The sequence below is a fragment of the Oreochromis aureus genome, linkage group 18 (genome assembly GCF_013358895.1).
Source record: "Oreochromis aureus strain Israel breed Guangdong linkage group 18, ZZ_aureus, whole genome shotgun sequence".
Classification (NCBI taxonomy): domain Eukaryota; kingdom Metazoa; phylum Chordata; class Actinopteri; order Cichliformes; family Cichlidae; genus Oreochromis; species Oreochromis aureus.
The window spans coordinates 18,408,921-18,634,741 of record NC_052959.1 but is presented as its reverse complement, the minus strand read 5'-3'; the positions used below and the strand labels follow the sequence as shown (position 1 = coordinate 18,634,741).

General features: G+C 40.0%; 6 protein-coding genes across 13 annotated transcripts; 5 read left to right on the top strand and 1 right to left on the bottom strand.

Moving 5' to 3' along the window:
• The first annotated feature begins 2,924 nt into the window (after positions 1–2,924).
• Positions 2,925–3,527, top strand: zgc:92591 (uncharacterized protein LOC436997 homolog). The gene is made up of 2 exons (XM_031737775.2): positions 2,925–3,107; positions 3,207–3,527. The coding sequence occupies exons 1-2, from the start codon at positions 2,994–2,996 to the stop codon at positions 3,441–3,443; spliced, it is 351 nt and encodes a 116-aa protein (XP_031593635.1). The 5' UTR covers positions 2,925–2,993; the 3' UTR covers positions 3,444–3,527.
• A 139-nt stretch (positions 3,528–3,666) lies between these two features.
• asb10 (ankyrin repeat and SOCS box containing 10) lies at positions 3,667–13,364 on the top strand. 3 transcript variants are annotated; one of them, XM_039602753.1, is made up of 6 exons: positions 3,667–4,017; positions 4,116–4,213; positions 10,457–10,724; positions 11,156–11,660; positions 12,182–12,295; positions 12,667–13,364. In XM_039602753.1, exons 1-6 carry the CDS (start codon positions 4,013–4,015, stop codon positions 12,850–12,852), a joined length of 1,176 nt encoding a protein of 391 aa, XP_039458687.1. In that variant the 5' UTR covers positions 3,667–4,012; the 3' UTR covers positions 12,853–13,364. The 3 variants fall into 3 exon arrangements, with proteins under 3 accessions (XP_039458687.1, XP_031593714.2, XP_039458686.1); XM_031737854.2 differs by lacking the exons at positions 3,667–4,017; positions 4,116–4,213 and adding an exon at positions 8,179–8,827; XM_039602752.1 differs by lacking the exons at positions 3,667–4,017; positions 4,116–4,213 and adding an exon at positions 9,455–9,739.
• Positions 13,365–15,127: 1,763 nt separating this feature from the next.
• Positions 15,128–17,509, top strand: gbx1 (gastrulation brain homeobox 1). The gene is made up of 2 exons (XM_031737855.2): positions 15,128–15,858; positions 16,534–17,509. Exons 1-2 carry the CDS (start codon positions 15,408–15,410, stop codon positions 17,046–17,048), a joined length of 966 nt encoding a protein of 321 aa, XP_031593715.1. The 5' UTR covers positions 15,128–15,407; the 3' UTR covers positions 17,049–17,509.
• A 4,476-nt stretch (positions 17,510–21,985) lies between these two features.
• Positions 21,986–141,907, bottom strand: agap3 (ArfGAP with GTPase domain, ankyrin repeat and PH domain 3). 4 transcript variants are annotated; one of them, XM_031737852.2, is made up of 18 exons: positions 141,075–141,907; positions 87,120–87,178; positions 84,607–84,694; positions 81,537–81,622; positions 77,494–77,635; positions 76,938–77,072; positions 73,453–73,580; positions 73,024–73,179; positions 68,009–68,092; positions 63,564–63,668; positions 61,634–61,805; positions 55,576–55,725; positions 49,491–49,646; positions 37,691–37,845; positions 37,111–37,201; positions 36,149–36,371; positions 26,243–26,498; positions 21,986–25,017 (listed from the first exon to the last, which is right to left on the bottom strand). In XM_031737852.2, exons 1-18 carry the CDS (start codon positions 141,442–141,444, stop codon positions 24,793–24,795), a joined length of 2,781 nt encoding a protein of 926 aa, XP_031593712.2. In that variant the 5' UTR covers positions 141,445–141,907; the 3' UTR covers positions 21,986–24,792. The 4 variants fall into 4 exon arrangements, with proteins under 4 accessions (XP_031593712.2, XP_039458128.1, XP_031593713.2 ...); XM_039602194.1 differs by lacking the exon at positions 141,075–141,907 and adding an exon at positions 98,049–98,173; XM_031737853.2 differs by lacking the exon at positions 141,075–141,907 and adding an exon at positions 94,437–96,521.
• Positions 141,908–151,058: 9,151 nt separating this feature from the next.
• rb1cc1 (RB1-inducible coiled-coil 1) lies at positions 151,059–167,872 on the top strand. The gene is made up of 23 exons (XM_031737738.2): positions 151,059–151,396; positions 152,546–152,678; positions 152,768–152,894; positions 152,990–153,160; positions 153,337–153,539; positions 153,982–154,396; positions 154,496–154,666; positions 154,749–154,933; positions 155,082–155,268; positions 156,368–156,449; positions 156,547–156,611; positions 156,726–156,829; positions 157,884–158,010; positions 158,250–160,183; positions 160,647–160,833; positions 163,454–163,562; positions 163,758–164,055; positions 165,273–165,321; positions 165,418–165,465; positions 165,874–165,932; positions 166,142–166,269; positions 166,660–166,730; positions 166,970–167,872. Exons 2-23 carry the CDS (start codon positions 152,608–152,610, stop codon positions 167,045–167,047), a joined length of 4,869 nt encoding a protein of 1,622 aa, XP_031593598.2. The 5' UTR covers positions 151,059–151,396; positions 152,546–152,607; the 3' UTR covers positions 167,048–167,872.
• A 16,592-nt stretch (positions 167,873–184,464) lies between these two features.
• On the top strand, positions 184,465–216,486 carry st18 (ST18 C2H2C-type zinc finger transcription factor). 3 transcript variants are annotated; one of them, XM_039601872.1, is made up of 22 exons: positions 184,465–184,533; positions 194,598–194,713; positions 197,681–197,732; positions 198,609–198,639; positions 198,816–199,003; positions 202,813–203,523; positions 204,211–204,345; positions 205,256–205,346; positions 205,442–205,534; positions 206,067–206,275; positions 206,559–206,758; positions 208,626–208,871; positions 209,901–210,013; positions 210,595–210,657; positions 210,970–211,038; positions 211,306–211,368; positions 211,705–211,785; positions 213,227–213,448; positions 213,602–213,690; positions 213,838–213,941; positions 214,043–214,186; positions 214,326–216,486. In XM_039601872.1, the coding sequence occupies exons 3-22, from the start codon at positions 197,681–197,683 to the stop codon at positions 214,464–214,466; spliced, it is 3,045 nt and encodes a 1,014-aa protein (XP_039457806.1). In that variant the 5' UTR covers positions 184,465–184,533; positions 194,598–194,713; the 3' UTR covers positions 214,467–216,486. The 3 variants fall into 3 exon arrangements, with proteins under 3 accessions (XP_039457806.1, XP_031593660.2, XP_039457805.1); XM_031737800.2 differs by having other exon boundaries at positions 214,040–214,186; XM_039601871.1 differs by lacking the exon at positions 184,465–184,533 and adding an exon at positions 188,687–188,775 and having other exon boundaries at positions 214,040–214,186.
• Positions 216,487–225,821: the final 9,335 nt, after the last annotated feature.

Genomic DNA, 225,821 nt, shown 5'->3' with positions numbered 1-225,821 from the left:
TTCAGTGATAAAGAGTGAATCCTTAAGCTCAGATCAATTCAATTTTAATTCAGTTCACTTCAATTTTATTTGTAGCACGATCAAATCACAACAGTTGCCTGAAGTTGCATTATATAGTAAGGTAAAGATCTAAAATAATACAGAGAAAACCTCAACAATCGGATGACCCCCTATGAGCAAGCATTTGGCGACAGTGGAAAGAAAAAACGTCCTTTTAACAGGAAGAAACCTCTGGTAGGACACGATACAGGGAGGGGCAGCTACCTGCCACACCCGGTTGGGGGTGAAGTTAAATAGTATGGATGTTTTTTCTCTGCAATACACTTTTTTTTTCATATTGCATAATATTGTCTACTTTCCACCAGAACAGCTTGGGCACATTAGGACACTAGACCTCTGGGCGTCTCCTGTAGTGTGGCTGTGAAGTGGGCCCTCTGTGAAACCTGTCATCATCATCATCATCATTAGAGCATCGTATGGAAGCTCAATCAAGTTGGATCTTTTGGAGCTGGATGCTTTGCAGTTTCTGCTGTGAGGTGCAGCCCAGTATCCTGCAGGGGGAGGCTGCTGCTACCTGGGAGTGCTTTTGCCATAGAGGCATGCTTGGTCTGCAGCAATATTTAGGTGGATAGTCAGTCGCATCCACACAAATGCTCATTGTTCTCTAGCAGACAATGCAATGCAATGTTACATCATCCATCAGTGACTTTAATGTTTTAGCTGAACGCTATATATAAATTATGTATGCTTTTTGATGAGCAGATACCACTTGACAGAACTGCAGATTGAAGTTTTTTTAAAAGTAGTCCAGAGTTTTCAAGCATTAGAGAATTCAGTTGCCTTAAGCAACCTAAAGTGCCTATTTCAGAAAAAGCAAATTTACCTACATTTCGTAGACACCTATAAGGAAATAAATTGTACGTATTTAAAACGTCACCTCAAACATGTTTAATTCTGTGGAAAGCTTTGTTATGATGGAAATGAATGAGCATAACACGATGCTACGCCGTTTAGAGAGATTTGTATGTGAATCATTTGTATTCAGTTTACTTCCTGTACCTTGGAGCTCATCGATCAAACAGATAAACTGCTGGTGATACAGAAGCTAAGACCTCCAGTATGCACAAACGGATCAGACAAGATTGATAAAGCTTTCGACTGCAATTTTGTCTAACACGTTCACTAGCGTGCCAGTGCTAGGAAATATCTTATTGCTATATGGAGAAAACATTTTCCAACTAAAATCATAAAGATGCAACAATGCGGAGAATTTCAAAGAATAAAAAAGTAACCGCACTGCTTTAAAGACAAAGTCAAATGCTGATGTGTTTTTATAATCACAGTGGCTTCAAACTCGTCCTTGAATATCCTATTTAATGAATAGATCACATGCTGAAGGCCAATTTAGATGGTAAACTTTTCATTCCAGATAAAACAACAACAATACCTAGAATAAATACAGGCCTGGAGCATAAACATTTAATCTTAATCATCGGCATGAAAAGCTTACATGTATCGGGGATGGAAAGAGCCCAGGATCAAACACAAGCTTAGAGATGTAAACACGGCACTACTAAGCAAACAGCCACAATCACACATTTACACCAGCACAGACTGAAATATATTCAGTATTTAGCATCAAAAGAGAAGAGTGAAAAACCTACTATGGGCTCACTTCTATTACCTGCTACCATTAATTTGTCCTTCTGGCGGTAATAGTTGTATAACTCCTCAAATGAAAAGTTTTCCAATTCAAGTTTTTCAAAATAAACACAAAGAAAAAGGAAATGTCAACAGTTAGTTGGAATATATTCCTGTTGTACAGCAGTCCATATTTAAACACATGATTTCTGTTTGCAAATGAGAGCAGTAATCATGAAAATCATCATAAATAATGTAAGTTTTGCATTTGTAAAAGTTCAATTGAAGCATAAAATATAACATCTGATTCTGTCATGTGAAAAGGGAAGTGTCGGGAGAAGTCGAAAGGATGGATGGATGGGTGGATGGATGTGGCAGGAAACAGTCATTAGCATCACATTGGAATTTTTTTTTTTTCAATCTATCCATTCACTCTGCTATATTATCTTTAAAGCACTGGTGGAGTACAGCCACAAAGAGACTGGGCAATTAAGAGTCACCCGTGAACCTAACTTGCATATTTTAGACTGTGGGAGGAGGGTGGTGCGCTTAGGGGAAACCTACACAGGTACAAGGAGATGGCAAAGACTGCCAGCTGGCCACCTGGGGGTACCGAGCCTCTGCACCACTGTGCCCCATTAAGAGTGCAGAATTAATTTTGTCACACTAAAAAAAAGTACTACTGTGAACAAAATGAACCCTGGGCTTTGGGGCTGGGGTTAAAGCTTCAACCTTGCTCATAATGGCATGCATTTTTAATAAACACAGCCTCAGTGCGCATTAATCTATCGGAAAACTGTATAACCTTTCATGTGTGGCTGATTGTCACCTAAACACTGGATATGACTGCAAATGGAGCTCAAAGGTGTTGTTGATTACTGTTATGATGCTTAATGGCATCCACATGTTTGGTACATTTAATGACCCACGAGGCAGAAGGAAGATTAAAGTGGATTGCAATTAAATCAAAAGCAAGTATAGAAATCCGCTTTCAAGCGCATGTCGAGTCTTTAAAACTAATGCAAGTCCGCCACCCAGTGGACACCATTGTTAGGTGCAACATCCTAAATATAGAAATCTACTTCCACTTGCAAAATAAATAAATAAATAAATAAAGCCACTAAAACACAGAATACGAAGAAAAAAATAAGAATAATACTAATGTGATAAACATTCGTTCTCATGGTCAGTTTTTGGCTATACTTTGATGTCTATCAGTCTAGCCTACAGAAGCAAACCAGGTGAAGTAAATTAATCACTAATTAAGGCACGCTACATAAACAGCTGCCCGTCAGCCAAGATTGGGAAAACCGCTCCTGAATAAGTGGATATAGCAGTTTTGACTGGTTAACATGACTAACGACGCATCCAAAAAGAAGGGGAAGAGTTCAACTGAGAAAAAAGCCAAAAGAAAAGCCAAAAGAAGAGAGACTTACGCGATGTACATCTATAAAGTTTTGAAACAGGTGGGTGAAGAAGAAGAAAGGCGCAACGAACCTTATGGCTGCCTCGGTTTTCTTTGTCCTCTAATTAAATGGCATGGCAACCCTTCTTCCTGCCCTCAGGTTCATCCGGACACGGGGATTTCGAGCAGAGCCATGAGCATCATGAACTCCTTCGTCAATGACCTGTTCGAGAGGATTGCCACAGAAGCGTCCCGCCTGGCTCAGTACAACAAGCGCTCCACCATCACCAGCAGAGAGGTGCAAACTGCGGTGAGGCTGCTGCTGCCCGGGGAGCTGGCTAAACACGCCGTGTCTGAGGGAACCAAGGCCGTCACCAAGTACACCAGCTCCAAGTGAAAACTTCCAGTGCGTTATGATGAGGAATTTAAACTTGAGAGTTGGCATTTTGAAAGCTGGTCATTAAAATAATTCACAAAGCAATGGTTTTATTTCTTTTTTCCTCCCCCAATAAAGTAAAGCCATCAAGGCTGGTGTTGCCACTAGATGGGGTAATTGCATCTGTCTCGTTCAGATGCACCTTCAAAGGGGACTTTTGTGTGTTTCAGCCTTGCATAAGTTGTGTACCGCAGTGTGATGGCAAACTAGAAACTACAGAAATTACTCATTTGGAAGCCAGTAGCACTCCCCCATTTAAATATTAAAACCTGCCTTTCACCTTCTTGATAACTATTAGTAAAAACCAATAAAGTCAATGCAGCAGCAATAACCCTTTAGAAGTTATACCGTAGCAATCCATTAGTGCACTGAACGCTATCATGTTTTGTCGGGGAGCTTGAACATTTCTCTCTATATCAAGAATGTCCAAATTAAGACGCTCGCAATCAAGCTCTTACCACAATGCTTTAATTCACCATAAGCAAACATAGTGTGGTAGAGGTCTGCCATTTTCCACCAGTATAGTCTGAATGATGTATGGATGTATATGTCTGCTGGATGCTGTCCATAACAAACCTATTGAAAGCATGGTTCTGATTAAAACATGACATCACACTTTCTTTCTGATTACAGGCAGATTACAGATGCAGATTACAGCAGCAGCACGCACAGGTGGGCACTTGAACAGGTGTCTCCAGCGTTACCATGTAAACTTGAACTTGAACTGCCAGGTAATATCGCCTTGTTTTTTTTTAACCTATACTTTCTTTAATGATTAAAGACCTCATAGTCTGTACGCCCACAAATAATAGTCTCTTTTTCACTTCAGACATCGTCATCATCATCGTCATAACAGTTTCAATATTGTCAGAAGCACCTGGGCGGTTGTAATTATGAAAAGTGCGAAAATTAGCTAAACTATAGCTTAGCTAGCTAGCAAGTCATCCTGTTAACCCTGACGACGATGAAAGAAGGAAGGAAGGTTTATTTAACATGTGTGAGTGTTTGCTGCCAGGTACTGAAACAAAAAAAAGTGTCTTTGGTTTTGGTCACTAATCATTTGAACTCATTTCCGGATTGCATTGTGTCTGTCCAGCTACCAGAAAGTAGAAGAAAAAAAAAAACAAAGTAAAAGAAATAATTTTTAAAAATTATTTCTGAAGTTTTGTCCATCATGATAATGGGAAAAAATGAGATCATAATTTTATAAAATAATATATATAGAGAGAGAGCAATTACTCAATAGAAGGAAAACTTAACAAAGAAAAAAAATAATGTCCAAAGTTATATTTTTTTTATTCGCCTGGTATAAATCTTTTTGAAATATAGAAATATCTTCAAAACAAAGATTAGTGGTGTTTTTCATATAAGTTTCGAAGTTTGGTATTGTGTCAATTTTTTTTTTTTTTGCTGTTTTTGACTAAATACACACTACTGTGTTTACTTATATTTTAAAATACAGCAATCTTTTCACTTATGGTGAAGTTCATACAAACCCCTGCAAGATCTTTATCTGGCTAGGTCATCCTTAAAATTGAAATATTTATAAACTAACAGAGGAGATAAAGCAACACTGTGTCCTTGTTATGCATTATAATCAGGTTTTTAAGAGACAGCACCATCAGCTGAATGCTACTTGATTACAGGATAATGACACTAGCGTTTGCACCAGTTCAATCTGCATAAAGCGGCGGAACTGATAAAGGTCTCTCTAATTAGGATGGTGTTTACATCGGGCTTTACATACACCTATTAGACTGCACTTATCAACATCCTACAAAGCCAGACTTACTGTGATAATGCAGGTTGCGTGCGACTCCCGCCACTGACTGTTATTGTTGAGATACCATCTCAGATATTTCCTAGTATTCTTGGTAATGATATGAAATCTACAGATGTTATTATGAGGGTGATACGGCCTTTAATGGCAGTGACTTTGTTCATAATAATCGTGGCCATTTAGGTTTTGTGTCTTGCACTCTTCCCCATATCCCCTCTCATGCCCATGCCTAGTAGTAGTCATCGCTGTCTCCTTTAGGCAGACTGCTATGAACACATTATGGATGGGTGCATTAGTGAGTGATGCAGAGCCTGGGATGACTTGCCTTGTTTTCATGTGAGAGTGCATCATTAGAAAATGTTCCACTTGGCAGGGAAGCGCGTATTAACTGCAACCGCAATGAAATGAGGTTGTGATAGATGGTTAAAGTTATACAGGACTATTAGGTTGAAATATGAACCTCTCAATTGTCATGATGAAACAGAGGGCTATTTGCGTGGTGATCAGTGCATTGAGAGACAATTGGAATCTGCAAAGACCCATACAATACATTATAGGTAGTGGGCTAAGGGCTGAAAGAATACAGAAAAAGTAATCATGCTTCCACTGAATGGTCTGGGGCTACTGTTCAATTCAAGGCTCTATAAATTCATTTAGGTTCTTCACCAACATCTCAAGCATTGTGATGAGATTTGAGGAAAATTTGCAAACAGGAAACCTCGCCTAAGCCCAGTTGTAGACTTTTATGTGTCACATGTATAGAAGCAAAGCATTGCTGATTAGTTATCCAAGATGTTTAATGGCATGAAATATGCAAAGCAGATTGTGTGTGCCTAGCTTAATACGACTGGATGGACTACAGTGTGATGCAAAGAAAATTAGAACAAGTGAGCCCGGATTAAAATCGGAACCTGCAGAAAATACATACAGTAAATGCAACAGCTAGCTTGTCTTTAGATAATGTCAATAACCAATTAAACTTGTCTATCGTCTCTTATCACGACCTGAATGCAAACTTCATGGCAGAGACGTGTGCTGAAATGTGTATCTAGCGTATTAACCAGCACAGAGTTGCTCAAGCACTGATCTCGCTTTTTCTGATAGGAATAACATGAAATAACACATAAACCACTAAGATAAGAAACACCTGATGGATAATTGATCCGTGTCTAAACTTGAACTGTCTTTCTGACTCTCTTAAACTAACAGCAGAGCCAATTGCAAACCCATTAGCATTTAATATTACTGTAATTACTGTGTACATTTCATTATGTTCCCAGTATATTAAATGACTGCTCAGTGTGGAGGGGGGGGCTATAGTTTAATTTCTTTCTGTAGTACTGTGGCACACAGTACTCAAAATAGCATTAAGAGCCTCATAATCAGAGGGAACTAATTGCCTATGATTGCATAAATGAAGTGCCTCGCTCTCATCAGGGCCGTTGCTGATGTCCAGCCTCTTACTGACTGCCTTGGGATAGGAAGGTGGTTGACCACAATGCAGAAAGCCTTGGAGAAGCAGCTACTGGTGGGTAATGTGAGGAAACCATAGATTTAATATGTCCACAGGGGGCTGTGAGGGCAGGGGGTGTTACTGCTGCTGATGTTTTTTTTGTTATCATCAGAGTTGCCTCCGCTTCACAGAGAGAGAAAAAGGGGAAAAAAAGGAAACACGAATGCCCACCATTTGAGAAATGAATTTATCGAAGTGGCTGTCTTTTTCCCCATTAGTAAGTGTTTAGTTCAGCGTTTTAAATAATTGCGTTACCAGGAATGATATTTAAAATACATTTGGGAGTCAATGAGGCGGGAAAGTGCCTACATGTTTTGCTGATGACACCCGGGCCATTTGGAAGACATCAAAGTAGAGAGGAGGTAGCCCAGATGCATATTATAAACTCATTATGTATATCATTTAAAAGGATGTACTCCAGCCGCAAAAACAATATTCCTAGTCTCTCTCTGGTAATGTGTGTTTTCAAAGTTGAAACTCTTACTCGCCTTCAGTTTAATGTGGCATCTATTACCAACTGTAACATAAAATAAATGACCTTGATTTCCATACCAGAACAGTCGTTAAGGTATAGATGAGATGCGGCTCTGCTTCTGTGTTTTCGAGTAGAAAAGAAGGTAAAACCTCTTCACCAATATCGCGTTTTCCTCCACCTGTGGCGCAAACTTTGTTTTCCGCAGAGCTTGCAGGCATCTTAATAGACTCCAACACGAAGGCGGATAAGTACACCTTAAAAAGTGTGTTTTTGATACGCAATGTATCAGATACTGCTAAAATTAGATGGTGATGCTGATGGTGTCAAACTGAAGGTCACCCTTTGAAGACATGAAATTCCATCCTTGGTGTCTACAGAGCTGTGAGATCTGTTTTGTTTTGGGGGTTTTTTGTTTTGTTTTTTTTTCTGGGTAGAATTTCTACAACTGGAAAATGGTTGTTCATCAGTCAAAAGAGATGTTTGTCAGATGCCTAGCGAGTAGGCTTAAGAGGCTTAATTATGTGCCGTCCCTCCGCCATCAGAACACTACACGTGGGGCAGAGTGACACAGCGGTTGCCAGTCATTCAGCCTAATGTTCTAATGCAGGGAGCCATGTGGATACATAAAATCCATTAAAGCTCTTGGAAAAAAAATACTGAGCTGAAAAAGGCATTCTGCTAGCTACTCAGGGGCTTACAAATAGGGCATTCTTATTTGCTCTTCCTCTAAGAAAAATGTCATGGCAAAATCTGTCCTTACAGGTCTGGAGATTTTTTATTTTTTAACATGTTTTTTTTGTTTTTTTTTGTTAAAACAATGACGGTGAACAGTGCACAAAAAGGTTCACATCCACTGACTTTTCAGACTTATGCTCAATAAATTTAAAGTAGGGTAGTTCAGTAGTTTTTAAGCCTCCTTTTGGTAAAGTTTTGCTAAATTACATGTAATTTTAGTAAATATTGTATTACTTTTAAAACAGCATGCACTGGGTTTGATACTAGCAGACTAACAGAGAGACTTTATAACTTTGCTGGAGGCAAACAGGAGAGGTTTGAGTGGCTGCGTGTGAGACATAAAAATAGCATTTACTTGTCACGCTGCAGGGAGGGTCTCATGCCGAATACCAAAACAACTCGGTGAATCAACCCTGTGAACAGCCGGCGGGTACAAAGTGGACATCAGCCAGAGAGAGTGAAATAACAACAGAAACAGAGAGAGGGGACTTGTTAGACATAATCATACACATATCGCACAACAAGCATGTCGAGAGGCAGCTTTGTCTTCACGTCCATGGCCTTGCGTTCTCTTGAACTTGACAAGGACACGTTAGAGAGATACAAGTACAGCAAGCAACTTGCCTCTCATAATCTGAGTAGCTATATGCTGAAGAAGGAGGCCAACAACAGAGCACTGCTGAAGTCCCTGCCACCAGCTGTCTGCCACGATGTGGTCATCCACAATGCTTTGTATACAGGAGACCTGGAGGCTATGCAGCACTTTTTTCCTAGAGGATCCACAGCAAACCTCATCATTGAGCCACAGGGAGGGGAAATGCGCTGGGCTGCCAGAGGGGAAGGTAAGAGACAACATCCATCTTCATCAGTGATCTAAGAAGTCGCATGAATTGGACTGTATTTTCTCGAGATTGGCAACCAAAATCAGAAGTATGGTTTCAACACAACAGATATTTCCTGTGATTTCACGAAAAAAATAAAGGCAAAAACATATAAAGAAATCACTGCTGTGCATTGCTGAGCAACCTGCATCTGGCACCTCTCGCTTGATAAATCAATGCAATATTTATAGCCACAGAACCCGAAGAGATATTTATAGAAACCATCATATGCCCACCACATAATCAGACCTGAGAGTCATCTGTTTGTTCTCTGCAACAGGACAATCCATTAGATTCAGTTGTGACCCTTCCATTGAAGACTGAGTCAGTGTCCGCTTTTAATAACTTGTTTCGTCACTGGAAAAACATCATGAAGGACTTTTTTTGTTGTAGCTAAAATGATGTGTCACTTCTAATTTCTTAGACTGCAAAACTGTATTAGCTGGATAATTAGGCAGGTTACATGCGATGCACAGTCATTGGCTCTCATGCCACTGGTTCAAAGGGTCAAGCACAATATCACATAACACCTCCCTGAAATAGCCCTGTCTGCACAAACAACCTGCATAAGTGGTGCTTCAGGAGAAACCTCACAACTAACACATTTTAAAAACAAACTAGTTCGCTGTAATATGGCTTACGTAGCACCTAGAATGAAGTGGCGCAAACAAAAGAAATACAGAGAAGATGTGATCGCCACAGCCAAGGCCACAGGTTGTATCCTGCAGTTCTGGAACTCTTTGCTCGTGGGCGATGAGCTGACTATCCTCGGTATCGTGGATGATGATGAGTATGGCTACCTTATTGATGCAATTTATGACACCAGCAACTTGGAGGAGTGGAAGAACTTTAGATTTAACTACAGAGGCCTGAGTAGGTCCTTGATTTTTATGTTTAATCTTGCTGATGCAAGATTAAACTAGATTTTGATGAAACATGTTATCATGAGTACATTAAGATGTTACACTATACCAGGGATGTCAAATTACATTGAGGGTTACATACAGTCCACTTTGATTTTAAGTGGGCGAGACGGGGGAAACGCAACTTTGTCAGTGTAAGGATGTTTAACCAAACATCTGATCCCAGAGGTACCTTGATATAAGATAAAGAAGTGTAGTTTCAACACCACAACTCAGTTTTTCTGCATGATAAATGTGTAAAAGTACAGAAAAATGCCTGGTGGCTCAGACTATCATGTATTTAAAAACCTAAAGTTTTTGTTCCACTGAAAGTTTTCTTTTTTAACCAAGATTTCTATAGTAGAAAATAAAAAACAGGTACTTCTGTCATTTCATTCTTTATCTATTACTTAACTATGTCTATTAGTTTATAGCAGGAAAAGCTGTAAAACATAAAAATACAGTTAAAAATCCAAAAATGTCCTCCCTTTCTAATACTTTCCAAAAGCCATCCACCGGGCTGGATTGAAGTGTTTACCATACCTATTCTGGCCCCCAGGCCTTATTTTTGACACCCCTGCTGTATACTATATCTGCTGAAGCATATATGTGACATGTATACTTTGACAGTCTTCCTATGGGTTGAGTTCAATGTTGTCTTCATGACACTTTTGCTCCCTGTTGGCAGGACTGTGGTCACTGACTTATGAGCAGGAGCTGACGACACCGCTTCACATCACAGCTGGTCGAGGCTTCACGGACTGCCTGAGGCTCCTGCTGCAGCGCAGAGCAGATGTTGACCTAGCACCTGGCGGCACCACTGCGCTGCACGAGGCTTGTGAAAACTGCCAACCAGAGTGTGCCAAACTCTTGCTGATGCACGGTGCCAATGCCAATGCTGTCTCAGAGGACGGCCTTATGCCTTTGCATGTTTGTACAAGCCATGAATCCCTTGAGTAAGTGAAATCCAGTAAAACTATGTAAGGGTATTTCCATTCCTCATCTAGTGCAGTCAGTCTTAAACACCAGTACTTGAATTTGTATCCTTGTAGCTGCAAGGTTATATAAGAGCAAACAAAACCCCTGAGTATATTTACCTGAGCAAAAGGTGTATTTATTGCAGAGTAAACATTTTGTTATGTCTGTCATTTCCTCCTTCAGGAGTTACATATTCCAGGAGCAGGAGGTGAAGCTACAAGTGACAGTAAAATATATTAAATGTGGGACTGCTGCTGCCCCTAGTTGTAAATTTTGCTGTAATATAACCAGCTGACAAAAAAATATACCAAGCATAATGCATTAGAATGCCTTTGAATCTGAAAGAGAAAAAAAAAATCTAAAGTGTAGGAACAACTGATCTACCTGATTCTATTAATCCTGTCTGCAGATGTGCCAAGTATCTCCTTCAGTATGGAGCTGCAATCAACGGCTGCACTGTAGATGAATATGACACTCCTCTCCATGTGGCTGCCAGGAATGGCCTCCCAGACCACACTGAGCTGTACCTGCGTCATGGAGCTGCTGTGGACAAACAGAACTATGAGGGTCTCACCTCCCTCAATTCTGCTTGCTCACAGCCCCAGGAGGCACAGGACCTCCGTAATTATTTCAAGGTGTGTCAGATACTGATAAACGCAGGGGCCAACATCCACACTGAGGAACAGGACAAACGCACTCCTTTGCACATGGCCTGTAAGAATGCGAACCCAGACATAGTGGATCTACTGCTGGAAAATGGGGCCAGTGTTAACAACATGGACTATGGAGGTGAAGCTCCGATGCACAACATCCTGAAGGTGGTGGCCTACAAGATTTCCCATAGTCCCGAGAGGATTGTCCGCTCTCTGCTCAACCACGGCTCCATTCGGGTGTGGCCCGGTGCTCTTCCGAAGGTAGGGACCCAAATGCTTGAATATTACATGGAATTAGAATAAAACGTGTGCAGAAGCATGCTATCACGGCTACAGCATACACCAATTATTCATCAAGGTGGCTCATTTTGCATAATTAGCAAGTACTGCACATGTAACACCTTGACTAAGATTTCTTTGAAACACTACACTGTTCCTTGCGATATTCCAGACTTCACAACTTCACATTCAAATCATTACCATCTCATGGCACAACATGAAGTGTTGCACTCTCAGCGGGAAACAGACTACAACTATCAGTGAACCCACGTGCACTACACAAAATGCCTGGTTCCTAATTAGGCAAGTGTTAATAGGAGATTAATTAGCACTAATTGCATAATTTCCAGTTAAACCCCTGGAGGGAAGACCAATCTGTTCATTTCACAAGTGTTTAATTACTTTATTTCTTCAGTTCTATGGAGTCACATGCTTGCTCATGAACTTAAATGTTGATTGTATAAATCGTACTGCTTTGCTCTGAGTTGTGATGCACCTTGCAGGTTTTGATGCACTGCTCCAAATCGCCACGCACCATTGAGGTTCTCCTGAATGCCTACAGTCACCTCAAAGTCACGGACACCTGGGTTGAGTCTGTGTCAGAAGAGGTGTTTAAGGCAAGCTTTTTAAATGTGAAATTATGAATTAGGTTTACCATTTTTATTTTATTATTATTAATTTGTTTAGTAAAATGTTTTATTCTTCATTGTCTTTAAATGAATACTTTTAAAGTGACCCATCTCAGCCGTTTAGGTAGAGAAAAATATTGTAGTTTCTTTATAAATATGAGGGCTTTTAAAAATGAAAAGAACATTAAATAATTTATTTTTATTTTATATTCAGAAAGAGATTTTTTTTAATCATTCATTTTTAAATATAAGCTGATTGCAAAACTAAACTCAGAATATCATAGCATCGATATAGAGCCATCAATCAAGTATCAGTTCATCAGTTAAATCTATTTTTTGTGTGTTTCTGTCCAAAAAAGGAATACAAAGAATTTTATGAGTCAGTCTTCTCCCTGGAAATGACTCCTCGCTCCCTGCAACACTTGGCTCGCTGCAGCCTCAGGAAATTCCTGGAAGGCCGGGTACACAAAGTGGTCCCAAAGCTCGATCTGCCCAAGTTCATCAAGAACTACCTTCTCCTGGATTTCAGAGGATACATTCACTAAAAGTGCAATCTGAGTGTGAATCTGTGTACCAAATATCGATGGTGATAAAAGTCCAACAATGTGAATCAATACGCAGATTTTTTAGGGTGCATGCTGCCACACAAGATTTTCAGGAGGCAGACGCAGAGTCGTTTGCTGTCATGTTTTGATCCATGTCTCGGCGCAGAAACACGTTTGGTGTTGCACCACAAGAGGGCGCTACAGACTAGAATTAATAAATTATGCAGTGGGGCTGCAGCTGTATTGTTTTATATTTTCTTTACTTTTTTTGATCACTTTTTCTTTTTTTCTTACTTTTACACTTTAATTTAAAAAGGACGACTTGTTTTAAATTGTATACATAATTATTATCATAGGTCAGCGCTAGGGAGCATAGTAATTATGTTTTTTCACATGGAGGATTGCCATCAAAATATTTGCATTAATCGTTTGATTCACCGAGATGCCTGTAATTATATATATGAATAAAACAGGCTTGAAATGAAAATAAAGTTTTCCACCACTGCTGCATGATCGGGTCATTGTTCTTTTCATGTTTCATGTTTTTATATTTTTCTGTCATGTTTTTGCTTGTAGTCATTTTTCTCTCTCTCAGTGTTTACTGGTTGTTTTGTCATTGCCGCGTTTTTCTGGAAATTAGTAATTTATAACACAAAAATATTTTAGGAAGCACCGGTATCCAAACCAGTATGCCCTCAAAAATTAAAAATTGAAATCAAATAAACAGAAATATGTTGAATAACTTTTAGAGATATTTGAATGTGTGTTGTGAAATTATTTTTAGATTTGGTTTAGGAGATTAGAACGGCACAGGCGGAAAAAAAAAAGAGCGCTTCTTCTATTCCATCACTTACTGGGTGGAAAAGTTTAGATGGAGACGATCTGGACCTTTTTAAAATTATTACACGGGGGGGGGACAGCTTTAATGTGAATTTACAGACAGCAGATAGAGGTTCGGTATCATTTTTATATCCCTGCCGTATAAAACTTTTTTTAGTCATAAAGAGGTTGAGAACACAGGCCCTATTTTAACACAGTTTTGATTGGTCTTTAAGAAAAGAAACAGGCAATTACAGAATTTCGTTCACAAAGCGCGCAAAGAGCAGCAATGTAAACTCAGAATAACACGAAAAAGAAAGGAAGACGAGCTCGGCAAATGGTTTCAGTAGATCAAAGCGAGGTGCTGCTGAAGTCACTTGCAATTATAAGAATTAGCCTGCCCTGGCCCTCCACTGCTAATCAGAGTCGGTGGTGATATGTTTATGTCCTCATGCAATCAGACGACCAGTTGGAGAGCCCGGGCACCCAGGACTCAATAGGGCTAATCATCATCAGTTCCCATTGCCATTTAAAAGGTGAGATGATCTGCGATTAAACCAGTGCTTAAGAAAAGAGATTTTTTTTCTTCCCACCCCATGCGACTTTGATCAGGGACAAATTACTTTTCCAAAAGCGCACAGTAAAATTAGTGCTTTATTTAGTGTCTAAAAAAAAAAAGGAAAAAATCACAAGTTGTTTTAATTGGCATATGGCCAGCAAAAGAGATTAAAGTTTATAGATTTATAGATTTAGATTTGGGGATTAGTGACTTTAGCCACTGTGAGTCTGTGTCCACACTGAAGTTGACCTCACAAACGGCTTTTATCTTAATCTAATTTCGCACGCAGCATCTCTCTCTCTCTCTCTCTCTCTCTCTCTCTCTCTCGCTTGCTCTCTCTCCGGGGAGCGATTGTCGTGGCACTTCTTCTTTCTGAAGCCAAACGCATTGTTTTTAGCCGCGGAGAATGGGAGAAACATCTGCCTCTCCTCCCTCCCGACTCTGATGCCCATCGGTCCCAATATTTCAACAAAAGCCACCGTTGTTTTATGCTGTCCCTTGAATCCAGAGTAATTACTTATCATCAATCAAAATTAATAATAGCTGATTGGGTTGGTGTGGTCAACGATTATAGAAGGGGAAGGGCTGGAACAGTCTCTCACACCGTTTTGCAGTCAATGGTGAACCTGGCAAAAGGGGAGGAGGGCTTGAGGGGGGGTGGATGAGGGGGGTGACTCGTCTATTTGGTCTCCACTGGGAAACTACCGCCTCTCAAGACGGCCAAAAAGTCAGAGGCTGAATAAGGAAATGAAGCGTAATTTGAGGAAGATGGATGAGCCCCCAGGGAAACACCCCCTTTTCATTCTTCTTGTATTGCAGATGATAACCAATGCGCTCTCGCCCTCTCTTTCCTCGCGCACACACACACTGTGCATCAGAGAGGGGTGAAGGGAGGAGTTGGAAAGAGGGGACAGATAGAAAGAGGGAGCGTGTGTTTATGTCTCAGTGTGTGACAAATAAGAGGGAAAAGGTAGCGCTGGTGCACACAACAAAGCGTCCGACTGACTGAAGCATTTAGAGCGCAGATATCCGAAGAAGAGGTCTACTTCCAGGGATGACAACACAGCAGAGGATCTACTTTCAATTCACGCTCTCTTTAAACTGAAAGTTTTGCTCGTCGTCGACGGAAGGACATTTGCTTTCAAGTTTTCACCGAACCAAAGTGTTTGCCTGCAAAATGCAGCGACCAGGCGGGCAAGGGACGGCGTTTTCAATCGATTCCCTGATAGGGACCCCTCAGCCCAGACCGGGACACCTGCTCTACACGGGCTATCCTATGTTCATGCCGTACAGACCTTTGGTTATCCCACAAGCTTTATCCCATTCCCCTTTATCGTCTGGTATACCTCCACTCGCGCCATTGGCTTCTTTTGCGGGACGACTCACCAACACGTTCTGTGCCAGTTTGGGACAGGGGGTGCCGTCCATGGTTGCGCTCACAACAACGATGCCAAGTTTCTCGGATCCCCCGGACAGTTTCTATCCACCACAAGAGCTGCCTGGTCCACGTTTAAGCGCTGCCGACCCGGGAGCAAGAAGGCAAGAAAGCCCACACTCCGAGGAGCTGCACAGCCGGGAGAAGAGCTCTGAGATGCTCAACTTCTCGGAAACTTTTCAGACAATATCAGGTAGGCTCAACCACTTCTACAACTCATTCTCTTTCATTATATTTAAGCCTCGGGGCTGCCGCGTAAAAGTGACCACTGTGCGTAAAATGCGATAAAGCGGAGATTAGTGGCCTCTTGGGTGAAGATGAATTAGCAGGTATAGTGTATATTTCTAGTTAATCTCATCTTTTCACATTTAGAGCTCTTGATTAAAAATGCATTTTACTAAATCCCGAGTATGCAGCATAGAGCGAAGCTTTATGAGGGAACTGCCGTTACAGGCACATTTGCTATTTTAAAAGGCCGTATTTGAAATGTTTTCTGAACCAGTCTTTATTATAGCATAAAACAGAGCTAAATGCCAAGAATAACTCCAGTCTATATGTGGATGCAGCATTTTCTACGTTTCTCAGTTGCAGTGGAAACTCATGGAACAACTGAGTGACCACAAACAAACCGCTGTGATGATTCAGCATGACTGATGTGATTTTTTTTCTTCTGAAATTTATTTATTTTTTTAAAAGTTCTTTCACATGATCTCTGCCAGCCTTTTTTTATTTTTTCCCAAAACACACCAAGTGTCGTCCAACGTTGTGAGACATCTGCAGCTGTCACCGCTGATTTGCGGGCTCATAAACTATAAAATCACTAAATGCGTATGTTTTCGTGTGTTCTTTGTTTATCTTCGCATTTTAGGCGAGACCAAACTCTACAGTTCAGACGACGAGAAGCTGGACCTAAAATCAGCAGACACAGTTTGCAGCGACCGAGAGGACAGCTCCGCGGACAGCGAGAACGAAAGTTTCTCGGACGGCAACAACTGCGGCGCCCTGTCCCAGAAGAGCAAACTAAAAACGGGCTCGCAGGAGGCGCTACCGACCGGCAGCTCAGCAGGGAAGAGCCGGAGGAGACGAACAGCTTTTACCAGCGAGCAGCTGCTCGAACTCGAAAAGGAGTTTCACTGTAAAAAATACCTTTCTCTGACTGAACGCTCCCAGATCGCACACGCACTCAAACTGAGCGAGGTGCAGGTGAAGATCTGGTTTCAGAACCGTAGGGCCAAGTGGAAACGGATCAAAGCGGGCAACGTCAACAACCGGTCGGGAGAACCGGTGAGAAATCCCAAAATTGTGGTCCCCATCCCGGTGCACGTCAACAGGTTCGCTGTGAGGAGTCAGCATCAACAAATAGAGCAAGGGACCAGGCCATGAACTCAGATGAAAATCAAAAAAAGAATATTATTAGAAACACTTGACTCTAGGTTCCACTGATTTGTTGAACGCATGAAGCACAAAAAGGATGATCCAATTATTTTGTCTGAGGGAGAAGAGGATTTACTCACAGACAGACCAATTATTTGGCAATATGCTCTCATTTTTATTTATTGTTTCTGTTAATATGTAAATATAAATGGGTAAAAACTGGTACAAATGAGCACTATGAGATGCGACTGTAAAGATTTTTTTAAGTATTTATATGTAGGACCAAACTGTTTTGTTGGTTATGTGCATGTCCTCATTTGGTGAAGCTATTCTGGATTAATTTTTTTGTTTGTTTGTTTTGTGTTTCGTACAATTTGTTGGAGACATTTGCATGTAACTTAAGGCGTTTTTTGTTTGGCAAGTGTAGAAACCACCTTTTAAAGCTATTTGTGGAAGAACAAAAAAAAATGTGAAGGAATTAACGACCAAACAAGAGACAACTGTAAAGTATATTGACCTAATAAATCGCTTTATACGAAAGCTGGAATCCAGGTTGAATCATTGTTATTAAAATGTAGAGCAACAGCTGTTGAAATCATTTGATTACGCTAAAATTAAAACAAAGGTGGCCTTTACTGTTTAAACATCATGAAAGATTATTGAACAAGGTCATTAAAAAAACCTACGGTCAGGCGGCTGTTTTGACTAAAAATATATCCTGATGAAACGTTGAAATTTTATCATAAAAAATATTTCTGTTCATTTTTTTGGACTTAGAAGACCTTTTTTAAAGCATATTTTTTTTTAGAGAGTTTCAGTGAGGCGTTAGAAGCACATTAATGTCTGTTTTTATGTAATTTCATAGCTCCTGCTGCACATCTGTTAGTCTTAATTCCCTGAAGTTGCAATTTCTTTTAGAATCTATTATTTTATTTTATTTTATTTTATTTTATTTTATTTTAGATACATCAAGGACCTGAGAGGTGGAGCAGTCTTTTTTAAGTAGCAGCAGCAGTGATTGATTTCTCTTTAGGAGGCCATGTTGTCTCAACTGAACTGATGGATCCTCATTAGGCTGAGCACATTCAACACTCTGTAATGAACTTCTCTATCAGTCACTGCGCCGACACAAACAGACATCAGCTCTTTCTAATCTCGTGGCGCTAAAATGTTTTTTTGTAAATCGATCCAAAAGGAACTAAATATGAACATGAAGTCATTTAATAGGACGCGTTAAAGTCCGCTTTGAAGGCATAATTTTTGGTGCTGTGTCACCTAATAGATACGATATACATTATGTATCATTTTAATCCAACTAATATCCCTCAGAAAGGTCGACATCTTTCGAGATTTACTAAAATATGAAGTATTTCATCTGTTGTTTCAATGGCCGAAGTATTTGATATTTATAAGTTTGATTTTTAATGAATGTTATGATTGTAAGAAGCTATATTGCTCCTAAAACGCTGATTTTCTTGAGGATAGATACAAAGACCTGTAGCTAGTAAATGCAATCACTCGTCTTGTATTTACAGAAACAGACCTGAGCGAATAAAAGCGGTGCTAAATGAAATCAAATCGGAAATTTTACTGTACATGCCAACAATATTAACATAATCTCTAACCAAAATAAGGTCCTATTACAGGAGGAAGGCTTGGTGTTTTTGTGAAAACTTTCATGTGCATCACGGTCCTGGGTTTACACGCTGTCTCTGAACTGCTTGCACAAAATCTTATGTTGGATTCTTTTTAAACTTTATATCAGATGGTCTTCGTGTTTCCAAAAAGATTCAGTAGACGTCAGATCACGTTTATTTATTTATCATTTGAAATATGTTAATGGGGCAGGATTCCTCAGATATCATTAATATTTCATGAAATTAAACTTTTGCCACAATAAGGTGGGTTTGGGTTTAAAAAAATAATCTCAAATAGCACCAGACATCTCTTATCATCTTTACATTTAATTTTCCTCATGCCTCTGTTGAATACACGCTTGACCTCAGAGCATAAACAGACACTTCATGACCCGGCACCCATGAGTAGTAAACTTTATTTCACCGTCCACCTCATGCATTAAGATTGTGACACTCGCATGGGGATTCAAGGAGTGATGACCGTGTGAAGGTGCAGTGGAAGTTTGATTATGGTCCAAGAGCTGACTAATATAGACGGTTATTTCCACGTCACTGTGCCAGAGTGCCACAGCTATTTCAGTCCCCATGCATGCGCTGCATGGAGGGGCTGACAATGAGGAGCCATGACAAAACTCATGATAGGCACTGGCTTCACCCTGGCTGTTATCACGGAGATCCTGCAGGTTTAGAGCTGTTAGTGTGGCAAGAAATAATATTGCTGTTATTATTAATGAATTACTAACAGGCAGAAGCTTTCTGGGGGAGAGTAATGTGTAGCAGACTTGAGTTTCTCGGGTTACTGTGTTAATCCATTCAAAGTTTCTAATAGTCTGTTCTTTTTAAGCCGCACATTCAGTAAACACTTCAATCTCGAGACTCCATATTCTGCCATTGTGCTACTTGAATCACAAATTGAAATATCAGAAGTTCTTTCCAGCAAAGACGTGTAACTATTCCCTCATTCCCACCTGCAGAGATAGAGAGAGAGGGAGAGGGAGGGAGGAAAGCGAGGGAGCTCATTACTGGCTTGGTTGTGTGAGTGTGCAGGCTGTTCAGCGCCGACTGGAGGCCTGAGTTCTTGGGAGGGTCCGGACGGTCGTGGCTACAGTGATGTATGGGCAGATGCATCAAATCGCACAAGATAAACAAGCGATGAGTTTCATCAGGGCCATCATAGCTTTAATTTGGCTGCCTAATGAGTCAGATCTAGTGGCGGAGATAAGAGTTGTCAGAGGCCCGGCTCTAATGAATTTCTTGCCACTTGTAATCAAGGTTGCCTGTCTGAGGGGGGATGATTAATGGAACCCTGGAGGATTCCCTCGGCCCTCAGCCTTCATTACAGCTAATGCATTCTCAGGCAAATTAACAGCAAAATGCAGGCAAAAGCCAACGGGGAAGGGGAGAGAAAGTAAGGGAAGAAGGAGGGAAAGGGAGAGAGTGATGGGAACAGAGCGTTTATATAAGACAAAGGAGTGAGAGGAGGGTGAAGAGGAAGATGGCACGGTGGGTATGAAGCAGCCAGGTTGGGCAGCAAGTAGGGAAAGAGAGGTCGATCACTGAGAGCATGGGGAAATGAGTATGGAGACATGGGGCAGTCAGGAAGGGCAGGGTGCAACATGGATGTACTGCTCAGACATGATGGAGCTGGAATTGATAAATGGATGTTTAAGTCTGTGGGGATTCAGGAGAGGGGAGAGGGTCAGGGCAAGAGAGGATATAATTACTGGTTAAAGAGACTGCAAGATTGAAAAGAGGAGGAAAAACAGGGAGCAACAGAACACATCCACATCAGGACAGGCAGCAAGGAACATGTAAGATAAACATTTGTTCAGTGCCACCTTGATGCAGCATTCATATCAGGACTGGGTGCATCACTCACTGCCGGTGACCTGCGGCCAAGCAGCTTCTGCATAAGGGAAGTATGGATTTAATGTTTGCAAATATGGTCTCGTCAGGTCTTTGTGTGCCCATCCATCAGCCTCAGACCCACCTCTGCAATCTCAGAGGCAATTTGTCTGAGAAGAGGTGGGCGGCAGAGAGCCCTCCTCACTGTTTAGCAAGCCCTGATGAAATATCAAAACACATGGCGGTGCAAACAAGCGCTCCAGTCTCACCACAACAAACACAAGTGGCCGGGGTCTGCCAAGACACGAGGCATAGTAATAAATTACAAGACCGATTTTTTTTTCTCCCTAGGTAAGAACAGACAAGCACTAGTTTAGGTATGTGCGAGCAAACCCTTTAAATTTTGACATTAAAGACCTTGAAGGTTTATAAATCTTAAATCTACAATTATTATTAATAAACAAAACACAAGAGTGTTACCTGATCTTGCAATAGTCCCACAGACTTCCTTTAAAGGTTCATTTGACATCATTTGTTTTACATTCCCTGGGTTTCATTGCCTGCTACCTTAATCTGAGTTAACTCTCAGCTCTTTGTGAACCTTCCCTCCAAATAGTTGCTCATTGCTATCAAAAGCCAAACAGGAGGAATCGTTAGGTATATATCTCATGATTAGTGCATAGAGGCCAAAAACAGGACTATAAACGAAAATGAGTTCAAAGGAATGTGAGAAGGATTCGACTTTTCATGACAGCAACTGAACACCTCCCATCTAATGTTGCTAAAGGATAGCTGGTGATAATGTTATTCTAAATTAGCCCTATTAATTTCCTCCCTCTGAGGAGACTACAGAGGAAGGTCACTAATCCGCAAGGTGAAGTAAGCAAAGACAATACTACCCAATTACTAATAAGGAAGCTGGTTGAGAAAATTTGTTTTTAAGAGCTTTAAAGCGTGACCTGGGGGAGTCAGTCTCCATTTCAAGGCAGCGCTGAGGGAGGAAGAGGAGAAACTAAAGAGAAACCAGGTGATAAAGAGCAAACAATGCTGGCCAACAGAAAGGGGAAGGGGATGAAGATATGCCGAGACAAGATTAGCAGGAAATAAGAAGTGGATTAGTGAGGGCTTGACTCCTCTGAACACAGATCTTTCAGTTTTCCCCACAGTGTTGTGCTGCCTGACACTAAGCCCAGCTCTTTATCTTAATCCTCTTTCAGCAACTGTTGGGGGTCCCTCGAGCAGGAAGTGAAGAGGGTGGTTCACTTACCTCGAGGCAGGCCTGGCTGAGTTGTTTCGGACACGAAGTTTGATGAAGGGACACGCAAAAGAGGAAACGCGACTTCTAATTTGAAAGAAAGCCTCACCTTCACCGTTAAGGCACAGCAGGACAAGAGATGGGAGAGACAGGAGTGTGATGGATAATGAATGAGCAACACACACACATACGCACACAAGACAAATGCGTCGATTTCCCTAAATCCAGGGAAGGCTACATCGTTTTTATTTGAGTGTTTATTAATAGGTCAACAGTCAGCCAAGCATCCAAGCATACAACAAGTTATTCTTTAGCTTTTGATTCACGTTCTGAATGTAAAGGAATTACAATAGGAAAATGAACAAAAAACAAAACAAAAACAAGAAAATATATTTACATACTGCATTATAAATATGTTAAATGTACATCATTATACACAAGTACCAAAGATGGTCGGTTAACGGCAAGACCAAACAGAAGTACCTTAAAAAAATATGCCAAAGAAGAAACAAACAAACAAAACAAAACATATCAAAATACGGTTTGTTGGTCAGGAAGACCGAAAACCATTTCAGTTCAGGAGTTTGTCTTCAGATAAAAGCATTAAGCTAATATGTACACTTCATCTTGTTTTCAGGGGGAAAAACAGGCAGATTTCTAGTGTTTTTTTTTTTAAATCATCTACAGTATGTAAATAAGGGTAATCACTGTACACGCTTAACTCCTCTTACTGATCCCCTTGGACAATAAAATGCACTCATGAAACAGGTTGGTCAAGTAAAGATCAGAAATAAGGCCAGTATCACATTACAGTACTAGTAAATTCAAAGAAGTCAGTTTGATTTCTTTTGGGGATGTCTTCAAAGATTAAGTTGACATTTTATTAAATATGCTTATGCGCCTCTTGCTGGGAGGAAGACAGGAAGATCGATACGACTGTTAGGTGTGCATAAACTCCAGAGCAAGAAACCCCAGACATATAGGGACGTATGGTGTAACTTCTTTATTAAGCCTAGTTCCATCGTGGTAACGGCTCTGTAAACAAGGTGTAATGTACCTAAGTAGAACCTTTACCAAATGTGGTTGATAACTACTTCATGTGAAAATGGCTGCTCTGGAAAAACATCTGTACACAATCTTCCCATCAAGAAAGCAAATAAGCATTTTTGTTTTTAAATGTCAAAACGTTCCTTTACAGTATCTCCATCGCCTGGATGAACAAAACCCTTTTTTGACCTCATGGTCATTTTCAGTAGGCTCTGAAAACAGGAATACTGTAACGCAACAATAAAACCATGTAGATAAGGTACCAAGTTCATAACTTGCTCTGTAAACAAACATTCTGCCCATGTAAACACGTAAAATAAAGATGTTTTAAAACCTCACAAATGGCAGTTTAATAAAAGGAGAAATACACCCACATTGTGCCGACTCTATCTAAAGTTATTTTTATGTCCGAGTCCCACTTACTCTAAATGAGTTGGCTTATCACGTCTGTGGAATACTGTACATTTGTAATAATGCAAACTAAGTGTACTCGTCTCTCTATATATATGAACATCTTTGCTCATTTGAATCCCTAAATGTCTCACGTCAGTCACGTGAATGCTTGTTGTTAACTCCCTGGTTTCGGGCTGACAGGTTCTCAGAGGGAGAGCACAGAGGTTTAAGGAGAAGGTAAAAGGCTGCTTTTCATCGACTAAGTTCAAACTTCTTATAAGGAATAAGGCAAAGGAAGAAGAACTACTTTTTACAGTGGTCTGTACATTGTTACACAGTTATGATCCCAAATCGTCACTGACAGTTTCTGTCTCCTCTCCGGCGTCCTTTCACCACAGAAATGCCCAGTTGCACGACGAAGACGCAAGCACAAACGTATCGTAGCGTTATGTATGGACGCACACGCGGGCGCACACACACACAGTACCAGTATATGCATTTCACAGCAACAACAGAGGAAGTCTTCTTTAGAGTACCGAATACGACAGCCTTCGGCCACAGGAGGCGAGTGGATATTCCAGGACGCTCACGGGATGAAATTGCGCGAATCTGTGTCAATTATCAACACAATCTTGTCATTTGGGAAATTACTCCAACAAAAAGATCGTAATGGCACAATTTCACTGCTTTAATCAAACCTTTGAATCTGAATGATTTCTGATTGAAGAGGAACGCGTACAAAGCCATGTGGCTCAATGGTCATAAAACATTATGCCCCTTAATTCCTTTGTAGTCACGGACACTTTTACCCGAGCATCACGATAAGGGTGGCGAAGGAAATGACTCAATTTCACCCGATAGGAATTGTGCAATCAACTCCTTTATGATGATCTGAATCCATTTCCCTGTAAATTAAGTATCTAAATCATTTGGACTCTTTAACTATAATTGCTTTGCCTTTGTATATGAATAGTATGTCAAGAGTTTGATAGCTGTGTTGAAGACATGCATCATTACGAAAGCCTGCAACAGCCACTGATATCAAGAGAGATTTAGTTTCTTTCCCACATCAGTGTTTTGTCACTTCTAAAACTATTCTTTACAGTTTTATGTTATTACACTTAGGATTGGAAATTTGAAGGAAGTTTCTCATTCACACTGTATAATCAGTTCACATCGCAGAAGGGGAAGACATAAAAAGGAAATGTTCAAGCATTAAGGAAATGCTTTTCGTAGAGTAGGTATGAATGCCAAAGTAAGTCATTTGTTTGGTTGACGCTTAAAAAACAAAAAAGCTTAAAGCTCATCGTGATCACTTCAGACCGAGATTGAATAAATTTAACAAACAACAGGAATAAAAAATAATAATATAAAATAAACAATGTACAATGTCCGAAACCCCAAACGCTCCCGCTTCTGTCAGCGCGGTGGAATATCTGCAGTAGGTCCGTCGCTCCTGATACCTATCCGTGCGTACTGGTTTTGGGTTACACAGTGTGAGAAACAGAGGAGGAAGTACTGGGAGGAGACACGGGTGGGTTTAGGTGGGTGCTCGTCTGCAGCTGCTTTCTGGCTCCTACATGATGCTGATACTGCGGTTGAGCTCACACTGGGCGTTGTTGTTGTTGATGTTGGGGTTGCGGCGGCTCATGTTGGGCGTGGGCACGGAGGTCAGGCTGCTGGTGTCGTTGGGGCAACCGTGTTGGAGTAGTATGTCCGCGCACTCCTGGCTCACAGCCCGCCGAGCGTAGGACAGCGGCGTCTGGCCGCGGGCATCTCGGCTTTTCACATCCACACCGTACTGTGGGAGAGAATGGTTGGCAAGAAAAGAACAAAGGCCAAATTTAGGACATAAGCATAAAGTACAAGCAACTACACATTATTTTTGGCACGTCTTCTGGAATTAATGCTTATGATTTAGGTTCATTGATTAGATTTAGTAATAATGTGATACATTTTTGATTTCCCTGAAAGCACTCTGTAATTAAGCCCTTTTTTGGTGGGGTGGTACAGTACTGTGCAGTCTTGAGCCATCCTCCACCCCCCATTTCTGTGTATTTTGCTAGGAAAGTTAGAAATACAGCATATAAGAAAGACGTTGTTAAATCTGAACAAGCACAAAAGCCAACATTTGGTATGACCACATGTATTTTTCAACACAGCCTCTTTTAGGCAAGCTTTGTACATTGTAGTGACCTCCTTACGTACTGAGACCTGTTAGGGCTGATTTTCAGTCCAGTTCTTGTTTACACTGTTTTCTCCTTATCTCCTTTGTACATAATGATGATGACTAATTAAAAAATGGTTCTTTGCTAAGTTGTGAGTGCCGTTTTTATACTTGAATGATTCGTAAGTCAGTGTTAAGCAGCTTAGGAAAAACACTCCTCTGAAAATGGTCAGGCACGTGTCCAATCCACAGCAGCCAATGTCCAAAGAAAACCCTTAAGGATCTTCAGAAAGCCTGGAGAACTATTGCTCAGGACCACTTTAAAAACATTACAAGAAAGCCTGGCTCTTTGAAACAAATGAGGGGTGATTCAAGACTTTTGCTCAGCACTGCATTGAGTCATTGTGCTGGCTAATCGGAGGTATATTGAAATTTTGTGTGAAAATACTAATATTCAATAATATTTTGCCTCCTACATTTGCCTTCCCCCAAGGTTCTCCTCTTTTTTTTCACATTGCCAAATGAATTCTTCCATGTTGTGAATTTATGCCCAGTTACTCACTGAAATACCTCTGTTGTCCATCCAATTCAAAATGCCACCTAATACTAAGTACTAAAGTACTTATTTTGCTACTATTTTTTCCCAAAACATACAATGAGAGAGTAGTTTGTGTAGATTTCCAGATAATGTCCCCTAAAATGACTTTTAAATTACTTTAAAATCATTTAATGAGTAAATTTAAAAAGAATGTTTCCATGACTGACAGTTGCAAATGCTCTCCTGAATCAGAATTCACTGATTCAAATGTTCATCCACCTTTAACAATGCTCCCCACAACGCTCAGTGGAGCCCACTCACCCAGATGAGCAGCTGTGTGATGACTACATTGGCCATAGCACACGAGAGGTGCAGAGCGGTGCGTCCATCTCCATCCCCGTAGGTCTCATTAACCTCCTCCTTGGTGCCATGGGCCAACAGCAGCACCACCAACCTCAGGTCATCCTCCACCACCGCCCGAAGCAGCTGCTGCCCCAGAGGCACATCTGACTGGGGCAGTCCCACCAGGAACAGCTTCTGCTCGTACTTGGCTCGGATCCAGCGCTCCTTCTCTTCCCTGGAGGGAAGGAAATGACAGGGGCACCGCAGGTCAGGCAGGGTGAAACATGACGAACACGCTATGAGCAATTTCGCACCCAAGTTAAAGAACTTTCTCGAAACGTATCTCATAATTTAGAGGCCTTGACGTAAAGGCAAAGACATGTACAAAAGGAGAAATGCAGACACACAGGGGAAATATTAGCGTAATTGGCCTAAGAGACTCACCGGAGTGCAGTGACATTTCTAAATTATTAGAGCACAGGAAAGTGACTAGCCTTCACTATCACAGTGGGAAATAATACAGCAAGATGTGCTGGAAAGATGAGAGAATGCCAAAGGGTGTGACGCTTTGGGCAATATTCCAGTTTCTAGTGATTATGGTCGTCAGCATGACCGTTAAAGCCTGGCCAGCTTTCTAAAGGTTACACATCCTGAACAGCATGTCTGCTGTGGACAATACGGGAAGGCGGGGGACGTATTTTTATCAGCGCTGTCGGCTGTCAGTCTGAACTGGTGGATCCCCTCCACAAAAGAGGCAGTGTGTCTCAGAGCCCCAGTCTCCCTTGGGGTGGCTGGGCCCTGAGTCAGATCGATGGGGCTGAATGGCAGCCAGAAAGGGACAGTGGGATGTGGGGCTCCTTCACTCCAGCCCGCAGCAGAGAATAGAGGATGAGGGAAGGCTCCATCCTCTATCACCAGGCAGAATTCTATCTATTGCTCTCCATCTTGACCCCCCATTTCATTCTGTGCCCACATACAAACTGTACAAATAGGAAAGGGGGAGAAAAAAAAATCAATATCAATACGCGAATGACTGAGCATGCCCAGTGTGGTACTAACCCGGTGACCCTGTCAGTAGGTGTGATAAGAGGAGCAAAAAGAGGCTGTTGTTTGGATTTGTGGGTGAGTGACAGAACAGGGAAGGTTTGTAAGGATAAGTTAAAGCAGCAACGCTGGCTAGAGTGACAAGGCTCTCATGGGACTCCCTATCAGCGGGTCGAGGCATAGCAGCAAGTACAAACGGACACTCTAACTCAATTCAGCTGTATTTCATCATCAAATCATTTATTAATAAAATTAACCTTTTGGATGAGAAGTAGAAGAATCTATTTCTACACAGTGAATAATATTGTGTATTTATCAGCTTATTATGAAAACCTGGTTTACACAAATGAAGTAAGACAGTTCTACATGCTCTGGTTTGAGCTATCCATCAAATAAGATTTGAGTTTTGTTAGTTTATCTGTTAACATTTTTCACTCTGAGGTCCCTCGTCAATTTCCCCACAAACTGAAATCCCCAAACATAGCTCACAAATATTTTGTTTTCTTTCCCAAACAGCTGGAAATTTCTTGGACAGATTAAACCTTTTTTAAAAAAAAAATCTGTGGGTTAATAATAATAATACTAATAATTTTATTTGTATAGCACTTTTCAAAAAATAGGGTGCTTATGCAGTGAAGATAAGTACATATATTGAAACATACAGACACATAAACAGACTTAATCAACCACACAGTCAGACACACATACATGAAAATTGTTGCAAAAAAATGTGCGAAAATAAAAGGAGTAAAGTTTAAGGGAGTGCTAACCAATAAAAATGAGCTTTCAGTAGTCAATTAAAGCAAATAATAAACGTTTGATGCACACACTAATTTATATCAGAAGAACATATCCCTGTGTTCATCATAGGAAAGGTACGTTTATACAAAGTGTTTTTCATCAACAGTGCAGCTCTACGGTACGGTCAAATTTTTTTTAATTTTAATTAAAAGGATAATTTCACTGTTGGTTTTAATCTATTCCCAGTATTTTAGCAACAGATCCTGTTAGCGAAATCTCAATCAGAAACAACCATTTTAAAAACAGCAACCAAACTTCGCCACTACTTTTTACTGCCTTAGCAGCCAGGTGTCGAGGATGCCGACTTACCACAGACAGCAACCGTGTTCAGACTCATATGTCAGCTGCCAGGCTTACTTCACAAAGCAGTCAGTCTTGCACAGAGCAGCCTGGCACCCGCCCTAACTACAGGAGTTAAGGATGTGATGAAAAAGGGGCAAGTCTTCTTCTATCAGCACCCAAGCAGAGATTGATTAACTGCAAAAAAACCCCAGCAGCTCATAAAGCTACTTAGCCCGCATCTTAAAACAGCCTTAAAGTAATTGCTCCTATAGACATATGGGTACATTTTTGTTATTATGACCTCAAAGGGAATGTGGTAATGTAATGTAATGCAGCAATGACGGAGAAAGTCCCCCCCCTGCTACAGCATAAGCAAATCTTTTCTTTGGGCAGAGGGTATTCTGTGAACAACAATACAGCCCTAATAGCAGGCAATTGCTGTGGCTCAGTTTTATGGTGTAAGACCTCCATCAATCCCTACTCAGTCATTATGTGGGGACAAGCCGGTTAGCAAATCAATTGGCCTTAGAATCGGTGGTCTGCTCAGAACAGGAAGGGGCCGTCCTGCCGTCCACCATTATTTCCCTTCTTTACAGCCAAAGAGATTTAAGTTTGTCAGAAAACTGACTGACTGGCTGTAATCCCGAAGGCAAACTCTACAACCTTTAACAAAAATCTGAGCAGGGTTAAAAACAACCTGTTGTCCAAAGTTTGCTTCAGAGAGCTGGACGCTGAATGAGATGCTGAATCTGTAAAGCCCAGTGAATTGATATGAGCTAAATGAGGCAGAAAGTTAGCACCAAGATGTGAAAACAAAAAGGCTGAGGAGAGCCATTAGGAAGACGTCAACAACTCAGAAAGGAGCCCTGAGGGCACTTTGTTAGCCCTCACTACGAAATCAGCCCTGGAGACCTGCAGAAAAAGGCCTCGCTCACTGCTGATGCTGTGCTTTAAATTCAGCAAATTCACTGTTCTTTCTAGACAGACCAGAAAAAAAAAGCTAAAACAGCCAGGCAGTGGTTTTTTTTAAAAAAACAAAACAAAAAAAATCCTCAGCTGCTGCCACTTGAAAGACAGAGTGTGAAAGGAAGTGAAATGGTAATCCCGCCTCTGTCTTTTGTTTGAAATTGAAAAACAATCCAAACAGAGGCCGGGTTTAGACAGTCAGGGGGGGGGGGAAACTGAGACCCTTGAAAAGGACACTTCCTCACCGCAGGAGGAAGAAAAATAAAATCAGCAGATTTCGCATGTCAAAGTGCCAGGACAGAGTAGCAGGGGAGGTAGAGAGGGAAAGGAGAGTGAGTTTCACAGCATGGGGGGGAAATTTAGAAAATTGAACTGATGGTTAGTTCTCTATATACGAGCAGACATCTAAGCACACAGACACTAATTTCCCCACCCAGGCTCGAGCACATAGTTGTTCTAAATTTCTCTGTTGCTTAGGGATTAGAGGGGATCTTAAGGTTCCCAATAAAAATGCCTGCGCCTCCAACCAAAAACAGAAGAGGTGTTTGCTTCGCCCCAAACTTCCTCCGTCATCCAGAGTTATCTCACGGCCGATCACTGCTGTTTAACTTTCTTTCTCTGGCTTTGATTCCAATGTAATCTTTGGGCAAACATCAAAACGCTTACTGACTCTAAAGTGGAAATGGGATTCCTGCTTAGAGCTGGTGTCCCCTTTCATTTTCCTATGCGAAGCCCACCTAGATAAAGGCAGCCTTAACAGTGGAGAAAGGCCTCTTTTATAATTCTATTAGAGCTCCGTCCCTCCAGCTCTCCGTTGAGCAATGGATTCTGACCCTGACTTAATTAAGTGGCAAATGGCAGAATGATTCTCCTAAATCCAGCCCACGGAGTCAAGAACACATGACTGAATTCAAATAAAGAGGAACAAACAAGGATAATTAGTCAAGCCTGAAAGACAAAGGCAAGCAGGAATTTATAGGAAGGGAAGGGAAACTGAGACAAAGCGGGTGGAGCCAACGGTGGAGGAGCCACAGGAATGACCAATCTGAGTGCCTGCAATAGCGGTGCCTTGGCCTGGAGGAACGGGAGGATGGCCATCGCACATCTTTCACATGCCGAGTCCTCCTAAACTATCAAAGCGTCTAAGCTCCTCCCACTCGTCCATGATCATCCAAAGTCACTGTGGATACATCAAACAGACGCACTGAAGGGTGGAAATGGCAGAGGGAAGGGTCTTTGGGTTTGACCAGCCTGAACAGACTTCACAGTGGGGGTGGGCGACTTGTATGGGACCAATTCCCATGCAGCCAGCAGCTTCACTTCCACAAACCGAGGGGTGGGTGTGTGTGTGTGTGTGTGAGGGGAGAGTGAGGAAGAGGGGCAGCAGCAGAAAGACAGAGAGGGGGCTCAGAGGGAAACGACTGAGATGAACAAAAAAAAAAAGAGCACACAACAGGGAAAGAAAGCTGGGCCCCAAAGCATCAAAGGTTGCTAAGGGCAAGAAATGAAGGAGCAACACAGTAAACGCCACAGCAAGAGTGCTAAATAAGGCCTCCTATGGTCCAGCGGGTTACACTGTAGACACGGTGTGCTCTGCTCTGAGAATAACAACACAAAAGAATTAAGACAAATATTTTACAAGTGGAATTGATGCTGCTTTTCTCGCTTCAAGAGTGCGGTCTGAACAGATGACCAGAATTCAAAAGGTTGTTGTGTTGGGCTCTAAAGAAAGGCCAGTGGAAAAGCATCTGGCTGCTGTAGGCAGGCAGAGGGATGAGTTGAATATATTGTGACATTAATGAGGTTGTCAGCCTCCTCATGATGGAGTGGCTGTGTTTTTGTGCCAGCAAGACTAACACCCTTAAATGCTCATGCTGTTAACCCCTGCTGAACCCTTGCCTCACATACAAAGCTGAGGGGACGACGAGCACATGCCCCCCTTAAGCGTGCGTCCCAGTGCACGCAGGTTTAAAAAAAAATCTCGATCACATAAAGCAGTTGAGTTGGATTCTTTTTCTTTATTAGTCTTTATTGTTTTAATGCTAACAATATTGAATCTTGATTTCATGGCTTAGGCCCCTTCTTCAATGAAGCAGTCCATCCTCTATGTCCACCTGGCCCTGAAACCCGGTGGCATGTGGGCAATTAGTGACTACAGTACCACTTCTCCCACACAGGGCTAATTACTGACCTGTGGGTTTCATTTAGAGAGAAAGAGAGGCAGAGGACATGGTAAGGCCCAGTCATTCATTTGTCTTAATTAATTACTCTTCCTCCACCGGGGCTCCTGGCAAGGCCAACTATTCTAAAATCTCTCTGGAGAGTTGGTGTTCCCGCACTCGTAACCTGTGAGTAGCCTGGAAGCTTTGCTCCATGTTTTGGGAACTAATATGTAGCACAGAGGCCAATCTGGTGAGATCCTAAAACAGAAGTTTATGGCTGATATTTTTTTTTAAAAAGCAGCAATAAACAACTAGGCAGGGCACGCCAAGGTGGCACTGCTGGAGCAGAAGGGGTTAAAAAAGGCAACGGGGCCAGGTTTGGAGAGGTTAGCGGTGTGATTCATTTTTATTACCACGCAGCCCCTGCAGGCGGCAGGAGTGGCAAATTATTTCTGAAACAAAGTGGAGGGCTCTCATCAGAGCTATTACCTGCCTGTGGCCGAGGGCAGCGCGGAGCCTACAGAGGGTGACAGTGAGAGGCCCACGTCAGTGAGGGATAGCCGTCCACATCCGTCCACGCTCCAGGACATCTCCCCCAAATGAGTCTTGGTGTCTTGTGTATGTGTTTCATTTTTTTGTGTGTGTGCGCGGCAAAGGATGGGGTGAAGTTAACCGCTAGACCTCTCCCACAGTTTCCGTAAAAATAATCTGTAGTGTTTTTCTATCACAAACATGCCAAGCAATTAGAGGTGACGTGCAAAACACAACGACTCCCAGGTGCTAATTAAAAGAACAACTCCCCTGCAATATGCTGACTGCGGAGATCAGCCACAATGCACAGCTCCCGCAGATTTATTATCACACATTTAACTGTATCCTGGCCAGATCTGACTTCTGCTGTTAGCATGTTGGCACTACTTGATACCGAAGAAGCTTTACCGCTTTACCAATAAATAATTATTTATAAATCTGCTGGCTGTAAGGCGTTAGCACAAGAGCATTTTACTTAATCGAACTGCTTTCCTTGTTACGTTCTGGGAAGAGATCCTATAAGATGAGGACTAAAAAACTGAACACCAAAAACAGCAGACTTGATGGCTCATTAGAACCTGAAAGCCCTGAGCATTTATTGGTTGATCAATAGCAGTTATAACTGCATTATAACAAGCCAAAGAGACTTTGTCTAACATGCCTATTCCAAATATATTCAAATTTAACACCAACTTAGAAAACATTGAGAAATATTTATCTAATGATAACAAAAATCCTATAAAAAGGCGACATCATTCACCTGATAGCTGACGATCATGTGACACACTGGTGCGTGGGTATTTATTTGTGAATTACATTAATTGCATTATTCTCACACAGATTAAAAAAACCCCAAAACAAAGTTAGTTAATCCCAAACAAGTTCTAGTTAATAGCTCATACTTAAAAACTAACTACAGCAAATCATTTACTACCATTGTAAATGGTGCTTTATTGGTACCTTGCATTCTTCTGCAAAAGCAGGTAATCCTACGTACATATGCATGCATATTAACACGCTTTCTATTATGATGTTTGTAATCATTCTGTTCTACGCCAGCGATTGCACTGCTGTGCAGATGCGCGTACGACAAATCTATATATTGTGTTCTTTCGCACCCGAATATCATAAGCTAAAACAATCTTGTGGATGAGTGCTTTTAAGTTAAATCTCAAAAATGCAAAAGGGGTAAAACTAGTCTTGCAGGAGACATTCTATCAGACGCCGACTTGATATTCAGGTAGTTACTGAATCGTTTAGATTAGGTGTCACTAATGTTTAGTAGAAGTCAGGAGCCATACACCGCCTGCCTGGGTGCCATCACAAAGCTGCTGCATGTCACCGGTGTGACACAATTAAAATTCTCCCTTATGTGCGGTGCTCAATTTAAGAGAAGCACCCACAGAAGCGGCATCAGAATTCAATAAAAATAATAAAAGAAACCGCATCCCATTAAATTGGTTTGAATTCATCATTCACGATAAAGCAAAATAGTCCGATGCAAAGCAGAGCAGAAAGTCCAGAGCATCGAAATGACCGGTGTTCATCTATGATATTTCCAAGTGCTGTTTTTTGGCTAAAGATTAGTTATCCTGCAAATGAGATTTATTGTTTGACAGTGAAAACTAATGGAGATGCTGCTCCGGGATAAGATCGGATTTTTTAGACAATGAAGAACCTTCCTGCTCGAGGCGACGTGCGACTGACAGTGGTAGGGAGAGAAATCAACATCAATAATCTTTCATCAAGTCCACAGTGGAGCACTTCCACACAGATACCATTCAATAAACAACTGTAGGCCATCATTCAGGTCTGAACTGGCCGAAGAGTCAGAGAATGGATCCAAGAGGAGAAATAACTGAAAACTTGCTCAATGTTGCACAGAATCATTTTTTGTGGGCCAACTGTGAGTAGAAAAATATGCATTTCCTAAAGAAAGTAGTTCATAAAGGATCAAATTTACAGTTTTACAGCCTTATGCTGCTTTCTTATTGAGAGATCTAAGCTATAATAAGTGATTTCAAAGGTTAAACTCACGGAAAAAAGACTATGAATTAGCAGCAATATTGGAGGTTACATTTCATAATTAATGAAACTCCAACAGTAAGTTTTGGCATGTAGCAACAATATGTTATAAGTGTAATATTAACTGTTTATATGCCACTTTTGGCTTGTAAATAGCGCCACTGTAAACACAGTCTGCACTGGCCTAAAATGCCCGTATCAATCAAGCCATAGTATCACCCGAAGGTTGGAATTAGGCCGGGAACTGATGACCGTTTCCACTCATAATCACTCAAGTGCTTATTAGAGTTAGAGGTTTCAACCGATTAACCTATTTGTAGTCCAAAATGCTACAAAAATAAATGACCAGCTCATCAAGCTTTCATAGCCCAACGTGACATCTTCCTAATACATTCTCTTCCACACCAACAGTTTGAATTTCACTAAATGGTTCAGGTACTTATATCGTGCTTTAGTTTAGCACTCAAACCACTTTCTACTGCAATTCACCCTCTTAGTGCTTTTATGTAACATTTAAACACTCAGACTCAGGGTTCAGTATTTTGCCTGAGTATACGTCGACACATGGATTGGAGGGGCTGGGGAATCGAACCTCTGACCTTCCGACCAGCAAAAGACCCAGTCTATCTCCTGAGAGAACAGCTGCCCCAGTGCAATAGTCCTTTCATATTACAAAGTAGGACCATTATAAAGTGTTAATAGTTCATTAACAGTTCATTAATGCTTAACACATTCTTGCTATTTAACATATTATACTGTCTTAATCTACTAAACATTTCAGCATTGGCTTAAAATGACAAAACAAAGATGCTACACCTCTACCAGGTTAAAGTCTGTTACATTAAAATTTTAAACCTAACCACTATTTATGTTTCTTGAGGACAAATAAACATTATAAGACAGGTTGGCTACATTAATTTGATACTATCAAAATATATATACGTTATCACCAACGAAAAATGTTGGTTTGCAATAAAAAGGTTCCCTGTTTTAATTTTATTCTATATTTAATTAAAATTTTGAAAGATTTTAGTCTCTGAAATGTAAAAACAAAGGTACTAGCAAAGAAAGAAACCAAACATCCTGCTTTCTTAAAGTTACAAAGCTGTGATGTTAAACAGTCTAATGCCACCAGGGAGACCCTACAGACAGTGTCTGTGTGACAGACAGAGTGATGACCCAGGCCTGTATGATGGATATGTGACAGGGCAGCTTGGGACCTGAGGGCTTGGCTCTCAGGGTGGGGTTTAGCCCTAATGGTGTGCTTAATTACCTGCACAGCCACACAGCAGATCATTAGTCAGGCGGGAACGCTAGGCCTCACCTGTCACCAAGAGATAAACAATCCTCCTACCAGATCTCAGAAGAAAGGGAAAAGGTATTTGCCAGGGTGGGTTAGGTTAGGACAGGCGTTCACAAGGTGAATGGAAAAGTGTCATTTAAGAAAAACGTATTAACAAGAGCTGCTCGCCAGGATCTAAAGTAAAACACACTGGCTTTGCAAACAGTGCTGAGAAAGTTCAAGACTTATCGGCACATGCTGGATGTTAAAAGAAAGCCCGAACAGAGAGCTGTTTCAGATGTGGTTTTGGTTTGGTAATTTTCTCTTGATTAGTAGTTACATATCAAATGACAAACATGATGGATACGAAGCTAGTCAGAGCATTTATCAAGCAAGTGCAAAATGATGTCACATTCCTCTGGTGAAATATGGTTTTCCAGTGGAGTCGGCAGAGGGACAGAAGCATAACAGAGCAGACTGTGTTGGAAATTTTAGCTCTACAGAGACTGTTGATAACAACAAAGCAGTGACTGATACAAGAGAAGCACAGCAATCAGTGTGTACAGGATGGACTGACGCTCAGACATAAAATACTGTGTTTTTGGCTCAATAGGCTGACATTTATGGACCCCTGGTGCTTCTTATGGAGCATTTTGCGATGTGAATTGCCTCTGTTCAAATGTGGGTGGCTAATAAATGGCAGCTAATGGAGAGAAGACAGCGCTGCCTTCTCATTCTATAATCTCTGCACGCTTCATTAAGCAGCACCTTTATTTGTAGAAGTATGCTAACCTGGTGCTGTCGCTCCCTGGCTTGGTGTACCCCTCCAAAGCGCCTTCCCACACACTGTTGGCCATTGCGTTACCGATGGCAGTCATCACCATGCTGAGCTCCACGGGCCAGTCGTCCAAGTCAAGAGAGCGCACGCGAGACAGGTGGGTGCCCAGGTTCCTGTGGATGCCTGAGCATTCGATGCACATCAAGGCACCCAAGTTCAAACTGGCCCAGTCGGGGTCTGCGTGACAGAAGATAGGAATTAATAAAAAATTAAAAGTAGTAACAAGAGACGCTTTAAAAGCCTGACCAGGAAATTTGTGATGAGCCTATTTTGAGGAAGTGTTAATGTTGGTAACCTCTGCAGGAAAAAAACAGCACAATTCTATTAGTCAGACAAGAATATTCAGTATCTGCCAAAACTGCAAGATGCAGTACTTCTAACAGTGCTGAATACTAACTCTAACTTGAGGAAAGCTGGTAGAAATGACTCGAAATTAAATAAAACCTTTGCTGCTGCTGTTTGCTCCCCAAAATTTAGTTTTTTGCAGCTTCCCAAATTTAGCAGCACCTCCAAATGCAAACCCAATCCACTTTTATTATCTAATAATACGACTTTATAATTTTCATATAGCATTGCCAGCTCTCCTACAAAGTGTTTAATGTTCTAAGTGGAGTTTATTGTGCCCTGTTGCACTGTAAGTGCGCTGTATGGAAAGTTTTTCATTTATTTTTTGACAAAACTAAGGAATCTGGTTACAGGAGTAGTTTTGTTTTTTTTGTTTCTTTTACTCACGATGTGACAAATTAAAGAATAAAAAACCCTCTCAAAATCTTGACCTCTACTACCTTTTGTTATGTCACCAAACGAGGGGAAGAATGTTGGGTTTTTGTCTTTAATCTGTTCCTTTAATACCTGTATTTCATATGTAATAGACAATGTGTTCAGATGTGTTTTAACTATAGAGAGTTATACTCACTTGGTGCGTCACAGTCCACACAGAAGCTATTCCCCCTCACATTTCGTATGGACTGAATGGCCATTGCATCACTTTGGCTGCCCAACCGAGACTGTGAGAAATGAAGGTGAGAATAAATCAACGGGAACTAATTATTTCACTGGAGATCATGAAAGCAAACAATTATAGCTGGACTCAAATTATAGACAACAAGCAAAGGGAGAGAGAAAAGGTTTTTCAAAGTCTCGGGAAAAGACACAGGCAGAGAAAATATGAATATGAAAATTAGGATGTGTCTCCCCAGTATGCTGACACAAGCCGTGTTCTATCTCTGATGTCTGTCACTTCTAATAAGAGATCCCCCACACTGCGGCGCACCTGTCTGACAACCTCCCACATGTGACAGCTTGAAGTGGGGGAAGAGAGGAGGGTGAAAGCGTGATAAAGGTTGGAAAGAAGGAGAAAAAGAGGAATGTAAATTAAGTGGGAGAATTGTAGCACGATGATGATGATCATGGTGATGACGATGTTTTGATTCGATGATAATCGCCAACCCTGTCCAGTTTCTCTGATATTCTTTATCCTTCATGACAAACTGTACCTTGTTCTTTATGCTCTCGCAAGACTGCAGACTGGCAAAAATCTGGCTCTCGATAGCTTGGACCCACAGCTCCCTCTCCTCATACGTGGACGCTTCAAAGTTCCACGTCTGACCCGTCAACGACACAATCACGAACTCAAAGGAATCCTCTTGCTCTGGAAAACAAAATAAAAAGACACACAATAAATTAGTATTTTGTTAGATGTGAACACACTGAACACAATGCTGCCTGTCACGGGTGTTTTGTTTGATCACCTCAAAATCTTCAACTAAGGGGATGCTTGGCAAGAATGTGTATAAAACATCTTTTGGTCATTTTAGCCTTTTTTTAACAGTAAATAGTACAGATAGACAAGAATTACTGTATGAGAGTGACGTGCTGCAAAGTTGCCCAGCTTACATATTAGCTGGACATGACAGTGATAGTCATGAGTTAGACCTAAAACAGATGATTTGAAATGGCCCAAGCAGCAGTTATCATGCACGGTGCTCCAACAATAGCTATCGGCATGGTGAAAAGACAGAATGGTATGCAACACCTGCAGCTCAGAAATTGGTGACACATCCAACGTTAAACAGAAAATTTGTCTTGGTGGTTGAACTTGAAACACATTGCTAAAAGACAATCAGAGTTAGTCTTCTGGAGACTCAGAAAAAATACTTATACCGCATCAGGGTCACAGTCACTGCAAAGTTAGCTTTATAACCTGTAGAGTCTTGAGCATTATCTGCTTTAGGTTCCTAAAGTCAAGGTCACCAACTTTCACCTGCCCTCTTGCCAGCACACTGGAAGTGGATATCTAAGAGATCACTATTTGAACTCTACATAAGCTATCTGTGCAAACACATCGATAGACATTTGTTGCTTATTCTTTGAGTCGTCAACCCTTCTGTAAATCAAAGATGCAACTAAATGATGCTTTATCAGAGGCAATCTCACCAGCAGACACATATGTTGTCTTAAGACTCTGGGATTGGTCAAATCTTGACTATGTCTTACCAGACAGACTAGTCTGGTAGGCAACTGTCATCTACAGTTTTTGATATGAGGATCTGGCATTGGTCAGATTATTTAGAGCAGAGCACCAGAAGAATGGCACTACAGCTCATGTGATTACTTCTTAAAGCAGAGACTGCTTTATTGACAGTTACAGAGTTCGTTGCTAAAAGCTGACAATGTGCATTTGATAAAATAATGTTTGTACAGCTCTCACTTGAATATGATAGTCCAAGATTAGCTCTAGATCTTTATTAAGCATCCTCTGGATCAAAACAAAAAGTAGAGGAGGAAAAATACCCTGTTCCTTTTTTTTTCTTTATGTATTTTAAACTTAAAATTTTGAAAAATGCTTCCCATGATAATATAAAATATATCTATAATCATCTGTGGATTCACTTTAATTATATTATTTAGCTGTGATTCACTATACGACTGTAAACAATGTAGTAAACAAACAGTGGCAGTATCAGATGTGATGCTTAACATTTTGTTGCAAGTTTTTTGTGCTGTAATTGTTTTTCCTTTTGAGCATTTTAAAGCTAATATGGTACTGCTTTCCACGTTTGTTCTTTCAGGAGGCTTACTAATTGTCAACAAATGTCAGATATATTTATGTATGTGGAGTAAGCAGCCGCTCCAAACCAAATGCGACATCTAACTCGTGGACACAGTCAGAATTTTGCATTTCATGGCTTTGATTTGAATAACCTAAGCAGACTTGCTCAACTCACAGAAGAGACTATCTTGGTTCTCATCATAGGAATTTGATACTTACTTTGACTAATTGCAGTACAACTTTAATGGCACACCCAACTTTGCCCAGTTCTTTTTTTGGAAGTTTTAATCTAATTGTTATTTTTTTGTGTGTAAATATTATTTTAATTAACACACCATTTTGGTAAGTTTTTATAAAAGACACTGAATGGGACTGCCTCAGATTATCTTACTTACCCTCAGTCACAGAGGGAACCACTAGTCAATAAACAATAATGTGTGGGAGCGCCACTTACATTTAATTCCTGTGACACACCTGCCATTCATTTTGCACAGTATTATAGCAGGACTTAAATTAAATCTTAGGCAGCTTAACAATGTCTCTACAAGTTTTATATTGTTTGTAAATTAACTGCCACATCTCCAGTAACACCTATAAGCCCAAACTAAGTAGGTGCTTATAAATATTTGTGCCATATATTCTTAAAAATTCTTTTATGAATTGACTGAATACTTAAAAAAATCTACTACCAAAATGTTCATCCTTTGTCCCCAAATTTTTCCTCCTCGTCATAACACACAGAGAAATTTTTAAACCAGGCTGCTTTGAATCCATTTTTCCATCCATTCAGTGTGTTTAACTAAGATTTATGAAAATGTCACCTGTCGTTTGCAAAGAAGAGGTCTGACACAACATATGTTCCAACACATGCTGTAATGATTCTGCTGTTCAGCAGCAATTCATTAACTCTGTACTGTACCCGTGTAACGTCTCTGGTCTCTGCACATGCTTGAGCTCATAGCCAAATGATTTGTAATTACCTAATTATGTCTATGCAAATAGTCATCTCATTTGCATAAACCATGCTTGGAGGACTGGAGGCAAATAGACACAAGAGGAAGGGGTTTTTTTTTCTTCTTCTCCTCCTATGTAGCTTTTATCCAATGGAAATAGTTCTACTGATAAGCTATCTGTGCTGCTGTTTACTGCCAAATGTGTTGACATAATTTACCATTAAATAAGTTTAAAAGTTTTTTAATTGCACAGATGATGCTTTTACTGCAATCCATTCCGAATGCTTAACAATAAACGGCCTCTGTATGAGTTATAAAATGATGGCTATCACATGGCGATAAGATTGTCAGGCAAATCATTTAATCAAAGAAATTACTACTTTTTCCCCCCATTCATAATCAATTCACCCTCCTTGCTGTGAGACACGATCCTGTGCTGTTAAATGACAGATGTCTGATGGACGCCACTAATGTAGCAATCCCTGTGCTGCGGCGGAGAGCCATCTCTTCAGGGGGAAAGCAATAATCCAATTAGCTCGACGCCGACTTCAATTATCTGATTTAGTTTGTGGAATCGACTCCAGGTCACAGAGAATCAATAAAGACTTGGAAGCCTCTTTATTTAGACTTATAGTAGAAAAAGTCTTAATGTTGGTGTGACATAATAAAACACTGATGGGATTACAATATTTTTTAAAAAGATAGAAGCCTACCAGTAAAATTAAAGAAGCAAATAGGTGAAAGAAAACAAAAGAAAATTACATTTTAAAAAAAGAATAATTGCAATACCCACAGTAGAAATCCATTTTTCTTGTCCAATATACCTTCAGGTACAATAACTAATGCATTTGATTATAAGTTGTGATTTTCAGACTCAAATGTTGTTGTACTTGTGTTTTCATCTTTTTAAAAACCTGAACAAAGCTAATTATTCTGTTGGCTGCCCAGGCAATAAATTGGAGGCATTAAAACACTTTCATTATGGAGATTAAAAAAGCGACGGATGGCTGGTTTCTTAAACTGATGAGTATACAAGGCAAAACAAATCCAATTCTCCATGCATAGTAATGCACACACGTGAAACATGGTGTAACCACTGAGGTAGCACACGACTGTATGCAGCAGGAATCTTTATGTGTGACCCAGGTACGGTCATTACGTGCAGCTCCACTACACAGTGCGGCAATTCAGCTCCACGTGAGCCGAGGTCAGAGTGTTTCAGTAAATCTGAGCGTGAACCGAGTGTCAAAGGTATCGCTGCTATCTCGCAGGCACCTGCAATGATGAGCTTGTACAAGCACCATTAGGGCTTCTGTTATTACTCAATTGTTGCGGTTAGCACACGGCTAACAGAGGAACCATCACCTTCTCACATTAACATAAGCATTAACCTCCTCACCATATCAATCTGGGAGCCTAAGGTCAACAAGTTCTTGCCAATTAGAAGTAAATTAACACAGCTCTGCGAGTGGGCGGACGAGGAAGAACACAATTTAAAGCCAGTGGAGGCGCAAACTGTGAGGAATGACCAAACTATGATTTCCCTCAATTAGCATGGCATAATAAAAAAGAAATTATAGTGTGATGGCCATAAAGCTAAAGAGGAAGGAACAGATAAAGATACACATCTTCGTCCGACATTAAATGCATCATAAAACTGTTCAGTCACAGGTTCATTCGCAACTTGATGGCTCCTCGCAGCAACACAAAAGCACTTTAATTAGCAAAACATTTCTTCAAGATACAAAATTAGATGGCAAATAGTTGTTGTTTTTTTTTACATGTTTACTACACTGGACTTACATGAGTTCCGTTTTTTTAAGTACCTCTGCTTACGTAGTTACATTGTGTAATTACAATGTAATTACAAAAGAAGATACTGTACCCTCCTCCCCCTTTCTGATTTCATATTTAAGTTATATGTTAATGTGACAACAAGTGAAGTTATAAGACAGACTGTGAGCAACCATCGTTCATCTTAGATAGACGGCTGTTTTTCTGACTTGTTATGATCCTGAAAAACGTGTTCAGGCATTCATCTGTGGCAGGCTCGACTAGCGCAGTAATGTAGTCCAGTAAATATTCTTCCAAAAACATTAGAGGCAGGCTGCAGCTTTTCCATACCGCTGCTACAAGGTTATTAATCACATTTAATGATGGAAAGCACATGATGCCAGTTTTCTCAGAAGTACACTGCTTCTCACATTCAGCCTGAAATGACCAAGTTACACCGATGCCAGTCGCTTTATGTGCCAAACTGTTCAATACCAAACTGTCAGACATGCATTATTCCTCACAGAGACAAATTAATTAGGGATACAGCAGTTATTGTCAGTTCCTGCCCAAGCTTCGACTTGGTACGTTCTAATTTTAAATTGTAGAAAAGCAACCAGTACGGCTCGTTACGTGATACTTTTAAAGACACACCTCTTCAATCTGACACTTGAATTGCTAAATAGTAATAGCCACATCTAGAGTCACCGAGACAGATGATCATTTAATCAATATTACATCTTGGGAATACAAGTGTAGAATAAGACAAATTCAGGTCAGAAAATTGTGTTTCTCATATAAAAAGTGTGCTTTGCTGTGACGTGACATGCATCTCGTGACGTGTAACTGCAACGCGCGCAGACATAAATGCTGGCGATGGAGTCGGCCACTAGCGCAGGCTGCGTCATAGGCTCCGCATAGATTCAGCGCAGGAGCATAATTCAGGCGTTACTCTGTCCAATGATTTCACAATGGTGGAGGGAAATATTCATTATGTAGTTGCACTGAGAGTCATATGGAAGTCTATTCGCCTCTCCATTTCTCTCTCCTTCCTCTCTGTTCCTTTCTTTACAGTTTTATATGTCTGTATAACAGAAACTTTAATATAACAGTGAGTTTCTTTTTCATGTTTTAATATGTTTGTGCTTTGCCTGTTTTCAGACTCAGCAGGGCTTCGAGTCCTGCTCTCTATGTTAAACATTATATTTTTGGATAGTGATCTACTACAAATTCTAAGTGGAGCTCTGTGTTATGTTAAGATATCTATTTATTATTTATTTTTGTATACTGTCTTCTACACTTTGTACGCAGGAGTTTCTAGACCTGAATCCACTATTCACACATATAATTACTTAATGCTTTAAGTGCATTTAGCGGATAGCTGTCTCCTTTGTGTTACTGTACCGATGTTATTGAGTACTTCCTTCATTATTGACTGGCTGCCATTAAAAATATTTACTTGACGTGCAAAAATCAAATTGAAACCTCACAGACAAGACAGTGACTCGAGGATAGTGCTTCCTCTATAGCTGTGCATGTGCAGCAGATGCACCATCGAGGACCTGTGGACCAGATTAGCACCTCAGGGGGTTTGGTACTGAGCCCAGCTGTGCTGTCTAAAACGCAGTCTGCAACCCAGGATCTATCTGTCTAAGCCCTTCAAAGACCTCTGGAGACTGGTGTCACAAACCCTTTGAGAGGACTTAGCAAACAGCTCTTCACCTTGAGGACTCTTTATTTCATCTATTTGCGTGAGCGCTTCACTGAAATGACAAGGTGCAGAGGTACATAAGGTGAGCTATTGTTTTGGTGTGTAGGATGTGCTGTTTTGTGTCGTATGCATGCATCAGGCAGTCACTTAAAGAAGTGCTTGCCGTTCCCGTGAATTAACGAGCAGTTGGGAAGAACAGGCCAAGGCGGTGCCATCTGTAAATGTCACAGGCACTGCTTGCTCATTTTACACATCATTAAAGCCAATATTCCTAACCTGTATCAGAGCAATCAGGAGCAGGCCATTACTGCGACAGGGGCCCCAGGGGAACCACGACCAAACTCCGAAAGAAAAAAGCAGAGAGGAAGAGAGAGATAGAGCACACTCTTTATCTATCTGACACACACAATTCTGCACACTTTTACACGCACACACTCGTGCTCAAACAAACGAGGAGCACACCTTCCAACAATAAACAAACACATGAAATCAGCACCAATACCACTACCCTAATAGCTAGTGCATTTAACAACAGAGCAGAATGAAAACAGGGCCAATTATACATGTATCTGTGGGCAGTGTGTATAGAGCCCAAATGAGAATCTTGTTATTCCTTTCCCTCTGTACTGTGGCGCTCAGAAAGCTAAGCCATTACAAGAGTGGAGGCTCCAGGGACAGCTTTCGGAAATGAGAGCGAGTCAGGGAGTGACAAAACAAAGTATTGAGATAAACACCCACCATTAGCACAGGCAGTTAAACCTCCATTTCCTAATCCCCAGCTGGACTCCAGAGGATATTAACCCTTACTTTACTAAGGTGCAGGACAACAGAATACTGGATTACAGCCGGACTCTCAAAATAAGCAAAACTTTAGCCTACTATCGACTGGCCTGGGTTAGAATTCTGGAGAGAATAAATGTGGTTAAAGACAGTCAAAAGTCCAAAAACCTAATTTGAGAGGAAACAGAGTCCAAAACAGTTTTGATGAACAAATGTTATAAAAGCAGTTAAACATTTTGCAGCAGGCACTTAAATATATTGTGTTACTAGTTGGGTTGGTGCACTGTATGCTAGGCATTCTCATTTAACATCACTGCAAATTGGTTTTGTTTCTTTGTCCAGTTGCTAGCAGGTAAATATGTCATTAATTCCAGATTATTACACTTATCACACTCCTAATCCGCATCCAGTGGTAAGCTTCTTCAGTCCATTTATACCTCTTCCTTAGCCACGGTAAGGATGATCTGAAACGTGCTACGTTGGTATTAAAGCCCATTTAGTTTTCAGTGTTTGCTTATTTAAGTCAGTTTGCGTTCTTCATGTTCATATATAAAGTAAAATGATGCCACTGGGTCGACTGTGGCAGACTGACAACATCAAATTTAGTTTAAATGGTTTTTAAATGTAAGATGACCTACAGTTTTCAACCAAAGTGAAGTTCCCATCAGCATCAGCATTCTGCCCCCGACCTTCAAACTGAGTCAATTCAACCTTTCCAGTAATTTAACAAGGGCGGTTACCATTATAATTCTGAGAGTCCACACTTTTACAAACACAGAATTAATTTCCCAGATTCTCCTTTAACTGCTGATAAAATTACATCGAGTGCTTTCAACCACTTTAAACTCAATCAGCTCAAATTTTAAATGAAACTACTCAAAGATTTAAAGTGATTATCCCGTTTCTACACTTTTTTTTAAATTCAAAAATTCATTTGTGAAACAGAGTACACTGAATCCAATTCTGCTGTCACAAACAAACGCTTTATTCTGAACGCCTCCAATTCAGAAAAAAAGGAAGACGTTATCTTGCGTTTATGACTTCTTATCATATATTATGACTTAATATGTCATATTAACGTAAAATGTTATAAATGGTTTTTAACTATTATCATGTCTGAGTGCTTTAATAATTTTAGATTCAGTAGGTTACACTGAGGGTCTCCTATTTGTTTATGTTTAGATGCAGATTTATATTACATTACATTTACACCTAAAACGTCTTCTTATTCATTTTTTCTGGAATTTTTACGTCTTTTTGTTACTGACAGTTACTTTGATAGAGAATAAAACACAAATTCACATTCAAATTGCATCTATTACTATGATTTCTAATCAGGCATCTAAGCATTTAGTCATAAATATTAGGAGTGTAAGTCACATCAAATCTAAAATTATATTTATAATATGCATCGCTTTTGTGTGAGTGTTTGATTTTGATGCTACAACTAACTTTCAATTGCTCTTGCAAGAGCTATATTCAGCCACTCCTTTTACTTCATCCCCCAGGTTTTTGATCTGTTACAGTTTCTGTTTTTTCTCTGTATTTCGTGAGTAAGCAGATGCACTAAAGTCGCAAAAATTACAAAAACAATGATTCAAATTAAACTCCTACTTAAAGAACAAAAAAGTTGTCAAAATGGCACATTAGTTGATGATCTCAGAGCCTTAATCTTTTCTAAATCTAATGAAAGGCAGATATTATACATCTTAAATTTGACTTACATAAGTTTTAAATTAAAAAAACATTCTAGTGTCTGCAGCACGTTCCCAAAGTCTTCAAAAATGGACGTGCAGTTTGTTGGACTGGATGTCTGCACATCAAACACATTCAGGCCTGTTCTTATTTTCTCTTAATTTCTGCAACTTTAGCAAGAATAAATATCTTCACCTATAAAACTGGAAGCGTCAGCCAGGAAGGTCTCGTCACAGTTTACCTCCGTCCCGAAACCCCCCCGCTCTGCTCACATTGGACAAGCTAAACTCCCCAAAACAATGAGCATTTGATACACTTTCTTTAAAAGAGAAATACATTAATGATGCTCCCTGACAGTCTGCATTAATCAGAGGGGGCTCCCCCTGAACACAACTCTTTATCGGCCATCGATTTTCCAGTGGGTTTATGGCGAGCGACACATCGAGAGAGCTCGTCGCCGGGCGGCTGCTGGGAAACACATTACGGGGCTGTCAGTTGTCTCGCCATGCATCCTGCATCATTCTTTAAGCACATGAGAAGTTCATTACACCGCACAGCTCTGACAGTGCATAGGATATTAGGGACTGTGTCCCTTGTGCCTATTCTTGGTGCAAGTGTAGCGCATTAGACGTAACAGAGAATTTAGACTTTATCCAAATATGGCTTCAAATTGATTGTGGAAACATGGCCTTGCATTCATTTGAAATAAAATCATTTTGAAGCACAATAAAAGCTCAAGTACAAGAGAGTACAACGGATGACTCAAACCCATTTGAAAGTGTGCGCCCATCTGCCGAGTGTTTAGCCTGTAATCTTCATACTAATGAACTTAGTTTTAACATAAGTCTAAATTTCTCTCCACTTTAGCAGTGATTTGGAGAAGCCTCGCTAACTACTGTAGTGCCATATTTGGAAATTATGTTGCAGCAACTGTCTCTCCAGGCTCCCATGTACATCCCACACGTCCCATGTTGACCAAAATGATTTCTCACCTTAAGACGCTCACGCTGTTTTGATTTATGACGCTTCACAACTACTAAAATTCAATTTCAGCCTGCATTGCATGCTTCTGATTTGCCCCGTAAATGAGATAAACTGATAGCAATTTATTCAAGGATCCCACCTCATCTCTCCTCTCTCTCTTTCCTGTTCTTTTAACAGGAGACACAACTCACATCCCAGACTTGGGTGAATCCAATATTTAAGCGATATGTCTGTATTCCAGAGCATTCAGCAGAACAGACAAGCTGATGCTAATAGAAAAGCTTGCAGAGAACAATGAGAGAGACAGAAAACAATGTGCATGTTTGATGATGTGAGAAACATTGAGAATGTGCCTCCTCCTGTCTGATTACTCTTATACTTCGGTCTCTGAAGTAAACCTTGCACCGTGTGGTACACTTATTGCCGAGATATAAAGGGGTTCGATAATACCAGCCATCACTAAGTGAAGACTTTAATGTGACTGTGTAATTCTGTCAGGAGATATACATTAAGATCTAAGTAATGTCAAATAAAACTGAAGGAACGGGGGCCTTGAAAAAAAAAACAAGGATGCTTGATTAGATACACAGCAGCTCATCCCATTTCTTGGAAGCTGGATCGCTGTTTAGAATGTAAATAAAAACAGAATGCAGTGCTTTGGAAATCACTTTAAGGCTATGTATATTGAAAATAGTCTGTTGAAACTGCTACATTTTGATGCTTTTGAAAAGTATATAATCATTTTGAATTTGATCCCAAGTACATGGTTCAAAAAACTTGGGGCATGCGTCATGGAAGACAATCTGCTCACAGATAATTAGGTTAATTTGGAACGTTAGTGAATATACATCTGCAAGAGACGAGACAGAAAGACTTTGTGGGCATATAGTTAAAAAAATTAAGAGCATAAAATACAAGGAATGTGGGGATTTCATCACTATGGTACACAATTTGTAAATTTTTTAGCAAATGGAATTAATGATATAAAAAAAGCTAACCTCAGTGATAGCACTGGAGGCACTGGTAACTTATATATCTGTGAAGGCACCATAATGCTTAATGATAAAGACAGGTTTTAGAGCAGAATGGCTGCTATCCAGACAACAAGACGATGCCACGTGTTAAAACAGCGCGGCAGCCACACTGAAAATATAGTGACCATTATAAAAAAAATTAATAAATGAATTTATTGCAAAAACTATTATTTCAAAAAACAGTAAAAATCTCAATTTCAACATCTCTATTCTGAATTTAACAAATCTTTAAATGACTGCAAATCAATTTCATACAACATCCCAACTTTTTTGGAAACAGCGATGTCTGTTCTGGAGGCTAACCCAGAATATTTTAAGATCGTCAGTGCTTTGCTCACTAGGAGTACCCCTACCGAAGCTGATGTCACCCCACACTACCCCAGCAATAAAAAGGGCACCACTTATCTCATACCACTTATCTATGTGATGCTGATGATGTTCCCTCTATATAACAATGTGGTCAGCAGACCCATTCAGACTTTAAAGAGAAGCTGTCAGAGACCATGATAAAAAAGTATAATGATTATAAATGCTAAGCCCCATTTAGGAGGCGTCAATGCCATTGTTGTTGTTATCCAGCGTATCAATCTTGTTGATTGATCATCCCGTTCTGGTGACATCAGTTTTATGGCCTCTGAAATGCGCCACAGTGTTTTCACAATGCCATCCAATTAGACTAGTCCATTCATCATTGGACTGAAGAATCATTATTAATTGGGTGGAGAGTCGACTGCCACTCCCCTGCTGAGGAGGGCCACATTCGCTATTCACGCAACAGTAAAATAAATGGAGGCTTTGAGGGTGAACTGTGCAGGGGGCCACAGGGAGATACAAAACTACACACCTTTATGTGTATCATAGGCCGCACTTCTTTCATGACGACTACAAGGAGTCATTTTAAATCTGATCACTGAATAGCATATATTTCAATAAAAACTGTAAAAGGATACAAAGAAGTTTGTATAGTTTTTGCCTTTATACATACATGCCTACCAATTAGGGCTTAGTCTACTGTTTAGATCTGTGCAAGTTTATGTGTCTGTGTGTTTGCAGAACAACCAATAACCAAAACTTTGAAGGAGAAAGAATTAGATGGCATATAAATTTGGTGCTATGTGTTAAACAGAAACACAAACTGTATATGTACAATCTCAATTTTTTTTGTGCTTGCTCCACAAAATGAACCCGAGTCTCTATAATAGTAGGTGAGTATTTTGCCAGTCAGGCTCCTGTGCAGCACTTGAAAGATTTATATATTTTTTTCATTCTGCAACTTTTATCATCTAGCTAATGTAGCATTGTAACTTTTCATACCTTCATTGCCTGCGGATAAGCCATCTGGCTTTGTGATGCCTGTGCTCTTTTTCCGTCTGTGTTTCTTGCGGTTTGCGTGTGGCGAGGGAGGTGGCTCAAGTTTAGGACTCGTTGCACTGCCCACACTCGAACCGGTCGGATCACTCATCCCGTTAGCTGGAGAAAAAAAAAAGCACAAAAGGGGAAACAGTTGTTTTTGAACAGTGAAAGAAAAACACACTCTGGATTTTCAGCCTTATCTTTAAGTTTAATTTTCACTATATGATCATCAGCTTGATGATTGTAGTTCTGACTACTAACTGCCATCGAACCTCACCAAACAAATAAAGTGTGACAGGTATGTTTATTAATTTTAGCTAGTTTTAAACCTGATTAAATGCAGCTGTCCCATTGGTGGATCACTCATAGAAATGTGTAGAATAAGCTTCTGTTTTTTTAGACAGAATCAATTCTAGTAAAGATAATATTTCCAAACACTAGAAAAAAAACATGATGATTTATCCGAAAACTGTGAGGATGAACTTTGTTTTAGATTTGACATGTTGGGAAAAAAATTTACATTATGATTTTCTTCTGGAGCTTCTGCAGGCAACGAATACACAGAGTAATGACTTCATGACTACTGAAGGAAAAACTTGACGGAGACGGTGAAGAAAAACAAGGTCATGCAGGATTTCTGTCTTTTGCTATGATGATGCATGATATATTTAGAAAAAGAGATGCAGAATATGGATGAAAAGGGAATGCTGGGTTAAAAAATTTAAAATGACTTCATATGTATCTATAAATGACTTAATTAGAATTTTCCCCTGTAGATCAATATCATCAAGGTGACTTTGTGTGAACAATGTAGACTTAATACTTTGCGGATATACACTTGTCTCAAAACTCTTACATTAGTGGCACAGCAAGCGTTAATGCAACGAGTTACAAAAACAGAGATGGAAGCTAAAAAAATAATAATAATTTGTCCTAAAAAGGGTGAAAAAGTATGTTTGCACCATGTTAATTCCTGTGAAATGACAGCTGAGTGTTTACAATATTGAAAGTATCATGAAAAGTAAATGTAGACTTGTCACAATCCAGTATTGCATCTACAGTAGGAGGAGTTCAAAATGGCTATGAGTGCTCTAAAAGTAACTGTGTAACAACTCCAGCTTTAGATGGTCTGAAAGACAGGTATGGGGCTATCACTGAACAAATGGTTACCTAAGTTGGCCTGCGGCAAAGCTCTTTATATGACTGTCTGAGAGTGACAGGGGGCTAAGAGTCGGCTTTGTTTCTTGTAAGTGATTTTATAAATGTGATATTAACCTGTGCTACCGTTGGGCAAAGGGATAGGAGGGATGGGACGATAGGAGGGGGATGTCAGCTTGCCATCTTTCTGATTTCCTGACATTTGACATCACTTTCCCTTCTTTCCCCCTCCGGATGCCATTATGAATCTGGGAGCGGGGGCCAGGGGCCTGGGGGAAGCAGGGAGGGAGGGCCAGTAGATGGGCCCCATATTGCTCTCATCTTACCACCCTGTGTGGTGCTGGCAGCCTCCTCCATTGTCTCCCATCAAAAGCTCATTGTAGTGTGGCAAACTCCATTCATTTCCCTGTGCACCGTCCCAGCCCCAGGGGTGGAGTGCAGGAGGACAAGGGGCTCAGGGATTATTGCTGTTGTCGTTGCCAGTTGCACATGCTATAATGTGCGGCACTGTGCCATTAGCCAGTGTACAACATTAGGCCTAATTCGGTCATTACCTTTGGGGAGATGGGGCTGTCTTGGAGGAGTAAGATGGGCTCAGCAGGGGACTGAAGATGCCTGAGCGGGGTGGGGGGAGCTCAGAGGATCGGGGATACACTGCTCGAGTGTGGGCAAAATATAGGAAACGACACCTGAGACGAACATCATTACGCCTGCCCTCTAAATTATTCTTGATGAGAGTTAATGTATACAAACCGTAAAGTCATTACTGGGAAAAATTAACAAATTCATTAAAACGATTTCTAATTTGTTTGAAAACAGGAGAAGTGTCTTTAAAGGTAATCTTAATATTTCAGCATAAATAGCAATGTATTGATTATATGCCATCACATTAATAAACATAACATTAGTGCATGGAGCCCATATATTAGGCTCTCTGGTGTTCTGAATGGCAGCGCGCAGCCACACATGTAGCAGCTCCTAGTCGAGGCGTCTGTTTCAATTTCCCTGCTCTCTTACAACAGCCCCCCTGAGACGAGTCATTAGCTGGCTCAGACAGCTGGGGGCACAGGGGTCCTCCAATGTGCCCCCCCCACACCCCCCACCCTCTGTTTCCTCCTCCCTCTCCATACCAGCGTCTGTCCCGCCAGCACAGCTCCGTATGGCGGGTGGAAGACTCGAGCTCCAACCTGCCTCCAAAGTGACAGCCAGCATTTGTTTAATGTCGCTTGAGGTTAAAGGGGAGGGCTGCCCCTCAGGGGGGCCCAACCGTGTCATAAACACCTCTAATTATCAATTTCTGCCCTTAATGTTGTGGAAAATGACCCCGGCCCTGCTCGCTCTGCACCTGAAACATATATATATGTAAAAAGGTATACACCCCCCCCCCCCTTTTGTTTGCATCCACTGGGCTTTAAGAAGTTTGTGATATACAAGTGTAGGAGCAGGACATTTAAAACTACAGCACACATCACTAAGCAACAATAGCGAAGCGTGTGAGATATAATAGTTTTATATAAAGCCCCTGAGTGGTTCTCAGCTCTAAATGATGCATGGCAGGTTAATTAAAATTTGTTAAGTTGACAATTATGAAGTTGAAAGCAAACTGCAAGCGAGGAATTCACCGTGGCATTATTAGCTGGCTGTTAGCGTGTATGAGGGCCATCAGGACCAAGCTGGGTAATGAAGCACACTGGGGACCAGAAGTCTCTTTACCCACTCAGCCAAGATCACCTGGGCAGCAGAGTAGGTACGAGGCTAACCTGTGATTACAGTGTATTGCACTCCCAGCACTGAGATGACAGCTCCAGAACGGAGGCCATGGGTGAGACAGAGGGCGCTGCTAACATCTTTACCAACGCTACGCTCAAAATGAATAAGAATGAAAAATGGTGAGAGAGCGAGCAGCAGGGGGGAGAGGGTGAAGAGAATTGGGGAGGGGGAGTCATTTCATTGTTATTCAAGAGGCTCCGGGTAAGGAGCACTATGATTCCGCCAGGCCCCTTGACATGGCAGCCCTGCCTGTCCTCAATCAAAGCCAACGGCTGCAATTAATGGCAAAAATTAGAAACAATCACCGCCTCCCCCTTATTATCCTCAATTAGAGCGTACTAATCAAGGCCTGATCGCGCTCTGCTGCTCTCTCCAAACTAAATGTCAAACTTCATTACGGCCTGGCGTAGAAATCAAACGCCCCACATGCCATCACCCTCGCATTGGGAGGCCAAGGTGTAAAACACAGTGCCACAGGAAAAGGCTATCTGTGCATTAAGTACCTGTGTGCTGATGTGCAAACTCAGAAGAGGAAAAAAAAACACACTCTTATATAAATAAATTAGCAACGGGGCAAAAATAAATTGGAGCACAAGGGATAAAAAAAGGGAAGCGACGCAAACTTTGCATGGACTAAGATGATGGTAATCAGCAGAGCATTGTCAAAAAATTTATATTTTCATATTCACATGAAAACTGACACGGCTCAGAAGCCCTTCTGCAATTAACAATTATTTCAATTATTACAGGTTAACCTGATAAATACTTCTTAATTAATCAACTCTTTGTTCCATTGAATGTCACATAAGCGTCACTCATTTCTGACAAAACAATTTTATACATTTAACGTAAATAAAATGTGATAAAATATAACTAGAAATATTATTATCAACCAAAAATATATCAGAAAACATGAAAAGATAACCTTTGAATGATGTAAAGTTTTACTTAATCAATTTCACCTGTTTTAAGACCTGGCCCAAGGCATCAGTGACACTGAAATGCAGAAGTCTTTTGACTTTGACTTTCACTCACGCATTGACAAAGACTTAAGTTATTGTCATCAGCCAGCCTATCAACTGACTGTTTGAGCCTCTTGCTTTTAATTCAGGCTCAAAGATTGAGGTGCGTGAAGGAGACCAGGATCTAAACAAGCATCCGGTGCATTAAGAATGGGTGTCTTTATGAATGCAAGCAATAGAAAAATTGGGCCGGGATTTAATCAAAAATCTGCGCTCAATATTCAAGAGATGCTACTACCTCTGCTTCTGCCTTCATTCAATAGGTTTACAAATGAGGACATTCTTTAAATAATATGGAAATGGTTACCTGGCTAAGATGCCTTCATTCTCCAGTGAATCATCAATCTGCTGTTTTTGCATCTCAGAATCACATTTTATGTTAACCTGCAACCTTCACCAAGGATAATGGAGTGATTGGGCATGGTTGGAGTCAATTCACATGGCAAAACATGAGCAGCCGTTACTGCGGAACACCCTCTATTGATTATTGAAGACACATTAGGAAGGAAGATAAGAGAGTTGCGTTTCAATCAAGTTTGTGTTGTGACAGCCCGGCATCACTTTACATTGCAGATCTGCTCCGCTACTTTAATTCACGTCCTTAAACTGTAAGGAGACATTAACGGCAAGATATTCAGCAAAGTTTCTGATGCTGCGTTCAGCGTAAGCCTTTAACTGTCTGCACTGACTATGCACTGATTACAGAGACACTTCTCTTCCTCTAACATAATCTATCATTTGACACATCGCTTCTACTATTATTTTCAGCTCATTTGCCTCATTCAAGCTCATTTGTGGTTACCTTAAAAGTAGCATGAAAATAATTGAAGAAAATAAAATAATGGAGCAAATTGTATCTGATTTAGCTGAAGACTGGATGCTGGTTAATGAGCTATGTTAATATTAAAGGCTTTACAGTTTACCAAACATGAAAATAGGAAATTCTAGCCTCCTTATTTCCAATAGCACAATGTTTAGGAAGTCCTATTTGTTCTCTGCAGTTCGGTCGCCCAACCCGCATTCACAAACATCCCCACAGACACACACACACATTATAATGCAAACACGCTCTGTGGAAAAAAAATCACATACAAACAGCCACTCACAAAAATTCTGCAAGAACACATACAGAATATATATACACACACACACACACACACACAAACACACAAACACACACACACACTCATGCTCATTTATTTGAGGACCCCACGAATCTAAGTAATTCTGCTTTGGGCATGCTGCTGATGGGAGACAGGGGTAGGGGGTGATGGAAGTGCCTGCGTCCAGGCAGAATTGATCGTTTGGCAGCTCCAAATGAGAGACAGGCTTGTCTGCGGAACCACGAGGGCCGTGCAGTTGGACTCCAGCAGCGCTCGTAAAGTGCGCTCTTTAAACTGCCGGGGCCCCTGGGAGCCCATGGGGAGGGGGGGAGCCGCTGCCGTGCTAATGAGAACTACCAGAGTGCAAACATGCATGGAAATGACTGTTATTCTGTTGATGTGCATTTAAGTGCTTTTTTACTGCCAACCACAAAGAGAGGGAAATAACTGGTGATGAATGGTACCCCCGAAAAGCATTCATTTTCCTCTTCGGAAGAAAAGAGAGGAAAACAGAAGGAGGAGGGGGGGGGGGGCAGAGAGTAAGATGGAAGGTAAAGACAGGATGGGATTGGGGGGAGGGGAGGGGGGGTGTTTGGCAGGGGGGGCAGCAGACATGGTGAATATATTTTCTTACTTCACTCAAGTACAGTGACAGGGCGAAATGTGACAAGGAGGCAGCGAGTGGAGATGCATCGATGGCGGAAAGTTAACCTTCACCGTTCCTCTCCTCTGAACATGCTGCTTCTATCAAAGAGCAGCAGCCAAAAAGGTCACAGCGATCACAGCTCTAATCAGCTAATTATGAAAATGAGGCTTGTTTCACCTGCCGAAGAAGCTCGGGAAATGGCAGCTCCATCACACCACAACTCAGGATCAGGTCCCCTTAAGTTTATTTTAATACATTCTGTTCTTTGTGGCAATAATGAATTATATGCGAATTATAAGAACTCGGGAGGCGAGTGAAGGTGTAGAAAGCGTAGGTGGAGGGCTTACGGGCTCCGCTGCTTGTACTGGTGTTGATGGCTTCATTCCACTGGTCGGCGCTGGACACAGAGAAGGAGCGTTGGTGCATGCCATCTTTACTGCCGCCAAACGCCGACCCGCCCGTTTGGAGGGATGTGCTGCTGTTGGAGTGAGAAGCGCCTGGAAAATAAAAATTAAAAAAAAATTAATGCTCGTTTCTTATTTTGCGTACAGCTGTTTGAATTCTTTACTTGCAGGATTGTTTTCTTCAAGCTCAGAGGATAATGATGTAATTGAGTTAACAGTTTTAGGTAGTTTCTACTGCACTGCAACACTGCTGCCACCCTATTTGTGCACATATCTCTGTCAACCAACCCCCCACGCACACACACGCACACACACACACACAAAACCCTTCTCCCTCCGCCTCTGCCTCTAATTAGCCCTTAATTAACAAGATACACTCTGAACGCTAATTATCTCGCCTCATCCCTCTGACTGCCACATCGATCTCCACTGGCGTCAGCAGGCGTTCTCCCCCTAACTTCCAATCAGGCAAGCCACGGACGCCTGGCTCTCTTTACTAATTCATGGGCTAGGCTGAACCATGTGGGATCCTTCCCCCCTGCTCGTGAGTAGCTCCTACAACACGTCCTAACTACTCCGAAAAACTCATCGATATGCTTCCAGTCATGTGAGCGGAATCAGATTAACTGTCGGAGCTGGAAAATACAGCTCCGACAGTTAATCTGATGAATGGGAATCTCTCATGTGACATGAAAATATGTTCTAAAAAATAAATAATAAATAAAAGTAACGGAGAGTAAGTGCTACTTAAAAGTAGCGTGGGTGTCTAAAAAACAAGATCCTTTTCACAGTGTTTTTGCCATAAAAAAAACCCCACACACACATGCTGCACGACATTGTAAAAACAATTCAGTTTAATAAGGCCAATAGATATCGCACTGGCACTTACAAGGTTAAAACATCAGAGGTTTTGTTATGGAAATCAACACAATTCTCTGATTTTCTCGACAAAGCTTCCTCATCTTACAGGTAACACACATCAAGGCCCTTTATTTAATAATTACAAGAGAATATCAGTTTCTGATTGAGGTGACAATAACAGAAAATATAGTGTGTGGCTCGTGTGTAAAGTAAACTAAGCGGCACGGGTGCTTGTTAGGATAATATGTCCTACTCATTATCTAGAGTAATAAGTGTATCAAATTCACATAATCATGTCTAATTAGTATCAGTAATTATCTTGTTGGGCCCAGGAATATTAATCTTCAGGTCCCAGAGGGGAGGGAGCAGAATCGCAGCAAGAATGGGAGAGAGAGCGAGGGAATCATGCTGAGGAGCACCGACTAAATTAGCATGCTGAAATCAGAGCGGAGGAGGAGGAGGAGGGGGAGGAGGAGGGGAGGGGGAGAGGCTTGGAGTAGGAGAATTGAAAAGAAAATGTGAAACTTTGTTTTCCAAAAACGTGACGCATGAATGATATATATATATATTTTTAAAGCTCTGACTTCTATACATTTGCTCTTGGTAAGTGTTTTTTTTTTTTTTTATGTGATTTGGACAACAGTGCACCGCTGCATGTTATTTCCCAGAGCCGACGTTAGTGTTACTGTTTAAAGTTAGAGGCATTCGTAACAGAAAATCCATTTTTCCACTATTCAAAATGTGTTTTAATTCACAGAGTGCAAAGTTTGACTCTGTGATACCTTAAAATAGAGAGGAGAGGGGGGCAAAAGAGGATTAGATAACTCCAAGGCAACTTCGATTGATATTTAAAATTCAACAATCATGTCTAATTGTCAAATTGGATGCTAATGATTAATGAATTATACATGGCTGTATCCATTAGTCCCCAGAGACCACTCCTGCATAAAGGGGAGGATAATGTAATTACAGTGGAGAAATAATCAGCTTGTGGCATTAAAAGAACACTGTACTCAAAGCTCCAGCCAGGCCCGACTCCTTTACATTTTATAGATTTAACAGTGGCACCACGGTGGACTGACAATGACGAAACATTATGACTCAAACTGAGATTCAAGGGATTAATACTCAATTGGAAATCTCTCACACGGATTTTGGTGTCACAGACAATACAAAATATTAGTAATTAATGATTATTGACAATATAACTGGATTTATTTAGAATTGTGAATGAACCAAAACCCCAGTTTGAGGCCTCATTCTGTCCAGTCTCTGTTTAAGTCTCTATGAAAAACCATTCCAGCCATTTATGTTGACATTACATGAAATATAAACAGTAGTGTAAATAAGCAAACCTACATGAACAAAGACATTTACTGCTTAGTTCTAAATATTAGACTACTGGGATGTTACATTTTTTGCCCAGCTCTATTTGTTTGACAGCTTTACTCATTAAGCTTACAATAATAGCATTTCTATAGATTAAACCACCCTTCTGCACAGTCATTAAAAATTGTTAAAAAAGCTACAATAATAAAAAAAATACTGTGCTATGTATCATAATGATCTACTTATATTATTACATTATAATTTAACTTGTAATGGGGCATTATTATACTGGAATATTGCTATCTGTTAGACTATAATTCTTTTACCATTGATATTAAAGAAATATCACCAAAAAACAAAAAAAATTGCTACTTTTCTTCAACATGTTCTGACACTGATTCTCTTATAAAGAAAGCATGCCAAACATTTAACTTTTGTTCATTTCCTGCTTAAACTCTTCACAGAAAAAAACCCACTGTGGACTTTATTGTCATGTGTAAAAAGAGATAACAAAAGCCATATAGTTTCTACTGCAGGCGATCCAAGGCTCGGGTGTTAAGTACAGGCGATGGATTAGCGGGGAGCAGCTCTGCCTTGCTTCTCATTTCTCTTTAGGCCGGGCCGTCAGTGGGCTGATGAGCCGTGACGAGGCCTGACCCCTCCGTGGAGTTGTTGCCATTATGTACAAGTAGTGAGATAATGAAGCATTCATGCTAATGTGGGCCGAGCAACACATCATCTGCGGCTGTGTAATCCACCACCACCACCACCATCATCATCATGACCAACGCCCAGACGTCCCCCTTCGCCTCTCATACTGCGGCTCCTAGTCCAATCACATGTCACTCCAGCATTTGCATTCAGACTTATGCATTTTATACAATGATTTCATAAACTGTACGCAACAAATTAACATTAAAATATTGATTTTAGCCCTTGTGTATGACAGTACAGCCTGTATTATGTTTGGAAATGGACATTTTTACAGTTGCTTTCTTCTTCATTTAAGCTCCTTTTCAGCTTCCATCTGATGACGTCTATTTCTATTGACAAAACAGATCTCGATACAAACAATTAACTCTCACAGTGGATCTCAGAGGGATCCCCAGCAGCACTTCCGTGTTGCAATAAAGCAACTTTAGAGAAACAACATTCACTTTTAGATAATTAAGCTAAGCACATTTGGAATATGGGAGATGGTTTTCGCTTACCCAACAGGGTTGAGGGATTCAGACTAAAGAGATTGGGAAATATTTCAACTTGGCTGGTAGTGGAAACAAAAAAAAAGCCGAAGTTGTTACTGGCCTGTTAGTTAGGGAGTATGTGGCTCTTAGTTCTGTAGCACTATATAAGCTGGAGACAAATCATGGCGCAGAGCTGCGAGGGAATGGGCGAAACACTTTTCTCCTTTTCCTCCCTTGTGGTGAGCGCATCTCTCCCTCCCAGAGGATTGATTAAAAGTGACTGGGCCCATTAATACTTTGATACAATGTATCTGTCGCTGGTGACACGGCAGGACGCATGTTAACAGGGAGGATCATATTTAAAATGGTTCCGCTCAGCACCCAGCAAAGGAATTAAACCTGGCCGCTTGGCAAACTCGCGGGCGCGTGCGTTCCCACATTTACTCTCTGTCTTCTCAACCTCTCCTCTTCATCTTCCTATCTCCCCCCATCCACTCTGCCCCTCCTTCTACCGGTTGCTATCCCTCTTCTCCCAGTGATTATAAAGGTCTTTAGATCTAAGGAATGAATGAATTACCAAAGGCAAAGACAAGGCTTGTGATTTGGACGCTGTGAATGAAAAATTACCCCTTTGTTCCCTTCATCAATTGCATGTCTAATGAAATCAAAATCCCGATCGCATAATCAGAAGAGGGTCCTCCACCCGGAGAGAGACCTGATGTGATTTGTAACCTTTCTTTTCCTAAGTGGAGATTAAGGCAAATCTCTCTCACATTGTTCCCTGATGCAGACATAGATGAAAACTGAAAATGTTGGGAATTCATCATTGATGAGTCTTTTCCAAGAAACGATCATCAGGTGAAAACAACACTTTTGCGTTAACAACAAGAAAGAAAACAACCCAGTTGGTGGTGGGTTTTATTCGCCCCAAAACCTTATCTGGCCTGTTTTTCACCGCCCTTCGTCCACTCAGACGACTCTCCTCAACCCTGCACTCAAGGTCAACACTTTGCAGGATAACACAACCTTGATCTCCTGTCCTGCGCTCTGTAAACTCCTACATCTTTCTGCTTGTGACTGATTAACCCATTCAGCTGTGGCAGCACCTTGGCCACATTTGAAAGTAACCTGCCCGGACAGTCCTAACGGTCCCTGGTGGCCCATCTTTGGCACTGAACCCCCTCTCAGCCAGTTAGCTTTAGCCTGAATGATGGAAACACTGTGCCCATTTCACAGCTGACGAAGGACCCCACCTCCCTCCGGGGATCACTCTGCTAATTAGTATTAATTACTCTTAATCCTAACCCCTAAATCCAATCACGGGCTTCCTCTCTATACGCCTGCCAGACTCTCAGCAGCCTCCAGTGGTACTGCTTGCTGAGAGAAGAGCTCTATTTTTAAGCCTGAAGGTGGAAAAATCCTGGCACGATGCTCAGGACCAAACTGCTTGTTGTCACTGTGACCACTACAGTACCACAGAGGATGGAGAAGAAGTAGGTCAGTGACTTAAAAGACAACGATAAACAACTGTTCCTTAAACATGGTTGCAGCATTTGTTTGAACACAACTTGCGATTCCCTGTTCAGTAATATAGAGAAGTAATAGATTTGTCATAGATGCTCATTAAGTCATCAGTGTGTATACTGCACGGCAGCTAATTTGCATATATGAAACATACAGAAAGATAATTAACCTGTTGGGAGCCATTTTTGTGATTAATCGCAAACAGAGGGCAATATAAAATTAGTAATGTAATAAAAGCCTAATTGAGTAACCATTACATATTCAAGGTATGATTTATTTCTTCTAAGAGCCTGAAATGTATATATATGATCTCTCTTAACTTAAAAGTGTCCATGCTTTTAAATTTACCAGCATAAGTGAGCGTTATAAATGTGGCACTAGCCTCAATACCGAGGCTAAAATTGCAACTTTTATGATTAAGCTGGAACAGTAGACTATATAAATATACAAATCATTTCCTAATAGACTACATTTTGGACACTCCGAAGTCCAAAGGATGAAGTGGTGGTTGTACTATGGCTACAACAAAATAAAAATACTTAATGACTAGAACATGTTTTTTGAGATTTGTCCAAAACCACAATGATATAAAAAGTCATATAAAAAAAAATGAAAAAAGCTCGCACCACCATATTTGTAGTTTATCTAAGGGTGTTTTCACATGTTCAGTCCTGCACTTTGTTCCAGTTTATTTGAGCCCAAAGCTGAGTGAAAGGTGCAGCCTTAGATCTAGATGAGCAGTATGCATCAGGTGTGCCAGCTAGCTATACCAAAACTGCAAAGTGTGCCTCTCTTGATACATTAACATTAACATTACTAAGGTGTAGAAAGTTTTTAAACATAAAATATTAAATCTGAATCAAAGCTGAGCAAACTATGAGCTCCTCAAATAATTAGACTTTGCTCACATTTGTGCTCTTTGTACAGAAGTGCAGTGTAATGTAAGTGTAGTGGGTACAGAGGAGGGAGGAAGAGGGTGATAGCCTCATTCATGTTGTGACACGACACCCTAAAATTATTAATCCTGTGGTATCATAACTGTTTATGTGAAAAAAGAGCAGAAATTCTGCCCATTGGACAAATAATGAAGTGGGGATTCTGACCTGTGTTTCCTAAGCCCAGCTGCAAAGTGCTGCGGTCCTTGGTCAGCCCGTTGGTTTTGGGACTAGCAGTGGGGGCGACGGTGGCCACTGCTCTGGGCGGTCGCTTCCCAGGCACCTTAACCGTTGTCCTCAGCAGGTCAATCTCTTTCCCGTGCACATTCTGCATGTAGTCCTACAGGAAGTAATAAATAAGAGCATGACAACTGTATCAAGCAACCTACGCCCTACAAGTTTCCCACAATTTACCTACTTGATTACAGACTGTGGACCAACAAGAATCCAGGAATTATAGAAGAAAAACAAATTAAAAGACTATTCAATTTCCATCCCCATTAGTCACAACCCATCTTAGACCTTCCACTACGGCTGCGTGATAGTGGAAAAATGATTGTAAAGCCATTATACATCACCTGTGCCCACGCCGTCTCTCCAAATAGCGAGATGTTAGGCTTAATGAATGCAAACTGTCTCATTCTCTTTCAATTTGGCCATTTGATTTGGTTTAAAGCGACTGCCGCCCAAATGTGGGAAGCCAAGGTGAAAATCATTGGGCTCAGCAGAAAAAGATCCAGATAGAGGCGAGCTCGGCCTTTGCCGTCCCCCCACCGGCTCCTCTGCTTTATTACCGTGTCATAAAGCACTCATTTCTTTCCCAAGCCTCCTCGCTAATTACCCAGTGAGCGCTCTCATTTCATTTTATTGCTGGAATTAACAGCCAGATCGAAGCGTGCAAAGCTATTAAGATGTGTGATTAAGCCACATTCAATTAGTTTCTACAAACAATTTAATTGATGTAGCAGATAGAATTAACAGAAGGTGATTGTGTGGATGGCTTGGCTGACTGCGAAATTAAAGGTTCCCCTCTTTCACTCTCAGGCTGCCTCCCTCCCTCGCGCCTTTCCTCAATCTCTCTCTTCCCCCCTTTTTTTCTCCTTTTCTTACTCCTTCTCTGCTCCACTGCTCAAAATGAGCTTGAGCTAATGTAACTGTCAGCCTTATTTCACCTCCCTCTGTAAGTCAACAGATTCATAGATTCATAGATTGCCCCGATGACCTGTAATAGCTGTAATGATCAAGAGATAGCCTGTTCAGTCAATTACATACATCACTTTAGCCTGGCACCGCTCTACTAATAACTGCTTGTAAATTAAACCACTAACACACTGTCAGAGTAAAAAAGACCACACACAGGGTTCATGTCTAACCACTGGGCCCGTTTTCAAAGTTTGAGTTGTCTCATTAGAGACAAGATGCTGAAAATATCGCTCATTTCATGTGGCCGAATGATCTAGACATCCCGAACGCGAGACTGGAAGAATCAGAGAGTGATGGAGGGAATCCGAGGGCAGAGACGGGCATTTCTGAGTGGAGCACCGGGCTCTTCAGCTGTCTGCTGCCAGCCAGCCGAGTGTTTAAGAGGTATTAGCAGCCCAGCGGGACTCTGACAAAGATGGATGTGGGAGGCTGGTCAGGCTCTGCTGCCATGCGGTGAGAACCATTATAAATACAAGCCAGCGTGAGGCCTGGGCGCGGCAGGCACGCAGCAGCACAGCCATGTCTCCATTAGCAGACACCGTGGATTGGCACCACAGGGTGGGCAGAGATGACCACTAGGACACCCCGTTTTTTAATACTAAGCTCAAAGTCCCAGGGTTTACTAATATGGCCGTTACATTACACACAGCAATAAGTCTCTGTTGAGTTCATGTGCATATGTGGTTGCAATCCAGTTTCCTACAGCAATGGTGGCAAATGTAATCGCATCAAGAGAATCGTGCTCAGCGCTTGAAAAAGTCCTGCATTAAAAACCTCCAGCAGCACCCTCGAGTACAAACAGTGGTGTAACAAACCCATAAAGCCGAGTGGAAAAGAAATAGCAAAGGAAGGAGCAAAAGTCTGTGTGTGTGTGTGGAGGTGGGGGGGGACTCACATGTAAACTGGGGTGGTAAGTGAGGACGCCATTATCACACAGTGTGACATATTTCTTTTTCCACTCCTTGTTGAGGGATTTGCCACTTCGCTTCAGAAGGATTCCCTGTAAGAGACAAGCCATCACGGTGAGCATATGCTCCTCTCAGAGCAGCGCGGTCGATGATATGAGCCATTATGGATGTTAAATACCATAAAACAGTGCTGTTATTGTTATTACAGATTTGTTATTGCGCTTTCATGGAGAATTTTCTTGGAGGTACACCATAAAGCAAACAAACATCATATTAAATGACAATTATGAAACAGTATGGAAGTAATTACATTAAAAACATTTTGGAAATTACCTAACAATTGCAATTAATCTCTTTCTGTTATAGCTCGGCGGCTGACAGGTTTAATGAAATGCTGTTTTTGCTTCTGCGCCCTTTTGAACCTACAAAGCTGGACAAGTTCCTCTGCTATAGGGACCATTCAGGAACAGAGACAATCCAATTTGCCAGACCTCCTCCCTGCATTCATGCACATAACATGCTGAACTCTGGAAGACCCCTCAATCCCGGGATTAGAGAGTGTGATCTACCCTCTTCAAAGCACACTCATCTCTTATTCTATTCAACTTTATCTTCTGGGGCCTTTTAGGGCCTCACAAGGTTTCCTTATCTGTTGAGTAAATCCACTGGTAAACAATGGAGTTCCACTGCTGGAGGTGACCAAACGCCGCTGAGTGCAAGGGCCAGGAGGCTCTCTCTGAGGTTAAATAGTGAGGAGGGGCCTGCTTAATTAGGGGATTAAGCCGGGGCAATGTTTGTGCTTTTACAGCCCGACCCTGTGTGTGTGTGTGTGTGTGTGTGTGTGTGTGTGTGTGTGTGTGTGTGTGTGTGTGTGTGTGTGTGTGTGAGAGATGAAAAAAGGGGGGTCAAAGGGGTAGTGTTTTGCTAGTAAGGACCATCCTGCAGGCTTTAATCCTGATTAACACATCAGGAAGAGCTGACCCTCGGTGACCTGGGCACCAGGCTGTTTGCCGACAATCATCTTAATCCAGACCCTGATTCATCTGCCACGACCCTCCACCCCCCACCCCCACAAATGAATCCTGACTGTCCTGACAACTGGGCTGCACGCTGGTGCCCATAAGTACAGGCTTCATATCCTATCAACAAATCTGCATCTGAAATAATTGAATTTTACTTTACAGAGTAGAAATAACATTTTTATAATGAAAAAAAGAAAATCCAAATGTAAGCTTTGAAAAATGAGGGAGCAGGCCGGCTCTGTCAGATCGTGTTGCCGAAGCCTGTTGTTTATTAAGATGAAGTATTGCTGAATTACTTGTACTGGAATACATTTAAGAACCCATAAGGTTTCAGAGAAGATGAATCAAAATATGAGAACGATATTTTGAAACCATTTAAAGTTTTGATGGAAAATGAGGAGGGGGAAAACACAAGCCATTAAATTAAAATTTAAACTATATATATTTTTTAATGCTCAAAAGCAACTGTTAACTGTTTTGTAACTATTCATACTTGAAGAGGATTTTTTGTCCAGGAAGAAACTTGTGTCCTTTTAATCGATTAGTTGCTGACTGCCCGGGCTCTCTCTCAATATGGTCAATAAAAGAACTGTAAACACTTTTTAAATGTGTCTCTAATCATACAAAGTAAATGATGCTTTCAGAGGGCCTCTAGCAACTTTATAATGCATGTTTTACAAGCAAATATGTTCCTCATCTTGTGATCTTACTGAAGCATACACAAATCTATACACGCAATCAGTGTGGAGCTTCAAATTATTTATCAGAGCCGTGAAGCAGATCGATAAAGATGCTAAAGCAATTATGCGAAAATCTACACATGCACACTAATTTTTCTGTTATTTTATGTGAACAGTTGCCTATTACGACTGTGATAAATATCATCATAGATCAGGTCACTTTCAATAACTGGAAGCCTGACATACGATTTAATTGAATTAATCATCGGGGCTCTGTCTCAGATTGGAAAATGAGGTCTTTTATGGGATAGTGTGACATCACGAGGAGAGGTGCGGAGTCCAGTGCTTCCCCTCGACACTGGCATACACATGCGGGCGCGCGCGCGCACACAAAAAGATGAGTGTGTCAAGCTTGTGCGACATAAGGAAACGGGCCAGTCGTCAGACGCGCTCTCTGTGTCCACACAATTGTGATATCTACACAGAGGAGATAGTGTCTTTCTCTCCTTTTGTCAGATTACCAGGAGGAAAGCTGCAAACTGCCACTGTGGCTGACTGATAGGCCGGCCCTTTGTGACACACCAGGAGAAGGGAGAAAGTGTGTGCACTGGTGTGTGTGTGTCGGTGTACGCTGGTGTGTGGGGGGTGAAGAACTGCTGACGGCTCCTCAGCAGTGAGTGCATTGTTATCCTCACTCACTATTTTTATAGATGGAAGGGGGGGGGGGGGCATGCAATGTGTAATTTGGCCTGATGGTGTGAGGGGGTGCGGGGAGTAGTGGTAATTAAGCTCACATTGATACTTTGATCTCCTTGATTGTGCATTTCACTGGCCTGGAGATCAGCTAGTCAGTCCCCCCTCCACATGCCTCCCCCACCAGCACCACACACACACACACACACTCCATCCATCCCTCCACATCTGTATCTGAACTGCATCCCTACCCATCCAAAAGAAGGAGTGTTTTTTTTTCTTTAGATAAAGCATCGGTTCCTATCTTGCCAAAAGTTGCCGTGATACTCAGGGAAATTGGCTGCGCACTTTAGAGAGGAGGTCCCACTAATGCACGGGCTAAGACTGAAAGGGTTTACACTAAAGATTGCTCTGAGGGGGATTTCGTTTAATCTGTGAAAATCAAACTCCTGATCACCTGTGGACTAATGAGTGTCTGCAGGGAATTACACAGATCTACAAAAACGCAGCCACTTCGCTGAGACTTAAATTACATCTTTGTAGAACGGCCATCATGAAGTATTAAAAATTTTTAAAGGTGTTTTTAGCTGTTCTCAAGCTGCTGTGCTCTGATAGACCCATAATTTGAACTCGTATTGCTGAATAAAAAATTTAAAAAAAAAGCCTTATCTATTACACAAACATCTATCGTTGCCCACAGAGTGATCACCTCATAGCCAACTATATCTACTTTAAACACAAAGGAACATTTTTTGATTAAGAAAGCATCACCCTGCCATTATATCAGCTAGACCCAAAGCCTTGGCAATTTTCTCCCACAGGGAACGAGGAGGTCTGGCAAAACATTCAAAAGAAAGGACAGTGTCCTCTATCAGCTGCAGGTAAAGATGATAATACAGGAATGCTGACCTATTTTCAAAAGCCCTCATATAATCAGGAGTGATTACTAATGAATGTGCCATTTACTCCTCCTTACAGTCGGACCTTTAGAAATGATTTAGAAAACGTTTTATTCGGTGGTTCGCTGCTGTGCATCTGTTCCATTCACTGCAACGTGTGACTAAAACAAATATAATATAGGGAAACAATAAAGAAACACAGGCACAAAAAATCAATAAATAATAAGGAGAAGATTTTTTAAAACAAACCAATATTAGACTAATATTCCAGCAGTGTTTGTGGAATAATCATGTCAATTAAAGCTGTAGCATTTTTACCATCACCCAAAAAAAAATAAATAAAATGCCTCCATAAAAAATGTCTATTGGGACAATATATAGATATGAATGAATGAACAAAATATTAGTTCAGCACAATCAGGTGGAGTCAGTGGTTCAACTATAGGATTATTGCTCACAGACGTTGCTCACTGGATTGGAGTCATCTACAGTTGACTGACATGTTAAATACTCAGACTGACCCTAAATAATGTTCTTAGATCCAATAAATGTTTGTTTAGTAGCCACAGTCAAAACAAGATATATCCTTTAAGGAACTGTCAGCTGAGGAAAAACACAAAAATCTTTATTATACATTAATAAGCCTTAAACTGTGACCTGAAAATTGCAGTACACAAAGTTTTTTTAAACGATGGTGCTTTAAACATAATCTATAAATTCATAGGTGCTGCTCAGAAAATCACACATCAAATATTAACAAATGAAATGTTTAAGTTGATTTCTTTTTTCCTGACAGATTGTGTCATTTCCTGAGAGCAAAATGACTCAACAATGGTCAGATGTAACCAAACTCATCAATTCTCCAGGGTTTAAAATCCTGCCTTAGTTTTTTGGAAGTGTACACTTTGATAGGTGTGTGTGTGTGTGACTTCCATATCTTAGTGGTAGCGGTGCCTGCTTGTAAAGCATTTGTTACATTGGGTTGTGCTGCCATCTAGTGGATTTTGTAGCATATGGCCTTTCTCCAAAATCACTGAATATAAAATTACTTTAAACCTCTACTCAGACCAAAGAAGCCATACTTACCACAGGAACTGTGGGAAATGTAGTTTAAAAAAAGGTTAGTAAGACTGCTTACCTGTTTGATAGGTATGGCCCTTCCACTGCCTATGCTGTCTGTTTTACTGTCAACGCTCTTTGCTTGTTCACTGGCTTTCCGTGACTGCAAGGAAACAAGAAAGTCAGTCAGACACTGAAGCGACGCACAGAGCACGAGATGGGAGCCGTGGGGGTGTGAGGAGGATTTGGGTGGGGTCGTGCGTGTTGGGGCGTGTGTGCGTGAGGGCAAGAGACTGGGGGTCAGAGGGTGTTCGGAACATTTGCTGTAAACTAAGCGTTGCAAAATAAAAAATAGTCTCAAAAGAAGCTTCAAATTAACAGACAAGCAGACCAGCGGAACAAACAGCATTAACACCGACGTGCAAGTCAAAAAAAATAAGAAATTTAAAGAAAAATAGAGACCAAACCAAGACCACACTGGACACATCTCAACACAGAGGAGACCAGAGACGACCACACATTGAGTCATGACTCAGCCCTGAAACCCTTTGGTAGATCCTTCCCTCTGAGACCCAGAGCGGGCCCTTAGTGGACCTGCAGACCACCTGCTGCTGTACCCACTGCAGCATCAGCTGTGCCTTTCACATAGTCAAATAGTAAGTGCTTTTATAGCACGATCAATATGTTAAACGTCATAACAGGTTAGAAAGGAAAGAAAGGAGAGTGGTTATTTTTCTTTCTCTCTTTTTTTCTTTAAAAAAAGGCTTTGGTAGTATTTCTTCCTCCAGCCTCCAGCCTGCAAAACCTAGAAGGACACAAAATCAATCTGCCAAAGTCAGACAATTTAAGTGTCAGAGAAGTTAAAATACATCAGCATTAAAACTCCCGGGAATGCCTGTGGAGAGGGGGGGAAAAAACCCAGTGGTACAGCGACTGAAACTTGACATGAAACAGTTTAATCATAACCTTCCCACCCCAACACAAATAAAGAGATGAGGTACAGGTAGGGACAGACATGAGTGTGTATGGTCTCACTCAGAACATGAGAGATGTCCAGTCACCAATGGAAAAGAGGTAGTCTGAGTTCAAGTAAACCAACTCTGGCGTTTATATTTTTTTCCAACATTTTATTTTTTTTTATGATGACTTGTTTAGCTTCTATACAGACACCATACAAAGCAAGTCACAAAGTCACTTCAAAATATTCAACAGATTGAGCCAAACATTGCAGTTCCCACAAAATATAGGATGGACAGTTATTTCATATATTCCTTATATGTATGTACTTTTTATAGAGTACCATTGTAAATAAAATACAATACAAGATATACAGCAGTCTATATTTTTGTCAATCCATTCATGATAGAAAAGCGATTATGCAAGAGTTCATAATCTCTGTACCAAACCTAAACCGAGGAAAATGAAAATAAATTAAAAAATAAATTAAAACTGAATCTGCAAAAAAAAAAAAAAACCCAACCCAATAAATTAAAAATAAATAAAAGAAAAATAACTGTTAAGTTTAACTACATTCATACAAGTCGGTGCAACCCAGTTTCATTTGTTTTTCGTATATTATGCCTCTGTATTACCTCAACACCCTGACGATCTACACTAGTTTTTATGAAGGCCTTCATAAAATTTACCCCAAACTGCTTTAATCTAAAACACCTCTGTGCTAATACCTTTAGATCACATTTTCAACATCCATTCAGTACTTCAAAACGTCCTGGAAAAGGAGAGCGAGTCAAATAAAAACAGACCAAATGAATCGAGGAAAATCTAAAAGGAAAAAAACAACAACAACAAACAAACAAAAAAAGAAAAACAACTTGGCACCTCTAGTCCTTGAGTCCTCATTTATGGCAAAAGGCAGCGTGATGTCATGTAAGGAAAAGGTTGTGTCCTTTAGGTGGCTGGGTAACAGTTCCAAAAGTGACTCGACTGTACAGCATGTTTTTTGTTTTTTGTGTGGCATGTCTGAATGAGAGCACGGGGGAGTGAGAAGAGGGTGGGGCAGGGCAAAAAAGGGGGTGGATGGGGCATTTCCACAAGAGTCCCTACAGTTTGTCTCACGCTGTGATATTAGACAGTCTACTCTGAGTGCACTCAAACACTTGAGTGGACTCGACTTTAGGTTGCATTTGACGCAAAGTCCTACGTTTTCCACACGTTCTACGCATTACCCGAAATGCAATAGGGCACTGAGGGTAAAGCAGCAACAAGCTGAAAGTCCTCAACCAATAATCTCCTCTCTATCAGGACTGGCAAAGCAGGGGGACTCTTTTTTTTTTCTTTTTTTTTATTTTAACCATCATGCTCTTCTAATTCGGAAGGAGTTGGAAAGCCCTTTTTGTTGAAGAAAGGTTGGAAACAGAAGCACAAATCTGCAAATATTAAAAAACAGTGTCAAATGAATATTGTTTGTGTTGTTGTTGGAGTTTTGTTTCACACGAGAAACAAGTTCAGGGACTGAAATACGGAATGGAGAAACACTGAATGGCGCACATTAATAAATGGGTCGAATGAGTGATGGAATTAAGTATAAAAATGCTGTAATATTCATTTATATTCCTCAATAGTGTGCTTTTCAACACAAAAAGGGGACAGACAGCCTGAAGACCTCAGGAAACCACAGACAGACTACAAAACACATTGTTTAGTTATTGACTATGGAAGCACTAGGAAAGAATAACGTGTACTGTGCTGACACCTAGTGGCCAATGACAGTTATGGTGGAAACTGGCTTGAAATGATTGTGGTTTGGTGATTTGTGAGGGTGGTGAAAAGACGGAGTGATAAGATCTTCTGATGTAAAGCTTTGAGTTTTATTTACTTTTAAAAAAAATCTAAATGTACTAATGCAAAGCACTGATCTATTTCAAGGGGCTTTTTCTTTTTAAGTAAACCATATCTGGTATATTTGGAGCAGTATTATCTAAGTAAACTGCACAACGCAAAGGATTTTTCTTCATTTTTAAGAGTCCCAGTGCCAGTGCCATGATTGTGACATGTGTTACTATTATCTCAGATTTATAACAGGACTGGACCTCGTATGTAGTGACTAGAGAGAGTCTAGTGTTGATCTGCCAGAGCTCGTCTACCGATGACATTAAGGCATTTTTCTGGAGAGCTTCTCTTGAGGCCTTCTGAGATCTGCTTTACAATCTACTCACCCACTTTCGAGATTGTGCCTGGCAACCTGCGATCTACCGGCAGAACTTTTTGTGAACTTGTAACACAGATACCAATTTCTTTTTTAAGACGTGCAAAGCTAGGAAAGGAACATCCTCGGCATTGTTGTGTTGATGAAATATTTTCTCTTTCTGCTGTTTTTCGTAAAATGGCAAGGAGGTTTTTGCAAAGCAAGTCTTCCTCTCCTGAGCCCATCGCTCTCTTCGAGTGTCACTGAAGAAATGTCGACATCGCCCCGTCAACTTTCCGTCCCTTCCTCCTCCTCCTCCTCCTCCTCTCTTCCCTCCCCCTCCCTCCTCCCTCCCTCGGCTCGCTGCTCCTCAGAAGGTCATGAGCTGAAACTCCCGCTCGGCTTGCCACTCTGGCACCCACACTGGGTAGGTGGCGTGCTTCGGCATCTCCATGACGCGGACGGGGAGAGGCTCATTTCTCTGGTGGACATGGTTAGTCACTACCTAGCGGGGGGGAAGGGAGACAACAAGGGGAGCTAGCACACAGCCTGTACTGCTCGGTGGCCACAAAGCCTGTGGCTCCCCAGCAGCTGGGGCAACAAGATGAAGGCGGTAGGACAAATAGAGGAGGGGAAAGGATAGATCGGGGGGGTTAGAGAAGGAGTTGGTTAGAAAGAGAGGAGAGAGGAAATAGGAATGAGATGGGAAAAAGGTGACAGCAAGAGGTGAGAGGGAGGTAGATTGGTGAAAGAAAGGGGATATGACTGGGAGGGAGAGGGAAAGGGGTAATCTCACATAGCCTGATCTCTGTCTCATAAAGCTCAAAAAGTTCTGCAGAGAAAAAATTGAAAACTTGCATACAAAGATGGCATGTGAATGAGACACTGGTTTCGCAGGGGAATTCGTTTTCCCCCAATTCGGGATCATTAGAGAATTGTTTGTATTGATTTTAAAGCTTGCTGATTTGTACTTTTTTGCAGACCTCCCTGAGCTTAAGGAGGCCCAGGTCGGGCTACACGAGTTTAGGAAAGACTTAGCAGCAAAGAAGAAGGCTGGGAAGAGAAAAAGGGGGAGAAGGGGAACAGGCTGGGTAGAAGAACATGGCAGAGGCTACAAGTAAAAGACAAGCTTAGGACAGCTAAGGAAATTAGAGTGGTTAGTGCACACATATGCTATCGGTTAGGGCAAAGGGCAAATGTGACAGGACACGGGGTAAAGAGCAGGCAGACAGGGGTGTCGGGATACTGGTGTGGTAGTTAATCTTAGCGATCGAAATCAAATGTAAAATGGGGACTCAGCAAGTTGATTAGTGGCCAGTTAGAGCACTTTCTGTCTGAAGCAGGGGTGCTAAGGGTGCCAGCATGCATTATTAGCAGCGTGTAAACGGGCCACAGGTTGGCTGGGATTTTAAAGTTTAGCTTGATCGGGGCAGGAGAAGTGGCATTGGCGGTTTTGTCGCTGCCGTCTCTCCCCCAAAAGGGAAGTCACTGCAAAGAAAGAATCTAGCAAAAATAAGAGGGGTAGGGGGAGGGAGGTCAAAGATTTAGACAGCGCAGAGGGCCCAGTTTGTTATGGGTGAGATGAGGAACTTAATTCATGTGCACTCACTACATCCAATTAGAAAAGAAAAAGGACATGAAAAGAGTTAATGTTTTTCTTCCACAGTGTTTATCTTTGATATTTGCTTTAAGGTTTCATTTTATTTCTTTATTTTTTTTTATTTTTTGGTGCATTTCAGGGATTTAATGAGATTTATTTTGTCTTTTTCTCCTTTGCCCATTGTGCTGTGTGAACAAGACACTGTCTTTGCCTGCATCGGAGGCAGGAGAGGTGGCTTTTTTATGCATTTTGAGCTACCTGTCTCCCTCTGGTGGAAAAAGTGCGCTCAGCAACATGCCTCCTAGTAGTGTGAGTGGGTGTTGCTTTGCATCAGCTGTCGCATACTTACTGTGAAAATGTTGGAGCGGCGCTTTGACTGCTTGCGGATGGGCGTGGGCGTGTTGGAGGCAGCGATGGTCTCAATGCGCATCTCCCGCTGACTTATGCTGGGGGTGGAGGGAACGGAGGAGGAGTAGTCGCTGAATGCACCCCCACCATTGGCCGCCTGGGGAGCGAGAGAGATTAACACGAACCGACAGAATCAGAGGAAAAGCAGGAGGAAAGAGGAGGAGAGAGGATAGTAAAAAGAAAAAAGGAAAAGAAAAAACAACAACAGGGGAGACAGAACCAGGTCAATTGAGGAAAAATATGATGTGGACAAAATTACCCACTCACTAACAATACAAGCAATCGCCATGAGAAGAATTACATAAACTGGAGATTTTTTACATATTCATGTGGAGGATTTAAGTGTGGGCTGTGAATATTTGGATCTTACCTGGTTAATGTGAACAGAGGGGATCGATGCAGCGGGGACTGATGAGTGGCTGGGAGAGTTTGGGAGTGATTTGCATGGACCAATAGAGAGCTGCTGCTTTTTCCTCATGGCCACAACCTTCTGGGCAACTGGAGGCAAACACACAGCAAGATACGGTCAACTAGTCCGGTCAGCCAACCTTGGGAGAGTTTTTAGGGATTTAGTGGGTTACACTGTGAGAATGTGAAACCCAGGATCACGTGTGATGATGTAGACTAGTTTGGTTGCTGAGCAACAGTGGGAAACCTCAACGAATTCTTAGATAGAGAATTCCCGTTCTTCAACTTCCGGTTTAACAGGTGGTGTCTGCGACAGTCCAGAATAAATAGGCCATTTAAGCCAAAAAATATCATGTTCATGGGAGTAAAAACAGAAATAAAATGAATTTTTATTATGTTTAACATTTATGGAGTTTAGATTTTAGTAAAATACTTTAAGTTTTAGGGACATAACAGAACCAAAAGCCTCTTTCTGGACCCATAGCGCTCCCTTTTGAGCTCGTGTGTCAGCTGTTTCTGACACAAAAGTTTTTGTTTTAGTTTAATGGTTTTAAACTGTCTGTTATGGTCACTGAACAAGACTGAGCGCCATCGAGGGAATACATCGGCTGATAGGTTGGTTACAATATTTACAACCAATCAGCACACATCAGCGGCATCCTTGTGTTTTACAGACAAAACCTGCTTCAGTCTGACAAATAAAACTGACTGTTTTTATTTCGATTCAGACATAAAATCAAACACAAAAATATTATATTTATTAAAATTGAAGAACACTTTGGGGTTTTAGCTCAGTTCACTCACTATGAATCTCCTGAGACTCGAGCTCTTGTCTGAGATGCTTTTTTTAATTTCTTCCAGCTATTTGATTAGTTGGACCCGATAAGTATATAAACCTACTTCCTCTTTGAACAGGAAGCTGTTACTTCATTATACATCCTCTTGTTATTAAACAAAAAAAAGAGTATGTCCTCATATGGGCACAATGGGTTTCTTTTACAGCATAACACAATAAAGTCATTGCTCAACAAAGTGCGAAAGTAAAACCTGCAGAAAAGACTACATCTAATCTCCCCATTTGAGTGCACAGGATCTAAAAGAGTTTGAGGAGTGCCCTTTGAGGATCATCTGCATCCAAAACTGTACAATAAGATTAACTGGAATTGGCTCTGGCAAGCTACCAGTCTTAGACATGACTGTAAGAATGTGTTTCAGGTATAAACCAGCTACAGATAAACAGTTTCACTTTGGGATATGCGAGTCACCAGTGAGCACTTCCAGGGTCTTTTCGAAGTAGCAGAAATAATTTTCTAACTTATTTATAGTAAATGGCAGATTGATGCGTTTACTTGCATATGGGATTTCTTTCAATACCAATTAAAAGTTACATGTGTGTAAAATTCTCCTCGTGACAGCATTAGAGCAAGAGACAGAAGAAAGACTACATCAGCTGTCTCACCGCTGTAGATTTGGACTACAGCATCACCGCATTCAGGCATAAGGAATTCAAATGCCAAAAAAAGTCTTTCTAGAGTGCTAAAAACAATGAAGGAAAACTACTTTTCATCTCATTATCAAATGAGCACTCCCAACTACGCACATTATCTAAACCTCCTCGGGCCATTTGTTTTCCAGGCAGGTAATGAGGAACATACTGCTTATGCATGTCTCCTGGGAAAATAAGGTGCCTCTGTTACCAAGAAAAGTAATCATACAAAATGACACTTGCTTTTATTTTTTTGCTGTCATTCATTGAGCTCTATAGTGTGATGTTAGCCAAATGGAACTATTGTCACTACGCAAACAGCCTGATTGGCTATGCCGGTGGTGGCGTAAACCGTTAATTCGCTCCACACTGGGTGGAGCGCGAGGCGTCGAAGGAGGGAGGTGATGTTCGGGGCTGCGTGACGTGAATTAGCATTGAGGGAAGGGGAGATGATCTGAAGTCGTGCTGACAGCTGGGACCATAACGCCCGGCTGCCTGCTGCAGCATGGCAAATACAGAAGGAGGGTGCGAGTGATACTGGGCGACTTCTCCAGACAGCCAGCGCTCCCTTCATCTCTTTTAATTATTTCAAATTGGGCTTCAGGAAGCAATTAAGGCAGGGAGGGAAGACAACATGCCTGCGCATCAACAGTCAGTGAAATGCAAAGTGAACACAGCGTTACATATTCAGATGTTTTCTGAAGGGATGACAGCCTTTCAAAGGAGCTGCCGCCCGAGGGGAAAATGTGCCAGAGTTGAAGCAGCCGAGTTTCCAAATAACAGTTTCATGACTTCAATTATGGATTCAGGGAAAAACTCAAGAGTTTCCAGATACTTGAAAAAGAGACAATATACGAGATGGTGCTTTTCCACCATTTACGCTGAACTGAATGAAGTCCACATTTACATGCGAGCCTTGATCATGAATCTAACTTCCACAATGACTAATTGCGGTACTGACAATTATATGTTACTGAATGTGAAATATTATAGTACTTTACATGTAGCCTGAGGTAAAGAGAAACAGAAAAACAACTGTCATTATGGAAATTTCGACACAAATTCTTCCCGTCTTTACAAAGTTACACGGGAAAGCAAGAAAAATGTTGATCCAAGTTCATTCAGTTGATCCAACATTTTCCCATGTGAGGGAGCGGCATCACACTGTGGAGGCTGTGCATCAGGGGGAAACTGGCTGACATTGGCAGGCTGGCAGCTAGACCTTCCAGGCTATAAAAATGTGCTTATTCCCTCAAACCTCCTGTTCCCTTCATTTTCTTTTGCACCTTTCAGCACCTCCACAGCAAACAGGAAACTAATAACTAACACTAATAATGCCGACTTGTGAGTTTCAGCTTTATTAAGTTACATTTGTTTTGAGAAAAAATCTTCTGTGAATGCCCTCCCTGCCAGTTTGAGCCAGTTTCCAGAGGGTGTAATATAAGGGTTACACTAATTACTAGGCTCATAGTTTTGCAAATACAAGTTAGACCAAATTGGACCGTGTTTCCTAAAATTGGAAGGAGGTGACAGGATTGCATATCCTAGTCGGATTTACACAAAATCCGGTATTTGAAAAACTGCAATTTAAATGTTTCTTCAAGAAACTGTCAAGAAATCCTAAGTGGAAGTCTGAGAGTGGAATTGAAATGAGGCTAATTTAAATGTTTTGCCTGCAATGGAACCTGGGAATAAGGCAATTTAGATGAAGGTCATTACAAACAGCAAAAGTCTAAAATGCCTATCCAAAGTTTGCAACATTGTTCCTAAGCATATTGTATTCCAAAATTAGCAAATGCTGACAAGTGTTTGCTCTTTCGACTGACTGAAGCGTTGCAGGATAAACAACTTACTAAGTATACCGAACTAAATGTGGGCTGTAAAATAAAACGTAATTACATTCAAGTTACGCTTTACACCTTCCTGTTTAACCTATCTGCACTATCTGCACCCCCTCTCACCGTCCTGGAAGACTCTCTCCACATTCAGGCCGTAGGTGGAGCAGGTCTCGTAGTACGTGCAGCGCTTCAGGTCATTTGACAACTTTCTGGCCCGTGAGTCATCAATCACTCTGGGGTTGGCAGCACTGATTGCATCTAGCAGAAGAGAGCAATAAGATCAAACATTTAATTCCATGAATGAAGCTGGCAATACCCAGTGTCAACAGCTTTCACCAAAAAATAAACCCCACAGAGAAGTACCGAATATATACTCGGAATCTGAAAGACGCCTACATATTTCCATATTTCCAAAACTGATGGGCACTGATGTGCAACAGTGTGCTTTGCTGGTGTGTTTTAATGATCTGTGGACAGCAACAGAGGTCCGCTTTGCACAAAAACAAGCCGGCACTCAAACCACAAAAACAGTTTTGGTCTTTTCCTGACTTTTTTTGACATTAAGATATAAATTCAATATACCTCACTTATTAAAGAATAGCATATAACAGCTATAGTTTCATTATGTAAGAGGCAATAAAGAACATTTGTATATACATATCAGATGCAGGGCAAGCACCTTGTGTTCCAACGAGGACCATGGGGACCTCTGCTGTGTTCCTGTAGCTGGAAAGGCGCAAGAAGTAATTGTAGACCGTCTGGAAACTGATCTCATCCTCCAGGCTGAAAACGAAAACCACGGCATCCACCCAGGCAGCAAACTGAGGGCAGGGCAGAGGTAATGTGTTAAAGAAATAAAGGTACCACAAGAACATTTGCACAAATTAACGCTTGCATTATTATCGCTAATGCACTGACCACAAAAATATACATTTTTTTTATTTTGAAAGGGATAATGGGAGACAGGGATGGAAACCATTATTTGTTTTAGCTTTTATGAATACATTTTACCTTATAATAGGTTGCAGCACTTTTACTGTTATTGTACTTCATGTATATCTACACAAGGGGGCAGTGTAGCAACAATCTTAGGACACTGAAACATGTTTTTTAGGCAAGATACCAGACCAAGGTGAACAGACTGAATGAATAATGATTACTACTGAATCTGTATCTGCTTTCTTTATCCCCACAGCTACCATAATACAGGACAATGTGTATTTTCTGTGTCATCTCTATATATGTCATAATTTCTGGATAGTTTATGATCCAACAGGGGAGCAGAGCGAATCAATCTGATTCAACATCCACAGCAGGAAATAGGCTAAGCTGACTCCACAGTACTAGTAACGGTGACAATCAAGCGACAAACTATTCTCCTGTAATGCCCTCTTCTTTATTCAGCTTTTACGTTTGCCCAGACCCCCACAGGGACTGAATGGCAAATCGAGCTTCCAAACCACAACTGTGCTCAGCCTCCTGCGAGTGGGAACATAATGGAGGCCTTTAATTATGCCAGTAATTATACAGGCAGCTGACAACTGAGCTGCACTCATTTCTATTCCCTAATCTCGCCGAGCGTAATGCAAGCGTAAATCGGAGCTTTGCCAAGCCAGGCATCACTAGCTGCTAAAACAACTGCAGGGTAAATACACCGGAAACACTGAACCCTGTGAATGAAGCCACAAGCAAGTTTGTGTATATTTTCTGGGGCTGGCGGTTTTGATACTTGGGCCTTTAATGGAATCCGATTATTACATTTGAATCTTTTTAAATCCCTCATCAAATCTATGTAAGCTTAGCAACAGAAAATATTAATAACACTGCAGTTACAAGAAAGACTCACATGAGAGAGTTTATTTACTTTAAGGGTGCAAAGTAACTGAGTACATATTAGTCAGTGTATAAAAAGATGTTGTGACTAGCCAACTTGGGGCCAGTAAGTATAACCCGTGAACATAAAAAGTCAATTAATTTGTTTCTGATCACCAGGCAAATGGGTCCTGTTTCATATAAAGCCTTCTACCTGCTAAATGTGCCCCTGTGTGTTTGTTGCTAACACTGCTCAACTGCTGTTTAGTGCTGGGCTGTTTAGTATACACTGGGCTTATCACAGATTATGCTTAAAACAGCTGCCTGCTGCAGCTGGAAACCATGCTAGTGAGAATGGGAAGAGTGAATCCTAATGTCTAAGAAGTGGGCAGTGGAACCAACGTTACAGCTACAACATAAAACTCTGTGAGTTTGTAATTATGGGTGACCACAAAACATGTATTAACTCTGTAACACCAAGTTGACACATTTGACACATATGTTTTTTAGGCCTTTACATCAGTGTGATTTTTTCTAACCCTAACCCCTTTTATATGTTGTTATTGGTTTAAGACAGGAGTGTCAAACAGAAATCCAGGGGCCAGAATCAACCCGGTGAACACTTCAATCCGGTCCATCAGATGACTTTCGGAAAGATGTGAAGTACATATGAAGTACAAATGTTAAGGAGAACTTAAAGTTTGGACTTTTAATTATTCTGTTTTATTATTATTATTTAAAAATTTAATTCTGGTCAGTTTTGACCACTCCTATGCTGTTTAACTGGGACGTTCTCTGGAGACTGCGTCATAATCCTTTAAAGATCAGAAGTAGGCCATCTCTGTGGCAACCTGTGCAAATGTGGCATATCAGGACACTTTAAGAAAAGTCATCAAATTTCAAGCTAAAAAGATGGCCTTTACGGACTTTTTACTGCTGTCAAATGAAAAAAAAAAACATACATAAACGTACTTTACCTTTTTTCATATCTTACTAAAATTTAAGGAATCTCCATTTGCTCTTTGTCCATGTCATCAAACGATATGTTTCAAGCTTGTGTTGCTGGAAGCCTGACTTTGTACAGTAATGAGTATGACGACCCCTGCCCCTTGTTTTCCCAACCCTTTCTTCATGTGTTTGAGATCTTACAGCTGCTAGGCACTGTAGGTACTGTAGATGTCGTCACATTCCTCTGTGACCTCATAAGGAAGTCATCAGTTCAGATAGGTTTATAAGTAAAGCTCCGCCAGCTTTGAATGAGTCAAGCTCTTTGGATGTGTACATTTTACCAAATCGACTCATTGGCCGGACATTACGTCATGAATCAGCAGTTTTTCAGTAACAAAAACAGGTGTCCCATGAGTGCCAATTAGCCAATCACTGCCATGGGCTGTAGTCAAGCTTTGTGCCACAACAGCGATATTAAATTTAAACGGCCAGTGCATGTTTGTTGTCGGCACCCCTGAGGCACAGCAGTTAAATGAAGGAACAGGCTAAACTCACGGTTTATGCTGCTGTACGACAGTGTGGTGCCATTAGCATGCATCAAGGTGGGCATGAAATTAGGTTACATTCATGGGGTGGGGAGGGGGGGCACGTTAGTCTCTCATGATTGGTTATCGGAAACTGAATCCTCCCATCTATGGAAATCGGTCTGAGTAGAGCCTTGTCGGAGTGAAGGTGGAAACAGGGTGTAACAAGGACATTTGTCAGATATCATGCTTTGCTGACACAAGCATGCCTGTGATAACAGGCACTCCCATAATTAAGTGGATTCACTTATTCTACTTCAAGTATAAATAATAAAGTAGCATGACAATGTTCTTCTAACTTCTCTACTACATTTCTAACATCGTGCTTTACAAAGGACATTTCTGATTGATAATTATAAACTAAAATATTAGTGTTAATAGATTCAGACCAGACTATTATCTAAGCAACTTGAGAAGTGAATCATTTTGATAGGTGAATTTTAGCTTGAATCATTGAGTCTTTGCCCCAAAAAGTTAATTCTGTTCATCTGGACATAGCATTTTGATCACGATGATTGTTTGCCAGTGGTGCTAGTTTCAGTCATTTTGCAAATGTACTCTTGGGGAAGGTTGGGGAAACTTGCGGTCAGCTAAGACCGAAGAAGTCACTTGGATGAGCGATGAAATGTTTCTCCCACTGAAAATGCTACGTCCAGATGAATGGTAAATGGTAAATGGCCTATATTTGTATAGCGCTTTACTAGTCCCGCCTAGGGACCCCAAAGCGCTTTACACATCCAGTCATCCACCCATTCACACACACATTCACACACTGGTGGAGGCAAGCTACAGTTGTAGCCACAGCTGCCCTGGGGCAGGCTGACAGAAGCGAGGCGGCCATATCGCGCCATCGGCCCTTCTGGCCAACACCAGTAGGCGGTAGGTGAAGTGATGAACAGAATAAACTTTTTGGGGTTTCCTTACCTGAATGATTGAGCATGCATCAAGACATTGATGCTTCAGCTTCATAGTTTCTTAGACTGGATAAAGTATATAAATTGGAGACAGCCAATAAAGTCCTGCAGTAGCTCAAAATTGGGCCCACAAATGGTTCACAAATAATCGAGGATAAGATTCTGATGGCTGCACTGTCATAACACGAGTGTCACAACATCACATTTTCTCCTAAAAATTAACCATAACTCTTCAGATTTCACATACTAATAAGATAATTAGGCGTTGTTTCTTTGACCACAAAAATCATCTCGACTTGGCTTTTGCATTGATCCATTGTTGCTTTTGTTAGAACACCCACAGAGTGCTGTCTGCTCCAAACAGTCCTGTAGAGAAGTAATGGTCTGTCTCTAAGCAGGCTCTGTCAGCTTGACAGTTTCTACCCAGCAGCTTTTGATTAAAGAGACATTTGTAAGGATCCTACCTGCAATTCTGGAGGCCCCCCTTCATCTCTGATCAGAAGTAAGTAGCTCTGTCCATCCACCACAATTTCTTTCTTGAAACGTCCACCTAAAGGAAGAGATGTTTATTCCAAAAGTTTACTCCACAGCCAGTCAATTAATCAAAGTGTAAATTGTCTGTTAGGATGTAAACCAACCACCAGGGGGTTGTCAAAAAAAAGGAAAGACAGCAGACACATTTCACACCCACTGATAAGTTAAAAAAGAAGAAGAAGAAAGCAAATGAAATGTATGGCTCTTAAAAGTTTGTTGATATGCATCTGAGTTTAAGTGCAGCTTCTCAATTTAGACCTGCTGAACACGGTGTTGCCTGGATCACATGCTGACAGGAAACCAGGTCTCTCTGGAGCCAATTATGTGGGCGAGAAATTGCCATTTAGCGTGTCAAATGCACAGCTGCTGAGGGAACCAGTTCAGCGCCACTATCACTGTGCTTCCACGAGTCACGAAAAGGCCCGATTTTTGCTTCACGAACACTCTCCGGCTGATTGTAATAAATGAAATCTTAAGACAAATAGACTTAATTTTAGAAAAGATGATAAAAGGATGGAAAGGAAGCAATGGGAGATAAACATCAGAGTCCAGTAAATGTGTCGTGACTCCGAAACTGTTCTGCTTTAAGTCACATCCCAGAAAAACTGGTGGAAAGTTAAGAACGTAGCACCCGTACAGCCTTGAGTTTCTCTCCCCTTTTTCTTCATTTCTTTTGTAGCCCAAATAGATTTTCCTTGCCGTTAGCAAAGCTGGCTGCAGATAAAGACTACACCAATGGGAGAACCACGCTGTAAATTAGATTTTGCATATCATTTGAATGGTTCTCGATCCTGTGGAGATTAAAAACATTGAAATGAGAAAGTTGTGAGGCTAGAGATGTCCCTGGGAGTGAAAACGATGTCTCATGAATACAAAAAATATGCCAAAAGCCGTTTCAAAAAACTGAATAAGGCACAGATTTAAAAAGGTCTACGAATGATTATGAAATGTATCCCCCCCCCCCCAAAAAAAAGGAAAATTATGATGAAGGCAACAGATGTGTGCACCCTTGGAACGACTGAGTAAGAACAAGTTGGAAATCGTGTTGTTAAACCAGCCCACAGAACTAAACATCACACATCAGAGGAGATGTAAGTGGGCGGGGCCCCAGATTTTTTTCTTTTTAATAGTCGGACACTATTCCTGTGTCAGCGTGCAGTACATATCCACTTGAGCCACACTTCCACGCTGTTAAGTCCATTTTAGCCCGCTCTGCAAATCGGGGATTCTCCCAGCCTTTTGCACAGGCTCTCAAAGCCTGCTGGATGCTGGTTGCAAAACATACAGAGAGAGAGAGATTCATAAACCACCAGTCAGCTTTTTATTTATTTATATTTTTCTACTGAAGTCAAAGCGCTTTGCAGATTCCGACAAAGCACTGAGAAACTCTGCGTCTGTATGTGTGAATCCTGATTGGATCAGAGCAAACCAAAGATTTATCAGAGAAAAGGGTTTGCATGGAAGCTGGCAACATGTTCGTACTCCAGAATGGATTACGGAGGAGACTCTCAGAAACCAGTATCTGTAATGAAAGCATACGGCTCTGGAGAAAACATGGATGGAAATTCGAAGTAAACATCTCAGTTACATAATCATCCAGAATGTCGTCGTCTCTATTTAGAGCCCGAATAAGCCAACGCTGCGAATAAATGAGGCAGACTACCACACTCTCTCTTCCTGGCGTGATGAAGACTAATTATGAATAATGTGAATTTGTGCTCAACGTCTCATGAAGGAGAAAAAAACCAGGCGAGTGATAACGTTGCACACACAGCCTACAGAGAGCCGGTGAGTTGGTAGGCATGGTTAACACGCAGTAAGCATACTCTGCTTACACGGAGGCTTAGACCTTGACACAGAGCCACAATCCAACGGAGCTCCATCCGGCGTTGCCATAGTAACACACCCCAGTACCTTTTTTCAGATATCATAGCAAAAGCCCAGGAACAAAACAGTGAAGAAACAGCGACGGATGAACCTTCCCTCTGCTGGGTGAAGCTTCTCTGCAATGTTAATAGTCAGTCTGGAGTGAAGCCAGTGTTGAAGCGCAAGAAACAATGAGGTGCCCGGTGTTCGCCAGACAGATACGTCGTATCAGAGCAACGATGTGAAGGAACACAGACATATATGAACCGATACATTTCCCTGATTAAAGCAACAAGGGTCGATTTGGGTTTTTTTCCCCTCCCCCAGCATTTCACCATTGATTTCTCAAGGACTAATTAAGCTATGAGGATTTTTTTCCTTCTCCCATGGTGCAGCAAAATGCCAGAAACTAATTATGCGCTTCATGTCTCATCCTCACTATAATTACACTAAAATGAAACACTGCAAACCCCTCAAAGATCATCAGTTAACTCTGGGTTTGCCAACATCTTGCTAGAATTTATAGAGGACGCAGTCTTCAGGCCAGAGGGGGGCATTCTTGGTTTTTATATATTTTAAAAAAAAAAAAGGATTGCTTTCATATCAAGTGCTTTAAATGTGTAAAAAGCACCTGATTGTGACAAAAACCTTCATTTACAGTGCCTCTTTTACTTGCATGTTTTAGTAATGAGCTTCAAATTACTAGAAATGTTACATTTTGTCATTTTCCCACCATTTTCAGTGAAGGGAGAAATAGAACTGAGCTAATTAACAATCTCGGCATTTGGAAGCTTAACAAAATCCAAAACAAAACAGTTTAATGGAAGCTAATTAGAAAAATACACACAGAAGCGGCAAAAAAACCCAGTGCTGTTCTTCATTATTTAAATATCCTATTACACTCCTCCAAATATGGTCACCCAACCGTCCCATCCTAACAGAAAGCTGACAAAACCAGCTTTTCACACATCGTCAACAATGTAATACATATGAAAGTCTGCGGCAGCCGAGGCGCTGAGGTCAAAAGAGCCACAGTAAACATGCTGCATTTAATCTGCAACGCTCTGATCTTTGTGCTGGGTGTCATGTTTGTAATCCACCTCCTGACCCACGCTTCCTTCAGCAGGCTCTTACCTTCTGGCGATTCCTCTTGCACATATGTCCCTGTCAAATATCGATGAACCAAGGCAGACTTCCCGCTGGACAGGTTTCCCACAATCCCCTGCAAGTCCAAGAGCAAAAAGCTATGAGGTACAGGTTCAAGTGACCTGACAGAGAAAAAGAAAAAAAAATCCTACCACAAAGGCATTGAAATTACACAAGTCGTGTTGTTTTGAGTTTTATTTTTTTATATTTTCTTTCCAAAAAACTGAACCTTCAACCTCAATCATAAAGGCTTTGCAAGTTTTCAGCCCAGTATGTGCAAATTGTGTGTGGCAAAAAGCAAAACACTGCATCAAGGTCAATAATATCAGAAATAAAACCATCTCCACATCTTATTTCATTCCTAATATTTTAGTTAGGCTGCTAAGTCTTAAATCCTAGCTGTATGAGTCACTGAAGTTTTAGAGATTATTCTTTCTACAGACACATACCATCAGAAGTCAACTGAAAAATCAAAGTCTGACATTCTGGGCATTTTTATTGCGCATATATTTCAATGTGTGTGAATTTAAGAAGATAAGTAAAAAAGAAGAAGTGCTGCATTTTAGGCATTTTTGAAAAGACTAACTCAACTTTTTCACCAGTATGCAAGTTTTTTATTCAAAAAACAAAAAATGTAGTTTTGTGGATGTGATTTTTCTATTATTATTATTTTTTTTACTCTTAGAATTGGTCAAGGTGTAATTATTTGAAAAAGTAATGAAAGTTTTGCACTAAACCTAAAGGTGACTCCGTTTTTGCTGTGACGGATTGCTTCTCTGCTAAGTAGATTTTTATTACACACTGGCCTGAAGTGAAAACAAGTGCTGGCTAGGGGGAAGAAAATCAAATTAAAAACTTTAGAAGGTAGTAGGCAGTAAAAGAAACTCCAATTGGTTTGTGTTCACGGGGGTAAAGGTCCCTTTCGTAGGCCATGTGCATTTGAAATATTGTCCAAGTGCCTCTGATTTACACCCGACTTTGGTTGTAGTCTGTCCTGTTCTACCTCTCCCTGCCGACTAGACCAGACCAAACTGCAGTGCCTTCGGGGTGATGCATGGCTGAGGGTGGGCTGACGATGCCAGCATGTCTGGGAAGAACAAAGACTGCAACATGCCTCATCTCCTCCCTCTCCAGCTCCTCCTCTACCCACCATTGCCCTCTCCTTCCACAGATCATTAGTGGGTGTTAAAGCAGGTATGGTTCTAATTATAGGGACGTTTGAGGCACAAGAGAAAAGGTGTGTTCAAGGTCTTTTCCTAGCCTAGCTTCTTTATAACTGAAGTATGTATATCATGAGTTACCCCAGCAGAATAAGCTATGAATAAATTCAAAGTTAGCAAAAAGTTGTGGTGCTATAAAAGCTATGAGTCAAAAAATAGGCTTTGAATGTGCCACAGAACCAGCGTTCTCCTGCTGTTTAACTGCTGGGCTTTGTGGCCCACTGGTATATAGGATTCATGATCTCGAAATGCCGTATCAGCATTATGCTACTACAGAACCTTCACTCTTCTTTGTAGACATTTAGCTCTGATGTGCGATGATCAAAAGATGGCAATAAAACAGGATTTAACCACAGTCAAGTCACCAGCACGAAATCAACAGTACCAGAGTACAGCTCACTGTTGCGGCAGAAAAAAAATTAGAGGTTTTCTCACATGGTTTTAATCGTTTTAATTCATCTACAGGAATTGTTTTGACCCCTATTATTGTGGTATCAAAGAGGAAGAAAGCAAAACCTGCTTTTTTTCCCCCTATCATATTTAAAAGCTTCTGAGAGTTGTAACCAACTTCCTTTCAGCACGACCTTGTCGCTGCACGGTAACTCTGTGAAAGTTTTGAAAAGAATGATTACTATTTTTGCGGCACTTAATTTAGTCTTACCGGGTCCATTTAACAAACCCCCGCATGGAAACTGCCAATTAACACCTTAGAAACATAAAAAGCAACAGACGCATTTAAAAGTGTTTGAAGCCAATAAAGGAAGTTTGTCTTTGTGCTCGCTGTGAATCCCCCCCCATTGAAGTTTCCCCTTCTTCAAGGTGCCACAACAATGAATTCACCTAACACTGAAAAATATTATATCCACTGGGAGAACGGCAGAGCGGAGCCTTTCAAGGCTGCTAGTCTTTATGTGGGGAAGGCATTAAATCATGTGAGGATGTTAGTAGTGCATTTGGCAGAGGCTGTGCGTGTGCTTCACTGGCGGGTGGGAGCGGACCCAGGATGTGTCACTGGCCTAGCCCAAAACTGTCACTCATCCTGTGTCCTGCTGCAAAACCACCCTGTATCGCCATGCCAACGCATCTCATTAAAAATCACCCACTATGTGCCAGGGAAAAAGTCCAGCCAATTTCTCAAATGTTCCCTCTCATGTGAAATGCAAAACTAGTATTACATGGAGAGAACATGCTTTCCCACTGACATTTAAAGCTGTTAGTAAGATGAAACCTCTGAGGGCAAATTAACACCAGGATTGTCAAAAACAAAAAAAAGTTACTCACCACTTTCAGCTCCGGCACTGATCGACTCAATGTCCATTCCTGGCTGTTGACAAAAGAGTCTAAAAAGAAAAAGACAAACGAGGACGTAAATGACAAACACAAAAAGTACTAAGCGATGATATGCGTTCAGTTCTATTTGACCCCCAGCTATAATATGGCACTGACAGCTTTTGCTAGCGGCTGAATTTGAAGAGTCTGCAATAAGTTTTTATGCTGAATGCTCCACCAGTCACAGCAAGCATTTTGACTTACACAGCAGTCAATTACAGTAAAGCATTTTTAAAGGAATTGTGGGGTTGTTGCCCTTTTAAAAAAAAAAAAGATTTCCTGGACACATGTTAACCAGAACCACTGAATCAAAGTTTTATGGCAGATGGAGAGAGCCAACTTTAGTGAAAAAGTTGTGTAGTTATGAATATATGGCCATTTGGCCTGTCGTGTTCTACTGTTTGTCCTTTTATTTTTACCTTTTCTCCTATTTTCCCCCATTGTTCTTTTATCTTTCTTTCATTCCTCCCCCCCTCTTCTTCTCTTAACACTTCAACCCCTCCCTGCTTGTCAGCTTTGGCATTGCTAAATTACACATATCCTATGTAAATAATAATAAAATTATATGAATTATTAAAACATTATTTATAGAGTTTAAGCAAACCAAATCTGTTTGGCAAACAGTGCATTCAAATCATCATTCTGATAATGAATGCTGTTGGACAAGACAGGTAAAAAAAAAAAAAAACTTCAAAAAAGTAGAATTTTTAAAAAGATACAGTCATTCTGTGTTCTTGACTGGTGACCAATAGGACAGCCTCACATATGTCTGATTATGCATGTGCAACATGTGCACAGCAGCGCAGGCTAATAGTTGCTCACAGCCATTACTGAGCTCCGAGGAAGACACAAAGTTGGCCAAAGTAAACCATGGAGGAACTGCCATGAAATGTTTAAACCTAATGAGACACTTAAATCACCCTCACCCAGCTGAACATGGACATTTTAAAGACGCTAATAAAGGAAGAGTGGCTAAAGCTAAAGCTATCCAGAGCTCAGTATCCACAGCCTCGGTATGAGCAAGCGCTCAAAGCAGGAACAGAAAAAAAATTGTTTAGAGAAGTTTTAAAAAAAGAGCAAAGGGTCCACGTGCTGCTATCTGATGAAGTTATAAACATACCAGAAAATTATTTATGTAACTTGCATTTGTGTTGCTATATAAATCTGATTAACCTGCTTTTGCTTGGTAGGGTAAAATATGTCAAGTAAAGGCGAATGTATAGAAACCCATTTTTAGCTAATTATCTGTAACGTTACTCTCAGTTCTTTCAGTGAGAGTCTATCATGTGCAGTTTGTGGGAAATTATGAAGCTTAATAACTTATTTTAGTGTAGATTTTAGTTAGATTTTTTTGTACAAGCTGTCACTTATAGATCTTAGAAAATTGGAATAAGCAAAAATAAAATAAATAACTATCTAAATGAATGAATCAGTAGCACCTCACTTCGAAAAATAAATAAATAAATAAATGAATGAGAAATAAAAATCAGCCAAGAAAATTACAATCAGTGCATCTCATATTTCTGTGATAATAATTTGCATAAACTAGGATTTTTTTTATAATCCTCCAGAAACATATCTGCATATGAATGAGCTGAATTCGAACCTTCTGGTGATTTCTAGTGCTGGAAGCTTTCTGGTTTCAGTCTATAGTCCGCTCCTAGTTCAAATCCAATCGACCAATCAAATCTGAGCAAACCTTAGCTGCATGCAGGTCCATGCGGAGAGCAAAAGTGGGATCCCGTTTACTGAAATGCAATCTTAAATTCATCAGCTAACATCTGAAGACGAATTCACTTGTTAAAAGTTTATCTGCATTTGTAAACATCACAAAAGATCTTGGACCAGGTATCTGCTGGTTACAGCGGATGCCTGGAAAAACTGTTCCCTGCATTCAGAGTATAAGGAATCTTAAGGTGCCAGTTTTTCAGGCTTAGTTCAATGGTAGAAGCACTTTGATTAAAGGAACTTAAACCAAAAACTAACGGCGATATTAGATGAAGCCCCAAAAGAGACTACCCTGCTTGTCAGCTAATGTCAGCTGGCTCCAGCCCCCTGATCCTGATTTGAATAAGTGGTTAAGAAAATGCATGGATGGATCGATTGATAATTTAAAGGATTTTCCATCTGTCTGACTATTTTGTTTTCTCTAGTTTTGTTTATTTGTTTACAACATAAGTGTGAAGAAGTAATTGCAACAGACCTGCGGTTAATGCAGTCTGTGAAGGCTGTTTCAATGTACAGCCCAATCTTAGGAAGGGATTTTGCTGAACTGTTTTAAAAGGCAGTTATTATCAGGCTTTATTCAGCATGGTAGGTTTACCAGTGACATTTGGAGACATTGACTAGATAATAGAGCTCTGAAAAAGGGCAGAGCACTATAAAGGACAATGCGAACCCTCAGAACTAAAAACACAAATGACAGCTCCACAAGCTGTGCCCATTTCCCACAGAGATGGAGTACACAGCTATGTGTCATAACATCTATTAGAACAAAGACCACCTTCCTGTTTTGGATCAAGGCTTTCTTACCATCTCAACCTCCCAAATAAGATACCATCTCTAATACAGGAGCCTACATGCCGCCTTGCACAGGTAACCCCCTCCACATCTCTAAACCATAACAATTAAACTACACATACACCATCATTACACAGCTATGGTGGTTTTTCTTTTTGCTGCAGGCGATGCCAATATGAAAAGAAACAAAGCATAAACAGTAAGGACACCAGTGTCGTTATAGGACATGTTTTAGGTTTTCATTTCTCCAAAATGTATGCTAAAAGCATAAATGACTCATAGTCGGGGAGAAATGAGCCAAAAATTCCCCTTGACTTGTTGATTAAAAAAAAACCCCACAAAAACAAAAATCCTCAGTTAAAATCTTGACTTTTTCTCCAATCCATTTACAAAGAGCGTCACTCTGCTGTGGATGTCTCACTTGTTGTGGGAGAGGAGAGTGCATCCCGAGCACAGGGGCCTTTCACCAACCATTGTTTGGAGCAGAGGAGTCTTTAAACGGCACGCCTCCAGTTAAGCCCTCTCAGTGTGGGTTTGACATGTCAGAACATGAGCGGAGACATCCAAACTGCCTCAGTTTTTAAGTGCAGGAAACTCAATGCAGGTCACGGCTCTCTGAGGCGATCTCCGATAAGGCTGCCGCCCCATTTTATTACAGTTCCTGTTTCTTGTTATTGAAAGGTCAACCAGCGGTAATACTCAAAAATAGCAATTACATGAACCCATCTTAAGGTGCCAGTCTTTCAGGCTTTGTTAACAGCTCACCCAAAATCAAACTTTTTGTATGTTCCTCTGGGCTGCATTGCTATTTATCTGACTAGATTGTGAGTCATTTATACTGGCTATAGTAATATCTGCTTTCTCTTGAATATAATGGAACTGAATGGAGCTTCTTTTGTTGTACTTAAAGTGCCAACAAATATTTTTTTGTCAAACTTGGTATCATGACCTTGTTACTAAAATGGTCCGGCACTTTCATATAGGAACTATTTTCTTTCTACTGTCTCATCACAGCTCATCTAATGTTTACATCCTGTTACTGTATCATTAGCACAAACCTGCCATCATGGGTACGTAGATGCTTTCATCAGTACAGTAATATAATTAGCAAGTAGTTCCTAGATTGTCCTTTTAATGAAGAACTGGTTATTAGTGAAATAAAGCAGAAGGAATAAAGAGTAATATTTGATAAATGAAGCCCCCAAAAAACATGAATTTCAGATTTTAAACAAGGAGTATTTTAAACTCAACCCAACTAACGTGTAGCCATGAAGGGAAATTTTGGGTCATCGCAGGTCAATGCAGAAATTGTGTTGTTGGCCACTGACAATCGCTTCATCTCTAGAGCACCGCATTGACTACCAGAAAACAGCACCACTTATTCTTTCACAGACAATAATAACAACAAAAGGAAGCAATAGAAAATGAGTGCCTTTCACTAAAATAATACTGAAATCAAGAACACACCAAAGAAACAGCATCATGGTGAAGATGCCTGAAATTTGCCATCCCGAAAGAGATAAAGTGGAGCCGATCTGTTCCCCCACTAAAAGAAAAACCCCTAATTGAATCCATGTGGTCAGCATTACGTCATTCTTTAAATATGACCATCCCCACATCGCTGTGTCCCAGAATTCCTATGGAAACAAGGGAGCCCCGGTACTCGCGATGCCTACAGAGGACACCAGTGTCTTTGTCTCTGTGAGGGTAAAACTGTTGGCAGCATGTTTGTCAGGTCTTTCACTTCGCTGCTCACGTCTGCTCAGATAAAAATGACCACTCAGTCTGAGGGTAGCGAAGCACAAGCGAAGCCCCGACTTATTCCATGAGAAAAGAAAATCTAATGTGAGCAGCAAGTCCGTGCGTATGCACATGCATGCATGCATGCCAATGTGCAGTGAATCTGAAGTGGTTTTTGGGGGAACGAGAGAGGACAACCTTGAGATCTAAACTTCCACTCTTACTCTGACCAACTTTCCAACCATACTTTCCTTCCGTCATGAATTACAGAGTGAGAATTTAGCTAGCAATTAGTGTTTCTACTCTGATGATTCACCAACTGACATTCCCCGTCTGGCTACTTTTATCATGCATGTCATGACAAAAACGGTCCTGCAGCATCTTCCTTTTGTCTGTAGCTTTACAAGAAAAAAAAATTTACAGAAAAAAAAACAAGCATAAGAGCTCTTAATTCTCTTCTGCGGAGCTCCCAAACACAAGCCAGTCATTTCCATCAAATTAGGTAAGTGACAAACACAGTCAGCAGAGAACAAGGTGAAAATCTTTACCCCGAGCTCGTCTAATGCAACCTGGATGGTCTGCCCTACTTAAAGCTCCCAGAGCCTTGTGTTGTCTGCAGAAAGGCATTGATCACTTCCCCTTAAAATAAATTGGACATCCTGGTTCAAACAAGATTCACATTTAACAAGAGATTTGCAAATTGGGTTTTCAAGAAGTCTTGCAGTGGAATGCCCAGGCTGACTGACTCAGTTTGTCAAATTAAGAAGGGAATGTGCCAGAGGTTACCTTTGCAGCTACAAAAAGGAATAAGAAAAAAAAGAACAAAAACCAAAGGAATCAGTCATGCATGAGTGAAACTGCATGCAAAGTTAGAGAAGATCCACAAATTGCAGCTTTTTTGGCAAATGGTTTGTACACCTCTTGGTGAAACAGCAGGATCCTGCTTCAAATGAGCCACAGTTCTGAAAAACACAATGTACTGGAGCTGAGATTTGCAGTGGCAGCTGCTCATATACAAGTTACATTCAGTTATTAACAGATTTCCCTCCGCTCCTAACCAGACTGTCTGCGATTCAATGGTTTTTCAATATCTTGCAGTCTCCCCATGTGTCCTGCTGCAGCTGAGAGGGCATTATCGCAGTGTCACTGTTTATCCAACTTCCCCTGAAAGTGTATTTATCTTGAACATAGCTACCTGCTGGGGACTCAACTACACCTGCTGATAAGAACGCCAAAAACAAAAGCATTTTTTTCTAATTATTTTTCACTCTGCAGGTTTTAAAGTAAGGCCGATTCCATCTGAAAGGTAAAGCACATACAGGAAGTACCTTATGTGAAATGGCAGGAGTTCACATGAATTAATATCGAAAGAGGCAAAGCGAAAGGGAAACAAAGGGAATTCCATCCTCATGAATATATTTTGTGTCAGATTTAAGATAAATGAGTCTGGATTTCACCTTCGTGGGGAGGATTTTCTTGTCTAAAAGGTAACTCCAAAAAATACCCATCACTGAGTGTATTCCTGTCTGCAAGCTACATTGACAGGCTAGAGTACAGGTTACTGTAGAGTTCTATCTGCTGCACCACTCCTGGTATTTCAACCTCTGCTACATATGTGCACCGTTGCCCACCTATACTGCTTCTCCAACTCAAAGGACCCCAGAGACCACCCCCCACTCCCCATTTCAGCACACAGTTCACTGGCCACTCCTGGATCCGACAGGATGGCTTTGTTTACTCGACAGGTGGGGGTGGGGACACCTCAAACTCTACCCCCTGTTAAACTCCCTTCCTCCACCCAAACGTCATACACACACTCGAGTACAGCCTGGGTGTATGCAAGCGTTCAGTCACAGAAGAGTTGGGCTTCGGCTTTTCTGGATTTAATTTTCTTTAAGAACCAACAGTTAGGCAGGTAGCAACAAGCGCAGAGTCCCGCCCAGGGCATTGAACACCCAGCTTAACTCAAGCTGATCGGCACACCTACATTCCTGAAGCTTGACTGACTGACTGACTGCAGTGGAAGAAATGGACAAACACCACTTGACTCTGGAAAACAAATCAATAGGTATCCTTGGTAACGTGTCATGGGAGAATACAAACAGTCAAGAGATTAACAAGTCTGACCTCAGCCCCTTCATGAGTCTCAAATTAGCATGAAAATTAAAACAAAAGAAATGTTTTACTGGTTCAAAAGTTGCAAATATATACATGACATGTGCGACTTGACATCGGGAGAAGTTATTAGGTTGTCACAGACGACTAATTAGGTCTCTTTGAAAAGGTGTGAAATTGGAGCTTGACGCACAAAATGCAGCAAATCACAGCCATTAATTCAGATAGTTACAAATATTTGCCTCTCTGCCTGCTCTTCCAGGCAACTGGACAAACACACTTCACTGTCAGAGTTAACCTTTAAACACAGCGCTTAAGTCGTTTGCTCCTCTCCCCATCATTACAGCATGTAAGCCCTCTTAATTTAGCATTGCAAGACTGCCAAATGCATCCCCATTACAGCCACTAACTGCTTTAATGCTACTTCTTTAAGCTGCGTCTCTGAGAGGCCAACAAGCAGGCCTGGGTCAGGATAACACAGAGATAGCACGGGGACTGTGTTATGCCACAGCCGCCCCTCTGTAAAACAAACTGTTATCATGTGTTCTTTTCAGTCACTGGTGATTTCACTTCACCTACTTTTTGACTGAACTACAAAAACCTCACAGAAGGCAAAGTAATTGCTGTGCATGTGCACACGCACTGGAGGTTCACACATGAAAAACACTGGAGAAATAAAATACCCGAAATAGAAATTCCAAAAGGACTCTTTGGACTTTTTTGAATGCCATCCAAACTCACAATTCCCCCACATGTTTTTCATTTGCTTGTCCTAAAAAAAAAGTGCACTTCCTTATTTCTCTCGAGCTGTAACTTTCTGTGCAGTGAGCAAGAGGGGGTATATAAAATGGAGCACTGAGCTGGGAAATAAATCAGCAGTCTTGCAGGTCTTACCTTGACCTTTTTGGGAGTCAGTGCCTGCCAGAGTCTCTATGGTGACAGGCTGTGACTTATTATTCCCAGTCTGGGGATACTGACCACTGTCTTTGCTTTGGGACTGCTGAATTTCACTTTTGCCACTGCTTGGCTGGTCTTTCCTCCTGAAACGGTTTGCTATGAGCTGCCATATACTTGGTTCTTCCTGAACTGGTTTGGAAGTCAGTTTTGGTGGACAGAGGGGTACCTCCATTACCTTGACCTTCCCCCTGCTGTGATACTGAATGTACTGCATGCCTCCATCTTCCGCCTGATCACTGGAAGTTGAAATCTTTCTTCCTGTGAGGTACGAGAAGGGTTGAGGAGGCATCGTTACCTCTTCAGCAGTACTTTTAGTCTGAGAGTAGTCCTTTGACTCTACCCCAGAACCCAAATCCCTAGGACGAGTCCTCCTGATTCGCAGACTAAAACTCCGTCTTAAAGAGCTCAGTGTACTTTTTGAAGTATCAGATTTCTTGTTTTGGGGGGAAATTTTGGCATCTTTGTCATTTTGCTTTTCCTTGTTCTTCTCTTGTGATGTTTTGCCAAACAGTTTCCATCGTAAGCCTCCTTTGAAAAATCCCTCTCCTTCGCCACCTCTGTGGCAGCCACTCCTCTCGCTGTTTATCTCATCATCAGAGCCCCTCTTTTTTAGTTCCAGTACTGTCATACTGACGGGCCTGGGCTTCCAGCTCCTCTGGCGGACCCTAAGTTTCACCTCCGCAGGGCCCGATGGCCGTTGAGCCACAACAGGATTGAGGCCATCCACTGCTCTTAGCTCAGCCTTCCTGCTCCTGTGCTGGTGGCTGTCTAAACTTCCTGTCCATTTGAAGGATTCCTGGGCTTGGGGCTCTGGCAGAACTGCGACTGCACCTGGAAGCATGCAAACGCTCCTCGGCCTCAGCAGCCGTCGTTCTTGTTCGGGCTGACGATCTCTTTGGACCTTGACCGGACCGTCATACATGCTCATCGTCCTTCTGCCGAGCAGGGCTTCATCCTGATGTGACCTTCGTAGCAGGGCCCAAGGCAGAGACCTTCTTCCTGGTGCACTGTCATGATTCCCATGAACAAGTCCTTTAGCCTGGATGGTGGCAGAGCACGATGTTGAGCTCTGAACGAGCTGCTCCTTGGCGTCTGGTTGAGCTGTTAGCTCTACCACGTCTCTGTGTTGTTGTGAGGAGTTTCCTGTGTATTTTGAAGGTGGTTTAAAAAACTTGTCTGTCTTCATTTTTCCCGCAATCACCTCCTCCAACTCCTCCTCATCCTCCTCCACCACTACCTCCTCTCTATGCCTCCCGGCGCTACTCAGGGAGAGCCACCTGCTGAGCTCGTGTTGTGCCTTGCCCAACCTCGGGCTTTTCTCCATTTGGACTATACAAGTCATCTCTCCATTTGGCTGACAATTCCCAACCAGGGTGTGAGTGACCTGGCCCATTTCCAGCTCTGACACCGGTGCATCTGTATGTGTTTCTTTCAAGATTACAGAGACGTGGTATACAGTTATCTCCCGCTGCTGCTGTTCTATAGCTGTACTCCTTGGGGTCGCATCCACAGTCCCACTGCTAAGGAAAAGCATCACACTTCATTCAGACCCATTCACACAATCATCCTCATTAACACACTGAAACCAGTGTGTTGCATTCTGCCAGAGAGTTGAGATTCAGCTCATGAAGTCCTTCATTTGAAGACTAAATTCCTCTGCCAGGTATAATCTTTCACCTTTGACATGAGGAAAGAAAAAAAAAAACAACTTCAAACAAGTTAGTTCAAAGCCTCGCTGCCACCTGCATCCTCTGGCTCCTTTCCTCAGTAGAATCACACAGGCATTTAGGTGGTAGCTGCTTTTTGCTCCGCTCTATTCTACCTGTCTCGAGCAAGTAGATGCACAGAAGAAAAACAAAACTTGAACTGCTGATTTTGCAACAAAGGCATATCTGTAACAGACACAAAAGTTACAGCTCAAAAAAACTGAATCATCCTTCTTCTTTGGCAAGTTACAAACTGCGAGCAATCCCTGTTGTTGGCGGTGCAGAGAAACCCCTTAATCTCTGAGCTCTTGCCATGTAGAGCATGAGGGAGTGTGTCTCTGTTTGAACTTTCAGCTGCCTTCCAACCCCCGGGACACATGGAAAACAAGGAGTGGATCCCAAGGACACTGAACACGCCCTCATGATTTCACCAGAGTTGCTAACAGCCCCCGGAGGTATAAACAGACAAAAGTGAACACATAAGATTGAGATAAGACTCTGCTGATTACACACTGATATATACAGACTACAATCCACAAGAAACAGCCATAAGTGGGCATTTTACTTGGGTTGACCAATGGCAGAAGAAAAGAATAAACTATAAACTTTCTCATATTTATTTAGACACTTGACTGATTCACCTAAACACATCAGTTTTGGGGATATGCTGCTTAGGTTTGAATCACTTTTACAGGGACGCAGAAGTCAAAATGTCTCCCTTGCTCCAGGATCTATGAGAATACTAATGCAGCACAGCCATGGAGTAACATGGGAGTACCCACACAACCACACACCAACCTTCCAGTGGCTCCCACTATACAGCCTACACTCAGTGGGAGAGCTTAGCTTAATTCCAAGATTGGCTGACAGCTATTTTTGTTGAGGAACTTATTCTTTTTAAAGCACTAATGGTTACCGTGGCAGAAATCAGTACATTGGGCATTATGTAAAATGGCATTCTCTGAATCTAAACATAATTTCACATTCACTGCGTGGGCAGTCCTGCATCTAACTTCATTGAGAAAATTAGCACATCGAATGCTGGCATTCGATTAAATGCAGAGAATAAAAAGACTGAGCAGCCTTTACGTGTCCTATTCAATCTTCTCGTGCATTAGTGCAGCGTAATGGGTAGAGCTCATTTAGACAGCCATGCACCACAAAGAATCAAGGCAGATTTTACCCCCACAACTCTGCAGCACCCAGTGTGGTTAAGACTGGAACACTGCCCCTTTGTGGTCAACAAGAGAAAGCACAGTGGAAGGGAAAATGTTCACTGTACTGGCATGCACTGTTATCGGCTGGATAACCATTCAAAGCTGGTGTGATTTGCCTGGACAAAAAACATATATCTAAAACAGATGCATAATCAGAATTTAGCAACACTGCTTATGAGAAAAGAAGAATAACAACAAGTGGCCATTCCTTGAGTGCATCACTGTGGGGAAACCAGAATAACCGGGAGGCAGAAAGTTATACAACCCAACTGCTACAGTTTGTGCCAAAAGCTAAATCTCAACAGCATTTGACTTGAACTGATTTTGTTTTTTCGTAACGACTCCCTAACGTCCTCCAATTGCTATTGCCGTTCTGTGCCATCTACAGTACGTGTGAGTAAATTCCTGATATTTGAAGTGTTTCTTGGCACATTTCTTTCTCCCTTATGTCTCTTTATCAACTGACTCAGTGGTGTTAGAATGAAAACAATCAAAAGCATTTTAGATATTGTTACAGGAAACTCTAACCAAGCGCGTGCACCGTCAGAAAAATCTGAAGTGAGCGAGTACAACAGCAAAGCTGAATCCCATATCAGGCTGTCAGAGGTTGTAATTTCGGCATTTACCTGTGTCTAGGAAGCAGGGGTTTGAAAGGATGTGGGTCTCATCATCGAGTAAACAGTCCTTTTCACTCCACTGGATATCATGCCGGTGTCGAGTTTGCTTGCGACTCCCGAAGCAAGTCAACATATTCTAGCTATAACCTCAGAGGGACTTTTCCGAGATATAACCAAAAAGAAACAAAATATTTAGGTGCCTGAATCCACATTCAGATTATTCATCATCTTTGATTCATTGCGCCACTCCTGGGTTTTTATCTTCCTTTGCTTCTTTCAGACATTTCAGTTAACATCTGCAGCTCAGTTAGTCCCCAGTTTTTTTTCTGTCCAGCATAGAAACCAAAAAAAACTATTTTGTCATTTCTGGCATGCACTCCATGCAAGGCTGATATTGTGGTAACAAGCAGAAGCCGGAGCAGCTACTGGACAGTCCGAGGAGGCGGCCCGGAAAGGCCATGTGGTATCGCTCCCTTTGAGTCCTTTCCTTAATCCAGGTGTTGGTTAGCAGGGTCCTACATAGGAAGTCCTGATAGGATTAAAGTTAATCCACTATCCTGTTGTCTTTGTTGTGGTCCGGTCCAAAGGAAACCTGTGCTGCGATAAATCCTGGGATTTCAAAGTGCTGACCAGGTAACAGAGCCTCTCTTGTGTTCAACCCTGTCCTGCAGCTAAATATTTCTCCCTCTTGAAACTGTATCTTGATGGAAGATGGAAGGAAAACCTTTTCTGAAAAACTGGATTGGCATGTTCTGAGGTTTCGGAATTACCCTCTGCGTCTGTATCTCCCTGTGTGGATGTGTACACATCTGCCTGATTGTAAGCGGAGGTCATACTGTGTGTGTTGACCGTTTATCTCATTTCTGTGCGTCACCTTGTCAAACACAGGCGTAGCTGTTTTGCCAACACCCCGACCTGAGTTTCTCTTTCAATTTTTCTTAGGCTACATTTCTTAGTCGTTCAGCAACAGAAAGGTACGCTCTGTGCTTTTGCAAGACAATTTTCTCGCCATGCGATTATTATCTCACCTATAAGCTACGTTTGGAATCTTTCTTTGTCAGGTTAATATCCCAAAACCCCTTTGTACTTTTCCAGCATCCCATAAGACGACATTATATTTTAAATGTGTCACAAATACAGTGTGCACATCATCTCTACAGTACTTTCATTTTTGTTATTATGGGGGCATCAGAATTTAATTCAAAGCAGGCATCATTATATAATTTGACTGGACAGTCTCGTCAAATCCCTAATTAGACGGCCTGTTGGGGGTTTTTCGCCTTCACTTTCTAATCGAATTCAATCAGGGCTTTTGCCATTCAGCAGTATTTCTCTTCATATTAGATCTTTTGACACAATATACCACATTTTCAGTGGGGGGCAGTCACGTCGCTAAGGAATTGCAACCTAATTATAACATTATATCAGTTACATTAAAATAACATAAAGTATTTCATAATGCAAAAAAAAAACTTTCAAAACTAAGAAGCTTCACTCAGATTGGTCTCTGTGGTCCCCTGCTGTAAGCCCGGGGTAACTAAGAGGCTGAATTGGGAATGCTTTTTTTTTTACAGCAACATCAATTATCTGGAAGACTCAAGCAGTTTTGGGGCTTGTGATGATGTCTGGATACCCATTAGCCGGAAACACACACAGACTCACACACACATAACGGAAATGTCTCAACAGCAGACACAGCAGACAGTCAGAACTAGTGTGTTTATATAAGACGCAGACACTATGTGCGACAAACACTGGTGTTGTCTAGCAGATTGCATGATGCATTCAAGCCACATGAGTAAAGCTTACTAACCCCTCGTCAGTATTAGAACATGAGTCAGTGTGAGGAAGACGACCGCGTACATATGTAAACTCCTTGGCGGAGACGGTTTGCTTCCTCCGGCAAACAGGGTGACAGGAAGAGAAACTGAAGGCGGCCTCCTGACTTATTATAATTAGCACTCGGCAGGTAGGAGGCTGTAGCCCAACTCTTCTCGAATATGGTTTTTTGCTGACCTCATTCACACATCAGCACAGCTCAAGCCTCAGGCATCCGGTATTCTCCAGCATTACGTATGAGGGGAGAAAGGAGGGAAAAAAAAGAAACACGGGTGTTGTTTGCTTTCTAAAAAACACAAATATATTTATTCAGAACTTTTCAAAGTGAGCTCTGCGTGACAAATCGGTGGCAAAGTTTGCCACAGTGACTAACAAGCTTTAATGAGAACAAAAATGTTCATGACTTTTCATAGGTGTTGATGTCACGCTTTAAATATAGCCTCGTGTGAACATGTGAATGTAATATATTGCTCAGGAAGTGCAGCATGGAGAAACAGGAGAAAATTATTCAGAGCTATCAGAAATACCCCTTGATTGAAGAGATGTTTGCCCTCACTGGAGAGAGTCGGGTACTGTGATTATCATCATCATCATCATCATCACAGATGAAACACAGGAGCTCGGAATTTCTAATTGACCCCATGCAAGACTGCCTGAGGCTCTAGTAACAAATGAATCCTGGTGGCATCTTCTGGATTTCAGAAAACTGGAAGAAAAAATGCTGTGCTCTTTTGATAGAGAAAAGGGAGAAGGTTGGGGTGTAGTTTGGGTTAATACAAAAAAAAATTCTCAGAGCACTCCTCAGAATAACGCCTTCACTGGACACTTTATTAGGTACACCTCACAAGTAGAGAGGACTCCTGTTTGCCTTCAGAACTGCTTTAATTCGTCACAGCATAAATCCTGGAAACACCAGACATTCTGATTATATCAACATGATAGCTTCCCACAGTTGCTTCAGATTTGTCAGTTGAACATCCCAAAGATGCTCCATTGGCTTGAGATCTGATGTCTGTGGAGGCCATTTGAGTACATCGAACTCATCGTTATGTTCAAGAAACTTGTTTGAGATGACTTGAGCTGTGTGACACTGCGTGTTATCCTGACCAGAAGCAGCCATGAGAAAATGGGTACACTGTGGTCATAAAGGGATGGACATGATCAGCAACAATACTCAGGTAGACTGTGGTGGTTAAACGATGCTCATTTGGTACAAAGGGGCCAAAAGTGCATCAGGAAAATATCCCCATACCATTACACCACCAGCCTGAACCATCAATACAAAGCAGGACGGATCCATGCTTTCATGCTGTTTACACCAAATTCTGACCCTACCATCTGAATGACACAATGAGACTCATCAGGCCAGACAACAAATTTGTAATCTGTCATTTTCCAATTTTGGTGAGCCCATGTAAGCTGTTGCCTCAGTTTCCTATTCTTTGCTGACAGAAGTGGAACCCGTGTGGCTTCCTTCAAGATCTTAGTGATAACTGTATTCAAATCAGCTTAGCTGAAGCTTTAGCATTTAAACGTAACATGCTGCCAGTTGTTCTGGTTCAGAAAAAAGAAAAAAAGGATTGAACATGGCAAGATTGGTTGGAACAGTTTCCAAGCGACCACTTACTTAAAAAAATATAAGGCTGAACAAGGATTTATTAAAACATGGGAAACTTAAGGTTCATAACACCAATTCTAATCTTTAATAAAATTGAATGATTGCATTTTAAACTATGTAGCTCATTAAGCGTATACACAGGGGAGACAAAGCATGTAAACCTGACTTGAACTCTGTGCCTGTAATGTCAATCTGTAATATTACAAAAGCAGAAACCAGAAATGCAGTACATAGTGACTGAAGTCAACTGTCTTTAAATTCCCTGGCTGACTGTCAAATAAACCAACCCATTAATTGTCTGTGTTTAAAATCTAGGCTTTACCTCAGTGATCATGAAAACAAGATTTTAGCTGGCAAGAATGTGTCAGTAAAAACAAGCAATTTTGTCGGTTTTAACCTGGAGCTTTAGGTGGGGATGAGAAATGAGAACAGGTTCCAAATTGCCCAGTCCTTCAGAAATATGTCCTTCCAAGCTTATCAACTCCTTTAATTATCACTGGCATGATTTCCAGACAGTTGCATATTGCAAAATAATGATGCCAAACTTAGAGCAGTCAGTTTTCACACAGCTGCACGTTTTTCTTTCTACTCTGTTTCCACGCTGTATTTAGATCTGGAGATAATAACAGTTGTGCTAACACTAAAAAAAACCCTCTGTAGACCCAATTTTGCTCTACACAGACCAGGAGTCAGTAGGGCAACTGGGGGAGAAAATGGGAACTATATCAATAACATCTCATATATATAACCATTACTGGCTATACAAAATTCACTACTGTATGAGATTTACAGAGCAATCAAATAATCTGGAAAGCAATCAGGAGATAATACAGCCTTGAGATCACAAGAATCAGTATCCGGGGAGGGTATGGGGGGATTTATTCAAGCATGAGTGAAAATGAAAACCAGTAATCATAGTGTAACTGTTATTTTTAAGATTTCTTTGGTGCATGCTCTCACATTCTTTTAGTACAACACCCAAGTATTTCCTGATTATGCCACTCTTATGCCACTCTTGCACAAGGACAAGTAAGCGAAACCAAAAAATTAAATGAAAAAAATCTGTCCCTCGAATTAATTATTGCCTTAAGTGTCTGCAGGATGGGGGAATTACTCTGGAGCAGTTGTTCCTAGTGTGAATATTCAGGTCTCTGTGTGGCACATTCAGCACTCGGTGGCTTCCCTCAAAAACCACAAATAAGATCTGCAAATCCTCAACAAACATCTGCAGAACATCTAATAAAGCCCACAAAGAAACACAGGTGAATACTGCATACAGCTGAGGACTAAAACAACGTGTTCCTCCCCTAAAAAAATATTGTGCAACAGTATTTATTCCCAAGTGAGAATCAGCCAAGGACACAATGTAAACAAACAGTTTGAGAGGGATATAAGCCGATCTGTGCATGTAAAACACACGTACCACCGGGCACAAGAAAAAAACATATATATATATGCAAACAAGCGCTTCACCCAGGTGATTACACAGTGCTGCTAATTACACAATGACCTACCAATTTTGAAAAAGACATAAATTTACCAGACCACTTTCACCCCACCACTCCTCTTTTTCCCACATCGACGCTGAATTAATATCTGCAAATGAATTAAGTCAGAAGAATCACACACAGAAGGGGCTACAGACAGCGAGGAAAGTTTATGATAATTATGCTTGCAGTAGTGGTATTGAGCGTGGGTGGAGAGCTTTTTAAAATTCAGCTGCACTAGCGACGAGCATACGTCACCATTGCTCCACTGCAGAGAAAATGATAGGTTCGAGGATGTCTGTGGGAGGCTGTGAAAAAATTCCAGACGCTTCTGTCTCTAAAATTCAGGTTTTGAGAGCGAGCGCTTGTGCATTTGTATAGCGCGTGCGTGAGAGAACGACGGAGACAGAGAATGCAACGAGATTGAATGGGGGAGAGAGAGAGAGAGGGACGGTGACAAGAGTGTGTATTAGTTGCGTAACCTAAGCTGTATAAGCCCTAATTAAAATGTTTGACATCCGAGCTGCTCACTGCTAATTTTCTTGTTCCCTTTGACAGAAAATAAAACAGTACCAGGGATCAGTGTTTGTTTGCTGTGTGTTTATGTTTTGTATCTGCAAGTCTACTGTATGTGCATGGGGGCATGAATAGGCGGGAGACTTGACTTTTTGACTTTCGTGTCATGTAATCATCACAGCCGCCCCTGCCAGCTAATATATTACTGGCCGTGTGATGCCACAGGGAGTAATTCACTGTGCAGAAAAGATGAGGTTTGCACACTTGGCAGCAGAGAATGGAACAAGTGCGTGCAGGAAAGGTCAGCCTGGAATTCACTAACTGGGCATGGGCAGGGAAACACGGAGGCAACATACTGGTTTGCAGAAGATGACAAAATGACCACTAAGAGGACGTAAGAGGAAGCTGTAGAGAGATGCACAGTTTTTTTGTTTGTTTTTTGTTGGGTTTTTTTTATTTTACAGGCAGATCTGTGTGGGCTGGTGGCTCCCAGTCCTCCTCCTCTACACATTAGTTTGCAAACCCCCGCTTACTTCTGGTATCGTCTTTTCAAACTTGCCTTCAAACTCGCTTTTATCTAATAGCTTTGATGTGCTATTGCACATATTGTGTAATCTTTATTGAAATGTGCAAGCAGCAGCAATATAAGCATTATTTTTGAGTGTTATTACATAAAGGCGATCCTCAGTGATCTTTTTCGCGAAGCTGATAAGAGATATGCTCGCTTTTAGTGAATTAATCCACTCAAAATAGCGAGCAGCGATGGCTAGGATGTGCAATAATTCGTTGACATCTGTGTGAGCTAAACTGTTGCTTAATAAAAAGAGGTCAGAGGTAGGGCACGGTTTGTGAGAAGCAATTTAAACAGAAAGAAATCCTTTTAATCAAGCTGTGTGGTCTTTTTTTTTTAACTTGGAGTCGGACTATATTTGGATCATCACTGGATCATCTTTTCCCCTCAGTTTTTTTTCTTTTTCTACTAGCAGCAAAATGTAATTTGTCATGCACCATCTGGCTTTCAGCTTCATTCTTGTATCTCACTGGCATCCTGTTGCAGCAACCCTGCAGTTGGAAAAATAAATGGAGCAGCCAATCGCAGCTGTCATCTTGCTAAAGCACAGTAAAGCAACTCTAAACTATTAGGAGACTTTTACTTTAGTTCCGATTGCAATATAACCATTTTCTTTATCTTTCCATCTTCACAGGCTAGTAATTGTGCAAAATACGTAAGTGGGCCATATATCTTTCTGCTGCGTTACCACAGAATCTACAGTATATTGTCTGATTCTGTCGAGTCTTTTCACTCCTTTTCAAGGTTTTTCTTCCTGTGCTGTTCCAAAAAGAGGGCCAAGAATAGCGACACATTCGGGCACAAGCTCCCATGTAATTTCCCACGCCTTTTGTCTCTGCTCCTGTGCCGCCCATGCATGCTGAAACAATAAGCTGGGAGCTTCGTTATGAAGCTGACAACAGCGCCTTTAAAAAAATTCATTAATTTTAAAAATACAACAACAACCAAGTCAGGAGGGGTACAGTCATTCCTACAAGTGACCCGTCCTCATGCACGCCTGTGGAGCAGCTAATAGGGGCATTTATTTGTTTTGAGTTAAGTTCATGAACCCCAGGTTTGCAAAATAAAAGCTGCATCTGAATAGCTTCGGTGCTGCTGGCTTACAGCATACAGTTACGCAATTTGTTTTCAACAGATAACGGCTCCAGAATTCTGACGCACCGTCGATTTCTGCATTCAGTGTGGGATTAATTGTTGTTATGTTCGCCTAACTAGCGTATCTGTGACTGATGAGAATCTCATATCTTCAGCCTGTGGAAAAGCCACAGGAGACAAACTTCTACAGGTGACTGAAAATTAATTCCCACTTCAGCAGCTCCAGTTTAATGGCACTCAGTTCAGTGAACGCCATTGTAACATGCTTACTAACATCCATCAGAGGCAGATTGTGGGTTTTCCAGAAAACATTCACTTACAATATCTAGATATCAAAAAAACCCACCAAACTGACAGATAACGACTCCCATTCTGCAACTTCCACAGGCCCGGCGTCTCTCCAAGGCATCAAAAGTGGCACTTTAGCATGAAATTGAATAACCTGAAAGTCATTTACAGTAAACGTTTTGAACCTCTATCAGAAATGACAGACATTCAGTATTGCGGAGGAGAACGCGTCCTCACCCAGACAGCCAGACACAGAGGCTTAGTTCCAGCTCAGTTGCTATCTACAGTGGCTGAATGACAGAGAAGCCAAGGACACCAGTGAAAACATCTGTATCGTAATTGGTGAAGTTTCGTGACAGCTCTATTAGTGCAAGTCAATATGGAGCTGTGCATCTCCTTGTGACATTTTTAGGTGCCCTTAACATAATGGCATATCATCCTGTCCCCGACAGGTACACTGGAGGAGGAAACACTTCGCCGCGCTATTTGCTTCTGTCCAGCATGGTGTGGGCACGAGCAGCAGGCCGAGATGAATCACAAAACCCGACCTGATTAGACTTGACATGGAGACACTGAGTAATGGTGCCCAACCAGTGTTTCCTGCAATTTGGCTCTCCAAAAAACCGAGGCCTGCTGGAAGGCTTTTGTTATAATGGAAGCCAAATCTGAAAATGGCAGGAGAGTAATGGACTAGCTAGGACACGCACAACAGCTTTGCTTAATCACAGAAACAACGGTAATATGTCGCACACACATAAGCTCAGCACTTTTCCCCCCGTTTGTCAACTTCTGACGATTCTCATGACCGCAGCGAGCTCGATGTGAAGCTTCTGTGCCTCCATCTGATATTTTACCGCAGCGCCTTTGTCGGGTATTGACACAGACGAGGTGGAACAAAAACACGTAAAAGCTCAAACAAGAGACCTTTTAAAAATCACACTCAAATCAGCAAAACAGAAAGTGCACTGAAGCAGCAGTGATCAGTTTTTTTTATTACTTTGATTTTTTTTTTTAAGAGGGGCAAAAGGCTTGTGAGATATCATGTGAACAGAACTGCGGGCAAAATATAAAATGTACTTGGAATTTATATTAACTGATCACACTTCTTCGGGCTTACATCCAAACCAAAGATTGGATTCTTTAAAATGCTGACAAGTGGTCTTTATTAGACATGGGGGACTTCTCTCTTCTGGATGTGTCACAATCTAGTCAGTTTAATGGAGGAACATACTGTAGCTGCTGTACCAAAGAGATTAATTTAATAACTTCTGCAGCTCTGTGGAGAGTGTCCAGGCAGACAGCTGCCACAGAAGTACAGTTGAGACCTTGAAGCAAACATCCATGGGAATGATGCAGTCATCATCTCTCCACTTTCACTGATGAGACGTCAACCTCGTCTTCTTTACCGAGCCAGACTGCTACTGACGCTAGGCTTAGCCTGCCCTAATATCAGTAACTGAGCCATTTGCTGAAAATTTTAGCGCCCTCTCACCTGTAACAAATTATTAAAAGCCAAGAAAATTGCATCTAAATTGCGATAAATGGCCATTTAATGAGCAAGAGTGAACAATGTTGCACTTGAGATGCCGATCTACCCCGTTTTAAACATTTCATTTTCCAGAGGCCTCTTGAATCCATTTAACAGAAAGCACCTTGTATGCAGAGCATGTACAGTGTGCATTATTATTCAACACTATGGCCTCATTGAGATTTGAAGTGTCATAACCTCCTACACCTCCAATCCATGCTAACTTTTCAGCAATTGATTTTTTTTCCTTGCCACTAAGGTTTAATGTGTTTCAATATGATAAACACACTGCCACACATACACACTCCACACGCACGCCGCATCTTCCTTTGTGTACTCCAAAGTGAAATAAGCAGGCTAATGAGCTGTGAATTTTAGGTTTAGGCTACAGGAACACAATCCTCAGCAGCAGAAATGACACAAGAATGTGATCTCCTTCTGGTTCTTCTCTTCCTCCTCCTCCTCCTCCTCCTCCTCTCTCCTTCTGCATCTCTTCATCCTTAACTCAGTCCTATCCGCCCACAACCCTCCATCCCCTCCTTGTGCTTGCTGAACACTGCATCAGCAGAGTCCCTAGCAGAAGGGAGACCTGTTCTTTAACTGGACCATTATGAATACCTGCTACCTCAAACCCTCCAAGATGCATCAGCCTCATCCACACTTCTGGGAAGATGCAGCTCTTTAATGCGATTCTCTGTTATGCAATCCTGCGTGATAAATAACTGCAGACACTCTGAGATTAATGAAATTCAGGGGAAGCCCCCCCACACCACCCGACACAACCACACACACACACACAGCCTGATCTCCAGTACTAGCAGAAGATGACGGCTCTGCTATTTTTACTCAGGCATCTCCATAGGTAGTTTCTGAGGTCACATGGCGGCCCACCCCTAAGAGAAGCACACTGCTGCAGTGCACTATTTCTGGGCTACCAGCAGGAAGAATCAGGTATGAGAGAAACCTGCTGAAAGGTGTCATAGCACACCACTGTTTCAGGGCCGATGATGGAAAGCTACCACATGGTGCAAAAAAATAACAGAGATCCCAAGCCTCATTCCCTTCCTGTCTTACCTCTGCAGCAACAAAGGCAGTTTAAACAGTTGGGAGTCAAGGTCAGTGCTTGGGGATCAAAAGGTAAAGGCGCGTGAAGCCTGCTGTCGCTTTTCTCTGATAGGCCCTTTTGTCTGTACTGAGTCTGAACCGACTGCCTGGTCACTGCTGCTGCATGCCAATGAGATGAGCACAGCCGCAGTGTCAGGTTTTGCGCCTCTTCAGAGTGACAGCTGCAGGATGGCTGGCATATCGCTCGCTTTTGCCTCATCTACAGTTTTGTTGTAAAGACACAGGGCTGGTAACGTTCAGAGAGCTGGTGAAGCTGGTCAGGAATAACAATAGAAAAAGAAGACAAGGCAGCGAACTACTGAGTAGATGTGTACTGTTGCAGATATCGAAAACAGCGTGGTTTACTGTTAAATGCTAACTATTACTTCAGTCATATGCTATGCTTTTTTGGGGGGGGTTGTCACTACTTCCTGTCCCTTTGGCTTGTGGCCACTTAAAAAGAAGCTATGGCTAATTGCAAAACCTTGTGACCAGCTGCTGTGTAGCAGTTGTGACCAGCTCAACAAGTGTTTGTCCCCATGCTGCCAATCACATCTGAGCCTAAAATTGTGTTTTTAATTTAATTTTAGGCCATGATTCTTGTATAAGATATATTCTTGTACAAGTTTCGAATAGAAAGCCTTGATTGTATGAGTCAGTAACAGATTCTGTGACCCACTGTGGATAAATTGAGTGCAAAAAGACTGTTTCTTTGTTTCTTTCAGGCAAATTCCTGTCGAAGACATAAGCAAACTAAAAAGCATGCAGTCTTGGAATTTGGGACATTTGAGGAAATGATGCAACAGGAAAGAAAACATACTCAAAATTAAATGAGCTCCACTGAAATTATTATAAGCTACAGCACAAAAAACAGGTTTTCCCAAGGAGTGCGTAACAAACAAGTCCACATCCTTTGATGTTCTTTCTTTGTGTTGGTATGTAGTCAGGCACGCTGACGCAGACTACCTAATGGAAAGAGCACCATCAAACAGATGATTAAAGCACCTGAAAGCCAATAAAACTGCTGACGCTCTAATAGAAGACAAGCTGAAAGTGTGCGTGTTCATATCAGTTGTGGCAAGTGAATGAAAAGAACGATGGTTTCCATTAACTGATGTGCATTTCATTGATGATCGGTAGGAACCACGCGGCCTTCAGCGTATTTCATCATTATCCAACCTCCCAGTGAACATCTACATGCATGCATGCAGGTGACATCACTGCTTTCATCTTGCACTGCCATCGAGTGATTATCTCTCAACTGGTGAGCACCTCGCCGCTGCTGTCAAAATGAATGATTATTTTAGTGATGGTCATTTTTATGTGCTACACCAAGGCACGGGGTGATCAGAGAGATTTAAAATTGATTTTATTGTTATGCATAAATTCAAGAAGTGATGATCTTGCGGGTTCAAAGCGGATTCATGAGTTTCTCATGAATCACCCTGACACAGTCCATTGCAGTCGCAAATTAAATTCCATCTATTCAAAGAATTATTTTGGCGTCCGTCGTAGAAATTATAAAAAACAAAGATACATAGTGCAATTAATGTAAATCAAAATCAGAATGGTGCGTATATGTGTGTGCGTGTTTGTGTGTGTGTGTGTGTGAGGGAATCAGCAGCACAGAAAATATTTACATGAACCAAGAAACTGTATATGGCATCTATCTCTATGGTGCTCGAATGGCAAATCATCATCATCCTGTGTAAACTGTCTAAGGAGGTAAATACATGTTTGCACATGAAATACTTGACAGATAAGCAGCTGCTCTCGGGATTCAGTCTCATTTGTGCTGGCTTTCACTTTCTCTGTGCTAAGTAGACTTTGCTTTCAAAGCACACACTGAAAAAGTCATGACACACGCACATTCGGCATGAAACAAACACCACAGAGAATGCATTACTTGCACAGAGGCCGTACTTGCCGGCATCCTGTGGGGCACTGACCGCAAATAAACTCTCTTGACTATTCCGAAGTCTATTCTATTAATAAAAATATGTGGGAGAAGCGCTGCTAATTATCCTCTTTACATATAAACATCTGCTCAGTGCACTGTAATCCTATCGGTGTGTCCATATCTCCTAATGGTCCGGCAATGACTCATGCTAGAACGCATCTACGCCTTATCCATCTATCAAAGTATTCATGAACCTCACTTTACTTGCATGTCAGGCGCCTTTACCCGTGTTAGGATTTGGATACTCTGACTTATTTTATGCCTTATCATCAGAGGAGACGGTCACATGATTCAGAGCTGCCGTGAAGACCATCAGCGGTGCAATGCCGTGAATGCTGTGAAGATGTAATGTTGTTTTAATTGATTTCTTCACTCTGTCTGTGCCTGTATGCCTTCTGACTTCTCAATGAGCATCTCAGCCATCAAAACGCACGGCGGCTCGAGGCAAAGTCAGCACAGTCATTTAAAGCTCCTGTCATAAATGCTGAATTACCAGAGAACACGGCTGAAAAACTTTCGGATCCGGAAAATTCTGGATTTCAGAATACTAAAAGGTTGGAAACGGATGTTCCTATTCATTCAACCAACCAAACCTACATGGTAAAAAAGGCAATTTAGCCAGACGAGTGATAAAGGGAATTATTGTAACAGACTGGCCTTTTCTTTTTCTTCTTTTTTTTTTTTTTTTTTTGGAGGGGGGGTACTCCATCGGCTGCTAGATCCACAGATAATAACCCAAACACAATAATGCCTTTGCACTGCCTCTGGAGAAGGGACAGCTGCAGAGTAAATAAATGGCTAATCTGACTTTAGCCAACGACTGAGCGCAGCCTTGACACAATAAACGAAAGAGATTGATGTCAATCCCAGCATAAGCTCTGCCCACGTAGTGTGGGGCACAACACAACAGACACCCTCATTTTCTGCAAACCCCCCGCCTCGGTGCTGGTGGGTAATACTGCTTGTTGCAGTGATTCTGCTGCAGTCTGGCTTCACTTTGTCCTTTATTTCTCTGTGAGATGAAATGTGAAAAGAGAGCTTTCACACCAAAGGTCAAAACCTGCCTCAGTTGTTGTGTATGTGGTGGCAGAGCCTCACCACAGGGGGTCACTGTTGCTATATAAAAACCAAATACACTAGACAGACTATAATAAAAAATATATATATTTAAAGGCCCTTTTAACCCAGAGTGACAGGAGAAACAGAAAGAAACAAAGATCAGCTCTGACACACATTACATAATTTTTACTGCATGTGTGTATTAGGGTAAACCCATCTGAATCTACCTAAAAGAAATTCCAGTTTCCTGTGCAGATATTTCAACTACTAGTTTACACATGCATGGGTGAGATATGTTAAATGTGTCCACACAAGAGTGAAATCTGCCAGGTCGCGCTGACTGTGGTCAATCCACCACCAGTGTGCACTGAGAGGTTGGAAGACGGATATTACATAAGGAGCTCATCAGTGGGGTAGTGGCCCACGCACAATGCATCCTCAGTGGAATCTCTCAGTGTTGATCAGCCTCTCACTCAAAGTAAGAACAAAATGGCTGAGGTGACAGCCTGAGGGGGAAAAAAACAGTGCAGAGGCTAGAAATTCATATGAATAATTAGCTCCTAAAAAGAGGCTACTTAATGCAAATGACCTGTATGATTGAGGAGAAATGGCTGCTGACATCCCCATAAGCTAAATGTATTTATACAGACGAGATGCTATCAGGAGGGAATACTAATTAGGCTCTTACTGCAAACAAAAACAACACTCATGCACTGGAATAACAAATATACCCGTGAAAATAGCTGTTTTTTTCATGCTAAACCACTACCTGTCTTATAGCTAAGGGTATCATTTTGCAACACAACTGTAAATAAACACCAGAGTGGGGGTCAGTGGAGTCCTCGCTGCGGTTAGAGCGCACAGTAATGTGCAAACCACAAGACCTCTGACCTTTAATAGGGAGCTTTGAATTTCTATTCAGTGGTTTTTGCTGGAAACACTGCTGCATGCCTAGGTTGTCAACACTGAAAGTGGTGAGACTACTGCAAGGCAATTCAAGGCTGATTATTCTCCAGTGTGAGGATTTGTTGTTTTCATTGTCTCACTTTACTGTAAACCAGAGCTGCAAATATTAGCTGATTACATAGCTTTTCAAACAATAGAAGACTCATTAGCTTTGCTAAATGTGTGTAATGTGTTGCCTGTGCTGCAAGTAGGTGATGATCTGATGCTTTTGTATATCATCTCTGAAGAGGTTTTAAATCACACGACTTCATTAGAGATCAATAGATTTCATTATTGCCAGGATAATCTTGACATTAGTTTGGAATATGGACCAGTAATCAAAAAGAGAAAATAAATAAGCATTTCTTATTCTATTTTCTAGGCCACATAGCTCAAGCTCATGACTAAAAAGTCTAATCAAAGGAATTTGCAAAGAAAAGCGTCTGGACTTCTTTAAGTCCAGACGACTAAAAAGTCTAATGTTAAGAGGCACAGTACGTGACTTTTTTAAAGCTGCATCCAGAGAACACAGCAATCAAAAAAAAAAAAAAAAATCAAGAGGGGAGGGAGTCCCCATGATTGTGCCATTTTCACAAACAGCTGTTGTGGGATACAAAAGCAAAGGTGTGGACTCCCAGCATGCCGCGCTGCCGTGACCTTCCTCATTTCGCTGCAGATGGACGCGGGTCGACACCACTGTCGGATGATCAGCTCTGCTTTAAGCCCCCGTGCTGCATGTGCTGTGTGCCAATCGTCTGCCTCCGCTCTCGCCAGCCCACAAACCCCTATTGACTCCACGCCCACTTGCCCATCCATCGCACAGGCAACCAGTTGCCTAGGCAACCTCAAAGCCCTCGTGCCTGTTTAAGTGTCAAGACAAATTCTGTTTTACATTTTACTTGCACAACACTTCATTTTTCATTCATCCGTTCATTCATGATTTTATTTCCACATCTGCCTGTCGCTTTTTGTAAGCAAAACCTGGTGCTCAGACTTTAACCCCACAGCATCCTCATAAAAGTGAAAGAATTTTTGAAACAGCCAATTAGACGCTGACTTATATCAGTCTTGAGATGATAAGAACTAAAAAAAAAAAAAAAGTGGCAGCCTTTAGTCTTTACAAAGTAGGCCATGAGCAGCGAAAAAAATTGATTAAGATCATCTTCAAATAGCTCAGATGGATGAGTATAATCTGAATTCCAATTACTATGTGCTTGTTTCCATCAAAGCAATTATTATATGTGCAAAAATGAAGCTGGAGTGAAACACAGCTAAAGTCATGATCAAAATCAATTATCAAACAAAAACAACTAAGCAGGCAGATATTGGCATAATTGCAGTTACATAACAGGAGTCTGATTTTTTTTTTTCTTTTGAAAGAGGGCGTCTTATTGAGCTCTTAAGTATTGGAAATAAACCCACTCAAACTAAGAGTTTGCTGTAGACTATACAGTCTAACAACTTGCTGTAAAAAAAATAAAATAAAGGAACTCTGGGCATTACCATTCCCAGTTAAAACAGTTCAATTCTTTCAGCTCCTAATTCATGTGGGAAAAATCACATTGCATCATATTTGAATGACTTAAGTCACATACAGAAGCAGAATGCCCTGGTTTAAATGTGACCCTGACATTGAGCACAATCTGTGCAAGTTTGTAATTAGTACTTCTTGTCAATTGTTGATGGACAGATGATGGAGATGATGAGCTAAAAATATAAAGTAGCATCACAATGGTTCAGTGCCAATCTTAATGTTGCATTTAAACTGTGACTGTTCTAGATGTGTGACGTGATTTCTAAGAACTGTGTTAAGAGTTACCAAGAAAAGACCAAGAGTCCAATTAATCATGTCAGGCTCAGGTGTACAAATGTTCACATGTTGAATGCAGGAGCAATCCCATAAGGTTAAGTGTTAAAGAGCAAGGGAGCCAAAAGCTCATCGTCGAGACAATAGCGACCTTAATTTTTAACATGAACTAAAAATATCTAGATATCATTGCTACAGCAATGCCACACATTTACCTCCCCTTCCAACAACAAGACAACAAGACAAGCCCGGGCATGTCTGAGAGCAAGAGCTGTGTCGCACTGCCATTAAAATTTAATACCTAAAACGGGAGCTACTAAATATAATGCCGTGTAATTACTATTACTATTGCACTATAATGCTGCTGCTGCACGTGCTAGCATCTTGTTTCAATAGATTCACACTTCAAATTATGTAATACATCATCAATAACAGAAACTGATTGCAAAAGAAGGATGGAAAATACTCTTCATTTACTGACACTTATAAATGCTGCTGCAAGCATCAATAAAATGCACATTTTCATGAACTATCTTGATATAATATTTAGGCTACATCGCCCACAACTGAAAGCAAACAACTGAGTTCAGGGTACTCGGACAAAGCCGAGGCAACGTGTTTGCATAGTTCCAGATTACTTTAGTACATCAATAAAAATAAACAGTTTATTTTTTTGTTATTTTTTCACATTACAGCAAGAACAGTAAATAACAGTATAAAACCAAGATAATAGCACAGTATTGTATTGGATTATGATAGGTGCACAGTAAAATAACAGTTTAACACCAGAAAATCTAGCTGCCAGTGTTTTCCCATAATGCAATGGGGAATTACAGTATAATGCTTTCCATAAACTTGTACACATGATAAATGAGATTCTATGGCTAGCTATTTAAATTTAAATGACCTTCTAATATCTAAAATCTAAGAACATTAAAAGAGTATTAGGTTAAATTTCCATTCACATTTAATCCACTCTGCTGCGATTTCTGCACAGTCACCCATCAACCAGCTCCCCACTGCAGCTTTTGCTCCACACCCAGTTTGACTGCTGTGCAGCCATCCAACTAATCAACACCATTTCCCCTCTCTCTATCAGAAACTAATGTGTGTCAAGAAATTGGAAAAATGTCTTTCTGCTGTTTGACTTTGGGTGAGACCGAAAGAACAAAAGAACAGGCAGAAAAGATACACAATCACAAGCAACATTCAGCTCAGCCCAGCTGCAACTGCATTCATCAATGCCATCGCACTGTCAAGAGGGGCGTGACACACATAGAAAAACTCACTATGAGGCACATGCATAGGCAACCACACACAAAACCCCAACTACACACACACACACACACCCACACACACACACACACACACTGCTGGAGGCTGATGCTGTGCTCATCAGTGTCACTGTTGCTGAGCCCCTCGCTGAACAATTCACAGCAGGAGTGCAGACGATGGAAGAAAAAGGATGCTTACATAAAGGCGAACATAGAAACAAAGGCTTTATGGGATGCAAACATCCCCTGGCATGAACAAACAAAATATACAGCATGACAGAGAAAATCATGAACACTCTCAAACTAGAAATTGGCACACAAACACAGCATCGATTAAAAAACAAAAAAACTTCACATTCAAATTTTTCAAAATGAAATAAAATAGAATGGAAAGTCTGGCGATCCACCTTTTTCCCTAAACGTAGACATACTACAAAACAAAAACCACAAAATGGCGGTGCAACTATCGGCTCAACAATTGCACATCCACAGCCCTAAAGACAAACAAGCACCATTATCAAGACTGTCTCAGTGTTTCCATGGGTGCTGGATTTCTTTATTCCTCATTTCAAGTCTACATTCAACAGAGCACTGCTGTCATGCTCTGTACAGCCGCCCACGTTCAACCTTGCAGAGTGCGAGAGAGAGAGAGAGAGAGAGAGAGAGAGAGAGAGAGAGAGAGAGAGAGAGAGTAGGAGGGAGTACAGGAGAAAACCTTGCTTTCACAGTAAGACACCAACAATACATTATGGGAGGACAAACCATATTGCTCCATGCTGTTTTTCTTACAAACGACTACACGAACAAACAATACGCTCGCATATTGTACACATCGAAGGCGGCGTGCCAGGCCTTGATTACTATCGCCCCGTTTGAGCGGCTGAATAGAGCCAGAAGGAAAATACGCGAACTCTAAATGTGTTCACCAATAGGTTATGTTTATGTTTTGTTTTGGGGGTTTTTATATATATACAGAAGGGAACACGTTTGTCCTTCCTGAACTTCAGCAATTTTCTGGTTAATTAAATTAAAGGAAAAAGAAAACTCATTTTGTTTGAAATCCACTTTAACAGACTCAGGTACTGTTTATCCCTCAGGTCAGAACAACATTGATTTTCTTGGTGGAAAAAGCGAACAACTCCAGCTTCCATGTTTTTCTAACATATCAATGCTCAAGAAACGCTGCTTTTCTGTCTAGACAGAATTCAAACTCAGAATACTGCAGCAAGATTATGAAATCTGTTTGTGAAACGCGGCTTTCATAATTAAGAAGCAGCAACGGGGGAAACAAAGTGCGGTCGTGTTATGCAAGGCTATTTATTTTCCATATTAAAAATCTTAAAAGATCATAAACTAGACTGATGGTGCAAATGGGGACATGAACTGTAGCTGCTACTGATGATAACAGCAAGGTTACATTCTGGTTTAGAGGAGGAGCCATGCGCTGATTATCACCTTAATCAAAAACTAAAAGTATGCCTCCACCATCGAGTCAGCTTGCACTTTACATCCACGTCTGTTCAGTCTTGACCTTTGACCTTTTTAGATATAAAATGTCAACAAATTGTCATTTTAGACTATTAGACATTTGTGTGAAATTTTTCTAACAATTAGCGGACAAATTCTGGAGCTGTGAGGTCACAGTGAGCAAATCAGTTCATGATTGAGTCCAAGTAAATTGATTTAGATATGCCAATCAACCTAAAATGCATGTCTTTGAAGAAACAAGAAACCCAATTAGCATGACAGAACTCACAAAATATGCAAACACTACACGAAAAGGCCCCACCCAGGCAGTGGATTAAAACCCGGGACTGTCTTGCTATGAGGGAACAGTCCTAACCAATGCACGACCGTAGGAACTGCGGGCCAGATAGGAGCAAACAGTGCTAAGCTACCATGTGCACGATTATGACTGAACACCTTCAAGTTCAAATCCTGCCTAGACGCAGTGATACTGTAGTGCCGTGGATCTTTATTTGTCTCAGACAGTCGATCCCAGAGAGTGACGTGTGCCTTTAGGGATGGCTAAACTGTGGTCTCGCTCTCTTAAATCTCGCACTCATGTTTAGAAAAGAATGCAACAACAGACCTTAATACAAAGTGACATTTAGAAAAAAAATCCCCCGATATGAAAACAGTTTAGGCTTTTTTAGTGTTTAAGGACGTCGCTGCCAGCAATCGAGTCTTCAGCATTTCCAAAATCAGTACAAACAGCTTACAGCAAAATCCTAGCAGTCTAAGTGAAATGGGAATCATGTTGGACTCGATCTGTATTATCATTTCAAGATCCCTCATGATTGTGACCCATATTACTGCAGGGGGAGGGAATCTATCAGAGGCAGTTCATCAGCGAGGATGAGCTCCTCTCGTGGCTCATAGTCAAGGCCGCTCATTTGTGAACACACAAACATTGGCGCGGTCCCCCTGCCTCAAACGACCTATTATAACTTCCTGTCCTCGTCTCGTCTCTCGGCAGACCACTGAGCTGTCAGGATATGAAAGGTGAAAGCAAAGCCGTGACCACCAGGTTATTAAAGCTAGTTTGACTGGTAGCTATGAAGGAGAGGAGGTGCAGAAAGAGGAGATAATCAGACATTTTGGCAGTGGCAGTCCACTGAGTGAACTAAAATTATTCCTCCATGCAGCCTGAATTCCATCTGGCTTACTAACCATGCTGACAGAGACAAAATGTTCCTTATTGTGGCCTGCTGTAAGCATAAAACCTGGGTAACCATGGAGAGGGGTTTACTTCACTCTGCATCTCTGCTCACATCACCAATTAGCCAATTTGCACCAATTCAGAAGACAAGAGGGTTAAAATTGATGGTATCTGGTGGGCTCCCCATTTTTCAAAGCAAATAAAGCATTATTTATAAAAAGTACAGCAAACACCAGAAACATCTGAACACATCCTCAGTGCATCTTTGCACTCATTATTTTTGCTAAAACTCTCATTATTTGGCAAAAGACAGCTTTCTACAGTTCGGTGATCTCCAGGGGAGTAGAGCTCAGGAAACGATAGGCACCTCTACCACAAATTTAACCTTGCAACTGCTTTGAATTAGACAGTTGCTACAAAGGAGGGTTCGGGAAAAGCATAAAAGAGGCATTGATTACAGATAGCTACAGTGATCTTGTGTGCAGCTTGATTTCAATACACCTTAGACTCATGCTTCTTTGCAGAGAATGACTAATCCACAATCAAGGGTTTTGCTCTTATGAGCATGTTTTGGGTGCCAGATGAGCTAGATGTTGTCTTGTTGAGATGCCGGGCAGCCTACGTCAGCACTATAGGCTGCTGTCCAATTCCACAGAGCAAGGACGCAGGACAGACAAGCATGAACAGCAAAAAGGCCCTTTCCCTCTAGGATTTTCTTCTCAAGCCTGGCAGCGCTCCGAGCCCGTGAGTCTAATTCTGCCACCAGGCCAGTCCCTGGCATCCTCTCCAGATGGTGGTGAACAGGGGGGTGAACAGGGAGATTAGGAGGAGAGTGATGACTGGTTCCTGACTACACATCCGGCGGCTGAGTCCCATTCTCCTCCTTCTTCTATCACATGCCAGCCATGGCCATGGATACCGGATGCTCCCCGGTCTCTGTACTTCAGCAAGGTGTTAAACTGTTTATTATGAACATAATGTGATTCTATGGGAGTGCTGGAAAGTCAAAGCAGTACAAGGTCATTAAAATTTAAAATTTTAACATTAACATTAAAATTTAACTACAATCACCATCTGATTGTTGTCTCCACCAACTGGTCAGATTGCACTTAGCTATGTTTGATCAAACCTGATCTTCGACCTATGGACATTAAAGATCATCACTATTCCTTTATCATTAAAAACAAATTTTCTCATATGAATTTTCCAAGTTGTGGCTGAAAGCATGTGTTGTGACATCTTTGAACTCCCAAATGTTACATGTTCATGCTCCAGTCCAAGTAAACATATTTTGCCAAATCTGAAGAAATTCCCTTACGTTGTTCCTGAGATATCATGTTCACAATAACGGGATGGATGACAGGATGAATCACTTAAAAATATAATGCCTACACTCACCACTCACTTACAGTATATGAACAAAAGTACTGGGCCACATCCACCTTACACCTACAGGAGTCACTCAGTCATGAAAATCCAAGCCACGAAGCTCCTGGCTCACAGTTTCTGTGCCGATGTTAATGCCAGAGGCAGTTTGGAGCTCTGCAGTTATTGAGTCAGCAGAATGTTGACTATACCATTAGGTGACCCCGCTCTGTAACTTTATGTGGTCTGCCAGTTTGCTCAAATTTTGCCAAAATACCACATTCAGCTGTTGGAATATCTAGGGGGGAAGAAATTCCATGCACTTACTTGTAGCAGTGGTGGCATCTTATTACACTATGACACTCAAATTCAGTGAACTCTTTAGAATGGCAGACTGCACGGCTACACCTGTGGCAATGGCACTGAGGCCATTTGAATTCAAAGATTAAGAGGTGTGGTCCAAAATTTTTATCCACAAAGAGCATAAAACTTGTATTTCTGCAAAAAACAGAAGATACTTAGTAGCAACCAATTTGTTTTTCTTTACGATTCTTTAGGATTTTACTTTAAATGGGTCTTTTATGCACCTCTGTATTTTTATTCTCAGAATAGAATAGAGTCCATCTGAGTAGTTTTGTATGATTCACAGTTCAAAATAACCTTTATTTATTCCAAACTAGGCCTTGCGCTGTGTGCCTGACATGACCACATTAGAAATAATGTTAGTGTTGGTGAATTCATCACAAACCAAGTGTAGAAATAAACTGTTGGAATCTGAGTATTTACAGCAATCTGAAGCCTGAGCTTTGTTCTCATGTGGATTTTTTACACATACGCTGACCTCATTCATTTTAAATGAATGACCATGTTTATTATATATGAGCATCCACCTCTAAAACAGTATTTATCTGACAGAAAAAAAGGGCAAGACGGTCATTTTAAAACAGAAGTGAAATCTAAAACGTAATTAAACTTACAGCTTTAATAGAGATAAATCTGTTCACAAAGAGTGTGTGAGAAGAAGTAATGTAGGGTACTGGGTAGAATAAAAAAAACACACCAAAAAAACAGAGCAAAACCCCCCAAAAGACCCCAAGAGGGAACGAACACATCAGAGCAAATTTCGCACTGCAACTGAATTACCTGAATGAAAACGTGAAATTCAACTATGTGTGAAAAAAGTTGCATCAGCTTCTATCTTTTCAGAGTTTTGGAAGACGTTCAAGAGATACTCGTGCCAAAATCCTGCAACTTGGTGCTGAAACAGTAAGCAAAAAACAATCTCAGACTTCCTTCTTTGTTCAGGAAAGTTGACGAGACAAGAAAAGTGGCAATTCAGGCAACAAAAAAAGTGTGCCTATAATTTACAGGCTTAAAGGACACTGCAGTGAAGAAGTGTGAAAGAGGTGGGGACATGACAAAGGATAAGAAAATTTTCACATGAATTGCTGTCATTAACCACACAAATACTCAAAGACTCTCAGAAAAAGAACAATGACGTTATTTATTTATTTGTTATCTGTGTCTCCTCCAGATTGGATAAAGAGAGCGAGCAGAGGGGAAACGAAGCAGAAGAGATGAAGAGCACTCAGAGCAACTCAGACACAAAGTTGCTGCGTTGCTGTGACTGCGCTGTTTGATTTATGACTCTCCTCTTTAAGTGTGATGCTGCAGATCTTGCATAACCCCCTTCAACTGGAGAAGCTGTGAACTACACCACAGGGTGTCAGTGAATGATTCCTGTGCTGCCTGTGCCCAGTGTCCAGTGCCTTGATTTGTACAGAAACACAACAGGAAATGCAAAAATAAATAAATAAAAGGGGCCTAAGCCGCATGGATCACATAAAACCTGCCATCATCACCAGGTGCTGCTGTCGGGCCGCAGGTCTTCAAACCAATTACAACACAAACAGTATCCGATGTTACAAAAAGCACCCAAAAAAAAATCACCTAAAAGCATACTTAAAGTAATTTTCTCCCTTGATCTGGCTCAGTTGTAGTCTGATGTGTATTTAAGTAAATGAGGTAATTTTCACAAATAGTGTTTGAGGAGCTAAAACAGAATTATAAATGACGTGATTATAGGCAGCGAGGTGTGGACATAAACAGGTTTCTTTCAATTTGGGATCAAAAGAGCAAAATGACGCTTAGTCATCCAGCAAGCCTGAAATAAATAATGAGGAATCAGATCTGTAACCATACTCGTGATGACCCATTACGCTAATATTGATTTTTTTTTTAAATCATTATTTCTGAGGTGAGTGCAGACTCATGTTATGGGTTTGGACAAAAAGATGTGGCTAAGCCAATCAGTGGGCTTTGATCAATTCCACTTAGATTTGTCCTGAAAAAAAGTTTCTACTGAGTGAAGCAAAGAAAAGTCCATTTCGCTAAATTGTCAACCTTGCGTATCAGAGTCACCCACTGGAACACTTTTTTTCCCTTCCCTTTTTATTTATTTAGTCTAGTTCTCCTAAAATTTGCCACATCAGCCAACACGCTTAAAAGCATGCAAGGTATACTTTGAAGGTGAACTGTCTCTCTTTATCCATGTCCTTGTTCCCTTTTCATTGAACAAGTTGGATAATGGAACAAGTGGATGCTTTGAAGCGCAGGACTGTATTGCTTATTTTCATTCAATCACAGGCAAAGCATTAACAGGATTTAGGCAGCATTGGCTATTGAAGAACAACTCATACATGTCAATATGCATTTACATTAGCACAAGAAGGACAATAGGAAGAGGAAATATGCCCTAAACGAGCATTTTTTATTCTACAACATGAACAACAGAAGCAGATCATGCGTGGGGAAAATCATGAGTGCAGCTATAAGAATAATGGAAATGGAATGACATTTATATCGCACTTTTCTAGTCTTACTGACCACTCAAAGCGCTTTGGACTAGCCGTACATTTATAAAGTGCTTTATTCAATGCACTTTAAGCACTTTATCTACCTCACATCCTCAGAGCATTTAAAATCACCAGTTAACCAGACAAACATGTCTTTAGACTGCGGAAGAAATCAGAAGAACCCGGAGGAAAGGCACACGGGCACGGGAAGAGCATCCAAACTCCACACATAAAGGAAATATACAGTTGTGCGCAAAAGTCTTAAGTCACCTATAACTGCTTTGTTGATTCCCAAAGAAAATATGGCAATTTCAGCATGGTGTTCAATGTTTCCTTAAAAAGAGGAAACTGGACAACTGGAGGACAAAAGAAGAAGTGGCAGGCTTAAAACTAACTACAGCAGATGAAAAGAATCTGATATCATTAAGAAATTGGAAAAACAAAATCCCGCAAAGATCTGACATAGGACCTCAGAGATCCTGGCCTTTTAACTTATACATCTATTGTCCACTGAAGCCTCATCACAAATGTTCAAGAAGCCATTCTTAGAGAAGGGAAACGAAGAGGAAAGGCTGAGTTATGCCAAGATACACAAGAACTGGACTGAAACTCAGTGGCAACAGGTCATTTTTCAGCAAGTCAATGATCCCAAACACACTGCCAATGCACTAAAAGCATAACTGGATAGAAAAACACACCATGGAACACCTTACCAGGCCTTACCAGAGCCCTGACCTCAACATTATTGAAGCAGTGTGGGATCATTTTTAAAAGAGAACAGAACACAAGGCAGCCAACATCCAAAGAAGGGCTTTGAATGTCCTTCAGGATGTCTGGAGGACTACTCCCGAAAACTACATGAAGAAATAACAAGAGAGCATGGCTAAGAGAGTTCCCACTGTGTTGAAGAATAAAGGTCATAGCTAAGGTTGACTTTTAAGCTCATTAGAATTAATTCCCTTATATCCTGTATTTCCTGTATGTATATCCATATGGTTCAATAAATCACTCCACCGATTTTTAATTTTCCAAGCAAAATATAAAGAGATGAGGTGGAGCTCAAGACTTTTGCACAGCACTGTATTAAAGACGTCACAAATTCTGACAAAAATTTCTTTTATTTTCCGTGAACACTGAACCATCAACTATCAGCTACAAGTACAGAAGGCTTTGCTGCCAAGTACCATTTACACACAGAGCTAAATCACTGAAAAACAAACCGTTTACACCGGAACTGATGATAGGTTTTCTGTTTTGTCTTTCACAAATGCAAATGCTGAATAAACTAATATTAGAAACACCAGTTACTGAACGAGATGAGTGATAAAATCTGCTCTGACAGTTTAATTTGTTTTAGTTTGTTTGTTTTTTAAGGGAAATTACTTTGCAGGTCTCATAGATAAATACACATTTGATATTGTTACAAATCAAAGCCCTACAAGTTAGGCTATTAGATTTTTATTGCACAGAAACCTTTAGATGTTGTTTATGTAGCCACCTAGTGCCAAAACCATGCGGTCCATGTCGATATGTTTACAGCAAGTAGAGAAGTAAACAGAAAGTCCTAATCAATCTGCAACTGACAGCTGGAGCATTCAGAACAGCTCCAAACCACAGACTCCAACTTCAGACACAATTTAAAATTGGGAATCAATGGAAGAGTAGGGAGTTTGATTTTGACTGGCTGTGCTCACATTAAATAATAAAAACGTCGACAAAGTCAATGATATTTAGTGAAAATAACTGTGATTGTGATGTTTTTTCCACCTTACTCATTTATTTTACTAATATTTTGTAGAAAAACACAACTGACTTTGTATCATTCTAAAGAGCTTGAAAGTCAATATTATCTGTGGCCTTTATTCATTATTCTTTATATTCTTTATATTCTTAATTTTATTTAATCCAAAAACATTACAATATAAGATGATGACATGTAAAATCCACTTATTTGCAAGTTTATGTTTAAAAATTTATGGAGAATGGGGGTCATCACAATAACTACAGATGATGAATTTTATGGTAGTTATAGATGAATTTGACTTGTAGCACAATGTTTTTTTACAACTGTTTTGTTTCTTTCCTTTTTTCCCACCAGATTTTCAATAGAAATCATCACAACACTGTTACCATTCATTTTTTTTCAGCCACAGTAACCGCAACATGAACCTCTGATATCAGGGCAGCCACTGTAAGAACATTTAAAAAATATTCTCTTAAGCTCTTGGACTACTTCAAAAACAGAATTCCTCCAATAAATCAAAGGCTATTGCTGCATGTTACACCACACGCACCAAAGTTGTCCTTCAGGTCAGGACTGACTTACTACTGAACTCACAGGACACCAAGTATTTCAGCTGCATCCTCACAGCAGCAGACACCAAAGCTGTATTCCCAACCAAGCCCTGTTATTGAGCTAATACTGAATGGCTTCACGTGCGTTATCATGCAGGTGACTGAAAAAGAAAATAGCTGTACTTAAGTCCCACTATATTATGTCCCACAGCTCTGTGGTGTTACACAGTGATGTGGATTGGGTTTTTTTTTTCTTTTTACCTAAGACATAACAGCATCACTGTTAGAAACACGTTTTCTGCTGTCATTCCTGCCACTCCTGCCATGCCGGAGCTCTAACCACAATCACTCAAAGTACGGCGTCCAAACCGTATGGAAATTGTTCATGCAGCAAGATGAATGTCTTCCACTGCAGCAAGGCTAAAATGTACACAATAATTACATGGCTGGCTTAGCAGGACAAGTGGTGAAGGCGGATTGCACAAATTGCTATGTGCGACGAGTGGCAGGGAAGTAGGCCAGCTGAAAGGATGGCATCCCCATCTGGGATCGTCTCTGGAGGTTATCACAGTGAGAATCCCCCGTGCTCCAAAAGAATCTGAGATTCCCAAAACCCTTTTGTTCCTAAGACCTCTAAATACATCACCACCACTGCCCTGCTTATGATCTAGCCTGGCCTATGTTCCTTACCTTTCATGGAGCATATGCTGGAAATAAAAACACTGGATTCAAATCTATTCAGCACAGAAACCCAAGGCTAAACTCCCCCTCCCCCCTTTTTACTCCTTCATCAGATTAGAACAAAAAAATCCACCAACGTAATATATTAGAAGGCTTATGGGTGGATAAACTAGCTCCAACTTCAGAAAAGGCTCTTATATCAAGTCAGAAAGTAAACCCTTTTCAGCGTTTAAGCGCATGGAAAGCAAATATTTTTATACTTCTCTGGGTCTTATTTAGACCTGTGACTGGCAGGGTACCCATTGACAATCGCTATGACCAGTTGCCAGATGGCCACTAAGCACAGTTAATGATACAAAGGTACACTCAACAGCTGGTTCCATGACTACAGAGGGGAAGTCGGGGCTTTGTCTTCTTTGAGAGCCACAGATGGTGTCAGAAAGCCCAGTCTATGAATCTACGAATTCACCCAGGGGTTTTCAAAGTTAACCTTCTAAAAAATGATGGTGTCTAACAATATAGCCATTCCTGTCGTGGGTTGATATTAGTCAGTATTTGTGGGGCTTACCTGCAGAGTTAAATGTGTCCGAGTCCGTGGAGATGGGCCAAACGCAGCAGGAGCATGAGGGAGAAGAAGCAAAGAAAATCAGTGAAAAGTCCAATAGATGTGAAGTTAAAAATAAATCACTCCAAACTTCAGTGGGTTACTCAATAAGGCAACATCTTCCATTATGAATCAATCATATCTATTGACTCCATGTACACTCTAATGAGACAGCACATGACCCATGAGCCTTCTTACTTATCTGCCCTATAAATATTGACTTCAAAACACGATTCATAAAGTATGAAATCTGTGGAAGGCTGAGAGTTACCTCATAAGACCTACCTCCCATGCTATCAAATACATGCATCGATTTGATAGCATGTATCTCGTGTAATGATCTAAAGTTTGTCAGTGTTCACATTAAACTCTCAACCTGCCACCTGACGAGTTCTCTTTCATTAAAGGAAATAATCTTCACTGATAGTTTAGTTTGCTGACAGTTTGCTGATACTTCCTTGCAAAACTTACACAAGCTGTCTAATGGAGCTCAGCAACAGCATAGAATAATGTATCAGAAAATAATGAGTGAATAATTCATGAAATCGTCGCAAACAGAAACAGTTCGTCAGGGTATGCTTCATCCAGTAAGCTCTATCTGGATGGCATTTTCATTATGTCTTTGAAGCGAGCATAGGTTAAAGTGGGATTTTTTAATAGCAGTGTAAAATACTGTTTGCAAGCTTAATCTTTGACAGATATTTATCAGATGGCAAGATAACAGCCCAGCTCAGTGACATCACATCAAAACATCTGTAGGCATCAGAGATATTTAAATTATCTTTGGTTGTACTCTTCAATCTCCGGCCCTTAAATCAACTAGTTAATTCTGCATGTAAGCCGTCTACTTATCTTCCACCCATGGTTCACCTGATCTGATGGAACTGCCCGAAAAGAACTGCCCTGCATTATTTGACATAATTTCTTCTAAAAAAAGTATGCAGGCCCCTGGTGAGCCATGAATGCACAGTGAAGTTCGAAACTAGGATATGGATGCCCGTCCCTGAGCCTGGTTCTGCCAGGAAGTTTCTTCCTGTCAAAAAGGAGTTCTCCTTCCCACTGTCACCAAGTGCTTGCTCATAGAGGGTCATCATAGCGACTTGGGGCAATTGTTGTTGTGATTTTAGGCTGTATAAATAAAACTGAAATGAACTGAATCAAAAACAAAAAGGAAGAAGTACTTTTACTATGCCTCAAGTGTTGATTAGAGCTGTGACTGAAGAACGTTGGATTTTCAGATTTCAAATTAGTCTGGGAATGGCTTATCTAAACCATTTCCACAGAAGCTCACATGTAAAAATGACAGAAGGATTGTGGCAAAAATATTTGTGTCTAAACTGAGTTACCAATAACAATAAAGATGACAATAAAACTCAAAAGGAAATATATTTAAATTGAACTGTATCTGTCAAAGGTATTACAGGGGCTGAGTTTGGGCTTTTGGTGGGTAGGGGGGTGGGGAGTGGGGGTACTCTATTTATCACAGAAGACTCTAACAAAGAAAATTACTGCAAACAGAAGTCTAACTCAAAATTGAAACTATAACTTGATTTAATTGCCCAGACCAATTCCCTACTGCATGAATATACAGACACAGTGGGAAGACGATAGAATATTAAACATTTTATAATATTCTAAACACGGACTATTTCAATTTTACAGAATTTAACCAATAAAAAGGTCCTGATAAACAAAGGATCCAACAAGAATGTTAGAGTAGGTGTTATTTTCTCCAGATGGACACAAGAGGAAAGATATTCAAGTAAAGCTCCATAGCAACAACCAAACAAACTGTTCCCATCTTGAGAAAAAAAAAAAATATATATATATATATATATGTGTGTATATATATATATGCCCCTCCTGGTTCCAGTGTATGTCCAATAACTCAATAACTCACAGTCATCTAAACCACTCCATGTTTGGATTTGCATAGCTACCCTCGTCCTTGAGTCAGTGCAGACTGAGGCGTTGCATTGCTCAGCACGGATCATATGCAGCAAGAAGAATTTTCAATGAGTCATCAGCACGCCAGTTAATTCACACAGTGCATCATATAATAGCCTGCTCGGTTCCTCCTGCAGTCAAGTAGCTGTGTTGTGAGACACAGTGACCAACAAAATACATGAAGTGGAAAAATTAAAGCAACGAGCCATGGAAGGAAAGTAATAAACACAAAGTGGAGGTGTCTGTAAATCACTTTATACATAATTTAGAGCACAAAATGGTTTGCAAGGATCTTATATCCAAACGCTGTTTCAAAACCATAAGGAGAAGGGGATTTATTGATTATCTAAATGTTTAGAGATTATTTTGTGTTATTTGGCTCATCAACTAACATGCAGATCAACTGGACCAAAACTGCCTGCAGCCAGTGTGAATCAGGCTGTCTGGAATATGTGGTCGTCCAGTGACAGCCAGGTTGCATTTCTAAGCATTTCCCTGCCCATTACCCAGTGCTCCATCCGCCTGTGACCTTAAACAGAAGTAAATGGATATAGAAGGCGAATGATTGAATGCATGTTTAGGGTTGACTGAAAGGTTAAAATATCTCTCATGTGTGATTGCACAAAGAGCACGGCTGCAAATAAACCAGTGTGGATGTTTTAGAGAACAAATACTGTGCTGAATTATATCGTCTATCCAAATATACCAGACCAGCAGCACAGGCTCAGACAACCACAGGTCAACCTGCCCTCGGGGCACTCTATCTGATGAGATCTGATTCTTTCTTTGTCAGAAATGAGGATGTCTAGTCATGGACTGGCTGCAAACAAAAGAGGTCTGAGGCAGCAGCAGGGGCAATTATCTGCACTGAGGCTATAGAAGTATTGAGAGCATGGAGTAAAAAAAGGAAAGGGTTATAATCTTGGAAAAATGGTGCAGATTGATTCTTGCAGACAAGCTCTCTGAAAGGGCTTCCTAGACGGCAGTCTAACCCCTACAACAACTCCCGACCTTCTGCTAGAATATGACACTACCCTAGCACCTTGTCACTACTCCTCAGCAAAACTCCAAACACATCCATCTCCTCAGGCTATTGAATTCGACAGACACCCCTCCAGGTTCAGAGGCAAAGGCTCGCGTGCGGGGAAATTCACACATCCAACAAAAAAAACAACAACAAAAAACACCAGAGGGACACCACAAACACACACTCTCATCCAGACCTACTCCAGCCACCTACTTGTGTTGCGTAACGCATGCCACTGCCTACCCATCCACCAGCCGATCTGCACTACACTCAGCCACCGACATAGATGCATCATCAGAGCTCGTACATTGCTAAAGCAATATAGATGACTTCTTTGTCTCTCTTTAGAAGACTCGCTTTACAAACTAATACAGGCCCACACTGCTGGTGATGCTAAATGACCTGTGCCCGTCCTGTTGGTGTAAGCTGAGATTTCAGTCAGATGGACTCTTCCCAAACGTGACATCTGACAATCTGCAAGGGTGAGTTTGGCCAAAGGATTTATCTTCAAAGTGGATCACTAATCATGCCCAGGCTCTCACTCACCAGCCCACTAAAGGTAGGGTCCTATTTACTAAAAGCCCTATTGGCATGAAGAGACCACAGAAAGATTTGTTTTATTGTGTTAACAGACAAAATGGGGCTTTGAATTAGTCTGGGCTGCGATTAGCTGCCAGTTTTTTTAAGGCCAAATCCAGATTTCATGCCAGATTCTGACACAACAATAGAAACCTTTTTTTTAAAAACTGCAGAAGGTCTCTTGAAGCCAAATATGTGAAAAGCCACAGTTTAGTAGAGTGAAGGCCTTCAGAGACACAAACATTAGTAACACATATCCACTGGCCTAAACATATTTTTGTGCAAGTGCTTGCAATTGGGCAAATAACACAGAGCCTGCAAATCAGCGGTGCTAAGAAAGCGGTGTGCTAAGGAAATAAAGGCCTTGTAAATGTCTTACAGAATTGACACAAATTGCTCACTATGCTTTAATACGGCAGCAGGGTGCATCTCTAGACACCAGTTGGTCCAATTTCACAACAGAACGGGCCCAAGAGCACAGCAGGGCGTGAGATATACTGCATGACAACACGAGTGTCATAATTCCTGCTTTTTACCAGTGCAGTATTTTATTTGGGGCCAGCAGTTCGTTCCAGAACGCGATCACAAAATCGAGGGAGAGCTCATCTTCAGAAGGAAAAAAAGAAGGAGAAAAAAACCGAGTGCCAGGCTGCTGAACAGTGCACTTTTCACGCCAGACTCCTCAATGAGGAAAATCTCATCATCCAAACCGAAGCTATTGAGAAGCTGCACTGACACAGCCCTGAGCGAGACTCTGAATGGCTTATTTCAAATGGGCACTGCAGAGTGTCTCTTCGCAGAGAGGACGATACAGTCACTCCGTCTGCAGCACTGTCTCGTATCAGAAACGCTGCATTTTTAAGAACGGACCAAATGGTGCTCGGCAAACACTGTAGCATTCTGGTAAGCTATTTTTTTTTCCAAATCTCCATAGAAACATTGGTCCTAACTGGCAGATTATAAGGAATATGACACTTATGAATGACTTCTTCATATTTTACTCGCTCTTCCCATCTGCTGTTTGGCATCGGCCTCTCATGTCCTGGCATCTTGTGGCCTTCCATAATTCGATTGAACCCTGAGATAAATATGCCAGCTTTCTGCCAGTAACTCTACTTTTTTCACATAGGGCAAATCTCCTACCACTTATTTTCATGATTTATGTATATGGATGGAGAATACTGCAGCCAAGAAATCATTAGGTTCCAAGCACACAAAGAGATATTAACTATTTAGCCTCTGGACACGCCTGTAAATCGAAGGCTTAGCGCGTAATTATGACCTTAAATCCACACACGTAGAATGCATTAGGGTTACTACTTTTGTTCACCGCAAGTCATTATTTACTTCTGAAATGGAAAAACTTTCAGACTCCAGTTTTCCAGAGAGTTCCACAGGAAGTAGATGTTTGCCGTTTGGATGTCATCTCTTATGCCAAATGGTGCTGACTCGGGAGCAGACTGCGATTGTGTTCCTAAAGCGGCTGTAGCACATGTAGCGCACATACTGCACCACATGACATGAGTTCAGGTCATGGCCGGAGGGACCCAGCAGTGGAACAACTTTCCACAACTGGAACAGTTGTGGAAAGCAGGAAGCGGGGACATAAACAGTAAATAGGAGGTGGGGGGTCACATTACACTTCCTCCCCAGTTATTCCCACAGACTAAAACATCCCTTCACAACAAACAGCTCCGCAAAATTTTGTTATGATTCACAAAACAAGTGACCAAAATATCCGAGCTGATCCAGACTTAAGCTGAGTAACAGATGCTTCAGAACAGATGAATACTTTATCAAAACCAACTGTCCACTGGAGCATTTTTCTATTTATTTATTTAATTTTTTTTTTGCAACTGTGGGAAAACACAAAGCCAAAGTCATATTTGAAACAATCAGCAGCAGAACAAACTAGAAAACAAACACCTGGCACGTTGCCTGACTGGGCTGTTTGAAGACAGGGAAGACGAGGCCAGAGGACATGTTGGAACACCCTCAAAACACTGACATCTACAAAAGGAATGTAGGACCTGGGTGATAACCCTTAGCTGGCGCATGTTAAACAAGCTGTACTGACAGGAGGACCCACCTCAGAAAAACTAGTGCTGATAAGGTTTTCCCAACTACTATAAGTTCAATAAGAAATACAATGAGGAAAAGGTGATATATAAGGATATTGCATTTACAGCAAACTGTGAGTGCAAATGTCACACTGCTGCACACGCATCCTGCCTTAACCACTACAAATGTGCCTCGTGATCCTATTTTAATGGTTGCTAAAGCAAGAGTTAAGTATTGTCATAGAGAGCGGATTTCAAAGGTAAAAACTGGTTTCTGTGTCAGTTTTAAAGGGATATTTATGAGGAGGATTTGCAGGCTTTCAGGCAGAATGGGTAGCAATAGCAGTAGATAACAACACAGCCCTTCCCCTCCTTGCTCAGCAGGATCCATTCACACCACAGTAACTTTCATGAATAACCCAACCTGCCTCATGTGGAAACAAACAAACTGTCCTTGAAGACTGACTTAGACAGAAAAACTGTGACACGTCCCTGAGCTATTAAGGGAATTACATTCAATTTCCACTGCCCTGCTGCCTTTAAATAGTCTGCACATTGTCAATTACGTGACTCTCCAAGAGTAGTAACTAACTTATAATTCCAGAGCTATGTCTTTGTAGCTCTGTGCATGCAATCATACACTGCACATTCACAGCGTCACATACTGTGTGGAGCCACACTTCCGTTATCCAGCATTGTCCTCAGTAAAGAAACTCGGCTCCCCGGAGGCCAGAAAAGTCCCTGTATCGCATTTCTCTTCAAAGGAGAAAAGGCGACTGGGTCTAATTTCCTAAAATATCACGATAACTAAAACAAGACTCTGCTTAACATATCTCCGCTGGCTAAACTGGTGCTGCAGCCCAGGTTGACTCGATTTTGATTTGATGCCACGATTCTCTATTCATCCCCAATTAAATGGGATCTGAATCCTGCCACAGTTGAATTTCCAGAGACAAACTGGTCTCAGATAACCGTTTTTATTCTAAGGACACTTCATTCTTCTCCATGATCCTCTCTCCATCCCCAACCTGGATGAGGCCAGAATCTTCCCACAGTTAGTCACGGGACTGCTGGCAAGCTGAGGGGACTTGGAGGCATATGCGTCTTTCCATCTGTTGCTCACTCACTGCTTTCCAAACCCCTTCCTCTGTCAGCAGCCATCTGCTTCCAGCCCTACCCCACTGGCAGGAAACATGAGCACTTCCACCGTAGGATATGGCTGCTGCACAAATTTAAAAAAAAAAAAAAGAAAAAGGAATAGCCTATGGCTCATTTTATTGGCCAACATCTCAAACTTGAAAAATAATGTTAAAAGGCAAAATTATAGCCATAGAGAAGGGTAGTTATAGGGGTCCAGCTTATTTTTATTATCTCTTTATTTGCTCTTTATCTCTGAATCAAAATTTTAATCCAAGAAAAATCAGAAAAATGAAATATGAGGTGAAATATCCCTTTACAATATCCTAAAGTAAAAGCTTACATGATGTAATTGCTTGTTTTGCCTTATCAACACTACAAACTCAAAGCAGCACATTCTCAAGATTTCAGTGTTAGAAAATGGAAAGTGCCTTTTTGTTTTGTTTCCTCAAAACGACTTTATCGATTAATCAATCGTGAAAATAGTTATTTGACTGTGAAATAACAAAACCGCTTCAAATCTCTGGGAATAAAATGACTACAAACTCTGGTGAATGCGAGGGTATTGCTCATTGTTGTAGTCTGTCATCTGAAATGTAACTGAAAAAGTCACATCTTCACAATTACACAATATCCCTGAAGCAATAAAAAAAACAACCATACTGATCACCATATATCCTAAGAAAATTGGTAATTTTCCCCCACTATGTTACATCTAAATCTAATAAAGCTCGCTGCTGAACAACTGCAGATTCGTGCTTGGCTGGGAAAAGCACATCTCTTATTCCGTACCGAAAACCCAGTTATTCAAAATGAACTCAGCTAAGAGATTCAATGGCTTTTCCCTTCAATAAAACATTAGATCAGAACCGACAATGCCACGGTTCGACACAAGGGGAAAAAACAGACCTCTACTCTCTATATATAAGAGATTATGTTGAGTAGATTCCAAATTTTTATTTAAAAGAATTTTTTTTTAAACTGACCAGCTTAGTATGACCCCTGCATATTCAGAATAGAAGTTTTAAAAGAAAAAGGCGTCCATCAACAGGAGAGAGAGATCCTTTGTTCAATGGCACAATGGAGGACATTCTGCTGTAGAGGATAGCGTCACATTCAATAAGCTATGGTGTGGCAGCATAGAGGGGACAGCAGGGCTGATACAGAAATGGCACTCTGACCCCGCAGACCCACCGAGCCCTCAGACCAAGGCTCTGTTTACAGCTTACCAGTTGAGCTCATCTCCGCTGACCTGTGGTCAGGAGTCGAGTGCAGCATTATTGTGAATTTTAATGGGGCTGTCATGAGCGTTTTGAGGCTGCACATGACAGAAATCGTAAAGGCCGATTCCACACAGAGCCATTTGAGTCTGAGGCATGTGCAAACCTTGTTATCTGGTGAGCATCTGTCAGAGCGGGGGGGGGAGTCTGTTACTACTACACTGAAGAATAAACCTGTGACGTATATTTGACGAGAAGTGTTGCTCGAGGATTAAATATGTTTGAAACCTGATACTTGCCGTGCACAGGGGCGGTTCGGTTCAATTTCTGCAGAAGATCTGACAATGTCTTCAAGTGAATGGGAAATCAAAAGAAGAAGAATACTTTATTAATCCCCACTTGGGCGACTGACATGGGAGCTTCATGCACAATTCAAGCGTTCAGATCCTCATTACATCACACCAACAGACTTGAGTGAAAGCTTGACAGTGGTGTTGTACACGAGTTACAGCAAAGGAGTCCTTTCTATCTACAGTCGCTGGCTCGCTCTTTCATCCAGCACAGATGTTTCTGATGTCTCTCTCTCTTGATTTGAGAAAGATTCCCTGCAGTATCAAAATACATCAGATGTAAAGTGTAATTTGGGCATTTAAGCAAGTATGACCCCAAAAGTAAGAGTGTGACGCTTGGTTTAGCTTACCATGCCTTGCCCCACTTAAAGAGGTTAACTGGGGCTGCTTACCAAGCTTAAACATGTAAGGAGAACACAGCAGCATCCATGAAGCAATATCAAAGAATTAAAGAATCAATAAATTTCCATTTTCTCTTTTATTTTCATGAATCTTACTAAAATAGACAAACTGTGTTTGTCAGCTAAATTCTACAACAGGAGTTTAGCAATCAAATATAGCACACAGGTATATCTTAGGTCCCAGAAAGGGGGAGTTCTCATCTATATCAGATACGTTGCATAGCAACCACCTGGCTAAATGCACCTGAACACCTCAGAACTCTTTAATAGCGCAACAATAACATCTAATTTGTATCTACAAAACTTTAATTATGTGTGATTATATTATGACATCATCATTTTCCATAGCAACCACCTAAAAATGGACTAACATCACAGACCTAACAATACTGTAGCATGGGCATGTACTAGTAGAATAAATAGACAAGATAAAATGTGTTGTAAGCTTTGGAGAGGCTGGCTGATTGCTTCTACAATAAGGTGGGCTAATCGCCCCCAGGCTTCAGCTCTATACTTGACAAGACAGGCATGAGAATAGCTATCAATCTTTTGATCTTACTTTCACTAAGAAGGCAAGAGATTTCTATTTTTTCCCGCAAGAAATAATAATAAGGCTCCTCAAATACTTAAGCGTTAGCAGCCAGTGGATTAATCTGCTGTCTCACCTGCAAAAGCAGTATAAAGCTACATTGTGCTGCTCTGACATATTTTAATGACTATGCTTAGTGTTTTTGTTTGTTTTTTTAACTTTATGGGCTTAAAGTAATTGCAAATCTGTGATATATTTATTTGAACAAGTGTGAAATTCTGATAATTTATGTAAGATCTGAGTTTTGCTGTGCAGTTTATTTGTACAGATATTTGTGGATCTCTTGGCTGGATCATAAAAGATTTATCCAATTAATTTTAACACCACATCCTAGAGACAAAGTCTTCTTTTTCTAATGGCAGCTGATCAATTTGTGTTTCGAGAGAGGGAAGTGGAAAGCGGGGCCACGGCTGAGTTTATTCCACGCTTCACAGATGTATTTATGCGAGGGTTTTATTTAGGCACAAGATCTACAACTAGTAAATACTTACTGAGCTACTCTATAAACAACAGCATTCCACTTTAACAGAAATTTACACTGACGTAGAGCGTAAGAGTCCCAGCTGGCGTTATTGACTGACATTTTCTAACTCCATGAAAGTTTCTTATTCATATTCACAGATACGGTTTTGAAATATAATGAGCACATTGTGGAGATTTCACTTGCCAAATGTAGCAGCAGCATTCGGCTGACACAGATGGCCCACTGCCCAGTTCACCCGGTTGAATAACACAAACCCCGCAACCACACACACCTTACACTTTAAACCTCTGCCGAGCCGCATTTTCATGTTTAATTAATGACCCTGTGACATATCATGATTCTCGAATTAAATGACAAAAACAGCGTCATCCATAACTCACTACAGGATGGCATCTTGCAGTCAATGGAAACAGTGTTAGTTACGATTTTAGTGTTTTACATGTCAGTGATCAGGAGGCAAGATTTATTATTTTCATTCTCTGCTTGTGATTAGCAGATGAGCTCTATGCTCGTGCTCTTCTTGGCGATTGACTACAAGAGAGAAGCAGTGTGTACTAGGGAGATGCTTAGGTGCCACACAATGCCAACAGAGAGCTCTGAGGCTTCAGTCTGTGTGCTTTTTGTATCTCTCTGTGTCATCCCTATTGCTATTTGAGCACACAATAACCCATTGTGCAAGCTTATTAGTCCTTTTCTTGAAATCCCAAGCACCCCTCTTGAGTAGCAATAGATTTAGGTGGCTGCCCTTGCTCTGACATTGGACTGCCAGTTGGAAATATGCTATATGAGCTTTTCCAGTTTTATGAAATGCACTTATAATTCGAGATATAGAATAATGTAAGGACAATCTAGCACTTGACCCAAGGAAATCCCCCAGAAATACACACAGGACAGTGCCCCTAAATCACAACGTGCTCCTCAGAAAGCGCAATGCCACCGTGAGGTTAAAAAAGCAGGAAGGAGTCAGATCTTTGCTCCCTCTTTCACTGATCTGTACAATTCTTGCTCTTTGCAAAACATCCTGCTCAGTCTAGCGGTGATATTTAAATTTCACAAACCTCCATCATTTTTACCCTGCAACTGTCCTTAGAAAGCAAAGCCCTTATACAAGATAGATTTAATTAAAATGTAAATTAGCATCAATCAGCATTTCCTTTACGAGTAACATTAAAGATAATATTTCTAGGGCAGAGCCTTGTTAACTGAATTTCCCTCTATACTGGCACAAATACCTAAAATGATCACATTACAGATATCATCTCTGCAGCTACATCTCCATATATCAGTTATCAGAATTATATTCTTCTTATAAGTCCAAAAACATGATTTATTCCCTTAACAAACCTAAACATAATGTTCCTCAAGGTGCTGGTTCACTGTTGAGTTGGTAGAAACTACATTTACAAACATAAGTTTGTCCTATGTTGTCTTGACTTGCTACGTCAAACAAATAATTTTAGCTGAAATTCAGTTTCATGCCAGATGCCTGATTTGGTATTCAGAGGCATGTTTGCTGAATTATCAGTGGTGTATTAAGAAGAATAAAAGCAACATTTAACAGATATACAGGATGCAATTATGGCTAAAAGTTAACAGTACATGTTTTGTATGACTCCATGCTTTGTTTTTCTTTTTAATAATCATTAGGCATGATTGAGTCCCAGGGTGGATGGGGTTTAGCCTGCAATCAGCTGACCAATGCAGTGGTGCAATCATCAGTCTGCAAACAGCTGTTGTACCTTTATGTTATTTCACAGTGAGGCTTTGAGGCGATCACTGGCAGGAGGACAGCCTATGATCATCATTGTGATTATACATGAAAAGATCCATATACTCCTCTGTATAAAAGATACTCAATAAAATGTTAATAATTAGGCTGTGATGTGATAAGTCACCTTTTCACTGTAGAGTAGGCCTATAAGTATGTAACAGCAAATCTTCACTTCGCTTTTAATATGAGCTTGGCAGTCAGTGTGCTTGCCTTGGAAAAAAATACTCCACATGTTTCATGTCATAACAGTTAAAAGCTGGGTAATTTATCCTCAACTGAAAACACAGTTTAACCAACACAAATGCTAAAAACATTTTAGGGATTACGCACAATAATCACTCACGAAATTGATAAAGATTGGGTTTTCCACACTAGCAGCCTCACCGTCATCATTTTAGCATTAATCAATGAAGGCCAACAGTAATTGCGGTTTGGGTCGCAGACAATTTATCCACAGGGGGCCCAGAAATCCCAGGTTCTCCATTTGTTACGGTCCTTTTTTGTCATTTCACACTACAAATTTGTTAGTAAATTTGCACCTCTAAAATACATCTAGGCGCTGCATTAGTGTATTATATATAAACACTACAGATGATGTTTTCCTACAAAAGCTGGAATTCATCAAGTTACCACAAACCTATTGATAAACAGAGAGCCTTGAGCCAGATACTATTTCAATATAGGAACCCCTCTGTGGTTTCCTGTGAAAAATGTAAGGAAGCTGCGTATGTGTATCAGTACAAATGTTTTCCCCCAGGCTCTCCAAACTGGATTCCCGGCCATGTTTATTCCTGTCTCTTGGATTAGCAGCGTAGCTTCTTCAAGATTTTCCAACTACTAGTGCTCTCATATTTTGTCACAGCCATTTTGCTTGCATGTATTCCCTGGTAAATTGTCCTAGCTCATCATGTATTTCCTACTGGTCTAATTTAGATCAACTTCAGTTGCGATCTTCGAACACGGCTCTTTAAAATAACAAAAAAGGTAGAAGAGGAAAAAACAAATTGAATGGTAATCATAGCAACTGTAATGTGAAATGGCTTCCAGAAAGCAAACAGCAACCTAAATATCAATCACCGCAAAAGTATCAACATGCATGGCGAGACATCATCACATAAAGGCCTTATTAATCAACAAAACAACAGGGAGACCTTAGTATCGATGGGAATTCATTTTGTAAGGGGTGTAATTTCTATTCACTCTTTCTTCAGCTAAATGCACGAGCCACTGGTTCCTTAGCAACAGACTCTGCAATGATGCAAGATTGAAGAGGAACAGATCTGCAGTTTCACAGTGCAGGTGAAGAGAAGTCAACCAATGTCTCCTGTTGCAGGTTTTCAAAGCTCCTTAAAGTTGTGGTTATTAGGGCGACAATATCTTATTTAGGAGAATGACAAAGCACCATCAAACCACTGCAGTGTCTCATCAGAGGGATGCCAAAAACGCCTTTTTGCTTCTAGTGCATGCTGAGAGACATCAGTTCACTACAGTTCTGTATGAACAAAAGACACAGTTAATCCTAAAAATGCTAACAATGTGCTACATTAATTGATAAATAATTAGCTGAAGGCAAACATTCAGTTAATATCTGTGCATATTCTGTTGTTAGGTGTCAGATTTTCACTAAGGTCTAAACATATTATCCCAGTTTATCATTTGGAATATGACAATTTCCCTTCTAAAGCATCGGCACTAGGCTTCTAGTCAAACATGCAGTGCATCATAATGATAAAGCAAAAGCTGAAACACGCTTCAATGCAACTGAAACATGCACTGGACATTAATGCAGCTCATATGGCATGTTTTGAGAACAACAGAAAGGTAGAACCAATATGCATGAACTGGTCGGCCGCATTTAGTTAAATGCAAAACATCCTCTCTTAAATTTACATCACATTTGAAAGCCTTGTTATTTTCCAGAGGATGGTTTAATTGCATCATAGGAAAAGCAGACTTTCTTTAGCTGAAGGAAACACACCAACTTGAGAGAGAACAAATCCACAACAAAAGTTGTGCTCTGCACCACAAAATTGTCCCTTGAATGCTTTCCATATTTATGACAGCCAACAGGGAAACAGCACTGAAACCGCCTGGCTGTTTTGCTTTGGGTCAAGTGTTTGCTTGCCTTTTTAGGAAAAAGAAACAAAGCATTTGTATGACAACTGACTTCTGAATAGACTCAGCAATAACCTTTTTTGACTTGTAAAAAAGGTACATCTGAGAGGTAACTCGTTAAAGGCTCCAGTGTTGTCCCATCAAACAGAATAAAGGCATGCCTACATTGAAAAAAAAAAATAGAAAATTATGTAACCATCCCAAAGCAACAGGAAAAATAAGAATATCATCCTTTCCTCAAAAGGCTGAAATGAGGCAAGACAGGCCAACCAATTAATTTTCCATTTTCACATGGAGATGATTTTCCATTTTCACACTGAACCTGCTCTAAAAACCAGACACACCGTATAATGTTCTGATCCTGCTTTCATTTTTATGGCAGTGACCAGTGCCGTGTAGTGAAAATCCAGGTCAAAACCCAGAAAAGTCTTTGCAAACACATTAATCCATTCCATCCATAGATTGGCCTATGCTTCTAATTAAACTACACATATATCATAGTTTAATGGTGAGTTCACAAAGCTTAATGGGAGCTGTAGTTGTGTCATGCTGAGCTGATAACCACGGCTATATTTGTGTTTTAATGATAAACTCCAGTCAAATATGAACAATAACACTGCTGTAGGATTAGCTTCCATTTGCAGTTGTTCTCGCTTCATGATTTCTGCCTTAAACTAATTTCACAAATTCTTCATACTCTTTTTCCTATTCTAGAAACACAATTTTAAAAGCACTGTTGGATTTTTATTTTTATATTATGTATTTATTGATTCATTATTAATTCAGCGATAGCCTGTATTTTGATTCTTTATATTTAATCATAAGGAATGAGTCCAAATCCAAACAAAATGTGCACTTTCAGAGAGTTGATCTTCCAGACCTCTGAGTTTTGATTCACAGTCACGCAGCCAGCGATTTGATAAATGGTCGTGTGAGAAGGTGGAGTGCTTAAGAATCTGCTATCATCATTTCAGATGTTTACATCTGACAGTGCATCTTCTTCAGTCGATTTTGTCATGATGTGGTTGATTCCCACATACAAGGCAGCTATGTTTTACAGCCTCTGTCATCCTTTCGTTGGCAGGTCATAAGATTTGGAATTGACTTCCAGTGCGACAAGGAATATGCCCAGGAGAGGCTTTATAACCAACCCAATCATGTCTATCACACCATCTGTAGTGGTGCATGATAATGTTTTCTCTCCTTTTTTACCCTGACTGCATGTGAGTGTTGTTGAATTTTGCCTCTGCATTGTTGAGGACAATTACTACTTTCACAGGACACGTGATCTCACATTTGGAAGCCTCTTTTTCACGTGAACTCAATATTAAAAGAAAGAAAAAAAAAATCTCAGCCCATTACTGGAGGTCAGCATCAGATGGAAAACAAGGCACCCTTTGGCAAATGACATTAAGCAGCAGAACTAATTTTGGGGGGCTAATTACAATTGCACAGGCTGTCTCTTGTGAGAGCAATTGAAGAGTTTATTGTTAACACTGCAGTGCATGGGTGCAGTTCAAACCGCGAACAGGACTATGAGATCAGCTACGCCCCCAGCCTCAAAGTGTGATTGTTGACACTAGGCTATGCACCCAGGGCAATGTTACCAATGTGCATAAAAGAAAGGAAATGAGGACCCCCCCACACCTTCCCCACCCCCCACTTCAAAAAAAGAACGGGGGAAAAAAGAAAAACACACGCATACACTACACCCCCTTTTCCCTGAATCTCAATGAATGAAAAGCACTAGTCGAAATAGGAAGAAAAAAAAACAAAACAACAATCATTCCTCCTTTACTCACCTTCAATGGAAATTACGTGTTCTCTGATCTGGTTCTGCAGTGCCAGGTCATCGATGCGCTCGATCAGGTCGTAGATTGCGTAAATGTTCGGGTGAACAGACTCGAACCGATGGATCTCTGCCCGGATGGCCGCTGAGTTGGACAAAACAAACTGCGAGCCGGCCGGGCCGGGCTGTGCAGCCTGGCCCGAAACAGTCCCCGAACCGAACTGACCAGCCCCTGAGCTTGCAGACGATCCGGATCCGAACTGGGACGGGATAGACTGGGGCACTGGGACGGGAACAGGCGCCGGGACCGTGCCTGGAGTGGGCATGGCTGGCTGAGACTGCTGCGAGATACCGGACACGGGGACGTTCGCCTGAAAATTCATCTTCTTCTTCTCTCTCGCTCTCTCTCGCTCACTCTCTCTCTTTAGAGCTACTAACTCTTTTACAACGGCAACACAAATAATAAGCAGACTATAATTTGGGATAAAAGCGATGCGAACAAAAGAAGTCCGCGCGATTTGATGGTCTGGAAAACGATCGGCGCAGAAGCATCAATAGTTGGTCGCCTATTGCAACAAAACGCGGCTCATATTATTAAAACTTGACTGTGATTCATTTTCCGTTATTGGCCAGATCTGTCCAGGGCCCCCTTTCTGTTGCTAACAAACCCGCAATGCCTACCACTTGGACACTCCTATGGGCAATAGCGCTGTTTTGGTCAAAGCCGATTTTCCTTAGTTGCTATGTTTGAGGCAGACAATGGGCTAGGCTTCAGCGCGGCGCCCTGGTCCACTGCCTTGAACGCGTTGTTTCTGCGCCGAAATGAAATAGTGTTTAGTCCTCTTTGGTCCAAGTGGTCCCTGCCCAGAGCCCTCCTCCGCATGCTGAAACGTCACCCATCACGTAATTGTACTTGAGAATGGGGGAGGGTGTGATTGGATTCGGTGGAGGGAGAAAATCGCAACGTGCACATCATCGTAATAACCTACCTGACAGTTATGCAAGCCCCACACTCCCCCCCAATATAATTTTCTTTACCTAGGTTAGTGCACGATGTGAAAGTAGATTCCGTATTTACATTAGCAGTCACATTGCGGTTAGTTAGTATTTCTTTTTCGCATGAAAACCTCAATCTATTTTATTCCCATGCAGACCTACACGTTCACACGTTCACACTTGTGCGCGCGAACGTGGACACTCAGACACGCACAAGATGTTATTTTAGACTATATGACTTCTTTGCACAGTTCTCACTTATGTTACATAGTAATGTTTACTGTCTTGTAATTCCAAAATACCATTTTTTCTTTTCAGTTTTACGGATTACAACAAAAGCAAGTTTCAAAAACACAAGGGAGAACAGGCCCGAACACAACAAGCCTATAGTTTATCTTTTGCAGTTGCTGTAGTCCCATATTGTTGACATACCTATGCAGCCATATAAGGAAACAACAACAAATACAAAAAAAAAATCATAAGAAAAAAATCACCAATGAAATCCTTCATCTTATCCCACGATCTGCATGTTTTCTGTTGTTTTTATCACTTCCATTATAGAATTAGATGAGGTGCTCTTATATGGCTCACAGTTGAGATTTCTTTCCCAGTAAGAGGAAGAGGCAGAGTCACCTGGTGGCTTGAATGCACACTACAACAACAGCTGTTCAAGGCCAGATGACTGTCCCTGTCAGTCAAGGTCCTAATGTTGTTGCAGCAGTGTGGTGCTGCTGATAAGGATTGACTGAGCACTGCTAAAAACAAAGGGCATGGATGTAATCTGGGTGACATCGCACATGTATGTCGAGTGTTTTAGGTTTTTGATGCAGGGAAGAAAAACTGTTGAAAACTGAAATAATATATCTAAAAGTAAATGTAAAGCTATTCGAATATAATACAGGAAACATTAAAGTATTTCAGTCTCTCAGCTTCCAGGAAGCATGCAGCAGTGCAGCTCTTTTTCCATGTCATTAATAATACAGACTGCAGTAATCATCCTTTGTTATTTTCCCCCAGTGTGGCAGCTGAAAACATGTATTCAGACTAGAGATTAATATTGCTTTTGAATCAAGTTATGTTAAAGAGACATAACTGCATATAATCCAGAAAATACCAATATCACAATTTTTTGTTCAGTACTATGAAGCTCTAATAGTTTCTCACGCAAGCTAAAAGGCTGGTATTTACTTAATGATAACCATACTTGGGATATTTTTTTCACCTGATCATGTATATTTCATGTATTATGTAACCAAACCTGTTGTATGATAATGCACATCAGTGAACAGCTGCAGTATGGCACATAACTTTTTGTTCTTCGCGGCGGCAGGATCATGTCTCAGCAATTATAAATTCAACAGCGAGAGCAACCTGCTGTTTTGAAGATTAGGATCATTATTATGAGTTTCATGATGAATTATGTTTTTCCAACAGAACAACTTGCTCGGTGACTGGGTCCTCACATTGATGAGGAAAACCTCAGTAAATTTTAAGAATCCCTCTAAAGATACTAACAGTATTTCCCAGAAATCCGCTGTAATAGATTATAATACATGATTAAAATGAGGCGGGGGGGTAAAAGCCTAGATGCTTCTTTTTACTGCACATGTGTTATCTTCAGCCTTCTGCCACCATCTGTTGACCAAATATGGAACTCCTCAGCACACATTACTATGCCCATCCTGTTACACTCCATTTTGGTGTAAACGACATTTATAGCAACAATGATTGTTTAATCTACTTGTCACTCGTCGGTTCATTTCATAACAATGTTCCGTTTCCGCATTAGCATAATGATGACAATTACCTGCCCTGCTTGTGGATAAGCACTTTTGATAAATATAAAGCAGCAGGGAGCAACATGTTAAATTTGGTGGAACTGAAAATAGATTGATATTCACTCAGCACTATGCAGTTGGCTAACTTCCCTTTTTGATTACATGAATTATGCAGGCAATTCTTTGGCTTAGAATGTATGGACTCACTCTGAGGCTGGCACTGCTATTTGCCCTGCATCTTTTCATCCGAGCAATTTGTGTTATAAGGGAGATGACACAAGAACAAGCCTCCTGCAGGGCTTTCCTTTTTGGCAAAAGTCTACTTAATAATAACTGCATTATACAACAGGGCACCAAGTGTGTGTTAAACAGCGAGGCCATTTCTCACAATCAGAATGCGCAAAATGTATCCATTTACAGCAATATCTCTGCATTTTACTTCCTTTGGTTCTTTAATTTCATCTTTATTGACTGTTATGCAAGTTCAGGGTGAGCAGAAGCACAAATGTCCACCTATAGTACACAAATAAAGATTAAGAAGAATAGAAACTCAGTGTATAACACTACCCATGACCTTTTTTCAGTTTGAATAAAAGCCATTTTCTGGAATTAGTTAAATATTAACTTTAAATTGTTTCACAGTACTGCATAAGTTGAACTGATTAGATAAATCCCCTCGCTGAATTTCTTCGTTTCTCACTCCAAATGATCTGCAAGAGTCTCAGAGAGCTGCCCCACTGCAATTGGAGCTACCATGAATATTAGAATAGTCAGCTCTATGTATAAAACCTTCTGAATTATTGATTTTCATTTTTACTTGCAAGATTAGGATCTAATTTTTTGCTTCCAGCTACGTTTCACCCACATCAGTAAGAAGTTCTTGTGGTCTAAACCGTAGGGTTTAGGTCTAAAACGACGTTGCTATAAAACTATTTCAGAGCCTGCACAGGAATGCTGATCAATTTGTTTTACTGAAGACAAGATGGAGCCACTTTTAAATGAGCACTATAAAACATTTTCTGGCAATGCACCATGCACACTGTAATGAAGTTATATTAATATTGATCACATAACATACCCATTGTTTTACACACTGCAGATAGCAGCTGTGCGGTGGAGTCATGAGAACTAACATCCTGCTGGCTAAATGCAGGGAAGGTTTCATACTTATTAGCTAAATAATTTCACTCACTGATTTCCTGCATATTTTTGCAGAAATATTTTATATTTCTGCATACACAGTATAAATAGATATTGTTTGTCTGAGTGTGAAGTGCCAGTCACACCCCTCATTCAACCATCATTTTCCATGATGTGGCGTGACATAAAACCATTGTGGTCACGTATAAGCCAAATACGTCATACTGAACTTTGTCTTTGTTTCTATGTTAGCTGGTTATCTGTGTTCTGACCTGGCATCTCCTCTGTGAAAAACTAAATACACACCATGATTCAATACCTTATGGATCCACCTTCAGCAGAAATAACTTTATCAGACTCTCACACTGACACTGAGGATTTTTTGGAGGTATTCATTTATGCACAGCTCTCTTAAGATCCCAGCACAGTGTTTTATTCAGGTTTAGGCCTGGACTTGCAATATGCAATATCTTGATTCTTTGTCTTTTTTTTCACCCATCGGTAAGGTGTTTGTGCTGTGTTTGGTTTTCTCCAAACATGACGCTGTGCATTAAGGCCAAACATCTCCATTTTGGTCTTGTCTCTTCTGCTGAAAGAACATTATTTCCGAATTCTCATGGTTCAGATACAACTTTGCAAATTTAAGCCGTATTGCTATGTTGTTTTTAGAGAGAAGAAGCTTAATATTTAACTTGCTGATTTGGGTTTGTAGAGTCTGAAATGTAGGTCTTGGGTTTTTGAAGCATTGTACAGTCTGAGTGTCATGGTCCCTCAGTCCTCCTTGGCTTTCTGTCTCTCTCCCTTGGTTTTCTCTAGTCTCTTCTTTATCTGTGCTCGTTTGTTTCTGTCTGTGTTGTGGATGCGACTCATTGCGGGTTTCTTGCTTTGGCCAAACACATCTGTGACGATGATCTCATGAAGCAGCTACTACTTAAGGTAGTAGCTAAGGGTCATTGTTTGCTGGATTGTTGAACTACCTAGTTAGGTCTTGGCTCTTGTGTCTCTGGCTACTGTGGATCCTCTGTACAGACCCCTGGATTCCTTTCCCTGGAGTGTGGTGATCCTAACTCTGAGATTAAGAGTGTATTGCCTGTAAATGTTGGATGAATGGATTCCCCTCCTTCCTGGACCCCCCTGGAGCATTATTCCCCTTCTGCATTGCGTAAATATCTATCCACTGTAAATAAACACATTGAACTGTGATCTCCCAAGTCCTGTGCCTGAGTCCAACCTGCCTGTTAGCCTTGACTGACCTTACTGTGACGTCAACTTCTGGGAACAGTGCAGCATTGTTAAAGCACACTTGAATGCTAAAACCTTTGCTTTTATACAAGTTCTCACAGTTGCTGATAATTGGATAATGAAGTTAATTTCATTAGCAGCACTTGGCTGATACTTGCCCTCTAGTCACCCTAATTCCAATGAAAGCAGTAAGGTTGTACAGAACCCCCAAAAAACAGAACAAAAAAAAGTTATGAATTGATTTTTATGTCATTGAGTCAAATATTTGATTCCCTGCAACCAAGCCAGAAACAGATTGGCTGTCTGCCTGGTCTCAACTCATTAGGTGTATAAACCAAAGCTTTCCACAGAATCCACCACCATGGGCAAGATGAAAATCCTATTAAAGGATGTCAGGGACAAGATTGTAGACCTGCACAAGGCTTGAATAGCTATGAGACCATCATCAGGAAACTCGGAGAGAAGGTGACACTGTTGGTGTGATTATTCAGAAAGAAGAAATATAAAATAACCATCAAACAACCTCAGTCTGGAGCTCCATGCAAGATCTTGCTTCATGAGGGGTGAGTATGATCATAAGAAAGTTGGTGGATTAGCCCAAAACTACATGGGAGGAGCTTGTTGTTGTTATCTGAAGGCAGTTGGGACCCCAGTCACCATGAACATAATTGATAACAGACCTAATTGTAATAGAATGAAATCTTGCAGCACTCCTGCTCAAGAAATCTACACGCCTGCTTTAACTTTGCCAGTGAAATCTAAATGATTCAGAGAAAGTGCTGCAGTCAGATGAAACCAAAATCTAGCTGCTGTGTTTGGAGGAAGACAAATGACTCAAAGTACAGTCAAGCACAGAGGCATAAACATTATGTTTGGTGGTTCTTTTTCTGTTTAGGGTACAGGATGACTTCACAGTATTGAGGGGCCAGTGGATGGGGTCATGTACCATAAAATCTTAGACAAGAACCTTTTCCCCTCAGCCAGAATACTAAAAATGGGTTGTGGATGATCTTCCAGCATGAGAATCACCCAAAACATACAACCAAGGGAATAAAGGAGTGTCTAAATAATAAAAACATTAAGGTCATGGTATAGCCTAGGTAGTCTCCAAGCCTCATAGTGTTAGGGATGGCTGTGTGGCAGGCAGGGTTGGACCCAAATGTAGGACTCAAAACACATGAATGAGCTTTATTGCTAAGACTCAGGAGAAAAACTTGGAATACGAATACAAACTAAGAAACAATGGAACTTCGCATTGAAATACTAAACTACACTATGGGCAAAGAGAGACTGAGACAATTTATACACAGATTGATGAGGGATCACAGACTAAAGAGACAGGGGAAGAAAAACTGAACAAAATGCACTGGACAAGGGACCACCAAAATAAAACAGGAAGGAATAAACACAGAGACCAAGATAAAGACACACAAGCTTCACAATAGAGAGAGAAAACAAAACACAGAGAGAAGACCAAGGGAACAGAAAGGGAACACGAATGGAGATAAACAACCTCTAATCAATTGAAGGCACAGAACATAATCATAATACTATAACACAAAGCCAGGATATCAACAACACTAAATACAGAAGTATAATACAAAAATAATCAAAACTACAAAACCCTTAAACCTCGCCAAAACTCAAAACGACCATGACACACAGAGATGGTTTGACATTTAAAAATCACACTGAAATGAATACAAATAACATCACAAACATCATGAATCTTTCACGTGAATTTCTAAGAGAAGAGACGGAATTTGAATGCACAGCTTAATGAGGAATAAAAAACAAATATGCTTCTCGGGGTAAAATCTGAGTTATTAGTATGCACATGAGTTGACATCATTTCATGAGCTAATTGAAATAATTGCTGGAGAAAGATGTGACTCTCATTTAAGTTTGGACCGTCTTGGGTGCCATCCAAACACATCAATTTTAACAACCATCTAAGGATGTAACCAGTGGAGCGAAGACATCGTCTGGCCTTGCTGAGCACGTGCCTCACAGAGATTTAAGATTGCTGAGCTTGGACCAGCACAGTGACCTTGCTGGATATTTTGGAGGATTCTTTTTTTATTCCAGTGCAAGTACCTAGTTATTAAAACCATTTCAAACACAGTAATTAACACCAATGAATGAAGGTCATCATTTTAATAGAGTTTATGTACAACAACAACAAAAAAATCCTAACTTGGTATTGAATTGTTTTGCCAGTCAGCACATTTGGGCTACAAGAAGAAGCTTTCTAATTAGTATTTCTATAAAAAATATAAATGTATTCAAAATCATGGTTTCATGTTGCAACACATAAATCTGTCTGTTTTCTTATAGCATGTGGTGACACTCAATGTAACGTACTTTAATTTGAGAAAACTTCAAGATGATTCTGTAATATGTAGGAGCAATAATCTATAAAAGTATGCAGTAGGCACAATGGCAGAATGGTTAGCACTGTTGCCTCACAGGAAGAAGGTCCTGGGTTTAAATCAATCATGTGACCTGGGCTTTTCTGTGTGGAGTTTGCATGTTCTCCCTGTTTTTGTGTGGAATCTCTGTATACTCTCTCTTCCTCCTACAGTACAAAAATGCAGTTAGGTTAACTGGTTATTCTAAATTGCCAATAGTTGTGAATAGTTGTCTGTCTCTCTATGCTAGCCCTACAACAGACTGGCAACCAGTCCCAGGTGTGCCCTCTCTCTTGCCCTATGGCAGCTGGGATAGGCTCCTGCCACTCTGAACTGGAAGCAGAACAAAATGGATTGATCATTTTATGGTTGTTGTAATGCTTTTAAAAAGTTTTTACTTGCAAAATTAATTTCTGTAGATCTGAGAAACACTTGTGTGTTTGTACATATCTGTAACCCAAACTTCTGTTTGGTGTCTTATTTAACATCTCAAAAGGCCCGGGATCATGTGCTTTTATCTGTTTTATTTGGACATTGATATTTACCTTTGAATAATAATATAAAACAATGTAAAAATTATGTTTTTCAGTTTTAGCAAATAACCAGACTTGGTTTATGTGGGTTAAATCATTCCCATATAAAAAAAGATTCTTTATTGTCAAAACTTGGAATGTTAAACAGTACAAATAACTGTGTCTCATTTACACTGGAGAAATTCTGCTCACCATTAAAGTGTATAGTCATTATCTGCGGTTATGATGGTCTGCGATCCAGTGACATTGCAGGGAGAAAACCTGATTTAAAGTGAAGCACTGTATGGCAGTGTGAAAGGTGATAACATGTTTTTCAACATATTGTTTGGGTGCAAAAAAGTCCTGTGATATGGCGACCTCTAGTGGACGTTTGTCTTAAAAACATCACAGAGATTACAGAGTTTATTCTTCAAAATGAGAATTTATACATTTAAAAAAATGTAACAGAAATGATGCAGCACAGTTGGGTTGGAGGTGCCTGTATCAGATTTTTTAATGCATACTGCCAAGTAATTTCAATAAATCGTTGCTTATATTGTGCATCACTGACTGTTAGGATGAAAGAAGAACTATATAGGAACTACTGTTAGCTGACTAACTCAAATATCTTTGTGAAATGAACAGAAATTGTATACTTATATAAGGCTTTCATCTCATCATCATTGGAGAGTAAAAATATTAAACATTGCACAACTAATATGTCTTCTTTTTATTCCGGTTGTTTTAAAAATAAAGAAATTGGGTAAAGATAGAAATTGGGATGAATCATAACAGACTGCCGTCCACAGAGTGTGATCAGCAGCAATCAGAACAATAAAATACGCAATCAAGGAAAAAACGATTTGACTAAATGTCGGACAAAGTCCGTTCTTTTGCTTTTTCTTTTCCCGCTTCTTAAAGGCGCATAAAAACAATCTGTGTTTACTGTGTTATTTATTGATTTCCTGATTATGTTCAGATGTTATGTAAGACGGTGTTCTATAAAGTCTTATCTTCCATCGGAGTTAGTGATAAACTTAATCCCCAAACTACCTTTTCTCTGCAGCAGTACCATGCACACACTGCAGCCTTAACCACACCCCTTCTCATGTTGCAGCAGATTGGGGTTTTTTTTTCCTTTTTTCCCAGAATACACCTGGAAAAGTGCAGTGACGAATGCATACTGATGGAAAATTTAGCAGTAGTTTGAGAGCATACTTTTTAAAACTATTCAGTAAAGATGCACATTTTGGTTTATTCATTCGTTCATTTTATTAATTCCATAGAAATATATATAGAGAGAAATATATACCTAACTTGAAATTTTGAGACAATAAATTAAATTTTTGACTCGCCTCTGCCTGACAATTATTTATTTATTGAATTATTTATTTATTTTTAAGTGGTGGAAACAAGTAAATATTGCATTAAAAACAGCACAATAAAGCAATTAAATAGTAAAACTGTTTTTATAAAACTCTGTCTTTTTTTCTTTTGATTGCATGATTTTGTAACAAAAAACACAGCATGGTAAGCCAAACATAAGTAAATACATAAAAGAAATGAAGCAAAAGTTCCTCATCATTTCAAATTTAAATATGAAAAAATTAAACTTTGAAAATTATAGAAAAAAATACACAAGAAGTACTCTGATAAGGCCAGTGAATAAGTTACTTTAAGAAAAATGTTATCTTTGTGCTGAAAATACTACTGTGGTGATAATAAAATGTTCAGTTTTAGTATAAATTTGTCAAAGGTAATAATAATAATAATTATTATTATTATTAATTCATTATTTAAAAAGAGTCAGTCTTCAGTCTGAAACACTGGAGTTACTCGGCTTGTGACTGAACTCTGAATGCTTTGAGTCGGAACGAATGAACGAGTCGTTCGCGGACTTCCCATCCGCAGATGACAACAACAAAACAACCACAGCTACTAGAGAGGGTGTTAGCGTAGGTAGCCACCTGAGATAAACAACTAGTGGTTTAGTCCGTGTGCTATACCATTACGGCTGGAGTTTGCCAAATTAGAACTTTATTATACTGAAGCATGCTTACTTTGTGCAACTAATTATGACTGTCAGTTATTCTACTCTAGTTTAGTATACCCAACGTTAGCTGAGGGGCTTGCTAAGCTAGCTCTATGTATGCCAATCCAAAACGGGTTAGCTAGCTAGCTAGAGTGCTAGCTTTTTAGCTAGCCAGCTCGCCAAGGCGAAGCCAAGAGCGAGAAGAGGGAGATGAGCAAAGTGAGGTAAGACTAAAGACATCGTTTTCATTTTAAAAATCCAACATGGTATCTCATTCTCATACAATTATAAATCCAAACTAATGATTGTAATTCCTCTGGTTTATGGTTCTAAATTTGTCAAATTCATCGACGTTAGTGTTGACTATCCTGCGCTAGCTCGTTTTAGCTAATAGCCAGTTAGTCAACGGGTTATTATTGACTAGCTAGCCTGCTAGCAGCTGTTGGTGACCACTTCTTCGGTGTTTATGATGACAGACCGGAGGCCCGGAGGTTATTAACAGTGGTTGAGTGTTTTCAGTAGACATAAAAATGGCAAACATGAACCCCGGTACCGGAGTATCCCTAAAGGATTGGAGGCCCCGCAGATATACAAACCATTAACGTTGTTAAAGACAATTAACAGACAAGCAATTCTGAAAGCAGTGTGGCTTTTAAGTTGTTTATTGTTGTAACGGCTAACATAGCGCTAACTATTTCGTTCTATCTTCAACTTTAATTAGCGCAGCCCTTTTTGCATTATTAATTTCAGAATAAACGCAAACCCGTGTGAAGAATCTACTACTTCAGGTAGTTTCAAAAGACAGATTGTGTCTTTGGTTAGAATAATATGTTGGGTCACTATCTGGTTACCAAACAACTAGCCAATAGCCCAGCCTACCGTGTAGTGACTCAGCTACCAGGCTAATTATTCGGTAGGAAACAATGCATGGGCTTTCCTTGGAAAAGTAAAGTGTAGTTCTATTGCCTTTTTGTTGTTGAGTTAATTTAAATGACTGTACTGCATAAGCTCACTCTATAGACTCTTTAAGGTATATTGTTATAACTACTTATAACATGCGGTATAACAGTATAATATCAGTATAATACAAATATGAATCAAGTAGTTTTGTGCTCTGAATGAATGGCACCATTGCTTGTCTTCAGAATAATATAGAATAGCCCTTTGTGTCATTGTACATGGACAACAAAATTATGGGTGCTCCACACCAACTTTGCAGGAATAAAATATTAATGGAAAGACAGCAGGAGTAAATAATAAACAGGAGAAATAAATACAATCAAGAGAAATATATAATTCAATTTAATGATTTCAGGGATGTTTTTATCATCTGTTCTCAATTACATTTTTTGTGTTATTGTGTAATTTTGCAGGGTTGTGGTGAGTGACTAAATGAACAAGACAGGCAAGAGGGAAGAACTCTGGGAGATCAAACATGAAGTTGTATGTGTTCCAGGTCAACAATGGCAGCACACTGACATTTGATACTGACCTTGCTGTCCAAACGTAAGAAGCTGCCATTGTAATATTAATCTGAAACAGTGGTCAGTACACCTTGCTTAGTGTGACCTAAAAAGTGTTTTCCCTTTTCTCAGTGTACAGGAGCTCAAACATGCCATCCAAGCCAAATATAAAATTGCAATTCCACATCAAGTCCTTGTTGTTAATGGAGGAGAATGTATGGCTGCAGAGAGACGGGTCTGCAGCTACAGTGCTGGCACTGTGAGTTTTTCAGTTTGTTAGGTGTTGATTTTATTTCCTTGAATGTATATCAGTTACATATATAATGCTCTACACACTGTTGTTTTTATCTTTAGGAAACCAACCCGATATTCTTGTTCAACAAAGAGATGATCTTATCTGACCGGGATCCAACGATCCCTAAAACCACCTTCTCAATTGAGAGTGAGATTCAGGTCAAGGTGGAGGAGTCTCTTTTGATGCCAGCTGTCTTTCACACTGTTGCCTCTCGAACACAACTTGCTCTGGTAGTTAAAAACATTTTTTTGTTTTAAAACCTTGGCCTGAAAAAAGTTCTTGAATGTGTTTGCCATGAAATGTTTTTCAACTAAATTTCTTTACAAGAAATAATAACTAATCAATCATCTGTAGAATACTCTGAAAATGTTCTAATGTTGACTTAAATATTTGTTAATCCCTCCAGGAAATGTTTGAAGTTGCCAACAAACTTTGCTCTTTCTGTGAACGTTTGGTTCATGATGAACACCTTCAACACCAAGGCTGGGCTGCTATAATGGCTAATCTGGATGACTGCACCCTATCTTATCAGAAGTTGCTTATAAAATTCAACACAGCTTATACAAATTATCAGCATGACCTGGAGGAAATCAAAGTGAAACTTACAAAGTAAGTGTTACTATGTAACTGTGTAGCGTAAGTAAGTGTTGCTTTGCTGATCTTTTTCAATAAGTTTAAACCTAAAATGCAAAATATTGTGTTTTTATTGATAAATAAGCCTACAGCGAATATGCTAGAGGAACCATGTTAAATAATGTAGTTATAATGTTATTTATTAAAAACATAAAATAGTAGTAAAGCAATTGAAAAAGTCTCAATTCACAAGAAGGCTGATTTTGTTCATCTGGACGTAGCGTTTTCAGACGGAGAAATGTTTCGTCACTCATACAAGTGCCTTCTTCAGTCTCAGCTGACTGCAGGTTTCTCCAACCTTATAAACAGTACATTTGCACAGTGACTGAAACTAGAATCAACCTTTTGGGATTTACTTACCTGGATGACTGAGCATGCATCAAGACAAGTCTCAACTCACCTTTTGTTATGATTGCAGGTTAGGGACAGCAGTTTCAGTAATGGCCAAGATACCTCTGCTGGAATGTTTAACACGTCAGAGTTACAGAGAGAGCATGGAGAAGTCCAGCTCAACCCCTGAAAAGGATTCAGATGAGACGGAAGAAGAAAAATCCACTGACTCTGTGCTCTGCACAACTGAAACACAGATGCACTCCAAGTCATCAGCATCCTTCTCCGCTTCAGGGACAGCCACTTGTGAGCCAGCTGAGGACCAGGAATCAAATGAAATGACTGACAGTGGTGGCCTGAGAGCTGCACTATTAGATGATGACACACCAGAGCTCACCAACCCATCCGTCTTCAATGTTACATTATTAGATTGGATCAACGTCCAGGACAGGCCCAATGATGTGGAATCAGTTGTAAGGAAATGTTTTGACTCCATCAATAGGGTAAGTCATTGATCTATTTTTAAAAAGGTCTAGGTAGATTTTTAAATGTGTTGTGTTAAATTGGAATAAGAGGTTTGACTTTGATTTTGTGTCTTTCAGCTTGACCCGCGGATCATTCAGCCTTTCCTAACAGAATGTCATGACACAATTTCCAAGCTAGATAATCAAAACATGAAATCCATCAAAGGGCTTGAAGACAGGTTGTATGCTCTAGACCAAATGCTTGCAAGCTGCAAGAAGTTGGTGAATGAACAGAAAGAACTTGCTCAGGTATGCAAAGAAAAGCCATATTAAATAGTTTTCTCTGCTTTTTGTTGTGTTATGAATTGTACTCACATGTTTTTGCTTCCAGGGATTTTTGGCCAATCAGAAGCGGGCTGAAAACCTGAAGGATACATCTGTTCTGCCTGATTTGTGTATGAGTCACACCAACCAGCTGATGATCATGCTGAACAACCACAGAAAGCTGCTGGAAATTAAAAAGAAGTGCACCACTGCCAAACAAGAGCTAGCAAACAACCTTCAAGTCAGACTTAAGTAAAACCGGAAACCATTTCTTCTTCCATATTTATTGCTGATCCTGACTGTGTTTAATGAATTGTACCTTGCTGTATTTAATATATGTTTAAAAAAATGTGATTATGAGAATTATGTTTTCAAATTCTAATGATTGGAATAATTTTAGATGGTGCTGCTACGTGATGCTTCATGCAGACCAGGATGCAGAGAAGCTTCAGGCTCTATTCAGACTTCTAACTGAGCTAATGGAAAGAGTGAGGGTGGTGGAGGCCCTCAGTACCGTGCCCCAGATGTACTGCTTGGCAGTCGTAGAAGTAGTCAGGAGAAAAATGTTCATGCGCCACTACAGAGAGGTCAGTACCGTTATTAGAAACTAATCATGCATCAGATGTAGCAATTTAAAAAAAAAAAAAAAAAGTCATGTCAATAAGATTTACAGAAATGACAAAGTACAGTATGGAATCATATAATGAAAAATAGTATAAAGTACGTAAAACCACAGATATAGCCTAAAGAAAGGTTTTCTTTTAAGAAGATTCTATGTGGGTTCCATCTGGGTACTTAGACTTCCTAAAAAGTTATCTCTGTTATATTAATTGGTTATTCTAAATTATAAAGATGTGGATGGTGGTCTGTCACTGTGTGTTAGCCCTGCAATGGACTGATGACCCAATCCTGAATTAAATAAGATGAGGGAAATGAATGGATGGATGGTCTTTTGTTTTTTTTTTGTGAGAATTCAGCTCTGTTTCAAGTGTGTAAGAAATAACATTATCAACACAAAGCTGCACCCATTGGGAAGCCTGCGCTAACAGGGGGAATTAAGTTACTGTAATCAGCTATGAAGTGTCCAATTTTCAAACATCTGGCCATTTGTGGTGTGCTGTGTTGGCAGCAGCAGAAAAGAAAATAATGCCTAATTTGTGATATGTTATGACAGCTAAAGGTGTGTGACTTGTGCCCAAGCAATGTACTGTCTATGGTAAAGGTGCAAAAAGGGTGCTTAGCTCTGAGAAGGTTTGACTAATAAGAGAGATTTTTGATGACTGTGATGAAACTTTCCTTCATTTGAGCTTAATTTTTTGGCCTTTATTATTTCTCAGTCACAAGAAAGAATAGAAGTTAACACTTTGTGTTTTGGGAATTGCTTGAAAGATAGCTCCTCTGATTGGTGTAGTTTTTGGCTAAAAATGTAACCGCTCGTTTTGTCAGAAGCTGCATACATATTGGCTTTTTTTGAAGAGTGCCTGCAAGCCTTCCATTGTATTATGTCTAAATACTGAAAGAGAGGAAAAGCCTGGGAGTCGTAGTTTTTTGGGTGTTTTTTTCCTTTCAAATCTAAATAACATTAAAACGATGTTAAGGAATGTAATCTTCTTGTGAAAATGTTTTTGAAACATAATTATTAATTTATTGCATAATCTTAATGTAATTTTTCTTAAATGTTTTCAGTGGGCCAATGCACTTGTCAAGGATGGAAAACAACTGTATGAGGCAGAGAAATTTAAACGGGAATCCTTTGGGAAACTCTTTCGTAAGTGTTTTTAAGAAACTCTGATTAAATAACACACCAATTCCACGTAAGAAAAGAATTTTGACCCAGTTACTATTTCTTTTTTTAAATTATTTAGGAAAGTCTTTTCTCCGAAATCGGTTGTTTAGAGGACTTGATTCATGGCCTCCAACATCATTTTGTGTAAGTTTGTATCGTGTTTGATTGAATTATCATGTGTATCACTTTTTCTTTGTTAGCACTATTGTTTCACACTGTTTGACAGTCTATTTTTTCATGGTTCTTTATTGGCTATAGACACGAAGGCCAAGAAGGTTTGATGATGAACTTCCAGACATCTCACTTGAGGACCTGCAGTACTTGAAATCTTGTTGTCCTGTTGAGGTGCAGCCTTTCCTCATGTAAGTCACTGTCCTGAATCATTAGAGTGGTTTTAAATATCATTAAATGTGGTTTTTTGAGAAAAAATGGAAAAACTATTGGTTAACCACCAATAGTTAACATAACTGAATTTATGGTTTGTTATCAAAGTAAGCTGTTTGGTTTCCAACCAGTTCCCTGGCACTGTACTTTTGGTTTATTTAAATAAATAACGCAATAAACATATACAAAGCTTTAGATATTTAAGAAATTGAATAATGAATAAATCATGGGTCATGTTGTTGTTGGTCTTACTTGGGGACCAAGTATGTCATAGTTGGAGTTGTTTATAGTTCTTTATGATGGAGATTATGTGAATAATCTGAATATAGTCTGAATGTGGTCTTACAACATTTTATGCAGATTGCACTTTGAAATGCAGGCTGTCTAACGCTGTAGAGCAAAATATTTCAGTTTAAATTAGATGTTAAAAGGTTAAATTAAAAAGTCAGACTTGTATAATTAAGTGCTAATAACCAGAATCATTATAACTTGGTAAGTCTATAAAGTAATGGTCCGATATAATCATGTATAAGTAAACTATCTAAAGTATTGTTTGAGCTTTATTTTTATTTTCAGTTGCCATCAGTTGCCGCATATGATACATAGTTTAATGTATCACATAGTTCACAGTTTTAATTCTACTGAATTAAGGCTTTGCTCTTTATTTACTCATTACTGTGGTGATCATGGTCTCAGAACTCTGTTAATTATGCCTTTTCTTTTTCATTCGCCATGTACGCTCTTAACTAAAAGGGAACATACTTGGAGTTGATCAGCCTAACTCTTAACAACTGTTTAATCCTTGATTAAGTTAATCAATTCAAGAAATAAGATTCAGCCTTAGACTCAGTTTGCTTTCTTGAACAGATTCTTGGGGTGAAATGTGGCCTAAAATTATTCTGTTATCTCTTAATTGCATCAAATTCAAAACCTTCTAAGCAGTCTTTTTAAACTGGAGAAATTCACAACATAGTTTTTACCAATATGTCCTTGTTTGTTTAGTTTAAAAAAAAAAAAAAACTTTTTCTGCAGGCTTCCCACAGTGTGCAACTTTGAGCCCTTAAATCACCACATAGAGACACTTCACCAGCTGGTCCAAGCTGCGCAGAGCGTGGATGAGATGTCACAGACGATTACTGACCTGCTAAGTGAACAAAGGGTAATGATTTACCTTGGTTATATACACATATATGTATTTGCTGTTCTAGTCTGAAATGAACACATAACTTAGAACAGCTATCAAAAAGCAAACAATACTGAGGTGTAACTTTAGGTCAAGCATTTCTAATTTTTTCCTTTCTTCTTTTGTAATACTGTATAATTTCTCTTTTCGTATTAAGATTAAACTCCAAATTGAAGAATATATTTATTTATTCTTGGGTGTTCTTTTTTCCCTAGGCATCTTGTAGTCAGAGTGCCCACAGATCAACTACATTGTCTTCTCAGTCTGAAATGCCTGCTACCACAACACCGGTGTCGCCCAAAACTCCTTCCTCTCTCAGCCTTCAGGGCCCCAGCTGCCAACCCCTTCATGTTCCTGTCCCAGCTCCTCTAGAGGACTTATCGCCAGACAGCATTGATGCACAAACATTTGACTTTGAAACCATTGGCCATCCAAACATGGATCCAGTCCTACAGCAGGGATCCCTTGATTTAGATTCTCTGGCAGAAAGCCCTGAATCAGACTTCATGTCTGCTGTCAACGAGTTTGTGATTGAAGAGAACTTGACCTCTCCGAACCCTATCAGTGATCCTACTAGCCCTGAAATGATGGTGGAATCTTTGTATTCATCAGTCATTAATGCTATTGATAACAAGCGAATGCAAGATACCACAATACTAGAGAGAGAGAACTCAAAGATCGCTGTTCTTCAGCAAGTTATTGAGAGGTATCGAAGTGCTGCAGAGGAGTCCCATTCCAGCTTAAGAAATGTAAAGGATGACCTGTGTCATTTACGAGGTCTAGTATTAAAAGAACAACATGACTTTGGCTTTGTTCTGCGTAGTATGAGCACAGAGGTGCACAATATTGTGGACAGCATCTGCCAGACCCATGAACAAGCGTTGAAGGAGCAGCATCAAAGTGAGCTTCTGGCCATACGGCAGGACTTTGAGAAGGAGGTAAAGACACTAAGTGAGGAAAACCAAGTAAACCAGAATATTGTTAGAGATGTTCAGCGTGCAATGCTGGAGCTTGAAGGGCTTATGGAGCGCAAGGAGAAGGAACTGACTCAGCTTGAGAATGAGAGAGAGCGATGGATTCAAACGGATGGTATTCAGACTGATAAGCTCACCAACCTGGAACAGATTGTCAGTGATCAAGCTGAAGAAAATAAGAAGCTTGCAGCCTCGAGAGACTCTTTGTCCACTCAGCTTGAGAATCTGCACTTTGAGATTGAACGCAGTCAGCAGAAGATCCGACAGGAGCTGGAAGTTGTTGCACAGAACAATTTAAAAGAGTTGGAGGACAGAATGAAGCATGAACACAAGGCAGAAATGGAGACCCTGACCAAGGATAACCAAGAGGCTCTGGAAAATCTTGCTGTTGAAAATAGTGCTAAGTTAAGCAAGGCAGCTGATCACCATGCCACTGCTATAAAAGAGAAGGACAGTCAGGTCAAGGACTTGGAGGCTCGGATAGCTGAGCTTGCAGAACTCCGCTGCAAGTTAGAGGTGGAGTTAGCCCTCAAAGAATCAGAGACAGAAGACTTAAAGCGTTTGTTTGAGGAGTCCAGGATACAGCAGGAAGAGGCTGTCAAATCCCAAATAGAGGCTAAGACCAAAGTTCTTGGTGAAGAACTGGCAGTTGTCAAAAAAGAGCTTCAGCTAAAGAATGAAGAGTATGAAGTGGACCTAGCAGAGCTTAGGACTCTCATGAGGATTGAGAAGGACCACTGCATCTCAGAGCTTGTTGACAGACACGAAGAGGAGACTATTTTGTTGAGGAACAAGCTCTCTTCCCTGCAGCAGCAAGCCCAGGAGGCTGGGAGGAACCACGCTGAGCAGCATCGGAAACTTAAAGAGGAATTAGATCAGCAACTGGCTGCTGTCTGTGAAGAAAAAGAAAAGCAACTGAATAGTTTCCAAGAACGGGAGCAGGAGTTGAGGACTGTTATCAGCAGTTTGCAGCAAGAAAATGACCTGCTTTCGCAAAAAGTAGAGCAGGACAGACTTGCATTTGAGAAACATTTAGAGAAAGAAAAGGCCACTGAGGCTGCAGCACCAGATGCCTTTAAAGAGTTAGAGCATGAGAAAGAGGAGATGGAGAAGAGACTCTTAGGCAAGATTAGACAACTTGAAAATGAGCTTCATGAGGTCCGGTCCTCAAAAAGGTAAATGTTTAATCCAAAACAAGTATGGTCTTTATGTTTCTTCACATTATTTTCACAGTTACAGGTTCATCACTTGGCTGATTAATGTTTTTGTTAGAGGTATTATGATTTTCCATTTTCTGTAAGTTTTTTTTTAGTTTTAAATTTGGGTTTTCAGTTTAGTTTCCACAGTTTCCTGTGCTCAGGTTAGTTTAACATTCCTTTTAGTATTAATTTTATCATTATCATTACTATTATTATTATTATTGTTATTATTATTATTATTATCATCATTATCATGTGGGTCATTTTTTCAGAATTTAAGATGTAATAAGTTTGGAAAAGTACAGTAATAAAGTATAATATTGAGGCCAGACATCGTAGCCTCTGGATTTCTATTATCTATATTTATTTCAGTTAAAGTGTTTTTCATGGTTAGTTTTAAGTAGTTTAAGTTGATAACATTGTTTGCTGTGCCTTTCAGTGATGAAGGGTTGTCCCTGCATGCTGATGGACGTGCAGATGCCGGAGCACCTCTGTCTCTAGACTCAGCACTACAAGAGCGTCTGCAACAGGAAAGGGCCTCTCTGCAGGCACAGATGGAGCTCATGGAGAAAAAGAAGAATGAGGAGATACAGAACATGAAAACATCACTTATTGCAGAGCAGCAGGTTTGAATTTGCTCTCGTTAAGCTTATTTTAGGGTTCTGCTTTTGTTGATATTTGCCTACACGGGGGGGGGAGTGCGACCTATGCTAACATAGTTGTGTGCAGTCTTCCCAAAACCCAACCGCATGTGACTGAACGTGGATGATGCTGTGCATAGGTTGAATGCCTGCTGGTTGAAAAGGAGGCTGGAACAGGAAAGAGAGCAACAGCGGAGTTCATAATGAACGGGGGAACTGTGGGGAAAAAAACCCATCAAAGATCATCATGGTCAGACAGTCACTGCAGTGGACACAGTAGAATTTATGTAACACAATTCAGCTCTCTTGTATTTTCTAAATTTGCATCTCTCTATGCGGTCTTTAAGTCAGACGTTATTAGGTGTTTCTGGGTCCAAACTCCGCTTCAGTGGTGAAAGTCAAACAAACACTGTGACATCACTAAGAGATGAAAAACTATCTAAATTATTTAATCTGTAATAAAATAATTGGGTTGGCTGCTCTACCAGGTGTAACAATTAAGTTTAACATCCAGGCACCCATGAAAACAGAATTTCTGAAATTTAACGGAGTTAGAAGTTAGCAGGGAGTTAGCTCGCTAGTTTCCATCTAAATATAATAAACCATGGACTGACTGAAAAATTTCTGAAACAAATTAAGATGTACAGCTCTGCTATCACTTCTGACATAAATGAAAACAGAAAACTAAACAGCAGTGAAGTTTGTAGTGTTACTGAAGTTGAACTAGCTTGTATACAATGATGTGCTATGTGAACGCTAGCAACACAGCTATGTTAGCATAATATAAACACAGTGAAGCTGGAGGATGAATGCTAACTTTTTTCCACTCAATAAAAATTAACACAGTGGTAATCAATCCACAATATGAGGTTAGTCAATAATATACTGCTGCATAGGCTGGGCAGTAGTTACATCGTAAGGTTTTAAAAACTAAGCTTTAAAATGAATAGTGGTAATAAAACCTGAGAGAGAGGCCGACAGTGATCACTGCCCTTTTTTTAGGGGCTTGTCCAGATTAAATAGAACAACATACAAAGAATTAAAACATGTTAAAAACACAGCAGCCTTAATAAACGCAGAGTAGTTTGGATCTGGAAGCAGGGTTCACACGTCATCATTTAAAGACCAGATAGTTGGCTGAAGACCAACAAGAGCATTACCAAGAGTAGCCCACAGACCGCTTGTTTGTGAAACTGCCCCCAGGTGACAGCAAACAGCTATAACATGTAGAAAACGATCTGCAAAACTGTTCATAGTCTGTGTATGTCGATGAATGGGAATAGTAGTAGTAGCACTAGCATGTTTCCTTGGCCATAGGAGACTGAATGCAATTAGCAGTGGTCATCTTCATTTAGTCAGTCATAAAGTGTGTTGTAAATGGAAAAAGTTGTTTATGAAAGGGATAAGACCTAAACTAACTCAGCTTAGACTGAAAGCAGCATACACACAGGAAGAAACCTGCGGCAATTTGATTACCAGAGACTTGTAGCACTCACAGGCTAAATAACCTTTAGCTGTGCAAAGAGGGGTGGATACCTATTTAAACTACTGTCAGTTTTGAGGAGAGCAATTATTGCTGCAAACAGTGGGAGCAAAGAGATACCATTGACTAACATGACAGTGCGGGGGATGTATAAGAGGGTTACCAGTGAACCTTAGCCTAAAATGTCCACTATAGTGGCCAGCTGTCAGCTACAAGCGATGCACAGTGACCCAATTTCTTTATATATGCACAACGCTTCTTGTTTGGCAGCAGAGATTTTAGCATGGCAGGCTGCCATGGAGAAATATTACCAGTAGAAAAAGTGCTTGTCAGTATAGCGTTATGGTAGTGTGAAATATTTTAAATATAGTTCATCCTCCCTATAGACAACAGCCTTCAACATGCCTTCAAAAGTTTCACTGTTGACCTTCCAACTCTCGAGTACTGAGTATTCAGTACTTAAGGGTCAGATCTCATCCATTTCTTAAAACCTACCTTTAGTTTTCTGTGTCTTTTTTTCCCCACCTTCCTAAGTAAAAGTAGGGATGACTAATAAATTGGCAACTGGATGAATGACACTGTTTACATATTACAGGTCATGAAATATTTTTCAGGATCACCCAGGGAACCAGAGGTCTGGATTTTCCTCTAGGGACCAACTTGCTACAATGCTATGGATGATGAGCAGATCGCTTCATATGTGGACAGACATTTATTTTACTGTGCTATAGATTTTGTATTATTTCATTAACTGTTTCCGAAAAAAAATTTGAGGACACCTCACCTCACTTTGCTACACCTCCCTTTGTAGTTGAACCTGAAAAGACTTGCAACAAACAGAATTGTTAGGAGCACATACAATTTAATTTCTTTTGTTATTTATTGTCTGGTGTAATACATGGATGTACGATACAAAAATATCAAAATACTAGGAGTAAAAGCTAACAAAACAACTGTAACTCCCATGGCTGCATGCTGATCTGTGTCCTCAGAAATTGGCAATTAAAAATGAAATAATTTGTGCTTTGATATAAATGCTCTGTTCTCACTAAAATGGTTGTTAAGCTTGATAAAATTTTTAAAATGATAATAATAATAATTATTATTAATTTTTTTGTCCAGACAAATTTCAACACAGTTCTAACACGAGAGAAGATGAAAAAGGAGCAGATCATCAGTGATCTCACGGAGAAGTTACATAAAGTTACCCAGCAGCAGGAGAAAGATAAAGGTGAGTGTGTACTGTCTACATTGAACACTTTTTTTCTTACAGTTTTGGAAATGAGACATGATGGTAGCACCTCATGAATATTCATTACTTGTCCTGTTCGCTTGTTCTCACTGCCATAATATTCATTTTTAGGTTTGGTCAAAAATAATGTTATTTTGTGTTTCTCAGTGGTTTTTATTTATACTTTTATTCCAGCTCTGATAGAGAAACTGTCTGAGGATCGGGCTAGTGTGATGCAGGAAAAGAAACATTTGGAAGAGGAGCTCAACCGTTTGCGCAGCACTGCACTGGTCTCCTCTGCCTTCTTCAACCCTAACCCCTCAGCTCAAGATGCCTCAGAAGCCGGGGCGGCAGCAGCAGCTAGAGCTCTGCCCGTTGCTGGGGCTTGTTCTTCTGAGCCCTTCGCTGAAACTGACAGATTGGCCTCTGTGGCAGCCATTCGAGATGACGAACATGTTGATTCAGCAGTGGAAGCCAGCATGGTGACCGTCCAGTAAGCATCTACTCTAAAATAAACATTGTATTTAGAGTCTGAATTATGTCCATGTGATTATGTGCCCGACACTATTACTGTTCATGGGGAAAGAAAAATCAGAGCAGCACACATGGTGTTTAGACGGGTATCCTAACCGGTTATCCTATCCTAACCTCACCTGGTTAACACCTATGTGGGCTGCATTTGGACTGTCAGTGTGTTTATCCTTACTCCACACTTTATATTTCAAACAACATTTGCCAAATATGTAAGAAACCTGCTCACCTATGCATGATCTTGTAGCCACAGTTCATAGAGTGGTCAGTGTATAAGGAATGCACACAATTTTGGTTATTCTATACATAATAGTTTTTGTGGAATCTGTGATGCACAATGTAATGTAAGTCCAAAAGTTTGGATAAACCATCACTGGTTAAAATTTTAACAGTATGTCCCCTTCAAGGTCATCGCCTGGTGTAGTGATGCATAGCTCGCAGCTCCTGCTTCACTGAGATTGCTCCCTGGATGGCCGTTCTGACCACTTTTATGTGTGCATTTTTTATTTCATCATTGAGCTCACATTTACTTTCAAAGCAGACAGTAACTTCTGCATCAAACTGGCCAAACCTCACAAGGCTCATTACTGTTGATGAGAGCCGGGACTCAAACGACAGTCAGTGCAGATGAATCTGCACTATCTAAACTCAAAAAAGTCCATAAAGTCAGGGGAATGACAGTATTCACAAGAATGTACACAGTAAAATCATCCCATATTGTCAGGTCTAGGTGGTCAGAGCAGCTCCTACAATGAACAGTCCCTACAGGTGCAGGAGGGCAGCGAACAATGTAGAGCTTCACAAGAGGACAAATCCATCAATCCATCAAACAAATCCATAGTGAAACCTAAAAAGGTTTCCCTCATAGACAGTGAGTTTTGTTTAGATGCCATCAAATTGATTGCGAGCCAGAGAAACAGACTTTTGTGTTGTGTTTCGAGAGCCAACTGTATAAACTAGCCAAAAATGGACGAACAGAAGAGACATTTGACAGTCCAAGGAAGGCAGGCTAGGAACCGAGTGTGTAAGTTTAAAAAAAAAAAAAATTTTTTCTTAATATTCTTAATATTAAGAAGTGCCAAGTTGTCACAAGTCAAAAAATGTTATGATTTATTTAACACTGTTAGTTTTACCTGTCGTATACTGCGTCTTGTTAATTTTTGTTGGGTTTTTTTGTAGTGATACTACGATGTCAGAGGAGAAACAGCGGATAATCTTACTTGAGAGGGTAAATAGACATGCTGCATCTTTATCATTGCATCTGATTGGATAAAAGTTTGCTTGTGTAGGCATGTCTGACTAATTCATTTAATATATGTTGCAGACTTTGCACATGAAGGAAGAAGAAAACAAGCGTCTCAGTCAAAGACTGGTCAGTTTATGATTTTCATTATAGGCTATGAAACAATTTCTCCACCAGGTGGCACTAGCATCAAAGAGTAAAATCCTGACCCAGGAGGCCAACGAGCTCAGTGAATAAAAATGAGTCTTTAGGAAGAGGATCATTGAAATGTACAAGGGGATGAATGTGTATACTAATACAAATGTCAAAAATGTACTGTTCTGGTGTGAAAATATTTAGTCAGTACTGATATTGCATAACTCGAAGAATGGTATAGTTTAGATTATGATATAATTTTTTCAGGTGGTAAAAGTATAAGAGTTCAAAGCCTATGTCACAGACAAATGATTTAATAATCCCCAGTCGAAGTCAGTTCTTGTTAATATTATTAATTCTGCTTTGATAACATGAATAATGTTGCCCTTCTCTTCTGTGTAGATGTCTCAGAGCATGTCGTCTGTGTCATCACGGCATTCAGACAAAATCGCCATCAGAGAGTAAGTGAATTTTAAAAAACAAAGACACACAGATCCTTAACATGTCCTTGCTGATGTGTGTGTGTGTGTGTGTGTGTGTTTTCTGTCATTATTATGTACAGTATAATTATACACGTATGATAACTGTTAATGTATTTTCTTTTGTGTTTTCATTTTGCAATTCGGTTTCATCATCATTTGGTCTCTTTATTTGTCTTTTTATGTTTCAGTTTCCAGGTAGGCGATTTGGTTCTGATCATCTTGGATGAAAGGCATGACAACTACGTGCTCTTCACAGTTGGTCCCACCCTCTACTTCCTCCATTCTGAGTCTCTTACTGCACTGGACCTCAAACCAGGTCAGCTTCATCAAACCCTTTTGAGTTTAGCGTTGTTTCATATGAATTTATTTTACACATTTCTTTTTTTACTAATAAATTAAAAAGGCACGACTGATTGTTGTCTGTTAATAAATATATATATATGTGTGTGTTATATATATATATATATATATATATATATATATATATATATATATATATATATATATATATATATATACACACACACACACATATAGTAATCAGACATGAGAGCTTTGTGTGCTGTGTGTACATGGGTACTAAAATAAAATCTAGTTTAATCTTTGTTCTTGCTACTGATGCTTTGTGGGCTTTATTTTACACACAGAAGAATTGGTGAACATTTTCTTAAGTTTATTTAACGATGCAATTTGTTTTCTTGTTTAGCATCAGGGACCTCAAGACGGCCGTGGGTGCTTGGAAAGGTGATGGAGAAGGAGTATTGCCAGGCAAAAAAGGTACTTAAGTACTAAAAATACTTTCAGTTTACATATTCGATTAATATTTAACCCTGTTTTACTTACAGTTTCAACTGTAGGCCTATAAGTGTCTTTTTTTTTTCATTAATTTTTAAAAAAATCAGAGTTGGATTTTTTTAAAGTCATGTCAGTAATGTTCTTGCAATTAAGTACAAAGTTTGAACCTTCCTTGTTTCTTGTAATGATCTCTCTCTCCTTCTCTTCCTCTCCTTTTTCAGGCCCAGAACAGATTCAAGGTTCCTTTAGGAACCAAGTTCTACAGAGTGAAAGCTGTTCCATGGAATAGAAAAGTATAATAGCCAAGTAATGAGCTAAAATGTATATTTATATAGTTTAATTTTTGAACAGAAACATCACATCATAACTCATAACTTGAAAATCGAAAGACCTTAAAAATGGAAAGAATTAAGATCGCCATCATATTGTTTTGCATTTTATTTTAAAATCCCACCTGCTATCACTTTTTTTTTTTTTTCTTTTAAACCCAGATTTGTTATTGTGGACCAAATGCTATTAACCTTATTAGGGCAATGCCCTATACACTGTGGCATAATGCCATCTGACCTGTGTAAAATTAAACGAAATTTGGATGTTCAATATTAGTTCTCATTATCAGCATTTGTCCTTTTGTGGAAAATACTGTCATTATCAGCATAATTAACTGAAAAATATACATTTATTATAAATGTTTATGGAGGAATGTTCATGGCATGCATATTGATATATTTTCTTTGATTTACTTATCCAGATAAATGTTGTAGTTGGAAATGTAGTTAATGCTGTTTGTTACTCACAAAACAGTATGGCCCTGTGTCAATACTGAAATGTACATTATGACTGACTAATGGAAACAGTCGTCTTTGCAATCCTTGAAATGCACTTTCAAAACAATGCTTTTGTTGATTTGAAAAGGGAAGTTAATTGAGCTGTCAGAACTAAGTAAATATATCAGCACAAACTTCTCACTATCATAGAATATTGATATGTAGAAAGGAATACTTTGTGACTGTGTTTCATTATCGGGAGACATTGTATATTACTCATCAAATCACATGTAACAATAAATTACTGTATTGTAAAAGCTAGAGTTTTGAAACAATAAAGGACTGATCCCAAATGGATTCAATAGTTTTTTTCTTTGCTTTTCATTCTTTCCAATGATGCAGAAATGTAACAAATACTTATGTGCACATTAATATTACAAGCGAGATATTTTATGTTTCATTGGGGGGGGAGAAAGCCGACAATTATTATTTTTCACTGACACGTCATTCTAACCATTTTGTATAAAAACAAAAACAGCAGAAGCTTTTAAGGCATATATAGTAAATGGCACCTATAATGATGATTTTTAAAATTTTCCTGGGGGAAATTCAGGAGTCAATGTGGAATAGCATAGTATAGTGTTTTCATTTGATTTAGCATTTTTGCTTTTGTGGAAACATTAATGTTGGCACGGTGCTGCAGGAAACAGACTTCAAAAAGGCTTCAAATCGGGGCCCAAGAACGATGCGGCCCTCATGGAGAAGGAAGCCCACCAACATCACTTTCCCAGTTCACAGCGGGGAGCATAGCAGCTCTCCGCCGAGCACTCTCTACCATGTGGGTCTAGGGGTGTTTTAACAATGTTTAGCTCTATTTTCTCCATTTAGCATAAGCCTGTTGTCACATTTGGATGGCTCCTTCATAAATTGATGGTGTGATTCCTACAATTTCGGGACAGGCCTGAATGACAAAATATGCAACACAACATTCGATACCGAGGTGCCTGGCAAGCACCAACCATGTGCACTGGACAGGCTCTTAGTGTAAATGTTTACAACCCCCCACTGAGCTCAGTGCTGCTGGGAGTCACTCTCATCAGGCTGAATGGGATTTAACACTGCCATGTGTAGTCTCAAGCTAGTCTAGTCTCAAGACTTTTTTTCGTAACATTTTTGAGTTCTTATCTTTAGTAATGAATCTTAAATTTGGCTGCATGCTTAGTAAGTCATAGTGTAGTGTCTGTATTTAGTTTTATTTCATCCATTAAAAGAAATGGCACCAGTTTAATTTATATATCTATATCTTTAACACGCACACACATACATAATGAGCTTTAATGAAATGACAATTAGCAAAAATTATGTAGACTACATCTGATATACATATATATATATATATATATATATATATATATATATATATATATATATATATATATATATATATATATATATATATATATATATATATATATATATATATATATATATATATATATATATATATATATATATATATATATATATATATGATCAACCAGGTAATTTAAAATTAATTTGAATAAATATGAAAATCTCATTTCATAAGAAAAGGATTTAAATAAAAATTACTGTAGTCTGAGTTAATCAGGCAGTTCCTTCTGCAGTTAGAACAGTTACACTTTAAAAACCTATTTTAATCGAGAGGTATAACAATGAGAAAAAAATCTCTTCCAACTTGCACTTGGTTATTTAATAAAAATAAAATTGCAAGACTTAATATTTCTTTCACATCTTTGTTACTAAACACTGAAACTGGGTTATTGTATACGGAACATTGTAAAGAACACTAGGAAAACAGTCCCCTTGCAAAACATTAGGGATTGAATATAGCTTTTCATGCATAGGCTGAAATTGTATTTCATTTATAACTAGCATGAAAAAGTCAAAAAGTAATAAACTTGTTAATATGCTGAAGCACTCAGTAGATTCTTTACAAATATACTCAGGTAATTGTGTAAGGACAGGTATATTAATGCAGCACTCTAATGCCATCAGCTGAAAGTGAAAGCTACATTATAAATGCTTTTGTTTGCATGTCAACATATGCCAGAGGCACTAAATGAAGGTTTAGATGAGTAAATGTGAAATATCAAAACGATGTCAAAGACGACTCACAAATAATGTCTTACAGTCTGAGATCTTGCGCTTTGTCGCTGATATATTCTGTATTTGAAGATAATACACAAGTTGTATTTGATTTTCCAATATCTCTGACACTATACTAGATAGATGGTGCTGCAAATAAACAAGCATTATTTGTAGAGTAAATATATGCATGAACTTCAAATGATGGATAAATGAAAATAAATAGGAAAGCCTTAACGTAACATTTATATTTTAGAAATCTAAATGGAACGAGTGTGTTGAAGAAGAGCCAAGAGGCATTAAGGCTGAAACTGCAAACCAAGGAGTAAATCGACTTAATGCCATCACATTTCCACCCTATTCATGCCTAAGAAAAGGGTTAGGGAAAGAGATTAGGTTATATATCTGCTGTCAGGGACTGAAGAGACCAAGTAGAGAACTTCACCTAAACAGAATGATGATCAAACAGACATGCTTTAACAGACATGCTTCATAATCTCATCCGTTATTGTCCTCTCTCTGCCTTCACTACAGGTTCAGTAGAAAATCTTAGACAGGGGCAGATTAAATGTGTGATGAAATGTCTGAGAAATATGTGACTATGTGAGAATATAAGGATGGTTGATTTTCTACCCACATGACGAACATAATCACTATTAGTAACACATATCTACATAAATATGATAATTCAAAATTTAAACACATTTATTGGGTTCATATTGGAAATCATAACCATCTGATGGCATAGTTTTATGGATAATTACCGCTATAGAGATAATGCAGCATGTGAAAGGAAAGCTTTGAGGCTTCTCCACTCACTGGGAGGAGAGTGCGTAGGTTTAGTTGTGCATCGGAGCTGTACCCAAAAGGCAAATATGTGGAAAGTTTGGTGACAAGCATCCAGGCGTGTGGTTAACAAGATTGCATCTGGTGAGCAGAAAGTGTAGGATATAGCTTAACTATGTATTTAAAGGGCAAATTATTTTCACATTAAGTTCAATGCCATCAGTAATCCTTCCAAATATAGATAGAACTATTTCATTTTCAGTAGAAAATAATTATTCAAATACCCTATAGTGCAAATCCCTTTAATTTAGTGCATGACACAGTTTTTGATTTCCTACCACAGAACAAAAACGGAGAAGAATCCAGTAAACATTAAAATCTGTTGTCTTATTTTGGTAATCTGGCTGCTTACTGACAAGTAAATAATCAATACAAATAGTTCTGAAGTGTCTGAAAATAGACAGGCGATTTAAACTGTAACTAACAGCCATGCATTTTCCAGCTGCAGTGCAGTGTTGAGGAAATGACACCAGCTTTGATGGGCTGTATAGCTTTTGAGATGAGCCTCTTTATGCCGCTTGCAGTTCCATTATGGCTTTGTTCGAAAGCTTGTTTACCTGCTGATAACATACACTGGTGGATTCAGGAGCACCGATCCAAAATCTGCTGCCAAAGTCACTCAAGTCTCATTGTACTGCAGGAGGGGAAGAATGAAATGTTTATGCGGAGGGGAATGCAAATGCTAAATGTGAAATCAAACTATGGGACCAATAAGGGATCAGAATAACTTTGCCAGGTTTTATTTTTAGCCCAGTTGCAATGCTAGCTTTGTGGAACACTCTTCACTTTAGCCTCTGTGCATCTGTGTGCTTAGGTTTTGCTCAGTGCAAAACTGCTGCTCCAATTTTACAAATAAATTAACTGTAAGTTGTTGTTTTTTTTTTAAGTATGTGAAAGGGAGGTTAATCTGCTTCCATCACGCGACACATGACTCTGATTAAACTGAAATATCCTACCTGACTAAAGACAGCCTGAATATGTTGTTGTTTGTCTGTGATAAGGCTTAATATCAAACAGCCAGCAGATCAAAAACGGTTCATCGAATCTCATCGTTGTACATCACTTGAATATTTTTGGATTTCACTGTTAGAAAAGCTACGGTCTTGGGTCAAAGGAATAGCCCCTTGGTTTGCATATTAAAGAGGATTTACTAGACCTCTGTTAGCCATGCATCCCCATGCAGGCCAGTCTCCAGGGGGCCAGCAGGGCCCCACAGACGGGCAACTAGGGGGCCAGGTGACCCTGTCTCTGAGGTTAGCAGGAAACACTAAAGAGGGATGGGCAGGGAGCTGAGGAGCCACTGAGTGCGAGTGTGCAAGGCTGGTGATGGCAGCTGTCAATGGTTTGGAAGGAGAAGCAGACAGATTGTGCGTTCTGTTGGTGCAGCCAGTTCGCCACCTGGCAGGCTTTTCCTTGTTAGAACTTCTTGCTGTTTCTGTTCTCATCAGAGAAATGTTTTTCCTCTTATCCTCTGTGTTCATGGGAAGTTAAATTTGTCAGAATGTTTAAAGATGTTTAATGAAAAGCAATTGTTTAAAGTATGCTCTGTGCATTGTACAGAATGGCTGCCGCTCATGTTTGCGATGAGATGCAGTCAGGAAGCCCGATTTATTAATGTAAACCTTCCGTTTTTGTGATAAACTGCATTTTTTAAAGAAATTAAATTACGGATAAAGAGAATGTACGCAGTATGCCTTCTCGGGGTTGACCTTAGCTGTATTATTTAAGTGTTCTTTAAGAAAAGAAGGTGTAGGATTTGCTTAGAAAAAAATAATCTGTAACTTTCAAATCCCATCATAGCCATAAATACTGCACCATGTTGCTCAGTTGTTATGAAAAAATGCAAGCAGAAACCATGAAAAGCTTAAAAGTACATTTAAAAATCAAATTTGGCAGTGAGTCCTTGTTCCAACAGGATTAAAAAAAAAAAGTCTTTCATTTGATATAAATATATGCAAAGAGAGTGGTGTGGTGATCTGGGTGCCAGAGGTGGCGCTTTACTCTGGATATTCTGGCTTGGGCCGGTAAGGGACATAAATTAACATGAATTAACACATGCATGCAATAAGAAAATAATTAATTCAAGTTATCAGTCACCTCTTCCATTCCAGGAATCTGATTGACAAGATAAAGTAATGTGCAAACTGCTTTTCAAAGCTAACAGCCTGGAGCACCCCTCCTATTAGTTAGTCATTCCCTCAGTATCACACCCGGAATCTGTCATTTCACAATTTTCTCCTATAATGCATATGTGCCGCTCTCACCACTCCACTACAGCAACTGCCATCTAACAAGTTGACACAGAGAATGATACAATTCACGTCCAGTATTCAGTTCCATATACAGCAAGCATCTGAGGCAGACGGGTCAAGAATATGGTACATTCTGTTCTCTCTCAAAATTGCTTTTCCAGGACTCTAGAGGAGGTAGATAAAGCTCCCGTGATATCCTCCAGACACCTAAGAGAAGTTTTTAGGGTTAAAAAGTCTCGTCAGGTGTAAAAATAGGTTGTAGCGATGAAATTATGGGATATTTCCTTTTAAAAGACTCATGCCTGCATATTTTTCATAGAACGTGATTCTTGGTAGGCATTTAAGTGTCTATATACCCTCTATAAAAACAGCAAGCCTCCTAAGAATTGTTAACTCAAACTCACAAAGCACATAAAACAATCACACAACAAATCTAAAATGCATACATCCTTTTCACAGTAATAGCCTTATTTTAAAAATTATTCAAGAAACATGTTTTGAATGTGGCATTTTAGTGTTTCCAAATGCCAGATTATTGCAAACACATTTTGCACAGTAAAAAAAATAGTTTTGTACCAGGGGTCCCGGTGCTACAGTAAGTATAATACCATTTCCAAAAAGTTGGGATTCTGTTTAAAATGTTGATAAAAATACCAAGTCCGATCTTTTTCAAATCATTTAAACCTTTTATTTTATTAATAATAGTACAAAGACAGCAGAAAGTACACCATAAGAGTACCAAGACAAACCCTTAAAAAAAAGGAGAGCATGGACAGGGGCATGTTTACTGCTGGGTTGCATCATCTCTCCTTTTAACAACACTGTGTTTGGCAAATGAGGAGACCAACTGCTGTAGTCTTTAAAGCAAATGTTTTCCTGTACTTGCAGTATTTCAGCAGCTCAACAGTTCAGGGCTTTCTGTGTTATATTTTTCATTTTATAATGTTTCTTTCAGTGAGGGACAGATCTTGAGTGCAGGTGAGCTAGTTTAGCAGCCTGAATAAATTACCACGGCGCCATGTTTTGTACAGGTTTAGACGGACATTGTTTTGCTGAAATTAGCAAGGCCTTCCCTGAAAAAGACGTACAGCATTAATGGTGCCTTCACATATGCGAGTTAACTCACGTACATGTTGTTTATATGTTTGTTTGTTTTTTGTGGATGTTGGACTTTCTTACTAACTTGTATTTGTGGATGCGGGGACTAAGTGTGCTTTCTGTTTTCAGTGTTTTTGAGCTCTTGACTGATCTCTACTACAGAATAATGTCGACTTTTAAAGCAGCTATCTCAGGGCTCAAAGATCAGTGACCCTCAAAAATTATTTTTAAATTGCACTATCTGCTGAAACAGCTATATAGCTCACCATGTGAAGTACAGAAAAACCCATGCTCTCTAGAATGTGTTTTTTAATACTCCAACATGTTTGTTAATTAACCTAATTAGTTAAGAGATGATTCCCTGGGTGCTTTTTGTTTAACATTAGGCAACTTTTCCAGTGTTGTCCTTATGCCTGCCAGCTTCCAACTTCACTAAAATTTTTGTCTTTGCACTATTTCCAATAATAATAATAATAATATTAAAAATAATAATACAGGGTTTCAGTGACATGCATACAATTATATTCTACTTTTATTTATAGTTTATACAGCATTCCACAGAACATGTAGGCTACATGTTACAGACACGTTACAGTAGGTTACATGATACAGAAAAGTCCAGGGTTGTTCCTAATGCTTTTCTCAGCCCCTCCTCAGAAAAAGTGTATCAGTTTCAGCACAGGCCATTTAAAGCATCCTTATCTCTTAACTCGTTGTCTGTTACCTTGCAAACCTACTTTTGATAGTACATCAGTTACCCAAGCGTCTCAGTCTGTGAACGTTGCCCGCTGTGCTGGCTAGTTTAACTTGGTGTTTAAGTGCCCCCTACGTAGTTGCTTTATTCATGCTACCAGCAATTAAAAATGTTTTAAGCCTTGCTCCATTTTTCTCAATTTTTACTCAACCAGTCTAGTTACCCTGGTAAGAGCGCTGCTTAAAAGAGCTCTGGTGAAATTTGTGTGCTCACAAATAGTAAGTCTGAATAAGTCGAATAGCATCAGAATTTCTGTTCACCCACTTATTGAAACTATTAAGTATATGTGTGTCTCGTAGCATCTGTGTAAACATGTTTTTCATGCAAATGACCAGATCTAGTAGATTTTTTTAGCTTTTAATGTGTTTTATTTTTTTGATGGCAATTATATAGCGTTCTTTAAAGAAAATAATCTTGAAATCAAATTTTTTAGGAGACAGTTTTTTGCTTTTTAAATTTGTCAGCAGTCTAAGGGGGGTGAGGTAGAGCAAGCTGTAAACCAAAAAGCCTGGTTGTCCAATTTTGGGTGACAGAAAAAAAAAAAAAGTCTCCAGAGGAGGATAGTGTGCACAAAAGTTGTTCTGTTGGCTGTGAGTGTGGTGTCAGCCGGTCCCAGTCCCTGTGGCCCTCACCGTGCACTGTGCAGGCCTGATGGGAAACTGACTGCAGCACAGGACATGGCCTCGTTTGTTCACGGTCCCCCCTCTCTGAAAAGAGTTATGCTGTCTGTTTTGAATGGACAGCGTTTTTCTTTGTGTGCTCGATCAAAACACAGGGCAAAGTTAGTCAGCAAGTTGCATAGCTTCTGCATTCTGATTCTTCAAGCCTCTTTTGTATGAAGTTTAGCACAATGTTTTACACTGTGTTTGACCTGAATGGCATGCTGAAGGTAGGAACATTTTTTAAAAACTATCAAATAGAAAGGGGTAGAAAGTCATTTTCGTATGCAGTTTTTTTCCTCACTCATTTCTCTGTGATAGAACAAAATAAGTAACACGATCATATGGGGTTAAAAAAGCTCTGCTGTAATACAGGAAATGACAGAGTGCAGTGTTGCTGAAATATTTATATGCTTTTATCTGATCTATTTCCTAACCACAAGGTATTTGCCTGTGAATCCCTGGCACTTTTGATATTACCTGAAGGCAAATGGTATATAGATTTATACAAGTTATTTACAACAACAGCCAAGCCATTCCTCTGGAAACTAGGCTGCAGATCAAAGGATTGTTTTGATCTCTACTTAGCATATTTGTTTAACCTAGCCAGTGATTCTGAAAAGTGCACAAGCTTTTCGGTGATATGCAGAGCACCCTTTATCCGTCTTTTTCTTCTGTTAGCTCTGGATTTAAGTACTTTCTGTATTTAGGAGACAACTGGATTTGCCAGCTTTTGAAATTTAGTTGCCCACTGCTAGCAGTCTTGGCACTCAGAAATAGATAACTAGGTATGTTCCACTGCTAATCCTGATCGGCCTTGTAATAGTATTTGTGGACTGTACAGCACTCAATTAGGGCATAATGTGCTATTTTTATTTCCTTTAAGTTGGATTAAATATGAAAACATGTTTGTTTGGTTTTTTTTTCAGTTTCCATCTACTGTTTACTGTGTGGGTACTTTGCAAAGTATTGTTTTATACTGTTTCAATCAGTACGACTCTCTCCACACAGGATTGCAAAATGTCAGGAGAAAAACAATGTCCAAGCGCTCTCTCTACAAAAGATGCCAGGGCAATCAGGAAATTTTCTGGAATGCTTAAGAGAATGCATATGCACACAATGCCCTAATTCTCTCTTACTTTGGGTTTGGAAAAGATGAGCCCAGGTTTATTGAGAGCCAAAAAAGGGGGCAGATGGCTCACAAGAGGGATAAACCTGGGAAGTCATGCTGTAAATGTGTTTTACAGAAAACAATGAAAGGAGCGGACAAAGCGATTGTGGCAAAGTCCTTTGGAAAATGGAAAAGCAGCTCTCTAAGGTCCAGGACCATGGAGAAGCCGGATGAGCCGTCCGAGGAGAGTAAGGAGAAGAGCCTTTCCAACTGCACCTGTGAAGCCCCCCAACTCGGCAAGAAACCAGTTGGTAAAAGTACACTATTTTCTTATTTCAAGTCTATTCATACTAACGTGTCTATCCACTTGTTTTTCTTGTGGCAATTTTAATTATTACTGCGGTGACTTGGTTTTTTTTGTGTGTTTTTTTTTTTCATTTGACTCTCTGGCCTGCCATATCCGGTGAACAAACAAACCACATTGTTGGGCAAGAGAATTCCTTTTGAGGGAAAGTGTGTCTCCGATGATACAGTGTTGCCAGAAAAAGACAAAGCAAAAAATAGCAAACACAAAAACAGTCACAGGTGCATGGGAAAAAGAGAGAACCGAGTGAATGGTCACTGCGGTCCCCAGGAGGTCTTTCAGTGTTAGCCAGTGCGGTGGGTGGACTTCTGACAAGGACGTTGGTTAGCAGCCAGGTGGAGTGTGTAACTGAGAATGCTCCTGTTTATTCTTTTCACATGCTAATGCGGCTCCTGTGTGACTTTAATGCGGCAAAACTTTTTCTTGGAGTTAACATTTTTGTTGTTTCAATACCTGCTCTTGTATCACAGCAGTGGACTGATTCAAAAGCTCCACACTCTTTTATAAATGATTGGGACTGTGCCAGGGAGAGAGATACATTAAGTATGGGCTACATGGGGGGGAAAAAATACACTGGTTGAATATTTTCAATGCAAACAGGTACCGACATTTTACTTTAAAATAGGCAGTCATTATTTGTACTAAAATTATAAACATGGACAATATTTTCAAGTTAAAGTATCTAAATGGAGAGCAGGAAGTGTTCATATGGGCTCTTTTGGTTTCACTTATCTTGATTGCAGTATATTATCTCCCATACACTGAGTGTTTACATGCAGTATTATGGAGTTTCATCTACCCAAAAAATCAAAAATAGATACCAGCTTTCCAAAACTCTGTAATGAAGGACTGCATGAGGACCCACGTTTTGAGCAAATGCACCCCTATGTGGTCAAAGTAAGAATTTGAAAGAAACACACAGGCCGTGCAGCCATTACCAAGCTTTTACAGCCATGATATCTAACGTGCTCTGTCAGTATTGCTCTAAATATTGAAAATCACATCTTAAGCTTTTATTAGTGCTTTATTAGTATACAGCCAACACAATATCTAATTGAGGAGCACAAAAAAGCAATATGGCTTCACACTATGGGTCTTTCCATACCTTGTAGTGTACAATCTGTAAATAGCTTCAAAGGCACTGCATCTGCCATCTGCACTTCTAGGAACTCTTCTGCATAACCATTAAAACAAGCTGTCTCAGAGGACATCATTCGTATTTCAGCCTCAACCCTGAATTACAGTGTGTTCATTATAATTATAAGGGAGGAGTGTTGCCAGGCTAGCCTGCAGAATGCCAGGTGCACACTTCCATAATCTACCATTTTAAACAACTCGGAGCATTAACAACAGTATCTACATGCTATTCAGCCATTAGTTCTCTTTGGCTTTCATGCTCAAACTCACATCATGCATCTGAGCATTTTGTATTCTGCAACAGACATACGAGCAGAAGAAAGTGCAATACTTTGTAGTGTTCCATTTTTCCTAAGCCTGCTTAGGTTATGTGACTGAGCCATGCCGCTGTGTGAAATTTTATCCCGATACTGGCACTGTATCCTTGTGAGGGAGTCTTGTAAAATAGGTTTACTTAGCGCCTTTGCTGGCATTTTCCGAAGATAGCAAATGCACACACACTGTCCGTGATCGGATTAACTCTTCAACAAAATGATGTAACTCTTTGTCTTTCTTGTGTGGCATAGGTTTCTGTGCTTAAGTTTAGTGGTCATCCAGTAGAGAATAGAAACACTTGAAATCCAGTCACAGCATTATAATCCATATATTATATATATAATAGATGACAGCCTTGGTTAATCATTCTTTGTCAGCCAAATGTGATATGTCACTGCCCAGAGTGAGTCATTCACCAAAAAAAGAAGAAGAAGAAGAAAAAAATATCCCTAGATTTTTTTCAGATACTGCCTCAAACTGCACAGCCACAATCCTTAATTAAAAGCAAATTCTAATTTGTAAGGCATTTATATTTGAACTTTGCCTGGTGTTCCTCTGTCATGTTGAGGCACAGGATTTAAATTTCATGTGATAACTGTGAACGATTTTTTAAGCATCCAATACAGTAAAAAGTACGCGATGCCAAGTACACGGAGAACATGAATTTGCACCTGAGGACATATAGCTTTACATCCAGAGTCACAAGGTGTGTCAAGACAAAATGTTAATTGCACAATTTATGAGAGAAATCAGTTGAAATATCTCCACGGATCCCATTTATTTACATTTTAATTACTACTATTACTTATTCTTATTTTTTGGATGTGACCATAGCAAGCCCAATTCCTCCCCTACACTAGAAAGAAGCAGAATGACTGTTTTCCACTGGAGGTTTAGATGCTTGTTTATCACTTTTAAATACCATCATCTTTGCTGAAATCCCCTCTCAAAAGAACCTTTCACTTGCTGGAATAAATTCAAATTAAAATTTAAATCCCTCTTTGCATTTCTTCAGCCTTTTTTAAAATAGCTGCCTCCTTTTAGAAAGCTGTTTATGTAGTGATCTGTTCATAATCCAGTTTGTTTCTCAACAGCGAAAAACACAGAAATCGTATTATCACTATCTTGGAGAGATGATGCGAGAAATCAGGAAGTATAAATGTCTGGATCTGTGGAAGTTTTCAAAGTTGTAAAGCTGAAGAATATGGCAAAAGCCTTTAAATAAAGTAGTCGGTAACACTCCAATTTGACTTGCAAATATGCTGCAAGTAAATTGTGCCGCAATATCTCAAACATATTTCCCCAACCTTTAGCAAAGCTAATATAAGTGTGCTCATTCAGTGAATACAAAACGTTTTAGCACGTTTCAGACAACAGATGAACAACATTTCTCGTACAACGTAGATAGATTTGATATCAGAAATCTTGATATGTGTGACAAACAGCTACTGAAGAGAGAACTGGAGGATTAACCCCTGGCACTGTAGCTGACAAGTCATGCAGATCTCTGTAAACAGCTCTTTCTAATCTTAGGAAGTGCTCACCTTCCAGTATACCGAGAAAAACAATATCTAATCAAAAATGTAACAAATATAAACAGAAACAGCAGACATTTACATGCAATGCCTTTTGATAACAATCCATTTCAGATGTAAAATGACACAGAAGAGGCCATAGGGAAATTTAATTTGCTCAAGCTAGATTGGATTTATTGTTTGGAAACAAATTATAATTGTGTCTCCAGAAAGTTAACCAAGATCTAAACAAAAGGAAATCAATGACCCACCCCCATTAATCACTCAAAGCCAGCTACTTGTGCTGTAGAAACTTACTTCATAATCAATTTCTTTGTTTTGCTCAAAGGGCATTTGCATTTTAGTTCATGTCAGCAAGCTTCCTGTATCTGGCGCAATCAAAAATTGCAAGCCATCCACATTAATGGAGTTTTTTTTCTATTTATTCAAGTGCATATCTCTGAATACTCAAGATGATTTTAGCTTATTATGCAAACAGCCCTGCAAATATTTTGTTGAGTGATAAACTAAACTTTTCTGATACCTCATTCTACCAGTGTCATGGAAAAAAATATTTTATTTTAGTAGCCTACATACATCTGACACATTTTTCCTTTAGTTTTAATGACCAACAATCTCTAATGAATATCTTATCCTTAGGATCTTGCTACTGAGCACCCCCAGGACTTCTGAGACCAGACACAAATGCCTCTTGTTAGTTGTGTCTAGACATACTATTACAGCCACCAAGGTCATTATCAAAGCATGCATTATACACACCTGTTACCATTGTGTAGATGCTCGTTTTTGGCTGAACATCCAAGCTCCTATCTCGCCATTTATAGGCGTGTCTGCTTCATTGTCTGCCTGCCTGAGTGAAAAAGATGGGCACTCATATCTGGACCTAACCTCTCAATGACACAACAAAGTGAGTCTACAGGCCTTTGAAAAAGAAGACATCGACTGACCAATCAAGCTCTGATTTATTAAATGTAAGCAATCAGACGCTCTCAGTTTAGGCTGGTAAATGTAAGAACCAGTTGTGATCGTTGCCACTGATACTTATAGACGTAAATATATTTAAACCAAACTCACAGGGTTTTGGGAATACCCATTATTTTGTTTCTATGACTGCACTGTATAGATGTGAGTATAATGTTTGCTTGATTACCTGCCCTGTTTTGTAAAATTTGATCAACATGGGAAAAAGAGAAAGAGGACAAACAATCGCTGATTAATGAGGCTTTTCATTGAAACTGGTAAATACATTATATAGATAATTGTGGATTCTTTTGGGTTATCACTTTTAGATTGTTTGGAGTTAAACTTATAATGGTTAAACGCCTTGGTAAATAGCAAATTGTGAGCTATGCCATATAAAACAAAATAAAATGGAATCAATTGGAATTGAAATGCAGTCTTAATAATCACCATGCTTTCTGGATTTTATGATCCCGTGTGCAGCTTTTCTACCATACAGACCTTGAAGTTTGGCTCTTTGGTTAATTCATCAGTCAGAAAATGCAAAGAACAAGTGGTGTTGACTAATAATAAAAGCTCCTTGTCATTTTGAATGTACTGGATGTATGGATGCTATTGCCAATGTAATTATTAATCAACATTTCTTGCTATGTAGTTTCAGTAAACATCTGGAGGTGACATAAAACCTCACCTATACGCCTTTTCACCTCAAAAGCCAAAGTTTGATCACCTGTTTCTTCTTTTAAAAACAGAAATTTGGCTACAGGGTAATTTGTATTAGTTTATTAAAAACAGTATTTCACACCCTACTAGAGGAGGATTTATCAAGTTTGGAGAAACTTTTTCAAACTCAAATATAACCATGGCCCTACAGTAGCTCCAAAGGCATCAGTTCAATGAAGAGATTAAAAAAACAACAACCTACATTTGTTCACAAAACATTCCAAATGTTATTGAAGTCTCTTCAAAGGACACTGAATAAACATATTGTAAGGTTGCCCACGGTCACACATAAATCGCCCAAAAGGGGATTGCTGGGAAGTAATCTAATCATTTCCTTTAACTGAGACACACTGACACGCAGTGTAGATAATGATCCCCATGAAAAATGCACTGTATTTTCAAAAGAATATTCCCTGTCTGTTGACATTAACATAAAGATAGTTCTACATCCTGGAGCCATATCAACAACATGTACTTATGTTTGGTTACCCATATTTGCATATGCAAATAATTTATTTAAAATTTAATTCAGTCCTTTTATGTGACTTTGTGGCGATGAACAAGCGGCATCAAGTGGTTGCACAATGAGGGTTCAGTACCACCAAGAAATACCATTTGTGTCATTTTAGACCGAGCTTGAAGCATTACAGCCGAAATTAACCACAGTTCAATATAGATTTCTACGTGTCTATCACATTCAATGGGACAGTGAATATGCATTGTTGTTTGGCTGTATGGGCTGCCACGCAAAATTAGTCGTGTTGCTTTGTTGAAATTACAGGGCGGGGTGTTGAGTGAGGGGGTTTGTTGAAGTTATACCGCTGACATTTTGATCCTGCAGTACATTAGAAGAATTCAGTTAAACATATTTGTGTAGGTTTCACAGGAGGAAGGTATAGTGCTCAAAACAACAGGGTGCTGTGACACTTCACTTTGCTTACATAATTTGCAGCAGAATGCAAAAAGCTTTTAGACACAGATGTGACCCATTGTAATACCTTTCTAAATGCAATCAAACACTTTCTACAAATATGAGCAGGACTTTTTAAATGTGAACCCTTGTTTGACATGTAATTTTGTCCAACCCACTCCTCTTTCATTTCTCCATCAGCTCTCTCCAGTTATGCCCACATTTTCAGTTGATGAAATAGCTTGACAAAACACTAGTTTATGTTGCATGTTGGCTCTGAATGAGTCCTCTCTTTTTCAAGATCTGAACAGATGTTATGGGCAAAAGAAAATGTTACATTTTCGTAAATGGTGTTGTTGCACGGTCTTCAATATGCTCTCACAATTTGCCGGGACTGCTTAACACGAGTTGATTCTTTTTGTGTTTTCTTCAAACAAAGCTGATGTCTGGTCGTGGACATGAAATAATCATCCCTTAGAACAAGCTTGCCGTGGCCTCACAGCGAGATTGTCTACATCAGGAATGAGAGAACGCGCCATTTGATGAGATGCTTACATAGATGATCCTTTACTTTCATATATTTGTACGATTATCAGGTACAAATTGTGAAAAAAAGAGGGTAAAACAGAGCATGTCTGCTCTCTTTGTATGTCTCTTTCACAGTGTACCATGAATTGGCTCTTGAAGACAGTTAGAAATTAGACTTTCAAATGAGGCATTAAACAAGGTGATGATCAACTGCCAAACCTTAAGTAATGATATTCTCCATCCTCAAGTCCCCAGCCTTGCATAACCAAATGCACAAATCACAGGAAAAAGAACTGAAAATTCATTATTATTACATATTGTGTTCACACGTCAGTCCCCGGGGACTGGGGGGACATCACCGACAGATAAGCATGTTTGGGTGGCCCCTACCATCAGCTGGGGAAGGGCTAGGCTTGGATCTTGAGGGGGGGCCCCCTCATGGGTATCACTTATTTTAAATCCTGAGCCTCACCAACCCACCCCCCTCTTTTGCCCCCCTCGCCCCAGGCTCCACCCAGAAGTGTGGTTGCCTTTGTCATTGTAATCTGGCCCTGTTTGCTAAACGCTTCCACTGTTTACTCTCTGCTATGGGGGCTTGTATGAACAGGAGTCAGCAGGATGCAGGGTGACATCACTTTGGCTGGGGGGGGTGGTGGTGGTGGTGGTTTGAAAAGCTGCATTTGTGATTTCTCGGGGCCCCTTTCTTCTTTTATTCTTCTCTGTCTCTATCCAGGCCTGTCGAACGCATGAGCTAACTCAGGAGGCTAACATGGACTACAGGGAGGAATTACACCTAATTACTTGAATAACTGCGAGGCAGCAGCTTTCCGTAGTCACCAAAAATCATTTCCAGGTCTGTGCCTTTTACTGATAGGCAGACTTCTGATGACAGAAAAACCTCAGACAAAGCGTTTACATTCAAATGGTCCAAGAGAAACGAAACAGGCTGACAGGTACAAACACTAAAAAGGAGGGGAATCAAATTAACAGACAAGGATTTCATATCATCTATTTTTGTTGTTGCCGTAGCGATAAAGTCGCAGACATTGAAACTGGTCTGTTCAGCCATTGTTATCATCCCTGGCCATCTGCTGCTGAGGAGTGACATTCCCTCTCATTTGCATGATGAGTGATGTATGAGGAGCTTGGGAGGGCATATGCCCTGGTCTTATGACAAACCAAGTGAAAGTTTTTTGTTTTTTTAAACACATAAAACGAGGATCAATATATGAATAAGTCTGGATGAAGGAGTTTTAAAAAAAAAGAAGGAATAAATCATCTGTGAGCGCACCGTGAGTGTATATGTGTCCACATGTGTGTTTGCCTGCATGTAGGCTGCATCCTCAGTAAGCGCACACAAATCTGTGGTGCCTGCGTGTGTGTCTGTGTGAGAGTACGCGCGCATGAGTAGAGCCCAGTGCGCGCATCTGCCTTCTTGTGTGCCTGTTTGTGTGTTTTGCGGATGTGGGAGTAGAACGAGGAGGGGGGTTGGTGGCTGTTGATGTGCAAATGTGCATCATGTTGAAGGGCTGTGAATGGGGAGGTGTGACGTAAAAAGGGACCCGAACGCAGGTGCTTATCTCGAGGCTGTCAAAGGCACAGTATGTCATATTCCTGGGGACTACCTTTCAAAGCCACAGCACCAGCTCAGCTATCAAGAGACTGGGAGAAAATCAAACTTTTTGGATCACAGCACTAGGTTGGTGTCAAAGTTCTTTTTATTAAATATACTGTCAGTTTGGTCAGCATTTGTCATCAGTGATATGCTGTATCGCAAATGTGAACGACAAGGCTTTTAGCTCACGCTGTTAGATGCTGTCCTGTGCGATCCAAAGCAGCAGCTGAAACGCACAAGTGTTAGAAACTTATTTAGATTTACACTTAGATTTTTGATTTTTGATTTTTTTTACTCAGCTGCGGAACTCGCCTCGTCCAGATTTTGCATGACTATGTGAAAAAGAATTGTGCTGGCAGTTGTTTTTAACTGTGTCAGGGAGTGTTTGTTGTAGAAAATGTTGCACAGATGAACATGAACACTGCTTTCCCGATACAAATCAGTGTTCTTAAAATCTTTGCTGGAAAGCGAGCGCAGCTTCTGTCCAGGTTTCAGACAGTTTGAGAGGAGATTAAATGGCTCAAACTGCTTTTTGAGAGGCATGACCTATTTTTGATCATCCAGATAGCATGAGATACTGTCTACCTAGATTAAGTTCACAGCATTTGTGTAGAGTATAAGCTTGTCTTAGGAATAACACATGTTCGTATTGTGTGTAGAGACAAAGCATTGTCAGGTTGCCTGTGGCTTTGACAGTGACAGCTGTACATACAAGACCACTGAGCCTAATGCACTTAAACATTGACTCTGTGTTCCAATAACGTGTTTGAGCAGTCAGTCAAGTATTTTATTGCATCCTGTCCTGGCTTTCTGTAATTCGTATTACAAGTCTGAAAAAGATATGTTAATAGTGATCATAGTTTGACAAAAACATTATCCACAAATCAGCTTTTGTGTTATTGTCTGAGGACAAATCTCAGATTTAGACAAATTCACAGGGCTGAAGCACTACAGTCTGTTTTGAATTTATGTTATCATTTGCATCGTAACTGTGGCAAAGTTACAAAACTATATGCTAATGCCAAATGTAGTGAGACTGTAACACAGTCCACAAGTGAACTTTTGTGTTAGACGTGGGCAAGACTTAGCTTTGACCAAATTGTAAGGGGTCAAAGCACTCAACAGTCTCCAGAGCAACTATTGATTTAAGAGGATGGATGCTGGTTGGAAAAGTTCATCATTTACTAGTAAGTTGGAGCACACTAATGGCTCAGAATCTGCTTGTATGACCCATCTTCAAGCTGATCCCTGTTTTTTTTTTTTTGTTGTCGTTGTTTTATTTAAGAAGCATTTTCTTTTAAATGAGAGTCAAGAGTAGATTAGTGTATGAATGATTAAAATATGAATATTGTTTCTTTGTTTTTTCAGCAAAAAAATCTAAATGATATAAGCTAAATACTTTAGTATTTCTATACAACTTATATAAATGTAAAATAAATCTCTTATATCTGCAGGTGATTTTTATTTTTATTTTGTGAGGGAAATTATTCTTTCTGTCATTGTTACATTAGAAGAATTCCCACTGATATGACTCAGTGGTAAAATATATTAAATGCCACTTGTCATTGTGCCTGTTTGTCTCCATTTGATCATAAGTTTTGTCATCATCTCATGACAGTCAGCTCTCATCTCTTAATAAACATGAAAAAGAGCCACCGAAGACATCAGATGATACAGTATTGTGTAACACATCTGAGTAATCCTTTGAAAAGTTTGCCCTGTTATACAGAGATTAAAACATATGAGGAGAGCGAAGTTACAAAGTTGCACCTCCACACTTTGTTTTAATTATAAAAGCAGCAGAGTCTGTGGTAGGGCTGTGTGCTAAAGCAGTGATAAGTAAGAGGCATTATTCCTCTCTGCTCCACACCCTCCTCTTCAAAGCACAGGGAAGTTAGTTGCTACACAACACATTAACGTAACCTCTGTTTGCCTCCAGGAACTGTCCATGGTACCTGCTGCTCAACAAAACTGGATTCACAAACCCATTCACATAGCTGAAATACACTTTAAACGACCATGATGGCAAATTTGGTTTGTACCTATTTTCATGTATTTAGCACACAACTAAAATGAAAGTTATTTAACTTCTGGCCTGCTTTTAAAAAAAAACACGAAGAGCTTGTCTTAATTATAAGCGAATTGCCGTCGGGTCTTCACATTGTCAAGTATAAAATGCATTTCAGACGAATACACAATGTGTTACCTGTTTTTCCACTGCTCAAACTTTCAGTTAGTTAATCCAGGAAAATGAATTATGTGGATTTAATTCAACAAGGTCTCAGAAATGATCCATCTGCTGTTGAGCAGCTGGTGAAAGGATAAATGTAATTAATTACTTAACTTTTGAAGAGTATTCCAGAAAAAAAAACAGTGATGTTTGTTTGTCCTGCTGGAGAAAAATGTAAAGGAACAGTGTTAACAGTACCTTTCAAAATTATTATTTATTTCTCTGAACATTTGAATATAATTTACCTGCAGTCTGAAAGTATTGTTTAAATATGCTCTTTTATAAATGTAAAAAGCTAGAGTTTGTCACAGTGGAAATATGTCCCTTAAATTAAAAGAGGTGATGTTGCATTGATTCAAATTGAGCCAGTAATAAAGTCAATATTATAATATTTAATGAGTTGTGCATAATTACTGATAAAGGCAATTTATGTTATATAAATTAAAACAGGTTTGAGCTGTATTTTTACTGATTGGTGCTTTAAAAGTGGAATGATTCTAACCAAAGCTCCCTAACTGGGCATTTATTCCAAATCTTAATAAAATATTTGGAGCTGCTTATAATGTCACACATGTTTTTTAAGCTTGTTGGTAGCATACAATAAAATGATCTAAAAATGTTAATGTTGAATCAGGTGGGATTTTCCTGAAAAGACAATAAAAGACAAGAGAAAAAACGGAGGTTTAAGTGAATACATATATTTGCCTGACAGGGGCAAGACTATGAAATGTTCCCAATTATTATTACATGGGATTTTTTTTAAAAACGCCTTTCTTTCTTTCTTTTTTTCCTTCTAAATATATTTCAGAATTTACCTTGATTGTAATGTACCTCATTGGCTGTGGTTTTGTTTGTTGGCCTAACTATAAAGGATCTGCTTATACCCTTGTGGGTTGGGAAGAATTAGGATTTATGAATTTATTTCCTCTGTTGTATTGTTTAAACAGCTTTGGTTTAGTTTTGATCCCTTCCTCTTGCCTTTGAGGCTGTTCCACGGTGTCAGCTGTTGACTGATAGTAAGAGAACTGCCTCACAGTGTGAATGAAAGAAAACTAGCGGTTGGTAAACACTGATAAGGGATAAATAGAAAGCGGTCAGGCAGAGATAGTTCTGTGGGAGCCCAGATTGTGTGCGGTCTGTTAAAATGAGATTCTGAGCCTGTCCTTTTTATTCTTCCTCCCCTCCCCTCCCCTCCCCTGTGCGGCGTTTGTCTGGAAAATCTCCAGTGACCCGGCTCGGCAGTCCCAGGCTGCAGTATTCTCTTTTTTGTATTTGTTTTGTTTTCTAACAAGGGTCAAGTTGGCCAATAGACATGTCCCTGATGCTTATAGACAGCTGTCATGACTTCAAGTACTTACAATAGTTACATTTTACATGCATTCAGGGTTCGGCACCAACACACTAGCAAGCGAAGCGTTAAATAACTAAAGCTGTAAGACATCTATTTCTTTTTAATTCACCTATGGTCATATAATTAATCTCTACGATCCTCTTAAGTTTTTTTTCCCCCTTTAAGTTGGAGCACAAATTCTAATGCATACTGTATGTACCGTCAAGTATCATCATTCACTTTGTTAAAGTGAAACCACTCTAAATGACTCTTGCGTTTAATTATTCCAGTTTATTTTCATTATCAATTTTTTCCCGTTTTATTAATTATTTTATATATTTTTGTATTTTTTTATTTATTTATGGGCTATCTACCTTTCTTTGGTTTAAAAAAAGACCTTCAGAGGTCTTACCTTGAAGATCACCATGTGGTGTATTTATACAGAAAATAATTCAGACCATTGTAGCCCAGCAGCTAATGAGATTGGTTGTTAAGTGAATGACACAAAGGCTACAAAAAAAAAAAAAGAGGGGGAAAAAAAGCTTAGCGTTTCGGGTGAATATCACAGTGTCCCTGCACACACGCACGCACACACAACACACACACACACACACACACACACACACACACACACAAACCCCAACCAAACACACTCTCCTCAGCAGCGAGACTCTGGACTACCCTGTACCCCACCTCGGTATCCTTCTGCTCCGTCTACCTCCCCGATGTCCCCGGGAGATGCAAAACAAAGGCTAAAGGGGGCATGGTAAGTCGAGCTCGCGATTCTGCCCTGTCGGACATGTTAACACGAGTGCATTTAGATGCAGAAGACAAGTGATTGTGGCTGTGTGAGGATGCGCTGTGCTGTGTAAGCCTCGGGCTCAGATAAGTAGATTCATGGCCGGGTCAATAACAGTGATGCTGTTTTATGTGGCTCAGAGTAGGATCACCACATTTCACTTCACCATTCTTAACTTCTCAATTGCTGCTCAAACTTTTTTTTCGTCTCTTTCCATACGCCACAAGGCTGCTTGAACTTTATGTTAGTTTACATCGGAGCTATGACTTGTTTGTTATTCACGAAAAAATAGAGATATTTATACATATAATGGTTTGTTTATTTTTTCGATGGTCAGATATCTTAATGTTGTTGTTTTGCTCGGTTTTGCCTAAAATGCAATGAATGTTTAACGTAAAAAAAAAAAAGAGGCAGGACAGCACGAGAGAGGCTCAGTTTGTATCGACTGCTTTACTGCTTAGCTCGTTCAAAGTGAACGGACGTTTCAGTGCAAACACGCACATCTGAGCGCTGTGCAGATATCGTTTACCTTTCCTCCGACTCCTTATTTTGATCTTCACAATAGTAGCAGGCAGCGTCAGTAGTGGCTGCTGTAATACAAAATTTTAAGTGCATTAGCTTATCGTGCTCTTCTGTCAGGCTGGGAAGTGGGTGAAAGTCCATCTTGTATATTAAACCCTGGACTTAAGTCAAATTTACATTTTGTTAAAGATTACTCCTTTTATTGATGCATATAATCATATTCATGGACCATCTGCTGATTTGGCAAGCGTGGATCAAACTCACAAAACAGCCCTGCTAACCTTTTAAGTACAAAATAGTCTGGCTTAACTCTGCTATCCCAGAAGTCTGTGTGTGTGTGTGAGTGCGAGAGATTGTATGGATATTGGATAATACTTAATTTAGATCCTCCAGGCTGCTCATGCCATATTTTATTTTATCATGATCGCTTTGGTAGCAGACCAGGACTTGTGTTTGAACAACTGAGCAAATAATGTTTGCCTGACAATAAGCAAAGCAAAAGCTTGGAGTGAGGAATCTGATTAAACTCTTGACCACAGTGTACAGCTCTGAGTTTATATCTCTCACCATGGTTATGTGGATTTCACAGTGCAGCACTGCACACTTCCACCTGGATGTGAGCGGCCATACGGGTCTCACCTTTTGACCGTACTAAAGCACTGCTTCAGGCTTTTCTAGTTGTTCTGATGACTGATTTAGTCCTGAACTGTCTCCCAGTGTGTGTTTCACAGAAATAGGAATTCACCACTGGGCATCCTTACTGCATGAAATACTTATGTTCGACTCATTCCAAACAAAGCTTACGCAGATTGAGAATTCATATGCCAGAGGTAAATCCGAGTTAACACGGATTTATACTGGCATGAGTTAAAGGACTAGAGTTTGTAATCCAGGTGGCCGAGGGATTTTACCATACAGTGGCAAAAATCACTTAAAACTCCCCCAACATCCTGAGCCACTGAGCCCAGTGAGTAGACAGATTGTTCAGAATTGATGACAGCACAACTATTACAGAGCTGGACTCTGTCTCTGTGTGTGCATGTATGTGTATCCGCATGTTTCTGTGTATGTACGTATGCTCGTGTTTGTGTGTGCGCATATGTGACCATGTTTGCTTCCTATATGTGCTCAATTAATACTAAAGGGTCTGTTTAGAATAAGACCTTGACAGATTGGTCTTATTTTTCCTCAGCAGGGTAGGGGAGGTGTGTTGGGACTAATGCCTTCTATCTGCATAAACATCCATAGCATAAATAAAAATACAGCAACCTCCATTTCAGTGGCCACTGACTGACTTGCAGTTCGACCAAAGTCACTTTAATATCTAAATAATGTTTTAACACTCTTTGATCACCGTACACAATGCATTAAATATAATGGGTAAAAAAACAAAGGGGCATGTCCGTGTGCGTGTGGCGCAGTGTCAGTGTGTGCGTGACCGTGCACACCCGTGTGCACTTGTGCACATGTGTGAGGAGGACAGAGGAGCAGAGATAGAGTGGAGTTGTTTAATGACAGGAACAGCTGACTCATTTAGAGAGAGCAGTGAAAGGTAATTAACCCTGGGAAAACTACAGCTGCCATGCGAGCTGTTCACTTCAGCGCAATCTGATTAGGAATCACTGCTCGAGTCCTGACTCCTTTCAGACACTATGTGTTCAAGGTAAACTTTTCCCTCTGCCCCGGAGAGGCCCAGAGCGCCGGAGACCTGCCTTTTGTGACGGGGGATTAGCTGGAACGGTTACTACGTTTCTCCAAATTGCAGACCACCTGGTAGCATTCATGCAACCTCCTTCATGAAAGGGGCTCCTTGGGCAGGAACAATGAGCAGGATTACTCTGCTCATTGTTACACCGGGGCTGGAACTTCTCTCTCCCCAAACACCTGTCCCCAAATTAGACAGGTTTGAAAAACCATGTACATGACCGAATTCAAAGATTCAAACTAACATGAGAGCGGTTTGGCAGGCTGGAGACTTGCCAATGGATGAATTGTTTTCCGCTCCATTTATTATCCTATTGATGGATAGTGCAGTGAAAGGAGATACTAATTTTATTTGTCTCAATATTTTGGTGTCCGTAATTGGATTGAAATTCACAAATAAAATAGCATATCATCTAGCCTTTCATACGATAAGGGAACTAAAAGCAGCAGAAATTTGGTCAAAAACAGAAATTGGCTCTTTGATGTCAGAAGAAACAATCTGGACTTGGTGCCTCTGTGTGGTCCGGCTCCAGATGAACTCAATTTAGAGGGAAGGCTTTGGGATGACTTTGGAAAGCGATTACAAGATTCATAAATCACCTCGGCAAAGGTGTCACCATCTGACTCTTTTATGGGACTCTTGCTAACTCCGTCCAATAACAAGTTTCCCCTGTAGTTATGCCATCATAACAAATCATTGAAGCGTTAGTGGCTAGCCAGGCTCCTAATTGTCTGTTAAGAATTCTGTGAGCTGTGTTCTTTTATTGAAGCATCTCTGTCTTGGAGAAGTGATAAGATGCCAATACGCTTCTCTATAAAAGTACTCTTTGGCAAAAGGCACAAACACTTTGCTTGGCCGTCAGGGTAGCTGTGAGGCTGTTATATCTGAAATCGCAGTTGACTTCAAGATTTTGACTGTGTCTGCATGAATCCAGAAACCTCCATTACACAGAGGAATGCTCATAAATTGCTGGCAGATTCTTTCTTTTTTAAGATACAGTATTTTTTGCACATACATACTGCACATGTAAAAAAGCCTAATACTTTTCTTTTTCTGAGCTCTTAAAGTAGAGTTGTGCAAAGTAGTTTTTTGTTAATATAAGGGGAAATGCAAGACTGTTCGTCCTCTTTTGTCCCTAGATTCAGGTGAAAATATGTAATAATATTATGAACAGAGCAAATCTGCCAGCGCTGTGAAGTGTTGATAAACTGTCAATTTTACCATGAAGGTAACTGACAATTACACATTGTGAAATGTTAAAAAAAAAAAACCTAAACTATAAATTGCACTTCTAAAAATTATGATCACTTCACTTTCTAAATTACATATTTTTTCTTGTGTTCATGGAAATCTCTCAAAAAGACATAAAAAGTTGCTTTGAACAGAAGTTTATCCATTTTCCATCTGACATAATTAAAAAAACAACAACAACAAAATCTGTCATTTTAGCTGTGCATACAGTTTTACCTGCTTCTACAGAGATGATGGGATCACTTTCCAAGCAGGTAGCTCACCCTTTAGCTTCAGCTAGGCAGGCTGTATGTTTGGCTGGTTCTCAAACCTCCTATAGGGTCAGTATAAACTGAGATCAGTTCACAATTTCCTCGCAGAAATTCATTACAAGAAAATATGAAAGTAAAAGGTGCTATCGCCTGCCGTTCACTCTTTATTATACACAAACAGAAAACACTTAGCATGTAAAATTAATGTGAAAATTATTCCCGGGGTAAACTATAAACACAGAAGTTACCCCGCACATTTACCCTTTTTTTCTCCTTCCCCTAGATCAGAGTGTAATTGCCAGTAATCAGGTCTGTTTGCTGCTGATAAAACCACTCTGAATGCGAGGAACCCTCTTTGTGTGATGACTCAATTATGCCAGAAGTGGCTCATCAAACCTGGCCCATCAGCTGCTTTAATAAATAAGGAGGAAAACTTGCTGCAGGCGCATTATAATTCCATTCATTCCATAATTAAATCCATTCCAGTTTTAACCCTTCACTCAGTGTGCTTCTGGAAGAGGAAACAAAAACAGGGAGCGATGGGAGGGGGGGGAGAGTACACACCAGACAGTGACCTTGCACAGAGCACCCATCCGTTCCCTATAATTCAAAATGATACTGTTGAAGAAAGGTTAAGAGAAAAAGACTCGCGGAGAAAAGGATGGGAATCAGTTAAGACGCCGCTCCTGTGTTTTATGTATGCATTGTTTCCACACACGCACAGCCTTAGACAGTAATTATATTAAAAGAGTAATCTAATCATAACAGTTGGTTGGTTGAGTGTGCAGCACTGACATTTTGAAATCTTATTTTGTGTAATCTCATTTGCCTCTATCATCTCGCCTGTACCCCCCTATCTAAAGGAAATGTAAATAATGTAATTAATTTTATGGTCTCCAGAATCTTACTTTGCTACTCTGGCCCGCTTTATTGGTTTCAAGATGAGGTATCTGCTCAGAGTTTTTTTTTTTTTTTTTTTACTCCATCACAATAATGTCTGTGTTAATTACACGAGAGCGTCCCAAGTGCACGGATAAGCTGGGAACAAGGGGACACAAAGACTCAAGGTCAGTGATGAATATCCACAGCAGCTGCACAGTATTAATAAGGCATTATTTGAAAATAATAATAATAGCATCACTTACAACAAAATGCGAGAGTGCGGTTTGAGTAACGTCAGGAGCGTTGGGGTGTTTTACAGACATTTGCTCTCCACCATCTCAGCTTGGATCCAGCCTCTCTGATAATGGTGCGAGGCAATGGTTATTCATGATTGCTGGACTGGGAAGGTCTCTCTCTTTTTCTATCCCCAGTCGCAGCCCATTCTCTCCTCTGTGGTGGGAATGCTAGCAGATGGGGTTAGGGGGGAATGGGCTGGGCTCAAGGACAGCTAGCAGCCAGATTAACACATAGAAAATCTCATGGACCCTCAGCATCAGGCTGCCTCCTTTCCCCCTGAGAAATCTGCCCTAGACGCAGGGAAACCATCCTCTGAGAAGCATTATTTATGTTGGACTTGGTGTGTGTGTGTGTGCGTGTGCGGGGGGCATAAATATGATTCAGCAGATGACGAACAAGCCCGAATAGTAGTGAGTCTTTTTTCATATGCTAATGAAACTGAGTGAATAACCCCCACCCCCACCCCCCCTACTTTTTCCCCCCAGTTTTGTTTTTCCGGGGAAACGCTCTGTGAGCTATAATTAAGAAGATGTTTTTTTTTTTCTTTTTTTCAAAGCTAACAGAAATAAATAATTCCATAATAAGATCTGTGAAGTGAAGAGGCTTAATGTACTCATTGTGTTCATCCTTGTTTTCCCTCTTGGATGTTTTGTATTAATTAGAAGCAAGCAATTTGATCCCTGTCAAGCAATCAATTTGCATCGTGTTCCTTATTCCATGCGAGATATTAATATGCTCTTTCCACCTTTTTTCTGAATACATGTTCCTGTTCACACAACAATACAAACCTTCCAAAAGTTGGTTTTGAGATATGTGAAAAAGTAACAGATTGTGAGGTAAGATTTTAAACTTGTATTTATGTCTTTATTTTTTCTTCATAGATAATGAATTACATGATCATTTCCTGAAAGATAACAAGCGTGAAATCGTCAACCAGGGTGAACAGTGTGGATCTGGCATCTTATTCTACAGAGCACTTGGGAAACTACAATCAAAGGTAAATAATCTGTCGCAGACGTGGCACAACCAGAGCCTAGAGTGTAAACACAGAGTAAAAAATAAGTTTTGTTAGGGACAGAAAGGGATGAATGCTTGTGTAACAGTGTTTTGGATAAGTAGCATGCTAAGTGGTGGAGTACCACTGCTCCTTTGACCACAGTGATCATAAAGTGAGATTGGTTTTTACTTATGCAGGGCTGTGGGTGGCTGGCAGATAGTATACTCTTTAAAGGCTATTGCTGAATCCGCTTTTTGTTAAGTGATGATTGCCTTTTATATGTCAGGTTGTCTCAACTGGATTTGTAGCCTAGTAGAAAGTTTAGAGAGAGATTTACTCAGCACTATTTCAATGCAAGGACTTTAAAGACACACTAGTGTTTCACCAACATTAAAGTATGCAAAATGTTGATCACTTACTCTTTTCCTTTTTGTGCTGCTTTTTAGTGTGTAGGTGTGGAACTCACAAATATATGAGTAAAGATAAATCAGTGACTTCCTATAGACAAAATATAAATACAGTAAGCTTATTAAGCTTTAAAATTTACTGTTGTCATTATTCTTTCCTGTATACTGTTCTAATCTGAGTGAATTTACTGCAATCCCAGTTATTCCTCTATATTGTGTGCACAGCTGGAAGAAATTAAAAAAAGAAAGAAAGAAAAAATTTTATATATATATATATATATATATATGTGTGTGTGTGTGTGATATAACTCTCTATATATTTATCTTTCTTTATAGATTTAGATTTTTAGATTTAGATCAGTGATCTGAACTTTTTCTGACATGCACACCTTCAAAATCTGAAAAAAAGTCTCACCACCTACTTTACAATTTTTACAAAGTGGATTTTTTTATGAATTTAAGTTCAGCACAATAACTTAAACAAATTATATTTATTTAACTTAGTTTGACTGAATATCACCGACCACCGCCAATTAATTGGATTTTTAGCAGATAATTATGGTGGTTAATATGTTAGAATTAGAGTATTATATAGTAAAAAGATGCATATTTTAAATTCCACTGGTAAAATTTTCTATTAACCTGTCCCTTTAACATTTTTAAGGACAGTCTGTGTTTGTTAACACAAGATGTTTGTGAACAATTGTAACTCTCAGTACAGAGAAGACATTATTACACCTGCCTGTCTTTATGAGTGTAGAGGGTTTGGGGCTGTACCTCCTGACAAATATTAATGATAAATTACATAAATGTGCAAAATGTTGTTTATAAATGCCACATGTGGAGGTTTGATGTAGATTATTATTATCACCCTTTACACCATCACAAGTCACCCTGTAAAATGTATAATCCACTAACCAGAAGAACTGTCATAGGAGAAAAAAAAATGAAAAGGTAACTTATATAATGATTTTAGCCAGATTGTTTAGGGGATGTCAATAAAAGCTCCCATTTGACCCTGATTGTATCTATTTGTTCTGCTTTTGTAAACACTCCACATCACATGTTTACCCATGTTGTTGCCATGCCAGGAATACCTGTTAGGAAACCACAGATACCTAACAAGGCCTTCCTTGTTTTATTGTTACGTGTCACTCCTTGTTATATGGATTTGATACAAACTGTACTGTGTCACGATGACTGCTAACAGTGCGTCAGAAATGCCTGTGTCTCCATTTTGGAGCAGCGCTCACAAACAGAAGGGTTTCTTGTCAGAATCAGACTTCTATACGTGAAACTGATTAATTGAAAAAGAAGCTCTAGTTAAATATACAAAACAGCCACTAAAACTATTTATATCAAAACTGTTTTTACTGGTTAGGCTTACAATACTTACCATCTATTATTCTTATTTATTCCTATTAATATAATCATTAATGTTATGAAGCTTGCTTACTTCACGTACATAACACACAATATTCTTGACCGACCAGAGAAAATGTAGATACTATAAAATAATATAAGAAAGTTATGTAAATGTTTACATAAGATAGGCACATCTAAAATGTCACATAAAGAAAGGGGGGTAAAAACACCCTGGTAACATTATGAGTCAGCTGTGATATTTCAGTGCACTGATAACATCATTTGAACTTTGATTAATGTCCATGTTATAATCTCAGGTTGCATGATGCAAGACCAACATTTTGCCTTCAGAGCAACACATTTATACAAAATGTTAAAGCATGTCTGTGTGGAAAAGTGTTACAAACTAATGAGGTACATTCATTTTTACAGAATGTAATCTATAGTGTTTGGGAGTTGTTTGTCTCAATAGGCTCTAGTAATCAAAAGTAATGAACCTATTATGAGCAGGACCTCTGAGGGCCCGGCGTGGCATTAAGAGTGTGGCACATAAAAGGTTTATTAAAGGAAATTAAGGTCCATCACTGCCACACCTGCTCCCCTATTATAAATGTATGACAGGTCAGTGCCTTCAATCACAACAGCAAACGAGAGAGAGGAGTCATGTTTCCCATTACCAGGGAAAAGTAACAGCATATCCTATGACTCACAGATTTCACTGGCCTGTGACCACTATACGCCACCATCAGCCTGGAATAATTATGTTTAATAGGTTTTATTTGGGACCCACAAGCAACAGCCAGCGAGAGTGGATGGATTTTAGCAACTATTTTTGTCTAAACACACACTCTGAGGTGCTGTCCGTACTTTAATGTCATTATTTAGTGTCATTACATTTTTACTCACCTTTGAAACTTTTTTTCCTGACATTATACTTTATGTGTTTGCATAATACTGGTGTTTTTAGAGCTCTTTGTGATGTTGCCGTTCCCCCCCCCAAAAAAAGATTTTGAGGCTCAGTGTCTCTGGTAACTCTGCTTACCTGCCAAACAAAGCAAAAAAAAAAAAAAAATCCACAATAATCTATTAAGTGTTTAAGCCTTTTGTCGTTTAAGAGAATTTAATTAATACAAATTAAATGGATTAAAATGGCTCTTTTAGTTGCTCATCTGTACATTTAATGGTTTATTTGCAGATGGATTCTGAAGGTGAGGAGCAAACCTTGAAAACATGTGACAGTAACACAGGTGAGTGCAGCTTTCAGGTTTAGTTTGCTTTTAAATACGTGCACACACACACACACACACATACACAGATATGCACACACACACACACACACACACACACACACACGTATTCCACTTATCACCATGGGCTAGGGGTATCAGTTCAACAATCCAACTTTATAACTGTCAATTTTATGTATTATCTTACCGGTCTGAAGAGCACTGCACCGCCATTTCATTATTCAGAGGGGAATAACTTCATTAAATTGGAACACTGGCTCAAATTAGTTAAGGAGTGTGTATATATTGTGTGATTGAAAACCTCTAGACTGGATATGTCATTATGCAAGTGTTCAGGGCCTCTGAGGCCTTCCTGCTCACGCTGGAGCTATTACTACAACTGGGAAAATTCATGAAAAGTGTTATTATTGGTCGTGCTTCATGGGAGTAGGGGTAGAACTTGTGAATGAGATTTATGCAGGCCTCTGGGAAAATTGATTTACCCTTTTAGATCATGTTGTCAACACTGTCAAAAGATGAGCTACTGTTGGTTTCCCAGAGAATGAGCAGACTGAATGAAAAGCTTTTCAGATCAATGAAGAGACCACTTCTGCATCCTTATGCTGATTATACCCGATGGCATTGTAAAAGGGAGTAAAAAATCTATGCTAAAAGCTTGGATAAAGCGCGGGTAGCCCATGTGGTATCATCCCTAAAAGATTATCTACAAAACAAATATTTACAGTACATTGTAAAATTTCGTGACTAATAGCCCAAAAGTAGTCAGTTGCCTTAAACCCTTAGATGAAATACATGTTGACAGATGCTGTGCTGCTGCAGTGGAAATATAAACACAACTTTTTTATCTGTTATTTCTTGGCCTTTATTTTTTCACAGGGCTGGCTGACTCCATCACCGAGACTCACAGGTAAGCATTTTATGGCGTGCGCGCACATTTTCGTCCTTAAGCCAGAAAGGAAGCACGTTCTTCCCAAATCTTAGATGTGATCGCTAAAAAAACTGTAGTCTGAAGTTTAAAATAGGCCAACTGCGGCCTCCGCTGACCCTGCTGGGTTTTTCCCCTATTCCCTTGTTTCCCTCCAGCCCATATGGGTCCATGGCGAGGAAGAGGAGTGCTCAGGAAGGGGTGCAGGGTGCCCCCATCAACAAGAGAAAGTCCCTGCTGATGAAGCCCCGCCACTACAGCCCCAGCGAGGCATGTGAAGAGGAGAGTGAGGACCTGGCACCGCCACAGGACAAAGAAGAGCTGAGGAACATTGACACTCCAGCAGGTAAACAGATGTCCTGTTGTTTTGTCTGTTTTGATGAACAATTGACGCTGAATTTTAAAATCCCATCTGTTGCATTCATATTTCCCTCCCTCTACCATCAGCCAGCAGCCGCAGTCATTGTGCAGTGGAAGTGAAAGACTACACTGCTGGGTCCACATTAGTTGTGTCTCACATCCACAAATTGAAGTTTTGACAGCTGATCTGCCATGATATTTTTGGCGTGGCTTTACCCTCTTTTGATGAGGCCAAATTTCAGACCCCTCATCTGTCCTTTTTCAATAGCCAGTCCAAATCAATTGAATCCATAGAATGAGAAACTGAATGGAGGCGTGCACCAGTTCACTTTGATTTAAATTAAACTTCCTCCATTCTTTTCTGCAAAATTTTTATTGAAGTTGCCTTTTGTGAAAAACAAATGAGCTGTCACCGCTGCTTGGCTGGCGTTCCACTGTTTTACTCTTTTTTTTTTGTTTTATTTCCTTTTCTTTTACTTTTGTTTTTTTTACTTACCCACAGGAACACTTCATCTGTAGCAGTTAAAAATTGTTTATTTTCACTTATGCCGCCGTCCTTCTCACAAGCAAAAATGTTTTCTTTTTTCCTAATAAATTGAATTTTGTGCATTTTGGCAACAATGCTCGTGGTGTACATGTGCATTCTCGCCCACTATAATCTGCACTGATTTGGTATATTTTTAACGATGTAACTAAGCAACAAACGTAATTGTCCCTTTCAAAAGCTTTTGTTAGGCCCTCTAACACAGTCTAATACATAATTAGGCATAATGTCTACAGCTCATTATAGTACACATGTGTGTAGTTAAATGGACCAGGAGAGTAGCTCACTAAATTGTGTGGATTCATTGGAAATGGAATTTATTTGTTTCCTGGGTTCATATTACATTACAATTATCTAAGTTATTCACTGTGCATCACCAGTGTTTCCTTTTGTTGTTGTGTATTCCAGATACTTTTTCTATTTATCATTGATTGACTGCTTTATATATTTTTTTCCCCTTATTTGAACCTGATATTCACTAAAACAAAACAAAATCAAGCCAGAATTTTTTTTAAAACTAAAAAAAATCTGAATGTGTCAAAAGAACTCGAATATTGATAAACATATTCAGAACATATTTTGCTGTGATTGTCAGATGTGGGGGCTATTTTCCTGTGGTAAAAACAAAAATTGGAAAAGTGGACCGGAGGCAGTAAGAATTTTTGCAGTAGGGAGCTGGTCATATCTGCATTTTAACAAAAAGGGAGAAAAATAAGCCTCTCGTTTGGTTGAGCCACACTGTGTTCAACTCCAGCCAACTGCAGCCCTGCTGCAGAGTGCTGGTAATGGCTATTCTGGAGTACAAACTGTTCACCTGTTCCAACACACAAACCACCGGAGGGATCCAAGTTTTTTTCCTCCGTGTCTTTCCTTTTTTCATTGCACTGCTGTGTGTGTGTGTGTGTGTGTGCATATATATACGTGTGTGTGTGTGTGTGTGTGGATGTCTGTGTGCTTGTCTGACTGTATGCGGCTGTGTCAGGCCTGGGAGTCCATCTGGATGAAAAACAAAACCCTTGTTGCTTGCCTCATAAATGTAAATATGTGTAACTGGCTTTAATTTTTCATTCAACAGGGTTTGTCTTTAGACGCCTCTTTCTAAAATATTTTTCACAGCAGGGAACAGATAGTAACACACGGTAATGTCGCCTGAGCAAAAATGCATGTAAAAGCACAGACATGTCAAACCAGACATGTGCACTTAACAATGCAGGAAATCGTATATTTAGCTTTTTTTTTTTTCATTAGTGCCACATAATTTCTGTCGTTTTTTAAAGCTGTTTTGGCAAGGATTAGGTTTTTGTGTCGCTCCCATTAATGAGTCGCAGCTGTCTGATAATGCCTGTATCTGTACCGTCCTCTGCACTGTGTGATCTGATTCTCACAATCCATCTCTATCTATCTTCTCAATCTATTGAATCCGACTTTTTGGTTTGGCCTCTAATGTGTGGCTACTTAAGAGGATATAGACTTCCAGTGCAGCCTACTGAAAGTAAAACCCCTCACAGTCCAAAGAGCTTTAATAGCGCATAAGTTTGTATGATTTTCGAGGATCAAGAGAGATTTTGTTGAATCAATCCAGATGATAGCTTTCCATTGTTAATCACTGACCATGACTTAATATGATCAGTGGCGTTAATAAAGCGTTGTCTCAGATGCATTTTGAGGGATAACCCTAACCCTCTTTGTCTGTTCCACTGATCAGACTTTCAGTGCATAAGGTTTCACACAATCTTGTGGCTTTCTGTGCGTATGACTGGGATTTTTGGATTTATTCAAAAAGATGGCAGGCCAAAGGTCGGTGCAAATTGAATTATTTAGAGCACTCAGCAAAATAAGCCGGAAAAAAGAGATTATATATAAGAAGACATGCGTGTATATTTTATTCATCTGCACTCGAAACATTATATGTGGTTTCTTTAACACCCACATAGGATACAGAGTGCCAAAAGCTAAACACTGAGTAATTTGCTTGATTTAATAAAAATCTGAATTTGTTGAAGAGCTTTTATTCTTTAAAACTTTTTTGTGATGAATCTACCTTCTACTGCAGTATCCCGCCTTTGATTTTAATCTCAAATAATATTATATGTGTTCAGCTTCCCAGTAAGCAGCAAATATGTGGAGGCAAAAAAAAAAATTAAAGATCTTAATATGCTCATTATATTACATGCACAAATTCAGGCAGCAAATAGCATGTAGAACATAGGAAAGGCTCGTATCAGCATCACAACATCACACATTAGACATGTAATTTCAATATTTCACAAATACCTGTTTTAATTTAACAGTTTCAGTCAAATTTACTCGTAAAAGCTTGATAATTTTTTATTTTCAGTTCAGCTTTTGACACTTTGACAACCATTAATTTTCCATGTAAAGGCCCTGAAAATTATTATTTTTTTAAAGCGCTGTAATGGCTCTTTTTTCTTTTAATCTAATCAAATTAAGCCAAAGATTTCACATTTTCAGCAAGTTTGGGTCAAGTTCACTAAGTCTCTCATTTTTGTGGGCAAAGCGGGCTCCCGTTTGTACCCGACAAATACTATCGTCAGTTTTGTGACTGCGGTGTATGGCTGGCTTTTCCTAAATCAGGCTCTGCCACACACACAGCACCATCTTACAGAGATTTGTCTCTTTTATCTATTTTCTCTATTCTCTGTTTTCAGGAATCCTCTTCACTTTTCTTGCTCTTATCCCTCGAAACAAGATGTACATTATGTTTTTCAAATCGGTTTTTCGGATGACAACATGTTGCTGCTTGGCTTGCACTTTAAAATACACATAACTAATTATAAACTGATGTTTTCCACCCAACGCAGTGTAAATCCTTTCATAATCTTGTCCTAAATCTATATTGGGTTGTTGCTCCAATTGGAAACAACAACAAAGTGAAAAAACAATTGTCTTCCTCATGTCTGGGTTTCATGTTGAACTAGCAGAATGAAGGTTTATGTATGTTATCTAAAATATGCTTGAGGAATTGCTTGGAAATCTAACAACCTTGTGATTATCTTTCCAGTGCATCATGTACTCTTTTAAATCCTATAAATGGTTATAAAAACATGTTTTTCGCAAGATATTATTCATAGAAAAGTAACACAAAATCTAAAACCTTAAAAGGATTTACAGAAGATTACCATGGGCGCACAATTCTTATCATGTTATGTGACTGAAGGGTCACAAATGAGCAAGTTCAGCATGCAAAGACTTGAACATGTCGAATAATCAGCGTTGTCTTATTGTTTTAGATGGAAACTTAAACACAGTCAATGGAGTGACTAACAAAAATGGCTGCCATGATGTGGCAGCAAAGTCCAGCAGTTCACTTGGATGGTCTGAAGTTACGTCTGTCGGCTCGCCACAGTGTGAGCCGGACACATCTGAACCTCTGATGGATGAAGATGACGAGGAGTTTCTTAATAATGAAGAAGACCAAAGTCACGACAGGATGAGCAGTACAAGCTCGCCGCAGAGTCAATATGGAGACATGAGGGAAGCCGAGTGGGAGCCTCTGGCTCTGTCTGCCAAGGTGAACAGCTCAGACTGCAGTCCTTCCAGACTCTCTGAAGATGTTACAGGCAGGAACGGCCACGTGAAAGAAGAGCCTCACTTAGAATTAGGTGGTCCACTGGGCAGAGCGAACATTTTTCAGGCTGAAGCTTTAAGATACAGGCTGCTCCCGACGGAGGAGGACAGCGAAGGGGAAGCAGAGGCGGATAGGCCGCCTCGGCTAGACGCCTGGGCTCTGGGCCTCCACGAGAGAGGCCTTGAAATGAGCCGAGGGAGGGTAAACCTGAGCCTGCTGGAGCAGGCCATAGCTCTGCAGACAGAGCAAAGGCAGGTCCTGCACCATGCCTACAGAGAGATGGACCGGTTCCTCATGGAGCAGATGACCAGCGAGAGGAGGCACCACAGAATGATGGAGATGGACGGCAGACTCACCTATCATGGAGGAAAAGGTAATAAGAAATAAAAAAGGTTGATCTAAAGAAAAATCCAGTTTCATCCAGTTTACATCAAAAGGACCACTTGTGATTTGGATGATTGGGCGCTCAGAAAACATTAAAAGGAATAAAAGAAGCATTTTTTTGAGGGGGGTGGGGTAATCAGAGGGAGGAAATCCTCTTAAAGACTAAAAACATTTTGGCAACAAGTGAAGTAATAAATAAACAGTCTAAAATAAAAAAGAACAAAATTTTCTGATGGAATTGCGTCTACTCAGAATATTGGATTTTGATAGGAATCAACTGGATATTTAACCATGACCATAAGTCTTAAATCCTCCTAAAGTACCTCTCATGTTTCCCTCTGATTCTTCAAATGACTGCAGCTAAATGTGTAATCCTAGATGTAATCTTTCGATGGGTGGGCATTAAGAAGTGAATGCTCTCCGTTAAACTGCAGCCATAACTAAAATGACAGATTAATAGATTGTATTTGTGAAAAAAAGAGAGGCTGGCTTTGCATGATATTTCAGTTTCTTGACCTTTGTGTAATACGCATTCAGAACAATATATACAATATAATATGACTCTCTTATTTCTTTAGTTGTACTGTTAAAGACAGCGTAGCTGCATTCATTTTGCCATCAGTTAGTGGTTATGGTGTTTTCTTTATTGTAAAATCGTTCTTTATTGACTCTACAGATTCTCCACGGGCAGATAAAAAGGATATAAAGTGTCCAACTCCTGGCTGTGATGGCACTGGTCATGCCACCGGCCTGTACCCTCATCACAGGAGTCTGTCTGGGTGTCCTCATAAAGTCCGAGTCCCCCCAGAGAGTAAGTCACATAAGCGGTTCTGTGTGTGCATACAGTGTAATGGATGGTTTACACTCACAAAAACGGCCAGTTTTACATTTTACAATCAGCCAACGGTAATTGAAATCCTCTTAGCACGAGCCCAAAACAAGAAAGGCCTGCTTATACATTTAGCTGAATTCAAAGACGTGCACAAAACTTTTCAAATAAACTTAAAGGATTTTCTCTCTCTCCCTCCCTCTTTTCCTCGTAATGTGTTGTAATGTGTGAATATTGAATTCTTTTTTTTTTTTCCCCCCACATTGGCGATTGTTAAGTCATTTCAATGTAACTCAACAAACATTCAACATTAAACAGTAATGTTACAAAAGGAACAGAAAAAGTAATTAACTTTTTCAAAAAAGCACATGCTCTTAGACTGGAGGCCGTATTTGCAAATCAAAGGGCTAGCTAACGCAGTATTCAAAAATAAATAGACAACTCCAACAAACTAATTGGAGGATATGTACAGAAAAGAAGTTTCTAAGGATACAGAGCGGACCTTTAACGACGTGTTTGTTTTGAAGAATATAATCAGCTGTCTTGTTACGCTCTCTCTTTGCACTAAGCTATTTACATTTCAGCCACATTACAGCATTCCTCACAATGAGAAAAGCCGTTTGTGTGTGCGTGTGTGTTTTTTCTTCTTCTTCTGTCTCTGTAGGATCTTTGCTCTGTAGGCTCTAATGTGCCAGTTATATAAATCTTCACTTAATGCAGGAAAATGTATTTGTTTTATTTCCAAAATGCTCGGCATATATATATACGTTGTGTGTTTACCATCCTAATCTTTAAGCTTGATTATGTCTCGCATGTTGCTTTAATTTAGAAATGTTTATCTTTGCTTATCTGAGCTTATGTCATGTCTGTCTGTTCTTTGTCATCCCCTCAGTCCTGGCGATGCACGAGAACGTCCTCAAATGTCCTACGCCTGGGTGCACAGGAAGAGGCCATGTCAACAGCAACCGTAGCACCCACCGGAGGTACATCCACAGGAGAAATCCATTAGAAACTCTGCACCCTGTTTATACATGAGTTACAGTATTAGGCTAATGTGTTTGATTTCCTCCCCAACCAGTCTCTCAGGCTGCCCCATCGCTGCTGCAGTGAAAGTCTCCAAACCTCAGGATGAGAGCCTGAAATGCAGACAAACACCTGACCGCTCACCGAGGTATTATGCCAGATGACGTTTTCAGTGCTCTCAGTGTGGTCACATGCAGGAAAATAATTACAGCGAGCTCTGTAGTGGACTGAAGTTCTACAAACATAACTGAGGTTATGCAAAAAAGTGATAAACACTATTATTGTTAAGGGCGGTGTAGAATATTTTTATTCAGCAATCCCAGCAGAACATGCCTATTTTGAGCTTTCCAAGCAGACATAAGCAATGGTTGCTGGTCCCTGTGAGTTCCTCTCTATTAGAGATGATAAAAGAGCAGAACTCTTTGTTCCCTGTGGATATATCATGGGCAGGATGCCCACTCCTACTATATTAATTAGTCTGGCAACCTGGCTGTGGATCTACAACACACATCAGATCCCAGACTCTGAGTGTACAAAAGCACTGGCATCCCTCAATGGTTAAAAACAATGTCTGCTCTTTACTGCTTTGTATTAACTTTCCAAGCACCTTTCTCACAAGTTCCTAGGCGATTCTTTAACACGGTAAAGCATTTTATTGTCATCTGTTTTCCTCCTCGTAGAGCCCTCGGCCTAATAAAGAAATTCGAGATGAACCAGCTGAACTATAGGCTCTCTCACCCGGTAGCAGCCTTACAAACTAGCCTCACAAAAGACATGGACAAGTACAGCAGAATTCGCTTTGATTACGCCAGCTTTGATGCACAAGTCTTCGGCAAGCAGCCTCTGATGGGGACCAACCAGGACCCGGAAATGATGCATTACCCTGATTGTAAGTTTCACACATTTTTTGAAAAAAACCCCCCAACACACTTGTAAATAAGGATGTTGGATAAATGTAGATGCTTTTTTTTCAGCCACTAATTACAACCTCTATCTACATACGACACAGATCTACATTGTATATATTTGCAAAGACTGCCCTTTATTTAAATATCTGTGATTGACGCTAAAACAACAACAAAAAATCTTCTTTTTTTCTGGGTACTTTTAAGTTTGGGTTGAACACCTGGTATCTCAATAACTAAATGATTTGCTAATTATTTGTCTTTTAGCCCCTCAGCAGTATCTTGGCTTCCTCGGTGCTCCAGGTGGCCGCCTGCCCACCTCTGGTCAACACAGCCCGCCGAGTCAATTCAAAAAAGAAGACGGTCTCCAAGCCGCAGCAGCGACAGCCGCCATCCTTAACCTTTCCACCCGCTACCGGAAGAACACGGAGGCTGTCGCCGACCGGCCCTTGGCAACCTCCACAAAGGTAATCAAATTAGACCACTTGGAAAGGTATTTAATGTGGTCATTTTTAAAGGAACTCTGATTTGTGTATAAAAAGGGAAGACATCAAAAGACTGGATTTGGCAAAGAGAGCCTGGCACTCTGGTGGCACAAAAACAAGGAGGTTTCCACTCTATAAAGCTTTAATGTACACAAATGAAAATTTGTGTAATCACATCAAAAGAAGAAGTACAATCAGCCTTCTTTCCCAATTACAACTACTCGCCTTTTTTTTTAATAAAACATGTGGTATTGTATTTTGTTTCGACATCAGCTGGCATGTAAAAACCTTGAACTGTTGTCTGAGAATGCATCTTGCCCGCTGCAGATGGCAGAGGATATTTTGCTTAGTTATATGATCCAGCATAGGCTGTGTGTCTACACCAGATAGTCTTTAAAAGCATTCGAGTGGATTAAGCCCATCAGATAAAGGAGTTAACATAGCAAAAGTTTAATTCACACAAAATCCAAACTCTTTTTGGAGAAGAGCACAGATCCAAAATCTCTTCTGCTGTCATTATCTGTAATATGGCATTGTAGTCAACTTTTTTTCCAAGTCACTTCATGATTAATATTGATCGCATTCTGTGGGTTACATACATGCACACTGTACTGTAGATGATTCAAGGTTTCCACACCTACACAGCACAGATCCTTGTCTCCCAGCTTGTTGAGCTGAGAATGTGGCCCTGTACCAGGTACCAGCCCACTGAATGAATAAAACAGTGTTAGCAAGTTAATCATCTGTTCTCGTTTACAGCTTAGTTGTCTTGGAGAGACGTACAAAATAAAGAACAGCTTTCAAGTCTGAAAAAAAGGGGGCCATATTTAGAGTGTGATATGTCGTCTGGTGCTTTAACTTATACGCTTTGAAATATCAAATGCAGAAAAATGCTCGCTGAAAACGGGATAATTTTGCACGTTTAAAGGCCGTATTTACGTGTCAGTTATATGAAAAAAAACACATATAGATTTAGAGTCCTAGTTTTTAGCTCCAGCTGACGTTAGAGGAAAAATAAATCACAAAAAGTCTGCGCATCCTTTAGTTTTACAGTGATGTTATTTTGATTAGGTACACACATCATCAAATGGCTGGATAATTAAACTGGACAGCCTCATCCAGTGTTCATGAAAATTATCCCCTTTAATTAATTTGAAAGACTCCCCCCACACACACACTTCTCTTTGTTACAAAAAATAATGATGTATAGGGTCTAATGAAACATATGGATTGAATAATTGGTTCCATTTATGGGAAAGGATTTCAACATCTAATGAGGTACAACTTTTAATACCATAAAACAGCCATAAGTCATCATGCTATTGCGTTTCAGCACAAAAACGACAAACACATCTGTCAGCGGGGAAACTTATGCCACATTAAGCTTTTTAATTTTTGCTATAATAATGATGACCTAAAACCAGCAGCCACCCCCCCAGCTGCCATCTTGGTTGTGTGTCCCAGAAAACAGATGACACAGCTGTCACTGAAAAACTACACACCAGTGATTATATTTTTTTTGTGTTCAGCAGAATTAACGCTGGCTTAGTTTGGTACTTTGTCTGGTGTGAGATAACCACCGTATGTATTATTTAAATACACTGTTTGTTTGTGCTGCTTTTCAAGTCAGTTTTCGTGTTTACAGAGAAATGTTACTGGGGTTCAAGTTTGCCATATTGCCTCATTGTCATATTAATGAGGTATTGTGCTGTCTTATTTACATTCCTGTGGCTGTAATGAGAGAATGCCTTTTAATTTTATCCTCTGGTTTATTTGTTTTCATACGCCGATTTATTGTACTCTTCTGTAGCACATCAGATTTTGTGCATTTCACCTTTGTTTTCTTTAGGACATGCTCATAGAGGTGGATGAAAACGGCACCCTGGACCTGAGCATGAAGAAGTGCAAGGAAAACGTAAAAGCCCAGAGCAGGACGCCTCCCGACGACCCGCTGTCTCCCCCTGAGTCCGCTGTGGCCAAAGGTGGGAGTGTGCTCATCAGCCCCGCCTTCTACCAGCCGCTGTGTGAGAGAGACAGCTGGGAGAGCCCCATCCCTGTCAACTTCAGCAAAGCTCGTGTTTTACAGGACAAAGAGGTAAAAAAACGAAATAAAATAAACAAGATTTGGCTTATCCAAATCAGAAATGTTCGGGTCAAACGATGAATTTATATGCGAGACAAAATATAAATAAATAAGAAAATAAATCGAATAAGTTAGTGCCTGAACTCCCTCCAGGACTAATTAGGTTCTTTTTTTGTGTGTGTTTTATTCATGTATTTAGCTATTAAATATACCGTCTGCAGTCGTTTCCTGAAATCTACCCGCTGAATTCTTAATTCTTCAGTTTCTCTATCCAGATTACACAGATCTTGTAAGGAAACTGGGGGAAAAAATGAATTTTCAGGAATTTAGTGTCCTGATATTTCATTTTTCATCTTGATTGTTGTTTCATTGCATTTCCTTACAGATAGGAATTAAAACAAACAAAAAAATGTATCCGTGCGGCCAGATTTACTCAGTTTTACTCAATAGTTTGACTAAAAATAAACTTAAATCTACCTAAAAAAATAAAAAAAAATCCAAGTGTAGACCTCGCCCCCAGGCTGAATGACATGCAGTGTTTCTAAGAGCATTTATGGAGACATGTTCTAAGACCAAGCAGAAGCTCGAGCCAAATCTGTTAATCTATAAGATGTATGAATTATATTTACACTGAGGACGTGCTTATCTATTGCCCGGGGGTCTGAATGAGTCTAATCTGGGCTCTAAAGGTTTCGTTTCTTTTGATCTCACAGGTGGTATTCATTTGTAGCACGTATTAAGAGTTGTCACATTTGCCCTGCTTTTACATCACACACAACATCTGGTGACGGCACAGAAAAGAAGACCCATACGTCGAGTCTGTACATCGCAAACAACACGTGGATTAAATATGACTTTAAATGGATGTGTGGTTTACTACTGCAAGTGTAATCTCGTCGTCATCGTGCACCGCAACCCCCAGGACTTGTTTTAAGAGTATTATTCAGGGATTTTGTTAATTATTCACTTTCAGGTCATTGCAGAGTGATGTCTGATACTTTGGACAGTTAAGGTCATGCTGTTATTTTATTTCTGTCTCAGCAGGAGGATTATGATCAGGTCTCCTTGGAGGACCAACACTACCAGGGAGATAGCAGCATGTTAAGCTCCAAGGCCAAGCTGCCATTACGGGATTCGAAGAAAGAGCTTCTGAGGTATGTGGGATTAAACAGCGAAACATCTCGCAGCAGCTTTATCGAGCCAGTGTGATGTGATCGTTCCTTTTAGCTGGCAGATGGTCAGTATTAATAAGAAAAAGTGTCACTCCAAACCATACATTTGTTCCAATAGTGGGTCAAAACACTGGAATGAAACTCACTGTGTTACATATGATTGTAACTGGTATGTCTGCAGGTTCATGTGGAGAAGAAATGTATCTATTTAAAAAGTGAGTTTTCTCCCCGTATGTCCGACCTAAGCTTAACACAACTCTTGACTCTTTGTAGTTAGAGTGCATGCTCTGCTGGGTCTCCTCACGAGAAACGTAGGATCCTCTAGTTTCCGCAGCACAGCACCCCCCCAGATCCCCCCCGTGACATTCAGAGACATTATTAAACTGAATGTTGAGCAATGTAATGAAAAATTTCTACTAAACTTTCCGCTGTACTAACTCTTTTTTTTCTCTCTAATGAACATAAAAAGGTTCCCCCTGTATAAGAAAGATTCAGTTCAAGCTTGGGAAAGTCTGTGGGAAGTGGAGTAATCTGCGTATTAAATGCTTTGTGTTCTCATGCAGCTGTCCGACCCCAGGCTGTGACGGCAGTGGCCATGTGACGGGGAATTATGCATCACATCGGAGGTACTGTAATTAATTACACTCTCATTAGTACCAGCTAGCAGATATATAGACAAGGGAAACAATGCTTATTGTTTAATTATGTTGATTATTACAAGTGAAAACTTGTCACTTGTAGCTCGTAGGGTTTTTTGCATCATATGTCATGTGCTAAAAATGCGATGACACAAAAAAGCTTTCTCGTGACGAACAAGCGGAATTGTGTTTTTTTTAAGTAATTTTGTATAAATATGCAGCGCATTGTATTAAGATTATTTAATTCAGCCGTGATCAAAGAGTGAATTAAAATGACTGTTAGCTCTTTATCCTCTCTAGTGTGTCTGGATGTCCCCTGGCTGACAAAACACTCAAATCACTGATGGCAGCCAACTCTCAGGAACTAAAGTATGTGTTCTGAAAACTGTTATTGTTGCTAAAGGATTTTTCACATTAAACTAGGCAGCTTGTTTTTGCTTCAGCTTGGGTCATCTTGTTTTCCTTCCTTTCCTTTTCCTTTCCCTTTTCACTTCACATTATGCATGATTTCCATTTACTCAACATGAAGTTGTTTTCTATTTGTGCTACTTTTCTGCATATTAGCATGAATCCCCAGCTCTGCTCCCAGTCTTTTGCTGTAAAAAGCACCTGGTCTCTGTGTCTCTCAACCTGCAGGTGCCCAACACCTGGTTGTGATGGATCTGGACATGTGACTGGGAACTATGCTTCGCACAGAAGGTAGCAGAGAGAAATCATCACAACTGAGCATGAAATACATTTGTCAGATGCATGGCATTCAAACAGATGGTGAAAGTCTCACTTTAAAAACATGCTGCACTTTTTGATTTCTTGTTTTTCTGGATGCATTTGACTGCCTTTTTATCTGTCTATCTTTCCATCTATAGGCACATTTCAGCTACATATGTGCTAATGCAGTAAAACTTATTATTTTAAAAAAAACCATGCACAATTGCAACTTCCTAAACCTCACGGCTGCCTGTACAATTCCAGCCTTTATTGTACCTCATGAATAGACTTCTTTCAAGTTAACTCACTGTCTCCAACCATTTTCAGCTTGTCAGGATGTCCACGTGCCAGAAAAGGAGGTTTGAAGCTCACACCAAACAAGGATGACAAAGATGAGCAAGAGCTTAAGTATGATTTTTTTTCTTTCTTTCTTTCTTTTTTTTTTTTGCTCATCCTATGCTGTCATGTTTGTTTTTTTTTGTTTTCTTGTTTTTCTGTTTTAAAAATAAAACAACAGAAAACACTGGGAAAATGCGTCATGCTTTTGTGCCCGGGGGTATAGTACCTGGAGGCCATTAAGTTAAACAAAGAAAATAATACTTCTCTTGTCCTAACATTAGTGAATTATTTTCAAAGGATTAGTAGCATGTTTTGGTTTTTTTTGCAGGATTTCACCGGGGTTTTTGTATTTTTTTTCTATTTTCTGAATGGGATATCTGGCTTATCACTCTTCACTGAGTGCTTTCTTTATAATTATAGTATATTAAGAAAATGTTGAATTGCCGGCTGTGATGGCATTGCACTCATTTGGAGCTTAATCACTGTTGTCTGTGAAAGTGTTATTGGAAAAAAAATATAATGGAATTGATTTGTAGCTTAAATCCAAAGTCTGATATATGAGCCCTTGTTTACTTATACATCTGGACACTGATTTTTTTTTCTTTTTTTAATTACTAATGCAAGGGCACGAGCTTAGGAATTAGACTGGAATAGATCTCATACACATTAAGAGAGAAAGGAAGAGAAAGGGGGAGGGTAGCAAATGTCCCTAGATTATTGTAAATAGTGGGCCATATGGCATGCCTCCATTGTCCGGGTGCCTTGCATCAAGCTACCTACCTGTGGTAGATGTAAGTAATGGGACCGGTGTTGTTTTGTCCTCTAAGTGCTGCTTTGCTGTCGAGTAACAAAATGCTGAAACAGGCTTTTTGCAGCAGCACTCCACAGCATGTGTGCCATTTGTATCATCTCAGGTGACCTTTCACCTTTATCAATAAGGGAAAGGGTTAGCCACCTCCAAATTACATTCTTTCGCATGAGGGGATACATGACAATTATCTGTAATTCATGTCACTCCATTACTGACCTGCAGAAAACAGGCCTGAAAATGCAACTGACAAACTCTTAATGATATTCAATGTGAGTTGTGCTTATGTTTTCAAGCACAAATACCATCCACCTGGAAATGTATGCAGTGAACAGAGGGTCCATTCAAACTCAAGTTTAGAGGATTAGTAACTTACAGTTAATGTGATTATTCACAGCCCATCTCTAGTTTTTGGCGACTTCATTTTTTAATCAGCATTTAGATGGATTAATCAACTTAATGGTTAACAAATCTTCCGGTCTAGTTATTGAAAGAGATTTTTTTTATTTTAATGGTCCCAGAGATTTTTTGTTGTTGCAGTTTGACAATAAAGCAGTTGCTGTTGTTTTTGCGCAGCTGGATGATTTTGTTCAGCGGGTAGCACAAAAAATAATAAATGTTATTAAATGCAAGCTAGTTAGATTTTTCCGTAGTGTATGCATGTTTTCAGCGCCTCCTCCTCTTTGTTTGTCACTATGGTAGGTGTCCGGTAATTGGATGTGACGGACAGGGCCATATATCGGGAAAATACACATCCCACCGCAGTGCAGGCAGTTGTCCACTCGCTGCCAAAAGACAGAAGGAGTCGTCCATCAATGGGATGCCCTTTGCCTGGAAGGCCAATAAACAGGAACTGCCCCATTGTCCCTTGCCTGGCTGCAATGGCCTTGGACATGCCAATAATGTGTTTGCCACTCACAGAAGGTGAGGCCGCCTGTCCTCCATTTTATCTCTAAACAATACCGCTAGTCGACATGTTGCAGTCTTACTCTATCCACAGTCTTGAAGATGTTAAAGTTTAGTAGTTTTGGTGATTTTCTCCTGTCTAAAATTGTCATTTATGGCCTGCTGAACTAGTTTGTCCGGTTGCCCGCTGAACGCACAAAATATCAAGAAAAAGTACTCCGAGGAAGAGATGATGACTATCAAATTTAAAGCCAGCAGTGGTAAGCTACTCTGACATTTTGTTTGGCATGGCAAGTTTTTTTTCTATTAGTGACACATATACTGGTACAAAAAAACCCACTAAATGAATAAAAAAATCTGTGATTTCTGCTGGAACATAATAAATTAGACTATCTCCTCTAACCCAGGTGTTGAAAACAAAGATGATATTCAACATCTGGATCATGAAATAAAAGAACTGAACGAATCCAACATGAAAATAGAAGCAGACATGATGCAGCTCCAAACCCAGGTAAGTATTTACTCTCACAAAAATCATTGGTTAAAATAAAGGCGCGAGATCTTTGCCCGCTCAATTTGATGAGATCCCCATTGTTTTGTACCCGAAAGCAGATCTCCTCTATGGAATGTAACCTGAAGACAATTGAAGAGGAAAACAAGATGATCGAACAGCACAACGATAGCCTACTGAAGGAGCTGGCTCGCCTAAGCCAAGCTCTCATTAACAGTCTAACAGACATTCAGCTGCCTCAAATGGTACAGTAAGCCTTGACCACAGTATCCACTCCAGCTCACAGTGTTTAACCTGTCCAGAAAAAAATAAATCATCATTTTCCTGAAATTGTCATTTCTGCTGTGCTGTTTTCACTAATAGTCAAACATGTTTTTGTTGCAGGGGCCCATCAGTGAGCATAATTTTGAAGCCTATGTGAACACATTAACTGATATGTACAACAACTCGGAGCATGAATACTCTCCAGAGTGCAAGGCCCTCTTGGATAATATCAAACAGGCTATTAAGGGCATCCATGTTTAAGCTGTGGAGCTACCAAGAGGTTTCTTTGACTTGGGATAATGACACTAGATAGCTCTATTTTACTGAAGAGTGCTGGCTTGGCTGCATGTATAAGACAAGGCTTTCGGAAATGTGTTTGGCATTTTCCGGTAAATACACTGCACTGAGAAAATTACCAGCCAGATTTGTAATGCTTCTACTGTTTCTGCATTCACTCGATATGTTTATCCTGGTGAGATTTTTTTTTTTAACCCCTCTTGCACTTAATTATTTTGTATGGTTTGCTTGATTTTAATCTATATGTGTTCATGTCACTCTTATATTATTGCTATTTATTACTATATTTGTTCATCAGTGTATTTATTTCCTCGAGTTTTATTTATTTCTAAAAACTGTAAATGCGTAATATTTGAGAAATCAGTTTGACTTTCTGCACATTGTAAATTACATAGAAGCACATTCCAATTTCATGGCATACTTTCGCCACCTAGTGTTGAAAAACCTATATTATTGTTATTATTATTATTATTATTATTATTATTAGAACATAAGTTGAATCTCCCTTCAAAGTGAAAACCTACCAAAACTACTAAGCATCAATGTTTTTAAGCATTGCTTTCTTTCCTTATTGGAGACTGAATGTATGGTAAGACAAAGTGAACACCAAGATTTAAAAGAAAAAAAAGAAATTGCAATGCAAATGTACTGTACCTTTTTCTACTCAACCAATAACAGCTGAATGCAATGAGGAGGTGACACTGAGCAAAAATGCAACATCATTCTGTGAACTGAATGTCGGATACTGCTTTGCATAGTGTGACCACAAAAAGAGTGCAACAAAAATCAAAACGATCACTTTGTCAAGATGTCTTTCTTTTTTTTAAAAAACAAAACAAAAAAATATAGATATTAAACTGCCTTCTGTGCACACTTTGGAGTGTGCATATAGTATGTGCCTAAATGTATATGAATCCATAAAAATATACAAGTACTATGTTTTGTGGTAGGACAGTATTATGTGAATGGTGTCTGATTTAATATACAGTACAATTATTTTCATAGGCGGAAACGTTCCTGATGACTGTTTGAAAGCCGTTGTCTCAGTAGCTGTAATCTCAGAGTCAGGTTTTGAAATATCATGACTGAGATTGAAAGTCTGGTGTTAATTTGTTTTTCTTTTCTTTGATAGCGCAGAGAGGGGGCAAATAGGAAGGAGTGGATATCTCTTATCTGCTTAAAGGCCTTAACATTTCAGCCAGTCTTACAGTTTGAACATCCTTGGGCAGATTTGAATAGTAGCTATTTCAAAACCGAGCTGACGACCACTGCAACCTGCATTTTAGTTTCAATCATTACAAGCAAAAAATAAATAAAAATAAAAAAATATAGAAAAATGATAGTTGTTGGCTAATCAGTTGTTTGTTTGCATCAATTGCACTTTTGTATATGAGTTATTTTGTGTTTTTAGTTGCCCATACTGACCTTTGATAAAAGAAAAGGACCGGCTGGTTAATCCCCAGATAAAAAAAAAAAAGAGCTATCCATTTCAGCAATACATTTCTTTTAATTTCTGCAAAAAGACATCAACGACATGTAGCCTAGGACATTTTGAAGATGAAAATGTAACAGCAGAAGAGCCAAATTACAGAAAAACAAGACCCCGTTTTATCCAAATACTCGACACATTTTAAACAATTTTAATCTTTTAAAAACTGAATCAGTCTTTAAATCTAACAATCTTTTTCTTTGTAATTTCTTATATGTAATTCCTATACCACACATTGTTTGCTCAGGAAGTTTTGTGAATAATATTTATTTTTTTCCCTGTTAGTATTTGATGTTTTGTAATGTGAAATGCTTTTTTGTGGAACGATATTAGTATGATATGAAATTGTACTGTATTTTTCTTTTCTTTTACATTAAAATGTAATGCTTTTTCAGTTAAGGTAGTTTGTAAATTGAAACTTCCTATTACTTTTAATATTTCATAATAAAGATATGCGCTGTGTTGTACAGTTTGTGTATGGTAGAAATAAACTTTTCAAATGGTTGTGTGGTTTCTCAAACGTTTTGAGTCCACCATGAATTGACTGTGCAACCAGTTTTCCTCCCCAATAAGTCAGTAGGCGTCAGCTTTCACGATGCATTAGCATCACCTAGTGGTGAAAAACAGGGACTGGATCAGTGGACGCTGGCAGTTCTCGGTGTACAGTTTTTGTGCCATTTGGGGCTAAAATGAAAATAAAGGGATATCATGGCTTTAGAGCTTTTAGCTGTTGACTGCCACAGGTTCAAGTACAGATATGTATCTTTGCTACATGCCAATCCCACCAATGAAAAACAGTGTAGACCTCAATAATGTCCCATATGTTCAGCTTAGAGACGAAACTAGTGATCATTATTGAAGAAACGCCCCCCAATATTCAATTATTTGTTTAGTATAGTGTATAAAATGTAAAAAATAAAAAAAACAGGTGAAAAATGCACTCCCTGCACAAAAACACACATCTTCACACTTCATAACTTACATTAAATCAGTTTTACATCAAAAACAACATAAAAAGCCAATCAATTATCGAAATAGCCAGCTACACAAAAAAAGGAAAATATCAAGGTTATCCATCTAGACTAAGAGTCAGCCTTTTATTAAACAAAACAGAGATGTAATTATTTTAATAGAGTTGTGTCATTGCTGTGACAGCCCTCCTGTTGTCTCAATGAAAGTCCTGGCCTGTTCATAATGGTGACTGGCTGGCATGGGGGAGACCTCAGCTAATGCAACCCGCCTAGGCTTTCCAGGTTATAACACCTGGATCAGAAAAACTGGTCAATCTCGCTCTTCCACTGCACTTGGCATCCACCCCATTTTATGTTTTATGTCTTGGTTAGCTTATGTTTAAAAAATTATCTATTGTTCAGGTAAAGCTTTTGTGTGGATCCCCTTTTTGTCACATAAATGTGACATTATGATAGTTGTTATGGTCCACTGAAACAGTGTAAAATGTTTTGTGGACTTCAGGAGGAATACCTGCTGGATTGCTGTAATTAAAAGGCTATCATAGGGTGAGAGGCTGGGTACATCCTGGACACGTTGCCAGTCTGTCACAGGTCCAAAATAGACAGACAGACAACCCTTCATGCTTACATTCACACCTTTAGTATCCCCGCTTAGCCTAACATGCATGTCTTTAGACTGTGGGAAAAGCCAGAGAGAACATCAGCTTTACCAGACAGTGGATTTGAACACAAGATTTTCTTACTGTGAGGTGACAGTGCTAACCAGTGCACCGTCGTGCTACCCTAAACAGAAAACAGAAAAAATAACAATAATAATAATAATACTAATACAAAAACAAAATGCAACTTTAATGAAATTAAAGAGATTTGTAAAAATGAGATTGCTAAAAACAAGACAAAGACGAAGGCCTTGAGACTGAAATAGGACCTGATCAATTCTAAAAACTTTAGTCATTCAACAGAAAAATAAAAATATAAGTAAGTAAAAAGTAAAATAGGCGAGTAAAGTTAAAAAATAAATAAATTAAATGACAAAATCACTGTCACCATTTTTCAACTTCAGCGTCAATATTATTGGACTTTACATTTAAATTTTACCCCAACCATCATCATTACTATTATTATTTTATTCATTTTCTATTGTTAAAGTAAAGTTCATTCAAGCATTGGGGCACAGGAGACAAAGTGGGTTGTCTACCGTCAGAAGGTCGATGGTTCGATTCCCAGCTACTCTAGTCTGTAGCGCCCTGTAGTGTTGTTCTGCAAGATACTGAACCCCAAGCTGCTCCTTATGCATCCATTGCAGTATAAGTGTGTAAGAAGGTGCTTAGGTATAGAAAAAAAGTGCCTGTATGAAAGTGTGGATGAGGCTTGTAGTTAAAAATGCTTTGGGTGCTCAGTTACAGTAGAAAAGCACTAAATAAGTACCAGTCCATTTACTGTTTACTGTGATTAGTATCAGGTAGATGGATCAGAGTTTATGTCTAAAATGCCTTCCATATTTAAATGTCCTTGTTTCAAAATAAAAGCCATCATATGCACGCTTATGCTGCACCAGTAAAAGAAATATGAGCTAAAATATAAAACCAAAGTTCAATATGTGGTGAAAGAAAACCACATACAAAGTATGAGGCAGGCATGCAGACACACACACACACACACACACACACACACACACACACACACACACACACACACACACACACAGAGGGCATGCAAACACATTTCCTGTCACACCACACAAGGCGCCGTCTTCCTGTAAAAGACATGTCGTGCGTAAACTGCGAGAACGTGGCAGATATCTAAAGCCTCTTGATGGCTACGTACAAACACTACAGTCGGTTTGCAGTGAGTATAAAATTTATAAGGACTGTGTGAATGTGGAGAAGACGTATGGGAACACTGTTGCTAGTAAAAACTTTCTCAGGACGATCACACGGCTGTGCTCAGTATCACTAAAATCGCCAGCTGCAGACACAAATCATGATGCTAAAAACATGCTCTTAATGGAAACGTTGATCGTGTTTGATTTATTAGTCAGGCCTATTTAGTGGCCCATGAGTGACATGACTAATGGTCCTGTATGAGGTAGTCAATTACTAGAGACACTCGAATGAACCCAAATTAGAGAGTCAGCTTCCTCGTGTATTTTTGTACTTTTAATAATTTGTGGTTATGTAATTGGAGATCAATACCTCCTGCTATATAATTAAATCACTGACTGAGAAAGTACACAATTTCTACACAAAAGACGAGTATCTGCAGGAGTGAAGGAGCTTGCACCACAGTAACAGAAAGTAAATTCAGCAGAGTCCACTCAGATCATGTCTTTAAATATATTCTGTTATTTTTTTATTTCTATTTTCTGTAAAATCAGGGAAATCTACTATTTTTTTCATGGTTCCAGGTCTTTGACCCAGTGTTTGGTATTCTGGACTTTGTGAATCGTATTAATTTATTATTGCTTTGATCATGAAGAGTGGGTTACGTTTTCTAGTTTAGTTTTTCTTATGAATTTTCTCATTATGCTATTTATCTCTTGTGATTCAGGCTTATTTTAGGTCCTTTGGTTTCCTTTAGAACTCCCCTCTTTCTGTCTTTTCCTCAGAGTCTCGTCTCTGTTTATTTACCTCGCTGTGTTGCTCTCTCTCTCTCTGTCCCTTGCTCTCTGTCCATCTCTCTCTCGCCCTCTCTCGTGCCCTCTCACTATTTCCCTGCATCATGTGTGTCTTAGTCTGCATCTCACTGTGTTTCCTGTTTTATTTTGATAGTCCTTGTCTCTTGTGTTTTACAATCAGTTTCCTTCTCTTACTTGTTAAGTCTAATTTGTTCCCACTGTTTCCCAGGTTGTGTATATATTGTCTCAGTCTCTCCGTGTCCCTTGTCGGAGTCTCTTCTCATCTGCCCTTTTGTCTCTCAAGTTTTGTGTTTTTAGTATTTCCCACTTTAGGTTCGCAGTTCATTTTGATTTTGCTTGTTTTGTATCAGCCTTAATAAATGGCTCGTTTTTGTTTACTGGTTCCTGTTGTCCTGCGTAATCTGCAATTGGGTTGTCTCTCTTCCTCACACGACCTGCGGCCGCAGATATTGCCAATTTCTGCTTACTGTTTATTGAAAAATAAACAAACAGGTGGATCCCAGCCTGACCAAAGACAATAAAAACATAGAGTTAAGCCCAAAAGTGACACAACAATTTTTAGGTCAAGGGGTCTAAGAAATGCACTACAATAATTTTTTAAGATGTACAGCCATTTTCATCCACAGTTCCCATTTTCAGAGGCTCAAATGTAATTGGACAGTGGTGTCATGGTCAGGTGACTGCTGGTCTTAAAGCAGATATAATGTTTGGAGATGATCCCAAGTGTCAAACTTGTTTTTTGTAGCTCTTCATTGAAATTCTTAACAGGAAATCCAAAGTAATATAGGTGATGGAGATCATCATTAGTTTGAAAAATTAAAATAAACCTACCACAGAGAGAGCAACAACTTCAGAAGTGGTCAAATCAACTATCTGGTTCAGTCTTGACATGAATGAATTCACTGACCAGCTCAGCAATGCCAAAAGGCCTAAAAGATGACAGAAGACAACTGAAGTGGATGATCACAGATTATTTCCTTTGTTGTTAAAACAACTTTACACCAACTAGTGAGGAACACTCCCAAGGAGGTAAGTGCATCATCATCAAAGCCTGGACAGAAAAAACTTTTCCCAGAATGACTGGAAGAGAAAAGTATAGAGAAGAGGAGAAATAAACTGAAGCATATCACATTACCTGTCAAAAGGCATGTATGGGTACCCATCGAACCAGGACTTTATTTTTATTGATGATGTGTCAGCTGACAGAAGTCACAGGATAAATTGTGAGGTGTACATGGCATACTTTCTGCTCAGATTCAGCCAAATGCAGCAAAATTGATCAGGCAGAAGTTGACAGTACCAGTAGATAATGACCCAAAGCGCACTGCAAAACAAATCCGGCAGTTTCTAAAGGGAAAACCTTCAATGATCAGCTGATTTCAACCCAATGCTTTTCAGTTATTAATACAAACTGGATGCAGAGAGACCCACAAACAAGCAGCAGCTGAAGGTGGCTACAGGAAAGGCCTGGCATAAGATCTCAAAGGAAGAAACTAAAGATTTGGTGATTCAGACAGTAACTGACTGCAAAGGATTTTCCTCCAGGTAAAACACTCTCTATATATTAATAATGTATGCCAAATTACTTTTAAGTCTCACAAATTGGGATTATGAACCCCTTGAATTAAAACTGAAAGTCTGCACTTCAATCACATCTTGACTGTCTGATCTGTGTATAGAGGCAAAACGTATAAAAACTTAAACTTAAAATTAGAATCTTAAAACTTTGTTGATCTGACTGCATGCTTTCCACAGTCTAAAACATTACAAAGAGACAAGCCTCCTACTATGGGAAGTAAAACCTTAGTGCAATACAAAGCCTGTTTAGAGAGAGCAGACTTTAGACTCATGTGTGTCTGCTGACCACAACTGCTTCCTTATTAAACCTGAGGACCTTCCATTCCCACACACTTCCCCAACAGGCCAGAAACCATCTGCAGGCTAAATTTAGGCCTGCATATTAAGGGAGCTCCTCTTAAGGGAGCTGTGTGAGGTTAGAAGGTGTGTGGAGCTTTCCAGGATCTTTCTAAGTTTAGATTCTTCCGTTAAAGTCACGGTAATGAACAAGAACAGTGTATCATGAGTGTAACTTACATGCTTTAAGATCAAAACATAGATTGAAATGATATTGCTGTAATGCACCGTCCTCTTTATAGTCTATAATTTGACTACACCTGACTCACAGTGCGGGTTTTTCATGGCTTTTTGAAAATGTTTGACACAGATATATTAGACTATGGGATGTAGCTTACAGTAAGTTTCTTATGTAATAGAAAGTATATCTCATATATTACACGGGCATCTTATCTGGTTTTGAAAATTTAAAGCTGAAAAGAAAAAAGAAGTTATAACCAATTTAACATGAGTGAGGCGATAATTAGCGATGATAAGGGGAAAAGCTCATTTTCGCGAGGTGTAATAAATGATAGATTTCTTGCTGTCTGGGCCACAGAAGTGTGTCAGACTTTTTAGATAATAGATTTTTTTCTGTCCACTTTGATATCTGATTCCTTTTATAACGGCATGAGGAGAAGAATATATATATCAGTTTCCTATAACGTTGGAGCCCGGCTATGATTGGAGGTTTTAGGGCTCTTCCTACGAAGTCCTTGGTATAATCTACCAATTATACAACACCTGAGTCTGAAACACCTACAGAAACTACATACACAGAAACTTGTGAAAACACTATAGGCAGCTACACAGAACTAATTAAAAAATAAACATTGAAGGTGATGAGTTTTCTTTGTCACGTAAAAAGGATAAAAGTCATTTTAATAAAAGCATGATGGATCTGGGGAAAACAGCGTTTTCTTACTTGGACATGGAATACTTTCCAGAAAGATCCGTTGATTTTCATAACCATAAATCCATCCAACCATTCATTTTCTGAACAGCCTCTCCATTCGGGGTCACGGGGGTGGGTCTGCAGCCTGTCTCTGTCGTCAAAGGGCGAATGGCAGGGTTAACCATTTACAGGTCACTAATCTATTACAGAGCCAACACAGAGGGACAGACAGTTTAGCATGTACCTAGATTGTGGGAGGAAGCTATAGTACCCAGAGAGAATCCACACAGAGTGCGGGAAAACCTGAACCCTCCATCCAGAAAAGCCTCAGCGAAGAATCCTCTAGCTGTTTGGTGACGCCCTTTCAAAAAAAACCTAACCTTAGATATGTTTATATTATGCTTATATCTATTAGTGAATTTAAAGGCATCATAATCAATGTGGTGATTGTTTTTGTCAGGGGTATTTGTGCATTAGTAGTGCATCTAAAAAAGATGTGAATATTGTAAAAAAGTTTTATTTTTTCCTAATTTATTTCTAAAAGATAAACTTTGATGTATTCTATATTTATTGCATGTAAATGTAAATATTTCAACCTTTTTTGCTTTAAGTTTAATTTGATTATTATGGTTTGTAGCTCAAGATATATTTCTTAAGATCAATCAAAAAAGGATTTAGAATAGAACTTCTGGAAAGCGTGCTCATTTTATATGCTCAATACTTGGTTGTGACCTCTTTGATGAAGTGCCACATCAATGAGGCGTAGCGTGGAGGGGATCAGGTTCCGGCACTGCTGAGGTGTTGGTCTGATAGCGGCCTTGAGATCCTCTGTTTTTCTGGGCTGGGTGATTCTCATCATACTCATCGTACTCACAGTACTCGACAGAAATCATAGATTCTCTGTGGGATTCAGGTCAGAATAGTTGGCTGCCCAATCAGACATGCCACACCATTTATTGCTAGTTTTGGCACTGTGGGCAGGTGCTAAGTCCTGTTGGAAAAGGAAATCATCATCTCCATAAATCTTGTCAGCAGATGGAAGCAAGAAGTGGTCTAAAATCTCTTGGTAGAGGGCTGTGTTGACTTTGGACTTGATAAAACACAGCTGACCAACCATCACCACCACCAGCAGGTGACATGGCACCCCTAATCATCACAGATTGCAGAAATGTCACACTGGACTTAAAACACCTTGGATTCTGTCCCAGTCTTCCTCCAGACTCTAGGACCTTGATTTCCAAATTGTATTTAAAACTTACTTTCATCTGAAACCTTTGGACCACTGGGCAGCAGTCCAGTTCTTTCTCTCCTCACCAGGGTCAGATGCTGCTGCTGATGTCACTGGTTCAGGCATGGCCTGATATTAGGAATGCAACATTGGATATCCTTTCCTGCAGATGTCTGTGCATGGTAGCGCTTGATGCACTGACAACAGCCTCAGTCCACTCCTTGTAAAGCCCAAGCTCTTCAGTTGACTTTTCTTGACAATTCTCTCTGGGCTGCGATCATCTCTGTTACTATCACACTTTTCCCTTCCAGGCAACCTTCTATTATTACGCTTCAATACATCACACTGCAAACAGCCTCTTCAGCGCTGACCTTCTGTGGCTTAACCTCGTTGTGGAGGTTGTTGTGGATTTTCATCTTGACAACTGTCAATCAGCAGTCTTCCCCATGATTGTGGTTGTGTCTAATAAACTAAACTGAAAGACACAAAGCAAAAGTCCAGTGTCACCTCTCATTTATTTATATTTAAGATCTTTTATATTTTTATATTATATTAAGAAAATGGGAAATAGGTGCTGGAATTTATTGAAACATGTACAAACAAACATGGAAATACAGCATTTAAGACAAAAACTGAGGTTGTACAATTCTAATGAGCTTGAACATCAATAATTAGTATGACCACATTTATTCTTCAACACAGCCTGAACTCTGTCAAGATGATCCCACACTGCTTCACACTGTTGAGGTGCTGGCCCCGAGGAGGCCAGTCCATGACTGATAGTGTTCCACTGTGCTTTCCTGGCTTTAACTGTGTTAGCACTGTTTTTGGGATCATTGTCATGCATTGTATTATTATATCGTATATTGTTGCATGGTGGATCACTTATGACAAGACCTCCAACACCACTGGCTGAAAAACAGCCCCGAACCATGACAGAGCCTCCATCATGTTTTAAAGATGATTGTAGATACTGTGTTATCTCTATCCTGACTTCCTTTGTGCATATTGATGACAATTTGAACCAAAACATTTAAATTTGGATTCATCACTCCATAAGACCTGTTGCCACTTATTTTCAGTTCAGTTCTAGTCTGATCTGGCATATAACAGCCTTTTCTCCCCTTTCCCCTCATTGAGAATGGCTTCTTGACAGCCACTCTTGAAATGAGACCATTTCTGAGCAAGCTTCAGTGGAATGGAACAGCTGAATGAACAGCTGCACCCCAGAAGGGGTGTCTGTAGCTCAAGAGGTAGAGCAGGACACCTACTAACTGGAAGGGTTGTGGTCCAATCCTTGGCTGCTCCAGTCTGCATGCCCAAGTATCCTTGGAGAAGATACTGAAACCCAAGTTGCTCTCTAAAATATTAATTATATAAAAGTATCAATGTGTGTAAATGTTAGATGGAAAGTCAGAAGTGTAGGAGAAAAAAGCACATGTGTCAATGAGTGTATGTTGTGTAACACACTGAGTGCTAGAGCAGAAAAGTGCTATATAAGAATCATTGACTGGAAGAATACATTTACCATCTCTGAGGTGCTGTGTCTTTACTAATTGTTTTTTTTTTCCTCTCTTTTTTAAGCACATGACTCTCAGATACTCTGATGCATTTTTTAGGCCTGTCACTTCTTCTGTTCTCGACATGTCCAGTTTCCTCAGTATTTTAGGGAGGCATTGCACACCATGCTAAGATATGCCAGGTTTTCTGCACATAGCACTTTGGGATTCACCTTGTTGGTGCAAAAATGATAAACTGTGTCAAACTGTGTTATCTGGCATTTTGCATAGATTCAACTAAAGAAATTTGAACAAACGATTTTTGTGACAGGCTGCTAGTAACAAAATGCCTAAAAATGCCATCTAGAATTGTTTATTTGCTAAGTCATCTGTTATGTGTAAACAACACCGGTTCTTCCCTCTGGTAAGGTACTTTTTTATGCTTGGTTCATAGGTCAGGGTCAAGCGACTCAACATAGAAACAAAAAAACAAAAATTATTCTTCTGAAAATTATGTTTGTTTAAAGTTTGGAAGACCTCTAGAAAACCCAAAGGACTGTTATTAAAAACTCCTTTAAAAATTAAAAGAAAGCCCAGCTTTTTGGAAGTAAAATACGAAGAAATTAAAGGTGACTCAAGCCATAATATTTAAAATTAAAACAACAAAAACTTTAAAATGCTCCACTTTATATGTATTAAATATAGA

Coding starts and splice junctions, on each gene's coding strand:
- st18 (XM_031737800.2), top strand. CDS start 197,681: ATGGATTCTGAAGGTGAGGAGCAAACCTTGAAAACATGTGACAGTAAC. Junction 205,347..205,441: donor AACCGTAGCACCCACCGGAG/GTACATCCACAG, acceptor CTCCCCAACCAG/TCTCTCAGGCTGCCCCATCG. Junction 206,759..208,625: donor CCTTGGCAACCTCCACAAAG/GTAATCAAATTA, acceptor TGTTTTCTTTAG/GACATGCTCATAGAGGTGGA.
- rb1cc1 (XM_031737738.2), top strand. CDS start 152,608: ATGAAGTTGTATGTGTTCCAGGTCAACAATGGCAGCACACTGACATTT. Junction 164,056..165,272: donor GCCAGCATGGTGACCGTCCA/GTAAGCATCTAC, acceptor GTTTTTTTGTAG/TGATACTACGATGTCAGAGG. Junction 165,933..166,141: donor GACAAAATCGCCATCAGAGA/GTAAGTGAATTT, acceptor TTTATGTTTCAG/TTTCCAGGTAGGCGATTTGG.
- gbx1 (XM_031737855.2), top strand. CDS start 15,408: ATGCAGCGACCAGGCGGGCAAGGGACGGCGTTTTCAATCGATTCCCTG. Junction 15,859..16,533: donor AACTTTTCAGACAATATCAG/GTAGGCTCAACC, acceptor TTCGCATTTTAG/GCGAGACCAAACTCTACAGT.
- agap3 (XM_031737853.2), bottom strand. CDS start 96,033: ATGCTTTTCCTTAGCAGTGGGACTGTGGATGCGACCCCAAGGAGTACA. Junction 68,093..73,023: donor GCCGCTCCAACATTTTCACA/GTAAGTATGCGA, acceptor GTTTCCTTGCAG/TCACGGAAAGCCAGTGAACA. Junction 61,806..63,563: donor CTTACCACCCCAGTTTACAT/GTGAGTCCCCCC, acceptor TACTTCCTGTAG/GACTACATGCAGAATGTGCA.
- asb10 (XM_031737854.2), top strand. CDS start 8,512: ATGTCGAGAGGCAGCTTTGTCTTCACGTCCATGGCCTTGCGTTCTCTT. Junction 10,725..11,155: donor ACAAGCCATGAATCCCTTGA/GTAAGTGAAATC, acceptor TCCTGTCTGCAG/ATGTGCCAAGTATCTCCTTC. Junction 12,296..12,666: donor TGTCAGAAGAGGTGTTTAAG/GCAAGCTTTTTA, acceptor TGTCCAAAAAAG/GAATACAAAGAATTTTATGA.
- zgc:92591 (XM_031737775.2), top strand. CDS start 2,994: ATGACTAACGACGCATCCAAAAAGAAGGGGAAGAGTTCAACTGAGAAA. Junction 3,108..3,206: donor TCTATAAAGTTTTGAAACAG/GTGGGTGAAGAA, acceptor TCCTGCCCTCAG/GTTCATCCGGACACGGGGAT.